The sequence below is a fragment of the Podarcis bocagei genome, assembly GCF_964188305.1.
Source record: "Podarcis bocagei genome assembly, chromosome: 8".
NCBI classification, from domain to species: Eukaryota; Metazoa; Chordata; class Lepidosauria; order Squamata; family Lacertidae; genus Podarcis; species Podarcis bocagei.
Window position 1 is genome coordinate 57,664,034 of NC_138133.1, and position 243,793 is coordinate 57,907,826.

Below are 243,793 nucleotides of genomic sequence, written 5' to 3' on the forward strand. Positions count from 1 at the left end.
AAAAATGCACCTGTGACTACCAGATGCTACACATGCAAAAAGGAAATGCTAATCACCATGAGGTCTTCCTTGAGAGTATTTCAGGGGCATCTGCCTGACCATGATTAGACAGAATGCTCAACTAGATGGACTGGTTTGCTCCAGGAAGGAAGGTCTAATGTTCATCAGTCATTGACTTCCCTAAATAAGACTTATTATGAGATTTTTTTAAATCCTACCTTTCCATCCCAAAGGAAAGTTCTCAAAGCTGTTAATTTCATACATATAAAATTATAATTAAATATTGTGCTTGCCTTTGATAATCATAATTCAAGCCTCAATAATACTTTGAAGTTACACTTTATCTAAATAGAAGAAACAGAGGTTTCTAGACTGTGCAGTTTCACTAGTTGGCAAAACATGTTAGTACCTTAAAGAATCTGAAAAGAAGCCCGGACGTACTGTTTTTCTTAGCCACATGTCACTATGCAGAGTTAGATGTTCCTGAAGTGCTTCAATAAGTTTAATGAGGGTACAAAATTTGAGCTTCTCTGACTGGTTCATCTTCAGAAACTGATTCCAGAACTTTCTGAGGAATTTGCCTGTTGATGCCAGCCTTCCTGTCACCAGCCTGGTGGCTTAATGAAATTGACAAATGTGGTCTGGCTCATGATGCAATTGAATTTAGACATTACCTTATCAGACAGTGGTCTTGGGTGTGTTCCTCGTTTTAATCCAGAGCTCTGTAATATGAGGCTGCTGGAGAGATGGGAAGAAAACTTAAACTTGGGCAAAGTTTAAAGCTCCATTTTAATTCTGTGCTAAGGTGGTAAAAAAGCCCAAATGTTGCCAATTGAGCTTTCATGTTAAAATAAATCTATCTCTTAAACATTTTATCAGATAAAATCTCTTGCATCCACCCACACAAATTTTGTTATTGGTGAAGTCTGAGAGCAGTATCTGAATTATCTGCTGATCCACTCCTGATAGGTATTTTAAACTCTTGTTGTCCAAGGATGTGGACAACATACTTTAAAGATCTGAAACACCCACTCTTGTTCCCTGATTTGTAATCCTCCCTGGGCCATTTAAACTTGATGCACTCTTGAATTGGCTATTGCACAGTGCTCTACACTGAGCCGCCTTTTGGAGACTGTTCGGAAGCCTCAGATACTGCAGCATGCTGAGCTTCTCTTGAGAAATAAGGGTCACAGGGAGCATGTTGTTCCAGTTCTGGCTCAGCCATGTGGGTTTCTTTTAGTTTCCAGGTCCAACTGAAGGTGCTGACAGTAGCTTTTAAAACCTTCAAGGTCTGAGGCCTGTATCTCTCCAGGAGTGCCTCTTTCCAAATGTACCTCCTCATGTTCACTGATTAAAGGGGGAGGCATTGTTATTATACCCATCCACAAGGGATATAAGAATTGTACCAGGCATAGGCAAACTCGGCCCTCCAGATGTTTTGGGGCTACAACTCCCATCATCCCTGACTACTGGTCCTGTTAGCTAGGGATGATGGGAGTTGTAATCCCAAAACATCTAGAGGGCCGAGTTTGCCTATGCCTGAATTGTACGAATACAGAGCAGTACCTATTCCATGGTAGGACATAAGCCAGCTGAGGCAAGTTTGGCAACTTCCTGGGTGACTTCCCTGTAGCTTGTTAACACGAAGCTGGAGAGCCAGTGTGGTGTAGTGGTTAAGAGCGGTAGTCTCGTAATCTGGAGAACCGGGTTCGCGTCTCCGCTCCTCCACATGCAGCTGCTGGGTGACCTTGGGCCAGTCACACTTCTTGAAGTCTCTCAGCCCCACTCACCTCACAGAGTGTTTGTTGTGGGGGAGGAAGGGAAAGGAGAATGTTAGCTGCTTTGAGACTCCTTAAAGGGAGTGAAAGGCGGGATATCAAATCCAAACTCCTCCTCCTCCTCCTCCTCCTCCTCCTCTTCTTCTTCTTCTTCTTCTTCTTCTTCTTCTTCTTCTTTCTTTTTTTTAAGAAGGCTTTTAGCAGAGTTCATTGACCGTGGCACTAGCTTTTGCTGCTGGAGTTTCTGTTGCTTTGCATTTGGTTGTGTGCAATTTTCTCTGTGCTAGTTTAAGTTTAGTTTTAATTAAATTAGCAAATTAGAAACAGAAAATGACAGTAATGCTGAAGGTGTTAGAAAGGAAATGGCTTATTCCAGGTGGTGTTCACAAGTTATCCAATTAGTATACACTCTAGAAGTGGAAGTGGAAATTTGGTTCTAATTAACAAACTCTGAAATTGTAACATGGAAATTGAATAAAAACAGGGAATAATGCAGTTAGATTAACTCCCTGATTTGATTCAGTTTCCGTCTTACGTAGTCATTATAGTTTCTGCTCCTGTTTTATTTATGTTTATGTGCAGATAATTTGGTAATGTTTCTTTCTGACAGTAGTGAAATAGAGAAGCTTCCTCTGCTCACATTGAAAAAGTATAAATGTACTATTATTTATAATGGATGGATTTAATCTCCACCCCTTTTTTTAGCCCAGATGTCCAAGCATTTCTTCAGATGAACAATCCAAAGCACCATTATGATCCATCTGAAGATGAAGATGAAAGGAACAGTCAAAAGGTAATTAAAACTTCTGGGTTCCTTCCTAGAAAGTGTGGATTCTTGTTGTACAGTGTAATGGAAAGTAAAGCACTGCTTGTATCTCTTCATCCATAATTAGAATTGTAAGTCCACATGATATTTCATAAACGGTAATTCCACTATTTGAATCTTGGACTACTTTCTATTCTTCTGCCTATTTTATTGCCATGCATCCGTTCCAGTAAAGATTATGACTATTATATTTATAATATTGGTTTGGATCCTTTGGTCTTCCAACAGCCAAGTTACAAGCACATCTAGGATGTTAAAATAGTAAACATAACAACAACAGATGCTGCTTGCTTATCATCAAAACTGCTCTGAGATTATCCTAGTTCTAAGGAAATACTCAAGGCCAACTCTCTCACTACTTACTTTAAAGCCTTGTATACATATTTTGTTCATCTATTATTCAGTGCTTGGTGTACAAAGTGCTGTCTGATCTTATAGAATCATTAGTCATAGTTAGGGTAGATCTATTGAGATTGATAGGTCTGCTCTTGAGAATGTAGGAATAAATGTTCTTTCTAGCAAATAAAAATAATTAAAACTTTGATGTGACTCTTATTATTCTTTTGTGTCCTCTTTCTTTCAACAGCCAAACTCTACCTCACAGAATATCAACCTGGGGCCATCTGGAAATCCTCAGTAGGTTTTTAGTTAAATATAAACCGAACGTTAGACTGAATTTATTAACCATGAAAAAATTCAAGCAGCTCCATGCATGTATTTGCCCTTTTGAGCAGCTTTAGAAGAAGTTCCTCCTCCCCAAATCAGTACCAATAGAATATTTCTTGTGAGCTTAGTGCAAACTAAAGGGGGAATGACAAAGTTCTGGGAATCTGGTGAAACAAATGTTGAGCAAAAACAAGCAAGCAAAACCAAATGTGGAGGACAGTGATGAATAAAAGCAGGAAATGCTATGTGGATTGGTTGTTGCTCAGAGAGGCTGCAAAGGAGTAGATGCCTGATGGCTAAATGGGAATTGTGGAAGAGAGTACAGATAATATAGAAGGGATGGTCACTTGGAAGAGAAATAATGATGGTTGGAATGTGTGCCATGTCTGTCATTGGACTGCTAAATAAAACCATCTTGACTACTTTAAGTAACCCTCTTTTTCCTCAATCCCTTCCAGTGCTAAACCAACAGATTTTGACTTCCTGAGAGTTATTGGGAAGGGCAGCTTTGGCAAGGTAGGCCTAATTTTAATTGTTTTGTGTATTCTTCTGTCATACTTTTCCACCTGAGCTTCTTTTGTGGAGAAATCCGCTTTTGCTGATGGCATGAGGTGAGGGATTATAGCACACGTATTGCATACAGGGAGTTATATGTTCAATCCTTTACATCTCAAGGGGAAAAAGGAATAGCTGGCAGGTGATGAGAGAAACTTCTGTCTCAGGTCCTGGGCTGCTGCTGCCAGAAAGAGTAGCAATAGTGGTCTACATTTTAGAATGAATTGATTTTAGAATGTATTTCAATTAATTGATTGTGATTTTATGTAAACTGTGTTATTTTTACTGTTGTTAGCCGCTCTCAGCCCGGCTTTGGCTAGGGAGGGTGGGATATAAATAAATATTATTATTATTATTATTATTATTATTATTATTATTATTGTTATTGTTATTATTATTACTACAGGGACAGATAGTCTTGATAAAGGCTGCACCCTCTGTGTATTTGTGAAAAGCTAAGAAGTTGAAATTTAGTGGTGTTCCTTTACTTTTAACACTTTAGTGCAAGAACAGACTTTCACACTATATGCAAATTCTTCTTCAGGTTCTTCTTGCAAAACGAAAACTGGATGGGAAGTTCTATGCCGTTAAAGTGCTGCAGAAAAAGATTATTCTCAACAGGAAAGAGGTGAAAGGAAATAGATATTTTATTTTTCCCTCCCAATTACCAAATTGTTCCTATTTACTTATTGACCTTTCACTTCCTTGCAGCAAAAACATATTATGGCTGAACGTAATGTGCTGTTGAAAAATGTGAAGCATCCATTTTTAGTTGGATTGCAATATTCATTCCAAACTACAGAGAAGCTTTACTTTGTTCTGGATTTTGTTAATGGAGGGGAGGTAGGTATATTTTTGGGTCTTTGTATTGTGGCAATGTGGTGCCCATTGAAATCGACAGAACCGCTAGTTTAGACTCACTTAGAAGCTGCAATAATGAACTGAGTCAACTTAATTCAAGATGGTTATATTGTTGCATCACTTAGATTCTGTAGCAAGTCTGCTGGAAATATGGTGTTGATTCTCAGCATATGGAACAACCAGCTTACGCCATCACAGTAGCAGTTTATGTTAGCCCCACATCTAAACATAAATCTACCTCATTTACCAGCTGTGGCCCAAGTATGCTGGGTCTACAGATGTGACAAAATAAGGAAATGATTAAAGGAAGGATGTGAAGGATGTGAATGATTATGCACATAGAGAATCGGTTTTCACTGTTTTTATAGTTGTTCATAGGGAAATCACCAGTTCTACTAATCTATCATTAAGAATGACACCATCTATTTTGTTTTTAATGCTGCATTCTTTTAACTTGCACTCTGCATATTTGCAGCTCTTCTTTCATCTGCAAAAAGAGCGTTCCTTTCCTGAACACAGAGCCAGGTTTTATGCTGCTGAAATAGCCAGTGCATTGGGTTACCTACACTCCATAAACATTGTATACAGGTAATAATTTATAATAATTACAGGTAATAATTTACAACATTTAGTTGTAGTCTAAATGACCACAAATCTGAATGCCAGCATTTTGTATTATTGTATGTGCATTTGTTTCTCATGCTCACAAATCATGGTTTCCACAGAGGCCTGATTTCTTTTTAAAAGCTTATGTAAGAGAGTGGGTATTATTTGCTAAACGTGCTACTTACAATCCTATTCTGAACTATCTCTTTCTTTTTGTGCGCGTGACCAGGGATTTGAAGCCAGAGAATATCCTTCTAGATTCACTGGTAGGCATTAAATATATTTTCCTGTTGCCCCAGGTTTTATTTTTAATATGATCACTAACAACCTGCATTATTTTACAGTAAAATGTTTGTTTTCAATGCAGGGGCATGTTGTTTTAACAGATTTTGGGCTTTGTAAAGAAGGAATTGCTACTTCAGAAACTACAGCAACATTTTGTGGTACACCAGAGGTATGTAAATTTCTTTGCATGACTTAAGAAAATATTTTGCAGTGCATTTTGCAAAACCTTGCTGTGGTGGGGAGGAAGTGTTTGAATCAGTGGGTCTGTACCAATGTAAGAGACAAGCTACATGCTACTCTGTGCTGGTGCTCTTTTTACTGAAAAGCAAACTCATAGGGCTTTGTCACAAGGGCAAAATAATTTCAGCTGCTATGTTTTCTTAGTGGGGAAAATGTTAGTGCATATATGGGCCTTGTAGTGACAGACTTGGAAACAATATTTTAAGTATACATTGTAAGAAAATGAGCACAGGCTAAACATTGGGGGGGTGTGTGCTATTTTATTATTTATTTAATGCATTGGTACCCCCCTCTTCAGCCAAAAAGGCTTTCAGATCATTTTTTTAAAAAGGAGGGTCTCCTCCCTCAGACTTACAACCTAAAAGATGCAACACAAAGGGAAGAAGGGGGGAAAGTACATTTGGACACCAGTTCTCAAAGTTACAGTTAACTATAATCAGGCCCATGCAGAGATTGGGGACAGCCAGGTACACATACCCTGTGCCTCAGAAGGCTAAGATGGCTGGCTGGTCCAGCCAGGCACTGGCTGCCTTTTTGTTTGTGTTTATAACTTTATTCTAACAAGACTCCCACCCTGGGCCTCAGACAATCTTCACAGACCTGACTACAGTGGTGCCTCTGGTTATGTACTTACTGGTAATTTGTTCTGGAGGTCCATTCTTAACCTGAAACTGTTCTTAACCTGAGGTACCACTTTAGCTAATGGGGCCTCCCGCTGCCGCCACGTCGCTGCTGTGCGATTTCTGTTCTCACCCTGAAGCAAAGTTCTTAACCCGAGGTACTATTTCTGGGTTAACCCGAGGTGCAACTGTATAAGGATTCTTTAACAGTGGACCAAGCTTACAGAATCTTTTCGTTAGAACAGAAGAGCAAAGGCAATGAGTGCACAGAAATGTGTTTCAGTGCTGCTATTAGTGATTTCTAATATTACTAGATTATAATCAAGACATTTTTGCGCTGCCTTTGTCAGAGTAACAATGCTCTCTCATGCAATATTTCATTTGGCAAGAGGAGCTGTATCTCTGAGTTAGTCGTCAAACTTCTTTTCCTCTATAGTACCTGGCCCCAGAGGTGATCAGAAAGCAACCCTATGACAACACAGTAGACTGGTGGTGCCTTGGTGCTGTTTTGTATGAAATGCTATATGGTCTGGTAAGAATTTTCATGTTTTTCACGCATCATATTTAAAGCAGTACTTCCAGATGTCTCTGCAAAGCGGTTGTTGTGGGGAAACAGAGAAGAGTCTTTGTCTTCCTGTCCTATTGTGGGGTTCCGCTGTTGGAAATGGGATGTTGGCTCAGAGGCACCAATGCTCTGATTTCACAGAACTGTTCCTATCATTCACAATATTAAGAACACATCTTACATTCCAGATTCATATTTATGAACAGGTTACTTGGTTTTGTTGGGCTTGACTGCCTAATAAAATTTGATAAATACTTAGCAGATCTTGTTGCATTGTCTAGTGCTGCTTTTGGTTTTATGTTGTTAATTTCCTGACTTTCTACTGGAAACAGATTATGTCACCCAGCACAGATGGAACAGACAACTGAAGTGGCAGTGATGTTATTCATTGCTAAATAGAATGGAATTAGCTAGAAAAGGCTGCCAGTGTCAATGTCCAGGACATAAGCAACATGTTCTCATTTGCTCTTGTATTTCGCCTGGATACCAGAGTAAAATGTATCTATTACAGGCTTGTAATACTTATGCTGAAGAGTATGTTTTTTTCTGCATTTAGGAGAATGCTGGAGAGGGTTACTCTTCCTCTTTTTTCTTTATTATAAAATGCTTTACTGACCTTACAAAAGGCCACAGAATTGCTTGCACTACAAGCAATTTTTGTATATAGTTGCTATTTATATTGTTCTGGAGTATAACAGTTTTCAGCAAAATTCTTAAATCAGCTATTAAGAAGGGCTGATAGTGCTTCACAAGCTACTTTATGAGTATCCAAGAGACAAGTGGTCCAAAGTGGTGGTCAAAAAGGCCCCTTTCTTGCCTTTATATGACATGAACTAGCCACACAGATTAAACAGGTGTTCTTGACTATTCTACCTTGTGATCTCTGAAGTGAACTCTGTCCAATCTAGCATGAGTGAACATTCCAAATTATTCATTTATCGACATTTCTTGAATAAGCCTAGTGATTTTTAGTTTAGCATCCTAATTGTGTGTTTTCCTTGCCCTCTCCAGCCGCCCTTTTACTGCCGTGATGTTGCTGAGATGTATGAAAATATTCTCCACAAACCCCTACATTTAAGGCCAGGCATCAGTCTTACGGCTTGGTCTATTCTGGAAGAACTTTTGGAGAAGGAGAGACAAAACAGACTTGGAGCTAGAGAAGATTTTGTACGTAATGTATCTGAAGAAACCAATCAATCAATCAATCAATCAATCAATAGGCAATGTCAAGCTTAGAGTTATAACATCAATTTAGAATTCTAAATATTGACTTTCCTTTGAAAATTATCAGTTGCCAAGGCAATCCTAAAAGGTGTGGAAATTTATTGATAGGAACCATTTAAATAATCTGAGTCTGGCTACTGCAGTTGCTTTAAGTAAACAAAATGCCTTTTCCAATTAGGACTATTTCTTTAGCTTGGCTGGCTCAGCATAAACTGAAAACATATGTAACACCCAAGTAGTTATGCCCCCCCCCCCGAGTTATTTAGTTTTATTTATTGTATCCTGCTTTTCCTACACAAAAATAAAATCCCTTATCATTGCTCTAAAATATGTGTTACTCAAATGAAGTTGTGAAAGTTTATTCAAATCCTGCCAGTGAATCCAGTCCATTCTGTTGTTTCTGCAAATAAACTGTAAATAGTTCCCAGACTCTTTTGAAGTCCTTTTTGTCCTCTTGTAGTTTGTCTGTTAGCTTAGCCAATTCTGCATAGTTCATTAGCTTTACTTGCCATTATTCCTTTGATGGTATTTCTTCTGTCTTCCAATATTGTGCAATCAAGATTCTTGCTGCTGTTGCAGCATACATAAATTAGTTTTGCTCTTTGTTCTGAGTAAATAGCTTGGACTCCCCTCATATATTTTCTCCAAATTCCATCTCTTCTGGGACTTTTTTCATAAAGTCCCAAGAGATATTATCAAAGGCTTTCTGTGCGTCTATAAACATTAGGGCCACTTGTTTTTCATTTCTAACTTCCAGGTATTCTATTATATTCAAAATATTTCTTATATTATCTTTCATTTGTCTACCTGGTAGAAACCCTGCTTGGTCTCTATGAATATATTCCTCTAAAGCCTTTTTTAATCTGTTTGCTAAGATGTACGCAAACAGTTTGTAATCATTGTTTAATAGAGAAATAGGTCTATAATTTTTAACTGACATCAAATCTGAATCTTGTTTTGGAATTAGTGTTATGTATGCTTCTTTCCATGTCTCTGGAACCTTCCCTATTTTTAGAATTTCATTCATCAGATCTTTTAGAGGGTTCACAAGCTGTTCACTCAGTTTCTTGTAATACTTAGGTGATAGCTCATCCAGTCCAGGCGATTTCCCAACTTTTGCTTGACTTATTGCATTTAAGACTTCTTGCCCTGTTATTTCTTCATTTAATACTGCTAACATCTGTTTTTATTTTTGGTAAATTACTCTTTTTAAGATATTCCTCTATCTTTGGTGTCTTTTCTGTTCCCTTTTTATATAAATCAGCAAAGTACTTGACAAAGGCAAAAGACTGCTTTCTGATCAGTATAAGACAAGTGTATATGTATCATGCAATTGTATCTTGTATTTCAGCTTGAAATTCAGAGGCATCCCTTCTTTGAATCTCTCAGCTGGACTGACCTTGAACAAAAAAAGATCCCACCGCCGTTTAATCCTAATGTGGTAGGTACAATAGTTCATACTTCAGTAAACTGGAATATAAGAACTCATTCAAGAAGTAATTACAGTTAGCTATAAAAAACAGCAGCAATAAAAAAATATGCAAAAAGAACTTTGAAAAAAAAGTTTCAAGCAGAGCTTTAAAGTAATCATAATGATGAGATATACTAACACTAGCAAAGCAATCCTATCAGGGTGTAAAGATCTGTGGTGGAGCTACTGCTATTTCCTAAGCCCTGCCCACTTGTCCTGGCCAGGGCAGAAGGTATGGACAACTATTTTTATTTTTGGTTCCCTCCATTACTTCCACCCATAGAGAGGGAGGTCCACAATATCATATGGACCCTGGAACACTCTCCCTGGTAAGATTGTACCATTGATTATTTTGCTGATAAATTGTTTTGTTGATAAATTAATAGACCTTCCAGTTTGAACTGAAATATGAAATACTAGAGGTAGAAATCATACCTTTTTCTTACAACAATTTGTATGTTTTATTTCCTAGTCTGGTCCAGATGACATCAGAAACTTTGACACAGCATTTACAGAAGAAATGGTACCCTGTTCAGTTTGCATTTCTTCTGACTATAATATTGTAAATGCCAGTGTGCTGGAAGCAGATGATGCATTCATTGGATTTTCTTATGCACCACCTTCTGAAGACTTATTTCACTAAGATTTCTGGATTCTAAGAAATACTTGCAAGTCATCTTTAGATGGACTGGAACGTTTTGATTGTGAACGGATTCAAAAATATGTGCAACTAGTGCCTCATTTGAAATGTTGAACAAACTTTTTCTGCTGTAATATGAGGAACCTGGGCATTTTGGATTACTTCCTTACGACTGTTACACCTGCTGTACAAAAATACTTTTTGAACCAATACCTTTAGTTAGCTGTTCTTAACTTTGACTCTCTGTAAGAAAGGACACTGACTGTTTCCCCCCAAGTTTACATTGATAGCTCCAAATTGTCTGTCTTTCAAAGCAGCACACTTTCTCATTTAAAGGCCTTTGTAAGCTATCTAGTGACTTTGTGCTTGAAATGTTACTATGCAAATATTTTTGTATAGCACTGTTTTTTTAAAGAAGATAAGCATACTCTGCACAATTTGCTTGTTCTTTAAGCCAAGGTGATTTATTGGTATCACTTCTTCTTAACTCCAAGCAAGAATCTGTACAGTATTTCCCATCTTAAGGCCAAACTCTGCCACCTTTAGTTATACTGGGCCCTGAATTGCAACCATTACCACTTTACTCAAGTAATTTGATACATTCCATTAGTAAAACCTAGAAATGTGCTCTCTAGGTTAAATAAAGGTGGAACAAATTAGCCTTAAGTATTTTTTTTTATATATAGCAATGCTTCTCATAATGACTATAACGTTTTTCCTCTTCTTGTAGAAGATAAATGGCTTTTTCCAAAGAAATATATAAGGAAAAAAATGACTGCATTTGTAGAAGGGAAATTTTGTTCTTGTGTTTAGAAAACTAATATATTTCAATTTGATTGTATTAAAATTCACTTTCATGAGATCTATACTTTGATTAGTTCATGCTTGGATTAAAAAAAAGCTAACACAGTCCATTTGTAAAAAGACTGACTGGCCACAATAGACACATTTTTTTACTTGCCCAACTCTCCTAAATCTAGTGTGGAATTTTGTGGCTGGGGAAAACAGAAACCTCAAAGGAATTAATTAAATATGGAATTTACAACTTGAAGAAAATAGTTCACATGTCTTGCTTCCACTGTGGCCATTATTTGGATTTTTATACTTCCATCTAAAGTCTTGAATCATGAAAAGAAAATAGAGAGAGAGAGAGAGAGAGAGAGAGAGCGCAACAAACCCCCCAAAAACAGAACAAAATCTGGGCACTAAGAGATCTTGCAGTATCAAGCCAATGCAAACAGACTGCAACTGAGTGCCCTTGGTCAGATTATAATGGCACAATCAGGTTGCCAGGGCCCATGCCAGCAACTGGGGGCTCAGACTCTGAGCTTTGCTTTAAAAGTAAAGTAAATATCTAACCTTCCCAGAAGGAAAGTTCATATTGAGAGACTAAGCTTAGGAAGATACCTAGCACAAACTAGGAACAAAAGAGGAAAAGATAAAAACCAACAGAATTAAACTACACTTGGCAGAGGCTCCAGACAAACAAACACAACCGGTGTCCAGCTAAAAGACCCACTTTTGTGCTAGATTAGTGCATCTTTTACTGGGATCCCAAAAGGAAATTACAATCCAGCCCCCAGCAACTGAAAGAAATGCTTCTCTCACCTCAATCTAATACCCTCATGGCAACACTCCCATTGGCTATTGCTAGGTAGCAGGCACCCACCAAATTATCTGGGACTTACTTCAGAATAAACACGTTTAGATGTAGGTTTCTTAGTTTAGCCACTCCTTTTTATACAAGTACTTTAATACAGAGGTCTAATTAATCCAGAATAAATATATCCTCGTCTATTTATATATCTTTCATTCACAAACATGTGCCAACAAAGGGGAGGGAAGCAGATATTTCCTTTTTTTCATGCTTTGAAAATGTGTAAATGCTTTGAAAATGTGTAAAGAAAATTCAGTTTTGTTTATTAACGATTGGATACTATCACTATACATATACACGCTTACATACATACACACGCACTCCTACCAACTCCTTAGGTCAGGGGTTCTCAAAGGGTGTGGCAGGAGAGGAGGGCAAGTGTGGCGGGAAGATTCAAGGACAATCAAAGAAATAAAGTAGTCATGTTCTGTGTTATAAATCAAGCACTGCTGTTTTGTTTTCCAATGTGTGTGGCACGAGCAAATTTGTATTCTGAAAGTGTGGCCCAGAGAAAAAAGTTTGAGAACCACTGTCTTACTTAAACGTGTTTCAGCAGCACTTTCATCGGTGGCCTAGTGTGTTATTTAAAACTCAACAGTTCCGCAAAATAAAAATGTGCATTTCAGGCTCAGCACTTCTGAAAGGAAAATCAACCACATTTCAATAACAAAAAAATCAGAGTCACTGACAGGCTTTAGCTTCTAATATATAAACTACTTAAATGAGATTGGCACTGCACTTTAGTGCTTCATTATGTACAGGATTGAAGTGGAATGTTCTGTCCTGCCCCTTTAAGTAATATTAGAAATCAAACCCTATCACCGAGTGCGAGTTCATTATTTTTGAAATATTATTGCTTTAGAAGTGTTAACCTGGGATTTTTATTTCTGCAAAATTGTTTCATTTTTATAAATACCCTAGACCACTGATGAAGACTGCTGAAATGCACTTGGTTGATATTGTTACATTTTTTTCAAAGATTACTTAAACTAACAAGCCTAAATCAAAATAGGTTTCCTCTGAAGTAGGATCCAGAGAGTTCAGTAGGACTTGCTCCCTTGTAAGATTTGCTAGGATTGCAGTTTTGGTGAGATAGTAAGTAATTGGGGGGAAATGTAATCTGAGGTAAATTTTGTGCCTGTGATGCTTTTTATCCTATCAGAGTTGAGAATATCTCTGCTGACAGCAGAGTTGTGGAACAGAAACTTGAAAACATAAGATTTGGCAGTAGGATTGCTGAGCAACAGACAGCGTACACCTGAAGTGGATGTTGACCATTGTTTCTTTCTGAGGAGTGTTCATATGGAGGGAAGTTTGAAGTCTGGCTCCTTCTCTGTGCCTGGATCAGCTCCCCTTCAGAGAGACACAAGGAACAGAAAGAGGGGTGGAGGTTCAGTGGTTTTATTCCTCTGAGTGAAAGGCTAATGAAGGAAGCAATGGCAGTACTAGAAAAAATATGAGGGAGGACAAGAGAGGGCAAAACAAGTCTGAGGGGGAAAGTTCTGTAATAGGCATAAATTGTTAATGAAAATACAGAAAGCTTGTTCATTTGCCCAGGGCCTGCTATTGCCAGCAGTGCTCCTCAGTGGGGGTAGGGAGAAAAGTAGGTTTTTTGGGGTGGGGTGGCTAGACACTTCCCCACTTTTGTCCTCTGGAGTGCCATCTCTATGACAGGGCTCTAGAATCCCACTTAATCAGTTTACCGTCATCTTTCAGTCACACATAACTATGGGTGGGTACAGATAACAGTTTTGCCACAAATCTGCTCATGATTTGCGGTAGGATCTTGACCACTTTTCAGAATTTATTATTATTATTATTATTATTTTATTTCTAGCCCGCCCATCTGGCTGGGTTTCCCCAGCCACTCTGGGCGGCTTCCAACAGAAGGTTAAAAATACATTAAAACATCAGTCATTAAAAACTTCCCTAAACGTTAAATTAAATACATAGAGCCACTTATATCCTCCTGCTTGTAGGCTGAAAATCAGCTTGTGGGGGAGAACCCATAAGGTTAAACAGCTCCTCCTTTTGCTGTTGTGCTAGTCTTCAACTTAAACATACAGCCACTTCCATGGATGCTTTTGGAAAAAAAACAAGACAGGGAAATTGTAAAACTGCATGCAATGGCTTGTGTGAGGCTAAATTCAAGTGTGCTGTTAGATTCTTTTCACACAAACAACTTAGTTGGATTTTTTAAATGCACCATTGCAAGAGAACTGTAACACATTGGTTTTGGCATGTCTGAAGAAGAGACAGAGCTACATTAGTAATGGCAGTAAAGGGTGACAATGTAGTGGGTGGGCCATTGCAACATCAGTGCAGAAATGGAAGGGTTTTGAGGCCAGGATATAAAAGCATCTATAATGGAACTGTGGACCTGAGGGTGCTTTTTAAAAATGGAGCTTTTAAGGAAAAAACCAAAATTGTTGAGCTTTTGGGGGTTTTTTTACGTTAGAATATGTGTTTGCTCTACAATTACTCTTTGTTTTTCATATTGAAATCCCTACCCCATTATATCCATGGTGGAAAATGACACTTAAGAACTTAGATTTAAATCACCATTTAAATTATTTCACCCAATCTGAATGTGAGGCACATATACATAGGTGTGACACTGATATCTTTGGTTCTGTTTCTTGCTGAGCCCCCCTCATTTCAAATTGTTCAGCAACTGCCCAGTTGGTGGCATAGGGTTAGATCCAGAGCTCTCTGGTGGGTAGATTATGCTACTGCTCCAGACAGAACATACAATTGGGACTATTTGAATGGGTATTTTTGACTTTATACCAAGCATAGTTCTTTGAATAGTGTTCCTTGTGCTTTATGACCAAATGGGGATTTGAACCACTACAGTACACTGGCTTTGGGTGGCCAAATTAAATGCAACTCTATTCACACTGAATGTCTTAAAAGTGAATTGTGTGGGACAATTGGGACACTTGTGGGGAGTAAGTGTATTTTATCCCCCATTGCAGTCTTAATCTGGATTCCCATCCCTCCATGACTGTTTTCATTGTTGAGAGGGAAATTCTCACTGGATGGAACAGGAGTTTCCTAACCCCCAGTACAAATAAGTGTAGATATAGTGCTCACTGTTGGGACTGCAGAGAAATCAGAGTACTGGAAAATCTAAAAGCCATGTAGAATATTTCTAACATGTAGTTTTTACAGTTAAGATCATCAGATGCCCAACCCAAATTCCTTATGCATTATCTAATTTCCTCTTAATTACATAGAAGTCCAACTGAAATATGTTAGGATTTAAATTCTTGACAAAACTGATACAGCAAGATGTTTCCTTTTATAAGAGTTTGGATTTGATATCCCACCTTTCACTCCCTTTAAGGAGTCTCAAAGCGGCTAACATTCTCCTTTCCCTTCCTCCCCCACAACAAACACTCTGTGAGGTGAGTGGGGCTGAGAGACTTCAGAGAAGTGTGACTAGCCCAAGGTCACCCAGCAGCTGCATGTGGAGGAGCGGAGACGCGAACCCGGTTCCCCAGATTACGAGACTACCGCTCTTAACCACTACACCACACTGGCTCTCTTATAAGATTTATACTGCAATAATTTATTATAAATTATTTAAGACCAGAACATAGTGAATATATTTTATTTGTCCTTTAAAAAAAGAAAGTAATAAAGATTCCACCCATATTGCTAAGTACACGTCCACAAGACTAATGCTTTGGCTTGTAATCTAAAGCATATTCCAGTACTCGGATCTTTCTCCAGTATCTGAATAAATTAAGCAAGGCTTTGCATTATATCAAGGATCGTCAAACTTTTTGGACCAGTGGGTGCATTTTGAATGTTAAGTGCTATCAGCATCAATCAGAAAATGACTGCCATGGGAGCATAGTGTAGTGTAACATAGCTGTCATGGCGAGCATTACATAGCAAAGAAATTAAAGAGAGTCATTATGATAAAGCTTTTCCTATAATTGTATTTCTCTAATAGAAAATGATTAACCTGTTGTATTTCTGCTTGTCTTGCAGCTGTTAAAAGGCACAAGAACCCTCTTTTCCCCTAATGCCAACCCCAACCAAAGGCTAGGCTGCCATCTTGTACCTACTTACCTGGGAGTAAGCTCCATTAAACACAAGGAGACGTATCTCTGTATGGACATATACATTGTGAGGACAGTATACACTGCACTCATTTTAAAGAAAATACTTGGAAGGGTACCTGCACAATTTGCTTCATAAGTTTCTTTAAAAAGAAAGAAAGAAGAAAGCTCAGAGTTGGGGTGGGGGCCTGCCCAGGGATATCAATCAAGGCCTATGCAGGTGCCATGGCATCAACCTCTGTATTATATAATTCATTTTCTGTAAGTGCTAATGATAACTTGTCACTGCAGAATTCTTACTGCATGTTCCATTCGTCTTGACCTTACTGACATATCAAATTCTTCCCCATAGTGTGATCTAAGGGTTTAGTACTGAAACAAAACCATCTAGAGAAAATGAAGCCAGACCTTCTCAGAATGAAGGAAGTTGCAATGATCTATCTTGACAGGAGTGGTGGCCTTCAGAAATTTGTGAATGCCTGCAAATTATACAATGGTAGTATTTAGCAATTTTTAAAATTATAGTTTCAATCAGTGTATGGGCAATGTTGATGGTTTTTACTTTCTACTCTTACAGATTCAAAGCAAAGTTATGCCATTTTCCAGTTTCCTATATTGATAAATCCATCTGATATTATTGAGTTGGATGCTACCCTTGGAAATTACATTTTGCATAAACCTGTGAAGGCCACTCAAATTTTTCAGTCTGTAAGGAATCTCATATATTTTGGTGAAATTTGTTAATCACTCTTTTAAACTGCAGTTGCCTTATGAAATGAATTGGGTTTTGAATTATAGGTGTGTTTTACAGCAGTTAAAACACTGTCACTAATTCAGCAGCTACAGACTGAAGCTCAGGTAGGTCTGACCTCTGCTTTTCGTATTTCACTTTTTAAAGAAATTAGTTGTATTTATAAAACAATATAGCTTCACTGACCTTTTAGTTTGTTGCAATATATCTTCTGAAATGCGTTCAAGGCATATCTTAATTATAGTAAGCTTCCTTGGAAGTAAGCCCTGTTGACTTCTGAGTTGGCATGCATAGGATTCCACTGTACAGTGGTACCTCGGGTTAAGTACTTATTTCGTTCTTAACCTGAAACTGTTCTTAACCTGAAGCACCACTTTAGCTAATGGGGCCTCCTGCTGCCACCGTGCCACCGGAGCACGATTTCTGTTCTCATCCTGAAGCAAAGTTCTTAACCTGAAGCACTATTCTGGATTAGCGGAGTCTGTAACCTGAAGCGTATGTAACCTGAGGTACCACTGTAGTATCTGTTATTTATAACTGGCATCATCATGGTATTTCTGTGTCTCTTTTTTTCAGATGAGCATAGTGCTGAAACTAACACATTTACCTTCCTTGCCCAGTTATATTTTCAGTCTTTGCAAATTTCCATTTGATTATACTTCTCAGAGATTTTATATGGCAGAGGGAATAGTTGTTGCAATGTCCACTGTAACAAAATATACACAAGGAGCAAGATTTGTTTGTTGTGATGAAAACTGTCCATTTTCTGAAGGTACACCAACCTGGAATCTTGAATTCTGTTATAACTTACTGACTTACACCAGTAAATTCAGCTTTTAAAAAACATACCGTAAGCTTGTACAAGACATTGTATATAAAATCTAATACACTGCATGTTGCTGACATATTTGCGAGAGCGTTATAGACCTGTGATTTCTCATACTGGATACACATGAACATCGTTTCACAAACTGATTTTCCTACTATCAAGCAGATCATTGGCTATAGAAGGGAACTCAGAGGAGAAAGCAGAGAAGATAATTGATCTCTGTGTTCATAACTTTTATGCTTGTTTGTTGTGTTTAGATGCATCTGTGTGCCCTGCACTACACTGGCTATTTCATTTGCTATTGACCATACCACTCAGCAGTAGTGTTCAGTGGATTGTTCTCAATCGTATATTCCAAAAATTAAAAGATTATACTCTAATTCTGTTGTCTATCATGCAAATATTTCTGTTTGCTGGTGGACAACGGGTGGGATTCAGACTTCTCCTTCTCCATGGACAAAACGTTCCATCCTCTCCTCTCCCTGCATACTGTTCTGGGAGTTGTTCTGACCCCCTACAGTGGATTTGGAGATGTGGGGGAGGGGAGGGGAGGGGAGGGGAGAGGGGAGGCTCAGCAGGAGCCATTAAAATTATTTCCACTAGCATGGCAGGTCTTAACTGAATCTGACTATCATACATTATAGTCAACTGAGGACTCTGTATTAAGATGGCAAAGCAGTGTGCCATTCAAACAACTCTAAAAGGGGATGCCAATTTTTTTGGCACTTGCCCCAAATGAATGAATCAATATTCTTTTCAAGTAGGTACATTATCAGAGATCATTTGGTGATAATTAATTAAATTAAATTGGAATCCATTATAAACCAATATATAGCACTTTGTGAATGTTTAGAACTTTAAATATGGTCTTTTATACACTTCCCCTAGGATTTCAGTATATAAGAGTACATACTCCTGGAGCGACAGAATCTGCAACAGTGAGAAACAATTTTGTGTGCACTTTGTGTACTTCACCACTGCGGGAAGATATGAAATACAGAGTACTTGGTGGTAAACATTATATAGTAGTTATTAGCCCTAAATTATACCATTTCAAGAGCTATATTTTTATGGTGAGGTGTACTATTGGGCAACAAGAGAAAGAAAAAGCATGGAGGAGGGAGTTCAAAGTCATCCCTACATTGAGTGAAGCTTATAATGTATGCCCCATGGTTGCATTGGGACTCTGATAGGCTCCCCACATTCAGACTCCGAATGTGTCTGAAATACAGATTTAGCCCAGTCTCTTAGCATTTTATAGTGTGTGAAGAAAATCTAATTAGTAAGCTTATTTTTGAATTCACAAAGTTTCCTGAGGTTTCAGTGATGAATTTCTTTCATCAGACGTTCACATGCTTATAATTTAAAGACAAAATGCTAAAAGGGAAGGGGAAATGGTGGCTACTCCCATATGTCTGTTGGGATTGTCCTTGTAAACTCTGTACAATTCAGGAAAGGACTGCACATTAAGATATACCGTCATATTCTGAGGCCATTTTAAAACATTTTTTTAAAATTTCCGTTGTGTCAACACAAAGGAGATATTAGCTGGTTTAAGCAACTATAATGGGTCAGAGAAGAAAAGTGCCTTTGTACTACCTTGTACTTTTTGTTCGTAAAACTGGGTTGTGTTTTTTTTAAAAGGATTTTGGTAAAGAAATTGCCCCATGAACTGGACAAAATTGCCCCAGTTTTGTTAACATGAAACCAGCACAAGAAAAAAGTACCGTATTGGTCCAAATATAAGCCACACCCGCAAATAAGCCGCACCTTTAAAATTCAAGGCTTAATTGTGGGTGCGGCCCACCTCCCAGCACTACTGCCCTGAACAGGGGATGGGGGGGGGGGACTTCCGGGTTAGCGCCTCCGGTAATGGCTGAATTCCTCTGATCGGGAGGAATTTGCTTCATGGAAATTAGGGTCTGGCCGCCACGGCGAAGGCGGGGACCCACAAAAAATCACAGGCGGGAGAAGCCTGTGAACGTGAGATTCGGCTGGCACCTTTTGCGCCTCCCCTACTTGCGGGGAAACCCGGTTTCAGGGATCCGGAGCAACGTGGGGTGAGTGGCGCGGTGCTTCGAATTGACTGCTTCTTTCACGGAGCGAAGCTGCATTGCTGTTGCCGGAGAGCGCTGACTTTTTCCTGTGGACAATTTGATCTTAAAACAACTACCCGTGAGTAGAATGGAAAATTGGATTTTTAAACGTCTTAATTTGGCACCGAAACGGGGAGGTTTCAAACAGGAAGTCCGCCTTCCCCTTTTGTAAATAGACTGAAGCAAAGAGGCTGCAAGCGAAAGTCTTGGAAAGCCTTTCATAAAGGATTAAACTTCCATCGGATAAAATCATCAAACCCCCCTTGGAAGCAGGAGAAGAGGGGGGCAAATTTTAGATCGCGTAAGCCTGCAGGAGAGAGTAAAGAAAGTCAAATTACCACCGCTCTGAACCTACAAACGGGCTGCTAGTAAGACTGAAGTTTTGGATATGCTCATTGACTGTGAATAGATCGTTTGTTGACAGTAAGATAAAGAAGAGAAATACATTGTTTCCATTGTCTCCTTCTGCGTTTAAAAAGGAGTAAAAGTAATTGAAAATTGAAACTAACTATTGCTTGAACTGTGCTTAAAAAGATTGATACAAATAGAAATTGTTCCCCCCTAGAGGAAGCCTTTGAAATTGTTACATGAGCTGAGCTGGGGGAATTTCCAGCTGCAAGATAAAACTGTGAGAATCTGGGATTGACCTTGGACCGTTAAGAATGTTGACAGAAGAAGCCTTAGTGGTTGCACTATGTAAGATTAATGATTCACTGGAACAGCTCCATAAGAAGACGGATGCGATGACTATAAAAATTGATAACTTGGAACAAAAAGTGACTAATTTGGGACAAAAAGTGAATATTAATACAGAAACTATTCAGGAATCGATACAGGGATCCACTTTGACATGGCAAATTGAGGAGAAGGCGGGGGAGAAAGTTGTTGTTGTGGAACCTAAAGTAGCACAAGTGGAGAGGGAGAGAGCCCCAGCCTTACAGATGCAATTTGATGACTATAAGTTGATGCCTTTTATGACTGAATTTAGAGAAAGTCAGACTTTGAGGATGGGAGCCCCGCTTGGACCGGAGAAGGAAAGTTGGATAGATCCCTTCATGCATGGATTTATTGACCTTTGGGACCTGGACTTGGGTCAGGAGAAGACTGGAGTTGTGGGGACCGCCAGACTTGGAGGAACTTTGAAATATGTCTGGAAATATCTTTTGAATTTTAGTTTTAACTATGGAGATTTGGCTGACTTGTCGAGAAGGAATAAAAACATTGCTAGGTGGGAATTTCCCTGAGATCTACTTTTCAGCATCAAAGGAAGGAAAATAAGAACAAGATCAGGAGAAGACAAAGTAAAGTGTATGTATAAATATGAAGAAGACTTGCAGAAGGGACTTGGAAAAGAGTTAAGAGCCTCGGACAGATCACCAGGTTGATGGACTATATGGAATTGACGGAAATGACTGGCAGAATCCGAGACCAGGGAGAAGAGACGGTGGAAGAATATTGGAAAAAGTTTAAAATCTATATATGGAAATAATGTACAGTGGTGCCTCGCAAGACGAAATTAATTCGTTCCGCGAGTTTTTTCGTCTATCGAATTTTTCGTCTTGCGAAGCACGAAATCCCATAGGAATGCATTGAAATTCAATTAATGCGTTCCTATGGTCAAAAAAAGGCCAAACAAAGCCAAATTTGGTACAACAAGAGTTTATTAAGTGCTCTTTAAAGTCACACATACTGTAAAGAGCATTTCAAAAATTGAAGGAACAATAAATTAAGTTTCTAAACATGACAGAAAAACATTTAAAAATCAACAAAGTGTACAGTACATTTTCAAAGACTCTGGGGGACAACTCGAAGAAGGTTCTTCTTCCACTCTTTGCTTCTTGCTGAAGAACCCCCTCCTCAACTGTTCCCCCAGCCACCCACCACACAGAAATTCAAATCCAGATTTTTTTAAAAAAACAGCAGAGTGGCCCAATGGTCACAGAAAATCATAAAAATGCAGGAAAAAACCACACAAGCTTCCAGATTCTTGCAAACCCCTCCTCAACTGTTCCCCCAGCCACCCACCACACAGAAATTCAAATCCAGAATTTTTTTAAAAAAACAGCAGAATGGCCCAATGGTCACAGAAAATCATAAAAATGGAGAAAAAAACACACAAGCTTCCAGATTCTTGCAAACCCCTCCCCAACATCAAGTCCTTGAATTCCAAACACCCCAACCCAAAATCCAAAACCCCCCCCAAAAGTTTTAAAAGTTTAACTACCACACCGCGTTCTATGAGTTGCTCCTCGAAGTCAAGTCGCAACTGTATTAACAGTGTTAAGAAAAAGGAAACAAACTTGCAAGACGTTTTTGTTTTTCGTCTTGCAAAGCAAGCCTATAGGGAAATTCGTCTTGCGAAGCAGCTCAAAAAACGGAAAACCCTTTCGTCTAGCGAGTTTTCCGTCTTGCGAGGCATTCGTCTTGCGGGGCAACACTGTAAAATTAATGAGTGTTAGAAAAATGTTGGAAGGGAATTATACGGCTTTAGTAGAAATGTTTTAAGGAATTAAGCATAAATAAGTATTATAGTATTAATGGAAAATAAGGTTAAAATATGTTAAGATAATCATATGACAGGAAATAGAGTAAGATGGAAAGGATTTGCTGTAATAATAGAAATGGAATACAAAAAGGGAGGTGAGAGGAGGTCGATGAAACAAGGGAATGAAAGAGAGGATATTGAGATGGTATGATGTGTGTTTTTTGAACTGTTTTTGCTTTCGTTTTGTTTAATGTGTTAATGTTGTGTTGTGTATTGTTTATATATTGTACTGTATTGTTTTTTCTTTTTCTTTTGTTTCTTCTTTTCTCCTTTTTGTAAGGTTTAAAAGTAATAAATATTATTTTTTAAAAAAAATGAACAGGGGATGGGGGGTAACCAGCGCCAGTGCTCAGCACTCCACTCCCCAAGCTGGTGCCCGGTTTCAAGCACACTGCATGCCCACCTCCTGGCACTACCACCTCCCGGCACTACCTCCCCAAGCTGGCGCCGGGGGAGGTTTGGGATTTGCAGGTGTGCTGACCATTGCCCTGCACTGCTTTGGGCGGGGTGTGTGTGTGTAAGGTCATGAATATAAGCCAAACTTTAATGGCCCGATGCTGGTTATATTTGGACCAATACGGTAGCTTGATCCATCCATCCCAAGCCTGAATGCAGGTTTGGTATTTGTCTTGCTCAAGACAAACCATGAGATGTAGAGATGTAGCAAGGTTTGTTGTATGGCTTGCTGCTTGTGTTTTGTCTTGAATAAACAAAACATGAGCCTGGGTTTGGATGACACACTAAGCCAAAACATAACATAGTTCTCAACAGCACACCCAGAGAAGGAGCAAAACAGCTGCAGTCTCCTCTCTGGGAGCCCACATGTGCTAGTGTTTGCGCTAAGTCATAGTTTGGTTTAACATTTTATGTGATTCAGATCACTTTATAACTTCACTTTTTTGACTTTTTTTGTTTTGTCAACATAAGGTATAAAGCTTAGGAAGAGTAGTACAGTACTAAAGAATTCAAGTGGATATAGTTCTGACTGTTGGGATGATTTAGAATTCCTTTTCTTTAATAATACTAATCCCAGTTGGGCAAATGGCTTGAGATGGACTTCTGATTAATTTTTTAAAATGTAATCTTACGTTTTTCTTTTTTAAAGATAAGCAGGTTATTGAAATAGTTGATGCTAAAGCAATTAGTGCTTTTCAAGGATTTTCCAGCAGTAAAACCCCTTTCAGATTTCAATCTTTCACAGTTTTTCTAAGAGGTAAGTTTTGTGTTTAATGTAAATTTTTATTATTAGGCTGACAAGTGTGGCAGAATTCTGTTAGTCTAGCATGCGTTATACAAAATAGCATTTGGATGGAATAAATATTTCACTTTCTGAATAGATATGCCTATCAATCAAATGTGAATGTATATGAAGAGAAGCTCATATATTAGGAAAGGGGAGTATGTGAAAATAAAATGTAGAGACTCTTTTTTAAAAATAAACACAATCTTATCTTGTCCTTGGAATTTGACTTCCTCCTTTTAGTTCATATGATAAAGCTTTTCTGTAAGTAACTAGGTTTTGTAACATCCTTCCTCAATCTAGCTACTTCCCTTATTCTCTTGAGATGTTTGCCATTTCTGGTTTACATAATTCATCTTCACAGATTTTAAAATAGGAACCTATTTCTGTGTTTCAGTTTTTGTTGTTTTTAAATGGTTTGTTTCTGTCCTGTTGAGACATTCTACTGAGATTTTTCTCCTGCACACATCTAATTGAAATAACTTGAACAACATCTGCTTTGTATGAAATGCCCCGAGAGTGTGGTTTTTCTTGCTTTAAAAGTTTGCCTGAAGTCTTTTTTAAAAGCCTTCTGAACACAGTTGACTGCATGTTGAACCACATTTTAACCACAAAGTTAAAAGTGGATGAACCACAAGGCTGAAATAGGTCAATTATGGAAAAAGTAGCAAAGGGACAGTACTGGCAATATATAAAACACTACTCCAAAACACTACAAGTCCCTTTACCACAATCAAAGCTGAATGGGAACAAAGCTGAATGAAATAAACCCAACCCAGTGGTCAAAGCTGTGGACTAAACCACCCTTTAAGTCCCTCTCAGGCAAGAGAAGGGAACTGAAACTTATGTACAGGTGGTACCTAATACCACATAAGCTGGTGATGATACACCCAGGAATTTCACCTAAGTGCTGGAGAGGATCCACTGGCACTGACACACACCTCCACATGTAGTAGGAATGCCCCAAAATTCAACCTTTTGGGATAACAGTCTTACAAGAAATTTGTAAATTAACAAAACAGGTAATAGAAGCAACTCCAAAATTTGTCCTACTAAATTTCTTCCAAGGCAAAAATGCACATTCACATGACAAAAAACTTATAAACCACTTACTCTCAGCAGCTAGGAGTCTCATAACCAGGCACTATGGGAAACTGCCGTACGAGAAAAACTTCTCAACAAACTGAAATGACCATGGGACAAACAAAGGATGCCTTTACCCAAGTGTGCTTCCCTTCATCACATACACAAGCCAACAAGACAATGACTGATCCCCCGCCCCTGACAACATATGAATCAATATGGCTTATGTAACCTAACAATGCCCCCCCAAAACACTACCAATCAACTGCAACCAACCATACCTTGGACCCTCTGACCTGTTATTCTGCCAACAAAAATAAGACACCTATCCAAGTGACACTGACAAAAAAGCTCCACTCATATATGCAAAAATGAAAGTTTAATGTCTCCTTCACCTTCCCCCTCTCCTAAATTTCTTTTTCTCTACTTTCTCTCCTCTCTCAACCCCACATTGTCTACAACAAAAAAGTCTCAAACTGATTGTATTTTATTTGTATGAAGGATGCTACAATTTAAAAACAGAGCCACTGAATGTACTTTGGTTACTTATGGAAAACATGTCAATAAAAACTTTTAAAAAAAAGTAGATGGATTTGGTCACATGAATGCAGCTTTGTGTTCAATCTTATAAATGCAGAAGGAAGATGGTGGGAATGGATCATTCCTAGAGGTAACTCTTATTTCTATCCTCATAAAGGTAATCTAGCCTTTATAGACCAAACTACATAAAGCAGTAAGCTGGGCAGAGCAATCCTATGTGTGACTTTTTGCAAGTTAGGGAAAACTTTCATCTTCAGTAAGCCGTTTGGTTAACAAATGGCTGTTTTATTTAAGCCGGTTTTCAACTGTCCCTGGTTTTTGAATAGTTTTTACTGCTTCCATGTTGTGTTGCTTCCTGCTGCTCCTTTACAGTGCATGTTTACCTGAACTTTAGTTCAATGGCCCTTACTCCCAGGTAAGAGCATTCAGAATTGCAGTCTTAGTACCCGTAACATTTAAAATTGTTTGTGATCTTTTTTCCTGTTAACTACCTAGCTTTTATGAATAAAGGCAGGGTATGTCTTAAGCAGATACATACATCTCTACATGTTTATTTGCTAATTTATAGATGAACTATCTAATAAAATGGAAATAGGAAACAGGTATAAAGTTATAGGAATTCCAGTCTGTATGCCAAGCTGCATACAAATCACACTTTGCCTGGAAGCCAACAGTGTACATCTCTGTAATCGCACAGGTAAGGCAAGGGGATAGTTGAAGTAGGTGTGCATTCAGTTCCTGATTGAACAAGTGGAGATTTTTGTGTTTGTGTGTGTGTGTATGTATATGTATAGCAAACTTTTTGGGACTTTCTGTTTGATTGAAATTTGCTTCTTCCCCTCTCCCTCTCAAATATGAATAAACAAGCTGTGAAAGTTGGTTTGAATAAATACAGATCACACAATTCACACTGTGTTTTAGAGGGCACTCTGTCTGCTATATCAGTTGGACAAGAATTAAGTGAATGGTAATAGTAGTCAGAGAGTGCCCTCTACCTATTAATTTGTGATCCAACAGCATTTAAATGACTTCACATTTGAGACTTAAATTACTTTTAAATGTGTTTATAAAACCTACATTGCCTTTTACTATCAATTATGCACTCTCCTACATTTACATTTACAAATTGCCCTAATAGTACTGGCGCCTTGTGCAGATTTTGTTCATTGGGTTTCTTTGTGGGCTTGCATTTCATCTGTAGTTCTGTGCTTATTCTGTGGTATCTGACTTTAGTCATATGAGTTAGGATTTAGCCACATTTCTGCTTCTCTCCCCTGCCCCCACTCCTGGAGTAAACTACTCTTTAATGCTCAACCAGAGCAAACAACAATTTGGGTTTTCTCTTGATCAATGTTTGCTCCGATTGAGCACTGAAGAGCAGGTTTTCCCTGGGAAAGGAGTAAGGCAAGATGAAAATTGCTCAGATCTGTGCCTAGAAAGCATGGGTCAAGGGGAAAACCACTCGGATCCAGACTTTCTTGACACAGGATAAGCAAAAATGTGGACAAGCCCTTAGATATGTCTAGGTTAAGTCCATTGTTTGCAGTTGGGTGCTCAGAGTATGACTTGGTTGGATACCACCACATTGTAAAATGCCTTGTTGTTTGTAGAAAGGAACCACATAAAACTATATACAGTGGAACCTCGAGTTGCGAATGTGATCAGTGCAGGAGGTACGTTCGCAAGCCGCAGCGTTGTGTCTGCGTACGTGCGTGACGAGATTCGGTGCTTCTGCACATGCGCTGAAACTCAGAAGAAACCTGTTCCGGTACTTCTGGGTTTCGGCGCGTCCGTAACCTGAAACGTCTGTAAACCAAGGTACCACTGTAAATGTTCAAACAATAGTTTGTACTTAATGTCATTTAGACATCATGAGGGCTAACTCACTGTGAACAAAGTCCATACATACTGAAATTGGGTATGGATATATTCTTTTGGATCTCGCCTGAGGATACAAGGTAGGATTTTCAACTGACAGCCTGAGCAAACAAAGCACTGCAGAATTGGGAGACCACATAGACACAGTAGAGAATGGCCCAAGTAATAGGGGCTGTTGAAGGAATAGCCTATTTTCATTTAACAAAATGAAACTGATTTTAAAGTGTTCACACCTGAGAAGCAATCCTATGAGCACTTAGCTGGGAACCACGTGAATCTACATGCATAAGACTGAGCTTAAGGTGGGTGTTTGTAAAACTGTTTTTCTAGTTTTGTAATTACAAATGGAAGATGTGAAACTGAATATATTTGTAAAAATTGTAAGATATGTTGTTCATATAGATTTATTTGGCTTTGGTGTGTTTTTGTATTAGGCCCTTCCCAGATCAGTGAAAAATTTAAGTATCTTCTTTCTTTGACTTCAAAGTCGTGTTGGAGATTTACAGCTCTTCTGGCCAATAGTTTTGCTTCACAAGTACTTCCACCAGGCATTAACAACACTCTCAAACTAGCTATATTGTTAAGTCTAGTACAGACAAGTGACAGAAATGACTTAACAGCCGATTACCTGGATATTTTGGTATTGACGAATGATTCGCTAATATTAGAGAGGTAACTAAGTGCTCTTTTCTTTAATAAGCAGATTCTCTCCCCCTTTTGTAGAATGACTGTGTATACCCTTTTATTTAGCTTTGTGCAAAGAACAATGTTGTTACTGCAGTTGTTCCAATTTCTTATTTTGCTTTTAAAGGAAAATATGTGAGGTAAAACAATGCATATGCTTCTTTATTCCAAGGATAGAATTATTCTACTGAACTGCAATGTCATGTAAACTAAAATTATTTTTTAAAACACTTGATTTCTTTTCCAAATGTATTACACATTCATAACTAAGGTATCTACTTTGCCCATCACCTAGAGTTATGAACTACAGCATTAGTCTTGTTCCACGGGGCATACGGCATATTCCATCTGGTGAAGTTTTTCCTACTGTGTCCAAAGATAAGCATGGGACTGGAACTGCAAGCATTCAGGCTAATAGTGCTTTGCTGGCCAAAGGGGGAGTATGCTTCATTGGAGAATTATCTTCACATAGGAAGGATAAGCTTGAACAGTTGCAGTCAGGTAAACCAACTGAAAGTTTTGTATAATGTAGTACCTAAAATCTGGCATACCTTATTTCAGTTATCCAAATGTCCAAATACACTTTGACTTAAAAGCTCCCTTATGCCAGGTTTCTGTCCATCACAGTATTTTTTCCACAGTAAGAAATCAGAACTGCAACAGCTTTCTACACCTCAGAAGATATCACATTTTGTATGAGTGTGTAAACCCACTATGTTTAGTCACATGGGCTTGCAAATGACAATTCTTGCAGAAGCACTTTACTTGCCTTGATCAAATGCAGCTTGTAGTAGTTTTCATATGAGAAAGAGCAAAACACTGGGATATTGTTTGTCTGCTAGCAGGGCAATGTATTGATAAAGAATAATTCTTTTAATCATTAAAAAATAAAAAATAACTAAGGTGACATTCAACTGTGCCTGTAGCTAGTGGAAAGGACTTCCGCTTGTGCAATGAGAAGGTCCCTTCCACTCCTGGCAGCTTCCACATGTCCACCAAACCTACTGTTGTCATATCTGGAGGTCCCCAGAGCAGATGTGGGGGAGGGCATATGTGGTGGATACAGGGGAAAAGATTGGGTATCACCACTACCTTCCAAGATAGAAATTAGTATATTATTCACCAATTTCTATGTCCTCCAAAATAGGGAGCAGTATATCAACCTGTTATCTGCTACATTTTGATATGCAGCACTTCCAGTGCATTTCTGTAATCTGAATATATAGCATGTGAGCTATCTTCTTTAAGACAATGGCACTATGTTGTTTTCATTCTTCAAAGACCTATTTATAGTGAAATAAATAAAAAAAACAACATCAGATTTTAAGTAGTCTTTATTGTCTGACTTTACAAGTACTTGAAGGAAGAACAACGACTATATTCATCCCTGGAAAGAAATATGGAGAAGAAATTGATCAGCAGGTTACCCTTCCAATTCAAACCAGTTTTTGGTCATTTATTGATGTGGATGCTTCTTGCAAAAAGCATATCCAAGGAGATAATACTCTAATAGGCCAAATGGTAAGTAACATTTCTTTGCTAGAATTGCACAATGACATTAATTAAAAATACCTAATAGCTTTTAGAGTGACACTGATATACAAAATTTGCAGCCACTTTCTAGAAAGTGATTTCCTCCAGTCATGCAATCTATTTTCATCAGTGAATTGAGGTAGCTTCAACAATATTAAAACTAGGACTAGAGTGCATGCATGCGTTAAATAGACCAAGAATGCTAAATGAAATGTTCCAAAATGCGTTTCTCAGAAAAACCACTGAATTTTACATTTTTCTAGATACCCTCAATCCCAAATAATTCACTTGCTGGTTTTGTCTGGAAACTGTATGAAATTCTGTTCTGAAATATAAATATTGCTTTTGTCTAGGATTTAAGCTTTATTTCAGCTAACGTTATAGACGCTTTTTGGCTTCTGATACACTGCAATGAATCAGCATTTTCCAATCCAGTTCTTCCTGTTGTGAATCTCCTTTTAAAAAAGGCCATCAATCCAGAAGATACAGTCTATGCTATCTCCAAACAGTTTGGAACACAAGATTATGAGGAGGTAACTAGACATTATGAATTGAACCAAACAAGAGGGGTGGTTTGATAAGCTGCTGTTCTATCAATCATATTTCAGATTATGTGCATTTGAATAATTAAGATCCCTTTTGTTCCTCTGCTACTTTAACTTCAATTTGTACAAGTAACCAACTTACAAAATATATGTTAAGTGTCTAACTAGACATATTTGCTAAAGGACTCTTCTGCACTTTATCAAATTCAGACAATTTCAATGTCCAATATTCAGAATAGGAATGAGAACTTTTCTTACACTAAATCTACATCTTTAGTAAAGCTGTGAAATCCAACAGTGGCTTCAAAATACAAGTGAAAAGAAGCAAGGAAGGTGTTTGACCCAACACTTACTTGACTGCAGAACGGTGTACCAACCGTGCTAAATCATGAGTATCTTAACTTCCATGGTGATTGGTGTAAACTGTCTTAAGCGCTTAGGAAATAGGTTGAGTTTGTATTTATGCAACCACTCATATAATCCACTTTTTTCCCTATTTTAAAATCACGTTCTTTGTAATGTGAAAATGTCAAGAATAATGAATTGACAAATTATTAATATTTTAATGAAAATTGTGTCTTGGAAAATACTTTTTAAAATGATACACCTGACATTTAAAGATCACTGGTAAATCTAGTGATTTTTCCACAGAATTCATAAACCAATGAAATAATTTATGTCATTTTAGTTCCTTGCTTTCTCCAAAAATTTGCATGTGAAACTCTGTTCAGAAGCGGAAAGGCTGATTCACGGTTACTACTTAGCAAGTCGCAGAATCAGAACACATCCTGTTCATGGATCAAATCTCTCAGCAACTGCACTGAATATCTTGTAGGTTTTCATTTACATGTCAAGTATGTGTTCTTCAAAATTTGTATTTAACCTGTGTAATAATTCTGCATAAGTAACTATGACAAACCCAAATCTGATGGCTATAAGCCAAAATATCCCTTTGTCTTCCATTAGCTGGGAAAGAAAATAGGATCAGTCATTCCACCATCACCATGTTCCTAATAAATTTCCCCTTAGCTCTGTAAGTTTTAGACATGTGATTGTTAAGTTCCTGTTTCTTAAATTGCAATAGCTTATCTGTATAAGTTACATGTGAACAAATGTGTAATTTCAAGCAGCACTAATCCTAGATTTTGTAAAAAAATTATAAAGTTTAAGAGCTCAAATGCCATTTTATATAACTTTCCGTTTTGTTAAATTTCTGAATATGATGTATCAGTTTAAACTTGACTCTCTTAGCCAGCTTTTTCAAGAGAAGTCATAAGCTCCTTCCAAACCTCACAAATAGTAATCTAATAGAGTTGCCCACCTCTCTATTATCATTAATACATAAAGATCTATGTATACATTATACATTAATTAACAATTGGGCTTGCACAGTAGAGGGTATTTGCCTTGTGCACTATAGCTATTTTAACCACTATGGCTCCATCAGCCTAAAACCACACCTCTATTTGTACTAGTAATTGACCTGAATTATATAAAAAATACGCAAGTCCCATTTCTCCCCATACATGTCTGTAGCAGCTACATTTCTCTGTGTGTAAAGATTCATACAACATCTCTGGCAACAGAGACTTTCAGTTATTAAAATTTTGTACAACTGATTTAAAATTATTAAATTTATGTTTGTGCTGTAGGATTTCACTGTCTAAAGCACATGCTAAGCTGAGTTTAAGAACAGAAGTACTTGAAGAAGATGTTTTGATTGCTGTATTACTATTTGAATCATCTCTCACTTTAAAATACGGTATAAACCTTTTAACTGAACCTTTCTTAATGAGGGCTATTAAAATAACCACGTAAAATCCTTAAATGCAGGGTGCTTTTCTGCTTGGGCTGAAAAGCAGAGCTCCAAATACCAAATGTCTGGTTACCTCTCAAGGTTTTGCTTGTCCACCCCATTCTCATTTCCATGGATGAGATTTCTCTTCCCTTCCTTTTGTGTTGACATCACCATCTATTGAAGAGTCTGCACTGAAGGGCACTGTCAGAAACAAGTCACTTGACGTTCCTGCACTTGGTTCCTATAAAGAGCCCCTCTTTCTCACACAAAATATATTGCGTCCATCTTGACCAAGATGCCACTGTAATGAGTGAATTCAGAGAAGTGTCCAGTGCATCATCTAGTCTGGTTTTGTGCGATAAATTTCAATTACTGCTATTCAGACTCACAACTCCAGGTACTCCTGTAGGATACTGATCATGTGGACCCATTTCAATTGGATATGCACCCAGGATATGAGACTAACAGCTTTGGTTGATAAGTTGAACTGGGATTTGAATTGTGTGTGTCTTCATGCACTCATATTAGCTCCCTTGGAAACAGCATCCTTAAAAAGAGCATTTAAAAAATGACAGGCCACCTTTAAAACCAGAAATATATTTATTAGTACAGTGACAGAGAAAGATTGAATGAGCCCAATTCTAAGAACCAACTATATTTTTGCATATAAAAAATTTTAACATCTGAAAGTACTTATAGATGGAGAAACATTCTGCCCATACTTACTGTGTTCAGAAACCTGTTACCTACATGGATGCCTATCACTGGATATTTCTGTGAAATTTCGATTGATGTAAATCACATTTTCAATTATACTTTAACATTTTCTAGTTAAAATAAATTATATAAGTTTATTCCTCTACTTTTATTTTCACAGGTGCTTCTGTGTTTTGTGTGGCCCCAAATGCCGTGTTTCCATTTGAACTCAATAGTGAAAACTCTCTGAATCAAAGGGATATTTACTTGATGCAGTGCCATCAACAGTTGAAACAATTTGTTGCTACATATGGACCTGCAACAGATGTTCTTATTAGCGAAGATTAGTTTATCTGCAAAATGAGGTCTATTTTTAAAAATAAACTTGAATGTGTAAATAGTTGTAAGATCAATTCATGTAGTTCTTAATGTTTGTCATACATACATTTTGAGAGTCAGCAAAACTGATTTCCCTGTTGTCACATTAGAACATTGGAAATATGAAGGATGCAATGCTTGGTCACAGAATTCTACTATTTCAGACATTGCTTTTCCTTTCTAGTCTTGCATTTCTCAGGGCGGGGAGGAACAGAGGAAGAAAACATTTTCCATTTTGTGAAAAGAGATGTATGACATTGGTTCCTGTTATAGCCTCCCAAGTTTCATGAAAAAATAAGAGCAGCTTTTACTATGAATGTCTTAAATGGAGTGTAATTCAACTCACTATTGCTATATAGACTATGTGGGAAAATAGTCTCTTAAATATATTATTATTATTATTAATAATTTTTCTATTTATTACCCTCTCTTTAGTGTAAGGTCCCAGGGCATTAAAAACAACATTAAGAACATATTAAAACAATGAAAGGGTTTTCAATATCCTGAATAACAATGTTACCGTTACTTTCTTTGGGTATGTCCCATGGATGTACGTTAATGTAAGGGCTTGTTCACACTTCCACTTGTCGAATTGCTTTCCACTGGAAAACCCACTCTATAGCACTGAATCGGAGCAAACATCAATCAGGTTTTCTGGGTGGTGGGGCAAATGGAAAACCTCTTGGGCCCATGCTTTGTAGTCAAGGAACAAGCAGCAGCATGGATGAGCCCTAACACTTTGTTCTCAATGGGGGGGGGGAGATGGTTGCATATAAGGCATACATTAGAACATCAAATATAAAATATTTGTGGTATAAGGATTGAATGAAAATCAGTTCTCTAAATTTCAAAAGATACTGAATTTCAAGCATTACTGTCAACTGCATCTAGCAGGAAAAGAATGCTGAATTTGATGGGCCTTTGGCCTGATCCAGCGGAGCTGCTCTTATGCCATCAGTATTCAGACAGAATGGCTCCCTTTCATAATGTAATCTTCTTAGCTTTAATCTCAAAAATTTCTTATTACAATAAAATAAAATTTCTTTTTCATACAACAGTTGCAAAACAGTCAAGTTTGGTTTCTTATACGTGGATTACAGGTTTAGTGAATAACTACCTCAAACTTGCAAGTAGCACTTTCATGGTTGAAAACGATTTGACAATCTGGTCTCATTTCTGAATACATCCGAATTCAGGAAGGCACACAATCAAAACATCCACTGCAATAAAAACAATTAACATAACTTTATAATGTTCTAAGTAATTATGTTACTTGGGCCATTTAAAGCTTTACTGGCATCTCAGAATTAGGAAATACACATCAGTATAAATTCAGATGGGTAAACGGCAAAAGGAAATCATCACTGTGCCAGCAATGCAATTTTTAATATCTATACTGTACAATGGAAAACACGATTTCCTAAATTAAACTATTTCCATAGCTTTGTAATTGCTTGCAGAATGAACCCTCCAGTTTTTTTTTCCAAAAGCAGGGAACAAGAAAAGTCATATACATAACAATCTGAGGTTGTATGAAGTGTCATCAACCTCCCAACAAGGTTTACTGAAAAGGAATATTGTACAAGTAAATTTAAACTCAAACTATGTGTCTATTAAAAACTAGTTTTACTAAAGCACTTAGTTAAAATTTTAAAGAGTAACACTTACCATTATCCATACTTTAGGGGTCAACAGGGCATCTTGACAGACCTAAACTAACAGAATAATAAGACATTTATAGATAACCAGCTGAAAATACTATTTTAAAAATGTCAACTATGTAACTAATTGTTTGGCTTGTACAAAAGTTGTCTTTTATCTGAAATATATACAAACGAGATCTGTTCCAGAGGCCCGGCCATATCCCGAAAATTCCGTAACTGGAGGACTGCTTCTGGGTTTGCTGCAGCCGTAACCCAAAGATTCCGGAACCTGGAGGTTATGCAACACAAGGTACGACTGTATTTTCAACATACCACGAAGTACAAGTCATCATGCTAGTCATCCCCTGCAAAAGAATAATTTTATCATTGAAAAATAATTTTCACAGATCCTTGAATATGTGAAGCGGGGGGGGGGGGGTTCTTGCCCATTGAAATGGTACTTTATACCAAATGCATAATCATGGTTGGGTGTCACAATCAGCACAGATACAAGGAGCTTATGGACTGTTTAGAACCTTGTATTTGACCCTGTATTTGTTGCTATTGAGGTTAACAGGGATAACTTTTTAAGTGTACCGTGGTACCTCAGGCTAAGTACTTAATTCGTTCCGGAGGTCCGTACTTAACCTGAAACTGTTCTTAAGCACCATTTTAGCTAATGGGGCCTCCTGCTGCCGGAGCCCGATTTCTGTTCTCATCCTGAAGCAAAGTTCTTAACCTGAAGCACGATTTCTGGGTTAGTGGAGTCTGTAACCTGAAGCGTATGTAATCTGAGGTACCGCTGTACCTTGAATCAACTGCTGCCTGATAACAGAACAGATGACTAAACTTACTCCACAAATTTATCACTCACACTTGAGATCTTGAATTTGCATGAGATGCTACAGCCTAAGGCAGCAGTATGAAGTGGAGAGCAAGTCTTTTTGTAGTTAAAACTGCTGTAAGGTGACCCCAAGATCCAGACTTCAGCCTCTTAGGACTCCTAAGCTGGCAATATTACAGTGGTACTCAGTTCTTAACCCGAGGTACCATTGTTTTCATAATATGGATCAACTTACCTTTAATGATTTGCGTAGTTTTGGTTTTCCCTGCAGAATATTTTTGTGCAATGGCAGAGTCCGGGAACATGTCAGCTACACACTTTTTGAAGTCGTCGCAGAAGGTGAAAGAAATGTTGTGTTTGGCACACAGCATGGCCATTTTAACCTCTGCATTTCTGACCTGATCAGCCTCTGTGGTATTGCTAGTCACAAATGTGGACATCGTCGGGGCATGTTTCTGTGCCTCTAGCCCGCGCTTGTGCTTGGCCGATTTTTTATGCTGAGTGACATCGGTCCTTCCCCCATGGGAGACACTAAAATTGCAACTGCAAATTGTGCAGAATGCATGACCATGCCCCACTCTGCTCTTCTTCAAGAAGCTAAATTCCTTTTCCCATTTCTCACGATACTTGCACAGCCTCTTTGCTTTTTTCAAAGGAATGTCTTCTTCTTCTCCACCTCCATCCATCTTTCTTTGTTTGAAAAAGAAGAAAAGAAACACATCAGAGTAGCCACACATGCAATTTGCGAAGAGATTGCTCTCCTGTAGCAATCCTACCTCCTCCACATTCATACGTGGGATTTGAGTGGAGTAACACATGACTGGAAAGGTTTGCAGTTCCAGAAACATAGGTGTGCACTGCCTCAAAATAAATTTAAGAAGTGAACAAAAGAAGACTCACTAGGAGGGCATTGCTGAAAAAATGTCAACTTTGTAACCAGAGGTTCAACTAAATAGAATCTAAATCATATGCACCACAAAGCCTATGCAGCCTCAACTTAAGATGGCTCCCTGGCCTGGCTTTGCAGCACAACACGTGCAACAAAATGGCGTCCAGCATTCAAAAAACCCCTCAGCTTGCATTAACTAGTCACACACACACACACACACACGAGAGGCGGTGACAGCCTCCCCCCTCGCCATGAGATCGCCGCCCACCATTTTAGTCAACCAGCTCCTTTCCTTTCCCCCACAGCAGTCAATCGAAGGAGCCTCCAAAACAAATCCAAAAGCCCCCCCCCATGAGATCGCCGCCCGCCACTGTACTCAACCAGCTGCTCCTTCTCTTTTCCCCATGTGCCCCTGCTCCAGACAGACCTTATGCCTGGCAAGGGTGAGTGTGCTGTCGATGTATCCATCCGATTCTGAGCACGGGTAAGTTCTGAGCCCCTCCGAGCCAAAGGCTGAAAGGCGGAAAGCCCAGCCAGCAGCCAAACGAAGCCTCAAGCCATGGTTCCCACAGCACAGCGACCTGGCAAAGGGATACAGCAGCAAGAAAACCACACCGCTGAAGCAAAGGCGAGTCCCCAGGCAACGCGGCCAATTTTATCGGCACAAGGCATGCAAGCTCCATCCCCTAGTCGTTCTCAGACTCCTTATTGGTGAGCAACACATCCGAGCAACGCAGCTGAGGAGCCTCCCTGGCCGGCAGGGAGGGAGGGAGAGGAGCTGCTTCCTTTGAAATCCGGGAAATTTACGGGATATCTATTAATCCGGGATAGCAGCGGGGAAACGGCACTAGAATAAGGGAATTTCCCGCAAAAAAGAGAAGGTTGACAGCTATGCTCCTTTCATCCATGGAATGCTTTTGATCCAGTACAGGGATCGCACTGGCAGGCAGGAGCAACTTTTGCACATTTCCCCACTCCTTTCCACAAACTTCCCTCCCTCCCAGACTGTTTTGGAGGGTCCCCCAATCTTCCAAAGTAGATTTTTAGAAGGGGTAATAGGGGGATTAGCAAAGGTTGTCTGTCTCCACCACATCCTATTAATGGAAACTCCACTAGGTGGATACTCCCAAAGGCAGAAGCAAAATCTGGATCCAAGCCAATATGTCTGTTATCCTCAACAGCTGTTGCCTTCAAAGCATATTGCTACTTCCCATACAAAGCATTTTGCCAAAGTCTACTCAACCTTTCAGACATGATGTGATGTGGCTACTGCCATTCATGAACACAAACTGCAAGGCAATCCATCTATCCATTTCCTCTCCTTAATTAAAGAGCAGAGGAAAGCAGATGGTACTAATATAGGAATCTACCTGTACCAAATGTTGGTTTCCGGTAATCATTTCTTAAGCTTAAAATTGAGTTGCTCTTGGAAAGGGTAGCTATGCCTTAGTTTATCCAATCAGCAGATGCTAAAGTAAGTTGGTTTAAATTGTTAATATATTTTCTCTGTTTTGTGTGCTTTCATTACAAAGAAAGCTCATATATGCAGTATTCTTAAGGGTTCATGTTGTTATACCTTGTTGGTTGAAACAACAATGGAATCCCAGACAAATGATTCTGAAGCCACTGAGCGTAAACATAACAGTAGATTTCATTGTCAGAATATGATGAGAGGAACTGCGAAGGCCATTAGATCTCAGTTCCAAAAATCATTATGGGGTGGTGTTTCCTTGCAAAATTAAAAGATTTTATAGAGACACCATGTTTCCAAAGAGTTTTTTTTTTTAGGTTTATGTTATCTGGCAAGTATAAAATATGAACTAAAATTTCAGGATTAAAGTGAACTTTGCTTTGGGACTCCAGCTATGTGAACAAGCACAACATATTCCCTACAGGCTCAGTTCAATCTGAAAACTGAGTATATGGTATTTCCTAGTACCATCAAGCCAAAAATAAGATTGCTACACAGTGACGAGGTCATGGGTCAGGGCCATAAGACAACTCTCTAACCAATTTCCCCACTGACAAAGAGGCAATTTATCATTATAGCTAGGACATTCAGCTGATGCTACTGATTTATGAAGACATCAGTTCTAGTAATGATCTTCAGCTGTCTAATTCATCATCATTCAAACAACTTGGCAGCCTGGAAATAACTCAAAATAATCAATACTAGAAGTACATTTTCCCCATTGTGTTTTCAACAGACGACAACAGACCAATTAATTAAAATATAGGTCAATTCCAGAAAAATTATACAAAGGAAAAGAGGGCCTCACAATGCCATAGTTAATGTACCTCCACTTTCAAATATATATAGATATCAGCTGCATGCACACACACTACTTGTGCATTTGTGTATAATGCAGAGCTTTCCAAACTTTTCACGTTGGTGGCACAATTTCTAGACATGCATCATAGCACGACACAGTAATTCAGTTTTACTAGCAAACCAGAGGTTAAACTAACCCCTTCTAAGAGATTCGGATACATGCATAAATTGTAATAATGAAATGTATGGGGACACAACATCTCATGACTGTGCAAGTCACCTTCTCATACATCATTAACAGATTTCAATAATTTTAGCTAATTCTTCTTCAATTAGTGAAAAGTTTCTCCTTGCAGTTTAAAGAAATGGAATTCTGATCAAATCAGTCGTGGATTTCAACACTTGGGGAAGTAATGATGAACTTTCTCTCTGAGCAATGTTAAATGGTCAGCAATTAGTGAGCTGATATCACATTTTAGCTCGCACTTAGAAGTTTTGGGAAACATTTCAAAATTTCCTTTTTTCCCTTTCCTTTTCCATTTGTTCTCTCATAGAACAAATTTTATCTACCACTGTTAATATATTTTCTCCTTTTTCTTGCATACTGGTATTCATTTTATTCAAATGTTCAAATATGTCAGCAAGATATGCCAATTTTGCACACCAAAGTTTGTTTTGAATGAGATCACAGAATTCCTTTTGCTGATTTTCCTCAAAAAGTTTAAGCATCATTTCCCTCAATTCATATACAAGACAAAGCACTTGACCTCTTGACAGCCAACAAATGTCTGTGTGTAGTAGAAGCTTTTGAAAACTTGCCCCCATTTCTTCACAAATATGAGCAAATAATCTTGATTCAAGAGGTCTACTTTTAATGTAAATGACCATTTGAACCACTTTGTCCATAACTTTTCTTAATTCATTTCCAGTAGTGTGTGACTAGTGCTTCGTGATGTAAAAAGCAACAAGTAATTATATTTTTATTCTTTCTTTGCTAAAGCTATAAAACCCTTTGTTGAACCAACCATTGAGAGTGGGCCATCTGTGCATATTCCTACACAATTTAACCACTGCAAATTACTTTCCTTCATGAAGCAATCTAAAGTTTTAAATATATCTTCACCTCTAGTTCTTACTGGAAGTTCTAGACAGCAGAAGAATTGCTCAATAATTCTGTCAGTATGAATGAAACATGTAAAAATAAATAATTGTGCTACTGACATCTGTTGCAATGTAAAGATTGTATCATCGTTTTGAAAAATATCCTTCATTTGCAGCTTAATGTTATCAGATATGTCTTGAACATATCTTCCAATTGTGTTATCTGCCAAAGGGATTTTATTAACTTCTTTTTCAAATTCTGGCCCAAACATTGTTCGAACAATAGCACAGCAAGATTCCTTTATGGTGGTTTCTGCAATAGTGTGTGGATCCTTGTTTTTGGTAATTATTTGAGCTACCAAGTAACTTGCCTTTTAAGCTTTCTCTAACATCTGCATTCTCCTTATGAGTGATGCAGACGGCTTCTTTATAGGTTTTGAAATCTCAATAAAGTATTCCACTGCTTTTTCTGACAAATGACTGTGTTTTGAGGTAAAATGACTTCAACTTGTTTGGTACCATACTTTCATTTGTAAGTATATCCCTACAAACGACACTGGGGAAAAGGATTGTTTTCATTACCAGAAAATGAATCCCCGTTTCATATACTGTAATCTTTACTGTATAAATGAGGCTTGGAATTTTTTTCCCTTTACACTTCTTATATACTAAAGCACTGTTCAACAGTTGATTCTTGTATAGTTTCCTGTACAGCTGCTATATTATGTTCATTGTAAACGCCATCTTCACCAACTTTTCTTAATTAGAAACCTATCCATTTTAGGGGGTAATTCAACTGCAATTTAAGTAATTAAACATGAAAATAGCAGCATCAGCACTTAAACTCCCTCAGAGCAGGTGTGGTGGTCTCTGCAACAAGTGCAAGGCCAAAGTGGTGGGACCCAGCAGCCAGTGAGGGTGGGTGGCAACTAGTCTTGGCTACTGCAGGGAGAAGACTTCTTCCATCCTGGGCCAGGGCCTCATGCTGGCCTGGTGCTGCACTGGCCCAGAGGCAGGAGGGCTGCAAGAGAAGAGGGGAGGGCTAGCACCCAGCCCAGCCAGGCAGGCAGGCAGGCAGCACATGGTGGGGCGGGGCAAGCGAATGAGACGCCAATGGTTCCTTGGAAAGCATGGATCATCAGATCCGAGCACCTGACAAGCAGCCTCGACCAGGGAGGAGAGGAAAGCGTGCGGGCAGGCAGGGTGGGGAGGCTCCTGTGCAGCATGGCAGCAGCTATTCAGCGGGCTGCCCGCTCCCTTTCCAGCCCCAGGGGGAGCTGTGAAACACCTACATATTGTGTCACAACAACACATATTTGGGAAAGCTCTGGCATGACGTGTATTAACAATCCTCTATTTTTCAAGTTACTACACGAGGAATATAGATAACATGACAATAGCACGTTATGACAAAAACTGCTTTTAGATAAATGCAGTAGAGTCCACCTGCTAATGGAATAGACAACTTTACCTTCATCTCCTTTCATTGGTTAGGTCGGAGGGGGGAATAGAAGAGTGGGCTGGAGGCTCTAAAGAAGAGAGTGCGTAACAAGGCTCCCCAAAACAACCACACATTCTATAGTTCTGCCAGACAGCTATAAATTGCATTCAAGAAGTGCCAAGCCCCGACCAGTTATCAGGCGCGGGAGCCGCGCGGGATCCTCTTTGTGAGGGAGCGCAACGTGGCCCCGCCTATGAAAAAAGGCATCCAGACCCACAACGGTTCCCCCACCCGCCGCCGCCTCGGCCTCCAGCTGAAGGCGGGAAGCTCCCCGCGCGCTCTACCCGCCACGAGTCCTGGCCTAGCTGAGTTCAAGGTACGTGGCGAGGAAGAGGGAGGAAACGCAGCCAGGCTGGTCGGCGCGAACACACACTTTCGCCCAGGCAGCCGCCGCCGCCAACGGTAGCCCAAACCGCCGCCTCCCCTCCACTCTCGCCCTCAAACGGCTTACCTGTTCTGCAGACCACGCGAAACCCCGCAGACCTCCATAAGAAAGGAGCGCGAGGGTGGCCGGAACCGGAATTATAAGTCTATGGAGCACGTGACCAGCCCTTCCCCCCGCCCCACCCAGCCACGCGCCTTTTGCGCTCGCTCTTTTCCGGGCGAGGTGGCCGACAAGTTAGTTTCGTTGCTGGACTACACTTCCCATCATCCCCCTGACAGTTGGGCCGGGCTTGCTGAGGCTGACGGGAGTTGGAGTCCAACATTTCATCGCCTTGGCTAACCCAAAAGGCAACAGGGCAAATGCTTTTTTTTTTTTGCCAGAGACGTGCGAAAAAGGTTTTTTTTCGGGGGCGGGGAGGCGGGAGAATCCATGCTGGTTGCGCGCCAGAGATTTTGGGTTTTGAATCTCGCACCCTCTCGCGGTGGAAGAAGAGATCAGCTATAGCTTTTCTCTGATTTCCAAAGTGGTGGCAGTAAAGACAAGAATAATAAAAAAAAGTCTTGTGGCACCTTTAAGACTAACGTCATGCCCTCCAACATTTCTCTGATGAAAATAGGGACACCCTATTCTATAATAATCTTCTGCCCACCTAGCAGATCGAAAGCACGTCAAAGTGCAAGTAGATAAATAGGTACTGCTCCCAGAAGCGGCTTAGTCATGCTGGCCACATGACCCGGAAGTTGTATGGTGGCTCCCTCGGCCAATAAAGCGAGATGAGCACTGCAACCCCAGAGTCGGTCACGACTGGACCTAATGGTCGGGGTCCCTTTACCTTTATTCCATAATAATAATTTTACTGTTATACCCTAACCATCTGACTGGGTTGCCCCAGTCACTCTAGGCGGCTTCCAACATATAAAAATAGAATAAAACATTAAAAAAACTTAACTTGCCTTCAAATGGCTTGGGGCTGGATAACGCCATACCCTCCAACATTTTTCCAATGCAAATAGGGACATCCTAAGGAAAAGCGGGACAATCAGAAACCGGGACGAGATTATCTGGGAAAATCCAGGACTGTCCCTGGAAAACAGGGACACTCGGAGGGTCTGACACATTTATAACGGCATAACCTTTAATGGACTACCCTGTCTTAATAAACGTGTTAAGACTTTAAGGGGCTACAAGACTGGTACCACACTTCCACATCATGGAAAAGTGTGTGCTCTAACATGGGGTGCACCAAAGGTGGACAAGTGCCCCCCATAAGGAGCTCTCCCAGGTCTCCCCCACCTCACTTGCCTTCCCCTGTTGCTGGACTCTTGCCATTAATATATTAATGTTATTTTTCCTTCCTTTAGTACGTAAGTATCTGAAGAAGTGTGCATGCACACGAAAGCTCATACCAATAACAAACTTAGTTGGTCTCTAAGGTGCTACTGGAAGGATTTTTTTAAAATTTTGTTTCAATATGTAAGACACTCAACTTACCACCCCAAAAATACTTTGCCATGGACATAGCCGTGAGGGGGCAGGGAGGGGCAACTGCCCCTCTAAATCAATAAAAATACATAGCTGAGGTTCTGCCCCCCCCCAACAAAAGGCCTCCCCCTCCCTAAAAACCCTGGCTACGCCCATGTACTTTGCACATTCTGTGCTCCCCCATAATTTTATCTGGTGCTGCTCCCACTCCATGGGGTGGCTTATTGTTTATATAGCAGCCTCATTTGAGATGCTGCTGTACAAGATTAAATAAAACAGATCCCTGCCAACGGAGCAGACAAAGGAAACACACCCAAAATATAAATAAATAAAAACATACACATATATAATCAAAACATTTAAAATATTATATACAATGCGCTTTTGGGTTCATGTTTATAAGCTGTAATTACAATAGTATACCCTCTAGTTAAAACATTTTCTGTGTTAATATATTCTATGTCAATCTCCATTTGCTCCCTTAGAGACCACATGGAACAGAGCAGTCTTTGTGCAAAGTAAAGGCTTGGGGCAGGTGGGAGGGGGACTCAAATGAAGAGAAAAATGAGATTGGGGGAATCACATGAAGAAAAAAAATGAGATTAAAGTCACGACTTGTTCCAAATTATGGATTGGTTAGCTATAAATGTATACATTTTTGTATGCCCACATGCAAAAAAATCATGAGGTGTGTATTCCAGATCATGAGACGCACATGCATTTTGATGGAAGATGTTTCTGTGAGAACTGAGGAACGGGCCAGAATTACCCAGCACCAATGCACAGGAGATGCGCTTGTGACATTATGCCTAGAAGGCCCACAGAAACAGCTCTCGTGAGGCTTTGAGGCTGGGATTAAATGGCAGGGACAGGCTCCTTTTTCGATTTTAGTATGGGGGTGGAGGGAAAGCTATGCTGGAAGTGAGGAGTCACACCAGGGTTCAAGCATTTTAGGCCTTAGTCCTATGCACACATACCAACTAGAATAAGTAAAACTGAAACCAGGTATTCTGAGTAAAAATGCACAGGTCTTGCTGAATGGTCTTTCTTGAAATAACTGAATGATGTCAATAACAAAGGAAGTGTTCAGTTTTATAAAGTACTAGTGCTTAGAAAAGGTACTGTTAAATATGGGGAGGAATTATTCCTCTACAGAGACTGTGTGTCTGCAAGTCACATTTTTCACAGTTAAAGCATGGGAATGGTAGCTGGAATGGTTCCAGAATAAGCCATAGCGATGGCTGAGTCAAAGGCTAATCAGTTGTCATTATTATTATTTTAAAGAAAATCCTAATATTATAATAAAAAAATTCCTTCCAGTAGCACCTTAAAGACCAACTAAGTTAGTTCTAAGTTAGTTGGTCTTTAAGGTGCTACTGGAAGGAATTTTTTTATTTTGACTATGGCAGACCAACACGGCTACCTATCTACTACTAATATTATAAGACATGATAACATTCTTAACTCCTGTACCGCAAAGGAATTTCCCAAATATTCCTCTTAAATGCATTTTATTTTATTTTTGGCTTCTTGTGGAACAGTTTCATTTCTTTGATTCTGACAAATCATAGCAGTTTTTAAAGTATTTAATATAAATATTAAAATTCTGTAAAATCATGTATAACATATACAATAAGAGAAGATAACTAGGTGAACCTCTACTGCACTTATCTTCTAACCACTTTGCTTACATGCTGCAAATATTTTAGCTGAACTAGCTGAGCATGCAAGCTCTGTTTTCTGGAATGAACAGATCAAGCTATAAAACATGTACACATGTTGCAGTATAGAAGTACGGTAAGCTTTCCCCTCAAACATTAATGCAGTTCAGACCGTAAAGCAGAGATAAACACAAATAATAAATTATATTACAAACCCATAATATTGCTAGATTCCATACACAAAGCTGCTTACATTGTGGTTTTGTTTTTGTTTATTGTAATGTTCTCACTTGACTATTAACACACATTCATTTTATCAGTGAAAAGAGGCAAATAAATTCATCTGAGAAAAGGCTCTTGAACAGTAGATGCTTCCAAAGGTCATTTGGACCTCTGCGGAAAAGCAACAAAGAGTCTTGTGGCACTTTAAATAGATATATTATAGCATACGTTTTTGTGGAAAAGAGCCCACTTCATCAACCACATTTGGTATTATCCTAATATGGCAGGTATTATACAGTGAAAATAATTGTAAAGAGTGAGGTCAAATTGTAATGAAACAAAAAAATACTAAATTTTCAATATGCAGTATAGAAACTCCATAGTGTAAAAAGTTTGCATTTTATGGTTAATTAATATTTGCAGCTTATTGAAATTATATTTTATTGCAGAAGCATCTTAATTCTACACACTTAAGATGCAACACAGAAATTCATATCCAAAGTTCATATAAACACAGATCTGCTTTTTAAGCTCCTTCTTTACAAGATCAGCCAGACTACACTGTAAACTCTATAGATGTTTTATATAAACACACACACACACACACACACACACACACACACACACACACACAGGCTCATGCTGATCTATCAGTGGCCATTAGCCACAACTGCAAAATAGATCCTCCATGCTCAAGAACCCTATGAATACCAGATGTGGCCACAAACAATGGCGGAGGGCTGTTGCTTTGATGTCATGCTTGTGCACTTTGTGAGACAATCTGTGCAGTCATTTTTGGAAACAGGACATTGGAATAGATGGATCGCTGATCCAGCAAAGCTCTGTTTAAGTTCTTAAAAGCTTGGATGCATGTGAACAGCCAGAAGAATGCACACCTGCGTTTCTTGAGGGATATGTTCAGAATGAATCCCTTCATTGATAGTCCATAATTCTTATGTTAATCACGAACCTTGTTGCTTTAATGCTTGCAAGTTGTCTATTGGGTCAGCTCACACGTTACATTCAGCCATTTCCTTCACAAATGGGATGGATTGCTTGTTGACTCAAATAATGTTACATTCGCCAGGAGTTCATGAATCTCAGTTGATATCATGTGTACAACGCGTGTACATTTTTCTATTTCAGAAATCGTGGCAGTTGTTTGCGGCAGGAGGACCATAATGCACTGCTCACCCAAATAGACTGCTTCTGGACATAAAGAAAGCAACCTAAAGGAATGTGTGACTACCTTCAAATTCAGCTTGTCCACCTACTTCAAATGGTGTCAGATACAATTGGGAGGAGGGTCATAGTTGCTGGAAGAAGTGTTTTAATTTAAATATATCCAGCATAATAAATACACAGCATTCAATATAAAAACATAGCATTACATTTGTGAATTTTTTGAAGTTTCTCCTTGATTTGTGTTTTCTGTTTGCGCTGAGTGACCCAAAAACTGCCCTGTAGCTCCAATGTATAGCCTTGATCGCATTGGCCATTTCTAGAAGACAATGTATACAAAAGTACACAATAGATTAGTACTGCTTAGGTGTCATGCTTTCTGAAACAAAAGAGATGAATGAAACTACAGCCGTACCTTGGAAGTTGAACAGAATCCGTTCTGGAAATCCATTTGACTTCCAAAATGTTCAAAAACCAAAGTGTGGCTTCTGATGGGCTGCAGGAAGCCCATCGGAAGCCACAGAAGCCCCATCGCACGTTCAGCTTCCAAAAGAACATTTGAAAACTGGAACATTCATTTCCGGGTTTCGATCATTCGGGAGCCAATTTGTTCAGGAGCCAAGGCGTTTGAGATCCAAGGTACGACTGTATACTGAAGACACACACACACGAGTGCCTTGATAGTAGTAATCCACTGTGTTCAATAGTGAATAAACTGAATGCCTCTTTCATCCCTCAGGGGATAAAAGGGGGTAGACCTGTGGGTTACAGTTATCAGGGATATAAACTAGAGAGAGGGCAGGGCATGAGGCTTGCTGACCATTTGAGAGCAAGGCTCTGGCTATGGAAGAAGGAAGGACCTGTTAGGGTGCCAATGCTGTGAGACCCTCCACCTAGGTTCAGGTTGTACATATGTGTAAATAAACCATATATCATAAAGACACCACAATCTCCGTTGTGCCTCATTAGTCAAAAAGGAAACACAGTTAAGGTGCACCTGCATTTCCTGGAGTTTCACACGGCTCATGGAGATTGGGGTGGCATGTTAGAATATGTATTTTTTAATGAGCAAGGGCCAATTTAATACCACTAGTGAATAGAATGAGTACAGGAAACAAATAAGTGAAGAGCTGCTTACAGTAATAGTTTGCCTGTTTTTTTCTGATTAGCAGCCCTTTAAATTAGCAGTTTCCTGAACTAAGCCAAGAGGGAACTAGTTCAGGAAATTACTAATTAAAGAGCCAGTAGCCAGGAGGAGCAAGCACTGCTTTAACGCAAAGTAAATGAGAGGCATTTTCTTGATTCCACTGAACTAAAAAGATGACTTCTTTCAGTTCTATCTGACAAAGAGTTCTACTTCTCCTTTACATCTGCAGGTGTTGCCATACGTCTGGATTTTCCCATATCCAGAATACTGCTGTTGGCAGCAGTGTCCGGGTGGAAACCAAACAAATGTCCTGGGAAATTCGGGCGTATGGCAGCCCATGCTTTTGCCATTTTCCCATACAAATAGCTCAAAAATGGCTTTTTTGCAATTTTGCCCCAAAAGCCAACTTTGGGTAAAAAAAGCTCAACATTTCTGTCTGTTTGAAATATGGAAACCCTATTTCATTCCCTCTGAAGGAGCAGCCACGCAGCTTAGGATGTCTGTATCCATTTCTATTGCTTGAGGCTCAGGTGGCCTTGGTGGTGGTGAGTGCCTTGTAGCAGCTTGGCTGGTGGCCCAGCTACATCACTCTCTGGACAGGGATATCCTAACTTCTATCATCTATGCTTTGATAACCTCTAGGTTAGATTACTGCAGTGTCTTATGCATAGGGCTGCCTCTGAAGTCAGTCTGGAAACTTCAGTTGGTGCAGAATTCAGCAGCCAGGTTGCTCACCGGGGCAAGGCAGTTTGAGCATAAAATGCCAATCCTGGCCTGACTGCGCTGGCTGCCAATTAGTTTCTGAGCCCAATTCAAAGTGCTGATTTTTACTTAAAAGTCTTAAATGGTGCAGGACTGCAATACCTCAAAGACCGCCTCTTCCCATATGAATCGACCTGGACCCTGCAGTCGTCACCTGAGGCCCTTCTTTGTGTGCCCCTCAAAAAAGCATCCAGAGGGTGGCAACATGAGAACAGGCCTTTTCTGTGGTAGCTCCCCATTTGTGGCAGGCTCTCCCCCAAGGAGGCTTGCCTGGCACCATCATTAGACATCTGGTGCCAAGCAAAAACTTTCCTTTATAACCAGGCCGTTGGCCTTTTAGAAGTGGGCAGGATGTTTTTAATGCATTTCAATTTTCTCTTGGTTTTAATGGACGCATGTGGGACTTTTTGTCTGTCTGTTTGGTTGGTTGTAAGCTGATTTGGGTTGCCCTGGACAAGATAAAGCAGCTGACAAATTTAATAACAAATAACAAAAGCTTTCATGCTCTTCCTTGATTCGGCCTAGTAAAAGAAAACCCCTTTGTTTTGCATTGCTTACCTTAACTGGGTGCAGATAGCCATCCCCTCTCAGCGTGCCCAAGCCCTCTCCGGGCAACTCTTCTTCATCCTGCAAGCTGCGGGTAAGGTGAGCAATGTAGGTAGTGGCCAGGAGCAGCACGTCCAACTTGGAGAGCTTGGTGTCAGGTGGCACAGAGGGCAGGGTTCTCTGCAGCTCCAGAAAAGCATGGCGCAGAGTCTGCACTCGGCTGCGCTCTCGGGCGGCGTTTGCAGCTGCTGGCCTCCCCAAGGCTATTGCAGTTCGTTGACCAGCTGAAGAATCTGTGCCAGACACACTGGCTGGCAGAGAGCTGGAGTTAGAGCAGGGCGCAGTGAGCTCCTTGCAGTTCTCTGATACATTTCTATAGTCCATTGGTGGAGATGAACCTGCAGCCAACAACAACACTTACTTTCCAAGTACTTCAGAGGACGATCATAGTTACGTATTTTTAATGTTGTTATCATTACATTCTGACCTGATGATTTTTTTTAGTATTACGGCAACACTTTGGACGTACAATTTGTTTTTCGCTTTTATCACTGTGTTTTCAGGGAACACAGCTCATAACAGACAGTTCATTAAATCGGTATAGAACTGATTTTGTAATTCTTGAGTACAATCTGCATGGTTGGCCACTAGTTTTAGGCAGTGGTGTAGCGTGGGTTGGCAGCACCCGGGGGCATGTGGAGGAAGCGTGGGTGGGAGGGAAACGGATGGCGTATGCTGACCCTCCAGTGTCCCTATTTTCCAGGGACATACCTGATTTAGAGAAGCCATCCCAATTTCTGATTTGATTCCAAAATGTCCCACTTTTCCTTAGGATGTCCCTATTTTCATTGTAGAAATGTTGTAGGGTATAGAGTTATTCAATCCCCGAGCCATCTAAAGGCATAGGTATAGGGATTTTTTAAATGTTTCATGTTCTATTATGTTTTTATATATGTTGGAAGCTGCCCAGAGTGCTGGGGCAACCCAGTAAGATACATGGGGTATAAATAGTAAAATAGTAAAAAAAAATAGTAAAAACAGTTATGGAATTGGCTGTCTCTATTTTCACCCGAGAAATGTTGAAGGGTATGAGTATGCATGCACATTCAACTGCCTAATGGCATTCACATCACCTGTGGCCAAGAACTGTGGTCATGTACAGAGTTCAGGCAGTTCTAAAAGACTTTCAGAAAACAGTGGCTGACCTGAGAGCAATAAAATTGGAGGCAATCAGAAGCAGGTAACTTTAAAAGTATACGTTTAGGCGGAACACCAGTCAAACTTACAAGTTTAGAATTTACTCACATGCTTAGAATTGCATTCTCTAAACAGTGTTCTCACTCAATGAATTAATTTCCGCTTTTGCACCAACATACTGTGACCTTAAACATTAAGGGTGCCCAATAAAGTTATCTACAGAAATGGCAGATATTTTGTTGACTGAGCTGAACAGCACATAGTACTCTTCGCCAAGTCAAATTGTGTAATGACAAAGGCTGGACAAGTTATTTTGGCACCCAACTCCCAAGGAAGAAAGTAATTAAAATACAATAAAAATATTAAATAACTCAGAATTTTCTGCCCTTTCATAAAATCTGAGACAGTTTCCTCACTCTGCCTAATGGTGGGGCCAGCATCACACAGCTTATATTATATTTGCTCAACAGATGGATTTCTTCTTAAATAAAAACCACCCCTAAAACTATGTCCAGAGCCCAATTCTGCATTCTGTAAATAATATCTTATTATATTAAGTGTGAAAAATCAAATTACACAGAATCTGACTCTACTACGTGGGTAATAAATGGGCTGTCCTTTTAGAATAAAAAAAAAATACACTTCTTCCAGAGGTTAAATATTCATTCTTTCTTTTTTAATATTCCAGTAGAAATTAAACTTTAGTTCAATCTCCTCTTTCCTTTTAAAATATAAACATTTGGCAGAAAGATCCACACCCTATTTCCTCTGGGCTGGTGGATGCTGGGGGTGGATTGTTCCCTAAGTATTTTGTTTTGTATTGTTTCACAAAAGATTCTGGTAATTAAATAACGAATGGCAATAAATTCTATTCGGCAAGGTTTTGATTGGAATGACTTCTATAACTTTGAAGAGAAATTGTTTTTCTTCAGCGTAACTGAAATATCACCACTTTGGAAATTATTGGTAACAATAAAGTTACTTATTTAATTGCATAAATGAGTGTTCAGATGATGTTATGTAACATGAAATACTGCTTGAAAATTCTGATTGAGAAGGATTGCAATTCAGGACCCTTAAAATAAAGTGCTTTTACTGAATATATGTTACAGTAAACAAACTGAAAAGAGATGGTTTCTTGTAATTTCCAATTTACACTAATCTACAAATTAAAAAAGGTAAAGGTACTCCTGACCATTAGGTCCAGTCGCAGACGACTCTGGGGTTGTGCGCTCATCTCGCTCTATAGGCCAAGGGAGCCGGCGTTTGTCCGCAGACAGCTTCTGGGGAGCTTTTAATGTGTTTTTGTCAGGATAAAAGAGCAAATGATCGTAACGTTGGTTTGCATCTGTGAATGAGATCCTCTGGATTTCCCCCCTTCTGTAAACAGCACCTTGCCATTTGGGTGCATACTGTACCACTTGGGTACTCAAAATTAGGTGTGTGGTTCTTTCAGTCATGGCCATTGTGTACAGTCATAGAAATACCTGGAATATCTATGTATATGTGTTTGCATATACCGTATTTTTCGCCCTATAGGACGCACCGGCCCATAGGATGCACCTAGTTTTCAGGGGGGGAAATCAAGGGGAAAAATATGATTCCCCCCCCCCCCGCAGCTCTGGGAGCAGTGGACAGGCTGCATGCACCTGTGCGCTACTCCAAGACCTTCTCCCTGCTTTTGCGGGAGGTGGCGGAATTCCCCCACCTCCCGCAAAAGCCCACAGGAGCCCCATGTGACTCCTGCGGGCTTTTCGACCAGGAGGGAAAAGGGACTGAAACGGCCAGTCAGTCCCTTCTCCCTCCTCGGGGAAAAGCCCCCAAGAGCAGCGCGCTCTTTAAAGGGTGCGCGGCTCCTGCGGGCTTTTCTAGGAGGTGGGGGAATCCCCCCCCCTCGTAGAAAAGCCAGCAGAAGCCGCGGAGCCCCTTTAAAGAACGCGCGGCTTTTGCGGGAGGTGGGGGAATTCCCCCATCTCCCGCAAAAGCCCAAAGGAGGGTTGGAGAGTAGCGGGAAGGCGTCGCACGCCTTCCTGCTGCCCCCCATCCTCTGGGGCTGGCGATGGGGGAAGCGCTGCTTTCCACACCGCCAGCCTCAAACCCGGGTTGGAGAGTAGCGGCAAGGCGTCACGTGCCTTCCCGCTGCCCCCCATCCTCTGGGGCTGGCGATGGGGGAAGCGCTGCTTTCCCCCACCGCCAGCCTCAAAGAGCAGACTCTCCTGGCTTCAGCAGAAGCAACGCGAAGCCTCCGGAGCGCAGGCTTCGGAGGCTTCGCGTTGCTATCGCTGAAGCCAAGGAGTCTGCATTCGCCCCATAAGACACACACACATTTCCCCTTCATTTTTGGAGGGGGAAAGTGCATCTTATAGGGCGAAAAATACGGTACATTGGCCAACATCCAAAGACTTCTAGACACATACCTAAAATGCTTTAGTGCAAATGCTGAAGCTTTTGCCCATTTTCATTTCCTTCCACAAAGCTTTGCATTGCAAGAGAAGCTCCTCTGGAAGGTCTTCTGACCTGCAGGAGTTGCTTCTTGAAGTATATATGCAAAAGGCTGAGATACAAAGGGGAGGATGAACAGTTTTGTGCTTCCGATTAGCTCTTTTGAGTATATATACAGTTGTCTGCATGTACACACAATCAGCAAGCATAAATTATTACAGAAATCAGAGGGACTACAGATCAGCTGTATACTTCAGTCCCACAGATTTCATTGGCAACGAGTTTGAGGAGATTGTGCTCCTTGTACATGTATATATTATGTATTTATTGAATCTAGTATATTTCTAGGAGTCTTATAAATTAGATCTATCTATCTAGTTGGGTTAGTAGCAAAGCCAGGGACCAGTTTGCAAAAGGAAACCCAGTTCTTAACAGGGCTGAATCAAACTGTTCTGCTATCCCAGGCAAAAATTTATTTTGATGCTCAGTCTTGCACTTCATTGTATATAGTGTGTGATTGGGGTGGAAGGGTGTTTCTGCAGGGGTTTAACAGCAACTCATCAATGGGACATAGGGAAGGTGCTTCAAGTGGAAAAATGAATGGAGGGGGAACGAGCCTAACACACATTCTATGCCTATAGTGAGAACAGGATCGGGACCACTGGAAGAACCGTATTCCCATCTCAAAGGTTTCCCCTAGTTTCAGAATCTTTCCCTGTTCCATTCAAGTATTTTGCAAAAACTTAGGGTGATGAATGCGTCTGATTCTTATTCTTGTACTGTTGCAATTGTTAAGTTTTTTAAAAAACTGAATACTGTCATTGCAGCAGACTGTCGTCAAAAACAACAAAACTACTGATATTATTATTATTAATTATTATTATTATTATTAAACATTTAGAGCCTAATGTTTTCAAGGAGCTGAACAAGGTATCAAAAAACAACACAGCCCCTGCCATTAGGCTTACAATCTAAGGGACAGAATGTAAAGGAAATAGGAAACATACACTGCAGGGAATGTCTAAAATGTAGTAGTGTGTAATTTTAATGTTGTGTCTGCCAAAATGCTTTCCATGCAGAAGATCCCAGGTTTACTCCCTGACATCTCCAGGTAGGGCTGGGAATGTCTGTGGTCTGAAACCATGAAATGCTATTGCCTGTCAGGGTAGAAAATGCTGAGCTAGGTAGACCAATGGTCTGACTTGGTTTAAGGCAGTTTCCTGTGTTCCTGTTCACACAGAAAAATTTACAGGCACAGGCTAATTTGCAGTTTCTGTGGTGACAGTTTTCCTCTTACAGTAGACAGAGAAAAATCGCTTCTAAAAGAGGCACAGAAACTCCCATAAACATTATTTATACACATGTAGGGAAATAACTGATCAAAATCTATATGGGATATTTAGTGCATCATGTGTCACCTGCAGTTTATAACCTATATGCATTTATTTTCCTTAGTGCAAATCTGCATCAGTATCTTTTTAACAAGACCCTAAAGATAGACTTGCAAGTAGTCAAGGGTGAAAACCAGTCAAGATGGTCCCCAAACTTCCAGTGGTGGCATTCCAAAATTAAGTGTATTCCTATAACCGATTTGGAAGGAATCAGTGCATTTTAATTGCCTGTCATTTGTTTTAGTATGCCCCCAATATTTTCCCTTTCAGGTTTTAGCTCCTTTGCTTTTGATTTGTTTTGTCAATAGTTGTTTTTTAAATTAATTTGCCTGAATGCTCAGTAAATATTCGGTGCCCATTGAACTGCTATAGAATGTGTACATTTCCTTTCCTGGTCGAGGATTCCAACAAGTAAATTATATTAGTTAGCATCCAACAAATACACTGTAAGCGAACAGCTGAGGATTCCCTTAAACTCTTTTACACTTGAGGGATTTGAAAAATGTTTGATGATACAGAAGGATTCTAGGTAGTGCCTTATTGGGCTTTTAGGATCTCTTCAGACACCACTTTGGCTGTAACATCAGTTAACTGGGAGAAATGAACAGAGATGTTTAGGGAGTAATGAACAGCATTACTGCCACCTTCCCATTCTTAACATTTATTTGAACAAAGAGTAGGGGAAAATCAGTAGGACTTATTAGCAAATAAATTCATCAATCAAAATTTTTATTATTTGGAAGTCTTATTTGAATGAGGCTTAAAGCCAAGAAAGCACTAAATTTAGCATTGCCGCCCAAGTATTTTTATTACAAATTAAACCTAAAAGGATAAAGCTAGTATGCAGCATTGTTTACTTAGGAGCATGCCCCGTTGAACTAAATTCCTGCTACTTATGAGCAAATGTTTATAGGACTGCAAGGGAAGAAAAAGTAGTGCAGAATTTCCCATTCAACGTTCTAGGTACAACAATTTCCCCAAGCATCAGTGTGATTTTCACTACTTTATTGAGCAGCCGCATAACACATTTTGACTTTCCGGCACTGAAAAAACAGCAGCTGACTGATTTCGCATCCGAAAAGCCAGGAGCTTCTAAGAGATCGAGATATTCCCTATTCCGAAAGCCCACAAATTCGCACCTTTCTTCAGTTGAGCCTAGAATAACTCCCGACACGAATCAATAGCGGCAAGACTTCGCGCACAATCCTGCAAGGAAACAAATATCACTTTCAATCCCTCCTGAGTATAATGGCAAGATGATTAGGGAGAGCTAGCCAATCCAATTTAAAATTACCTGCTTCTTGTTGAGCCTACGGAGTTCGCCAAAGCTGAGCGAGCCCGCTTCTCTCCATTTGCAGGCTAACTTTTATTCCCAGGGAAGTTATTGAGGCAACTTCCAAGAGAACATGTTCAAAGGGCAGACAGACCACCAAGATGCATCTCTAAAGCAGCACTTTTTGAGGAAACCGTTTCGGGCTTGATTTCCCAGTGACTGGGTTCTAACAATAAATGAGACTGCACGCAAATACAGAACCAGAGGAAATATAACAAAACAGCACAATTGTCCGTTACTGAGATAGAGAGAGCAGAAAGTTACATAGGAAAGCACTTACTTGGTCTTCTGGGGTGAGCACCCGGGGCAGAGAGGCGCCTGGCCGGCCAGTAGTTAGGTAGTCCAGGCTGGGGGGGAGAAGCGCGTCTCTCTTATAGACTTCCGAGGGGCTCCTCCGCCTCCTCCTCCTGCTGCTCCTCCTCTCGCATCGCCCCCTGTCCTTCCTGGCGAGCTCGACCTCTTTCCCCTGCAGGGGGCCGAGGCGCCTTCCGACCGAGAGCGGGGCTGCTGCCTAGCGGCAAAGCAGCGGCCTCACCTTCATCCTCCTCCACCCGGTCTCTCCTCCCGCTGAGCAGACGCAGCTCTCATCTGAGCCACAGGAGTTTCTTAGGCCACATGCTGGCATCCACCTTCAAGGTTTGGTCTGACGCCAGCTCCTGATGAGGAGAAGAGGGCGCATGGGCATGGGCAGAGTGCAGTGCTTATCTAGTGAGTAGAACCAGGCATGGGTCTCTGGCAGGGTTTCAGCCAGGCAGGTTTGAGGCGAGGGCACCTCTGATTTTTGTCAGTTACGCCTGGCGTTTTGTTTAGGGGCCCAACCAGGGCCGGATTTAGGTTTGATGAGGCCCTAAGCTTCTGAAGGTAATGGGGCCGTTATATGCCCAGCTGTCCTTTGTCAACAACAAATTGTGGCTGCTTTTTGTGTGGAATATATGGTAATTTATAGACCTAATAGGTATCAAAAGCCATTTGCACATGCAGAATGTAGGCACCCTATATATAGAAATGAGCAAACCAGTGATATTTTAGGGAGCAGGCTAGCAGGCGGGGCCCATTACTTACTTCATAGGAGCCTACACAACACAAAACACTGTTGCTGTATGTAGGTTTTAGTTTATTTGTTTTTTATCTTATATTTTGGAAATGTACATCCAGATTTTTTCCCTTTAATTTTTTTGGGGGGCCCCAAGAGAGTGGGGCCCTAAGCTATAGCTTGTTTAGCTTATATGTAAATCCGACACTGGGCCCAACCTCGTTATTTGAAGAAGGGGGTGGTGAATCAAGCAGGAAAAAATCTGGAGGTCTGCTAATTATTCTCCCTCCATGCCCTATGGGGGAAGGCATTAGCATGGGTGTAGCGGGGGGGGGGGGCAGGGAGGGACAGCTGCCCCCAAAATTAATAAAAATACATAGCTAACTGAGGTTCTGCCCCCACCAACAAAAGGCCTGCCACCCTAACGAAAGGCCTGACTACGTCCATTAGGCCTCTGCTTGCATCTCCCCCCACAGATGAAAGTATTAGTTCCTCAAGCTCTGGATGGCTATTTGGTTTTAAAACATGCACAACATGCCCACTGTCAGTGTTCTGCAAAGTTAGAAGTTTAGCGTACAAACTGTTAATGCTGTCAGGCAAAAGAACATGAGACAATCTGCCCTGGATGAGAGGAGTGGCTCATCTAGTTCAGCTTCCTGTTCTCAAACTGGCCAGCCAGAGGAAACACCACAAGCAGAACATGAGCACAAACACAGCACTCTCACAACTCAGCAACTGGTATTCAGAGGAAGATTGCATTTGACAGTGGAGAAAGTGCATAGCCATTGTGGCTAATAATAATAATAATAATAATTTATTATTTGTACCCCGCCCATCTGGCTGGGTTTCCCCAGCCACTCTGGGCGGCTTCCACAGAAACCAAAAAACACTAAAATATCATACATTAAAAGCTTCCCTGAATAGGGCCGCCTTAAGATGTTTTCTGAATGTCAGGTAGTTGTCCATCACCTTGACATCCGATGGGAGGGCATTCCACAGGGCGGGCGCCACCACCGAAAAGGCCCTCTGCCTGGTTCCCTGCAGCCTCGCTTCTCGCAATGAGGGAACCGCCAGAAGGCCCTCGGCGCTGGACCTCAGTGTCCGGGCAGAACGATGGGGGTGGAGACGCTCCTTCAGGTATACTGGGCCGAAGCCGTTTAGGGCTTTAAAGGTCAACACCAACACTTTGAATTGTGCTCGGAAACGTACTGGGAGCCAATGTAGGTCTTTCAAGACCGGTGTTATGTGGTCTCGGCGGCCGCCCCCAGTCACCAGTCTAGCTGCCGCATTCTGGATTAGTTGTAGTTTCCGAGTCACCTTCAAAGGTAGCCCCACGTAGAGCGCATTGCAGTAGTCCAAGCGGGAGATAACTAGAGCATGCACCACTCTGGCCAGACAGTCAGCGGGCAGGTAGGGTCTCAGCCTGCGTACCAGGTGGAGTTGGTAGACAGCTGCCTTGGATACAGAATTGACCTGCGCCTCCATGGACAGCTGTGAGTCCAAAATGACTCCCAGGCTACGCACCTGGTCCTTCAGGGGCACAGTTACCCCATTCAGGACCAGGGAGTTCTCCACACCAGCCCGCCCCCTGTCCCCCAAAAACAGTACTTCTGTCTTGTCAGGATTCAACTTCAATCCATTAGCCGCCATCCATCCTCCAACCGCCTCCAGGCACTCACACAGGACCTTCACCGCCTTCACTGGTTCTGATTTGAAAGAAAGGTAGAGCTGGGTATCATCTGCATATTGATGGACACCCAGTCCAAACCCCCTGATGATCTAGTAGCAATTGATAGCCTTATCCTTCGTGAATTTGTCTAACTCTCTTTTAAAGCAATGCATGAGGTGATCTCAGGGTGCCTGCCCTGTAGTAATCCGCAGGATTAGCGCTCAACTCATTTTCTTGCATGTGAGACACCTAGAACTTAATTGATTATGATCACAGCCTTTATGGGCCAAAACCTAGCGGTCCAGTCCTATATGCAGTGGCACACAATGGTGCTTCCTAATTTATCCTACGCACTCGCAATAACCAAAGTAGAAAGCAAAAGACAAAGCCAGGCAGTGCTATAGGATCTCACTGTGTGGATGAGACAGTTGTAGCAGGAATAAAATTCAGATTGATTAGGCGTTGGGGTGGAAATTAATACCCCGTTTTATTACAAAATCTATGTACCACTCAGTTTCAGCACCTCTCAGGTGGGCACCAAGAGAACAAGGGAGGCATTCATGTTGAGTTCTGGCACCTCTTTTTTCCTAGAAAAATAGCACTGCTCAGGACCATTGATTTCAGTGGGTCTACTCTGAGTAAATATTAGTTGGCTATCTAAATAGAACCTTAGTTGGTAACCTGATCACTGCATTTGGGACCAGTTAAGGTTTCTTAATCTTCTTTAAGGGAAGTCGCAGGTAGGGCACATTATACTGTCTAGTCTGGAGATTACCATAGTGCACATTGTGGTGGCCAAATCATCTCTGAAAGAAGCTGTAGTTGGCAAATCAGAACAGAAAACACATTTTGAGAACTGGGATACTGAACTAGAGTACGCTTCCAACAGAATTGCTGAATATATGTTGAATCATCAGAGCAAAACTGCTAAACTGAGCATCAATAGAAGTCAGTTATTAAAATCTGAATTAAGGGCTTAAGGCTCATCAATTTCAATGGGAGAGCCGATTTTACACTTAAATCTCTCCTGTTGAAATCAGTGGGGTTTTGAAGTCCTTGAGTTTCACTGGTTTGTGTTCTTTATGTGGAAACAAGATATAAATATAAATAGAGCTCAGGATGGCTGCCCGACTAATTAAACACACTTTTCTGCATGAAATTAGCTGGCGATTAAATTCTTTGGAGATTTTTATTTACCCTGCTCTCACCTTTCCCTCTAACTCCTAGCTTTAAATTAGGACTGGGGACAAGCTGCTTTGATATGAAATCCAAAGGATTGTGTCAGAATAAAACCCAAAGCTGGCCCTGAGCCAAGTTTCCAAGCCATGGACCACAAGATGCGAACGGACGCTCTCAACAAACCATTAGCCGGTACCTTATCTCACTCTCCTCAAGGAAATAGTTGCAAGCTCTGTGAATTAATCATCTTTCCATTAGAAGCCTGGGAGGCGTTTGCACGATTGAAAGCAATGCCTATATTCTCTAGGTACAAACGCTGAAATTGTTCTTTATGAAAATTGTTTGGGTTAGGATAAAGTAACCGTTTTGCTCGAGGGGAGTAATTTAAACGTTGGGCTCGGAGGTTAAACAATCTTTTCATAAGTTCCTTTTTTCTTTTCTTTTACTCCCATTATTCTTTTTCAGAATTTGCCAGTATTGACCTTTGCCAAAGAGTAGAAAGTCACGGCTCTTCATATTTTCCAATAACCTTTCCCACAATTAATAAACAATGATATTTTAAGCATAGATAAATAAGATAGCAACTCTTTTAAGTTGCCATTTGAGAAAGGCATCACATTAAAATAGCCAGCATTAAGGTAATTTTAATTTTATAGTTTTATCATTTGTAGTTAGCTGCAGTGGTGCAGTTTGGTCATTTTTAGGCTCCAAAACTTAATGGTCTTTCAGGGGCCTCCTCTTCCTTCAAAATCTGGGAAGATTGGGGCCCTTGAATTCTGACCCAAAATCTTACCTTCATGGTACAGCTAAATAGCTGTCCCATGTGCATGTTTGTGTGTAGATAGTAATTCGCTATATGATATCCACCAAACATCACTAGTGCTTTAAACAGCTTTTCACGTTGGGTTGTATTCAGTGTAGTGCTAAGGATTTCTCCTTGCACAATGGAATGTCCTCGCCTTTCCTCCCCAAACATGCCCCCTAAATCTGTTCTGGGCATGCCTGAAACCCTCCAGGGCAGATTTGGGGATGGTGTGGGGTACGGGTATGAGGTGGTGGGGTAAAATCCCCTTGCAGGGGGAGAAGGGGCAAAACTGGATCTTTTCAATTAAAACCATTTCTACCAAAACACCAATCCCAGGACCCATTTGAGAAATTTTTTTGCAGGTAGGAAAACAAAAATAGGAGAATCTGTTGGGTTTTCCATGCATTCAGCTATAGCCCTTATTAGGGAGACTGTTGTATAACAGATTTTCCATATGTTTGGGGCAAGTGTGTGTGGAGCGCAATACCACAGAATATGAAGACTGTGGGCCATGCTCTAGTAATGACAGTACTAATTCTATGTGCTTTTGGCATCCCCACAAAAGCAGAAGCACACTGTGGGGCAAATCACATTTAAAATTTTAAATCTATTTGTAATACAGCATATGGGCTTGCTTTACAATGAAAGAAGGGAGGAAAAGTCTGCCCAAGTCCCTAGTCATGCCTGGAGTAGATTTCTGAAACCCTCTTGATATCCAATAATATTATAAAAGTACACAGACTTACTTCATTAGTGGGATGGACACTGAGATGGCCAATATTAGTTTTTACAACTATAGCAATTTGAATATATACACATATTTAGAGATGGTCCCATTATTGTTCCAGATTTTGATATCTGGTTGCTTCCACCTGGCCTAACTCCATATGATAAATCCAGATTTCAGAACAAGAGATAGAATTCTGTGTATGCACCATTACCTCACTCTAAGCATATAATTTTAAACATTTATTTTATTGACACCCTCCCCCATCCACACACACACAATTTAGTAATTGCACAATGGTGACAATGTCTCAATCAAAACTAACAGGAAATTTAAAAACAACCACCTGCACTGCTGAAGCCCAAAATATTCTGTGTGGGAAGAAAGGACAACTCATTGCTTTGTTCTCTCCAATAATTTTAACTGTGATACTCCACCGTTTAATCCTTGCATCATTTTGGAAATACCCCCAACTCCAAGTTAGTTGTTCTCCCTTGGAGAAAAATAATAATCTAAAAATCCTCACCAAATTCTTCTCTGAAAATTGTGCTGGAAAAATGGGAATGCAAAAATCTGGGACAGCAGTGTTTGACTGGATTTGAAATCTATCCCTAAACACATTCAGACTGTAATCCTATATCTCATTGAAGTAAGCTGAACAGAATTCAATGGGACTTTGTTGGTAGTGTTCTATGTATGTGAATATATATACTAAAACACACACAACCATATATTTATGGGACTCTGAACAATAAAAAGTGATATTTGGAGGCTGGAAATTACAGTTCAGCAACATTAATGAGAAGAGACATTCAAAATAAATAGGCAGGGTGTAGAATTTTCCCAAACAAACACTGGGAATGAAATTTTGATTGTGTGATAACATAGACACAATAAATCAAATCTTTGACCCAGCAAGACAGAAAAATAAAGCCTGATTTATTTGTTGCCCTTTATGTAGCCAAGAAAATTAAAATATTTGGTATTAATTGTAATTAGGAAGTGGAGTCTAGGGAAAAGTTATGGTAATTTAAAGGACAGATGATATAAGATGCAGGATACTGCAAAACAGAAAAGCAGCAAGAATTTATGCTGCTTGTTTCTAGAGTAGTCCCACTGATTTCCATGGGATTACTCAGATGAAGTATTTGGGTCTGCAGCTAAAATTCTTTCAGGATGAACAATGCTTCCTTTGGGAATTTTGGCTTTTATTCATTTATAATCCCAGTTAAACTGAAGTACAATAATTTAAGCCAACTGGCACCCTCTCCTAAACACATTTACTTGGCATTAAGTTCCTCTGAAATCACTGGAACATGTTTCCAAATAAGTGTGTTGAGGACTGTGATGTAAATCAGCTTAAATTCCAAGCAGATTAATTTAAATGAGGGCCAAATTAGACAATATAGGAGAGATGCATAAACAGTCCCCTGATTCCCCCCCCCCTTTCATTTTAAATGCAGCCATGAAGGGCTAAGGATGCTTAAATATTTCCTTGCAGGCCATTTCTCTAATCAAGTCATGCCCCCAGCTGTTTCCACAACCATAGGGTCCTGTTCTTTTGCCCTTTGGATGAAAAAACCAGGGAGGCATTTCCCCCCAGAATAACAGCCTAGAGGGCAAGAATTAAGTCTGTTTTCCTCCAGCCAAGGTCTCCAGCATCTTACCCAGTTTGGCCATCAACTGTGAATCAACCTATGATGACACAAAGAGATCACTTATTTTGCAAATTAAAGCAAATCAAATGATGTTCAAAATTATGGGTACAGGATACTGATTAAAAAGAGAGAGCTCAAGGGACCACAGCTAGCAGGAGAGCAGGTACTGTGTACACAAGATGCTACTAATTTGGTTCTTGTGTGTTGCATGAAATGACAGCAGACTTTGGAATTGTCAGAACGGTCACTCTAATGGTGTAGGTCCATGGACTTCTGGAGATGTGTATCGGTAGCCCCATTCTTAGCTGCAGGATGATGTCCAGAGAGTAGAGCTGGGAGAGTGCTCTTCAACCCAGTTTATCCAATGGAGTGCTCTCCCCAATGCTATATGAAGCCATTGAGGGTAGTCACTAGGAGTTTTGGAGCACGGTGCCATATGTAGGCAGATGATACCCAACTCAATTTCTCCATTATGCCCAATCTGTTCTAGATGGGGTTCACTCCCTCTGAAGGAGCGGGTTTGCAAGCTAGAGGCACTTGTTGATTCATCTTTGTCATGAGAGGCCCAAGTGACCTGTGTGGCTTTTACTAGCATTGCCGGGTACACCAGCTGCAACCATCTCTGGACCAAGACAGTCTGACTACAGAAGTCCATGCATGGCTAACCTCAAGAATCACTGTAGCAAACTTTGTTGGTTTGGTTGTGTTATCTGGACCAGAAGTTGCAAGTAGTGCAGAATGCAGAGGCCAGACTGCTTACAGGAACAGGTTACTAGCAATATACTGCTCCTTTGCTGAGAAAACTGCACTGGTTGCCAATTTGCTACCATGTCGGGTTTAAGGTTCTTTTGTTAAGCTGAAGCCCTAAACTACGTGGGGCCAATACTAATTTCTTATGCTCTACCTCAGTAGAGCATCTTCTGATGCTCTTCTGATGGGGCAGTTTTGTTGGTAGAGACCCATGGTTTGGTCAGCCTTTGCCAGGGACTGAGCATTTAATGTGACAGGCCCTGCCTGTAGCAGCCCATTACGAGTCATCTTTGTCTTCTTTTAGACACCTTTTGAAAACTATTTTTCAGGCAGGCCTTTGAATTGTGAATTTTTTACCTACTAGTATGTATTGATGTTATTATATTATTGGTTTTATGTTGTACACAGGCTTCTATGAAAGTGTGGTATTTTAAAAAACATTTACCAACATACAAAAAGGGCCAGCAAATAGTGCCTATGTGTGGGGACTTCAAACAAATGTTGCAGTGTTGATTCCTTTTGATAGTCAGGATAGCTCCACGTCCTTTGTCAAAATACTCCATCTATCTTTCTGCCATTTTCCATCCTCAGCAGTCACCGGTCCAACCCAACTGAGCATATGGAGTCCTCATTGGCCTGTTTTGATAGGGTCTTTTTTCTACCGTAAGTTTTTATTCTGCTTTAAGCTTTTTCTGCAAACCTTGGGATTTCCCCATGCACCTTTTCTCATTAAGACACCTGTGTACTTTACTTTAAACTTTTTATTTATGAAGTTACATATATTGGATCTGTTATACAAAATATTGCTTTTGTATTATGAAAAATTACTGTGTCAGCAATGAAAAACTTAAAACATGCCTTAGTGTTTTCTGATTAAAATATAAAACTTTCTCCACAACATTCAGTTTTTCTTCATAGTTGGTTTGATGCACTCATTTGTTCTCTTGATAACACAAAAAGATGTTGCTTTTCCAGTATCTTCTTAAAGAGGCATTTGTCTTAGGAGGTGAGGTTCAGACAGGTTTTTCTGTACATTTTGAGGATTCTTCAGGGATGAATGGCTACATGAACAAAACATTGTAAAGCAATTATTTTAAAGATGAAAATAATTCTGGATACAATAACAGTTTAATGCCATTTGCCTCCATAGATGTGTTTATATTCTATGCTTAAGCTTCTGTTAAATTCTGCATAAGTGTTCAGTATGTAACTAGACTAGACCATGTTCCACAGACATTTATTTCTGGCAGTACATTCAGGCTGCAATCCTATACCCACATTCTTCTAAACACAGTATGTATAGAAGTGCACTATAAATGGCTATATTTATTTATAAAAATATTTTAGCTACTACCTATTACAATCTGCCTTGAGCTGGTGTGCACAGGTATAAAACACAAATCACAATGAATCTGTTCAAGCAGCAAGATCATAGTGAAATGAATATGATTGTAGCTGGTAACCCTAAGGGAATCAGTATCTGACTCCTCCACATTAAATGTGAGAAAAAGCCTGAGTGCAGTTGTGTTTTTAACAAGCACCAAAATATCATCAGTGTTGGTGCTTGTCAGAGGGGAGGTGGTTCCATAAAAAGAGGGCTGCTGCAGAGAAGGCTCTTTCCTTAGTTTTTGCTCACCAAGACTGGTATAACTAAGAGGGCCTCCTCGGCCGAATAAAATGCTTGAACGGAGCAGTAAGGAGAAAGATGCTCCTGTAGGTTTTCTAGCCCCAAGTCATCTAGGCCTTATAGGCTAAAACCAAAACCTACAACCTGGCCTGGTAGCTTATTGGCAGCCAATGCAGCTCCCTTAGAAGTAGTGCAATACACACATATCTATAAAACGCCCCCATGTATAAGATGCCCCTATTTTTTGGGACTCAGATTTAAGAAAATGGGGGGAGATGGCCCCATGTATAAGACGCCCCCTAATTTTTGACATTTTTTTAAACGGAAAAAAACCCTAGTCTTATACATGGAAAAATATGGTAATTGGACACTCCACAGTGTAACATAATAGCAGCAGTCTCCAGCTTACAGACCAAGCTTAAGGAAAGCTCTACACAGAGAGCATTATTACAGTAGTCTATTCTTGATGTTACCAATACATGGTCACAATGGCCAGGTTATTTGCGTCCAGGAATAGGTACAGCAATGTCGATATATGGTACTCCTAGTCCTAGCCATTGTAGCCACTTGGGATTCCAGAGACAGAAATGAATCAAGCTACAATCCCAAAGTGTGTGCTTCCTTCTTTAGAAGGGAGAGCAACACCATCCAGAACAGTCACATCACCCAACTGCTGGACCCTGGAACCACCCACCTCCATCCTGTCAGGATTCAATTTCAAATTACTTGCTCTCATTATTACATCCAGACACAGGTTCAGAACCTGTACAGCCACATCTGATTCAACTGTAACAAAGAAATAGAGCTGGATAGCATCAGCATATTGCTGACACCACATTCTAAATATCCTGAGGTTCGCTCCTAACGGCTTTTTGTAGATGTTAAATAAACAGTATAGTCCCCAGTACAGTATATATGTTCAATGGTACAATCCTATGTATGTTTACTCAGAAATAAATACAATTTTGTTCAATGGAGATCAATGCACTGTAAGTATGCACAGGATTGCAGCCTAAATGTTAAATCTAAAAAATCCCTACACAATGCAAACTGTAATACCACTAGAGCATACAATGACTGCTGTATTATCATTGGTTTCTATGAGATAAGTAAAAAATATTCATTTGAGGGTACAGCATAATCTTGTGGCATGTCTACTCAGAAAACAAAACCTCAAGTTCAATGGCACTTACTCCCAGACTGTGGGTATGGAAATGTATTCTTAATAACTGCTTGATATACTCGTGTTAGGACTAGAAAGATATGTGCAATGCAAATGAAAATGCAGAACACTTCTTATCTGAATTTCAGTTACCCAGTGCCTGATACTTGTATTTCTTTTGTGTTCTTTGCACAGATGTATACTCTGTATTTTACATAAATAATTTCCCCATTTATCTTAATTCTGGCAATCCAAATGTTTTCCAGATCATTCCGATAAAGGAGTCTGTTCTCTGTCTAACTGCAGAGCCCAGCTAGGGCGGTCTGCTGTGGAGACAGGTTTCCACTGGGAGATTTCTCCTGACAGGAACTCAGAATGCTACTGCCAGGCAAGGGAAGGCACATTCAGAATTCAGCCATGCTCATGTGGTCTTCTGCAGTGTGCATATATTGCTGAACAGGAAATCAGTGCAGTCAGCTTTGATAGTTTCTGGGGGAAAGTGAGGACTAGGCTGAGTCCAGCATCCGGTTTCCTCTCACTGCAAGAGACGATTGGCACTTTCAGTAGCGAAGGACAAAGGGAGAATCCTTGAGTTCAATGATAGTTCGACAGTTTACTGGTACACTCAGATATCTTTGGATCACATCCTATATATGATGCATAAAACCCAAGCAGCTTTAAGGCCAAGGATCTCCTGACTTTAAAAAATACATGTGCAAGAATCCTACATTAGGTTCAGGAAGTGGTTCTGGGAAGTTTTAACCTCATACTCCATTCCTTTTTTAAAATCACCCCCATTGCTACTAACTGTGTTGCGAAAAAAAATACAGACATGCATTAGAATCAGCTGCATATAAAGTCTGCACAGTCAGCACTGATTCGGTTTGCCATGTAGATCAGCAAGGTATCAGCGTAGGATATCAGAGTTATTGGATTGTGGTGATTTTGTACCACTTAGGAGTGGATTGGCAGAAGGATCAATTGAGCTCTCCTCCCTTCCAGGCTTTCACAGTAAACAGTATTAGAGAAGTGGTAGCAGACTGTATGTGTGCTGTTTCTTCACTCCAATCACCCTATAAGGGGCTTTTGCCCCCAGTAACTTCCAAATATGAACTGGAAATCCACACTGCCCAGCGTGCACACAACATACTACCAAAATGACATTCCAATTTAAAAAGAACTATCACAAATAATGTTACACATATATAGTTTGGCCCTATCAGTTACAAAATGTGATCAGCCTAAATCAGAATTTTGCTAAAAAATATGAAATGAAAAAAGGAAGAATTTCAAAAACAAAAATTGTTCAAATATCAACAAAATAGTCCCTGTGTGCTACAGTTGTACACAGGAAGCTGAACCTCCCTCTCTTTTAGTATGTATTCTCTTGTCAATATAAATTTTAGTGGATTAACCTCTGTGAACCCATCTCTCTAAACAGTGCACTTCCAGCCCCTCATTTATGCAGAACTTTCAGTTATGCAGAAGTTTCATATACTGATGGACTCCAAAGGTATGCTAAAAGAAATATACCTGATTTTCTCAGCAACTCTGTCTTCTTCATGGACGGTTCGATGGGATTCTTTACTATAAGGAGGTCTATGCATCTCAGACAAAATTGCAAAATTTGGTTTTTCTTTGGTCATTGGGAAATAGTAAATAGGAAAATGTGGGTGTTCTTTGTCATTGTTATCTGCAGGGTACACAAACACATGCATGCATTAATTAATTCCAAAAACTTTTTTCCTGAAATATTAACCAAAACAATGAAGACATGGTTACACCTGCAAAATATATAATAACTAGATAAAGTGGAAATACAATTTAACAGAACCATGGATAATATATGGAAGTATAGCATTTTTCAAAAATAAACTATAAACATTACTGATGTGCATGTTTAATGTCAAAGTGTCTGAGAACATTATCCAAGCAGAATTTTCAGCTAAAAATTGGAAGTAGCAGAAAAATGATAAAGAGAAGCCTTTGCTCTGTTACTCATTTTACAAACTAAGACTCTGGAAAATGACATAAATAGGTAAATAATGATGATGATGATTTTTTAAAAACTACTTTTACATAGTGATTCTCTACAGGCAGCAATACTATAACTGCTCAACTGTACACAATAAAAGTACATAAACTTTTAAAATACTGGGTAAATGTAGTTCAAAATTGTTCCTATAAAATATTTTGAAGATTTGCTACAGAAGATAAATAACTCATTCATCAATCATTTTACTGCATTATGAAAAAGAGTGAGTATACTTTATTTCTTTAGAAGATTTATCTACTGTACTTCGTACAAGCCAAAGGGCAACAAAATCAGAAAATTTAAAAACAAAGCATAAAATAACACAACCCCCAAATACATAACATAGCAACACAACAATTTACTAATACTATCAGCAGCAAACTAAGCTATTTTTCCAGTCAGGTCTCTCATCTTCCAAATGCTTTCTAAAAAAAAAGTGAATCTGAACTAGTCATACCTCGGGTTAAATTTGCTTCAAGTTGAGCGCGTTCAAGTTGCGCTCCGCAGAAACCCGGAAGTAACGGAGAGTGTTACTTCCTGGTTTCGCCACTTGCTCATGCGCAGACGCTCAAAATGACGTCACGCGCATGCGCAGATGCGGTGAAAAGCGGATCCCATTCGTATCTAGAGGTACCACTGTAATGGCCCAACTGGGAAGGGAATTCCACACAAGGTGCCACCAATGAAGAGGCCCTTCCGCAGGTCCTCACACTATGTATTTCATCCCATTTAGAGGTTACAAAGAAGACAGCATGGGCATGTCAGTATAGCAAAAGGCATTCTTGCATAAATTTGTGTTCCAGGCTACTTAGGGCTTTACATGTCAAAGTAAGCAACATCATCTGGACCCAGAAAACAATTGGCAACTGATTTTAAAATAGGAGTAATATGCTCACAGTGTGCTACCCCTACCAGCATTCTGCACTAGTTAAAATTTTTGGAACACCTTCAAGGACAGTCCTAGATAGAGTGCATTAAAATCCAATTTGGAGGTTACAATAACAGCCATGGCTGGAATGTCCCTATCCAGAAATAGCTGTAGTTGGCATACCAGCCAAAACGGGCATAAGCTCTCCTAGTCGTAAATGACAAAGATTGTTCCAAAAGCACCCCCAAACCATGCACCTTGTTGTTCAAGTGCAACCCCATCAAGTACATGTTCTGCCAACTCCTGGGCAAGAGAACTACCCACCCACAGTATCTGTGGCTTGCCTGGATTCATCTTCAATTTACTGATCCACATCCAGCCCAACACTGCCTTCAGACAGACACTGGTTCAGGGCCTGCATTGCCTCTTCTGGTACTGATGGAACAGAGAGACAGAGTTGGGTGTCATCAACATACTGATGACAAGTTGCTCCAAATCCCCTGATGGCTATTCTCAGTGGCTTTATATAGATATTAAATAGCATCTGCAACAAGATTTAAGCCTACAGAACTCAATAGGACAACCCCTACAGGTCAAGCAGAAGTCATCCAATACTGTTCTCTGGAACTGTCCTTGGAGATAGGAATGAAACCACTGCAGTGCAGTGCTTCCAACTCAGGGGGTGCAGTATACCATTGCCAATAGTACCAAAAGTCACTGAGTAAGCAAAGAGAATCAATAAGGCCACACTCTCCCAGTTAATCTCTTGACAAATGTCACTGATCAGGGCAACCAAAGCAGTTTCAGTCACTAAACCTGGCATGAAGTTAGAAAGAAATGGGTCTAGTTGCTTTCATCAGAGCATGCTTGAAGCTCCCTGTCAGCTTGCTCTTGCCAGCCAGGAGGAGTAAGAGTCAAGAAGGCACATGGTTGGCTACATACATTAGAGCAGCTTGTCCATGTCCTTGTGTTGCAGTATTTGAAACTGATTCGTAACAGCGGACCAGTCAGTCCTCTGGACGGCTCTATAGGATAACCAAACTTAGCATCCAATTTAGAATGGATCTGAGTAACTTTACTCTTGAAGTGCCTGGCAAATTTGTCATAGCAGGCCAATAATGGGACAACCTCCTTCATCTGGGAAAAGCCTTTACCACAAAGGAAAGCTCTGCTGGATGGCTACTTTAAGATGTAATATTGGCAGAGAAGTAAGCCCATAACCACTGCCACACAGTAGACACAAAGATGTGCTTGTAACCGTGTTTGGTCAGATTCATCTAGCCATCACTCTTCTTGCTCCTTGAATTTAGGTTCCTCAGTATTCCAGGGAGCCATTTGGGTTTTACCCTGTTGAAGAGAGCTTCTAGGAGCAATCCTTTTGAGAACTGCTTCAGAAGAAGTATTGACCATGCCAGTTGAAAAATCCCCCCACAGCACTCACCAAAAGACTAAACACTCCTAGCAGTAACCTTAAAAGCATTATAACCTTTTCCTTCTAAACAGCCTATTTTCTTAATTTTGTAAATGATCATGAAGATAAAGTTTGTGTACCAAAATGTAAATATGGTGCATGTTCATTCATCATGCTTTCTGTCCTGTTTTTCTTCCTGGCATCTCTGGATGCTTTCCAATTCATCAGGAATTGCCTTTCCATTTCTTTTATTTCTTTTCCATCGAGGGACTCTGAAGAGGTAATATTTGTAAACATGTATCAAGAAAATGCTGATTAACTCTGGCTTACCCAATCCTTTCCTAGATGTGGCTCTGGTATTCTTAGGAAGTCAATCATGGATAAACTTTTGCCTCAGTATGAATTGTTCTTTCACCATCAATGATTATGCCAGACCTGAAACACCAGTTTGTTTCCCTAATCTCCACCTGCTATGGTATAGGTGCTAGATTCCTAGCACAAGAGAAAATCTCATCTCCATGCTTCAGTGAGCCCTGCTGTGGGGTAGCACAACAACCACCGGTGCTCTACCAGTTCTTTGGCAGAATCTAGGAAAGCTTTCATGGGGGAAGAGGGTGGCTGTGCCAGCATCCTGGGTGGCATCCTAAGGGCTTCTGTAGTAGTTCTATCAGCTCAATCTGATTCTGGCAGGTGACTGTGTGCTTTCCTCCATGTGAGCTTGAAGGCTTCATTCTTCATAAGAAATACAGCAGATATTTCTCAGTTGGATATTTCAGACAGGGCCTCTTTGTCTGTGGCACCCAAGATTTGGAACAGTCATGGGAGGTCTGCCTGGAATCATTACTGTTTACTTTTAGAAGAGTTTTATTTCAACAATAATTCTGAGTAAATGTACATAGGATTGGGTGGTGGCTTGTTATAGGCCTCTCCCTGGACCCCTGTGGAGAGTAAGAATTGCCTCAGGTGTCTAGGCAGGTTATTTCTACTAAAAATGTATTTTGAAGGTTGCTAACAACTAATAAATATATGGGACTGGCAAACTAGTAATTTTTTTGTGACCTAGTAACATCTGTTGGCCTATATAGAAGTCTAAGGCTACAATCCTATACCCACTTAGCTTACATATTCACAGGAAATTTGTTGTATGGTATGCAACACAATCCTAGACATGTCTACTCAGAAGTAAGCCCCAATGAGTACATCATGGGACTTTTTCCCAGGTAAGTGTGTTAATGCATGGATTAATTTCTGGTAAAAGAAAAGTGCTCTCTGAAAGTACATTATTTTACCAAGGGATTTTGATTGCTGTATAACTCTGTCCTTATATTTTGGTTTCTGGCAAACAGGATTTCCATTCAGCTCTAATTTGCGCAGGTTGGTCCATACACCCAGCACAAACTCCAAGTCCTGCAAATACCAAAGAAAAGAAAATCAATACTTTTGCTAACTTAGCTCAGTGCTGTAACTAAGTGGATTCATAATTCTATTTATTCAATTAAATGTAAACTTCCTAAAGTAATGTTATTTACACAGCTACCTTTATAAAGTAATCACATGATGGCATGCAGTATGTTAAATTAAGAAACACAATGCTTTACACATAAAGCCAAAAAGCAACCTTCTAATAATTATTCCTTAAACATGATTTCAACCCTTTGATCTTCACTTTCTACTGTAAAGGTAAAATGTAAAATATAGGCCAAAATCCAGAACACCAGAAACACATAAGAACATAAGAAGAGCCTGCTGCATTAGACCAGTGGCTCATCCAGCATTCTGTTCTCACAGTGGCCCACCAGAGGCCTGTGGGAAACCAACAGGATTTGGGCAAAAAAAGAGAACTCTTCCCCTCCTCTAGTTTCCAGCAACTTGTATTGAGAAGCATTGCTGCCTCCAACAGTGGAAGCTGAGCATAGTCATCATGGCTAGTAGTCATCAATAGCTTGTTTCTTCATGAATCTGTCTAATCTTTTCAAGCTACCATTTGCACAGGTCTTCATACATATATATAAGATGTTGCACAATACATGTGCTCAATTATAGGGGCTTACATGCAAAAAAATCTGTATATATGGCTTGATTTTCCTCATGCAAGTTGCATCAGGGCCTACATGAAGAAAATAGACTCCCCATATGTGGAGGTATATCTCTGGATGCCGGCCATAATGTAGATGACTGAATATATATGAAACCTTGGTAGATTGCACTGGAATATTACTACTGGTTGTTGTTGTTTTGATGGCACTCTACAATATACAAAAACCCTTCACGTGCCAATGAATTCAGAGTTGTTTGTTCATGGAGAGGAAGCCACAGGTAGATAATTCTTTCATGATTATTGTAATTATTTAGAATAAAATTAATAAATTTCCTCCACATCTGTTATTTTCTTGGCCTGAGCTAGGAGAAGGAAAGTTTTGTGTTTTTACATAACCTTTATCTAGTTTGGGTTTCTTTCTTTTTTTATTAAGGGCAATCTGACCTAGTTTTTCTTTTATATTACTACAATATATAAACTGGTTAACATGGCTTGTATGACTTATAAGATTTGGCAGATATGGGACTTCTTGTGGAAATGCACTGCTCAAGTACCTTCTTATTGCATTTCTGGATACTGTTGTCAGCAACCAGAAATAATAGCACTTGGCAACTGAATTGAAAGTAATTTGCTTTTTCCACCAGTGGAGAAATATTTTCACTTTCATCTGTGTAAATATTCTCTTTTTCTTGATGCTCTTATTGAAAATTTTGTAACATGCCACTACCTTTACAGTGACTTAGATCCTGAGAAGTGCCAGCGGAAGTTGATGACCGTTTAGAGTGTTCTATTTGTTTTCAACTTTTTTTAGAGTTTTGCTCACTATACTGTTTTGCCATGGCTAATTTTAACTCACATTTTTTGTAGGCCACCCTGATATCTCTACAAAGGGAGAGTTATAAATATGTCAACAAGGCAGCTTTCCTTACCACCAGCTCCCCCTCCATCGGCAGTTTCACAAGCTTCTTCTGAGAGTCAGGGACTCTCCTGAATGAGGTAGGCTGTGGGGAGAACCACTGAAATTCAAGCAGAGCACATTCTCTGTGTAGAGATCCTGCTTAAAGAAGATTGCCTCCATCTCATTTTCAGCAACTCCCTTTTCACACATCCCAGGCCACAGTGCTACCCTTATTCTGGAGAGTATTTCACCCTCAGGAGAGGCTACTTAGAGGACTGTCAGTGAGGAGTGGAGAACGAAATTTACCTTCTGCCAACCCTCTTCCGCTGGCTTTTTTCAGAACTCAAGTTATTATCTATCATTACTGTATTTGCATTCCTGTATGTCGTTTACAATGATTATCACGAAACACTTGTGGCTCAATACACAGGGATGCACACAAACAGTTCTATGACAAAAGGTGTGTTGTGCCCGCCCTGCTCCCAGATAGATGAGTGGCAAACGCTAAGTTTTTGAAAGGGTTTACCCTGCACAGAACCAGATTTGGATCAGGGAGGGGAACTGCATTGGCAGGTCCTGTCTACACGTATGGTTCTCTATCCAGTTTCAGACATACATGCAGAAGCTTCATGTCATGTCCTAGCTAGATTAAATTGTTGGAAATGTTACTTTTCCATGTACAACAGAACCTCTTAAGCTATTCAGCAATATTTTCTAGTGTCTACCAGTTATCCACACAAACCAGATGCAAGGAGCAGGAGAGCAAGGGTTTCTTTTTACTCTCCAGTATTTCATATTTGGGAAAATCCATAATCCTTGGACTGTTAAATTTCAAGTTTGCCAGAGGAGTCATGCAGAAGATGGAAAGCAACATGGAGATTTTCTTTTAAGCTTTTCCACAATGAGCTATTTATAGAAACATTCTGCTTCTGTAACATTAACCTCAAGGAACTGTTTTCTTTCATAGTTATATACATAATATTCTGCTCTGATTACTAAATTAAAAGGCACATATTATTTCTCACATATAAAAATATATCAGGATGTATTTTCATATCAGATACAGTGTTTCGCATATCTAATGTTTTGCGTATCTGGACAATTTGGCATTTTATTTCCCAAACTGAAACAAAGTCCAAGTACATGCAATTACATTGGCTCACATTAATCTCTTATCAACCTAAACTCTGCCTTTGTTGTCTCCATAAATGTCAAAATTTACATTGTAAGATCCATTGAAATCATCTTCCTATACTTGAAAAACTAGAATGCACTTGAAAAATTAGATCAACTAAAGCTGGTTTTGAAAATGTAAAATAGTATATATTTCTTGGAACCTTGCTAAGTAAATAGCTAAACTTTGATGAATGTACCCACAGAATTTTCCAGATTTTTGTTGACTACTACTCACTTGATAAATGATCCAGAACCTGCTCACGCCATTGTATGTTTATCTAAGAAGGTACTAATCCCATGTTGAAATATGATTACCCTTTGGATACGCTCTAGTTGTTCATTGCCTTCCTGTCTCTAATAAAGTGCTTTCACTTTACAGCCTTTCAATAAGCTATACTAAAGGGACTAGACACTTTTTTGGGCAGTCTGTTTGATAAATGATCATGTCATGCTATCACTTAGAGGTCTGCTACAAAATACTAAAGAGCAAATTATATTCTAGGCAAACTGTGGGAGGTGAAAGCCTCAGATGACATCCGTAGTACTAGCAGCAGCCTTCTTCCCAATTAATGATGGCCATTTAAGAACCTGTATTTGACCAGTGTACTCCAATTTTTATCGGCTGTGTCTAGCTCAACTGCCCTAACTACATCTGTAGACAGCAATTTGTCATCATTCTGACGGTCTGCCATTATCTCTTTCAGAAAATCTATATTTTCTCTCTTGTTCCTGACTGAATTGTGAAGTGAAGGAATTCATCTTTTTGATATCTTGTTGTCATAATCAATAATGGCAAAAGGTTGAATAAATTAAAGATTTACAACCATATTCCCAGAACACTGAACCAGCGTAAGGCTTTCCGAAATAAATAGGAATGGTACTACTTTAGTTATTTAAAAGTGAGAGTCTTATAATCTGAACCTATAGACCATAATCCATGGTTATGTGCATAAAGGGGGTACTCTTGTGCGACATGGAGACAGGAGATCCATTTTTTGGCATACATGCCATTTGGTTGCATAGAACAAAATGTGAAACCTTGGAATGTGTATATGTGATTAGGATCGCAGAGCTGACAGTGCTAATTGTCTGTTTGGTGGTTCATAGGACAGAGCATCACATCTGTACCCTAGGATGTAGCTTTACCTAGTAACCACAGGGATTAGTATTTTAATTTTTAAAAAGCGTAATCAGAGCCTTCTAGGTTAAGCCAAATGCATCCTACATCTTGTTTCTTATGGTCTTAAAGAGTTGCCTATAGGAAGCCCAAAGTTGTGCATGAGAGCAGTAGGCCTCTCCTACTGCTTCCCAGCAAGTGATACGCAGAGACATGCTTCCTCTGATCCTGGATGTAATATATAGTCACCATGACTAATAAGCATTGATTACCTTGCTCTTCATGATCTGTTTAATCCTCTTAGATAAATGTTTTAGTCTATTCCGTTATGGTTTTAACTTTCTGTATGTTTTAAATTATGGTTGCAGTTTTTTTAGTGACAAAGTTACTGTTTTATCTTTTTTTGTAAACCACTTTGAGGTTTGCTTCCTACAATCAAGCAGTATATAAATTATATGAAATAAATAAACAGATAGAAATGAGTGTGATAAACAGTGTTGTAAAAGCCATAAAGTGAAATGGGACTTCATCATTGTAGGCCACAGAAAAAGAAAAACATATCCATGCATATTAACTTTAAATTATCCCATAAAAACAAATAATTCAAACCACTGAAAGATTATTAAATATTAACTGCCTTAATTTCCCATATATGCTTATCAATCTTATTTCCTCTTTATTACCTTCACATGGTGAATTTGGTTGTCAACAGCTATAAGGTGGGAGATATTTTCCAGAATTGCTAAATCACTCACTTCATCAATATTATTATTGCTGATATTCAAAACTGTTAAAGACTTCTGCAATGAAATTAACATTTAAAAAGAAAAGTCAAAAGTTAACTGCTGAAATCATATGTGGTTACTAGAGAATAAACCTGATTAAACTTAGTGAGACTAACTTCTCACTAGAGTAAAACATGCATAGCACTGCACCACACAACTGTATGTTTTATCAGCACCTCATAACGAACACTTTGGGCTCATCTACACTTTTGCTTGACCCATATTTTGATTGTATTGTGTACTGGTTAATTCCCCTGGGACTGAGAGCCTTTCTCATTGTTCTGCAGCTGTGCCTTGTGAAAACCTGATCTTACCCACTAAGTCAGATCTTATCAGATGTGCCGAAAATTTGAAGTGAGATAACTTGATTTTCACTGGATGATCAGAAAAGCTCTTGGACCTGGAGGAATTAATCAGTACACAATACAATCTAAATAGTCTGAAACTGGGTACTTTTAATGCTCTTTCATAATACAAATGGCAGTAAATTGACCATGAAAAAACTACGATGAGGAAGAAAATACATACAAAATACAAATATAGAGCTGTACTTTTTTGTAGCTTCAGTTTTGAAGTTGTCAAATGACAAATGAGTAGTGAGAAGGAATACAAGAGGATCAGGTTTTGCTGCATCTAATGGGTATATATAATACATATAATGCTTATAATTAACCTGTGCTTGCTCAGTTTTAAATGGAAATTTTAAAAAAGGATTCTATAGCCAACAATCAACACATTTCTTGCAACCTTGGTTTGTTTCATACGATTACAAAAAATTATAATAGGGTTTTGCTTCTAAATTAAACATACCTAACTGAGCAAATGCTCATTGTCAACCAAATGTTCTTGGCAATGGGAATGACAAACATATTCTATCAAATGATGAGAAATGAATGCAACATAAATGATTACAGAACTTATTGCAAAACAAAAAGAATTACCATAGAACTCACTACTATTGGACACCCTTTGTTTTACACATATTTTTTATGTGCAAATAGTAGTAGTAGTAATAATAAAAATTAACCCTTTTGCATTCATATCCTGTGGGAATGTAGCTCTTTGGCAAACAGATATTAGACTTAAAAATAATTCTTGTAATTTTTTCGCAATCAATATCTTTCACCAGATGTCACTGAAACTCTATATTCTTACCGCTAGTGAATGAAGACTTCTTGGGTCAAACAAAACCTTTTCTCCCAGGGGAAGCTGCTGGCTTTCAACATGTAATTCTCTTAGTTCTTCTAAAGTCTCTAAGCCTTCTACTACAGTGATGTAATTGCCGCCCAGATACCTTAACAGTATATAAGAGGTTTTCAGTTCTCCCAATTTGTTTTAACTAATGCACACATTTCCAAAAGTAAAAAAAGTGTATTTTATGACAAATAAAGTGTATTAAACTAAAATCCCAATTTCCATAGGGCTCCATGGAACCATCACAGAGTTTTCTACAAGCAAATCTATTTTGTAAAAGGTGAAAGATTTATAAAATCTGAAGAGAAATCAGAGTATGCAAATGTATTGAGAATTACCTGGAAACAACCCAAACAAAATGAAAATGTTTTAAAGCAATGTATAGAGGCAGGGTGGAACGTTGTCCTATATAATTCATTACTTTATTGTAGAAATATTAATAATAAAATGTAAAGAAATATTCCAGATATTATCAATTGCTAATCTGAAGCGTAATCCAGGCAAAGGAAAAAACTGTAAAAATCAAACTGATTTCAGTGGGACAGAGTCAAACATATGCTTAACTCATCCAGTAAAATCACTAGCCAAACTTTGGGTTAATGTGTTCTCGGATTAATGAAATATGTGAACAAAATTATCATATTTGAAATAAAATATTGACTATATTCAGCAAGTATATACAGTAGCTATATTTCTTATATCAATTTACACATCAGTTAATAAATCCAATAATAATTTTAAACTTACAATTTTTCAAGTTTTATTAATGATGCTAGATTTTCAATTCGTGTAATACAATTGTTCTGCAGGTATAGGTGTCTTAGGTTTGTAGCAAAATCCAAATTATGTATTTGTCTAATTTGGTTATCATACAAATAAAGGACATTAAGGTTTTTACACAAAGACAGGTCATCCTAAGAGAAAGAATGAAGAAAGTGTGTTACTGTGTAGTTCACTCATAAGTAAAATGCTTCAGCTCCCAGATACAGCCTTTTCCTACTGCATGGGCTTCTTTATACTTCAACATTTTGATCTTACTATCTACGGTATCCTTGGTAGATATAGTTGTAAATATAGAATGAATGGATACTATCTTAATTTATGATGGCTAGGAACTAAAGAATAGCACGCTGTTCTAAATATCTAAGGGGCCACTGAAGTTGTCCTCCCCCCTATGTTACATAGCAAGTTACCGTACTTTTGAAATGGTAGAAACTTTCAGAAGCACTTTATTATTGGGCATGGGGGTCTGCTGTTCAAAGGAGAAAATGGAAAGTTCTAACTGCCCGTAGCCAAACCCTTAGGAATGCCTGAACTAGTTCTTCGGATCTCAGCTCATATTTTCCAACTGACAATTACACTAGAATTGTATATCATTCCAGAATATAGGGATGCTATGATCTCCCCAAATTTCAAGCAAATTTCTGAAAGCAATACATTTACTTCCACTATACTCAAATATATTTAAAACAAACTATATTTCTGATTTAAAACTTTCAGTACAAATGAAAGGTGCTTTAAATTAACTGTTACTGTCTTTTAGTCAGTAATTTCAAGCTGATTATTGTAATGGTATAAAATTTAATTTAAAAAATTCCCTCCTGACTCTTTTGCTAACTGAAAGAGTCTTGTTTTTATTGAAGTTATGTAAGCACCTCTGGCAGACTTTTTGGCTGAAGAGCAGGATAAAAATGCTTTGAATTGCTATTAACAACAGAAAGCAAATAACAAATAAAAAAGAAGTTGTATTTTCAAATAATCAGTGTATTCTTACAATTATATCTATATTTTTATTTGATAACTTGAGATGAGTCGTTTTCCTCAAGTAATGGGCCAAGGACTCATCTCTGCGATTCTTCTGATTGAGGCTTTTACCAATTAGCTCCAATGTTAGTCGAACCATAATCTTGCAGTAAAGTCAGTTTTTTACTCCCAAGAATTCAATATCCATGTATTCCTTTTTGTCACACAGGGCCTTCAAATAAAACAAAAAGTTGTAAAGTATATTTCAGAGTCATAAAATTATTGTATACTCTTTTTCCAACATTATTTTCTAGTTACTATGAAATAATTTAATTACAATGAGATTTTCTTCTCATTTTCAGAGACATTCTTAGTCATATTCCTAATAAAGAAAAGATTAATGGTAACAGATGTCTTCCCAAATTTTCTACAGACTATTATACTAACATCCTAGCTCTTTATATAGAAGCAGGACGTAGTAGGCTAATGGTGTTTTACGGTAATTTTTAAAATCTGTATAAAATTCCATATGAATAAAACCATTACAATGGTACCTCTGCATGCGAATGGGATCCGTTCCGGAGCCCCGTTCGCATCCTGAGCTGAACACACCCCATGCCTGCCGTGATTCGCCGCTTCTGCGCATGATGTCATTTTGAGCGTCTGTGCATGCGCGAGCGGCAAAACCCAGAAGTAACCCGTTCCATGACTTCCAGGTCGCTGCGGAACGCAACCTGAAAATGCTCAACCTGAAGCTACTTTAACCCGAGGTACGACTGTAGTTTTGAAGGGGGGAAACATAGTAGTGATCAAGTACTACAGTATTTCAGAATAAGCTTTGTTTCTGTTTGAGATAAGGACTTCTGCTCAGATGGCACCTGTCATCTAGGATTCTTATAAGTACGTGTGTGTGTGTGTGTGTGTATTTCATAGGGGCAACATTTTATTCAAAGCTTTTCAGTCAAGCTACACCTGACTTTATAATCCTAATTTGGAATTAAAGTCCTATTAACTATCTTGAAATTGAGTTCCTTTTAAAGGGACTCACTTCTGGCTGATCACAATTAAACTGGTGGTCACAGAGTGACAATACTGCAAATATATATATTTATTACAAAAACTATGGGTACTTTAATAAAAAGTCCTGGGGCTTCCTCTTCTTCCTGATCCCCCACCTCACAAAGTACTAGAAAATGCTGATCCCAGAACCTTAGAGCTCCCAACACTACTGTATATGTGAGAAGATACACAGAATTGAGTCAGGTAAGCTCATTTCAGTACAGTGGTACCTTGCTTTACGAACTTAATCTGTTCTGGAAGTCCGTTCTTAAACCAAAGCATTCTTAAACCAAGGCGTGCTTTCCCTTAGTGGGGGGTTCAATTTACACTCAACAGGAAGCGGAATGTGTTCTGCTTCCAAGGCAAAGTTCACAAGCCAAAACACCTACTTCCAGGTTTGCAGCGTTCTTAATTCAAGTTGCTCATAAACTAAGCTGTTCTTAAACCAAGGTACCACTGTACTGGCAAATCTGATGAATGCAAAGATTCATATCACTATGATATTTTTAAAATCTGAAAACCTTTCATCAAATTGGAATGCTTTTTACCCAGAAATGCCTCTAGAATATGGAATTCTAGGACCTTTTAAAAACAAGTATAGTGCTATATTGTGTTCATCTTGATCCAGGGACAATCCTCATATAACAGTTGTGAGAAAGATGTCCTATTGATATGGGCAAGAAATAAATTTACTGCTGTTCACTACTTCTAAATTAAAATGATCTGTAGAAATACCAGTGCTTGACAAGTAGAAAAAGCCCAGGAAATGGTACAGCACTGCTGGTAGCAAAATGGAACTTCAACCACTTTTTATGTTTAAGGGTCAAATGAATTTGAACTCTTTTTGAAATTTCAAAATTGTGTAATGGGCACGATGATTAAGCAAGGGCATAACCAGGGGGGTGAGCTGCCCCCTCAAATCAAGTAAATATATAAAAATACTTACCTGTGACACAACTGGGCAGTTAGTTAACTCAGTTCTCTGCCCCCCTAACATAAAGCCTGCCCCGCCTAAAATAAATTCTGGCTTCGCCCATGGTTCTCTGGTTTGCCTTTTGTATAGGGGTTATTCAGCGGATGAAAGATGGTCCTTACAGTAGCAATGCTTCTAGCTGAAGGGGTGGGGAGAATCACATTTTCCCAGCTGCAAATATTGCAGCCTGACCATTAATTTTGGGTAAGAGGCAATACCCAGAAACACCCTTTTCTGGAAAGATGTCTTGAATCCCACAGAACAAGCGAATGCCTCCTCCTTTTTTGCAGGGGTCGGATTAGATGCTTTTGGGGGTCCCGACTCCCTTACAATTCTGCGATGTGTCAGGCAGGGACACTTCAATTTACTGTTATGCGTAGTGGGTAGCGCTGGAATCATCTTGGCGTGTTAAAAATGCTGAAATTAGCCAGGATTTTTGTTGGGGGGGGGGAGAGGCTTCTGTTAGGGGGGCAGAACCTCAGATTCGTATTCTTTTGCGGGCAGCTGACCCCCTCCCAGCTACACCCATTCATACAGTAAGAAGAGTGGGGGAGATGGCAAACGAAGCACTAGCATATCTGCCTGCATCCCTAATCGCTTTTCTCTCAGCTTATCAGATCGAGCCCAGACTGGGGGAAATAAGTGTCGGAAGGGAAAGATTGCCAAGAGGTGGGGGCAGTTTCTACGGGGCTACACACAAACCACACTTGATACGGGCTCCTCGGAAGGACTGTCGTCTCCCTTCGGACGAAGTGTGGCAAGGGCTAACGCGCCTACACTAGCAAATTATATGATGTCTCAAGAAGGCGGCTGGGCCGTCGTAGCCCCGCTATTCACCGACACCGACGCACACGGGTCTCCTTCCCCACTCACACGAACTCCACGCCCTTCTGCCCAGCGCTTCCCCACAACCTCTTTCCCCGCCAAACGCCAGCGACAGGTAAGGGGACGGGTCGCAGCAGGGCGCCTGTGAACACAGGCAAAGAGGCTTCGCCGCCACGGACGGAGACGCCAAGCGCGTTGCTATGGAGGCAGAAAAGGTCGCCTGTCCAAACACTTTCGCGGGCAACGGGAGGCACAAGAGCGCACCTACGACCCGCGCAGCGAAGCGCGCTCCCGAGTCGCGGTCGAAGCGGGGAAAGGAGCCGGGAGGAGGAAGAAGGTAAGGGTTTGCGCACGCGCAATTTCACGTCTGCTCGGCGCGGTCGCCGCCTAGCAATTGCCTGTTGTTGGGTCTTCTTCCGGCGGGTTGAATGCCGCTGACATTCGAAACGGCGCGCGCAGCTGAGTTCGCGCGGCTACCTCACAAAGGGACTTGATTCCATTTTTTATGTGTGAGACGTATCGTTTAACGGCCGAATCCTCCCCCCCCCCCACTCCCCGCTTTGTTAAAGATATAGGGAATATATAATAAAGTGTGCTACAGAACACACATTTTTAATGCAATTCTAAATTGTTCGGACGACGACGTCGTCAATAGGGAAAAATAATAATATACCGTACTTCCAAGAGGTAGACTTTCTTTTTTACTGTTTTGGGGTTCATTTTGAATCTGCCCCGTCCCAAACCTCGGGGTTTGGAGCTGCTTTTCCGCGCAGTACTATTACTGAAGAATGATAATAAACCCGCCGTTCTTCTCGTGGACCTTCTAGATTATTTTCCTCAGCTAATGTTTGTCGAGATGATTGGTTTAGCCAGCCAAAGCTGAACACTCCCTTTTGGGAGAGCTGTGAAGTGCATTCCTGTGCATGTTTGTCTGGAAGTGCCATTCATTTCAATGAGTCTGAGGTGGGCTTCTTTCTCCTTAGCATCTCGTTGGCCGCTGAGGACACCTGTTATGAACTTTGCAGGTAAACTTTTGCTTCAGCTGCTCCACTTAAGATTGCAGGCAGGAACTCTTAATTTGAAGGAAGATTAAGCCTTCCCCATGCTGTATCTGCGCATTGTTTTTTTAACTGGACACCTCCAACTGCATTGTGAAATGGCACACTCCATACAAGGCTATACCACCACCTAAGTAAAAAATGGAATTATTCAGTTGCTGTTACTTCTTTTTTAACCCATCCATTTTGCTGATTAGAGGAAAATGGTATAATGTTAATGTATTGCAAAGCTAGGACAGTATATAAAATTCTCAGGCCACCTTAGCAACTTTAGTATTAAGGTGGACAAGAAAAAAGGCTTTTCTAGAGTAAAATGCCTTTGTGTAATCAGGATTCATCATGCGCAGAGGAGTGACATTATTTTTTATGCACCCCCCCCTCCTTTAATGCTATACGTGACATCATAAACGGTAGTGACAATACACCAGGAACACAATAGCCAGTTCCAGTGTAATGGAAGGGATTACTTGGGATGGGATGACAGGTTGCACTAGGGGTTTCCCGTTTTTTAAACATTTGGGGAAAACATGCAGTTATTCCCAGTGGTGAAGGAGTCTACAAGGGAGTTGTTTTTTAAAGTCCATAAGCTAGTATGGCACTGCTGCAGCTGGAAATGGATAGCTAAGGGCTAAGATGGTTGGGGACCCTCCAGCCCACGGAACAAATCTATGCAGGACATATAATTCAGGACATATAATTCTAAAAACAGTTGTTACATGAAGAAATCCTATTTAAGTTAATGAACCATAAATATGCTTAATTGTCACTGGCCTCGGTTCTGTGCTGTTATAAGAGCACATGTTGCCTAATGAGTTTTTGAGTTATCCAAGATGAGCTTCAACATTTCCATTTCTTCCTAGCATTTGGCAGGATCTATAAAACTTTTAAATCTTTCAAATTTGGAAAGTTCATTTGCCTACTTATCAAATGACAGAAAATATTACAATATAAACTTATTCCTGTATTTCAATTTGCAATCAAAACTGACTGTGCCCTAAAGGTTGTTGTTCTGGGAAATATATCCCCTTAAAAGGGGGCTTTTATATTATTAAACTTACCTTGCCCTCAGACCTTTGACTTGTTTGTAGCTGTAGTTTTTGCAGGTGTCTAAAGCCGTCTCTGTTACTAATTCAGTTAAAAATATATTATTTGAGATTTAAGAGAAAATATTTGTTCATCAAGATTTGAAATAAGATTCTAATCTACTGGCATAGAACGTTGAAATATTGTCTGTGTATTTTCAGGGTGTCAGAATACAAGAAGTCTTTGTCTTTGAGGAACTCTGTAAAGTAAATTTTATGTATATGGTTAGTTAGTTCACTGTCAAGGTACAACTATATCAGACAGACCCAATGTCAGCACTTGGCATTCTGGGGCAGCTGCTGAAGTCCACGACTTTTTAGGGGCCTGCAGTATGTATGTAGGTATGGAGAGGGGGAGGAGAGGAAGAGAGACTGTTTATCTGAGCAGCCCTGGATGGTTCTACCTGAGCTGCTATATTCATCTCCCACAATGCCCCTGACATAGCATCATCTGGGGACATTATGGGAAATTAAAATAGTGGCTATTCTCAGTCACCCAGTTCTGCTTGGAATGCTCTAGCTTGCTGCCGCCAGGTAAGTTTCAGAGGACACACCCAGAGGTCACCTTACCAGCGCGTTCTCTTGAGCCACTTCTGACAGCAGATGCCTTTGACAATGCTACTTCTAGCTCTTGTGAGGCACCTGGTCATGCAAAGACTGTTGTATTGTGAGGACAGAGAGATAAAGCCAAGGCAGAATTGCTTTGCTACCTCTGTGCGTGGATTTTTATGCTCACAGAGCTGCAGAGATCAGTTCAAAACTTCATCACACACAAATGGCCTTGGAAGATGGGTTTGATGCCCTTCTTTCCAGGCATAGGATCTCCCTCCCACCATTTCTGGCTGAAAGTTTGCCCAAGGTCATCCAGGAAGTTCAGTGCTTAGGATGGATTGGAACCTATCCAACACTAGCCACTAATGGTGCCCTGACTGCCTGCTACTCCAATCAGTTTTGCATGGTTGCTGAGTTGAGTGGCTGCTGAATTGCAAAATCTAGACTAGCACTGTAGGAGGCTGTACTACAACCAGGCTTTCCCAGCAATGTATGTGAAAAGGACCCAAAGCTACCGATACTTCTCTATAATTTGGCCCAACTCAGTGCAGACAACGCAGGCAATAAATATTAAGATCAGATCAGCTTCAAATCAGCCCCACTATCCACACAACCTTACTTTGTGATAATAATTGCTTTTGCTTATAAAATTCATGCCACTATAATCTGGTTTGCTGCCAAAAAGGCACAATCTAATAACAATTAAACACTTTAAAGTTCTATTGGGTGTGTTAAATATTGTTCTATTGGGGAGGATGCGGCCCATTTGGATCCCTTCCAGTTGGGATTCAGGCCTCACCACAGGACTGAAACTGCCTTGGTCATACTGGTCGATGATCTCCGGCGGGCTAGGGACAAAGGTGAGAGCTGTTTTCTAGTTCTACTGGATCTCTCAGTGACTTTTGATACCATCAACCACAATATCCTTCTGGACTGTCTTTAGGGGTTGGGAGCTGGGGGCACTGTTATACAGTGGTTCCGCTCCTTTCTCCTGGACCGTGTCCAGAAAGTGGTGGTGGGGGATGAGTGTTCAGACCCCTGGGCTCTCACTTGTGGGGTGCCTCAGGGTTCCGTCCTCTCCCCCATGCTTTCTAACATCTACATGAAGCTGTTGGGAGAGATCATCAGGGGGTTTGTGTTGAGTGTTCATCAATATGCAGATGATACCCAGCTCTACCTGTCTTTTAAACCAGAACCAGTTAAGGTAGTGAAATGGGCACATACACCAAAAGAGATAAATATCACAATTCAGTGTAAACACACATTACTTTTAATAAATAAAGTGTTTAGCTCTTAATATCTATTGAAAATCAACATTTGTTAGGATAATTCATAGTGGACACAGTGCGTTTTCAAGAAGGCACCACATTGTAAACATTCCCCTCCCATTCCTGTTCTTATTGAACACAGCAAAACACTAGCATCCAGCAAACACCTTTCTTTCACAACAAGCAGTAAAACTGCATTAGTTTAAATGTATTTGTTTAAATCCAAATTCAAGTGATACATCAAATGAATGACTGTTACTTTCAACAACTGGGGAAAATGCAGATGGTTATAATCACAAAAGATTGCATGCAACACATATATTAATTTCCTTTTTAATAGTAGTGCCATTGCTGTTATACATAAGTGCTAAGGTAACTGAGTCTAAAATAAACAGAGAAATTTACACAGGAAATGATAGATGAATTACATAGGAGTTGAATGTAGACTTCAGTAAAAATGAAGGTTTCTAAAACAATTTAATTTCCTCTCAAAGGGTTCATGCACTTTCTCTCCATTATGATCCAAAACTGTATTCTCATACATTATTTTACATAGTGCGTGTCCCAAATTAGCTCATCTTTATTCATATGAAACTGCCTCAATTACTTAGGCTTCCCTGCTAATACCTATACTGTATATGATGTGCATACTACTGGACATTGGCTATGACATGTTACTATTTGAAGTACAGGAGCTCTCATGTCAAACCCCATAATCACACCCTAAAGCGGTCCATATCCATGACTCCTAAAAAATACAGTAAGCTGTACTAATATTTCCAAAAAAGCAGCAATACATAGCACAACACCCATTTTATTGGTATATCATGGATGTTGGACTATGATGCTGGTCTAAGACTGTGAAGATTTGTGTTTATATCCATGATCAGTCATGAGGTTTGCAGAGTGAGCTTGGGTCAGTTACTGAGTCTAGCCTATCTAACAAAAATGTGCTAGACCCACCATCCAAGCTTACACCACTGACAAATACTTTGTTAGCAGCATATGTCATCACTCCTCTTATGAAAAGGTACTGGAGATGTCTTGCTGATGTTCCTACTCCACTGCATTACTGAATGTAAGGTTATCAGTGGCTGCGCGCGCACACCCACCCACAAACCCACACACAAAAATGGGAAGAGCACAGAAGGTGCAAAGTGCATTTTTATGGGTGCAGGTCTTTGAAGGGTATTGCACAAGAGCCTTTCCATTCAGATGTTTTGGATTACAACTCTCACCAACCTTAACCAGTATTTAAAAACACACAGAGACATTTTCCTAGACCCCTGACAATTTTATAATAAAATTAACAATTCATTTGTCTCCATTATGAATGATGAAAGAATAGGGGCCAAAACTGAACCACTTTCTTTGTTAATATGACTGAAAAATGTGAATGTAGTTAATCAAAATGTGCCCTGAAGGATTTTTTTGCCTTCCATTTTATTAGGTCATTTCAAAGTTCAGCATAATAGTGCTTAACTCCAAAATAAATATGAATGCTACTTAGCTTACAAGAGGCTCCCCAATTCTGGTTGTCCCTATGCCTTGGCAAAAAAAAAATAGATCTACAGTCAAGCCATTAATCATTGATATGATCAAATACAGTTCAGCAATTTCTTTCTTCCAAGTACTTAAAACAAGTTGTTATCAAGCTCATTTTGATACATTTGTATCAAATATTTTTTTTATTATTTGATTTATATTCTAACCCTTAACAAGTGCCCAGGGCAGCTTACAAAAGAATTAAAATTACAAAAAAAACATACTAAAGCAAAAATATTAAAACAACATTCAAACATCACAGTATAAAAGAGCAATATAGAAGAAGCAGAGTTATCAAACACCAAACAGCTTAAAAGCAACAATTAAAAACCCTGGGAAAATAAAATGGTCTTTGGCTGGTGCTGAAATGCCGTCCAGTTTGGCACTAGAAGAGCCTTCTGAATAAAACATTGGATAAAGAGTGGAATTTTAGTAGATCTGAATGCAAGAAGAGATAAGATTTTGTGACTTCCAAGTACAATAGCAACACATTCTGCATCCTGTCTGTCTTAAACACAGTATTTGCTGTGATCCGTGTAGCTATGAACATGAGAAAAAACCCAAAGTGCTATATTTTTTAGTTCTGTGTCAGTATCTACACATCTAATGTTATCAAGCAATTTTAAGATACTCATAGCACAATTCTATGCATGTTTACTCAAAAGTAAGTTCCACTGTATTCAGTAGGATTTGTTTGCACAAAAAAGTTGTGCAAAACTGCAGCCTGGAGAAAATCAAAGAAAGACTAATTTTTAATCCATTTTATCCATGTATGTAACACTTCATTTGCAGACACCTTTACAATCTTTTTACTTCTGAGATATCATTCCAATACCATTCCAATATTATGTATGTCATATTTTGTTTTCAATAAACCAATACTATAAAATAGTACAATTGAAAAACAGTGTAGAACAGGTAGGGCTATTCATCCTGTCTCCATTTTAATATGGTCCTAAAAAGAGAGAAGAGGAAAAAATGGCTGTGCCAGCACACCAGTAAGCGTGCATGTCTCTTTTCCACAATCTGCCTCAGATGTATAACCTCCCACTAGGAGACCCAGATCTACATCTACTGTAAAAGAACATCGCCACCGGCATAATTATAAAAGCGTAAGTCAGACAGAGCAATGAGATAGAAGTATTCCAGGTAAATCCCTGCTTCCCTTCACTCAGTCAGCTGTGCTAAAACATTTAGAACTACAGAAAATCTACAGAGTCCATCATGCAAGTTTAGTACAAATCATATAAACAACCTGAACTTGGAAGATGAGTCTAGAGGTTGATTGGGGGGGGGGGGGTTGGTCATTTTATAAAGCAACGTATATACTTATGGAGGAACTGGATAGTTCAAAAGTATTGATGAGTAAATATGTGGAGCAATTCTAAGTCTTCAACATACAATGCGTGTGTCTACAAATGCATCCACATTCAGACTTAAAATGTATACAAAATATGAGAACAATACTGCAGTTGTAGCACTGTTTTATGTAACTAGTTACTCAAGAAAGCTATTGCTCCTGCTCACCAAAGTTGCCATTGCAGTTTAACTAACTTTAAAATAATCCAGAAATATAGAAGAATGCTGAAAGGTAAACAGTATGTTTTCACTTAAGTTTATACAACGAATTTAGACACAGTGCAGACTTCAGGAGCATAAATGAATTCCTGTGCATGCATGATTCTTACATCTGCATCATATCATTCACACAGTTTTCCTGTAATCTTTTATCTCTGCAACATACCATATTCAAACTGCGAAACACTGAGAATAATTCCAAGCTTTGTGGCCTTGTCATGCTTATTTTCAAAAGGTGTTCACTGTATACCATTGTACTCTTGTATTGTGCAATATTGTTCAAAATAAAAACTGGCTAGACATTGTGTTGATTTTAAAAACAAGGAACCTCCAAGCTGGAAGAGTTTTTGTATATTAACTCCAACATATCTTAAAGTGATAGCTTCAAATCAGTGAGAATGCATTGCAGAACAATACTGTTCAATGAAAGTGGCTTCCTTTTTCAGCAGTGCACCAATCACTTACATTTTGATTCAAGCATTATCAGTTACCTACCGGTAAGTTCCTTGAAATCTTAAGACTAGACCACATTTTAAATTTGTAGTACCTGAACTTAAATCAGGAAATAAACTAGTCTTGTGGGACAGTTTATACACTTACAGGGTATTTATACTTGAACAGAATGGAGTTGATAGAAGTGGGTGCCCAGACCTCTATCTGTACCCTATGAAAGGGTGTTAGGCTCAGCTTATACGGTGTGCAGCTTACTTACATCCATTGGCTTGACTAAAATAAGATGCTAATTTGTTTTAGAGCAACAGGTAAAGAGCGACAACTAAGAGGAATTATGGACACTTAAATAGTTGGTTTCTGAAATTATTGAAAAGTATGTCCCAATTATGAGATTTTTCTATTCCCAATGTAAAAATAAAGGGGGGGGGCTACATCCAGTTGAGGCATCTTGCTTGCACAAGAGGGTCTTCTTACTCATCCTCTTTCCCCTTGCTTCTGTTCTAAAACAGATAGCGATACCAGAGGAAGTCTCACCATGACTGCTGGTAAAATGTTGTTTCTCAAACCATGCCTTAACAGCATTATTTAAAAATTTTATACCTCACCTTTCTCCCCAAAGGAGCCCACAGTAGCAAACAAGTAACAAAACAGTAAAAACTTCTTTAAAACTATTCCAGTACAGATGCAGTAATCCACGCAACAAAGTTGGTGACTAGAAGTGCAAAGCGATCTTGGAAAACACAAGCCTATGGAGTCTACATAAAACAGTTACACAGGCTTTCAAGACAAAACCACAACTACCATGTTCACAAATGTGTTTGTCTGTGTCTGTATTCTAGAGGTTTGAGCTTCAAGAAGGAACTCTGCTCTAAGACATGTACAGAGCAGATAATGTACCAGAGACAGATTGTAGTGTTTTTTGCACTGAGAAGTAGAGAGGCTGCTTGGTCTAAGCTTGGGACAATTTACGGTTTCTGGCTCAAGAGTTCTACATGGGAATGAGAAAGAATGATAAATTTCAGAGATAAAATTAAACAAAGCAAATGAAAAAAGCAGCTGGCCATTTTAAAGAGATCTTTATTGCAGATTGACAAAGAGATAAATTCTAAACTTCCAAAATCCAGAAACAGTCACAATTATTGTTCTTTTGAAGCAACAACCAAAACTTTATGGTAAAGAACAGATTACAATAAATTTTAGAGCACTGTTCTTAAAATTGAGCAAAGAGGTGGTAGAGATGATTTAAAGTACAACAAATTAACTGAAGATTTCCATTCTGGCTTCAGCTCCAAACTGAACAAGTCCAACTAGGTATGTTTGTCTCCATTCTGAAGATACGTATCGGTCGGTGATATACTTCAAGCAATGTTAATTTGATTAAAAAGTTTGTCCTTAATAACCTGAGACATCAATCCATGTATTGCTTCTATGGTGGTCTTGCAGCTGGGGAAAAACAAAGGCATAAATTTAAAGTTGGCTAAATGCAATTCTGTCACTATATTGCAAGTTATTCAGATGTCTAAGAAGCTCACGGTGCCCATAACCCCATGAATCTCTACAACCATCCAGTTATGAAAAGGCAGACATAGCGTCTGATAGTTGACTGAACTGTTGTTTGTTTTAAAAGGTAAATTCAAACATGCTTTATATGGAAACATACAATTTCAGACATTATGTGTCTGACACCTCAAATCTAAAACAAAAAGAAATGTCAGCTATTGTACTATGTCAATAGTAGTTTAAAGATCTGAGACAGATACATAGAGAAGTGGTATATTGTTTCAATATACACTAAAGTTGCATGTTGCATGCACTAAAGAACGTAAGAGAAGCCTGCTGGGTCAGGGCAATGGTCCATCTGGTAAAGCATCCTTGTCTCACAGTGGCCAACCAGATGCCGGTGAGAAGCCCGAAAGCAGGACATGAGTGCACCAAAGCCTCACTTATGATTCCCAGCAACTGATATGCAGAGGCTTACTTCCTATGATCGTGGAGGGAGAACATAGCCATCATAGCTAGTAGCCGTTATAGCCTTATTCTTCATGAATTTGTCTAATCCTTTTTAAAGCCTCTCTTGTTAGGTAGGGGCCATTGTTACTTGTAGGAGTGAATTCCACAATTTAACTGTGTTTTGTGAAGCACTTTCTTTTGTCTGAATCTTTCAACATTCAGTTTTGTTAGATGTCCAAAAGTTCTAATGCTAAAACATCTCTATCCACTTTCTCTACACCATGCCTCACTTTACACATCTCTATCATGTCTCCACTTTTCTCTAAACTGAAAAGCCCCAAATGTTGCAACCTTTCTTCATAGGAAAGATCCTCAATCCCTCTGATCATTTTGGTTGTCTTTTTTTGAACCTTTCCCAACTCTACCATAACCTTTTTGAGGTGACATAGTATTCCAAGTGTAGTTGCAGCACAGATCCACTTATCGATCCATTGTGTCAATCTCTCCTCATACTTACTTAAGCTTATATTCTAAAGATGACATAAAAAGAAAAATGGTGGAACAAATGGAATGGTGGAACATCTAGGAGCTCCAAAGACTTAAAAAGAAAACTCAATAATCCATGAAACTGGCAAGTGATATGTCACAACAGCCCACAGGAAGTGAGTAAAGTGATTTTAATCATAATAATTTATGTTCTGAAATCATATAGTTAAGGAGAAGACCTTACCTGTCCCTTGTTGCTTTGGCTAGTTTGTCCTCTGATTTTCTGTCATGGGACTCTAAACCCAACATGAAACTTCCTCGACCCAGTTGGGCTTCTGATTGTTCTAATTTCTCTGATAGATCAAATACTTGCCCAGTAGTGTAGTCTGCATTCTGCATTTGGAAGATAAGATTTTACGTTTCTTTAACTGCCATTAATGCTTCTAATTGGAACAGTATATGTTGAGCGAGTAACCACCTTTAAAACATTTACAACCACTAGACTTTGTTTTGTGCGTAAGGCAATAATGTAATTAAAATTCATTTAAAGCACTTTAGTTCTTTTAAAGTTTACTCTGTCTTTTAGCAGTAGCCAGTTAGAAATTAAATTTAGAATATTTAGTTGCTAGACAAGATAAACAGCACTCTCTGAAAAGATGCAAAAAGCTGGAGGGAAGAAAGTTGGCCTCTTTCCAGCTTCTTTCCTTGCAATGAATTCAACATAAAGTTTGCAACAGATTTGTGCTGACTGATCTGTAATTGGATACAAGATCACTTGCACAGAACATGTACGCTGCACAGGCTTCTCTTGGGTTCCACTTCCATATACCTCTCTGTTCCTGTTTCGTTTTATCTTCCAGCCTACAGAAAGAACTTCCAAAGTGCTTATTTTTGGAACACCATACTGATCAGGGTTAAAAGTCACGAAGATACTTACAGTAAGCAAACTAGATGAACTTAGTGTGTTCACCCAGTATTTGTTCCACAAAAGCTCAAGCAACTTGCGATCCAAAGAGGATTTGAAATAGGAGACTTCTAAAGCATAATACCTGTTTTGCAAGAAAAGTATATGAACAACTTTCAACATGAACTGCACAATGAAATGTTACATTTTAAAAACTCTCAAATATAGACAAATCCCAAGAACATAAATGTGACCAAGAAATAATGTCATCTTTCCTTTTAAAAGAAGTGGGGAGACTTGTGGTCTTCCAGATGCTGCTGGACTCCAACTCCCATCAGCCCTAGCCAGGATGACAAGAGTTGAAGAGCCATAGGTTCTCTACCTCTATTCTAAAACAGTCCAGTACACCCAGTATGATAGTATTTAAGGGATCATTTCATGTCTGCAATATCAATCGTGCCTTGGTTCCACAAAGTGCCACACAGTAGTCTTATGCTCAAAACATATACCAGAATGATTGTATTGTGGATACTGAACTATCACCATAACCCTTCGCCTGAGCTTTGAATAGGGCAAAACAAACACCTACACAGAAGTGGAGAGGGGATAAACAACAGCCATAGAAAAATCCAAAAACAAAACAGTGGACAGCTGCATATTAGATATAGTTCTCAATGTGCTGCAAGGAAACTTTTATCAAGTTTAATGCTTCTTGAGGAAAAACTGCCCAGAACAACTTTTCTACTAAAACTCATTTAAGCAACACATTGTTGATAAAATTTCCACACAATGCATTGGGAATGCTGCTCTACAGAGTACCCCTCACTTCTGGACCAACTTTTTCGGGAGCACTGGAGTTTATAGGGAGAAGAAATAGGAGAAAATTGCCTCCTCCCCCTTCTTCCAGTGGAGTATTCCATGAGAAAAACTCCTTTCAGAGAGGAAGTCTGGAACCTCTTGTCTGTTAGTGAGCAACTGTCCTCTTTTTGTTTCAAAAGGAAAACAAACCTCCCACCCCCCCCCCTCAATATATGACTATCCAAGAAGCCTTGGGTATTTCACAAATCTTTTCAAACATTTGTTTTCAAGCTGGAAAACATTTTGAAATCTATCTATGAGGAAATAATTCCTTACTGTTTACAGTGCACACCAAAGTCTTCTATTTTATTAAGTGGGATAGTCTGATATTCCGAAGGGCCCTCATCAGGAGGTTTGTAGCCCTGAAGGAGAAAGAAACAAATTATGATACTGAAGTTGTAAGGCAACATCTTTTCATATAAACAGATCCAGATTTTTCCATTAGCATGCTGATGATACTCAGGCTTCATTTATCCATAACATCTGAATCAGGAGAGGCCAGGCTGGCCATGGGATGGTGTCTGGATGCACTGGTGGGATGGATGTGGGAAAATAAGTTGAGCTTGAATCCTGGCAAGACCCAGAGGCACTGTGGACGAGTGGTAGTTGTTGTGTCTGATAAATTGGTCAACTGCCTGTCCTGGACAGGGTTGCATTCCTCCTAAAGGAACAGGTATATATATATATATAGGGTGCTTCTGGATCCAGCTCTGTAAATGGAGGCCCAGGTACTGTCAGTGGCTAAAGCGCCTTTTACCCAGCTGTGAAAACTATGGACCAGGAGAGCTTGACTACAGTAGTTCAAGCATTGGTGACTTCAAAACTGAATTACTGCAGTGCACTCTACATGGGGCTTCCCCTGCACTTGATTTGAAAGCTGGAATTAGTGCAGAATGCTGCAGCATGGCTGCTGACAGAATATAATACCTCTGCTCAGAGATCTGCAATGACTGTCCATTTGCTACAGGGCCAAGTTCAAAGTGTTCCTTTTAGTATACAAAGCTCTTAACAGCTTGGGACCAGTTTTCCCTTACCCTAGATATGCCCAGTACACAGCTCTCATATGTGGAACTGGCATGATCACAGGTGCCACATAATACTCATTTTGCCTTTGTAAGAAATCACTATTTTAGTGTGGCAGCACCTACACTTTGGAACTTCCTACCTGTTGACATCAGGCAGGCACCTTCACTGTATTCTTTTGGCAACTGCTGAAAACATTTTTGTTTAGGCAAGCCTACACAGACCTGCAGAAGTTACATGTGTTTTATATATTTTTAGCTACTATTGATTTTAACAGTCTTTTAAATATTTTTAGATGCTTGATAATTTTAATTATCAATAAAAAGCATTTGTAATGCATTTGGAATGTTATTTTTTCTTACAATCAAACTGTATATAAATTTTGCTAAATAAACAAAATAAATCCATAGGGTGGATCCTTACATCATATACATTTGGTTATATAATTATTGTTACCTTAGGATATGTTCTAAAAGCTCCAAGATTTACTTTTCCTGCAGATATTGTCCTTGTTGGATCAATCTGTAAAATGCATTTGAGAATTACTGTACAAAATGCACTCTAAGAAGCAATTGAACACAATTTTCTTAACTCTAGATCAGGCACTTTCAACTCCCAAGAGACTGTGAGCTACTCCCAGTATAAAAAAACTGGCGGTGATCTACCCATTGTCATTGGAGGGAGGAGGAGCTTTTGTTAGGGGGGGCTTCTTTTTTTGGGGGGGGGAGGCCAAAGTTGTTGAGCTTTTTTTTAGGGAGGAAGAGTTGGACATCGCTGCTATAGATCAAGGCCATTATTCCGATCACTTTAGCCTTTATAGTAGAATGATGATTAGTACCTATCCAAAAAATATAAATATAATATGACTTTTGTAGAAACTCAAAGATTCTATCTTGGTGGCTTAAACTTAGTGGTTGCATGAATGAATGGAAGCTTGCACAACTAATCTTGCCTCCTCTCCTGCTTCCAATAAAGTCTCTCCTGAAAACCTCCTGAACATTGTGGGACGTTTCATATGGGGCTGCAAAATGATGAGAGAACTACCTAAAATCAATAGAAGAAACTGTTCCATTGGTGCAAGATTCTTCAACCCAATTTCGAATGATTCCCTCTTTCTCTACTGTAGCACCATTTGACACAGCTGCCCACAATGGAGAGGTTTGAGCAAATACTGGCTTCTACCCCAATATGTTAAAAGTTTTACTTTTCTACTGGACATTCCACAATGTAAGTTCAAAGTCTAGAAATACCGCAAGATTTTGTTGCTGTTGTAAACTGCGTTTCTGTGCACTGCTCTGGTTCGCCAGAAGCGGCTTAGTCATGCTGGCCACATGACCTGGAAGCTGTACGCCAGCTCCCTCGGCCAATAAAGCGAGATGAGCACTGCAACCCCAGAGTCGGTCACGACTGAACCAAATGGTCAGGGGTCCCTTTACCTTTTGGCCCTAAGGCCCCTTAAGGGGTGAATAGAATATTTAGGCAAAGGGAAAATGCAATAAAAGAACAATGAATGCATAATTACCAAATACCCACCAATTGTACTAGATATGCATTTGTGAACTGCATTCATCCTCTCTCCACATAGCTCTCCAGCATTCATCCCCTTACTTAGAAGCTAAGCTCACTCACATAACTCCTGCCCCCTCTCCAATCTCACACCTAGGAGCAAGTCCACCAACAATCAAGCCTCCAAATAAATAGGCTTCTGAAGCAGCTAAAGTTGTAGCACTAATTGGCTACAACCTTCTGGCTTCTCTGCAAGCTGATGTTCTTCAGGTGTAGTAGTAGTAAAAACAGGCTGGGGAGGCTAAATTTGGTACCCACCTCCCAGCCAACAATAGACCTGTCTCCTGATTTATGCTTCTTAAAACTCTCTTAAGCAATTATTTAGACATACAGTTCTCCTGATTAAAGACTATCTTGAAAACAGTCTTAGTTGTAATAACAAGTGTAATAACAAGAGCTATTCTTGGTTCTGCTTCACATTGTGTAAGTAACAAAATTCTCTCTGGTGAACAGGGGAACTCTGGAAAGGGGAGTAATGGACCCTAACACTCCAATGTCCATACAGACAGCAGAGGAGTTAGGGAATTCGGGAAGCCTTATCCTTCTTCATTTTAGGTCCTGCACACAAGACCCTTAAAATGTAAATGTAATTTGTTTTAATAGAAGAATCTGCTCCCATGAGCATGTCTTCAACTAATCAATGAGAAGTTCTTACCCTGTGATAGGCAATTCAGTATATGCATAGTTTTCCAATGTTACAAAGTGATCCTGCAAATTCTGACTTGAATTAGTTGTGATCAATGAAAAGGGCAGCCGAGTTTATGGCTCAATAGAACAAGATATAAAAGAAATTACATCCAATATATAAGAAACAGAGTTTTTTTAATAGGAGTTACCTGGTTACAAAAAACCCAGCAATAGAACTTAAATTTACTGTCTAACTCTATTTCGTATTTAGTTTGCTTGAATTCCAATATATACTTACAACCACAGCCACAAATGGTTCTTGAAATTGCTGGTTAAGCATCTGAGTACTGACATCAATTCCTGAAAGCCAGCAGCCATAGCCAGGGTGGCTGTGATACCAGCCAATTGCATTTTCTAATCGACCAACCTAACCAAAGTTTTTAAAAAAGGGAAAGAGGAAGAAAGCAGGTTAAACTGAATTTAATCATTGTGAATACTGCCCTCTTTTGGACAGTTGGCAAACCACAGATATTTCAAAATTAAGCCATGAATGAACATAAAAAGCCCTACAGGATCAGACACAAAGCCCATCTACTCCAAAATTGCTTTCTGAAAAACATGGCCAGGCAGGAAGCTCAGAAGCTACCGTATTATTATTTTTGTAAATAATGAGCTTGTTGTTCACTTAACAAAAGCAGAAATTAAATTGAAGAAATTATTTTCTTTAAAATTTCTAAGACAATTAAGATGTACATAAAATGGAGAAAATGAAGCAGTAAGAATATGCATAAAAAAGAGCTTCGTTCCGATGTCCGGCGGCGGGAGGAGGTCCGAGGACAGTGGGGAAGACGCGCTGCGCTTCCCCGCTGTCCCGGAGATTTCCCTATGGGCTGTCGTCTTGCGAAGCAAGCCCATAGGGAAATTCGTTTTGCGAAGCGCCTCCAAAACGGAAAACCCTTTCGTCTAGCGGGTTTTCCGTCTTGCGAGGCGTTCATCTTGCGGGGTACCACTGTAAATTACAAACTGAGGTGTCTCCAATCCCAGATGTGATTATAAACAGTTTTAACACAATGCTAATTTGCTAAAAGGAAATCAGTCTTCCCTTTTTACCTGCTTTGCATTTTCTATATACGCAGCCATATATTCATATGCAGCAGCCTGAGCGTTAACTCGTGTTTCAGTGCCTTCGACTGGTAAAGCAAAGCTGTCCATGATAATCATAGTTTCGCCATCCACTTTTCCAAGCATTAAGCCCATCACTTCCAAATTGCCTCCTGACCTAGCATGCATGACCATCTTCAGGAGGGCCAGAGCAGAGATCTTGCAGTACTTGAAATAGTGGTGACTGCAATGGAAAAACAAAAGAGCTTAGCAGAAAAGGAAAAGAAGAAACACATAGTACAATAAATGATTTAAGGCAAGAAAGCTCACCCTGAAACTCAGAATCAATAAAATGATACGGGACAAGATTTTGTTTATAAAAAATATTTTTTAAATCAACCAGATATGAAATACCAAGGTGGTGTACAGCAGTATGCAGAAGCAATAAAAACAATGCCACCATATAAAATACAAAATAATCACAAAAATGACTGGCCAACCTTTGGAAAATTTAAATCACTGAATGTAAAGCACTATCTTAATAAAAACATATTTGAGACATCTGAAAGTTAGCAGTGAGAATGCCTGCTGAATCTTCGCATGGGACCAGGGACACTAAATACTTCTAGCTGAATTAAGTTGGGCATCTATAACAAAGAGGACAACTAAGAGTACTTCTCAGAGTGATGTAAGGCCTCAGGCGGTCCTTAAGGTATCTTGGACCCAATTTCTTCAGGGTTTATATAGTAATACTGTACAAGAAATTTGAACCTGGCTTGGCAGCATGTGGGCAGCCAAATATTTTAGCAGAGGTGTCAAATTCTGTTGGCCATTTGCCTTCCTCAGCAGTCTAGCTGCAACACTGCACTAGCTGGAGTTTCAGTACCAGGCCCAAGGCCAGCCCTACACATAGAGCACATTGCAGTAATCCAGTCTTGAGGTTATCAATACAAGGACTATAGTGGTCAGGAATAGATGGCATACCAGGTGAAGCTGGAGAATTGCAATCGCTAAATACAGAGGTTACAGATATACTCAACAGTATAGTACATACCCATATGCACCTACTTAAACCATAGGATCTTCTACGGTCCTTCTTCAGGAGGTGCATATGGTAGCTACTGACAAAAGGTGTTTTCATTTATGGTAGCCTGGCTATAAAATGCTCTCCCCAAAGAGGCTCACCACATGCCTAATCTGATGTCATTTCAGTAAAATCTTTTCGTTGTTCCAGACCTTTAAATCTGTTCCTGCTACAAAAAAACATTATCACTAGAGCTATGGATTTTTAATGATATATATTTTATAGATTTATTATGCATATTTTAATCGCCTTTATATTTGTTGTAAGGCACCCAGAGAACATGGTTATAGGGTGGCAAATAAATATTTCAAACTAATAAAATAGATCCAGATTTCAAAAGAACAAAATGTTTCTCTCTTAATGTAACAAGCAACCTATGTTGTACAGCAGCAAATTGTGTGGATGTGAGAAACCCAGGTACAGAATCCTGCTTCAATTAAGAACGAATGACTGACCCCTCACACATTTGGGAATAGCTAGAAAATTGTGAGAAGGGGGAGTTCCAGAAGTGTGTGTTACTTATTTTCTCCCAGAAGAGGCCTTTGACTTCTCAGCATACAACATTTTAAGACGTTTCATTTGCTAGTAACATTTGTTCTTGGGAGGTTGCTTGTTTTTCCATTTCATACCCCCCCCCTTGCCTTCACTCAGTGTCAAAATGAAGGAGTCATGGCGTGTCTGGGGCATTCACCCATCATTTCTACTTTCCTTGGATTTATCTTTGACTCCCCGCCTTCCCTCGTTCACCCCATCTTTACAAACGACTGTCAAGACCTGTTACTTTTTCTTCTCTTAAGATCTCCAAGAGGCAATCTTTCTTACCTGCACCTGTCCAGAGTTTTGCATTTTGATATTTCCTCTTACTCACCTCTACCTCTTCTTGTCAAGTCCTACATGAGAGGTAATATCTAGGGCAGGTGCATCATCACAGCCCCTCGCCCTTCCTCTCCCGGGACCAAACAGCACCGGGGTCCGGGCCGAGTCCTTCGAACTGAGCCACAAAGAGTAGCCTGGGAGGAGATCCTCCCCCGCTTTGCCCACCCGCTCACTTACTCCTTGGTCCACGGCTTCGCCGCCAGGATCTCCTGCTGCTGCTTGCGGTCGTACTTATAGATCTCATCGATGCTCTGCGCCTCCTGCATGTTGTTGGCCATCTCCCACGTCTTCTGGGCCATCCCGCTCCCGGAAGGGCCGGCCGCTGCCATCTCACCGGGTTCCTCAGGCCGAGCCGAGCCGGGCCCTGCTAGCCGATGATAGACCCTCCGGGCAGTCGAGCCTCCCGGCCTGCTTGCCGCAACAGAGCGAAGCAAGCGCGGCGGAAGTGGGTGTAGGCGCTGGGCAAGCGGGCTGGGCGGGGATAGAGTGTCCCCCGCGAATGGTTCCGCCCGCTCCGCGACGCCTCGAGCTGGCTCGCCCGCCCCCTAGCGAGAAACGGTGGAATTAGCCTCCCGCGCGGAGAACGGCCATCCCAGTCTTTTCGCAGTGACGGGGTTGCCCATCGAGGAGAGGCGTCGTGGCACGAGCCCTCCTGCGAGTCAGTCATTAACCCGCTCTGCCCCGAAAGAATTATTCCCACCCCACGTCTGAATTCCAGGAAAGACGCGTAAAAATTATATCCACGTCTTCCCTGCCATCGCAAAGCCCGCCTTTTATTTGTGAGGGCAAACTACTCCACATTTTAAAGTGAGTTTCTGGTATCTAAAAAACATGACATCCCAATGGCGCATTATGGGGTATGCCTTCCCGCTTATTCATAGCTTTCACCTCTGAAATTTAAAACCAGAGGCTGGGCTGCCACCTGCCAGGGGAGCAGGAGTCCCCTCTCCTGCATTGTGGGTTCTGCATTGAGCATTACGTGACACCCGAGATCCTTTTCAACTCTTAAAATTCTATGAAACGTTCCCTGTTAATCTATTCTATTGAGCTTTGTTTTGAAAGAACATATAAGAACGCATCGAAGGAAGCCGGAATAATATTTGTAAACAATCCCCTTTTTGCTCCACCATAATCAATGCATTTTCATCTGTTGAGGCACTCCTCATATTCTGCATCAACGTGTTGTTCTTGACTCTGTGTACACACCATACTTTTAAGACTGTGCACGCACTATACTGTACCTTTATCCCTCGCTTACAATTCCCAGCAACCCTTAACAAACTACAGTGCCCAGAATTCTCTGAGGGAATAATATAGGGCATAGGGGCGTGTTCTTTAACTCTCATTTGCTTAGAAACAGAGCTTCTAGATTTCCCCTAATATAGTCAAGTGCAGAGAGTGAGTGTTCTTATATATCTCTATATTGAGGAGAGATCTGGCCATTCAAGAAAGTGACAGAACATCACGCCTATATTCCAGGGTGCGGAATACAAACACGCGCAAAGTACCCACAGAGTGGCCAGGCCAGACTCAACTAGGTCCGCCTAAAAAGAAGCAGGATGTTATTGCCCTCCGTTTCCAACAACATTGCCTAGCTAGCCTTTGATTGTGCCGTTTGCACTCGCCCCGCGACGAAGTGATAGCAAAAAAAAAAAGCATGTTTCTCCGAGCATGCACAGAGCGCCTGCCCTTCGCTGCTGTGCAACCACGCGCAACTCTCAAAACACCTGATGTTAAAAGGATTTAAAGGAGGCACTTTAAAGGAGTGCTAAAGGAGTAGCACTTAGCACCTTTCCTTTCCAGGAGACAAAACCCCCTTAAGGCGCTGTTCTACTGAGCTACAGGTTTTAGGCCGGGTTTCCTCTTGGCGACAAGCACCAGAGGGAGCTGTTCGTGCGCGGCAGCCCCGTCCCCTCTCCGGCCGTTAGGCTGGCTCCTCCCCGAGAAGGCGGAGGGCTGGAGCGACTTCGGCGGAGCGGCGAGGCGACGGGAGGCGCTGCCGTAGCAGCTGTTTTACAACCCGCCGGCGGCTGGGCCTCTCCGGAGCGAGAGGTGCGTTTCGGGCGGGTTCCGAGCGGCTGCAGCTCCAAAGACCTCGGACGAGAGAGAGAGGCGCGCACCCGTCCGGTAACTTGGGTCGCTCTCTGGAGAGGGTTGGGAAGTGCGCGCAAAGAAGAGCGCATCCCACTTCCCCGGGGGTGGAATATTCGCCCTAAGTAGACGAGGGTGAGGAAGGGGCGTCTTGGCGCGCGCGGGGTGCTGAGGGAAGTCCCCGCACGCATCCTTTAAGAGTTTGGGGGGAGTTTGGGGCTCTCCTCGAGGGGCTTCGCTCGGGTAGGGGGGAGTTTTGGTGTGCGCAAAATCCTCTTTTTTGGGGGTGGGTGGGGGGAATGTTGCACCTTGAAGTCTTATTCCTCCGACTGGGAGTTGTGCCTTTCTGTAGAGGAGCGCAGACTGCGCGGGTCCAGGAGTGCGGAGAGGCCCCGGGTTTTGTTGTAATCTGGTTGCCTAACAACGCCGTATAGCTTCTTAAAGAGACCGACGCCCTGGGCAGGCGTGGAAGCTACAGTTGCTCTTCTCTTCCGAGCCCACCCTTTCTTTCCCCAACCTCCCCTATCCTATGACTCCCTTTGTTGATGCCTGGAGATAGGGAAGGTTTCTGCTCTCGGGTATCTGTGGCGCCTTAACCATTTCGCATGGATGTGAAGAAGGGCTTCAAAGACGAAAATATGTAAAGTTACCAGCCCATGAATGAACAGCATCTGTTCAAGGGACTCTTCTTATGGACGGTCAAGACAGTTTTGTCATAAGCGTCTAGCTTTATGAATACCTCCCAAAATACATACAATGTGATTGTAAGTATGTTTACTCAAAAGCAAATGCGGCCCAGTGCAATGGTACTTACTAATAAGTGTACAAGGGATTGTAACTTTAGTATTAAGGAATGGCTAGTGGTAGTGTGAAACGTTTCAAAAGCATTAAAGCCAACAAATAATATATCTGAAGGCCAGTGATCATTTCCACCATTTAGTGAATAGAAGTCTGTTTCATTTACAAACTGGTTTGCTAGTGAATCTGTTAGTCAGACTATTGCATATAGATTTCTTCAATGAGTGGTTTTGAGGCAATCTCGGTTCATTGTTATGGGCTGCAATAAATGGCTGTGAAAGGTGGCTTCTTGGCCTTCGTAACAAATAGAGGTTTTTACCAAGTAAAATTTGAGGTTGGGATGCATTTCCAATATATTCAGCACCAGTCTAGAAACAGGTGGGTCACTTGTTGAGTGTGCAGTGCAGGCTTTATAAATTTTGCTGCAGAGGGCAAAAGACTGCACTGCTGCTGCCTCAGTTGAATTCAGTAGGGCTTACTTATGAACTGCCATGATTAAAATTGAGGTTCTCTTACTAACACTTATTTACCTGGAAGTAAGCCCCATTGAATGCTTGCTTCTGAGTAGACATGACTCAGGGCAAAATGATATTTGCTGCCACCTGGGGCATATCCTCTAGCTCCAGCACTGCAGGTGTGTTAAATAATACTGGCATAGTTGGATCATTATCTTCTGAAGCCACAGCTCCCTCTTTTTGTGATACCACTGCCAAAGCAATGGTCTAGTAAATGAGGCTTTCCCTGTGGTGACATTGGTGGAACTAACTGTAGAAATCTCTTAAAGGATATCTGATTCCCACTCTCATTGACCATGCAGGCTGCTCTTTCAGTGACCTGACTGGACTGGTGAAAAAGCAGGTTGACCTTTTGTCACTAGCATGGTTTATTTAGTGCATTTTTACTCTGCTGTTCAGCCAAAAAGGCTTCCAGAGTAGTTTACATATTATCAAAAAATAAGTTTTGTAATCTAAAATACATGACACAAAAATGAAAAAAGGATGGGGAGGAAAGAGGTGGGTAAAGCACTCAGACACCAAAGTTAAATAGCAGTTTTTATAGTGACCAGCTGGAATGAAAACAGTTCCAGGATTGAGGAGCCTGACAGAACTGACCTTTCAGTAGAATGCTGATGGATTGGCCCTGCTTGACAACTGCTGCAACCTATTGGAGTGGTTTCTCTTTGGCGATCACCACTGCCTTGTTGTCGAGTCTGGTTTACATTAGGCAGGTGGTTGCTGAAGTTCAAGGGTAGATACTCAACTGGCACTGATGCTGAACAACTGAGCAGCAGGGGTTCTGTTCAAAGAACTCAACAGTGTTTGTGGTGATGAAAAGCTCTGCTGTTGCCATTTTTGTAACAGTACCATCTGACAAGGCATTGCTGGTAAATCCAGGCCATCTCTGTTTGAAGGGGTCAAGTTCTCTCTGTAGTTCACTATTACTTGCTTGCCATATACCATACTTTGACAACAATGCTGCAGTTTCATTTTGAAGTGCTGCACAAGAGGTTCCAATACGTATAACCATCATACTGCTGCAGGAAGGCAGGAGAGGAGTTCTGACCTTTCGTTGTAGAATCTTTTCCCACTGGGGGCTCATGAGGAAACTCTTACGCTATGCTTTAGCCAAACTTCTTCCTTTGCAGGGATTACAATTATTCTGTGAACCGTCCTGAGACCCCCAGGTATAGAGCGGTATATAATTAAATAAATAATAATAACTTGGTGTGAATACTAGGACCAAACTATAAGATTGGCTTTATGTATTGTCTGATGCTAATTGGCATTGAGATCTCAAACGGCTGCTTGGCTTGTGAGGGGAGAGTAGTTGAAAATTTTGTCTCTCACTGATAAATTTGTAAACATATGCTTACTTATTTACAGCATTTTTATACTGCACATTAATAAGTTACCTGCATGGTAGACCTTTTTTTAGCATATAATATCTAGACATATGAACTTAACAAGCTAAAATAACTTTTCTGCAGCACTTTGACCTGAACTTATGAATGTTTGATCATGAGCTGATGGACAGGTCTCCAGAGGCTGGTTCACAGCACAGCAGAAAATAGCAGGCAAAATAGGTCAGCTGATGTCAGGTGATTGACAAGTGAGTGGCTCCATGCACCTTTCAAACTTGTCCTGTGTAGGGAGATAACAATCTGTCCTACCAGTCCTGTTCTAAGGTCGTGTATTTTATCAGCATGCAAACTAATGTGATTAAGGATTTAGAGGACTCCAAAAGGGAGCTTATTTTTAGCATTGATTGTTCTGTATCAGGAGGATTGTAATTGAATAATCCTAGAATGCAATTATTATTATTTGAACTTTCTGCATATTGACTTCATGTGAGAGAGTACGGTAAGTGGTAAAAACATAGTTATTACCTGTGGTACATATTCTGTGCGCACTTTTTCATGTAGCAAAGCTATCACATGAGTAATCAAGTTAATATGTACGTGTGGGTTGCTGTTTAATTAGTATTGTATATTTATGACAACACTCACTTCCATCAATTTAAGAATATCCATTTTTTCAGCTGTGTTCTAAACCAATATGCTCATGATTCTGTGCAATCTCATGGAAGAGTGGGCCATTTTTACTGTTCAAAGCTACATATTAAGGCACTACCTTTATTAGGCCAACCATAATGTCACAAAAGTGTGTAAACTTTCAAGTTCCCCAGAATTCTTCCACTGGCTAGATTATGAAAAAAAGGAGAGGGGGAAAGGCTGTTATTCAAGCCATCTTTGTCTGCACCTGATAGAGTCTTAAATGTGGGAGGAGGTAGCAAACATTCAAATGAGACCGTTTCAGGTGTTTTGCTTGTGTCAGGTTTCAACCCAGGCCTTCTGGGAAGGAGAAAACACATAATGATTGAGTCTCCATTTCTGCAAATGCACAACCACCCCTTGCTGCTTAGTTTTGCTGCCATCCTACCTGCCACGCTCCTCTGGTAGGTAGAGAATAATAATAAAAATGCAGTCATTATATAAAAATTGGTAGAGATAAAATATAGCTGCTGTGCTAGGTGAAAAAGTCAACAAAACGCAAATTGGGTAGCTTTACCCAGTGGCTGGAGGGAATTCTTCCTTTAATAATAAAATGCCATCTTCAGGTGCTATAAAATCCTTTCCCTCTAGTTTAGGATCCTGGCTAAATTTGGGTTTTTTTCCATGTTACAAACAAACAAACAAACAAACAAACAAACAAACAAACAGGCCAAGGTTAACTGTTGTGCCATAAGGGAAAACTCCACAATATATATTAAGGCAATGCCTTTATTGAGCCAACCAATACAGTGGTACCTCGCAAGACGAAAAACGCGCAAGACGAAAGAGTTTTCCGTTTTTTGAGTCGTTCCGCAAGACGAATTTCCCTATGGGCTTGCTTCGCAAGACGAAACGTCTTGCGAGTTCGTTTCCTTTTTCTTAAAGCCCCATAGCCGCTAAGCCGTTAATAGCCGCTAAGCCGCTAATAGCCGTGCTTCGCAAGACGAAAAAACCGCAAGACGAAGAGACTCGCGGAACGGATTAATTTCGTCTTGCGAGGCGAGGCACCACTGTATGTTATAAAGGTTATAATGTTATAATGTTATAAATCATGGTACAGATGGGAACGTGTAACTGCCAATTTTCACATGTAATTTGAACATAGTGAATTAGAATCTCAATAATGATGCACGATGCTAGATGTGTATTGTTAAAAATAATTGCTCTAGTGTGTGTGATGGCAAGCAGAAGGAAGGGTTAGAAGCTAGTTGGTACCTCCATCAATGAGGGAAATAATGGTAAAGGATATCCCTGCACTTATACTGCCTCTGAATTATAGTTTTGGAGTGCCTGGAAAAATGATTGTGCTGGGCTGCTGTTAAGATCTTATGCTTGACACACTTCAGTGTGGTTTTGTTTTAAGCAATCTTGTTTGGGCAGGCCTCTTGTCAGCTTGTCCTGTTGATTATTCAGAAACCACATGTGTGGTTTGCTTGTGTTGTAAGACTGCAGTAAGATCTTGAAAAGAATAGATAATAAAAAAGAGGTTGTATTTTTTCCCCTGTCTCATTTGCACGTTTCTGATGATCTCTGAGTAATTCAAAGTTCTTAATAAAGTAGCTCTTAGAAAAATGAATTTCTGTTGTTGAAGGTTGCATCTGATGGATCAATAACCCTATATCATTTCCAAAATTGAAAAAATGATGCCTGAGGACCTGGACCAGTTCCTTGAAGAACAGAAAGCAAAGTTGGCACAAGACAAAGCAAAGCTTGACAATGATCCACCTTACATGGAAATGCAGGTAGGAAATTGATACTTTATTTTTAAAAAATGGATGACTATTATGACTGTGCTCCTGTATGTAAAACAATTCTGGAAGATAGTGTTTTCACCAGTGTCAATCCCTCTTTAGAAAATGCTAGGGAAATTCTGAAGTCCCTCTGTTGCATTGCCATGCAACCTACAAAGTAAAACAAGGTTGTCAAACCTCTGGCTCTCCAGATGTTATTGGACTCTGACTCCCATCAACCTCAGCTAGCATGGCCAACTGTCATGCATGGTGCGTTATAGTCTAGGGCCACAGGTGCCACATCCCTGAACAGTGGTACCTTGCTTCTCAAACACCTTGGTACTCAAACAACTTGGAACCCCAAAAATGCAAACCCAGAAGTAAGTGTTCCAGTTTGCAAAAATTTTTCAGAAGCCGAACGTGCTCCCTTTTGAGTGTTACGCTTCCGATTTGAGTGCCACATTTCCATTTTCAGTGTTACGCTGAGGTCTGTCTGTTTTTGATATTTATTTTGTGTTTTTGTGGCTTTTTTGTTTTGTTTTTGTGACTGTGTGGAACCCAGTTCAGCTATTGATTGATTGATTGATTGTGTGACTACAGTACAATGTTTATTGCTTTCATTTTATGGATCAATGGTCTTGTTAGATAGTAAAAATCATGCTAAAGTGCTGTTTTAGGGGTTGTTTTTAAAAGTCTGGAACGGATTCATCGATTTTGCATTATTTTCTATGGGAAAGCATGCCTTGGTTTTGGAACGGACTTCCAGAACGGATTAGAGAACTAAGGGACTACTGTAATGTTATTATAGTGACAGCATGTTAATTCTGTCTGCCTTACACTTTTTTCCCTTTTCAGAACAAAAGTGCAGAGAAGCTTTCTGAGACCAGCAAAATGCTAATAGCCATGGCTAAAGAAAACATTCCACCAAATAGTCAACAGACTAGTATACACGGTATTCACAATTTTATTTTATTTTTAAAAAAACGCTTATTGTATTACATTAAGAGAGAATATTACTGTATTTACTGTCACTTTATTTCCTAATGTAGTCCCACACCAAACTACTCAAAGTCAAATATATATAAGTGGTGGTCCTTTCCACCAATGTGAAGCAGGGAAAGAGAACTATGCACATAGTACTATATACTCATAATAAGAAACTGCAACAGAGCTAATAATATCTTTTCTTGTCACAGAGGGATTCCTGTGCAACTGGGTTGTGTTTTTGGAGAGATAGTTTCTGAGGCAATATGGCTTTACTGATAGTGTGCTATGAAGCACAGTTGCATTTAGTTGTAATGGCAGGTCTTTGGGTGTCCCTTGCATAGTAACACTAAAGTATTACGGCCTGCCTTCTTACTTTGGTTGCCATTCTTTTCATAAACTGCAATAGCTGAGATTCCTTACTCAATGGATAAAATACAGTCTGAATATACCCTTAAAAGGTAAAGGGACCCCTGACCATTAGGTCCAGTCGTGACCGACTCTGGGGTTGCGGCACTCATCTTGCTTTATTGGCTGAGGGAGCCGGCGTACATGTGGCCAGCATGACTAAGCAGCTTTTGGCAAACCAGAGCAGCGCACGGAAATGCTATTTACCTTCCCGCCAGAGTGGTACCTATTTATCTGTGGTTTAACCCACAGCGCCACCCACATCCCTGAATATACCCTTGGCGTTCAGTAAATACTTAGAGGTACATACGAAGTGGAGCATATACAGCTTTTAATATCTTTGAAATGGAGTTGTTTTTATAGTCTTATTTCGCAGCATTAGAAAGATTGCACTTTTCATTGGCATTGCCTCTTTCATGTGCATTACATTGCTTTCTTTAAAATATATAAATATTCTAGCTACCTATATTGCATTTTCCAGCCTCTGCATTTTCAGGTGTCTCTTTTTCTCAGTAGCTTACTGTCTGCTTGTTTTTCCTCTGCAATTTCCATCCGCAGATGCACCAATTCCTTTTTCATTTTGGGCTTAGGGACAGATACCTCCTACAGAGGGTTCTTGCAGCAAGTTTATCGTTGCTTAGCAACACCTTTCGTCTCTCTCAGCGTGTAGCTCTATGCTGCTTAAATTTAATTTATTCTCATACATGCTGTCATGCTGCTATTTTTTTGTGGCTTCCATCTGTGATCAAGGCCCCCCCCCCAATCTTGGTAATGACATTTGAGCTTGCTATATAAATGTCCATGGAAATGGGTACTGAACTAATTAGAAACTGAAATCGCAGACCCTTTGTTTAGGTGAGGAAGGTAATGTTAAAGTAGACCTTTAGTTAAGTTCTGCGTTCATTCTTTCAGAAAGCAGAGTAAGAGCCGTGTTGCTTCATATCAAAGCAATTGGGTTTTCCAATTCAGATAGTAGAAGTACCAGCACACTAGCTGAGGAAAACATGTCCTGTCTGCAAGTTATAACAGCAGTAGTACCTTAGATCGATACTGAGGCTGGCATTATGCATTCTCTTTCACTTGGGAAGCCCTGTCACTCAAAAGGCAGACTGAAGCTCTTTAAACAAATGGTTAGGGGCTACTCAAGGGCACGCAGTACCGGCATCTCTTTTTATTGTTGCTAAAAAGCGTGGCAGTTACTGTACCGGCACTTCATGGTGTATACTAGGACCTATTTTTCTACAAAAAAAGCACTGTAAACGGTACTTAGTAATTAACTTTAGGTCCCCTTAATCATATAGATAATATTTTGTTTAAAGTTTGCAGATAAAGCCCTACAGCTGATTAGGACTGTGAGAATCCCCTTCTAAGTCTTTGGGCCTTGAAGCTGTCTCCACTGTCTATCCAAGACAAGGCTACAAGATGGTCTGATCAATGACACCCAATAGCTAGATACGTAACTCGAATATGTGTGTCATGTAGCAAACAGGTAACATGAGACACTGACACTTGGTGGCTAAAGATGTGGATTCGGCAGCTTTCTGTTCAAATATTGATTCTGGCACGGACTTGCTTTGTGCGGCTTTTGGCAAGTCACTCTTTGGGTGCCAGTTCTTCATCTGACCAAATGAATAAGACACTGACCTACTTTGCAGGAATGTTTGGGCAAAACACAATATATTGTGTATGTTTGGAAGTTAAAAGTTAAAGATAAAGGATACTTTTGCTACTAAGAAATTGAGAGACATGAACCCAGAGATATACATCTAGGATAAAAGTATCTCCACGCTTGCTGAAAAGTGGCTACTATAAATACATGGAATTATGTATTTAGACCATAGCAGACAATGTCCTTTCAGATGGAGAAATTAAGCTAAGGAACCTGCTTCTGGGTCTGCTCTGCCTTAATGGAGGCAGCCCCCACAACAGCGGGAGATCGTTGGCGAAGGAAAAAACCCAAGGATGATTGAGGGTAATCATCCTTGCAAATTCCACCCAGGGACGGGGAATGGGCTTCACTCGCAGTCCATCTTGGTACCTGACTCTTGCTCTGGCATGGAATACAGGGGTCAGGAAGGCGCTGAGTGTAAAAGTACTTCACCTGCCGAAAACCACCACCGCCATTAAGAAGCAGAGGTTCTCCTGTTAACTAGAGCTTAATTGGAGTAAAGTACAGGTGTGTGCTAAAAGAGATGAGATGACAAACTGCAGAACAAACCAACTGCAAGGACTTTAAGGTGCAAAAGGTGGTGTAATTGAAAAATAATAAAAAAATATTAATCTAATGAACCAATGAGTTATCCACTGGTTCTAACTAACACTACAATCTGATATCCATCCTGCCTTCCCTCACTTGAAATAAGAGCCATTAATATCAGCCAAAGAAAGTAGAAAGAGAGATTTGCCAGAAAATGAAATCTTACATTAAATATTGACAATATTGACTGGTGGTAGGAGGGTTTGCTTAACCCATTTTCCTGCTGACACTCCCCACCCTCCTAAGCTGCTTTTCCTTCCTGCAGGAGAAAATAATCTCTGCTGTAAAAAGGCTCCTTGGTTAAAGTAGAATGGTTATATCTTTGTTCCTCCAGCACTGTCATTTGTTATGATGAAATTCTTCTGCCACATAGCTGCATATGCTATAAAAGCCAGAAAAGTTATCTTGCTCACTTCTTCCTGTCTGTAAAAATCTCCCAATGACTCAGCCGTTTGGAATTAAATTTAGTGCAAGCTGGTCCTATTTTTTCCACTTTTGAAAGACTAATAGATTTTATGGGTAAGCTTAGAAGTCTGAGAAATAGCGCTTAATCTAGTGGTACACTTTTACTGTAAATGTTCAAGTTTAGACTTATGTTGACAGTAATCTGACAGTAGGTTAAATGACATCACTATAAATGACCTTAAAATAACAATTATGTGTTGCTCACTCTCAGAGGCCACTGAGGAAACACCATGACAGCACCAAAAAATGTATGTCTTCTGTATTTATTTTTCCATCTGTAAGCTGTTGTATGTTAGGATATAAGATACATTCTGGCTACAGCTGATGGAAGTTTTAGTCCTAAAGTTCTGGAGGGCACCAGCTTGGGGTGGCTGGATCAGACTAATGGTTGTCTAGCTCTGTGTTGTATTTTCTGTCAGTGGCCAGCTGGGTGCCTGTGAGAATCTCATAAGCTGAACATGATGGTGATGTTCTTCTTCTGTTTGTTCTAGCAGTTGGTATCTAATGATAAACCACCTCTGTCATTGGGAGTTCCATTTAGCGGATGTTAACACTTTTATGCCACACTTCAGCAAACTATATTAGAGGGGGAAAAGCAACTAGCATATTCTTAATGCAGGGCTTTAGCTGACAACGTAAACTAGGTACTACATGTGATGCTACTTACTAGTCAAGATTGTTCCCAGCTGCAGTTAGTTAAACATTTATTCTACAGTCTTGCCGTTGTACATATCTCTCTGCCTTTCTGTCAGCTGCAGTGATCTGTTATAGGGTTAGCTTTGGTTGAAATAGTCCTGTGATGTCACAAACAACAAACTCATGCAGAGGATGCAGCCATTTTTGTTACCACAGTATAATGTGCATTATGAGGTGCAAAAGTTAAATTGTTGCCCTGAAGTGCATTGTCATGTGCCCTCAGTTGCATAGTTTCCATGAACCAGAATAGAGATGGGGAACTTTTTGGCCTTCCATATATTGCTGTCTCCAGCCACCATGGCTAACAGTCAAGGATCATGGGGACTGTAGTCCAACAACATATGGACTACGTATCTCAATCCCTGAACTCGAACTTTGTTTGATGACAAAACATGTTTAAAATTATATATAAGTCTAAAGGTTTCAGCCTTTGAAAATACTCTGCATATACCAGTGTTGAAACATGAACTAATTTTGAGACAACTACATAGTTCACTCCTTTGGAATTATCTCAGTGATTAGCTCAGCTAATTTTTTCTTTAAAGTAATACTGCTCTTTGGTTCCTTGGAGTGTTACTGTAAGGTGTTGGTTTTTTTATGGATACAGTTAGATCAGCATACATTGATCTAATGAATTGTTTCATTGTGTTTGTAGATCATTTTCTTTTGAAATAGCATATCAACCCACACTTTCCTTCCAGATAAATACCGTATTTTTCGCCCCATAGGACACACCGGCTCATAGGACGCACCTAGTTTTTTGGGGGGGAAATAAAGAAAAAATTTATTTCCCCCCCAGGTGCGGGGCTGGGGCGGGGGAAGCCCGAGCTTCCCCCGACCCCAGCCCCCAGAACAGGCTGCTATCTGCAAGCCGTGGGAGAGCTGCGAGAAGTCGTGCAGCTCTCCCACGGCTAGCGGAGGACTGTGCGAAACCCGAAGCTTGGGGCGTGCTGAGCTCAGCGTGCCCCAAGCTTCTGGGTGTCAGCAAGCTCTCTGCTAGCCGTGGGAGAGCTGTGCAACTACGCACGGTTCTCCCACGGCTAGCGGAGCGCTGAGCGAAGCCCGAAGCTTGGGGCGTGCTGAGCTCAGCGCGCCCCAAGCTTCTGGGTGCCGGCAAACTCTCCGCTAGCTGTGGGAGAGCTGCGTCTCCCACGGCTAGCGGATAGCTTCCTGAAGCCTGGAGAGCGAGAGGGGTCGGTGCGCACCGACCCCCCTCGCTCTCCAGGCTTCAGCGAAAGCCTGCATTCGCCCCATAGGACACACAGACATTTCCCCTTCATTTTTCGAGGGGAAAAAGTTTGTCCTATAGGGCGGAAAATACGGTATACTGTTTCACTGCTTCTTAAAAAAAAAAAGGCAATTGAAATTTACATAGTTTAATCCGAGGTAGCTTTAATCACTTCTCTTTCACTGCTTTTTGTGGCCAGCTTCCATTGCTTCACAGCTCCAAGATTTCTTTAGTGGCTTTGAAAGGGGAAAACGTAAGAACTTAAGAAGAGCCTACTGGATCAGGCCAATGGTCTGTCTATTCCAGCAATCCAGTTCTCATAGTTGCCAAGCAGATGTCTATGGGAAATTCTCAAGCAGGACCCTCGCACAAGAGCACTCTCCCCTCCCTCCTGCGGTTTCCAGCAACTGGTATTCAGGAGCAGACTGCCTCTGACCATGGAGGCAGAGCACAGACATTGTGGCCAGTAGCCATTGACAACCTTATTCTCCATGAATGAGAATTAGGCTAAGGTTACCAGATTTTTTTCAATGAATCCTGGGACACTTTTCAACTTCAATGGATTTTGTATGGGGACAGAATTGTAAATCCGGGGACTGTCCCCGGGAAAGGGGGACGTCTGGTAACCTTAAATTAGGCATTCATTATAACCATGTGAAAAGTTGCTTTTGGCATTTTTTAAAGGACAAATAATGCTTTAGGTTTACATGTTCTGATTGATATGCTTTGGGAGTTCTGCCAGATGCATATGCACTGTGAAATAGAATCACATATGTGGCTTAAGAAATAAGTCTGATAGTATCCAACTAAGTTTCACTCAGAGTAAACCCATTGAAATTAATGAGCATGACCAAGTTGGGTTCATTAATGTTAATGTGTTTACTCTGAGTATAATTTATTTGAATACTGCCCTTTTAAGTGTATCTCAAAAATAATATGGCAAATATACACAAGGTTGCTATTTTCATCATCCAGCTAGAGTGGCCAACCTTTAGTCACATTTTTTTTAGAAGTGCCTGTCAAGAGATAATCTTCTCAGGTTTTTCACCTGGGATAAGAACGCATCCCCTTCTTTACCTTTCTGAAGCTGCCTGCAGATAAGATTAGGAAGGGGATACATGTACTGTACTGTGGGTTCAGCTATGGAATAGGGGACAGCAAATGTCAGAACTCTTAAAAGCGTCATATGTCAGAACTCTTAAAGGCACTGTTTGGGGAGGAGCAGAGTGTACAATTGCCTTTTATGTTAGGCAAAATTATTTTGTATCATTGAACCATATATACTGTACTTTGTATTGATTAATGGGCAGGCCTTGTAGTTGGTGGTAAAGGTAAAGGTAAAGGACCCCTGAGAGTTAAGTCCAGTCGCAGACGACTCTGGGGTTGCGGCGCTCATCTCGCTTTACAGGCTGAGGGAGCTGGCGTTTTTCCGCAGACAGTTTTTCCGGGTCATGTGGCCAGCATGACTAAGCCACTTCTGGTGAAACCAGAGCAGCACACGGAAACGCCGTTTACCTTCCCGCTGGAGCAGTACCTATTTATCTACTTGCACTTTTTGGCGTGCTTTCGAACTGCTAGGTTGGCAGGAGCTGGGACCGAGGAACGGGAGCTCACCCCGTTGCGGGGATTTGAACCGCCGATTGGCAAGCCCAAGAGGCTCAGTGGTTTTAGACCACAGTGCCACCTGCATCCATAATTGGTGGTAATTCTTTTCACCTAACAAGGCCAGGCTAAATTGGAGTTTTCTTGAGAGCACAGTGCTCTGAACTTGGATTACAAGTTCCTGATCACCAGTGAAAAGTCCTTTTGTTACATAGAAATCAAATTTGTTATCTTTGAATGCTGTCCTTGGTGTCCAGTCTGCAACACATGCACATCCACATTGTTTGCGTAGCTCATGCCTATGTTCTGAAATGCTTACTTGCAGATTATGGCTTAAGCTTGCCTCTCGGGGAAGAATATGAAAATAAAAAGCACAAATTGAAGGAGGAGCTGCGACAAGACTACAGGCATTACCTTTCTCAGGTAAAGGACTTTATATTTGATTAAATTTCCGGTGCTGGCTGGCAAAGTGAAAAGTACATTTAAGCTGGCATTTGCTAAGAACCGGAGATATACTAATTTCTAGAATTTATTACTGCGGCTTATGTTGCACGTTATTTAGTCCCAACATTGTGCTAGGTGCTGTACAGAACATAAATGACAAGAAGCTCTTGGAATAGATTAGTGGAAGAGGGTTTTCAGGAGATTTGGTGAAGGAAAAGTAGGTGGTCTGATGAACAGGGCAAAGCTGTGTCTTGGACAAAGGGAATGACGTAGTGTTGGCAGAAGTGGAGGGGGTTAAAAAACGGAAGACTTCACTGATGGGGACCACACAGTCACTGGGTGGGGGCTTGGGGGGTGGGGAGAACCACAGCCAGTGCTGCAGCATAAGTAATCGTAGGAATAGTTGTTATAAAAGGAAATGCAGAACACCTAGCATCATCGAAACAAAGAACATGCTGAGAAATACTACATAAATTGTGTGTAGACTGGTTGGAGGACTGAAACCTGCGGAAAGTGGAAGATGAAGAAGGGTTGCTGAAAAGCAACGAGTTGTGTGGGGCCAGGAGAGGACAATGCCTTGAAAGCAAAGGCAGTTGGGAGGACAGGTTGTTGATGCCAAAAGTGCTAGGTCAAGGAGAACGAAGCAGTTAGATTCTTAGCATAAAGCTTTGAAAAGAACAATTTCAGTGCACTGAAACATAGAGGGGATCAGAGAGCCAAATGTCAAAAAGTGCAGGCAAAAAGGATAGATTATATATCTGAGGTTACTAAATGAAGGCTGATGGGAAAACTCAGTGATTGTTTTCTCCAATTTTATACAGATTATATATATTATATACTCTCAGTAGAGATTTAAAGGTCAGCAGAGTAGATAAATGTATTTCAGAAGCATTTTAATGTACATGTTCAGAATCTGCTGCTCAAGAATCAAAAACTATTTTTCTGAAATATTTTTAAATGCACACATGCCACTCTGAAGGGTGAGTGAGACTGCAATGAAATGGATTTTGATAGGATGTTCTTTATGAATAGTCTGTTTTCCTGACTTTTAGGGTATTTCACAGACAAAAAAGAAGGTAGGGTGCGTGCATCATGCTACTTTTCAAATTAATATAACATAGTGCTTGGTTGTAAATTGCTAATGAAAAGTTTTGGGGGTGAAAATCAGTCTTTGTGCTTTGCTGTGCTCTGTGAGCTGCCTCATCACAAGATAATTATGCATAATTTCCATTAATGTCATCTTTCCACATTGTCTTTTCCTTTGATTTCACTGCTCAATTGATAGTCCTCTTCATTAGCTTTAATTTAATGAATGTTTGCTACAGAACATGCTAATATTGAGGAATCTCTGTACCGTGGAACCATCAGTTTGAGCTAATTTAAATGATTAATCTTGGAATGCTCTTAAAAAGAGAGCCTTATTACTCAATTATACCTTATTGGAATTCTGTCTTGGATTTACCCGCCTACGCCAAAAAAATTCCAATAATATGGAAACATATAATAGTTATTGGCATGTAGACCAGGAACAGGCAAAAAAGAAACTGCAATCCTCTGTACACTTTCAGGAGAGTAAATCCCATTTTATACCCTGGGACTTATTTCTGATAAAACTTGCTTAAGATTGTGCTACATGTTACTCAACTTGATGGTGTCTCTTGTTATTAACTTCTCTTTTTAATGGTGTACACAAATACAGCATTTTCTGTTTGGAGCTTCAAATGATGCATTTTTTAAAAAATGCAGTAGCATGTTTTATATTTCTATTCACCAGATTCCTTGTGTGTGCAATAAAATAACCATGATTTAGGCTTTTACTATCTAATTTAGATTAAAATGAGTGGTGGAATAATAAAATACTGGGTCACAATAAGTACAAATCGTAGGACAGTACTACTCAAGTAAATTTTGGTAGTTTCATGATGATGCATTGGCCCATAGTTAGGTTACTGTGCTCAGAATAAGCAAAAAAACACCCTGTATTTTGCTGAAAGAATTGGGTTGTATAAATTGGCTCTGTCATAGAAATTATTTGAGATTAATTTAAAAGATTGTATCTGTATCTAATAGTGTTGCTCAGTATGCCTTCCATCAGTGGAACAAGGAGGGAAGTAATTTTGGGCAATTTCCCAAGATTTGATTTCAGGGCCTGGGCATGGATGGAATAACAGAGGAGAGGTGAATTGGGGGGAGAGGTGGGGAGGTTTTCCTTTTGCTGATGGAAATCTTACTGTAAACTGAATACTGTAAGTGGCACCATTGGATACAATGCATAATACATAGTAAGGCTGAACTACTTTGAAATATATATTTACTAAATTATTTGGCGTTGTCTATATCAGATCAATGCATATGGTCATTGGTTTTCTTTTGTGCAGAAAAAATACCTTACATCTGGTGAAGTTGACCCATTTACTCAGGGACTATCACTTCCTATTGGTGACAGGAGGTCTGCTAAGGTAGGTGCACAAAAACTCAGTAAATATTGCATGGTGTTTGCAGCTTAATATATAGAATTTCCACACCTGTGAAAACTGAAGCTTTTGTATGATGTACCTTAGCAGGCCACCTGCAGAAGGTTCTCAGCGGCGTTTGATACCATCGACCATAACATCCTTCTGGACCGTCTTGAGGGGCTGGGAGCTGGGGGCACTGTCATACAGTGGTTCCGCTCCTTCCTCCTGGGCCGTGTTCAGAAAGTGGTGGTGGGGGATGAGTGTTCAGACCCCTGGGCTCTCACTTGTGAGGTGCCTCAGGGTTCTGTCCTCTCCCCCATGCTTTTCAACATTTACATGCAGCCACTGGGAGAAATCATCAGGAGGTTTGGGCTGGGTGTTCATCAGTATGTGGATGATACCCAGCTCTACCTCTCTTTTAAATCAGAACCAGTGAAGGCGGTGAAGGTCCTGTGTGAGTGTCTGGAGGCGGTTGGAGGATGGATGGCGGCTAACAGATTGAGGTTGAATCCTGACAAGACAGAAGTACTGTTTTTGGGGGACAGGAGGCAGGCGAGTGTGGAGGATTCCCTGGTCCTGAATGGGGTAACTGTGCCCCTGAAGGACCAGGTGCGCAGCCTGGGAGTCATTTTGGACTCACAGCTATCCATGGAGGCACAGGTCAAATCTGTATCCAGGGCAGCTGTTTACCAGCTCCATCTGGTACGTAGGCTGAGACCCTATCTGCCTGCAGACTGTCTCGCCAGAGTGGTGCATGCTCTGGTTATCTACCGCTTGGACTACTGCAATGCGCTCTACGTGGGGCTACCTTTGAAGGTGACCTGGAAACTACAACTAATCCAGAATGCGGCAGCTAGACTGGTGACTGGGAGCGGCCGCCAAGACCATATAACACCGGTCTTGAAAGACCTACATTGGCTCCCAGTACGTTTCCGAGCACAATTCAAAGTGTTGGTGCTGACCTTTAAAGCCCTAAACGGCCTCGGTCCAGTATATCTGAAGGAGCGTCTCCACCCCCATCGTTCTGCCCGGACACTGAGGTCCAGCTCCGAGGGCCTTCTGGCGGTTCCCTCACTGCGAGAGGCCAAGTTACAGGGAACCAGGCAGAGGGCCTTCTTGGTAGTGGCGCCTGCCCTGTTGAACGCCCTCCCATCAGATGTCAAAGCGATAAACAACTACCTGACATTCAGAAGACATCTGAAGGCAGCCCTGTTCAGGGAAGTTTTTAATATGTGACATTTTAGTGTGTTTTTCATCTTTGTTGGAAGCCACCCAGAGTGGCTGGGGAAACCCAGCCAGATGGGCGGGGTACAAATAATAAATAAATAAATAAATAAATAAATAAATAAATAAATAAATAATAATAATAATAATAATAATAATAATAATAATAATAATTTAGTTTGATGCCGCTGGAGAAAGCACAGCCCTTTACTTTCAGTGCAGTCCCTAACCTGAAAACTGCTGGCTGACTGGAATTAGGAAAGCAGTGGAAGTGCCTCACTGTCAGAGGGGCAAGTTAACAATGGAGGCCCCCACTATACCTGAGGACAGCTTTGTGGATGTAGAGCAGGCTTCATCAAACTCTGCCCTCCAGATGTTTTGAGACTATAATTCCCATCATCCCTGACCACTGATCCTGCTAGCTAGGGATCATGGGAGTTGTAGGCCAGACACATCTGGAGGGCCGAGTTTGAGGAAGCCTGGTGTAGCGCTTCTGCAGCTGATTGGTTGCGGTAGCCAGAGTTAGGCTCAGAAGCAGAGCATTCACGAGGAAGGGATAAGATGGAGGCCATTTGTGCAGAGATGCTGCAGGATAGGGCCCTGTCTGTATTTTGGCCTGGAGCCGGCATAACAAATTCTGCTTCACGTTGGAACCAAGGGATGGCTATGCAGGAGGAGGAGTGGCTTAAAAAAAAAAGTAGGAACAATTTTTTAAAAAAGAACAAAAATGGGTGGGGAGAAGTAAATGCTTTCTTACCACCACCCTGCGCTTCAGTTGTGGGATGGATGTGTCGCTAGACTAGCTGCCATGCTTTGCCCCCTCCACTGTCCCTACCCACCCTCCTGGTGTGTGGATCTCTTATTGGTTCTGTACAACCGTTCAGATCAGTTAGAATGCTGCCTTGATTTCAGTCCAGAAATGAAATCTTTTTTGAGCCTCTGTTGGATTGGAACTTTTTTTAGAGGTGGAACTTGCGACAAAATGTTGCATTGCAGAGTGCTCTTGTTCAGGACACTCCGTTCCATTTCCTCACCCCCCAAACCCTTGTTTTCTGTCTTTCCCCCTGAACACCATTCTGTAGCTCCTGAATACACTCAGTTCTTATTGAGCTATTTTGGGCGTTCTCTCCCTGTTCCTGTTGACACCTCCCTCTTACTCCTAAGATTGTGTTGTTTTGGCGGTTATAGCACCAGCACTCTGAAAATTGAGATAAATAGTAGTACATGTGTTGTGCAAAATATTTACCTTCATTAGTATTGTTTCTGTGGATTGTTTTATGCCATATCTCATCTACAAACTCCTCTTGGATACTTGGCCTTTTGACATTTAACAGATGGTGAGAATGCCAGAGATTGGGTACTCCTCATAAATAGAAGCTCTAGTTTATTCTCCTGCTCTAAGGAAGAAAACTCCACGTACTGTTTCATATTAACTGGTTAATTTTCACCTTGCAGATTTAGTTATATGCATGTCACCCAAACAAATTGTCTGTACAGTGGTACCTCGGGTTACATACACTTCAGGTTACATACGCTTCAGGTTATAGACTCCGCTAACCCAGAAATAGTGCTTCAGGTTAAGAACTTTGCTTCAGGATGAGAACAGAAATTGTGCTCCAGCAGCGCGGCAGCAGCAGGAGGCCCCATTAGCTAAACTGGTGCTTCAGGTTAAGAATGGACCTCTGGAACGAATTAAGTACGTAACCAGAGGTACCACTGTATTTCGGAGCTCTCTGTACTATTATTTCTGTAGCATCATGAATACAAATTATGAGAGGATAGGTCCCTTCTCCAATGGACTACCAATCTAGTTAAAAGGAAATGATCAAGCTGTAACTTTTTTAGGGAAAGCATTCCTCAGTCTGGTTCTTATTGATTTTATTTCTTTACGGCTAAACAAAGTAAAGACTATTTAATTTATTACTCTCCAGTATTAATGCCAAATCACATTCCTTAGTTCTAGTTGGAGGATCACTTGTGATTCAGATGTTTTTGAAAGCTTTTAAAAAAAAACAAAAAAAACCCCTACTGTTTATTTTCCAATCATAAGATATAAAATCAACAGTAAGCTTATTTACAATAAAATGTGAGATACAAAATCAAATATTGTTGTACAGTGTGCATTAGCATACCATTGACTGTGTTTCAGTATTTTTGTTGATCTCTTGGTACTTTTAAAAAGAAAATGAAGTTATGGCTTTGCTTAAATTGAAGTCTCATAAGTTTACATGCTAGAAGATATCAAAGTTTAGCATATTTGAAACACGAACTAATACAAAAACAAAAGAGGAACGTTAATGAAAAGCCAAAGTTCTTTTGCAACACCTTCTTTCCAAGCCAGAGTTTCATATGTACTACTCTACTAATAAAACGTTGTAAACAGTATAAGAAGCATCATTTTATTATCATCCTGTCTCTGTGGTGTTTAAAACCTTTTGTAGATCCAATACGCTTTCCAATATCTGTTCTAGGACAGGTTAAGACTTGAAAGAAACAAAGAATACAATCAGTATCTCAGGGAAAGAGAAGACTGGAATGAAAGGTTAAGAAGAGTAGGGAAGAAGCACGCAGAGGTAAACCACAGACAGAGATTCTTGACTCTTTCACTGTTCACAAACCCATTATTTAGACTTTAAATTTAGAATTATTCTGGGCATGGCACGGTATGGGCAGGCTAATATTTATAGCTTGTTGAAATATAAAATGAATCCTGTTTTTATTCTTAAGATTTTATTTGGAAGATGCTGCATGTGTCACATCCCTTAACATTACCCTTGTTATCTTCTTTCCCCTTTTTAGCTCTATGAAAATGGGGGGGGGGGATGGATAAAAATACCCAGTTGCAGTGAAGATGTGGCCCCTCATTCCATCCTGCTTTCTTTGCATTTATGTATTTATTTTAGTCAGTTAAAATCCAACATTGATTCTGATATTCACTACAGTACGCACTGCAATATTGCCATTTAATAAGTGGTAGTAACATTATGCAGCCTAATTTAAAGCCTGCTTTTCTGGGTTGGCGTTGAAACGGCTTATTAAAATTGCAATGATTAACGGCTTCCTTTGTGTTTAGCTTTAAAAATGTTTGTCTTTGTGTTAACAGCATGACACAGACACAAACAAAAAAGGCATTGCTGTCACCAGATCCCAGCCAGCATTACATACCCCAGCATTACAGCCACCAATAAGAGATGAAGAATTCTTCAAGAAAGATGCTTGCACTTCTACAGATACCTTTGAAGAGCTGTCAGACAAGAGACAATCAGTAGATCAACACTACAAACCAAAGAATGACGTTGGACATGGGGACACCCTGTTGCACAAACAACTTGATGAAGTATTGAACATTTCCAACAGAAAGCACCAAAGACTGGATAGCAAACCTGAGACCTTTTCTAGAAGGCATCACAGGTTTGATGAAGGTCATGATCCTGAAATAGACAATGAAATGGACCCTAGATTTCGATATGAAAGCGACTATGACAAAAAGCCACTGAGGTTCTTTCATGCTCAAAGGTAACTTTAACTTCCTGGCACTTTGGGCCAAACTAGACATGAAACCTTTCTGTCACTCTGGTTTTTATAAGAACTAATAGCCAATATGAGGGTGTCCTATTTTTGTTGGGATTATACTGGAGAGAAAAAGAATGGTGTGGCCCTTCTGAAAATCTCCCCGTAACCCGTTACCAGACTTGAAAGAACAGTTCCTGTTTGTGCTCATTCATAGCAACTCCTCAAGTCTGCTATTAATATCCTTAAGGACACCTGACTGCTGATGATGCATTTAGCATCACCTCTCCTTTATTGTGCAAAACAGGTGCACACTGTTTGGCAAATTACAGAAATAGATCCGTCTCCCTTTTCTGTCTCTATCCATATGTTAATTGAGTGAAACAAACCACCTCCAGCCCAGAAGAAGGATGTTTGTAAACTTCATTTTTTTAGCTAAGGCTGGCACTGGAATATGGTGTGGTAATACCATTACTTCAGTTCAGTTCAACTACTGCATGTGATTGTGCATTTAGAGTAGAGCATTATGTTCTACCATACTAAGTCTGAATTTCTATCCTGGGTGCAGCTGTGCAGCCGTTTTGAAAGGGAGGGGAGAACATAAATATGCAATGGACATCAATCCTGGAATCCACACACCTCTGTGACTTCATCTCACTCTGATTCTTGGCCATTTTCCTATAAGCTCTGACAACTGTACTATCTCTGAGGGTTACGTAGTCAGAGTGACATAAATCTCAGTTATAAAAAATGTGTTGTTTTTTTAAAACGGTTCACAATTACTTTCTGAGAAGGCAGGATTTTTGTTATCTGGATGTCCAGAGCTTTAGAGTGTTTTAGCATAGATGAGGGCCCCAAATTCCTACCACCCTGCAGCAAACACCTGTGATAAACCTCTGTTTCTGGCAATTAGCAACACCTCAACTTCATTAGTTTTCCATCTTTTCTAAAATGGTATATTCAGTTCCATTGGGTTAAAAAGAGTTATTTCTTCTCTTTGATCAGAAGCAAAATTGCCTAAAGATATCAGCTTGAAAAGGTAAAAATACATAGGAGTTATGCAGAGGCTTTCATATAAGAGATTTCACCTAAATCCATGATTCAGCTTAGCAGTTACAAGCACATGACTTTAATGTGCATTCCTTTTTGATATAGTAATCCCTCTGTGAACATCCGCCTTGTCTAGCGTCCATTCCGGTGAACCTCTGCAGCAAACCCGGAAGTACCAGAATGAGTTACTTCTGGGTTTGCTGCTCGCACATGCGCAGAAACACTAAATCGTGCTTCGCACATGTGCAGAAGTGCAAACCGCTCTGCGCGTGTGCGCAGACTCGGCCCTTTGCCCTGCATTCTTTTCAGCTAGCGTTCGGGGCTGTGGAACAGATCCCAGCCGCAAAACAAGGTACGACTGTATTTTCTCCTTATGGTTGGGTAATGGGCCCTGGGAATCACATTAGATACCTTTGCAGTTGCTTATTTTGACCCATCTGCAATCCTTAGGGATGCAAATTTAAGGTTTGGATTCTTTCGATAACCAGTGAGTTGCTAGGGGCAACTTACTTTGCCCTGAACTAGAGTTTCTTGACAGGAGGATTGCGTACTAAATGTAGTTTGTTTTGATTGGCCTATTATCTACTTCTTTCTCATGTCAGAATCCAAGGCACTAATGAGCAAGCACAAACTGCTGCTGGCAGTGTCCCATATGCAACAGGACTAATCATTGGTATGTATAATCTACCTAGCGGGGGAAATTGTGTTGTGATAACTGCCATAATATGTTATACCTTTTGTTGGGATTTTAGGTGTTTGTTGTTGTTGTTTAGTCGTGTCCGACTCTTTGTGACCCCATGGACCAGAGCACATCAGGCACTTCTGTCTTCCACAGCCTCCCGCAATTTGGTCAAACTCATGCTGGTAGCTTCGAGAACACTGTCCAACCATCTCATCCTCTGTCGTCCCCTTCTCCTTGTGCCCTCCGTCTTTCCCAACATCAGGGTCTTTTCCATGGAGTCTTCTCTTCTCATGAGGTGGCCAAAGTATTGGAGCCTCAGCTTCACGATCTGTCCTTCCAGTGAGCACTCAGGGCTGATTTCCTTCAGAATGGATAGATTTGATCTTTTTGCAGTCCATGGGACTCTCAAGAGTCTCCTCCAGCACCACAATTCAAAAGCATCAATTCTTCGGCGATCAGCTTTCTTTATGGTCCAGCTTTCACTTCCATACATCACTACTGGGAAAACCATAGCTTTTACTATACGGACCTTTGTTGGCAAGGTGATGTCTCTAATTTTTAAGATGCTGTCTAGGTTTGTCATTGCTTTTCTCCCAAGAAGCAGGCGTCTTTTAATTTCGTGACCGCTGTAGCTTATAAAGGTTAGAGATTGTAAAAACCCCAGAGTACAACGTTAGAAGAAATGTTTCACCCTCCTGTTCCTGTCCTGAAAACATTTTAATACAAAGCTGCAGAAAAATGGCCGTGTTCTAGCACTTTAATAAATTGCTGTTTCTGAAATAGAGCACCAACAAAATAATTAAATAACAAATAATAAATAATTATTAATAGCATAATAATAAAAATAATTATTATTTATTATTTATAACCCACCTATCTGGCTGGGTTTCCCCAGCCACTTTGGGTGGTTCCCAACAGAATATTAAAAACACGATAAAACATCAAACATTAAAAATTTCCCTAAACAGGGCTGCCTTCAGATGTCTTCTAAAAGTCAGATAGTTGTTTATTTCCTTGACATCTGATGGGAGGGCATTCCACAGGATGGGTGCCACTACCGAGAAGGCCTTCTGCCTGGAATTACAGTTCAAGGGCTAAGCCATGTGGAAGATTTGCAACTGGATCTCTTATGTTTTGTTTCCTCTCAAGCTTAAGTGCCTCCCGGTGAAGGCATGACTACATTCTTTTGTAGTTGCTTCACTCTGACAAGTGTTCAGCTGCTTCTCCAACTTTGACACTAATGTGAAAATGGTTTGAGCTGCCACATCTACTGAGAAATAAATACTATTGAATTCAATGTGATTAGTATTTTAGCCCTAGTTGCAAACTATAGAGTGCAAAATATTCTTCGGCACAATGATGTTCACTAGGATTTGTGCTTATTCATCTTTAGTCTGGATTGTGCCCAAGACAGGAAGAGATCTATAGTTCATTTTTGTTGTCAAAGTAGGAGAACAGGGGGAAGAGGTTTGGAAAATGCATTTCCTTGGAAGTAGTGATTTTAGGAGTAGTGGAATTGCTGCAGGTGATAGTGTTCTGCTGTGTTTGTGGCACAATTTTAGCAGAATCTATGTACCGTATTTTTCGGACTATTTGACGCACCGGTCCATAGGACGCACCTAGATTGGGGGGGGGAAATAAAGGCAAAAAAAATTTATCCCCCCCCCAGGCGCGGGGCTGGGGCGGGGAAGCCCGAGCTTCCCCCTCCCCCAGAACGGGACCCAGAGCCATGCTTTGGCATCGCTCTGGGAACTTGCGGGGCTGGGGGAGGAGGAAGCCTTCCGCCAACCTCCAAACCATGTTGGGAGACAGCGGGATGGCGCGCTGCGCCTCTCCCGCTGTCCCCCGAGCTTGTGGGGCTGGCGGTGGGGCTCTCCTGAAGCCGGGAGGTTGTGGGGATGGTGGGGGGGGAGAAGCAGGCTTGCTTCTCCCTCCCCCAGCCTCCCGATCAGGTCGGGGAAAAGCGGGATAGCGGAGCGCCGCCATCCCGCTTTCCCCCGACCTGATCTGGAGGTTGTGGGGATGGTGGGGGGGGGGAGAAGCAGGCTTGCTTCTCCCTCCCCCAGCCTCCCGATCAGGTCGGGGAAAAGCGGGATAGCGGAGCGCCGCCATCCCGCTTTCCCCCGACCTGATCTGGAGGTTGTGGGGATGTGGGGGGGGAGAAGCAGGCTTGCTTCTCCCTCCCCCAGCCTCCCGATCAGGTCGGGGAAAAGCGGGATAGCGGAGCGCCGCCATCCCGCTTTTCCACGACCTGATCTGGAGGTTGTGGGGCTGGTGGGGGGGAGAAGCAGGCTTGCTTCTCCCTCCCCCAGCCTCCCGATCAGGTCGGGGAAAAGCGGGATAGCGGAGCGCCGCCATCCCGCTTTTCCACGACCTGATCTGGAGGTTGTGGGGCTGGTGGGGGGGAGAAGCAGGCTTGCTTCTCCCTCCCCCAGCCTCCCGATCAGGTCGGGGAAAAGCGGGATAGCGGAGCGCCGCCATCCCGCTTTCCCCCGACCTGATCTGGAGGTTGTGGGGCTGGTGGGGGGGAGAAGCAGGCTTGCTTCTCCCTCCCCCAGCCTCCCGATCAGGTCGGGGAAAAGCGGGATAGCGGAGCGCCGCCATCCCGCTTTCCCCCGACCTGATCTGGAGGTTGTGGGGCTGGTGGGGGGGAGAAGCAGGCTTGCTTCTCCCTCCCCCAGCCTCCCGATCAGGTCGGGGAAAAGCGGGATAGCGGAGCGCCGCCATCCCGCTTTCCCCCGACCTGATCTGGAGGTTGTGGGGCTGGTGGGGGGGAGAAGCAGGCTTGCTTCTCCCTCCCCCAGCCTCCCGATCAGGTCGGGGAAAAGCGGGATAGCGGAGCGCCGCCATCCCGCTTTCCCCCGACCTGATCTGGAGGTTGTGGGGCTGGTGGGGGGGAGAAGCAGGCTTGCTTCTCCCTCCCCCAGCCTCCCGATCAGGTCGGGGAAAAGCGGGATAGCGGAGCGCCGCCATCCCGCTTTCCCCCGACCTGATCTGGAGGTTGTGGGGCTGGTGGGGGGGAGAAGCAGGCTTGCTTCTCCCCCCGCCAGCCTCCAGATCAGGTCGGGGAAAAGCGGGATAGCGGAGCGCCGCCATCCCGCTTTTCCCCGACCTGATCTGGAGGTTGTGGGGATGTGGGGGGGGGGAGAAGCAGGCTTGCTTCTCCCCCCCGCCAGCCTCCAGATCAGGTCGGGGAAAAGCGGGATAGCGGAGCGCCGCCATCCCGCTTTTCCACGACCTGATCTGGAGGTTGTGGGGCTGGTGGGGGGGAGAAGCAGGCTTGCTTCTCCCTCCCCCAGCCTCCCGATCAGGTCGGGGAAAAGCGGGATAGCGGAGCGCCGCCATCCCGCTTTTCCACGACCTGATCTGGAGGTTGTGGGGCTGGTGGGGGGGAGAAGCAGGCTTGCTTCTCCCCCCGCCAGCCTCCCGATCAGGTCGGGGAAAAGCGGGATAGCGGAGCGCCGCCATCCCGCTTTTCCACGACCTGATCTGGAGGTTGTGGGGATGGTGGGGGGGAGAAGCAGGCTTGCTTCTCCCCCCGCCAGCCTCCAGATCAGGTCGGGGAATAGCGGGGTGGCGGCTCTGCGCCTCCCCGCTGTCCCCAGCTTTTGGGTGCAGGCTGCTGCCCGCAAGCCTTGCGAGCCCGCGGGACATCCCGCCGGGCTTGCAAGACTTGGGATAGCTTCCTGAAGCCTGGAGAGCGAGAGGGGTCGGTGCGCACGGACCCCTCTCGCTCTCCAGGCTTCAGCAAAAGCCTGCATTCGCACCATAGGACGCACACACATTTCCCCTTCATTTTTGGAGGGGAAAAAGTGCGTCCTATAGTGCGAAAAATACGGTATCTTTGATACTAGAAGAGCAACTTTTACATATTTTAGCTTCTATTTTCATTTTTAGGTGGTCAAGACAGAGAGCTTATCCAGAGAAGAAAAGAGCAATACAGGCGAGAACTGATGGAACAAATTGCAGAGCAACAAAGAAATAAGAGACGGTAACCAGAAGCTACTGGATTAACAATAATTCAAATTGATGAGTGATAAGTATTGAAAACTTTGTGAGAAATATGAAGGGAAAATCTTTTTATTACTAATAGTTTGGGATAATGTATTGATATTTAAATCTTAAAAGTTTCATTTTTCCTCCCAAATTGCTTTCTTATCTCTTGAACGCATGTCCTATTGCATCTTCAGAATGGTAATTAATGCAAGGATAAGGAAACAGGGATGATTTTTGTCTGGTCATTTCGGCTTATGGAAACCTAACTCTGTATAGAAGCTTAAGGTACCTCTTAGTTGTACAGTGGTACCTCAGGTTAAGAATCTAATTCGTTCTGGAGGTCCGTTCTTAACCTGAAACTGTTCTTAACCTGAGGTACCACTTTAGCTAATGGGGCCTCCCGCTGCCGCCGCGCGATTTCTGTTCTCATCCTGAAGGAAAGTTCTTAACCCGAGGTACTATTTCTGGGTTAGCGGAGTCTGTAACCTGAAGCGTCTGCAACCCAAGGTACTACTGTAATGGGAGGCAGAACAGAATCCTCAACCTTGGTTCCTCCCCCTTCATTTCAGTATGTGTACCTTGAAGATTGTTTCACATATACGTAATGGAAAGTAGGAATGAATCCACATGGGAAATATAATGAGGGAGATGGTTGACTAATCACTAGACCAATGTAATCTGAAACAAGTTCCTATTGGTTCTTCAAAAACTTATATGTTCGACTATTAGGAAAAGATTATTAAATTAAAGCATAAATTAGTTATTTTAACTGTTCTGTTGTGAGAGATCCAGAGATATGAGGTGCATTGGATGAGGGTGGTTCAGCTTGAACCAGGGAGGCATGGGTTCAAATCCCAGCTTGGGCATGAAACTCACTAAGTGGCCTTGGTTAAAACTCTGCTTCTTAAGTCAGCCTAACTCTCAGGATTGTTCTGATGATAAAGTGAAAGGATCCATTGTATGCCACCCATTGTTCCTTTGAGAAAGTGTGAGATACAAATGTTATGCACAATATTTCTGTCCTTATCTTTTGTGTGTGTTTGTGTGTATTTCTTTGATAGTGAAAAAGAGCTTGAGCTCCCAGTTGCTGCATCTGGAGTTGTAGACCCTGAGAAGAAGGTGAGAAATTTTAATGTTCAGGCCTTCTCAGCTTTAGCTAATCGTTTTAAGATGAATCTGTGTCAATGTGGTGCAGTGGTTAGAGTGTTGAACTGTAACCTGAAAGCATAGGGTTCAACTTCACACATGGCCATGAAGCTCACTGGGTGACCTTGGGCAAGTCACAGTCTATCAGCCTAACCTACCGCACAGGGTTGTTGTGAAAATAAAATTGAGAAGGGGAAAACCAGGAACATGGGAATGGGCATCCAGTTCCCCGCACCTGTTGTACAACATTGCAAACATGATTTGAGGACTCTTTAGGACTCTTTGCTTCCTAGACTTTGATATAAAAATGAAAAGCCTTTGTTTTGGGGCAAGTAACTGACTGGAACAAAAGCCAGATGGCAGTGCCTCTTTGTAAGCAAGGAGAGTTAACTTTATAGGCACTCAACACTGGATGCATTTGTGCCATGATAAATCATGACTTAACATGATGTGCGTATGCCACAGTAAGCCTTGGGCTTGCGCATTTCCCCCTCCCCTGACAAGCAGCTGGAAAGGTAACTTTGGAGTCTTTACTATTGGTTTCCCTTAAACATGGCATGTTATTTTATCCAAAGCAGGGAAGCGTTTTTTGCCATGAACTATGATCAGTTTCAAAACAAGCTGACTACAAACCATGAGTTAGAAAGTTGCCTTGTAAAAGCTAACTTTAGTTTGGATCAGCCCTGATCCCTATTTTTGACAAAATTATAAGCCACTTTGTTTAAGGAAAACAACCAAAAAAAGCTTTCCAAGTTCCTCTCCTGGCCATGAAGGAGGTGGAGAGGGGGGAATGTGCAAGCGCAAGACATAGACTATGGCTTATTGTGACACTTGAATATTGTTAGTGTAAGTTGACACAGTCTCTTGACTGAAGATACTCATCTTATGTATATCTGTCAAAGGACTTGGTGAAAATAATCCTGCTGTCCACAGAGCCTCTTCTCACAGGTTTCTGAAGTTGTTCCACTTGTGTAGGATTTTCAGTATATTATGGTTTTCCTAGGCTGATAATCCAAGAATTATCGAACCACATAAAGGCCTGCCAAATAGTTCCTGCTTAAGCTAAGAAGCTGTTTCTGAACAGGCTAGTATCTGAAGCTGATGGGAAGCAGAGGTTTTCATGCTCAACTAGTGACTGCTGCGTGCAGCACTTTTTGGACAATGCTGTGTTACATCACTCCCAGATGTCCTCAATCCCATTGTGAAGTGGAGGCTAGTTTTCCCCCCGTAAAAAAAAACCCAAGCGACCCCACCTCAGCAAAGCTAGCCGCAAACCTTTCAGGTGTGTTCGATGGGGCAAAATTGGATTGTGGGCCAAGTGCTAATGAAGAGTTAAATAAGGGTCAAAGGGTCTTTCTAAGGGATGGGGCAGTGTCTGGACAGGTCCTGTACTGTCAGTCATATTTTCTATGTGAACAAGGGACAGAGGACCCAACAATTTTTGCACATAGGACACACAACGATTGCTTTGGGGAATTTGTTGTGGTAGGGCACTCAGTGGAACATGTAACCTCAGAAGAGGCTATGAAAGAAGGTCTAGTAAATGTAAATACCTTGTTAAAAGAATAACTGGGACAGGGTATAAGCATCAGCATTGTATTAGGTGACCTAAAGTTGGCAGTACTTTCCATCTATTTAAATTATTCTGCTGCTTTTAAAAGTTTTCTAGGGCTAAGCCCTAGAAAAGAGATTATGGGGGGAAAATATAAATACGGTTCAATGTGCCTCTGACTTCTGAGAATTATGGGAGTATCAGTATGGGAGTACAGTGGTACCTCGGGTTAAATACTTAATTCATTCTGGAGGTCCGTTCTTAACCTGAAACTGTTCTTAACCTGAAGCACCACTTTAGCTAATGGGGCCTCCTGCTGCTGCCGTGCCGCTGGAGCACGATTTCTGTTCTCATCCTGAAGCAAAGTTCTTAACCCGAGGTAATATTTCTGGGTTAGCGGAGTGTGTAACCTGAAGCGTATGTAACCTGAAGCGTATGTAACCTGAGGTACCACTGTATATGTAGAGCTTTAGCTAAGAGGAACAAGTGCAGGCATATGATACAAGAGGTCCCTGGTTAGAAACAGAGTAATTGTTATATACTTGGGTATCTGGCAGGGATACAGGGGTTTTTTGTTTGCTTAGGCCTTTATTTCTGCCCCTTAAAGACAGTGCCCTTTCCCAGTCTCCAGATTCATCTAGGTCCAAAAAGCAGTCTGAAAAACTTGCCAAAAGAGGGAAACAACTGCTAGGATTCCCCCTTGGATTCTGACCAAATAATGCTACAAGGCATTCCACTAGACAACTCACCTTGTATCAGGCAGAAACATTGGCAATTAAAAATCTATTAGAAATTGGTTGTAGCCCACACTTGTGTTGTACTAACAATATTGTATATACTGTCTTGCAGCTAAGTGAAGAAAAGGTAAACATTTTAACATATTGCTATTTTTGTCAACAACTGTTCTACCTAGATGGGTGTATAGTGCCCACTTCAGGCATGTGGGGTTCCAGAGCTATCAGCATTTTTCTGGCCATAAACATGGTGATACAGAAATTCAATAGGAAATCAATCTTCACAAATCTCTCTGAGACCTTTCATGTTACATTAGTTTTCAGAGTAAGGTTTTAAATGTCCTCAGTGACAAGTTACACAGTAACTGTTGGGGAAACCATGGAGTAGTTAGTGGCATAGTTTTGAAACCTACATGCTTTTGAATTAAGTGCATGGTACCACCTCTTTTTCTTTTGTATCCTCTTCCAACCGTCAATAAACATTTTTATTTAGCAGAGTTATAGAGTGTACTATATTGTGGTGTTTTTAAAATGAAAAAAAAAAAAGCGTTAATAAGATCTTGTCTAATATAATGGATATCTATAAAAAAATAATTTGGTGGTGTTTCTTAATAGCTAATGTTTTTTAGAAATGTTTATTGGGCATGTTTCAATATTTTTCTCCTTTAGATTAAATGCTATAGTACGTTGCTTCTTCTTTGAAATAGCTGTTTCCAAATTTTCTAAGATTAACACAAGTGTTGATTATCATTTATCTTTTTTACTAGCATGTTCAACTAAACGTTTAGCATGACAGTTACTTTGCGAAAAATAATTTTATACTAAAATTTCAGTGGGTTCTTAAATGTGACATTTAAAGCACTGCATTGCTTTTGGAAAACGTTATTTTCTGAAATGGTTCATAGTACTTAACTAGTTTGAGCACTCTAATAATCTAAATAATAAATCAATTTTTTTCCATAGCCTAACCGACTGAAAGAACTGGGATTAACACCACGAATATCTGAGGAGAGAATACCACCAGAAAGACCAAGACCAGCATTTCAAACTCCTACACCTGGACCTACCTCCATATCTGCACCTCCTATCTCACCTGTGAATGAAGAGTTCCACAGAGGGTTGTCCACTACTCTTGGAGAAATGTTGGCTCCCAGGTGACTTTCTGTAGTGTTTTCTTTGCCGTGGTCTGATGCTTGGGTACATGTGAGGTATCTAAGTCTGTGGCAAGGGTGGCTAACCCTCAAGCCAGGAACGTGATCTGCATCACCCCAAAGTGGTCTCCCCCCCCCCCCAAGTTCCATTCAATTTTGGTGGCAGCTGCAAAAAGGGAAAAACATTAAGTAGACAAAGTGCTGGGCAGCAGCCCAGTGTTCTGATGGAAATGCAAATCACCACCTCAATCAAGCATCAAGTTTCTGAAAAGAGCAAAAGGTGCATTAAAAATACATGGTATTTTATGTCACTACCATTCCACAGGCATGGAATAGAGAGGGGTTTTTTATCAGAGGTATCATCCAGTAGAAGCTCACATAGTCATTTTCCATGCACTACTTCATATTGCAGTAGGCATGCTATGGGTGTGTGTGTGTCATTTTTCAAGCAGCTAAATATTTGGCTACAACTGGAAACACTGAGTGAAAGATATTTTAAATCTTCTGAAACAACTGCTATAAATGCATAGTGCTATACAAGTATCATATACAAAGACACTGTGGTGTGGTTATTGGGTCCTAGAAGCACATAAATCAGACATAAGTACGTTTTGCCTTGTGATAAGCCTAGGTATTCTGAAGCAGTGCACTTTACCAACCATCAAAAGTGGGCAGTGATTAGAACAAAGTTGGCATGTTAGTATCAGTGAGAAGCGTTAACTGATTCCTGCATTGCAGGGGTTCGGACTGCATACACCTTGGGAGACTTCCAGCTTAAGATTCTATGATCAAGTGACAGAATTCCTGCATGGAAAAAATGGCCAGATATTTTTGTTCACACTTTTTCTTCTCTCATGGTAAGGCATGCTTCAATAAGCCACCTTTAAAATACGCTGTCATTTTTGTTTGGATTTAGGATTGCACCGTTACCACCTCCCCCTCCACCACCACCAATTCTGATTGATAACTACAGAACTCCATATGACGATGCATACTACTACTATGGTGCCAGGAACCCTTTGGACCCCAGCCTTGCATATTGTAAGTTGATTAACCAAGTGGTGTAGAACTATAGTATATACTCTCTGGAGGTTATTGCCTCAGATGGCACTCACTAGCTCAGTTTCCTATTAGTAAGGATGATAGCCAGTCATATTAATCCATTAAATTCAGTTTTTAAAATAATAATCATGTTTATGTTTTAGCTGTTTACACTATCTTTATCTTTTATGATATGATGCTATAGAAATATTTCTATAAATAAATGCATCTTTACATTACTGGCTGCACAGTTTCTTGACATGCCAGCATTTTATGTTCTTCAGATAATAAAATAACATATTAAAATAACTGTCCAGACTGTAAAACACTAGATTTAATAACTGTAAAACACTAGATTTAAGTTTTGGGTGTCTTGATTGTTTTAGATGGCCCAGGTGTAACAGGGATGCAGCCTTCTTCTGCACCTCCACCTGTAGATACTGTTCACAGACCTCCTCCTATGACTGCGTAAGTATCGATAAGATTAGTTTAGCATTGTTTGGCTCTTTATTTGGGAATGTGAGTTTTAAAAAAGATGTTTTTATTGAAAGATTTTCCATAAGTAACAAAAGTACATTCAGTATCTCTGTTTTTAAATTGTAGCATCCTTCATACAAATCAAGTAAAATCAGTTTGAGACATTTTTTGTTGTAGACAATGTGGGGTTGAGGGGTAGGAAGGGAAGAAAGTAGAGAAAGAGACATTTAGGAGAGGGGGAAGGTGAAGGAGACATTAAACTTTCATTTTTACATATATGAGTGGAGCTTTTTTGTCAGTGTCACTTGGAATAGGTGTCTTATTTTTGTTGGCAGAGCAAGAGGTCAAAGGGCCCAAGGTAGGGTTGGTGGCAGTTGATTGGTAGCAGTGTGTTTTGTTTGTGGGAAGTGGGTGTTGTTAGCCATATTGAATTTTATGTTGTCAGGAAAGATCGGTCATTGTCTTCTTGGCTTGTATATGCGATAAGGGGGGGGGGGCAAACAAGGGTACAAGCATTCTCTTTGGTTTGCCCCATGATAGTTTCAGTTTGCTGGTTAGTTTTTTTAACAGGGCGGTTTCCCATACAGTTTGATACTAGTTGTCCCTGGACACTCCCAATAGGCCCCTCCAGTGTCTGGTTAGAGGCACTGCTAGCTGCTGAGAGTAAGTGGCTTATAAGTTCTTTGCCATGTTAATGTGCGTTATTGTCTTGGAAGATATTTTGTAGGGCCTATTCTGGAGTTGCTCCTCTTACCTGTTTTGCTATTTGATTTTGAAATGGAATTGTGGAAAATTTGCCAGCTTTCTGAATGTAACTGCAAAACTGAAACCGCTTTTTAGATCATAAATTAACAGTGTAGTGAAAACGAATAAAGTAGCACCTGAGAAAGACAGATTTCAGTTAGTAACAGGTTTTCTTTAAAAACACATTGCATTTTTACTCTTTTTACTCTGAATGCAGAAGTAAAATTGGAGCAAGAATTGCAAATGACAGGCCAAAAGGTCTGGGTATGTTTCCTGAAGAAAAACCAAAGACTTCAAAAGAGGCTACTTTAGCTTATCAGCAAGAATTACAACAACAGGTGAGAAGCTTAAATTTGTTTGGAAATTTGTTTGTAAGTGCTTAGACTTACATTGAATTCAATATTAATTTTTATCGTGTTAATGAGACATGTAACGCCAAATGCTGATACTTTTTTGTAGATAAGGGAAAGAGAAGAACGTCGCAGGCAAGAGAAGGAAGAAAAGGAACGGTATGAGGCCAAATTAGAAGCTGAAATGAGAACGTACAATCCTTGGGGCAAAGGAGGTGGTGGTGCTCCTCTCAGAGATAAAAAAGGAAACCTCATAAGTATGTTTGAAATCAGGGGATTTTCTTTTTACTTTATCTATCTTTATGTCTATATTTGTATTTGTTGAGAAACAAATGACACTTGGCAGGAGAGTAAAATGGATGTACTACAGCGAATTTACAGCATGGAAGAAATCAGCTCTGTTTATTTAGACAGTCAAGCAGTAGTTTTGCTTCTTTTAGTGGGAGCTGCTCTTACAAGGATGATATTTTTGGCAAAATGTAGCAAGATGTGGCATTAGGAATAAAAGGAAGATGTATAATGGAGGAGAAAATACTGTAATACACTGAAGACAGGCTTATGAATACGGAGTCTTCCTCCCACACAAAGCTTTTTAGAGTCATTCTTAAACATGTTTACCAGTCTCATAATTGGGTCTGCTTCTTGTTTTATATTGATAAAGGATAAACATCTAATTATGGCTAGATTTTTTTTAATCTTCTTTAAAATACTGTGGCTCTCCTGCTAGTAGTTTGGAATTTTTATTGTGTTTATTAAATACATTTTAATCAGAATGGTAGTTGTTATTTGCCAGCTGTAGCATAAATAATTTGCAAGTGAAGAGATGATAAATCTGGAGACAACTCTGTTAGGCAAACAGCAGAAAATCTCAATGCATCAATACATTAGAGTTCTGAGACCTTCCACTTATGGCTTAAACGTAGTGCTAACATCTTCAATAATAATAATAATAATAATAATAATAATAATAATAATAATAATAATAATAAATGGATCATGACAGATTGTTTTGGATTTTTAGTGAGCTTTTACATAAAGCACACACTACACAGCACATGCAGCTCTTATCTTGGATTGTGGCCTTTGTATTTCCTCTTAACTGTAGCTCTGGAAAAACATTTCTTGGCTTGGAACTGTGTCATAAACATGCCTCACATTGGAATAAAATATTATACATGGCTGTTTCCCCCTTTTCTTCAGCTGACTTGAATATGATGCACAAGCAAAATGAAGATGCATATCATAATCCAGAGGCACGAGTATATGAAGATAAAAGGGCTATAGTATCTGTTGACCTAAGTTTGGCCTCCCCAAGACTTGAGAATACAGATGAATCTTCAAATAAAATAGCAGGTTTAAATAATACCATATTTTCAGTTGCGAATGTGTGTTGTGTCCCTGATGAATGACTGTACATTCTTCCTATGCTGTACTTTCCACTGAAGACAATCCTGTATGTTTCCTTGAATCCCCTTGAACGTGGTTTAGTTAGCAGTACTAGAAACTCTTTGTATGGTTGCACTGATAAATATTTTTGTATTCCTGTTCCCCATTGTGAAAGCACTCTGTGCATGCCCAAGGGGTTCCTTGCGCATTTACACGGTGTCCGCCATCAAATGAGGAAAGAGAACAGGAAGCTCCTCAGTGTGCATTATAATCACTGGCTCATGCGTAAATTATTTCCTATTAGTGTTGTCTCCTTCTTTCCTTCTCCTTTTGCATCTGAATACTAGTGTTCAAGTTCCAATATTCTGCCAGGAAGAAAAGAAGCAGCAGTCTTCAAAAAAAAAAAAAAAAAAAAAAAGGTTTCATTCTTGACTTGGTTTTTAGTTAGTGACATTAAAAAGGAGCTCTTTTAAAGAGGTAAAAAATGCTCAAGAAAATACTATTTGGGAATAAGATAGTTAGAGCTTGATTATGTCCACCTATATATTGAGTACCTGCAACCCAACCATAATATATGGTACATTGTAGCCGTGATCCAGAAAACTAGTGCTAAGTAGTCTGGTGTGCAGATATCTCCAATGCAATGCATGCAGTTTGATCGCCCATGGGTATTTTATATTTTTACTTACTAGTTGGTCACAATGAAAACTATTTTAAAACATGGGATTATACATCAGTGTTCACAAGCATGGAACATGGCAAGGTATATAGTATGTTTAAATGCATTTTTTGGGGTAGAGAGAGGAAACATAACCCACAGCCTAATTATTATATTTTCTTGTTTCGTCAACCACATGGAAGTGCTTGGAGGCAGATGCCAGGATTTTCAGTTTTGTAATAGAATTACTTTCTAAATTTACAAATGTATTTTTAAAGTAGAATTAAGGGGGAATTCAGAAATCAAATACTGAGATTACTCTTGCATGTGGGGCTATCAGATGCAATTTCCCCTTGCAAATAGTTATTTTTTTAAATATTAATAAACTGAAATATAAGGCAAACCTTTTTTATAGCTTAAAACACCATGGACATAGTGCACAAATTCAGAGATTTCCCACAAGCTCAAAGGAGCCAGTTTCTGCCATCTCATTGCCTACACCTGTACAGAGATGTGTGCACAGACTGAGCAGAAGGCTCAGAAGGGGAATGGAAGATCTGCACATATGTCACATGTCTCCATGCCCTTTGCTTCATGCACATAGCCTGGTGCAAGTTATTTATGCTTTGACAGAGAGTGTTTTAAGTATTCATTGACCTCCCATTCCCCCAGTGGCCTGTTCCACAGCCTGCATGTCCACATGCGTAGGCAAGGAGAATAGGGGAAAGAATTTCTTTCAAGGATCTGGAAACTGCTGTACAGTGGTACCTCGGGTTACAAACGCTTCAGGTTACAAACTCCGCTAACCCAGAAGTAGTTGTTCCGGGTTGCAAACTTTGCCCCAGGATGAGAACGGAAATTGCGCACCAGAGGCAAACGTATTAGAGAAAGCGCGCCTCAGGTTTAGAATGGTTTCGCATTAAGAATGGACCTCTGGAACGAATTAAGTTTGTAACCAGAGGTACCATTGTACATGATTTTAATTTGCTCCCGGTGGACCAGATGCTGTTTCCTTTTTCTTTCATTTTTAAGCTCAGATAATTCAGGCGTTTTAGGTTTTGCTGTTCTCACGCTACAGCACTTGCTGACTGGTTTTGTTGGGAGTTTCACATGTTGCGAAGGCAAGTTTCATTGGGTTAATGCCGCCAGCGTTATAGTATTCTTTAAAGCAAGATATCAAACATAAGTTTGAAATCTTCTGCGAGATAACAGGTTTAACAATGCAAACTATTTCTTTTTTAAAAATAGGTTTCACATATACACAAACATCCCCATTTGCTCGTGGTAACATTTTTGGTGAAACACCAACACCAGAGCAGCTTAGGCGGCAAGAATCGTACAAGAACTTTCTTCGTTTCCAGGTGAGTGTGTATATCAATATCAATATTAAGTGAAATAAAATATTTTTCTAATTTAGCAAACCTGTATTAATGAAAATAAATTTTAAAGATTTTGAAAAGCAGGGCTGCCCATGGCTATATATATATATATATATATATATATATATATATATATATATTCATTCATATAGTATTCTGTATGTTTATAATGAATCCATTATCCAAGTGCTGATTCTTTTATATAGCTAAATGAGCATCATTTGCACATACAAAGCCAGTATTGTCAGGCTTGGGGAAAACCCCAAATCTGCAAAACAAACCCAATTTTTAGAAGGAAATTTGAGTGTGGAGGCAGGAGTGGAGCAGGGGCTGAGCATGAGCATGCTTTGTGCCCACCAAACTGAATGCCAAGAGGGGTAGAGAGGAAGTCCTCTTGCCCCTGGTATGTGTGGAAACGGAATAATATAGAAAAGGGCTTGGCTGGCAGGAACCTTGCATGGGAGAACTTCATACTGCAAAATTTAGTGTTGCAGTAGGAAGCAACACAAGCAAAACAAGACTCAACTGAGTCTTTTTTTCACTAGAACAGTCTAACCTTTATAACCAAGGAAAACAGCTTGGAGTGGATGTTTTTACAGAAGGCTAAGCCTAAACCTTTTAAAACTAAGCTGACTCTAACTAGCTAGATCTGTGTTGTGTGGAACTGTGTGTGTGTATATATATATAGTGAAATTTCCTTTTTATTCCCTCTCCAAAACTATAAATTTTAGTCTAGTTTACTATGTCCCCTCAAGCTTTTCTTCTAGGATAGTGCTGAACACCAGGTTTCTACAGACTTCCTACCCCTAGAATTTAGCTCCTGAGATAAGTTCTTACAGGATTTGGCTCCTAGCACATAGTCATTTTACTGTGCCCTTATTAGTCAGATAAGTTTTAAATAAGTGGATGTTACTTTCCCTCTCCTTGCATGTCTTCTTAACTTGCCTTGATGCTTTGTCGACTGGGGCCAAGACACTTTTTCAGCTGGGGCTCCCTGTGGCTTGAGAAGGTGGGGTTGGCATCCTGTATAGAAAGGAGGAGGTGCATAAGTCTGTCTGGTAGATGGTATCAAGGCAATCTCTGGTTATTAAATAAGACTCAAAGCAAAATATTGTAATGGATTAAAGACTTTATCTGTGCGTGGGTAGAGATGGGTAGACTTCCACTTACAGCCATGATGCAGATCTTAAAATAGATTTTATAATCTCTGTAAAGGCTTGAATATTCTTAGCTGCTCTTTCTGGCCGATAAATATTTGGTCTTTTCCTTCGTAGATTGAGGAGAAAAGAAAACGAGAAGAGGAAGAGCGTGAAAAACGAAGACTTGAAGAAGAAAGGGAAGAAAAAAGGCTAGCTGAGCAGAGGGCTAAAATACAGAGAGAATATGATGAGGAACTAGAGAGGAAACGAAGGAGAGAAGAAGAGGTGTGGTATCTGACTTCTATAGATGTGATAGGTTTCCTCCCTTAAAGAGAATCAGGTGCCCCTGGAATAGAGTAAATTCTTGTGAAATCTCATAAAAAAAGACTCAGTGTAATAATCATAATACTAAAAGATGTCAAGAAGGGAATTGCTGAAAGTAATCGTCCTTCATTGTACACCAGATACTCACTTCTTCCTTCAGGACTTACTAGTTAATTAGTGACTGAGAGGATTATGTTTATTTGTTCATTATTATTCACCCCACAAATTACACTTCTATCCCACAAAGGGATTAAAGCAAGACTTACTGATTTCAGTGGGGCACATTTCTAAGAAGGACATTCTGAGTGTTAGGCTCTTTTTAATTGTGCATGTTCTCTGTCTGTGTACACCACCTGTACATTCACTGCAGTGTTAGGGCAGCTTTTGCAGATGTACCTCCAGTGCAGTCATGTGATTGCTACTGATTTTTAAGTGAAAAATAACTTTATAGTGTCTGTATTTTTCAAATTGCAGTCAAAGTTTGCTAAACATACTAGGGTTTGTTTTTTTGGTTTTTGTGTTGCTTTTTGCAACTTCACATTTTTTTTAATCTTCGTAGCAAAGATTAAAAAATGAAGAACTGTATCGATTAGCTGAAGAAAGAAGAAAAGAGGGAGAGAGAAAAAGGGCGGAAGAGGAAGAAAGGCTGGATAAACAGCTCCAGCAGAATAGTGAAAATGAAAGACAGGTAATGGTTGGAGAAGAAAAAGTGATCATATTTCATAAATTCTTTCCTTGTTGGCTTGGATTTGAGGAAGGTAATTTTTTCCTCCTCCTTCCCCAGGTCTACAGTTCTCATAAAAATGGGTTCTAGGTGTGTGTGTGGAACCTCCAGAATGGCTTTCTGAGGGGTGGAGGAGCTGTAGACTGAGGGGGAGAGGAAGAGTGAACTTCTGTATGAGCAAAAGTGCCTCCTAGTTGGGGAATCACAACAGCTTAATCAGTCCATAATACTATACACTCAACACGATACACCAAGAATATAAGATCATCACAGGCACAGCTTAACATCCAGAGTACAGGTCTTCTGATCTATTGCACTACTTTTGCTGTGGGACATTGAGGAGGTACTCGTCTGCGACTACTATTTGCATATGACCCCTGCCTCTACATATGGCCATGTGAAGAAGCCTTTCTTGCAACCGTTCCCACTTACAGGACTTCGCACTTCCAGTAGATAACTAACTGTAGAACGATTTGCTTGTTTCAACTGTGCTATGACACAATTACTATATACATTATTGGCAGAGTTGTGCCACTAGTTGACTATATGTCTATAAGTATCTCCAGGCTTTGATATGCACGTTGCACTTTAATTTGCTGAACTAAGTAAAATTGCCCTTTATATTTGCAAGTTGGTTTGGTATTTTGGTTTTGTTGTATTACAATTGTTATAACACCTGATACTTTTTTTGTATATATTATCCTCAAGTAGCATGACAGGGCATGGTACTTGGCTTTGACTGATAAACTTATGTAGCGACATAGGATGGTGGGGATGAAAAGATATTTTGATACTGATTGGTACTGATACTGATATTTCCCCCCTTTATCAACTCACACTTGGAGAAACCTAGTCTTCATGTAAGTCCTACATCTTTTTAGTTTGGTTATTAACTTGAACATCAACTGCTATTTTCTGCCTTCCACATGCTATGACTGTACATTGATGATTGATACCCATTACTGTTTGTTTTGTGTTGTATTGAGGCATCTCCTCAACTACCACGGTTACAGTATTTTCATTTATGCAGAGAACCTCTTCTTTCATATTACTAGCATTTTATCTTTTAAAATTTTCACGAATTTTGAAAACAGTTGAAAGAACCGTAAATATTCCATATGTATATAATGAAGTATACTTTTATAGTTTGAATTCAAAAGAATTAGACACCAAAGGCTCATGAGTTCAAAGCAACAATTTGAACTTTGAGTTCTTCTAATGCTTCTGTTATTTGGTGGTGGAACTGTGAGGAGTAGGGGGGGTAGGGTCATGAGCACCCTCAACAGACACAGCTTTCCAGAGGGTTCTATAGTCCACCTGACTAAGGTATTGAGCATCCATATCTGGCTAGGCCTGTTTCTTAAAATGACAGTTAAGGAGTCCTTAATTTCATTTCACCAGCTCCTTCCATCTAATCCACACCAAGCTTAATGAGATAAATTTCTAGGCTGTCATAACCTAGATTATTTTTATCCAAGATATATCATATCAAGATTAATATTTTAATTTGCTGAATTTCAGCTTTTCAGATTAGCTCTTTAATGGTAACATTCAGAAATATTGTACAAGCATTCAGTTAGTTTTGCATGGGAATGGATGGGACTGGATGTGTAGGACATGCTTAGAGTCCTCTGTGTTCAGTACAATGGGAAGATGGGGTTTACAGACTGCGTGGTTGGAGTTTATATGTGAGGACCTGGATATGCTCTGACCAACATATGGAAGGTGCGGTGGGTGGGGCCTCCCATAGCAATTATGACCCCTTTTCTTCCAAGGGTACAAAACTGAACTCTAAAAGGGCCTTTATTTATTACATAATGTGAAATAGCTTCATCCTATAAAGAGAAAGATAAGATAAATCTATATATGCTAAGCAGATATTACATGTGCAGAGAAAAACCTGTGTATATCTTTTGCAATACCGTCAGTATCCGATTTCCTTTCTGTTCCTCGCAGTCGCCCCCCACCCCCACTGTAAGATTTAAACATGGTCCAACAGGGGACAAGCTCTTTGATTATGCCGCCTACTTCTTTGCTGAACCTCTTTCCTCCAATGGTGCATCACTGTACATATCCCATAGACTTTGTGTATTCAATATTAATAAAAAAAAACTTCTGCGTAGTTGGAATGTTCATAAACCTTCCCAAAAATATCTGTGCAGCTGAGTCAATTGAGGTTCCTAATCAACTGAAGTTAGAGTCCTTATCGTTAGCAGCAACAGAGAATTTAAACATTGGAGTATACATTTAACAAATGACTTTATCTTTAACTCTATCTATCTATCTATCTATCTATCTGATTTTAGGGTAAATGGGCAAGCTTGCTTTTCCCTGCGTTTCCTGTGCATTTCGTTCTTTAATTTCCCAGTACCCCTCTCTTTGTAGCCATAGATTCCTAAAAGATTAGCCAAGTGGGCTTTGCTTTTGGAAATAGATTCTGACAAAGCTTATTATGTCAGATGAAAGACTTTCCTTGGTATATAAATACTTTTGAGTTGCTGTTTAAGCAGGAAATTTTAATCTTCTCACCCCTCTCCATTTTTTTCAGATTTCTAGACAACCGTCTCCTCTCATTCCATCTCCTCAGAACAAAGCTGTTGTAAAAGAAGAAAGGGCTCTTTTAGTGGAGAGCCGTATGTCTTATTATACACATGTATGTTTGCCTTTTATTCAAATATAATCCGTGAATGTATTTCTGGCACTTTGCATCATGACCTCCCCCAGGGGATGTTTTGATGGAGGAAAAATACCACCATTATCAGTTGACATCTAATATCTTGGCAACCTTCTGATAATTTTGTCATTTTGTGCTTTCCTTTCTCTTTGAATAGTCTACTCCCCAGCTACCGGGGCTGCTTTGGGTGCAAGAGGCCAGGGAAAAGATGCAGTTGGTTGATGTGGCTACACCATGGCCTGGGCAGTACCCATTCCAAGAAGCCAATAGGGGCTCTGCATTGGTTCCTGGGGGTGGGACTCAGGGTGCAACCTGGAGGGAAGACCTTCCCCCCTCAATCTGTTGCCTGAGCTACAAATAAGAGCCCAGGCTGCATCTCCAGCCATTGCCATCTTCCCCACCCTCCCTCCCTCCCTTGGTGTATGTTCTCTTTCTCTGGACATTTGTTGGCCCCTGGTTGACAGGGCTGGAGAGAAATGTTATTCGTAGTTATAGCTGGCCTACTCCTGCAAGGTTTTTGCCTTTCGTGAGGGAAAGCATTGGACAGGATACATAGCTTACATGGGACTCTCATAAGGGGGTAGGGGCAGTTGCCAGTTGCCTCATACCCAGGTTGCTGGCTGGACCCACAGGAGCAGAGCATGGCATGGTTGGCCTTGAGAACTTGGCTCCAGCAGATAGACTAGGTGATAAATTGGCCAGTATATGGAGGGGTGCCTGATAAATGGATCCATGCCCTGTGCCATACCAGCCCCTGATATGCACTGTAACAAAAAAAAAGTTGCAGCCTTGCTTAACCCATAGTGCTTTTTCCATATTCAGTCACTGCTCTCCTGCATCACACCTAGGTGCTCATGGTGCACAGAGACTGCTTTTGATCCTCTTGTTCTCAAAAGCAGTTTCCCATGTGGTATGTCAATGTCTGTTATGAGAAAACCGAACCTCTTCCTTGAGCTTGTGAATGTTTGTTTCTTAGACTGAATGAAAATGAGCCATACGAAGTTACTGTTTTCATTTTATTGATGCAGTCATTTTTAGTACAATTTATATGTTAATGTTTTACTAGGATGTTCCCAGAGTCCCATCTCCTCCAGTTCCAGCTAGAAGAAACCAGCTACGTGCCTATGGTAAGAAATCTGTATGCCATGAATGAATACGTCATTTCTTTGGCTGTGATTTTTGGCCAAGAAAAATGCTTCCTTGGGTATTCTGTATCATTTTTGTTTTGTTACTATACTGAATTACAGAAGAAAAGAAGAATGTAATAAGTGAGCTGTCAGAGATGAGGAAGCAGCTTCGCAGTGAGGAGCGGCGACTCCAGGAAGAGTTGTTGAAAGTCCACAGTGATGACGATGACATGCCAGCGAAAGGGTGAGTGTTTTTCAGGCTATACTTTGGCGTTTGGTAAAGTGTGCAATTTCTCTTGGGCAGGTAATACATAATTGAGCAAATATTAAAGATGCTCCCCCGGAATTAAAAATTGCCAGTGGAAGGAGTGAAAAGGGGCTTTGGCTGTGCTGACCTTTGTTGCTTTACACACCTCTGTAAGTTATACCCAGGTGGTCTGATCCTGGCACCTTCTGCAGCTGTTGAAGTGCAAAGAGAAAATTGCAGAATAATCCATGAGTGGAGTCTCCCTATAGCCTCTTTCCTGGTGCAAGAGTTAGGATGGAGCTCATGTTAGAAGCAGTGGGCTCTGGGATGGACTCATAAGACTTTCTCATTCACACTAAAGCCACAGTGCCAATGCTTCATTGCAATGAATTTTCCTTGCATCAGGTCTTAGATCCACAAATCTGTTGATAAGGCACAAGAGAGCCTAAGACTGAGGAATTTGTTCTCACCTTAAAGCTACTCGTGACTCTAGTCGTCCTTAGTTAATGGCCCTTTGGCACATGGTTTATTCTGAGTTCCTTTCTTCACCTATTGTATCCAGAAAGGTCATATAAGTTTTTGTTGTTTCATCTCTCAAAGTTTGACCCAGCTTAGATACACATTTAGCATACTTTTGGCATAATGGGCAGAAACTTTGCAGGCAAACTGTCTCTGTCCAAAGTACTAGTATAGATTACGTTGCCTGTCCCTTCCCTTGGTTTTATCTGACTCTAGTATGCTTTCTCAACTGGGCTTCTGCATTTCTTTCTTGGTTGGCTTCTAAACTCCAGTCTGAATCAGATGTCTCAACAATTCTCTAATTTTTATTTCCATTTTGTTTATAAATGAACCTACATCATTCTGAGGTTCGTTTTCTAAGCATGGTTTTGGTTATTTTTAGCAGGAGGAAAGATAAATACAACATGGATGTATTTGAGATGGCTAGGCTTCGTATGCAAGCTCCAGTCAGACGACCGTCATCAAAAGATGTCGCTGATCCTATCAACGTGCAGAATATCCGGGAGTTTAATGAACTTAAATACAAAGGTTAGTCTGTTGTCTTTCTTACGACGGGACACTTCCTCAGTTTTAAAGGGAGGGATTCTAATGAAAGGAAACTGCTTAATTTGCTTGTGGTACACAAGTGGGACCTGCAACAAATTTTCTGTTCAGGATTCTAGCTAATCACAGCACTCTTCAAGGATACTATTCCTCCTCCCTTGGTTTTCTGCCCCATTCCACACCCCTTCCACCAACTGTCAGTCAATATTCCATGCCCACTGAGCATGCTCAAGCAATTAGACCTTTGCTGGTTCAGTGTACATCTAAATCATGAATTCAGCCAGAATACGTCCAGTATTGACTATCTTTTAAGAACATGTTGAATTATGATTTAGCCTTACCTAACAGACAGCAAAAAAACCAAAACCACAATCAGTATATGCAAATCCTCTCCCACAAATAATAATTGTGTAAAAAGGACTGTGTGTGTATTATCCATAGTACTTTTTCCAGGTTAAATAAGAAAACACTTTCTCATCATTTCAAATAAACTAGAGCACATTCTGATCACTATTTTTATATATGTTTGGTAATATTTTATGAGAAAGGATATCATGAGACTTATAAATGTCATTCTTAGATTGGTGTGGGAAACATTCACTTAAAGGGTTGTATTGCCTAATTTCCCCATGGCACTTACACGTGACTTGGAAGATTTGGTTATTCTCTTTCTCCTCTGACTCTTCCTTCAATTTAACCCCAAAGCAGATGTCCTCTTCCTCTCCTCTGAGCTCTGGCTAACTGTTCTGTTTCTATCTTCCTCCTCAGCCACCTTGGTTCATTCTTTTGGGATCACTTAGTTTTTCTCTCCCAAAAAGTTCAGTCCCGTCCCCCCCGCCGTTTGCCTTTCCTGATCTGCCAGACTTCTCTTTGCCAGTTTGCTGTGCCGTGGCTATCAGTGGCAATCCTTAAAGCATAGCAATTCAATACGTAAGAATCCTGCAAAAAAGGATCTGCTGTAAACAAAACCTTCCCCCATTCCTCACCCTGCTGTATGCTTAGATAGGTTCAGCATTGAGCTCTTCCACCCACTACTCTCTGTCATTGCTAGAAGCGGGTGGGGAATATACTGGGATGGCACGAACAGACCATCCACTTTGCCTGGCTCTGAGCAAGTCCACTCAGTGGAGACCAATCCTTTGGAAGTCCTTTCTACCACTGGACAGAAAAAAGGCACACAGCTGTTTCTGAAACTGCAAGCAATATCCAAATTGGCCACCAGACGGCACCAGACAATAACATGTATGAAGCAGAAAAAGAGAGGGGAAATGATTCTGATAGTAATAATTCATTTTTCTCCTTTGGCAACACAGAGAATTGACTTATCCAATCTGTTTCTTTCTTCCTACCCCTCCTTTTTACAAAGGAGATCATGCAAAGCCTTAAGGGAGACCACCCCCATCGTTCTGCCTGGACACTGAGGTCCAGCGCCGAGGGCCTTCTTACGGTTCCCTCACTGCGAGAAGCAAAGTGACAGGGAACCAGGCAGAGGAACCTTCTCAATATTGGTGCCTGCCCTGTGGAATGTCCTCCCATAAGCTTTTAATGTTTAATAAACAATTATATTTTAATATTTTGTTGGAAGCTGCCCAGAGTGGTGGGGTATAAATAATAAATTATTATTATTATTATTATTATAAACAACTATCTGACTTTTAGGGACACGGGTGGCGCTGTGGGTTAAAGCACAGAGCCTAGGGCTTGCCGATCAGAAGGTCGGCGGTTCGAATCCCCGCGATGGGGTGAGCTCTCATTGCTCGGTCCCTGCTCCTGCCAACCTAGCAGTTTGAAAGCACGAAGTGCAAGTAGATAAATAGGTACCACTCCGGCGGGAAGGTAAACGGCATTTCCGTGCGCTGCTCTGGTCCACCAGAAGCGGCTTAGTCATGCTGGCCACATGACCCGGAAGCTGTACGCCGGCTCCCTCGGCCAATAAAGCGAGATGAGCGCCGCGACCCCAGAGTCGGTGACGACTGGACCTAATGGTCAGGGGTCCCTTTACCTTTATTTGACTTTTAGAAGACACCTGTTTAGGGAAGCTTTTAATATTTGATGAATTATTGTATTTTAAAATTTTGCTAGAACCCGCCCAGAGTGGCTGGGGAAACCCAGCCAGATGGGCGGGGTATGTATGTATGTATGTATGTATGTATGCATGTATAAATAAGTAAGTAAGTAAATAAATAAATATAACAACAACTATTATTTATTTATTTAATATTCCCAAGAAACTAAAATCTAAGGCCGTTCTAAATGCAGCAGCGCTCTAGATATCCCCCCACCTTGCTTCTCACCATCATAAGAGAGTGCATAAAGACTCCAAACCTGCCAGTATTCCATTCCAGAGCAGAAGTATGCAGGACCACTCCTGATATTTCAGAAGGTGTGTTGGACCCCAGCACCCTTTCAGTCAACAAGTACCTTTGCCTATAAGAGAGGCATTGGAAGGGCACTAAAGAAATCTACATCCAAAGGATAGAGACATAGACATTTCAGTAGCCTCCAACATCCCTAAGGGAACAAGGCTTCTAGTTGCACTGTAGCCTGGTGGATAGCTCTAGCCTGCATAGCTCTAGCCCAGAGGTTTTCAACCTTTTTGAGTCCATGACTCCCTTGGCAGCCTCTCACCCTTTTTCAACCACCCTCAGCCTCCTCTCCCCTCTCCCTGGGAGTCCTCTGGGCTGTCACTACTGCTCTCTGAGCTGCCCCCCAGCCCCAAAAGAGGTACCTCCTCACACTGTCCCATAGGGGCCTAGGAAACATCCCCTGACCAGCCCCGGAGGCACCATTCTTCTGCGGAGCTTGTAGCCAGTGCTGCTGCAACAAACAGCTGTGCAAGCCTTTGGGAGGCAGAGATGCAAGAGGGCATCAGATAAGAGGGAGGGAAGGAAAGAGGGACAGAGGCCAGTGTTGCCCGCAGCACCTCTGACCATCATTCAAGGGCCCCAGGGTTCCAATAGCACACTGGTTGAAAACCACGGCTCTAGCCTATTACTACCCCACTATGAATAACCTGGTTGTTTCACTGAGCAAAAGCAGCCTTGTCCACAGAAGTCAGCATTGTGGCTGCATTGTTTTCAGCCTCTACATTCACAAGAAATTAAAAGTTGGACCTCATGCTTCCTCAGAAGGTGGTTTCAAGTGATGTTTTTGTCAGAACATCCTTCCTCCTGGATTAAACATCAACTTCATTTCTGGTTGTTGGCCCACCCTTAGATTCATATAGCTTTTTCACATCTGGCAAAGTGGGTTTCCCTGAGAAAAGAACATAGGTTCCACCAGAGAGGAGAGAACATAATCAGGGATTCAAGTCTGGATTGGAGAGCCTGGACTCCCCACACTCAGCAGCCCCAGCCAGGGTGGGCAGTGGCCAGGGATGATGGCCACAGGCTCCCCATTGCTGTTCTAAGTAGATCTCTCCCAATACCACCCTGGAAGGCCCATTCATGGTATGCGAATTGTGTTCTTTTTTTTATGTAACAGAGTCAGACACACGGGTAGAAACACGATATATGTATCCTGATCCTCCCACGACTAATGACGCCCTGGACATTCAGCAGCAAGCATTGCTAAGAGAGCAGAACAAGAAACTTAAAAAACTGAGGAAAAATGCAGAAGGTAAGCTAGGGCAGATTTGATCAAAACTGAGGGTGTCTTTTTATGGACTGTCTTCCTAAAATGGATGTGGTGACCTTTAGTAGGAGATTTACTCTGCATTTGGTGCTAGATTGTGTTTTCTGCATAAAATACAAAGGTAATCCCAAGCCAAATCAGGTCCCTACTATGGCTGTTTTTTACAAGGGGGACACACACCCATAAATGACTTGCCTAGTTTGACCCAGAGAACTCACCCACTCATTAGGCTTCCTCAGGCAGATGCAGAGAGCAGTGAGGTGTTGGAGGACACAGCTGTGTGTGCCACACTCTCTGCCCTGTGTCATCTAAGTGAGTCTACTGCCCTCTCTTATGCTGCCCTGTTGCCAGTAAGATTTCACTACATCTGTACGTGGAACGGAGGGAGCATCATCTTGCTTCAGACTGCAAAATGTCTTGAGCAAGCCTGAACGCCATAATGCACAGGTGCTGCTGCTACAAAGTACAAGTCCTCAAGCAATCAACTTAAAGAAGTTAAACCATGTAGTTCAGGAGGTCAACTAAATCTAGGCCGGTCCTGTTGTATTGACCCAAGTTTTGTATGTGTATCATTACTACCTAACTCATTGGTCTATACTAATACAGTGGTACCTCGGGTTACATACGCTTCAGGTTACATACACTTCACGTTACACACTCCGCTAACCCAGAAATAGTGCTTCAGGTTAATAATTTTGCTTCAGGATAAGAACAGAAATCGTGCTCTGGCAGCACGGCAGCAGCAGGAAGCCCCATTAGCTAAAGTGGTGCTTCAGGTTAAGAACAGTTTCAGATTAAGAACGGACCTCCGGAGCGAATTAAGTACTTAACCTGAGGTACCACTGTACCTGGCAATGTTTTTATGTGAGCTGGGGCCTCAGGAATGAAAAATAAAGTTAGTTTTATTGCAGTACTGGTGTGTGTGTGTGTGTGTGTGTGTGTGTACCCTTGAATCTATCCAATTACCGCCCAGTTTCAAATCTTCCATATCTGGGTAAGGTAATTGAGAGAGCGGTTGCTGAACAGCTTGGTAGGTTTCTGGAGGAAACATCGGCTTTAGATCCATTTCAGTCTGGTTTCTGTCCTGGTTTTGGGACCAAGACAGCTCTGGTTGCCCTAACAGACGATCTCTGTAGACAGCTGGATCGAGGCGGGTCAGGACTGGTGATCCTTTTAGATTTGTCAGCAGCCTTTGACATGGTTGATCATGATCTTCTGGACCACCGCCTCGCAGACGTGGGGATACAGGGCATAGCCCGTAACTGGCTGTGCTCTTTTATCTCTGGTCGGGGACAGAGGGTGGCACTAGGGAGGGAAATGTCGCCGCGCCACTCCTTGGTGTGTGGAGTGCCGCAGGGCGCAGTTCTCTCCCCAATACTTTTTAACATCTTTATGCGCCCCCTTGCCCAGATTATCCGGAGCTTTGGGCTGGGCTGTCACCAATATGCTGATGACACTCAGCTCTATCTGCTGATGGATGGCCACACCGACTCGGCCCCGAACGCACTGACGAGATTATTGCTTGTAAGCCGCTCTGAGCCCGGCCTTGGCTGGGGAGGGCGGGGTATAAATAATAATAATAATAATAATAATAATAATTATTATTATTATTATTATTATTATTATTATTATTATTATTATTATTTGTTGTTGTTGTAAGTTGGTAAATACATATTTAATACAGTGAAGAATCCAGTGTTTGTTCCTTCTGCAATTTTCTGCCCCCCTTTTATCTGATTTTTGTAATTATGGTAATTACCGTAGCCATTTTTCTGCAAAACAGCTATTGTTATTGTTGGTGTGATAGTAAATGTATGGCTTTAATAAAGATAACAGCTATTGTAGTCCCTGAATTTTAAGTGCTGCATTATGCTTTTGTGCCATTAACACTCTTTGTTCTTAATCTTGTTTTCATCCTTGCTTTCCTTTGCTTTAATAGCCGCCCTAGATTTTGATGAGCCTGTGCCTGGCTTTAAACTGAGAGACAGAGGAATGGTAAGCAGAAATGGAACTGGTTTCTTTGTTTTTATTCCAAAGTAGCGAACAGTGCCAAATATACATAGACTAATTCCTGTGTCTGGAACAGGTCCCTTCTTTCAAATCCCACCTCCAAGTGATGCTCATTTGCAAAGTACATAACCCCATCTTTTTCTGCGCTAGCTGCTCCCAAATAACTCTTCATCACCTCATCTCCAGCAGTTCTACAAGTGCTAATAACATCCAGGATTGAGTATTGTATTGTATGCAGGTGCCACTTACAGAAGTACCTGGAAACTTCACTTCATGAAAACTGCAATGGCTAAGTTGAAATTTGCTCATAAAAGCCTTTGAGAACATATTCGCCAGTGATGAAACACCTCCATTAGATGCCTATTGTTAGTCACTTCTATGTGATATGGAAAGCCGAAATTTTATTGTTGTCCAGCCTGTTGGATGAGGCCAGCTGGCCTATCTGGTCCAGCACCCTGCTCTCACCGTGGACCGCCAGATGCCTATGGGAAACCAGCAAGGAGCAGGAGTGCAACAATATTCTCTCCCCTTGTGTTCCCCAGTGACTGGTGTTCAGAGGCATACTACCACTGACAGCCTTATTCACCGTGAATTTGTCTAACTCCCTTCTAAAACCATCCAAGTTTATGGTTATCACTGCATTCTGTGGCAGTGAATTCCACAGTGTTAACTATACATTGTAACATGTTTCTGAGATATGTTGACTATATGATAAGAAAGGCAGGTCATAAATGGGGAGAAAGTGTAATAAATGTCTTAGTATGGCATTTGTTTAGCAATCATTTGCACTGGGAAATAAGAGTTGCTATTCAGTACATGAGTCATCATTTCAGCCTGGAGAAAAGCAAAACTGTGGGCTGGGATTTTGGCAAGGTGTGAGGTTGATAGTGTCTGAAATGGATGATGGAGAGAGGCATGTGCAGCGAAAGTCAGAAAGTAGACAGCGTACAAGCGTGAATCTTCCCTGCCATACCATTCAGCATTCCTTACGCTGAGTGAGTGGGCATTTCCAGCTTTGTGCAGATGTGGGAGGGGGGAATAAATAAATAAATAAATGGAGAGGCGAGGAAACCTACTTTCCCTTTATCCCTCCCCCCCTCAGCACAAAGCTGTGATCGCAGGCTTACCTGACTTTGGGAAGGCAGCAGGCAGGCTCTGTGACATTGCCAGAGCCATTGTGCCACCTTCCCAAAGCTGGGTAAGCACCTCTCCACCTTGCAGGGGGACTGGTTCTGGGGGTTCCTGGCTTACTTTATGTATTTCTGCATCTATGTGTGGACCCCCAGAACCAAACCTTCGAGTCAGCTGCAAGTTACTGTTACTTCCAGAATCAGCCTACCTTTCATGAATACAAACACATATTCATAAAAGGGAAAGGTGTGCTTTTTAAGTTTACATAAATACATTAATATGATGTTTGTGTAGCAGTTGTCTATATTAGGAAACAAGAGTAGGTATTCAGTACATGAATGCCAATGTTATTCAAGTGCCCAGCCCACTCTTGAAATGTAGTCATTCATTCTGAAAGGCTGTTGCTACCTTGAGCACTTACACTGCACTGTTCTAATTTTGGAAAAGTTGGAGAATCTTCTTGTGTTACAAAGAGATTTAATAACTTCCAGTCTGGCGACATTCACCACTCTTGTTCATTTTGCTAGATGTGTTTTTACAGTTTTTTAAAAACCTGAAGCACGTTTCCTGTTGCTTTTCTTTGGTAGGTCAGAGACGATGTGTCAAACTCACTTTTAGAGTCTGATAGTGCTTTTATTGGTGAGTATATCTTTTCAGAGGCACTTGTTTCTTGTATAATTCTTGTGCTTGATCAGACTGCTGCCAAGAGCTGCTCATTCTTTGGATGCAGAAAAAGTACAGTTCAGGATTGGCATCCGTAATAAGTGCTCATCCGATCCCAAACTAGTATACATGGTTCGAAGGGCGTTCATCTTCCTAAATTTCTGAAAAGCTGAAGGTGGTTAGAAGGTAGAGAAGGTGGTAGAGAGACCTGCTCATATATGTATATTTAAGTTACCTGGTGTGCAATGACCTGTTTTCTATAGTTGAAAAAGGGGTGGCTGTATTCAACTGAACAATAGAACGATTTTGCTTGCACAGCAGGCTAACTGGTCCTTTTCCAAATCTGCTCCCAAAGGTTAGAGGAATTCCAGAACAGGTTTAGGGGGCACATGAGAGGAGGAGAGGGGAGTGAAACGACTTCCGAAAGCACACGCAGTTACTTAGCCCTATGTTGACTACAATCCCAAGTCCATTTGGAAGTTAGTCTGCTGAGAGAGAGAGGATAATATTGGAGAGTAGGATGTGGTCCAGGATGCCTGAACAGAATCTCCCCATAAATGATTTATTGAGGGTCTCCATGTGAGAGCCAGCATGGTGTAGTGGTTAGGAGCAGTGGACTCGTAATCTGGTGAACCGGGTTCAGTTCCCCGCTCCTCCACATGCAGCTGTGGGTGACCTTGGGCCAGTCACACTTCTTTGAAGTCTCTCAGCCTCACTCACCTCACAGAGTGTTTGTTGTGGGGGAGGAAGGGAAAGGAGAATGTTAGCCGCTTTGAGACTCCTTCGGGGAGTGATAAAGTGTGATATCAAATCCAAACTTATATACATATATATTTCCACGTGTAGCTTTCTGCTAGCCAAGTGTAGATTTGAACCATTTTCCCCTTCTCCTCCTTTTAGTCGTCTGTGCCATGCTGGTTCAAAGCACATCTCCTAATGCAAGATGAGACTCTCCAGATAATTTAAATCAATGTCTCCCACTTTTTTCCCAACCACGGCCTCCTTCTGACCTTGTTTCCTTCCTATAGCCCCACATACACTTACCTGGGAGTAAGCCAAGACCCACTGAATTCATTGTGGCTTTCTTCTGAGGAGACACTTAGTTATTTACTGGATGCAAGTCAGCAACACCAGACTACCCCACTCGGCTAGGTGCTGGGGTGGATTCCACCCCGCGCCTTGTAGAGCCAGGCTGCCAATGCCAACGGGCACTATGTCCCTTGGCAATGTCCGAAGACCCTGATCCGCTAGGCGCTGGGATGGATTGCACCCTGCACTGGCAGTAACAACAAGCATCTCTGGCTTTCCCAGCCCTACCAACTGCCATCCCACTACCGAACTTACATGACCTGGGGATTGTGGATCACAGGCTCTGCTGGTCAAAATGGAAGGCTCAACAATCGCAGTCACCCTCCGGAAACAAACCAGGATTGCTCCACTAAAATGCCTGTGGCAAAAAGGAGCATTGGGCCTGGTGGGCTATCCCATTACCTGCTTGTGATTGGCCAAGCGGATAGCCAGTTAATTAGGATTTTTTTTCTCTTCACTTCTCACTTCCCTCTGTGGCCCCCTAGCCTCGTGCTGTGGCTCCCCATTCACACCATTTTCACCTGCGGCCCCCTTGGAATATCCTGGACCCCCAGGGGACCATATGGGCTCTGATTGGGAAACACTGATTTAAATAACACAAGTGATGTGTACATATGAAAAGAGACATAGGTAGGATTTGTTTTGGGCACTAATTAAATCCTGTTGACAAAACTTGCTATCTTCCCAAAACGTAGCTGCTTTGCAAAAAAAGAAAGAAAAAAAGAAAACAGAAAAAAAGAAAATATAAAACAAAGGAACCCCGATGTTTTATTTCTGCTTCTGTATTATGTAGGATATATGGAACAAAATTAATCTGAGCATAACGGTATACATGTTTTATTTAGAGGGTTTATTTAGCTATTCTAGAATAGTTACACACATGCTCACATACTTAGTCTGTTTGGAAATCTAAGGCAGCTTCACTGTTGCCAGTAATGGGCAGCTAGATACTTCTTGGAAATGCACAAACAGGGCATGAGTTCCACTTCAGAGATAAACTTTCCCTGTATATTTCATTTAGACGTGTGTAGATGAGTCTTTTGTAGCTGTGCTTTAAGATATGTACCTGTCTTTAGCATGTTGAGTGTATTAAGTTTTTTCCCCATGAACTTTGCTTAAAAATCCAAGTGCTAATATTTTTAATTCTCCTTCTCCTAGGTACTGATGGTGAGACCTTTCCTATTTTAGAAGACCATGACTTCAATGTGAATTCACCTCCACCACTGCCAGTATCTGCAAGGGAAAGAAGGCGAGAAAAGAAAATGGTAGTAGAATTCATCCAACTAGCTGCATTTATTGAAATCAGTGGTGCTCAGTTGTTGGGACTAACTTGTCCCCTTTGCGGGCTTTCCAATGGGACACAAGCACAATGAATGCTTTGCATTCTCAGAGCCTTTATGTAGAAACAATGGGTCTGTCAGGTTCACTGGTTTCCAATCAGCTCTTCCATCAGCTTGACCAGAAGCTGAGTGGGATAGGATGGAAATGGGCAGGTGAGATGCTGGGGCTGGAGGAGATGCTGGGGCTGGCTTGACAAAATAAAATGGAGGTTGTGAGCATGTCAAAGGCCCGTACCAGGTAGTGCGTGTGGGAAGAAACAAGGAGAGAGAAGAGGTAGGACTGAGAAAGTAGAAAACTAGAGATGGATATGAGGGAGAAGAGACAAAGGAGGCTAGAAAGCAGGAAGGGGGAAGGAAATAAGGAGGAATTTACCCCAGAAGAGGAGAAGACAGAGGCAAGGAGGCATATTAGGGAAGTGTCTGCTCAGCCTTAGTGCCAAGCCAAGAAAGGGAAGAAGAGTGGCATTATGTGGGTGAAGTTGTGTGTATATTTTATGTAGAAATCCTTCTAAATTTTCCTCAGCCAATACATATCATATGCAGCATCTCATGGTTCTTTACATCTTTAGGATGCTGGCGCCCTTGGGCCGACTCCACCACTGCAGACTGACAACGACTCTCTGCACTCAAACTCTAGTCTTAATATAGATCAGCTGAAAGCCAGAAATGAAGAGCGATTGCGAAGGCTGAATGAGCTGCAAAAGAAGGCCATTCATATAGGTATGGTCATTTTGTTGAATTGCAGTAGCCAGGACACTGACATAGCAGTCAGGAATTTGACGCACATTTACAGAACACACATTCCGTTCTGCATAGGGGGAATCTAATTTGCAGGGTGGCATTTAATGAAGCTTTCTTCAGAGTAGACATGTTAAAATTGGCCCTTAAGTCATGTTCATTAATTTCAATGAGTCTTTTCTGAGTAAGAGTTGAATACCACCCAGCAAATAGAAGAGCAAAAATTGCCACAGTAATAGCACTACTGCTTTGAAGGGCTCCAAGTATTAATTGCTGGCATCCTGTTGCTGAGGTTTTCCTGCGCAGCAAAAGGAAGCTCTGCAACATTGCCGTATCCAAGTATTTGGAAGCTGTTGAAGTGCCCTACGTAGAACTAGTCTCACCTTCAGAGAAATATGTGACCAGGTTTTAGGCTCTGTGCCTTTGAAACAATGCTGTTGACAAGAAGAAAGTTTAGGGAAGAGCAGTAAAGGGCCCAAACTGGCATTTCACTTCACTTTTATACAGGCAGAACACCAGAAGAAATCTGAAAGAGAAGCATGGAGAGTGGGGGATAAAACCAATTTGGACCACTGAAAGCTCCTTCCACATTCTCTCTCTGGTCTTTAAACTTTTAACTGATCTTACCATCACCAGTTAAAAAATTATCCTAAAATTGGGGTGGCTGGGGAAAGTTTTAAAAGGCCCTTACTCAGCTTCTGTTTGTTCTTCCCCACTTCTGCTGCAGAGCTTTTAAACTGATGCAAGAACTGGGGGTGAGCAATGATGGGACTCCACGTTCTCTCTTTTCTGCGCTCAGCAGCACAGGTGTTGAAGAGAGCAGGAGCAAACAAAAGGGGAGGCCAGGAGGTGCCAAGAGCCCCAGTGAGGCTCCCTTAGGTACAAACTCTGTGTGGCCTTCATCAGCTTTACTTTGGAGTGGTGACTGGCTATGCACACAGGTCCTCCCACTACATTGTGGCTTGTGTGCCGTAGGTCGGATTCCACAAAATGAGAATTGTGATGTTGGAGGATCCCCTGTGAGCTAGCTAGTCTAGCCCTCTGCTAGATGCTGGCAGTCAGAGAGCATTCGGCATGGATGGCTACCCATCTTCTGCTTGAAAGCACCTAGTGAAGGAGAGCCACCCCCACCCCACCCCCTAATTGGTTCCATTGTCAAACTGCTCTTACTGTTAAGACGTTTCTCCTAATCTTCAATTGCACATGTCCCCTCCTCTAATTTAACCTCATTAGTTCTAGTCCTTCCTTCAAGGGCAGCAGAGAACAAGCCTTTGCCCTCTTCCATGTGGCAACCCTTTGGGTACTTGAAGAGCTTCCCTTTGGTCTTCTCAGGGCTAACATACCCAGTTCCTTCAACTCTTACTCATAGGACTTCTTTACTGCTCTCTTCCAAACCTAGTTTAGTTTGTCAAAATCCCCCTTAAAGTGTGGTACTTGGATGAGGTCTAGCACATAGAAAACTGCATCACACTGCTGACTCATGTTCAGCTTGTGATTGACTACAATCCTGAGATCTTTGCCACATTTATTGATGCCTTTTTCAACATGCATGCTGCCCAGCAACAGAAGTTTTCTGAGTGGTGTACATTGAAAAATTAAAACTGCAAGATTAAAAAGTACGACGTAAGCATGAAAATTCTAACAGAATAAAAACAGCAGCAGTGTAAAACCAAATGTACTGCTGCCAAGCTAGGCATCCTCTAGGAGAGCGAGTGTGGTGTAGTGGTTAAGAGTGGTAGTCTCGTAATCTGGGGAACCGGGTTCGAATCCCTGCTCCTCCGCATGCAGCTGCTGGGTGACCTTGGGCCAGTCACACTTCTCTGAAGTCTCTCAGCCCCACTCACCTCACAGAGTGTTTGTTGTGGGGGAGGAAGGGAAAGGAGAATGTTAGCCACTTTGAGACTCCTTAAAGTGAGTGAAAGGCAGGATATCAAATCCAAACTCCTCTTCTTCTTCTTCTCTATCAAAACTTGTGCAGTTGTTCTTTCATTGTTGTCAAAATTCAGAACCTTGCATTCGTCACTGGAGATTTTTAGCTAGTTTCAACTCACTTTTTCTATTTTATCAATGTCATTTTGAATGTTTGTTTTATCAATGTCATTTTGAATTTTATTATCTTCCGAGATGCTAACTTTACTTTCCAGTTTTGTGTCACGTGCAAATTTGACAGGGATTCATTTCTTTCACCCCTTCATCGTTATTAAGAATAATCAATTAAGAAATACTGTAGGCGTCATTCCTAAACATCGTAGAAACTAACAAAAGTGTTTAAAAATCTTTCCCCCTTGTATCATGTATTCTTTCTTGATAGGTTAGCATGTTGCATCAACAAAATCGGGACTCATTTTTGACATTTTCTTTATAGAAAGGAAGTGGTGGTCAGGGTGAGTAACTAGCCATAGTTGGTGTCTTGCTTCAGTAGTTAGATAGATAGATATTTGAATATGCTTTCTGGTATGGGTGTGCATCGGCCACAAGATTTGATTTGGATCTGTACCTGTCACTTCTGGAAGCAGCCAAGTCTACATTAAGGTGCTCCGTGGTCTGTCAGATTCAACTCTTGTTTTTTGCCAGGAGCAGATTTGTTGAAAACAGCTGTTTCCTGTCATTCACTATTTTGGGGGGAAAGGCCCCCCCTTTCGACAAAAATGGATTAAATTTACAGACATAACAGCCCCCCTCCCCCAAATGAGTTAAGATACATTTGCTTGTAATTTGGCAGGCTTAACAGATGGGGGCCTGAACACCTTGGTCGTTTGTTTTTTTTAGAAAAAGGAAACACCTCTAACTTTATTTTGGAGGATAATTAAATGACATTTGCAGCCTCGGCCACCCCTAGTGAGGGAATAAATCCTTCCAAATTTGAAAATGTCTTACTGAAGTGGTTTTCCTGCAAGCATGTTAGAGTTTGGGGTGTATAAAAACGGAATTATCATCATCTTGCTTAGTGTGCTGTGAGCAATTGGTCTGAAACTTGCAGACAGGAGAGAGATGCCCCTCGGGTATGAGTGAAATTGGAGACAAGTAGGTCCAGAGGCATCTGTGCTACAGAACATTTTAAATGTTTATTGGTGGGGGAGTAAAAGGGATTCACTTTTTCACAGATTCATGGAAGCCTGTTTGCTGAATGTTGCTCCCCCTCCAAATCATTCATCACTCTGTACCATCTTTCAGTGTCATTTACAACTAGCTTCTGCCCACACAGCACAGCTGGTGTGCAGCCAGAAATCTATTTCTGCTTGTGGAACACTAGTCCCCTGAGAATGCATAATTCCTATTCCTCAATCCAATTAGCTTTGGGGAATTCTTTTGATAACTGTTACCAAACATGCATCTCTTGAACATGCATCTCATTGTACTAGGCACTGGAAGTGGAGAATATTTGAAACCAGGGTGGCTGTATTTATTTTTTTAACCCACCTTACTGCATTTTTGTTCTGAACACCCAGTACTGAAGAAGAATCTTGTAAAGTCTGGAAACTTGCTAGGTCAGAGAATGATGCTATCATTGTAAAAGTGTGCTTTTTCTGTACCAGTAGCTAAAGTTGATTTATTTTCCTCAAGCTGATGATGTTCCACTGGGAAATGCCGATGACAGAAGACCCAGCTCTGTGGACACAGTGGCAACCGAACCGTGGCTGAGACCTGGGACATCAGAAACCCTTAGAAGATTTATGGCTGAGCAGTCAAGTCAAGCTAAGCTTTCTTCTGAGATGAACTTACCATTCAATTGGCAGGGGCTGTCCACAGCCCATGGCTGAATAAAATCTGTAGTGAAGCCAGTTGTGCCTTTCAAAAGAATGTTTCTCCACTACTGCACTTTCAGTTCTTTAATTTACATGCTGTGTGCAGAGAAGCACAGCTGTAACAAATCTTGTGAACAAGATTTTGACAACCTGCTGCAATTTTCTGAAGTTAAATGGTCAGTATGTTACTGATATGATTTAAACTTGGAAGGGGAACTTGCATACTAGGTCGTCTTGAAACTGGCATGCTAGAGCCAAACATGCATCTATTCAGCTAGATGGCACAGAGGCAAGGCTTTCCAGTTTACCCGCTTGGTATTTTTTGTTTGAAAAATTACCTCAGACCTCAAGTCTTACAAGAGTGTGAAACGTGTTCTGCATTTAACAGACCTGAGTGCTGTGGCTTGGATTTCTCATGCTTTCATAGGTATTCAATGATCTGAATTGATTAATAAGTGTTCCTTTTGCTGATTTAGGGATTATCCTCACTTACCTTTCCTCTGCACTTTACAGGCATGGCCCACACTTTGAAGCTCTGTGTCTGAGCGCTCAGTTTTTTTGCTCCAGAGCTTTCCCCATAGAAACCCACACTTTTTACCACTGTGAAAGCTCGACGGTGGAAAAGGAGTGCTCAGACACAGAGCTGTGCCTGGAAAGTATGAGGGGCAAAAGTTAAGCATGGTTAAACCCTTACTCTGTTTTCCAGACTTTCTATCTAATCATTTGTTCTAATATTCTAAATAACCCTGTCATCTTGTGTTCTTCTGTATTTTAAATGTCAGTAGTGAATACTATTAAATATATTTATGGTCATGAATGTAAGATTAAAAAATAAATTATATTTTACTAGGAAAAACGTTTAAAACCATTCTTGTGGAGATGAATTCTAAAAGAACCAGAGTGTGAGACCCTCCTCTGCTCACACTTCCCATTCACTCTTGCCCAGTGACATGGTCTGAAAAACACGAGTTCTTTTGTTTCTAGCTCTTGAACTGAAAACACAGGACCAGATGTGTGAGGAATAGTGGAGATAGGAGCTCCTGTTCAGCCATGCTATACTCTTGGGGTAAGTACATATGCTATTAGTACCCCCCTTTTCTACATCCCTTAAAGTCCCCCCCATCTCATAAGACTAGGCCCCAGGGTCATCCAGTGCAGCTAAGTGGATGAGAAATTCAGGACAGACAGAATGAAGTACTTAAATTTGGAAACGTGGTGATGGTCATGATTTTAAAAGGGCGATTAGCTTTATCCTCCATGGATGACTGTCAGTGGCTACTAGTCCTATTGGTTTACATGCCTCTCTTCTTTTTGTAGAAGCAATACCCTGGCCATTTGACAAACGCCATTAGCTATACAATTAAATACCCACAGCTATTGTGCTTGCAACGTTTCCAAAGGCAGTTAGACCAATCTGCTAAGGATTTTAAAGTTGAAACACTGAAGCAATTAGTTTTTACATTGCATTTGTTTTGATTGCACCAGTGAAAGAATTCAAAAACTTTATTGACCTATAACCTGATTAGAATATGCCAGATGAGAACCAATATTGTACAGAAAGTTGTACAGAATTTACATAGAAAACTTTACAGAGCTGTACCATATACATTTTTTCCATCTGAAAATTTTTTCTACATCCACTGTAAGACAGAATGCTTGACAATCTTTTCTTTAACCATCAGAGCACAATTCACAGTATGAATACATTTCCAATAAATTTAAAACCATCCTCAAACCATGCCAGATTTGTTACTTGAATATATTCAACATTAAATTCTGTACATAGTGAAATCTACATCAAACAACCAAAAAAAAAAAAAAAAGGGGGGGGGGGAAAAGTGACAGCGGACAAAACCTAGACTTGTTTGCAGTGATTCAAGTTCCAGTCCTGAAGGATCATTGCGATGGCTTATTATATTTAAAAGCCCTATCACAGGTATATTACAAACAGTTAAAGTCAGTTGTAACATTTTCAATCTGTTTTCTTGACAAAAGGCAGCAAGGCTAGCTTTTGGGATACAGATGGAAAAAATCAGAACTCAACCCCTTACTAGTGCATTTGGTAAACAAACGTACAGGTCTCTAAGAAATAAAAGAATGCAGGAATAACTATATAGTGTTTAGGACTTTATATTACAGACCTGCATCTCTGTACATTTTTTTTCCACAGAAGGATGATTACCTTTATCTCAGATAGCCTGAGTGTGCAAAAAAAAAAAATCTCCAGAATAAGAATTCCACATAGTTGCTAGATCTCTTATATGAGCAATATTTCATATCTTTTACTACAAACTTTTCTTTTTCAAAATGCAGCCCTCCTGAGTTGTACTTCTGTCAAAGTTCAAACTTCTTAAATGTGTTAGTTCTTTGGGTACATCTTAAATTCACACCCATCAAAAACATCTTTTGATATATATCTCTGTCTAGGAAAGTTAAGAGGCTATCACAGTCCAGGCTGACAACAAGACTGTGGTAAAACTGGCTCTATGGTCAACACAAGCCAGTGGAGGGAGAGGGGGAGAGAGAACCCACTGGAGAATTAGAGTGTTGCAAGCCTAAATTACAGTTTTAATCTGTATTGTGAACCCGTAGATGCACACTTCCATATCAAGAGAGCCCCTTTTTATGGACATTCAGTGCAAGTGATCTTGGTCCTTTGTTTCCTTAGCCACACTTCTACTGCTTGGCTGTTCCCATTCCATGGTCTGGTGGCTGAGATATTTGAAAAACTACCCCTATCCGCAGAAAAAACCTTCGCAAAACAGCTCGCAGCTCAGGAATCAGATCAAACTGCATTATTTCACACAAGAGAGGATAGTAGAATGAGGCATGAGCTCTGAACTGTTGAATGGGGGGAAAGGGAATCCTGTTAGTTTTGGGGAAATGAGTTGACAACCCAACTACATAGAGACGTTACATCAATAATTATAGCAAGAATTAGTGAAATACAAAGAATCTGCAGTGGCTTTCCAAAGTAAAGGAGGCGGCAACAGCAGAACTGAAATGAGGTGTTTCTAGCTACTTTTGATTTAAGTGGCTTATCCTAGCTCAAGGGAAAAAAAACACATGAAAAAATCCAAAACAATTCTATAAATCTTTCACAGAGGAACATTTTGGTGTTCCTTTCCTCAAGATTTTTTTTTTTAAAAAACAACAACTTTCTTTACAATGATTCTCAAAATGCAATGAAAGGTGAAGAGACGAAACCATCCTAAGACAAATACACAATAATTCTAGAGTACTGGGAGAAGTTAACACCCTTCAAATTAAAAAAAATGTACACCATCCTATGCACATAAGTACACATGATCCCCACCATAACCTTGCCTTTTCTTTTTTTGTTGGAGCAGATAGAGCCAGATCATTGACAAAACAGCAACAGATGCTATGTGCTTTTCTATGGCTGATAATTGCTTTACTATTTTTCACTGGAGTTGTTGACAAAAACTGGGATTCCAGTTTTTGGAGTGCAACTGGAGTGCAACATTCATTAATCAGATTTGGTTCAGAGTCTGCTCCAAAAACAGCCAGGAAAAGGGCAGAGTGTGGCTCAACCATGACGTATCTCCATTAATCATGATTCATTTCCCTCTCTCCCACAACATTAGTTGGATTTTTTTCAGTGGAGTGGCCCTGATTAGAATGTCCCAAAGGCCTCAGAATACCTATAGGTCTTGGACTCTACGTTTTATATATGGTGCACACAGCATTTATCACGGAGTCTCTTGAATCTGGGGTTCCTGAATAATCTGTGGTGCCTAGATGTTTTCCATTAGTATCTTGAATGAACTATGCATATGTGGTGGTATCTCTGTAAGCTAAGGGATTCGGGACAGTAGATGGGTCCCTCTCTGCTATACCCATGGCCTCCAGCAAAATGATCATCCATGAGGCAGCAGGAAGGAACCCATTTATGTTGGAAAGGCAGCATCAAGGGCACGCTAAAGCCCAGAGTCCAAGCCTGCCACAAACTACTTGATGCAGGGACCCAACATACGCTAAATCCAGGATAAATTGATTAATCAGTAATCAGGCTGGGGAGAGTCCCCCTTCCATTTTCAAACTCTGCAGTCTTCAAAAGTGTCCCACTGAGGCCTGGTATCAATATTCAGCATGCCTTACCTATCTGAGATTATTACTTACCCGATCATCACTTATTTTTAGGACCTTTGTTAAGAATAAAAGTAACAGGCTAGTCCAAGCTTCCCGATGACTTTCTGATGTTAAAGTAAGGAAGTAACTGAGAGCTTCACTGCAGACACTGCAAAGCACAACAGACAATTCCAGGTGTGAGAACAATTAGCTACAGTAGGAGTTTTGTCTACAGTTGTCAGAAAAGTAAGAAAACCTTTAAGCGCTTCGCCAAAATATAAAATAAAACATTATCAACAAAAACAGTTGAACATGTATTTATAAATATTCAAAAGAGAATTAAAATCAATAATAGTAAATAAAACATGTAACTTCTACATGTCTGTGTTGGCTTGCTGAAACAGGCTTCTATGGAATAGCTATAAATAAATGATTCACTGATCACATAAACTGGGTGTAATCCTATCTCAAAATGGGCAGTGACACTGATCAAAGAAAAGGAAAAATGTGCAGATAAGGCTGATAGTGGGAGATATCAATGTTTACAGAACTGCCAAACAAACCAGCTGAATGAGAACAGGAAATTCATCCTCACAGATAAACTGTATAGTTTATACAAGAATGGCATCATGTTGAAATGACAGAATCATAAATGCAAGGTGCACTTGTAGGCACATGTGCTTGTAATGCAGATCTTACTATTATAGAGTGATTACGCAGAACACATGCAGAGTCTTGTGACACCTTAAAGACTAATAAGCTGATGATGGTATAAGCTTTCATAGAACACAGCCCACTTTATCAGATGCATGAAATGGTTGTTGTTTCTGCTGCACCAAGTAACGTGACTACACCTCCGCTAATTATGCAGAATGACTTATATGTTTTGACGCAACTACAACAGTCATGATCTCCCTATGGAAAGGAACTGAATGGACAGGACCCGGGGGTGGGGGATCATGTAAGCCAGGATTATTTTTGCACACTACACATTTTCATTTCAAGTAAATATTCAACACATTTGCATACTACAGAATTGAACGGTACCCTTTCATGTTTTGAAAGTCTGTGAATGGGTCCTTACTTTAGTAGTCTCCGCTGCACTTCCTCCCATGCGTCTTTGCGACTTTCATCCATATACATACGGAACAGAATGCGTAACCCACAGGCAAGGCTACTTGTCTCTTGTTTCAACAGATTGGGCTTAGATTTTCCTTTGAAACCTGTCAAAACATTACCACTATTTAGATTTCACTACCTTTATCGGAAAGCCTACTTTGGAGTAACGGGTGGGATCCAACTTAGTTCCAAGGTAATGTGCTTGTGAAACAGAGTGTTCTCTCTCTCTCCCCTTTGCCCCTTTAGTCTGTTCTAGAGGAGCAGATTTAGGGAGAGTCATGGGATGATGTGCACAGGGGGAGGAGAGGGGGAGAACATTCCATTGACAAGTGGAAATTGTTGCTCTGGTGGGACATGTTAGTAGAATACTGCCCAATGTGTGTAGATGGGCAGGGAAAAGAATGGGGATGCACAAGCTAGTTCACATAATGCTTATGGCATCCATCTACTTTGATCAGGAAGCTTCGAATATGCAAACAGATTTATATTTAAACATGCTTCTCTTTGTCACTCTTTATTGCACATATCAGAATAAATATAGGTAAAGGACCCCTGGACAGTTAAGTCCAGTCAAAGGCGACTATGGGGTTGTGGCACTCATCTCGCTTTCAGGCTGAGAGAGCTGACATTTGTTCACAGACAGCTTTCTGGGTCATGTGACCAGCATGACTAAACCACTTCTGGTGCAACAGGACACCGTGACAGAAGCCAGAGCGCACGGAAACACCATTTACCTTCCCACTGCAGCGCTACCTATTTATCTACTTGCACTGGTGTGCTTTCAGACTGCTAGGTTGGCAGGAGCTGGGACAGAGCAATGGGAGTTCACCCCGTTGCAAGGATTTGAACCACTGACCTTCCGATCAGCAAGCCGAAGAGGCTCAGTGGTTTAGACCACAGCGCCACCCGTATCCCTATAAAGTAATATAATATTCTTTTGAAAGTCCTTAAAACTCCTAAGTTTTACCTGCTTTCCACAGTGCAGTTCTTTGCTCATTGTTTGAATTGAAAGCTTTAGCAAATTTGTGAGATTCCAGCAAACAGTCCAGCAACTTGAAAAGCTGCTGGGATGTTAAAAAGCGATACATTCCTTGATCTTGTGTATCCACGTGAACATTAAAGTCTACTGCATCTCTCTAAAGAAAAGAAAAATTGAATTGGCATTCATATTGCTAAATATTTTTAGTATGATCATGAAACTTCTCAATGCCTGCAGCAACTAAATGGTGAAAACTATTCATGATTGCATTACTCTAGTTTCTTTTCCTCAAAAGCAGATTGATCTGAACTCTGCTTTTACTTGATGTCTACTCACACATTGTTAAATCTCTATAGTATGCCACTTGGGAGCTGCTTTTTTAAGCTGTAATCCCCTGAGGCTGGGGATGTATATGAATGGGTGGGAAAGACTGTGTGTGAGCTTCCTACAAATCTACATCATTGGCTCCCAGGGCACAGAGGAGAGTCAAACGGCAAATGAGGACATTCCCATTAGACTTGTGGCATATTATACCTAGAAAAAGAGGTTTCTTTGTGTACTGTTAGTCTGAATTAGAGGCACTTCAAAAGTTACACCAGAAGCAGGAGAAATAAAGCATAAAGGTCACTGGCAGTTCTTTCCCAGGTTCTATATAAACTTGCCTACGCTCTCGATAAGAGAATTTTCTTCCATGGAAATTCAGGAATTTTCCAGCAGAAAGCAGATGTTACAAAACAGACCACTGAACCAAAAAATGGAGAATAAATGCACATCTCCAAAGGCTGGAACTGGCAAACTGTACTTACCTGTGCTGCAGCAAGATTCTCTGCATCTTCCTTTTTGCTGGTTGCTGGGAAGAAGACGATGTTGTCGATTGTTTGAATGAGTTCCAGTTGAACGACACATTTGATCAACAGAGCACCAAACAGTTTCTGGTCAGGAAATTCTTTAAAACAAAGCACAAAACAATAAGATCAATTTAAGCAAATTTTTAAGTACTCCCAAGATACTTACACTGCACAGCAGTACAGTTGCCAAGACATATTATTGTATGATTTAGTGGTTCTCAATAGTGGTACCCAACTCTGGAACACACTTCCCTTTCAGGTGTGTTCAGCTCTAACACTAATGGAGTTTCAACAACAGGTAAAAAAACCCAACTAAGCATTTGGCTAAAATGGCACCCCTTGCACGGCAGATGCTGTTATGTTATGTTGATAATATGTTGTCTAATTTTATATTAAGTTGTATTTCAACTGCTTATTGTTTTGTTGTATTTTAATGTTATTCCTCGCTCTGGGATCACGTGAACAATGAAGAGGTGGTTATAAATAATTTAAATAATAAAATAAAGTATCCTGTGCTACCTCTTCTTTATCAGTGCAAACAAAGGTTGCTAAAAAGCTAAGCTTAAATTTTCAGGCTATAGATGACATTTTGAAAAGCATCTGTATCTTCTTAATATATCAAGTCCAAGGTAAAGAAGTACAATCATTTTAAAATGCAAAACTGTTTTATAGGCAACCTGAATGAAATATATTCTGCAGCAGTCCTGGACGCATCAGCACTCTCATTTTATACAAGCACAGCCCAGAGCCAACAAATCATAAAGGAAACTTCTGTGCAGGTTTTGGGCATACCTTCCTCTTTTTAAAAGCAGCACTTGAAAAGTCATTCCCAAAGCTTCAAGGAATTTTGGAAGTAGTCTAGAGCCCAATATATGGAGCAGCAGGGAAAGGGGGTGGGGAATAGGGAGGTCCCACTGGATAAACAGAAGTGCTTTTATCAAGCAGCGGTTCTCAACCTGTGGGTCCCCAGATGTTGTTAGACTACAGCTCCCATCATCCCTGAGCTCTGGCCTTGCTAGCTAGGGATGATGCGAGTTGCAGTTCAACAACATCTGGGGACCCACAGGTTGAGAAAGGCTGAACTAGGGCCTTTGCAGCCCAGCCTTTGGGAAACAACTCCTTAAACGAAACCACTCACTTGCAGGAGGCTTGTTTTTGCTGGCCTCCTCACTTGCTGGTAGCCCTACAATGGGCTGAAACTGTCTTCTATCTGAGGATCTTGGTTGCACAGAGTCATGGATATCTACAGATTTCTGAGATAGTGTATCCTGAAAATGGAAAGAAACAGCAAAAAGCACCCTCAGCAAAATGAAGTTCAGTGTTGAGGAAAACCTACTTGGGAGCATATTTTTGTGAACCTACATTTTAGTCACCACTTGACAGTCATTATGTCTCCTAGAAGGACATGGGTACAGTTCATTCATATTCTAAGCTTTGCTATAAACACAGCTGTCAGAACTTTTAAAAATGAATATTATTTCAACTGCTCTAGGGATAAATAAACTGAACTCTTCTTTCATCTTAGAATATTTAAGGACCACACAATAACAAGACTTGGTGTCACATGAACAAACCTCAGGTTCAGTCTTCCGTTCTCTTTGCCTCCTCCTGCATTTCCTTTTATCCAAACTGGGCAAGCCATGGATTCAGAAGCAAAGGCAAATGTTTGTTACGAAGGCGAGAGAGTGCAAAGGAGGAAGGGGAGTGCTGAGCTCCAGGCTAGTTCATGTAATACCAAAAAAATGGTTTGACACTGTGTCCGAATCCAGTCAACATTTATGAGAAAATTAGTGTAACAGACCAATTCTATGGGTATTTATTCAGAAGTTAGCTGTCATCTACAGTTCACAAATGCAAATACATGGAACCTGCAGACTTCAACTTACAACAAAAAAATGGTCAAAGAAAACCTCTCTTGTTCTACAAAAGGTACATTTTACTCATATGTATGAAAGCGTTTCCCCTGCCGTTTTCACATGGAAAACATACCAATTGTTTCTCTCTTCCAGGAGACGGAGGAACAATATCTCCCCCTGATGGCCGCCAAGTTAAAAGCCTTGAAAAAATAAAACATAAGTTCGGTCACAGAAGTACCGGTAACATCTTAAATTTTGAAGACAAGAACAGTGATAAACCTATTTTGCATAGCATTATGAGCAGGAAAGGAGATAAAAGTTACACATAAAATGTCCCAAGGCTACTTATACAAATAAATATAGAATGAAATTCTATTCATAGGAAATCTATTTGAGCTCAGCCTGAGATAGCTCTTTCCCCATAGGTGGGCGTTCAGTCAAGACAAGACTGTTCACAAATTAAAGAAGGCAAACAGGCACTGATGTGATAGCCTCCTAGACACAAGGTGAAATCTGTGATGACTATTGTTTGGCATTTCCAAGTAAGGCTGGGAAGGAACGCTGCCTGGAACCCTGGAAAGCTACTGCCAGTCAGCGTTGACAATATTGAACTAGATGCAGGGACGACCAACTCCCAACAGACTGTGATCTACTCACAGTATAAAAAAACTGGCAGTGATCTAACCATTGTCACTGGATGGTCCAAAGTTGTTGAGCTTTTTTTAGGAAGCCACACTGGTCCCCCCCCCTTTTGTGGAGGGGGGGGGGGAAAGATCTGCCAGGATCTAACAGAAACACCCTGCGATCTACCATGGCTGAACTAGAGGAACCAATGGTCTGGCTTTGAATAAGGCAGCTTCCCATGTTACTCATCCAGATTTGGCCTGTGCATATGCAGGTCCCCATTTGTGCAGATTCACAAATAAGAGGAGCTATACAGAAACAAAAAGGGCTGTATTTCAGTGGCAGAGCACATGCATTGAATGCAGAAGATCCCATGTTCAATCCCTGGTAGGGGTGGGAGAGACGCCCTGTCTGAAAGCCCGGAGGGTCACTGCTAGTCAGTGTCAGCAAAACTGAGCTAGACGTACTAGTACAGAGCATCATTTGCGGCACAGTAATTCAGTTTTACTAGCAAACCAGAGGTTAAACCAACCCTTTTCCAGCCCCTGGAGAAGCGTGGGGAGTGTTCATGTGAAACACAGTTTGGAAAACTCTGTACTAGTGCCTTTACTTGGTATGACACATCTCCTATGTTTCTATGCCATAAAAGCCAAGCATAGACAATAAGACAAGTATATAAAAGTATGCATTGTTCTCATGCCAATTAAATGAAAGGGGGAAATCTCTTACGCATGGGGAATCGTAGTTTTGAAGATATCCAGCATACAGTTGCAAGTCTTATCCCAGATTTCAAGGGTAAACTTCTCACCATTTAAAATGACAACATTTTCTAGGCAGTTTGTACCAGACCGTGCTAGTTGTTCATTGTCTGAAACACAAAACAAAGGCATTGGTTTGTTCATGCTATACAGAGTAAATTGTTTCATTGTGTACAATAGCTTGCCTGCACCTACCTTGCTGAACACACCAGTACAGCTGGGCAAAAATATCATCCAAAAGGACATCACTAAGTACTTCCAAATACTGGGTGAATACATCACATATTGCATAAAGTGCATGGTTGCAAGTTGTTGTCATCCACTCAGCTTTCTAGGAAAAAGGAAGAGGGAACTTAGCAATGAAGGAATTAGTTAGAATGAAGTTGAAAAACAAAGTAGGGACAAATCCCTCAAGTGAGATTGGATCAAGGCTTTTTTTCAGCTGCAACACGGTGGAACTCAGTTCCGGCACCTCTCAGGTGGGTGCCATTGTCATTCTAAGAGAAGGAGGGAGGCATTCATGGTGAGTTCTGGGCACCTCTTTTTCTAGAAAAATGGCACTGGATTGGATATTTGTTAAAAACAGCCGTAGTAAGATAAAATCCAGTTTTAAGGAAAAGGCCTTTCTAACTCCAGTATCTCATTAATAAAGTGATTTTCACAACCACAAGAAGATTAAAAAGCAGACGTTTTGTCTAAATAAGGAAAACAACTATTTACAACAATCCAGTCCTGGGCTTAATAAAGTGAGATGGGATCTCTTTACCCCTCTGATTCAGAATGGCATTATGGAAAGAGATTTAACTGAGGTGTTGTACTGCTATTCGCCATGCAGATATAAACTCCCATGTGCTTAAACATGAAAGTTTGCCATCAAGGGACGCCAGATACAGATCTGTAGATGGGGATGAAGCACAGAGGCAGGGGAACACAATGGCAATTCTACAATATAGCCAGCTGGGCAACATCTTATCTGAAGAAAGGTTTGAGCAAAAGAGCTTATGACAGCAATAGAAAAATAAATAGAACTCTAGTCGTAAGACATAAACTATACCTACTTCAGTTTGTTGTTCTGGCAATTTCATGTTGTCAAATATCCGGAAGACAATCCGAAACAAATCCTGCCACCAGTGTTTTTCATAAGTATGGCCATACGTTTTCATTATTTCAAACATAACCGTTAAGCCTCTGGAATAAAAAGTAAATGGCAAATATGGGAAACCTGAGCAAAACGGAACATCTCAGCTCCTAGAATGACTTTTAAAATCTATTTTTAAACTTGAAGGAGGATCTTGAAACTAGTAAGAACAGGCACAGTGTACCCAATAGGGCAAGGTCTGAAGGCATATGATGCAGTAACCTTATAGTGCCTGCACAGAGAATCCTACATATATGCCATCTTAAGTTTCCATCATGAAAGAAAGGAAGGACAAAAATATAAAAGGCATTTATGTAAAGCGAGGACACAAACTCCTACCTACGCAGTTATCTTCTAAAGTTCACAGGCAATTATGAATCGTTACAAAAATGCAGTTTACAATAGGATTCAGTTCTGCCAAACGTCAGTGATATTTTTTTAAAAAAGCTGAGGAGAAGATTCAGATTTGATTCCCATCCCCCTTTGCAAAGCAAAGAACTTCCAAAAGTTTCTATTTTAACTAAGATTTCACACGAGAACAGAAGCCTCTGCAATGAAATGTGGTAAGACTATGCAGCATTGTTCTTCGCTGCATTAGAAATTCAATTCTAAACACCATTTCCCTTATTTTTCCAAGCTGATGGGTAGGTGAAGAACTCCGAAGGTGGGTGAAGCAATAATATACACACACTGAACAGAATGTATTTTACTGGACACAGAGGAACGTTAATCTCCAAAACAACAACAACCCAGTTTTAATGCTGTATTCACACATTTAAGAACATAAGAGGAGATAATCTGTCTATAGAACCACTTGCCTTCCACAATTCAATACCAGATACTGCAAAGGACCACAGTCTTTTATTTTGCTTTCTAACTTTTATGTGCAGATCGGAGATTGAAATCCATGCTTTCAGATTCTGATCTTAAAGGTTCTGTTGCAGTGAAGAAAGATGTTTGGGGGCTATGTGCTGTTTCAATACTTTTTTTTTTTAAAGAGCCTCCTATATAAATAACTTCATTTTCTCTGTGCAAATAAGTTTACAATTTTAATGTGCTGTTGAATGGTTATTAAGTAAATTTAGAGATTTACATTTAGAAATCTACTCCCTTACAGAGAGAACCTATATCTGCTACACTAAATATCTGTCTCTATTTAGTCGGACATGACTAAACAACTAAACAACAACAAACTATTTACATATTTACAATGGATTTTCACCAATTTGCTAAGCGAAAATAAGTCCCCATAGCAAACAAAGGGATATAATTGCATAACAGTTATGAGGACCTGTATCCTCAGCTTTTCAGTTCCTTCCAAGATGCTGTCTCCTGCTAATAGTCAGATTGCTTATATGGCAATAATAATGTTATTTCCCACCCATTTCTTGCTTGAAGACTTGCAAGTGAAACAAAATGTTTTAAAAGTTTGAATTACAAATATGGCTTGTTACCTGGTTCTTACATCTAATTTGCATCTATTGATGATACAGGAAAGCTCAAAGAGAATTGGAAACCATCCTCTCACCCAGACTCTGTCTTCTGGAGCTACATTCATATCGTCACTGGTATATTCTTTGAAAGCCTTTGGGAGCAAACACAAGTTTATTACAGCAGAAACACAGTATTAAATGCAATTTCTATGTTCTATACCCAGAAAATCATCGTGCCAGTTGATGCTAATTATAATTTGTTTCCTAGGTAAAGCTACTTTAACTATCACATATCAGGCCCTGATTCAGAGAGGTTTCTATAAACAGCAGCAGTTGTGTGGGCAGTATACAACCATATGTCAGGAGTGCTCTGATGGTGTTTCCTGCTTGGCAGGGGGTTGGACTCGATGGCCCTTGTGGTCTCTTCCAACTCTATGATTCTAAGTTTTACTTAGAGGACACCTCTAGAAATTAATGGACCTGCCTTTATAATGCTCAGTAATTTCAATGGGCCTACTTTGAGTAAGACTTAGTTGAAGACCACCTCGGATCCAACTATTGCTTTCATCAGAATTTCCAAAAGGATGTTAACAAATGCAATAATTTATTACACCCACAGCTTGACATCCAATGGAGTTGCTCAGCTGACATGTAAGGTGTTTACAGAGGAACGAAGCAATTTCCAATTGATCCCCCCTTTCCCGCAATCTGCTCTGAATTTGGGGAGGGGAGTTGCCAAAAATGGTTTCCTTCTCCACCCTGCTGACAGATGGATAAAAAAACAAAAATGCTTTTAATAAATAATTTATTAAATATTTATTTAATAAATAATTTATAAAAATTATTTATAAAAACTTTCTTTGGATTTATAATACAAAGAAGAAGACACAGTATTTGCTTAGCCAGCCAGATGGGCAGGGTATAAATAATAAGGGTCTGGTGACTTCTGTTTCAGTGTATCTGAAGAACTGTGCATGCACACAAAAGCTCATACCAATAACTAACTTAGTTGGTCTCTAAGGTGCTACTGGAAGGAATAAAATTATGGTTATTGTTGTTGTTGTTATTCATTTTGCTTCCTAAATTCACATTGGTGAACAGCACCTAAAATTAATTTTAAAGCAATTCCTAAATCATTTTTAAATAATCTGGAATACATACTGTAAATTCATTAAATACTATTTTGAGATTATAAAATATATATCACACATATCTTGGAATTAATATCTTTAGAGAGAGATTTTTTTCTGACCAGATCCCCCAGATGCCATGGTCTCGGGGGGGGGGGGGGGATGCGCTGGGCTTGGTTGAAACTGGATCACATTCAGAAACAAACGTCATCCCATGAAATTCTCTCCTCTATTTTACACCAGAACATTTATGGTCAAGACTTAGCAGATGAAGCTGTACATAAATACTACTACCACCTATAAATTATACCTGTGGCCTTTCTGATACATATTTTGCACAATGACGAATAAGGCGAATTGCTTCCATACTTGTATCTGGAAAAGCTGCATTGCATGCAAATTCGGACAAGCATTTAACTGCATCCTGGAAAGAATCTATAGTTGCTGGGAAGTGTTTCTCAAACACAATTGCTGGAAGGAAAGAAAGTACAGATGAATAGTTAGAATATCTGCCAATTAAACCACAGCATACAACTTCTAAGATTTTTAAGATACAGATGTTATCTTGATAAAATCAGTGGGGGTGAACCAGATAATGTTGGACTTCAACTCCTAAAACCCCCAGCCAGCTGGGGATGGTGGGAGTTGTAGGCCAATGGCATCTACCGATGGGCTACAAGTTCCCTTACCTTCTAAAGCAGAATGATTTTTATTAAGTATTATTATTTAAGTTTTACCACACAATTAAATTCTGAAGCTAAAAAGCAACACAATAAGAACAGAATATATTATACCTCCTGGCAAAAGGCTGTAAATTATACATGGGTACTCACTGACAATGTGACCTGTAGTTTGAAAGGCAAGTTCAACTATACTTTCATCCTGATCAGATGCCGCCAGATGAAAAACTGAGAAAATATTCTTCCATCCTGAGCGGATGTTTGCTGCTTGGGAGTTTACCATCTGGGCTATGCAGCGAACAACCATGTCACGAATGGTTGGAGATCTACAACAGAGACAAAATTTACAAACAATTTACTCTAAGCTTTAGTTTTGTACACTAGAGAATGAGAGAATGATTTCAGGTAGCTCACCCATCACACATCATTTCTTACCTGTTTCTTTTCATGATATGTTCAAATGGTCTTAAGAAGTCCTTCTGGAATCGGAAATTAGCAAGTTCCCCTTTTTCTAAGAACTTCATTGATAACTGCCTTAAGGAATCGACTGCGAAAATAGCTACATCTTCATTGGGATTACAGCCAACCTAGCAAAGCCAAGTTAGAAACTCATGATATGCAATGTAAAAAGTAAAAAAAAAAATACATAATTATTTAAATCTGTAAATAACTGTATGGCAAAACCAGCAGGAAATTATACAAAAACATTATAAATGCACTGTTTCCTCTAAGTAGAACTATTTATTAGCATAATTATTTTCTAAAACTTTTCTCGAAGTCTAACTTTCAGTAAGTCGTAATTAACTGGTGGTATCTTCAGCACTCAAAATGCTGATGGGGCATTTTTATTATACAGATTAAAAGGTTCACTTGGCTTTGTGGAAGAGCTAGTAAATATTAGGCATACCTTATTGAAATGATCTCCAATAACTTCCCAGATTCTAGACCACTGAAGCCTTATTCTCCCCATGTTATAGTAAGAAATCTCCACTATCTTCTGCAGGCTAAACATCCGAGGATGAGTGGCAGACAGCAGTTCATCCATAGACACAGCACAAAGCCATCGAACAAAATCCACTGTTAAATCCACAGAGAATCCACTTAATATGTATTTTTTAACAAATGTTAATACACTAGTATGGTAAGCAGTATCCAAAACTTACCAATAGCATTTCCATCTAGCCTTGTAGATCCTGTAAATATTCTGTCGAAGACACAATTTAACAGAACTGTGTAAGAATTTTGCATGGCAGATTTCCTCAATATATATGAAGATTAAAGGTCAACAAACCCTACCACTGAATATTTGACATATAAATATATATGTGTGCGTTTATATTTATACACAGGGGACGGCCATTTTAGGCATGTCCAAATGATGTTGCCGATGTGTGGGTCTTTTGGACCTGGGAAAGGGAAGAATGGGTGTGTGGGGCATGCTTATACACACTCCCCCAGTGCCTGCAGGGGCTGGGAATGGAACCCCTGCACAAAATGGTGACTGCTTGTACATATACTAGGAGCTGTGTCCCTGCTGGCATTACTTGCCAACAGCTCCATTTACCAGAGACACACCTCGCCAAGCTCCCCTTAGACCAAGTGGGGGGGGGGACCTTGTTGGCTCCCACCTCAGCTTTGACAGGTGATTAACAGGTGCCTCATGCTGATCCTCTCAAAGTTTTGCAGTCATCCCCTTGCTTCCCCTCCCATGCCAGAGGTACAAAGAAAGACAAAGTGGATCGCAAAGCCATCTGAAGTCCTCCCATGCGTCTTTTCTGCCCCTGCAACCTTGCCAACCCTCTCCATTTTGCCCTCACTAACTCAGTTTTATCATTTAGTTCTTTGGATCAACAAACATTAGTAGAGCATTACTAGAGGTAGTATCATTTAAAAAAACAATGCTAACAATATGACTACAGTGGACACTTGGGCTGTGAACGTGATCTGTACGGGATGCACGTCCGCAACCAGCGCGCCTCTGCGCAAGTGCGGGTTGCGATTTGGCGCTTCTGCGCATGCACAAAGCACGATTTAGCGCTTCTGCGCATGCGAGACCGCCGAAAACAGGAAGTAGCCCGTTCCAGTACTTCTGGGTTTCGGCGGTCCATAACCCGAAAAAACGCAACCTGAAGCGTCTGTAACCCAAGGTATGACTGTATTTCCAAAGCAGCCAAAATATTTATGCTACTATACAAACATCACAATATCAAGCAAAAGGCAAACACAATACAATACCTGTCTACAGCAACAACAACACTTTGTGAGCTAGTTTCTCCAATGGATTCTTGAATACTTGCAATCTGCTTCCAGTCCATATTTCCTCCAACTAGCATCAATTTTTAAAAGAAGGGATGGATTGTTGAAAAGAGGAAGGAAAAAAAGTAACTTTGCAAACATCAAAATAATTATATTTGCCAGCAATACTGAAGATAATGGTAGAAATGGATGAAATCTGTGTGCTAGAGTTAGGACACACACCGCTTCCCACTGCAATGTCGTCTGGCTATTGTTAGGAGCTGTTGTCTGTCAATGTTATGAACGAAGGCCCAATGACACATACAGCTCTTTTACACAAAGATTGGTGACTTTATGTTAGTAGAAATAACTTTCACTTGTGCAAGAAAGGTTGGTTGTCTAATTTTTGCTCTCCCCGCCCAAATATACACTGGACTCCTTATATTTCTAAAAAGGCTACGCCTGATAATCACAGGGCCCTCTGGAACAGCATGGAATATGATGGAAGAACTATGTACTAGTGCAAAGTCCCACTGAAAATAATACACCTATGTTAGTCCCCTTCAGTTATTTCAATGGGTTTACTCCAAGTATGGCTAATTTTGGATACCATCCATTCTTATTCTTAATTAAAATTGTATATTTCGCTTCATCAGATCAGAGTGGTTCACAACATAAAAATACAAAATGGGAACACAAAATACATAATAAAATGAAAACAAACCAATAACTCCCCATCCACAAACACATTTAAAAGCCCACAGAATGTTAATCAGCGAAGGCCTGGATATAGAGAAATAAATAATTAAGGAATAGTAAAATAAAGGAATATGAGAAGAATCAGTACAAACGAAAATATGAGACTCAAGGTTTTGTTATATACTGTTTCGTCTTGGATGTGAAATCTTCTGTTGTAAAGATTGTACATAAAATGAATAAAGAAGTATCTTTTAAAAAAAGAGAAACGTTTTCACCTGGCACTTAAGGAAATGTCATGAAGGCACCAGGCAATAGTATATAATATCTGTATAGTTCTCTTCTTTCTACAGGAAAATAATTTGTCACCAACAAATCTAAACCAGCAACAAGGCAGACATAATGTACTTAAAGCAATTTTGCCAGCTAGTAGTTAGTATTTACAATACTTGCCTATTCCTAGACTTGCAAATTCATCAGGTGCCTGATCCTTTGTTCCTGTAAAAGAACCTTCTCGTCCTCTCACAGTCCCAGAGATGTAACGTGGCTTTACTCCAGTACCTATTAACTGTGCCAATTCAAGCTGACTGATGCATTTCAAAATCTTGAATTTAAAAAAGAATACAGAAAAATAAAATAATCAATCTGCTGAAAGACAGATCATTTTTAACATCAAATGTTAGTAAACCCTTGCAATTTTCATCCATACACATAAGCAAAATTCCAGAAACCTTTTAGGTATCTCACACTGACACAAACACTCTTAGAAATATTAATATACAATTAAATTTGACAATATGGTTTTAGTATATGAAAAAGTTATCTATGCATCATGCAAATATATACACAGAGAATGTATATTCTACACATTCAGTTATTATATAGCAAATAAAAATATAATCTACCTCATGCCAAGAAGTTCCCAAGTAATTTCCGTCAGTATGAGCCACTGTAATGAGTGTTTTTATAGTATCAATGTTCTTCTGTTTCATTTCAGTAATACCAGAATTCACCGTAAGTAAAGTAAATCTTGCTAGTGCTTGGACATAAGCATCCCTTTCAAGCTATAGGAAGAAAAATGAGTGTTTTAATTCATCAAGATTTACCTAGTTCATCTACTGCTAGATATCACAGCAGTTACTACACCATAGTATTGTATTAATAGAGATGCAAGATGTCAATACTGAAGCCAATGTAATGGAGGGAGGGGAAACACAGGAGACTCTGGCTGCTTCCTTACGGTAAAGGTAAAGGGACCCCTGACCATTAGGTCCGGTCGTGGCCGACTCTGGGGTTGCGGCGCTCATTTCGCTTTATTGGCCAAGGGAGCCAGCATACAGCTTCTGGGTCATGTGGCCGGCATGACTAAGCCGCTTCTGGCAAACCAGAGCAGCGCAAAGAAACGCCATTTATCTTTCCGCCGGAGCGGTACCTATTTATTTACTTGACTTTGACATGCTTTTGAACTGCTAGGTTGGCAGGAGCAGGGACCGAGCAACGGGAGCTCACCCCATCGCGGGGATTCGAACCGCCTCCTTTCTGATTGGCAAGCCCTAGGCTCTGTGGTTTAACCCACAGCGCCACACGCGTCCCTTTCCTTATGGTAAAAAGGTAAAGGCACCCCTGCCCGTACGGGCCAGTCTTGCCAGACTCTAGGGTTGTGCGCTCATCTCACTCTATAGGCCAGCGGAAGTGTCCGCAGACACTTCCGGGTCACGTGGCCAGCGTGACAAGCTGCATCTGGCAAGCCAGCGCAGCACATGGAACGCCGTTTACCTTCCCGCTGGTAAGCGGTCCCTATTTATCTACATGCACCCGAAGGTGCTTTCGAACTGCTAGGTTGGCAGGCGCTGGGACCGAACGACGGGAGCGCACCCCGCCGCGGGGATTCGAACCGCCGACCTTTCAATCGGCAAGTCCTAGGCGCTGAGGCTTTAACCCACAGTGCCACCCGCGTCCCTTCCTTACGGTACTCAAACACAAATACTACAAAAGTTGTGAACCAGATTTTATATAAGAAGTAGGCTTTTTTCTCTTTATGTGTCGGTGCATCATTCCTAGAGGAGTGTGCAAACTGAATTATGAGAGTCACCTACTTTCCTCAAGTTCTTCAAAGATCATATGAAAACAGCTACCATTTTGGACAGCTATAATCTGATGCCAGCCATTTGTCATAACATTTTTAGTTAATTTTTTTACTGATTCAGTGCTGCTGGATTTATCTTATTATTGCATTTTAATGGGTTTTATTGAGACGTTTTCTTAACAGGCAGTATATCTATATCTATCCATATAATAAAAATAAACAATTGTTCCATACATGAACAAAATTAAAACCCAAAAGGTTATGATCTCAATGAGATAATCAGGAATCCTAACACTTGCCTACTATGGTATGAACTCACTCAACACAACAAAATACAGAAGAAATAGATCTGAGATCTACACTCAGCAGTTTTCCAGATACATCAACATAATGCAGGTAATGCTGAAGCTTAATCAGTAGTGATTGCTCCCCCAAAGTGAACAGGTTTGGAATTCCTAGTAGTTGGTGTACTAAAAGATACAGCAACATATTTTACTAAGGAAGCTTTTCCTATACCAAAATAATAAAAGAACTGGAATTACTCATGATGAAACTCAGGGAAACCACTACTTTCTGCCTATACAGTGGTACCTCAGGTTAAGAACTTAATTCGTTCCGGAGGTCCGTTCTTAACCCGAAACTGTTCTTAACCTGAAGTACCACTTTAGCTAATGGGGCCTCCTGCTGCTGCTGCGCCGCCGCTGCACGATTTCTGTTCTCATCCTGAAGCAAAGTTCTTAACCTGAGGTAATATTTCTGGGTTGCTGGAGTCTGTAACCTGAAGCGTATGTAACCTGAAGTGTATGTAACCTGAAGTGTATGTAACCCGAGGTACCACTGTATTGTGTATGAGAATGTCTTTTCTCTCTTAGTAAACTATTAATTAGAAACAGTACAAGGTGCTGGCAAGGTGCCCGAAGATAACCTTATATCCACTTTGCAATCTCATGTATATATTAATCTCACTGACATTTGAAATCTATAATTATTTCCATTTTTTAAAGTGAATTTACTTGTTTAACGATTATATACTACTTAATTGTCAAAACAGCTCAAAGCAGTTTACAAAAAGAATAAAACAATATAATTGTAAGTACAAACTGTTATTAAAACATTCCACAAAAAAATCACCAATAAGCTAAAACCAGAGTAAGATATAACATTATAATGTTGGAAAATCACACCATGTATTTTATGGCACAATGCTACTATATAATCACAAATATTTACAATACTTAGAACCTTGGTATTGGTGAACCTTAGAATTCAGTATTACCTGGATGTTAAAAATGCATGCTATTCTAATTGCACATCGTATGCCTTCTAGGCAAAGAGAGGCAACTTCTGTGTCATCACAGTCTTGCAAACCTACACTGAATGCAGCCAAGAATGGTGTCCATGCCAACTAGAATAAAAAAAACCAAATAAATTGTTCAAACAGCAGCACACACTTTAATTACTATGTAGTCCAGATAAATGTGAACAGCATTATAAAGCTATAATGCAGACAAACTTGATTCACCTGTTGACTTTTCATTTATTTAGTTTTAAATCTATAATAAATAAAGCTTAGGGATGCTGGTGTTTTCCATACGGGTTTATTTACCTGGTCACACTGTTACTGTGTGTCTGGTATGGCATAATGATGGGCATGGCCAGGGTACACTGCATTTATGGCTGCCACATTGCTAGAGTCACCAAATTGCCCTGCCCCTACTTCCATGTTTACACTCCAAAGCAGGGGTATTCTCATTGTTATCCATGGGCTCTCTCTGCATGGCTTCACAGTGCGTCTATTCTGGACAGGGAGTTTGGGAACTGTCTGCTGTGTATGTCAACAGTTGGCCTTGGTTGCCACGGTGACACCAAGCGTGCCAGCTCTCTGTATTTTGTGTTGCCACTCTGTAAATTCCTCCCCCCTTGGGCTTCCGAACAGGCCCAGGATCTGCTGTGACTTTACGCTGCCCTCGTTTGTGCTGCCCTGCTCTCTACCAGCTCCTTGCGCATAAGATTTCTTGTTAAGCTATTTATTATGCATTTAGCTAGCTAGTAATTGACACTGGTGATAGTGAAATTTGTGTTCTTAGAAAGCAAAGAACTCCCTTCAATAGTGTTTTAAAATGTAAAATATTCACCTATTTAGAGGAAGCATGCAGTCATAGTACAAAAGAGGAATATTTATAAGACTTACCTTGAACATTGGTCTTACATGTTCCAAGTGTGTTGCGCTTGTGAAAGGAGCTTGAACATGGCTCACTGCCTCCATCAGAGCTTTAGCTGTTTTAGCCATCTGCTCCATTTCTAAATTATAAAGAAGTCGCCTCTGCTTTTCACTAGGTACATCTGGAAGCATTTTAAAAACATTTTATTCTATACAAAATCTAAACCAAGACAAAACAAATATACAAAGAAAAACATACTTATAATGCCAGCAATATATGCACAACTTGTAACAATCATGTTGATACGTTTTTAATCAAAGAAATAAATGTTTTGTGCCTATGGACGTGCTCTGCCAACATTCAATAAATAAATAGTTTCCATCCTATAAAAAATTGTTTTATGTTTGTCTTCCTTCCTACATTCTAACTTGGTTAGTTTTTAAATAACCATGCAGTCATATATTCTACCCGCACTGTAGGAATTGCTGTCCTTCGCTGATAGGCATACAAAATCTAACCATTAATACAATGCACATATACATAATTATTTACTGGAAACCCACTGGCAAATCTCTTGCATAACAAAAACAAGAGTGGATCAATTTCCAAATCTCTGTGTTATTAGCTCTCTTTTATTCCTTATCTTTGCTCAGTACACTCTTGGCTTCAGACATCTACCATATATGAAACCAATTTCCACTTTCTTATTAACAGATCCAACACTTTTTGCTAAACCTACCATATACAATTGTAAAACCTTTGCCCATTTTACCATATAAGGTTTGACTTGTTTCTCACAAGACAAAGACACAATGGAATGTTTTAAGCTTTTAAACAAGATGTTTTCAGTTTTCAAATTGGGAAAGGGGCGATATGCTCAAGGCATAGAGGAAAACTACGGCACAATTAAAGAGGCATCACTTGATGTCACCCCAGTGAAATAATCTAAAGAAGGTGTAAGGAGCCCATGGCTCTCCAGATGTTGCTGGACTGCACATCATAAGCCCCAACAAGCATGGCCAATGGCCAGGGATGATGGAAGCATTGGTCCAGGTTCCCCACTCATTATCGTAAGTGATTTATCATCCACGATTTAGCCACACACATAGATTTTCTTAAGAATACAAATAAAACTGTTAAAGGACTGGTTTTGAAGGAGGGGGATAATTTGCTACACCCTAACAAAACTCTGCCTACTCCCTTGAAAATATTGACTCCAATATATAATATGTTGATATTCAGAGCTGAAATGTGAACAGTTAATGTTTGCAACAAGAACTATTACAGATTTCATGAGTGTTATCAATTGCAGGAGAGGAAGAAAGGCCAACCGTTTGAAACATGCCTGTACAACTAGAAATTTAGACAAGAACAGGTTCAGTTCCAACAAAATCATGGTTGTAATAAAAAACACACAATACATATGCTGGTTTCAACAGAAAGCTACATTTATATGAAATATGAAAATGCATTTATTTTAACTTCCCTCCTATACTGCAATTTAGTGCAATTTTGCTGTTGCCATTTATTTGCACACACGGTCTTATATCTCTATATAAAGACAGAGAATGCAGAAGAGTAACGAGATGTGTACATGTACTTGCTCACTGATTATTATTTTTTTGAAAGATACATTATAACAAGATAGTTTTATTAGGTTGGTTGTCAGTATCAACAAGGAAGTGAGAAGCAACAATTATTCTGTGAAGCTTGGTATGCTGTGGGGGCTTACTTTGTTTACTTGTTTTTGTTGGTATCGTCAACTCTTTTGTTTCCTTCATTGAGATCTTTTTCCCTGCTATTTCATTATATATGGCAGATAGATATTCTTCAGGGAGATCCTTGCTATCATTGATACCTCTGTTCATCTTAATGTATTGTTCTTTTGTCATTTTATTCTTTACCTAGAAATTAGGGGGGGGGGGAGCAGTTTAGTATTAGCCACGAAAGCAACATCAGTAGGAATTACACCAGGATGTATGAATACATAGTCACAGAATCTACCAAGAGAGGAAACTTCAAGAAAAAATACTCAGGGAAGGATCCCATCTAGTCCACACACTCAGGTATCTCTCTCTCTCCTCCATCACCCACCAGTCTATGCTACTGTTGATTAAGAAGAAGAGGAAGAGTTTGGATTTGATATCCCGCTTTATCAGTACCCGAAGGAGTCTCAAAGTGGTTAACATTCTCCTTTCCCTTCTTCCCCCACAACAAACACCCTGTGAGGTGAGTGGGGCTGAGAGACTTCAGAGAAGTGTGACTGGCCCAAGGTCACCCAGCAGCTGCATGTGGAGGAGCGGGGAAGCGAACCCAGTTCACCAGATTACGAGTCCACCGCTCTTAACCACTGCACCACACTGGCTCTTAAACTTCATCAACTTCATACAGACATAGAAGTGGGCTATAAAAATCAGAATGATAATGGCAGCTTCCATATCTCTCCAAGGGCAGTTCTGAAGAAAAAGGCTTGGTTCATATTCAACACACTGTGCACTCGAACGGCCTGCCTACTAGCATTCACCAAGCTTTTGTCTGTGGGTGCCTTTGAATAATATATCTGTTCTATTAATAGTGCTGGTAACATCTAAGCAAAAGTATGTTTCATTATGTTGGTTTCCTTATCTAAAGTACTGTAACACATTCATATACAGAAATGCCCCTACTGTGGCAGAAAACAGTCGACTTTATAAAATTATTTGTACCTTGCCTTTTGGCCCTCAAAAGGCTTACAACATAGTAACGCAATACAAAAAATGGACAGAACATTTAAAAAGACGCATGCACAAACCCCACAATCTACCCAGACAAATCTAGTCAGCAGGCAAGAATTTAAAACAGGCCAGAAGCCTGAAGAAATAAGTAAGTTTTTACCACCTGCCTAAAAATCATCAACATGGGAGCCATCTGGAACTCTTGGGAAGGTGTTCCAGGGTCAAGGGGTTGCAATCAAGACTTAAGATGCAGGAGGAAAATAAGATTTATTTAAATCAGAAGTAAAGTCAGCTTAAAATGGTGCTGGTTTAATAAACCTGAGTGAGTCACTTTGTAGATTCAAGTTATAATTAATAGGTTCTAAGTAATGTACCTGCGGGCTATGGAGATCTGTTGTCAACATGATAATTGAATAAGCCAAGACATAAGCAGTGTCAGCACTAGCAAAGAGGGTTTGCCTGAAACAAAAAATATATATAATCAATTTTCCCCTTTATCCAGCTATAGATTAGACAAAGGCAAGAGAAAGCCACTTACCCTTGGTTGCACTCCAAGTATCTAGCAGCAAATTTCTCCATCAATCTATCTATTTTCTGAGCTTCTCCCGGAAGACGAAAGCCTTCCAAAAACATGCGCAGAGCAGAAACAAAATCCTTTGCTGAAAAGTCATGCTGGTCCACATATGCATACATAACTTCCTTATTAAATTTATCATTGTCTCCTAGGAACTCCCCAACTTGAGTCTAAAATGAAAATAATTAATTCCAGGTCAGGTCAACATGTATACAACCAAATGGAAAGTGATCCAGCCATACTGCATTTTTCATTTTTTTAAATATTGAAAAAATAAACACCCAAAATACATTGCTCTGTTGGTTGCTGATTATTGCAATCCACACTACAGCACAGGAAAGTTTATTAGCTCCAATGAAGTGCTTGATAGGGGAAGAAACCCACCTTCCTTCCATTTAAAAAAAGGCAAGAAACTAGCTGACTGCCAATGTAAGCAAGAGAGCAACCTCACATTAGGATGGTATCCTCCAGGTCCCAGGCCACAGAGAGGTTAGGCTGGCCTCAACTAGAGCCAGGGCTTTCTCGGCTGCGGCTCCAATCTGGTGGAACGCTCTGTCACAAGAGACTAGGGCCCTGCGGGACCTGACATCTTTCCGCAGGGCCTGCAAGACAGAGCTGTTCCACCAGGCCTTTGGTCAGGGCGCAGCCTGACTCCCTCCTCTGGCAATCTGCACAGAATTTTGCTTAACGGTTGCCATCAATTTGATTTTAATTAATTTTTATAATGAAATGTTTTTTAGAATGTTGGATTATTTGATGTTAGCCGCCCTGAGCCCGGCTTCGGCTGGGGAGGGCGGGATATAAATAATTTTTTTAAAATTATTATTATTATTATTATTAATTTACTGTACTCCCCCAACCCCCAGTTCTATGAACTGTTGCCCACAGCATTTGAGACAATTAGTTTCTGGCCCATAACAGATTCTGCATCATTTAAGCTCTGAAATTTGAAGTTCTAATCAACCAAGATCATACATGCCCAGAAGATCATCTTCACATTCATCTTGACCTATAAGATGCTCTAGATTTCAGAAGCGTGTTCACATTTAAATTAAAAATAAAAATGGGTACTGTATTTGTCCTTTTAAGGATGATCCTATGCTGCTGCACCAAGGAAACCTGGGATAATTTTACTTTGCTGAAGCCAGTAAAGGCAGTCTTTCCCCCACTGCCACCAGCTATTTAGAAAGGGGAGAGCAGTTATTTTAGATAACACACTACAGATGAGAAACCCTTCCATTTATTTGTGATGAAACTCTTAAGATGCTTGAAATGGGATTATTTATCCATCTATTACAAATTCATAATCAGGTCTAAGCTATGTGCAAGCTACACATATTCCAGACAGCCAGTAGGACTATTCTTAGAATGTAGTCTCTTGCTCACAGTGGGGAAAGTGGTACAAGGGCTGCTGCTGCTTCAATTTGTTTTGCCACAAGTCTTGCTGGACATGTGAGGCCCTTGGGTGTGCTTAAATGAACTCTCTGGGGTGTAGCTATAAACACTTCTTTACCATTACACAGTTATGATAGGAATAAGTTGGAGTCTAGCTCAAACTACTGCAATTGTATTTACAAAGCAAATCGCATATGAAATACATTGGACATTAATAACATTTTTCTTACAGAGTCTAATCTTTCTTCTTGATGCAAGAACTGGGCAATATCTTCAGGAGTAGTACCAAGCATACCTTGCTCTTGCAGGTACTGAATTCCTCTCTTTGGTTTCTTATTAAACCTGTATGTTAAATCACATGTTCATTAATCACTGAAAATGCACATACAATGCAAAAACATCTGCATGCTGAGGGGGATTCACAACTTGGCACCACAATCATCCCAAGACCCATTTAAAAATCAAAACCCAGAGAAGCTTCTTCTGCATCTGAGCCATAATTTGAAGAGTAAGAAACCCATCCCTAAGCAATAGTAAATTAGTAGGAGAAGTTCCAATTTACCATACTGTTAACATATTTGAATGCATTTTTGTGGGGTGGGAAGCTGACAAGAGAGGGGAAAGGATATAAAAATCATAATATATTTCAACACCAGGCTGTCATATTTCCACCTCGCAGTTCCTCATAACTACTTCTTAATATACATAAGAATAAGATCACAGTAAATTCTAAATTCCTTCTAAATGCCTATGCAATACTAATATTCTACTTCTCCTTGACTTTATATCTATTATCACTGTTGTTTCCACCTGATCTTTGTCCACATTTCTGGCTTTTGAGTTTTGTTTTTTAAACAACTGCATTCACATCCTACTCCATTTCTAGCAGTAGCTCAGGAAAGCAAGGAATGAAAAAAACTACCAAAGCTTTCAGCATAGATGTAATTGGGTAACACCTTAGTAACTGTGAGGTAAAAGGCCAAAAGAAAACCAGAGTCAAGCTGAAGCTCAAATCCCAAGTGCACATCCTAGAAAATAAGTCTTACTGAATGCAGTTAAGACTTAAATCTGATTAATTGGCCTGTAAGTCTGTAGTCCTCAAAGTTTGTAAGTACAGTTCCAGTGAAGTTTGCACTTTGAAAAATAGATGCTACAATATTCTTTCTACAAAGGAAGTAAAAGGTAGTAGATGAAAGAAAATGGTATCAGGAGACTCCCCTGCATTCTGACAATTTACATTATGGGTTAAACAAATAAACTTACAAATCTATTCCTTGTTCTATTATTTCCTTCTGTTGCTTTAGAACCTCAAACTGCTCTGGATTGTCAGTACCAGACATCTGCGTGCTATAGCTACCAATTCCTGATGAAGCTGTGGAGTCTAAGGAATTTAAGCTGCCATATCGGTTAATTGTCTCAGGGTGTTTTGTTTCAGTGCTGTCTTGTTCTGTGGGTTTTTCTTGTCCTGCACAAGAATAGCAAAGGAAAATGATCTTTACAAATTAGTTGATGTTTGTACCATTTTTAGAAGTTGCTGATTTGTTAACTGTCCATCATCACATTCAAAGCCTAGTTATTAATAATATTTAGTAAGATATACGTCACTAGTTCTATGTGACAGAGAGTCATAACATTAACATTTTTTTTTTTGAAAATGAACCTAAGCAAGAATATCAGATCTGAAAGTTGGAAGAAAATTAATTTTATAGAAGAATAATAACAAAAAGTTGAAAGATTTAAAATAATACAGCGGTACCTTGGTTCTCAAATGCCTTGGTACTCAAACGCCTTGGTTCTTAACGTCTAAAACCTGGAAGTAAGTGTTCCGGTTTTTGAATGTTTTTTGGAAGCCAAATGTCTGGTGCGGTTGTCGGCTATTGTTTCCGGGGCGCCGGCACCAATCAAAAGCTGCGCCTTGGTTTTCAAACATTTCAGAAGTCAAACGGACTCCAGAACGGATTAAGTTTGGTGCTTTGGTTTTTTGGTTTTTGCTATTTATTTTGTGTTTTTGTTTTTGAGGCTTTTTTGGTTAATTTGTTTTTGTGACTGTGTGGAACCCAGTTCAACTACTGACTGACTGATTGTGTGACTGCAGAAATGGATAAAAGCCCCCCATCCAAACAATGACTAACATCAGTGCAGGTAAGGATTTTTTTTTTTTTATCATCTACAATACTGTCTTATTTGTTTTATGTACAGTACATTGATTATTGCTTTCATTTTATGGATCAATGGTCTCATTAGATAGTAAAATTCATGTTAAATTGCTGTTTAAAATTCTGGATTAATCCGTTTTGCATTACTTTCTGTGGGAAAGCACACCTTGGTTCTGGAACGCTTTGGTTTTGGAATGGACTTCCAGAACGGATTAAGTTTGAGAACCAAGGTACCACTGTACCCTGACAGATGTATTTATTATAACGAATGATACAACCCTTTACAAGATCAAAGGATGCTGCAATTCTAGACATTGTGAATCTTTGCAGCACATTATATGATGACATAAAAACAGCTTACATATCTGTAAAGGATGTAGGAAACCGTCTGGCAAGTGGCTGTGGGAAAACTACTGCAAATGGAAGAACTTTTCCCAACTTAACAAAATGTGAGGAGAGGTAATTGTGTGCTTCTGTCATCACAGGGTATTGCATGATCTCTTGCCCAAGGTCTCAAAATATGCGCTTGGGTAAGAATGCGGTTGTTTGAAGTCTCTTGTGTAACAGTTTGTAGAACAGTGCCAACACCAGTATTTCCTCTACGGGTGTCTCTCTGCATCCAACACTCTATTATTTGCAGACTTCACACATGCGTGAAAAGCCCAATCATACCTGTAGCTGCAGTAATTTACATATCTGAGCAGGGCAAGTTGTCATACTTAGCAAACAGGAAAATCAACTTCAGTGCATTTCAGGTCAACACATCACTAAAGAATAAGAATGTCAAAACAGCTTACCTAGGGTTGTTTGAGAGTTGGGATTTACATACTGATCCTTACTCCATTCCACCATGCACTTCAATATGGAGACTAAGCATTCAAGTCCCTTCTTTCTCAGGCTTAGCTCCTGCAATAATTTGTATATAATTGCAAAAAGATTTAGGTAATATTCAATGTTAATTTAAATTTTTTTTACTACTAGAAACATACTGAGATACGCCATAGTTTTTACCTGAATGTTGGTCATTCCAAGTTCTTGGCTGCCTCTTCCTTGAGCAATCTTGGAAAGGTCATTAACTAGTCTTTCAAATATGTTTGCAGCATTCAAATCACAATCATAGTTTACATAGATGTCCACTACACTCTGGGCATCTGTAACAGGAACAAAATTATACATTGAAAAGCTTTGCTAGGTAAACATATAGGCATAGCAACAAAACCCCTCAAAACTAGCAAGACATGTGACCCTAAACCTTTGAAAAGCAAATAGGTATGCCCAATGGAGTAATACCTGCGCATATCCTTGTCAGTGTTTGTATAACCATCCATTTATGATCAAAGGAGCTAGTAGAGGTTTCTAAGATATACAAAAAAATCTCTTTGAAGAAAACCTAGGAAAAATGGTATGGACAGAAAGAAGTTACATTTATTTCCCAAACCCTGTACTTCATTCATTAACTGTTATAATCCAACATCTGGCCCATGCAAAGCTTAACATATATAGAATTCATATCTTAATCTTGCTATATAGATTTAGCACCGATGCTAATAAAAATATGTTATTCCCTTCATCGGGACAATAGGTAGCCATGTGTTGTACAGGAACATTTTAATTCAAGGGAAATGATTCATAGAGAGTTCTTGTAGGTCACAAAGTCTGATTTTAACAGTAATTGCATTCACTCCAATTACTATTCTATCAGCTCCGTTAAATTGCATTTGGATGTCCTGCTAGGCAAAGTTGAAAAAAGCAAAACAGAAACAAAAAACAGACAGCCCTGGTTTAAGAAATCCAGGATCTGTGCACTGAAGGCAGCGTGCAGAGGTAGGTAGCGTGGAAATGGTGCATGGATTCAATGCTCATTCTTGGATTCATAAACCATGAAAGAGAACATCTCAACTGGTTCTTAAAGTGCCTTTTTCCATTTGGAAAAGGAACATCATTGAATACAATGCTTTTGTCATCTGACAACAGCTTTCAGGCTAATTAATATCCAACCTAGGGCATAAGCGGCAATAGCTACATACTTAAGAATCTTCTGCCTCCAAAACATTAGTCAGTTGTGTGAATCCTGTTGATACAGCTATATAAAAAATGTGTTCATCACTTTCCCATGGCTGGAAGCCAAAGAGCTACTTATGACTAGCCCATATTGTTGTTTTTGAACTTTTTGGGGGACCAGTTCAACCCAATGTCATGTCAAACAACCCACAACTCTTAGAGCCCTTTTTGAGAGTCACAGAACTAACTTCACAATTCTTTAGATTCTTTTGTCTAAGCAGCTAAGTATTTTGCCTCTATATGGGTTAGAATATGACATGTCAGGTTATTGTTTTTAATAAATCTCATCAGCATGGCTGAGTAGAAGTTTTGAGAAAAGTTTCTTAAGAGTGGTACCCGCTTTCCACCAAAGAGACACATCTAAATGGAAATTTCCTATATTTTATATATGCACACAGTGCCTACAGGAAATGGGAAGACCAACACACAAGGCTAGTATTAAAACAGCCTGCAACTTTATCACAAACAATTGTAACAAGTATCCATCCCTGTTGCCACACAGCAAATAGGAGATGAACAGCAGAAGGCAGAGCACACACAAGATTAAATCCTCATCACCAACTCTCATCTTCACCACTGGAAAACGATAACTTCCTGCCTTTTTCCAAAGGTGGAGGCAGAATGTAATAAACTGTACAGCACCTGTCATTTCAATATGCAAATCACTTACCGTATTTTTCGGACTATTGGACGCACCGGTCCATAGGACGCACCTAGATTGGGGGGGGGGGGGAAATAAAGGCAAAAAAAATTTATCCCCCCCCCAGGCGCGGGGCTGGGGCGGGGAAGCCCGAGCTTCCCCCTCCCCCAGAACGGGACCCAGAGCCATGCTTTGGCATCGCTCTGGGAACTTGCGGGGCTGGGGGAGGAGGAAGCCTTCCGCCAACCTCCAAACCATGTCGGGAGACAGCGGGATGGCGCGCTGCGCCTCTCCCGCTGTCCCCCGAGCTTGTGGGGCTGGCGGTGGGGCTCTCCTGAAGCCGGGAGGTCGTGGGGATGGTGGGGGGGGAGAAGCAGGCTTGCTTCTCCCTCCCCCAGCCTCCCGATCAGGTCGGGGAAAAGCGGGATAGCGGAGCGCCGCCATCCCGCTTTCCCCCGACCTGATCTGGAGGTTGTGGGGATGGTGGGGGGGGGAGAAGCAGGCTTGCTTCTCCCTCCCCCAGCCTCCCGATCAGGTCGGGGAAAAGCGGGATAGCGGAGCGCCGCCATCCCGCTTTCCCCGACCTGATCTGGAGGTTGTGGGGATGTGGGGGGGGAGAAGCAGGCTTGCTTCTCCCTCCCCCAGCCTCCCGATCAGGTCGGGGAAAAGCGGGATAGCGGAGCGCCGCCATCCCGCTTTTCCACGACCTGATCTGGAGGTTGTGGGGCTGGTGGGGGGGAGAAGCAGGCTTGCTTCTCCCTCCCCCAGCCTCCCGATCAGGTCGGGGAAAAGCGGGATAGCGGAGCGCCGCCATCCCGCTTTCCCCCGACCTGATCTGGAGGTTGTGGGGCTGGTGGGGGGGAGAAGCAGGCTTGCTTCTCCCTCCCCCAGCCTCCCGATCAGGTCGGGGAAAAGCGGGATAGCGGAGCGCCGCCATCCCGCTTTCCCCCGACCTGATCTGGAGGTTGTGGGGCTGGTGGGGGGGAGAAGCAGGCTTGCTTCTCCCTCCCCCAGCCTCCCGATCAGGTCGGGGAAAAGCGGGATAGCGGAGCGCCGCCATCCCGCTTTCCCCCGACCTGATCTGGAGGTTGTGGGGCTGGTGGGGGGGAGAAGCAGGCTTGCTTCTCCCTCCCCCAGCCTCCCGATCAGGTCGGGGAAAAGCGGGATAGCGGAGCGCCGCCATCCCGCTTTTCCACGACCTGATCTGGAGGTTGTGGGGCTGGTGGGGGGGAGAAGCAGGCTTGCTTCTCCCCCCGCCAGCCTCCCGATCAGGTCGGGGAAAAGCGGGATAGCGGAGCGCCGCCATCCCGCTTTTCCACGACCTGATCTGGAGGTTGTGGGGATGGTGGGGGGGAGAAGCAGGCTTGCTTCTCCCCCCGCCAGCCTCCAGATCAGGTCGGGGAATAGCGGGGTGGCGGCTCTGCGCCTCCCCGCTGTCCCCAGCTTTTGGGTGCAGGCTGCTGCCCGCAAGCCTTGCGAGCCCGCGGGACATCCCGCCGGGCTTGCAAGACTTGGGATAGCTTCCTGAAGCCTGGAGAGCGAGAGGGGTCGGTGCGCACGGACCCCTCTCGCTCTCCAGGCTTCAGCAAAAGCCTGCATTCGCACCATAGGACGCACACACATTTCCCCTTCATTTTTGGAGGGGAAAAAGTGCGTCCTATAGTGCGAAAAATACGGTATATTTACATTTACACAGTTATATATTTTAATTTAGTATGTTTTCTATTAGTATTTCAGGAACCATGAAGAAACTCATTCATTTTAGGTATGAGCTTCATAAATTGGCAAGAAGTATTTGTATGATGAAAAAATAATTTGGTGCTTACAATGACCTTTTCGAGTCAAATGATGTATTGAGTTTTACCCTATATTTCTCAGGTACTTTTGGTGCTAATTAGAGGTGAGAGCTAAGACAATGCTTTTATGCTGGTTTGACTGAAGCATCAGTTTCAATTAAAGCTGTTCAGTATTTTAATGGATGTATTATTCTATTGCTTTGTTTTATTATGTTATCTTCTTTTTTATTGTAAGCAGCTTTAGCTACGATTTTAAAAGAAAAATGGAGTATAAATCAACCCCCATGCCCACATGTGTTCTATTTCAAATTTGCATAGAGGCCTTCACACACACACACACACACACACACACACACACACACACACACACTATACAGGCCCTGCTTCCAGTATCTGGGCTGCAAAGATCATGCTGATAAGGGATTAACTATGTCAAGGGTCCATAGGTGAAGCCACACAAACTTGAAGTCCAACACATTAATGACAGGTGGAGATGGAGTGGGGGATGGATGATCCTGATTCCCTACTTTGCTATCTGAACATCTGCATGAGGGTACAATTCTATTCTCTCCCCTCACCCCACTGCCCCAACTAGATGTTTACTGAAGATTTATAAGAAAAACATTACACAACATGAAAAAACAACGGAAATACAAACTAAAACAGCAACATTTTGGTACAGATAATGTGTAAAACCAAGGAGAGCAGTGGCAGGTGACAATAATACAGTAGCAAATGAAATGCTCAACTAACAGTTAATTAGTTGGTAAACTCAGGCCAGCAATAAAAAATGCTTAGGGATGACATCTACAATTCTTTTCTTTGAATGCTGCAGTAAATTGTGCTCTTGATAAGTAGCAGTTTTGGTTCAATTTATATGAGTTTATTTAAAACAAGGTGATCATTAAACCTAACGAAGTCAAGTTAGTTTGAGGCTAAAACGAAATTGTTATTTTATGAACCTTATATATTTTAACTGAACAGTATGCGATGCCTAGAGGGATACTGAATTACTTCAAGTAAGGTGCTTAAATTGCTGGATGTTAACTTACCTCAATTTGCATTTTCAGGTGAGTCTTAAAATTTGAAAGTAGAGTGAGGAATATAGAAAGCGAAAGTTCAAACACTTCTGGAACAGACGAAACTCCGTTTTTCGACAGTGCAACACAAAGATACTGCTTAATAGCATTGATAAACATTTCATTTGTCCTGAAAACAGGTCCTGCATTTTGCAGAATAGACAGCAGCAACTGCAATGAAAGGATCTTTGACCTCAATTCATGAGACCTAGAAGGAATAATTGCAGTTATTTGAACAATTCGTGGGAGATATTTCTCTTTATAAAAACGACTAAGAATGTCTCTAAGCCATTTTTAGAAAATCCTGGGCAATTATATAAAATATAAACCAACCACTTAATGTATTAGACAACTACCATTACACAATGATTTACTGAAAGTGAGTGTTTACAGTAGAGCACACTGTGTATTTCATACACCCCAGGCACAATACACCAATCAGGAACAGTAGTTTAATCACTTTCATTGCTATGAACAGCACCTTGACCTTTATGGAGCAGTTACAATGTTCTAAATGCTAGCCTGTCAATTCTCAAAAAACTCATGTCAGCTTTCCTAAATATTTCCCCCCTCTTTGTGCACTGAGAGGGGGAGAAGGGGAGAGCTCTTTTTATTTCTAAATCATAGGCACAAGATAAGGATACATTTTGTTCCCTTTGATGGCATGGGGGATTTACATATCAGTTGTGTCCAGTACTTTTTTTGTGGGGTGGGGGGAACCCAATACTACAGTTGCACTCACCTGAAATGTGGTTTCCCATTCCTAGTTCCAGGTCAGCAGGATTGGTTGGTGGCTCCTCCCCCTGATCAAAGGCAGGAAGCAACTTTTCAGGAGCCAGGGCTCCCATCATGCAGTTCAAGGACTCACCAAGCTCAAGAAAGCAGGAGTCATAAAGAAGGGAAAACCTACCTCCTCCTAACAAAAACCACAACCAACTTGAACGGTATAAGGAAATGATAGAAAGGAAAAAAGACTCCTGCAGCCCACTACCTAAGGTGGGGCCTGCTGACCTATCACTGGTAATGGAAAACTACATTTCAGGTGAGTGAAGCTGTACTTTTCTCCATTTCCAGTTACAGGTTAGCAGGATGGGATGTGCAATAGCTACAGCTGCAGGAGCTAGGGAGGAGCACCTGATGCAGGACCCTCTGACCGAACACTGCCTCAGGTGAGGTGTATGTCTCCAAGCAGTATTGTCTGGTAAAATGCTAAGGCATGGCCCAGGTGGCTGTGCGGCAAATCTCCTGAAGGAGTGTGAGAGGGAAAGGTGGCCAAAGTGGCTGCAGACCTAGTGGAGTGGGCTGTGATATGATGAGGAACATAGATCTTTTGGGCTTTGTATGCTAGCACTATACATGCCTTGATGCATCTGTAAAGAGTGGTTGTTGACACCTTATTCCCCAGGGAGTGGGGGATGGATGGAGACAAATATGCTCTTGGATTGTCTGTGTAGCTTCAGTTCTGGCTATATTGACCTTAGGGCTCTACAAACATCTAGTGAGTGCCAGGCCCTTTCCTTGGCGTATACCACGGGTGGGCAAAAGGTTGGTAAAACGATCTCCTGTGGAAGGTGGAAACAAGAGGAGACTTTAGGCAGAAAGTAGGGATCAGGCCTGAGAACTACTCTGTTCTTGTGGAAAAATACAGAGATGTTTAGTGATAGAGAACATGTTTAATTTGGAGACTCTGTGGGCAGAGGCAATAGCAATGAGGAAAACCAATTTGAGAGACAGGATTTGGAGAGAAACTCATCTGAGAAGTTCAAAGGGGGGCATTGTAGGGCAAAACGGACCCTGTGTAGATTCCATAAAGGGAATCTGTCAATAGTGGGGGGACAAATTAGTGGAGCACCTCTGAGGAAGCATTTTAGTAAGGAGTAAGAGGAGAGGGGAGGAGAGCGTAACTTTGAAAGAACTGAGGCGATCACTGCTGCCTGATGTTTCAGAGTATTAACTTTCAGACCTTTTTGTAGGCCTTCCAGAATGGTGGAAATGTCAAGCTTGGTGGAGTATGACAGGAGGAAAGCCTTCCAGGTGGCTTGGTAGATGCATATTACAGCAGGTCTTCTGGAATAAAGAAAAATGTCTATCATTGCTGACAAGAACTTTCTTTTTGTAAAACGTTCCCATTCAAATTCCACAGTCAGCTGACTGTGTAGTAAAAATGGGGGGGGGGGGGCAAGATGTAGAGATGCAGGATTTTGTGAAACCAAGGTCAGGGTGGCCAAAATGGTGCAACAAGAATTACTCTGATCTTTTCTTCCTTGGTCTTGCATGGGACTTGTGGCAAAACAGGTGTTGGGGGAAATGCATAGTCCCTGAAGCCAGGGCAAGATGAGCATCCCAGGCTTCTTCTTTCAGAGTGTGAAACCTGGTGAAGTAGCAAGGGAGCTGATTATTTCTTTCTGAGGTGAAGAGGTAGACTTGGCACTGGCTGAAAATATACTGGATGAGCTGGAATATTTGTAAATTCAGCTGCCACTCCACCTGATCCAACTTCTGAGCTTCCTGCTGAGCCAATCCACCTGGATGTGTCGGAGGCCTGAGATGTGCTCTGAAGTGAGAAACTGAATGTTGACTTCCGCCCAATTCATTAGCAGTTTCCTTCTGGAGATCCCAGAGTTGAGTTGAGCCTTGCTTGTTGATATTCCATTTGGCTACTGTGTTGTCTGTTCAGATAAGGAAGGGGAAGATGGCTTGGGAAGTGCTGGAGAGTCAGCCCTGAGTTCCAGCCAGTTGATGTTCATTGTCACTTCTGCTGGTGACCACTGACCTTGGATCTAAACATCCTGGCAATGGACTTCCCATCCTGCAAGTCCCCAGAAACTAGGATAGAAATGGGTGGAACCACACTGGGCTATTTTATTATAATTTATTTATTTATAGCATTTGTACCCCACTCCTCAGCCAATAAAGCTCCCAGAGCACTTACATGGGTAAGGAATGAAAAACTCTAACTAAGCTATCTATACTATCAAAGTATTAAGGTAGGTAAAAGAAGGCAAAGAATGAAGAAACCAGGAGCTAATGGTAACTGGCTGACCTTGATGAAGGCAGGAGCAGAAGTGCATGATGGGAGCCCTACCTCTCAAAAGGCTGCTGCTTGCCTTCAATCATCAACACATCTTGCTGACCTGGAACTGAGACTGGTAAAATAAAGGTGTACTGCACAAAACATTGCAATTTAGCATACAATCTGGAAAAAAGTTGCTTGCAAGCATTCCTAACAGGCCAGAGAAAAGCTGAAAATCAAATTGGATATATACTGGAATATTTCTATACATTGCTGGTCTAAAATAAAATTTGAAAAAGACTTGTACAGTGTCCTTTTAGCTCACTTAAGTACTAACATGCCAATATGGAAGTGTTATGTTGCATGTGATATCCTGCAGCGTAAATACTTTAAACTTCCGTTAAATTGCCAAAATCAATTTAAGGACTTCATATATACTTTAAGTTTGTACCAAATATATGCCAATACATTTTCCCATACCATGGAAGTCAGCCCATTTGGGCTGCCTATAAATTATATAAACATATAATTCAGGGTGTTGGATCGAAAGGAGAAGGACTGGCTCCTGTGGGGCTATTCCACGACAGGAAGGACATGCTAGGATTCAACCTACCTCTTTGGGTCTAATCCAAAACAATGATTTCTTAAACCACCATTTCCGTTTTATATGTTAGCACTAGTGATTAATGTATCATCTGAAAAACTGCTTGTCATCTAAATAATTGTCATCTTCTATTATTCTCAAACAAGGGTTTACCCAGTAGTATCTATTCTGAGGTACAAGGAACATAATCATGAAGACAAGATTGGTAGCCCAAATGAAGATACTTTTAGTTACTCTCAATTCAAGTCCCTCATAAAACCCAATTGACTGCAGAGAGGACTTCATGTGCATGGAACAGAACTTCCAAACCCCAAAGTTTCCAAATATAATTTATCCAGAAGCTTCATTTATTTCCATTGATTCAGTTGCACCGTATTCGAGATGTGCTTTCTATGATTCAATGATAGTGATACTGTTAAATATCTTGTGTTAGATACTGCATCACATCATAAGTGCATCAGGAGGAGAAAGTGCAGCTACGGATGCATATACATCATCTAAGTATTTCATAGAAGAATCTCAACTTACTTTGGATCAGGTGGACCATCAGACAGAGGCTTCATAGAGAGTTTACACAGTGACCTGAATACTAGGAAGGCATCCTTTTGCAAGATGTGGGAAAATTTAGCACCAGGGGTAGGTCCTGAAGAATTTCCAGATTCCTAAAGAAATTAACATGTTTTTAATAAGCCATTTAGCATTAAGCAGGAGTGTATGGAGTAAAAACCAAGCTTGGGGATAGAAGCATATGATAAAATATTTGCTAGCAAATAACGCAGCAGTTATTACTGTACTTTTCAAAGTCAGCTGTCATGCTCAAAAATCACAAGCCTAACATTTTTGAAGTGAATTGGTTCAAAAAGTCAATTTACACCACATTCTTCAATGATAGTGATCAGATATATACCATTTTGGCGCCTGGAAAATTATAGTCAGCAAATCAGAAATCTGCCTTTGTGTTATGTACTCCTAGAAACTCAAAGAGCTCAGAAGTGACTTTGAGAGTGAATTTAAACAAAAATTGATTAGCTACCAATTGATACAACTGAAATTACTATAAAAATGAAAGCTATCATATTCATGCTCTTGTAAATCCAAGAGTCAAAGGTTATTCCTGCATTTTATTTGACTGCAATATCACACATAATCTTGGCCTAGGACATAGTAATAATCTTTGCCATAAAGTATCTGTATTACAGAATTTTGCAAGCACTCTTTACACAGCATTTACCATTTCAATGTTCTGTAAAAGGCCCCCTATTTAAATTGTAATCTGATATAATTATATTCAAAAGGTGTACTGGGTTTCAGACTAAGCAAACATGCCTATACCTGAGTGTCATTGGAAGAGACGGATAACCTGTCATCAGGTAAAGATGGTGTATAAACAACAGAAATAGGTGTCCCTGGAATTCCATTTGCCTGGATGTTTTCATTGTCACTTCCATCTTCTGAAGTCCCCATTGGTCCATCAATCATAACCTTTTCAGCAGTTCTTTGTCCTACATCTACAGGATAAAAGAACCATGTAATATAAAACATGATATTTAAAAGGAATTGATAATATGGTGTATTAACATTATTGGCAGAATAAAATGTCAAGTCTTTAATGCACATTGTCAAATACAAGACCAGAAGATTTTCAGCCTGACAACAGATAGCCTTGGTTCCATACTACTATATAAAATCAGTGTCGGAAAGACATTACATTTTCAACATTAAAACACCTGGCTGAGAAAGTATCATGTTCACCAGGACAAAGAACTATCAAGAGTTTAATGTTAGCACCTAAGAATTAAAACAAATGTTCAGCTTTGCTGACAGTAACTACAGGAAACTAGCTTAATGAGCTACCTAGAGCTAATGTGGGTTTTATAATATTAGTCTATTGAATTATGACCGTAACACATACATTATTTGTTATGAGCACTAAACAGGGCCAGAACCCCAAAATTTATAGCAATTTCTCAGCTCTGATCAAACATTTTAATAAAGTGTCACAACTAATAAACATCTCATTAAGTTTTTCTGGAGAGAAAGAAAACCTGCTGTGAAGAGCTCACACAGAAGAAGTGAAAAAATATAGAAATAAGTTGTCAAATCCTGATAACTCAAACTAGGTCAACTCATTAGCTCAAGTATCACTTGAAATTTCCCTTTAACAGAAACACAACTGCCCCAAAACATTTTTCTGCTTGCCTTACTAATATGAGCACCAGTGCAGCTAAAAACAGGTGATGCTGTAGAAACAACTGAGATATGACTAAATTAATGTGTAATTTAACTCTTCAATTTCCACTGATTATATTTCTTTAATAAGCCAAAGTCCTATAACAGAGAGGTTTAAGGAACCAACAATGACTGGAAGATATAATTAGCCACAAGACAAAATCTCTCAGGCTCAATTCAAACGTAATGATCTCGATGTAAGAAACCATGGTTTTATGAAACCAGATTTCATATCCTGATTTGTAAAGAGAGATTAAACCATAGTTTTCCAGTTTGTATGTAATAGGAAACTGTTATTTAAACAACCTTGCAAAGTATTCTACTACAGTGTCCTGGTTCATACATAAAGTTAAGTCAAACCATAGTTTAACATGAATGAGCAAATGTGTGGGCTCCTGGAGAGGAGATCAGGGTCACTTTATTCCTCCATGGTCATTTTGCTGCTGAACTGTGCTAAGTCATGGTTTGGCTTAAAGTGTTGTCTGTACCAAGGCTTACAGTGCAGCCCTACCAAACCACAAGCTATAAATTATAGGACAAATATTGGTTACATTTCATGGTTTGTCTGGAGAAAGCAAATCCATGAGACTGGGAATGGACAATACATGATTTAGCACAGCACAAAGGCAGAACAAGCGAGGAGAAGCAAAGCAGCTGCAATCTCTTATCGATTCGTCATTTGCGCTGGTTTGCTGTATTGTAACATGTGAAACCAACTAGAGTATGAGAAACAGGAGAGCATGCACAGGTACACCACTTGTTCTCATTCTGATAAATCATAATAAGACTGATACTGTTTACATATGAACTAGACCTCAGTAATGCACAACCTTTTAAGTGAAGGTCAAGTCTACATTATCATTTTACTTAAAGCCCAACTTCTTGCCCTACACACAAAGGAATTTTACCACTACTTCCTTCTACTAAGTTCCTGCAAGTCCCTTCTCAATTCAGCAATACACTTTAAAGGTAAGTATAGTACCTCCTACTACTATGTTCACCATTTCTTGGACTATACTTTGTACAATATCCTGTGCAGTTTCTTCATATTGATTGCTTTCTCCATCATATGGCCCTGTATCATTTTTAGACAGAGCTACAAAATAAAAACAGAAAATATATTACTCAAAATATATCAGGATTCCATTTGAGTCAGTTTTATTACTTTATAAAGAAATAGCTCTTAAACAGAAGTGAGTTATTCGTTGCATTTATTTAATCTGAGCTAATAGCAATTAACTGGAAAACAAGTAGAATGTCAACTGTGACTACAGCATAGCTTTGTAAAGAATCAATAAACCTTATAACACCACCTGATAGCAATCTACATGTTACTTTAGCTAAATGAAAAAGTAGTAATTATTTCTCAAGACTTCATACCCTCTTTCACCCCACTATGACAAGAAAAAGACACCCATTATTACTTTCTGCTGCTGTTGCTTGGTCAGCTTCAGTCTGCTCATTTTCTGCACTGAAAATATCAGATCCATTTTCTGCTTCTGTATCTTCTTGAAGGCTTTTGTCCACATCATTTGCATGATGGTCCAAGTCCCCTTCATGGTCCTGGGAGAGCTGATCAATAGTCTGCTCTGAAATATGTCTCAATTGAGGTGATTCAGGCTCATGATGGCTTAAGGGTGACTGCTGTAGATGGTGCTGCTGCCGATGTCTCTCTTTCTCCATTTGCTTGGCTTCTTGAAGCTATGAAATAAATAAATAAAGTATTAAAGAAAAACTCTTCTATCAGAACAACCATGCCTGCTCCTATACACACCAGATAGTATGAAACGTTAATATCCATAAATTAAAAGATGCACAATTCAGGGCTTCTTTCAATTTTTCTGGTCTTCAGTTGTATTCTATACATGAAATTCGTACAAGCTAAATTGTGTGTCTTTCACTGGACTATTATTTCAAATTAAACAACGTGGACACAGCTGGCAAATCAATCCAAGTGTTGCACAGGAATACTAGAATTTAAATATGCATTTGAAATCAATATCAATTTGAAATGCAAACATACTTACTGCTTGGTTTTCCATACGTGCAAATATAACATTCAGCATTTGTGTGAGAGTAGCCTTGGCTGTGGTTTGATTTATGAGATTTTTGCTTGCAAGATAGATATTGTAACATGTTCTTACAGCTTGCAGCACTGTCCCTTCGTGAATCTCTATGTGCTGAGAAGTTACTGCTGTGAGTAGAGCCTAAAAAAATAAAAATAAAGTTATCAATTGAAAATACTGAGGCTCTCACCTCATTTAAACATGCTTAATGTGTACCCTGCTTTTTGAGTGTGCAGTTTTAAGATACAGTAGCAAATCCAGACTGCTGCCATACCATCATCATATATATGAAGACCAGGACACACATGCTAAGTGCATTTAAAGAAGATGGATCTTATGCCAATGGCTCCTATAACCATTTAAATAGGACCTTTGTACACAAGGAAGCACGCACATATCATTTTCTCCTTACTGCTGCAATTAAGCAATGGTGTGATTGTGCATTTAATGATCTTATTCATTAAACATTTATCTCTGTCTTTCCATTGAATAAGGACAATGTACCTAGTTAATGGAAGAACTGAGTGCCTGAAATGTTAAATTGCATGTTTCAGGCAAACTGGAAAAATCCATGCCCAGAACAAGGAAGGAAAATTCAGTTTGTAAATCAAGGTACCGAACCTCCAACTCAGCATTGCATAACTACTCAATGTGCATTTCAGACATAAATTGTTCAAGAACAATTCTTATTTACTAACCCACTTTTAGCACTCATTTCAAAGAGGCTACTATGTGGAATGAAAGGTTCCAGTCAACAAGCCTTCTTCCTGATGACACCTGGCTCCTGAGCACAGATTAGTTCCACAGTAAATCCCAAATACCCACTATCAACTTTATAAAGGTCTTTACAGTCTATGTGTGATGTTCCTCACTCTAAACATATAAGTGATATAAATTTTAATTACAGCAACTACATGATGAGAGGGGAGGGAAAAGGATTCATGGAATTAATTCTCTCATATTCCAGCCAAATGACTGCTTAGTTGTAGCTGTCAATTCCAATCACCTTTCTGCGGGTCCAAACCTATTAGATAGGGCCCTGAAAAAGCAATTCTATTTCTGTTAACTGTAAAATGTTTTTGTGAAACTGATAAGCAACACTGAATGAATATTCTTGTCCAATTAAGGTACTAACTGATTAAACAAACTATTACATATTTTCAGCTTCAGCTCTTGTTCAACATGCTTGAATTGCAGGTCACTGTCTTGGGCATAGAACTCATTTTAACAGCAAACTCTAATGAGAGCTAATGATCAGTTGACATCAGATTACCTTTATAATTTGTAGCTGAACCCCCTCGTCTGTCTGAGGACCTTGAAAGCAGCCACATATTGTTTCAATAATTCTATCAATCAATTTTTTCCCAGGCGCTGTACTATCTGGAGCACTGCCAGTTAAATGTCCATAAGCTATAAGTTTCTGGGGAGTAAAGCAAAAGTACAACTGAACAAGCCAGCTTAACGCATTATTATATTTTGTACCATGCAGGTTAATTCTCATTGACAGTAACATTGCAGAGTATTAGATTTCTTAAAATCCTGGGATACACTTGAGATGAGAGGGAAAACAGATCCAAGCGGGAACTAGCAAGACAGTGGTGGACTCCATCACTAGTGCAGTTTACAGTGACTGTCTTTAACTGTGGCATTTCAACTAGGGCAAGTAATGGTTACCACTGCATATAGTTTGTCTCCAAATGACAACCAGAAACTCTAGTTTGAAGTTGGTTCATTATTTCAGTTTTATTAAAACATAGTAGAAAAACTACTGTTGGCCCAAACAAAGAAGTAGGGAAGCACATTGGTGTGTAAAGGAAGGAGGAAACACAAGACGTCTATAGCACATTCCCCACGACTAAACAATAGATTAACCATGACATCTGAACCAGGCTAGTGAGCAGTCCAACTGTTTCCTAATAAAGATTCTTAGCAAGGCAATAACAATTTCTCTATGCTGAAATTTTATGAAACAACTTAAACCTCACTAGTTGTACTGTGTTAGCAATTAAAAATATAATCTAAGGAAACAACTATATTTCCTTCCTTTATAAAAGGAAACCACAGATTTAAGAAAAAAAGTTAATGGCATATAATTCAATACAGACCTGCAAACAATCCAATGACGTACTAACAATTCTTGGACACTTGGATTGGCATGCCAATTCAAAAGGTAAGAAGTACTTGTCTGCCTCAATAAAGCTTGTTTTTGATTTCACAGGTGGAAGAGTGCTTGAACCAGCCTTTGCTTCTCCATGAGGAGGACTGAATAGAAAGATCCAATTAGAATGGCAGTTGAGTTAACAGCAAAACAATTTAATATGAACATAGACACATCTACAGTTGACCACCACATATTTGATGTATGTTCAGTTTTTCTCTTTTAACAGTAAAAATTTCATCTTACCAATTAAAACTGAACCGAAATAAAGACAGAAATTAGCAACAGTCTGCTATGAAGTCAAGACAAATGTAACAATTTGCAATGAACACAGCAACAAGTTATGGATTTTAGCAGGCTTTCAAAGAAAATATGTATTAGTTGGAGTCAGCTAACAGATTGGCTGGTTGTGCATGCTGGCTTGGATGTGAAATAGATTTTGTGCATGTTTGTTTAGATATGGAACAGGTTTTGTCCTCCATATGAATAACAGGCACCTCAATATGGATAAAGGGTTACATATAAACAGTTTCTGTTTCAGTTTCTGTTAATTGGTTCTCGTGGGAAACTTGCAGATTCTAGCTTCACCAATTAACTCAAGCTGGTGTCAATTTACTCTTGGCAGAAAGCCCAGGTCTGCTTGACCTAGAAACTACTCACTCTGATTGGTTAACGAGCAGCACTCAACTCTGTTATCTAGGGATTGCTAGCACAGTTTGGTGTGAGGTGTGTTAGGAGTTAGAAGTGCTGTGTATGGTTATGAGAGAGAGAGAGAAAGAAAGAAAGGAGGGTTTATTTTGCTTTTATTTGTATGCAGAAACTCTGCTGGTTTTATTTTTCCTTTTAATAAATCCTGTAAATAGTTATTCTGAGTCTAGCTGACTAGTCATTACTGCCGCAACTAGCTTCTTCGCTGTGCAGGAAAACTCTGCTACGTTTGGGCTAAAGCCAATAGGGCTATGCCTGACACTCCAAAGTTCCATGAGGTTATGGGCATTGTGCTGCCAGCCTGAGTTGCGGTGGTGTCAGCATCAACGGCGTTGGTTCCAGTAGTTCCAGAAGTTGTTGTTCTCTGGCTGGTTCCTGACCGTGGTGAGCTGGTGACGCAGCGGACAGAAGGACAACAGCTGCAGCGTGTGAGTGCTGGGTGCTGTGGTTCCTGTTTTCTCTCTCGGTGGTCGTGAGTAGCTGGTTCCGGGTTCCAGGGACATCGCTCTCAAGATGGCCTCACAACCAGTTCAGATGGCTTTTGAGCGTCTGAATGACTCCAATTACTTGCTGTGGTCGGAACGCATGCAGGCAGTGCTGCAGAGGGATCGTCTCTGGCAAGTGGTGAGTAAGTTTCCTACGAAGCCTGATGATGAAGACCTCGATAAAGACCAAAGAGCAAGGGCCACAATTGTCTTGGGGCTGGAAGATTCCCAGTTGCCGTATGTGAGGGGAATCAAGACAGCTAGAGGTGTGTGGCAAGCACTTAAAGAACTCCATGTGCGTGAGACAGCGGTTTCCAAGCTGTTCATTCGCAAGGCATTGTACAAGGCAATGTTACAGCCTGGGGTTACAATGCAGGAACACCTACACAGTTTACAGTTAAAGTTTACTGCGCTACAGGAAAGAGACTGTGCATTAGACCAGCAGGAGAAGGTGGCTATTATTTTGAGTTCTCTCCCGGAAAGCTGGGATAATTTAGTTTTGTCTCTAGAAGGCATGCAGGAGCGTGATTTATCAGTCAGTTACGTTACTGGGCGTTTGACTGAAGAATGGCAGAAGAGGCAAGAAAGGTTGTTGGCTGCAGAGACTTCTACTGGTGGGCGGTTTGGAAGGAGTTCTCATGCCGTGCCAGAGGTGAAGCAAGAGCAGCGTACTGGTGAGGAGTCAGCGTTTGCTGTTAGGCGTTGTTTCCGATGTGGGTCTTCAGCGCATCTAAAACGACAATGTCCAGAGTTGGTCAAGTCTCAGTTGCCGGTGCAGGAGCAGAGACGAGATCAGCAGCAGCAGCAGCAGCAGCAGCGTAAAAAGAAATTCTTCAAACGAAAACAGTCGGCTCAGCTGGTGACCGGCGAGGTCAAGATTGCTGATGAGAAACAAGCGGTCTGGGTGGTCGATTCGGGAGCGTCTCGCCACATCGTGAATTCAGATGAATTGTTTGTTTCCAAGAACTCAGCACAGCGCAGCCAGGTGGCTCTAGCAGACGGAAGTACTTCCGAAGTGATTTCGGGGGGTGCAGTTTATGTTCCTTGTCTTCGTGAATGCCTGCAAAATGTACTTTGTGTGCCGTCATTAAGGAGCAATCTGATGTCTGTAGATTGTTTGCTAAAAGCTGGGTTTAAAGTGTATTTTGAAGGAGACAGTTGCATTATTAAGAAGGCTGGTGAGATTTTAGGCACTGCTAAGTCAGAGGGAGGCTTGTTTTGGCTTAAAGCAGGATCTCAAGTTGCAGCAGTAGTCAGTAAATCTCAGCCTGCAGTGAATAACAAAGCTATACATGACAACTGTGTGCACTTATTGCATAGGAAAATGGGGCATGCTTGCTGGAAAAGTGTACTAAAAATGTCTGAATTGGCTGATGGGGGTAATTTAAAGAGTTGTAACAAGTACCTTGATTGTAATGTTTGTAAAAAGGTTAAAACCCACAGAGTCTCTTACCCCAGAAGCGACAGAGTTAGTGAGGCACCGCTACAGCTGGTTCACATGGACGTAATTGGTCCATTTGCTGTAAGCAGGGGTGGATCGCGTTTTTCACTAACAATTGTGGATGACGCCACACGTTATTCTTGGGTTTTTCCCATGAAGAATAAGGGTGACGTGTTCACTAAGTTTAAAGGCTGGGTGGCATCTGTGGAAAGATTTCTGTCTGTTAAACTCAAAAGGATTCAGACGGACAGAGGTGGCGAATTTATGTCAAATGCCTTTAAAGATTGGTTACAAAAGCGTGGCATTGGGCATAGAAAAACGAACGTTTTTTCCCCTGAGGAGAATGGCGTTGCAGAGCGAAAAAACAGATCCTTACAAGATATGATGTTTGCCATGCTTGATGATGCTGATTTGCCCATGTCTTATTGGGGGGAGAGCATGCTCACCGCGTGTTATCTCCAAAATAGGCTCTTTCATCAAACAATAGGTACAACCCCGTACTTCAAATTGTTTCAGAAAAAACCTAAAATTGACCATTTGCATGTGTTTGGATCAAAAGCCTGGGTATTAATTCCGAAGCAAATGAGAAAGAAGGGAGATCCTAAGACCAAACAATTAGTGTTTGTGGGTTACCAGGAGCTGGGGAAAGGTTTTCGCTTTGCTGAAGGGACAAATGGCATTGTGATCTCCAGGAATGCCAGTTTTTGTGAACATAGTGGCTGGGAGAGACTACATGCCAATACTGAGGTTTGGTTTGAGCCTTCCCAGGAGCTTCATGACTCTGAAAGTAGACACAGAGAATCAGAGTCTGAGGGGGAGGAAAGTTCAGACAAGAGCTCTCAAGAAAGTGGAAGACCAGTTGCTAAGCAACAAAAGAGAGGTCGTAGTTCTGAGGAGGAAAGTGGGTCAGAAGAAAAAATTTTCTCCCAGAAGATCTAAAAGACAAAATAAAGGAGTGCCTCCAGTGCGTTTTTCTCCTGATACTGCAAATGTGTTTAGTGTAAGTGCAGAACCCAAGAGTTTTCAGGAGGTGTTAAAGTTACCAAAAGAGGAGGCAGAGCGCTGGAAACAGGCAATGGAGGAAGAGATGTCCTCTCTGAATGAGCACAAGGTTTTTACACCAGTAGCAGCGCCTGAGGGAGCAAAGATTGTAGGCTGCAGGTGGGTGTACAAACTTAAACCTCTGGTGACAGGAGAGTACAAATACAAAGCTCGTTTAGTTGCTCAAGGATACTCTCAGAGGCCTGGAAAAGATTATGACGAGACTTTTTCCCCTACTGCTAAGGGGGACAGTGTAAGGCTGATTCTAACGCTTGGAGCAAAGAGAAAACTCCTGTTAAACCATTTTGACATTCAGACTGCATATTTACATGCATCAATATCAGAAGACCTGTATCTAGCCGAACCGCCTGGTTATGAGACAGGTTCCAATAGAGTGTTAAAATTAAACAAAGCTCTATATGGTCTCAAACAGGCTGCAAGATCTTGGAACAAATGTTTCCATGAAGCCTTAGTGTCATTTGGTTTCAAGCAGAGTACAGCTGACAATTGTGTTTATGTACGTGGTACAGGCAGTGATCAAGAATTTTGTCTGATTTATGTAGATGATGTATTGTATGCCTGCAAAACAGATAAACAAACTAAAAGGTTTGCCAAGCAATTGTCCAGTAAGTTCAAAGTGAAGGACTTAGGCCCGGTTAGGACATATCTAGGGTTGGAAGTGTGCTGGGCCCAAGATGGCAGCTGCCTAATTAGTCAGCAGAACAAAGTTAAACAACTACTGACTACATACAGGATGCAGGATTGCAAAGGGGCAGCGGTGCCTATGGATCCAGGTTTCATAAAAACACTTCACGTAGATGAGAGTCCTGAATTTGAACATCCTGATGTATATCATTCTGTAATTGGAAGTTTATTGTATATAGCACAGTGGTCCAGACCTGATATTAGCTATGCAGTAGGCATATTAAGTAGATTGGTCTCAAAACCCACACTAAATGCCTGGAAAGGGGTAAAACAAGTTCTGAGATATCTCAAACAGACAATTGGCTATATGTTACAATTAAATTCTTCAGAGGATGAAATGTTGAGTTGCTACTGTGATAGTGACTGGGGAAATTTGCCGGATAGAAAGTCTGTCACAGGACTAGTCATAATGGTCGGTGGAGCTTTAATCAGCTGGCGGTCACGCAAGCAAGACGTTGTAAGTGTGTCTTCAACGGAATCAGAGTATGCCGCATTGAGTGAATTGTGCAACGAGGTGATTTATTTCAAGCATTTGTTGGCAGATTTAAATGTAAATTGTGGAGAACCAGTACAAGTTTACATTGATAATCAAGCTTGTATAACTTTAAGTAAAACAGAGGGTTTCAAATCGCGTTCCAAACATATCTCTGTAAAATACCAAAATGTACGTTGCTGTGTACAAGACAATGTAATCACCTGTACTTATGTGTCAAGTGAAGAAAATGTAGCAGATGTGTTAACTAAACCATTGGCAAAGATAAAGAACAAGCGAATGTGCAAGGGTTTAGGTTTGCTGGAAAAATGATCTCCTACATAGGTGTATTTGGAGTTAATTGTTCAGCAGAATCTGTGAGGGGGTGTTCAGTTTCTGTTTCAGTTTCTGTTAATTGGTTCTCGTGGGAAACTTGCAGATTCTAGCTTCACCAATTAACTCAAGCTGGTGTCAATTTACTCTTGGCAGAAAGCCCAGGTCTGCTTGACCTAGAAACTACTCACTCTGATTGGTTAACGAGCAGCACTCAACTCTGTTATCTAGGGATTGCTAGCACAGTTTGGTGTGAGGTGTGTTAGGAGTTAGAAGTGCTGTGTATGGTTATGAGAGAGAGAGAGAAAGAAAGAAAGGAGGGTTTATTTTGCTTTTATTTGTATGCAGAAACTCTGCTGGTTTTATTTTTCCTTTTAATAAATCCTGTAAATAGTTATTCTGAGTCTAGCTGACTAGTCATTACTGCCGCAACTAGCTTCTTCGCTGTGCAGGAAAACTCTGCTACGTTTGGGCTAAAGCCAATAGGGCTATGCCTGACACTCCAAAGTTCCATGATGTTTCTTAAGAGCTAGGATTTAAAAAGATGTGTACCATCATTTACTTGTGCAGGAACATGTAACGGCATCCAGTTGGTTTTTTCCAATTCATTTGATCATGATCCGAGACAATGATGATTGCCCTCCAGTAAATTAGGACTAACCGCTTTTCAGTATTTAAGTAATGATTTCATGACAGGTAAGGTTGGATTTTGCATACAAAATCCAACTATCTTTTATTGATGGAAGGCTTTTGCATCCCTCCTAAGAACAAACATATATATTGCAAGACTATTTCAGTACCTAACTTAGGATATCCATCCACTTAATTGTGCAATGAGACTTCCCCTCTCTCCTATAAACCCCATGATTCTCTAAATGCACTGTGGGGGTTTCCCAACCCTCTGGAGCACATGGGGGGGGAGGAGGGAAGAAAGGAAGGAGAAGTTCACATGACGCTGGATGTAAACTTTCATGCTTTTTCTACAATTTTTGGGTGAAATTTATCAATTCCGTATTAAGGTGGCACCCCACTCCCTCATTAACAACTTCAATTTATGGATTTGAAGCACTTTTTTCAATATTAGTAGGAGTGTAGTTCCTTTCTATGGTAACCAATAATCCGACTTGTGACATGGTATTTACAAATACCATGGCATTAGTGGTATTGTAAATACTGCTATAGCATGTGTCTTCACTCTGTTCCTGTACATACTGTTCTTTAACAAGCTTGGAAAGAGAGGCTATATATTAACACTGCTGTCATTTTACAGTAAGGAATATCTATATGGGTTGGAACGTATCCAGTTTAGTTTTCTAACTACATATTTCACTGTTATACCTGTTAGATCATCATTATATACTGCCTCTGGACCACTGCTAGGAGGCATTTTGGTTCAGTTTATACATCCTGTGTGTTTATATCGAATGTTACTTTGCGATTTAAAAATTGTTTCCTTAATTGCTATGCTTGTTAACATTTGGGTAAGGATTTCATTTTGTACCTTCATGCTTTAGAACCTTGTGACATGAGTATCTTTTTAGTTCTTTGCCGTTTCCCTTTATATGTGCTCCTTTACCATGTTTCATTTGCAGGGGATTGGGAAGACTGTTTTATAGACTTGCAATTAAAGTTTTAATCCAATCTCCATCTGAAAAGTAACAATTTTGTTTAGGGCTTGCTTGCTTTTTAAAATTTGAAAGAGCTACAATGTTCCCTTCATACTGGGTGCCTATAGGGAGGTCCTGTGTCAGAAGGACAAATGTGATGAGATCAAGTTTTCCATCTCAAAACTGTTCTGAAGCCATGAAATGTCTAACAAAGCATGAAAAACCTGTTTCTCACAAAGGATGCTAATACTCTTAATTATTCTTAACAACATGCTGACATACTTTACACGTTTTCCAAGTGTAAACTGAAGTCAGAGTGATTAGCAAGAAAGTGCTCTGAAAATTAATTTGTACGCTACAAGTAAAAGTTTTTAATTTCTTCAAGTTACAGCAAGTATGCAGTGCGTTCACACTCTAGGCATGGTAACTTAGTGACAAAACATATACAGTGGTACCTCGGTTTAAGAACAGTCCAGTTTAAGAACGATTTGGTTTACAATCTCCGCTAAACCAGAAATAGTGTCCTGGTTTGAGAATTTTATCTCTGTCTAAGAACGGGATCCGAATGGTGGAAAGGCACCGACGGCGGGAGGCCTCATTAGGGAAAGCGCACCTCGGTTTAAGAACAGTTTCGGTTTAAGAACGGACTTCCGGAACGGATTAAGTTCGTAAACCGAGGTCCCACTATAGTTCATAAAACTCCACCCCCCCAAAAAAAGGTACAATGACAACTGACTTCATCTCTGTACAAATGATGCTAAATGTATTTTCAGAGCAATTAATCATGATTAATAAAGAAAAAAGTACCTTTGTTTTCCAGTTTCTGCTTTTATTTCCTCTGGAGAAAAAAAGGAAATAAAAACCTGTTTTACAAACATTACAGCAACACTAACATAAATAAACTAACATTAAATTACATTAAACTAAAATTTATAAACATTTATAAATATCGTTCTACATTTCCAGTGCTGCTCAACTGCCAAAGAACACATTAGGATTACATTACTATATACACACATGCATATACCACAGTATGATTCAGCCCACTTCAATCACAATTTAAAATTAAATTATGAATATGTCTCAAGATAAACTGAAAAAGAATGTCTTCCTGCTTACAAGCAAGCATCAAATGTAGACTGAACCCTGAAAACCCATAAACATTCATGGACAAGATGTAAAACAATTTGTATTATGTGCTTTTGAAAGAAAAAAATCCTTAAGAAATCTTGTTCAGAAGGTGAATAAGTAGGCAAGACTTCTCTCCCAACCCTCCAGGCACAACTGTTTTCCAGTCTGAAATTATGTAATTTATACTGCATTACACAACAACATTACTGAAGAGGACAAATAGCGACACACATGTGTATAAACACACCCCATACAGATCTCACCATTGCCATAAGCAGACATTATACTGGGAAGTTTGAAGTAATTTTAATCTATTCACAACAGGCTAGCTAGAAAATATATTCACAATAGAACATTTATTCATAACAGGCATGAACATCGGTTTATTGCCAATTTCTTTGGAATTATAACTGAATTTTATGTAGACTTCCTAGATTATAATAGAAAACTCCCCCAACCGTGCCACCAAAATAGCTGTTCAAATTGCCAAATATTTCTATTTTTCTTCTAATTTTTTATAAATATATACTTTTATAAATATATATACTTCAGGCCTGGGGAAAACTGCAGCTCTTCAGACCTCTTTTCTATCTTGCCCTTGGGATTTTCCCCAGGCCACTCCTCTCACCAGGCCTATTTCATACCACTGAGTGTTTTCGCCTGGCTGGTATGTGTCCTTGAACCTCGGGTAACGCCTGATGGTTGTCTGGATGAAGGATGGATAGTGGTGAGTGTGTGCGGAAATTAGCCTGCTGTACATTGGTAAAATTCACTTTCGGTCCTTCGCTCATTTTATTTCTGGCCCTGCCCATCAATGGCAAGCAGTCCCCGGAAGACTGCCCAGGTGAGAACGCAACCCCTCTATTTGAGAAACCTTCCTCACTCTTGTTTTATGCCAAATAAGTTATGCTTTATCTCAGGCATGTCCAAAGTCCGTTGCGGGGGCCTAATCTGGCCTGCTGGTTGGTTTAATCCTGCCCCTGTAGCAGTTTATTTCCTGCAAAGGTCATCAACTTTGGTTGGCTCTTTGGTCAGCCCTCACAGCCCTTCACTTAATCAAATCTGGCCCTCCTTGAAAAAAGTTTGGACACCACTGCTTTATCTGCTCAAATGCAAAATTTGCAAATAATCCTTCCTGTGGGTTGGATCCAGACATGCCCTTTTATAAGTCAGCTCCACGAAGGTACCCTTGCCAGAGTGAGACTTACTCCTGCGGGCGACCTCACAAATTTGATACCAATAAACAAGGGAGTGCGCCAAGGATGTATATTGGCTCCCTGCCTATTCAATCTATTCATCAGCGACATGCGAGCACCCCTAGTCAACGCATCTCCAAGTACACACGCGCCTAGACTAGCGGATTACCGCTGTCCACTGCTTTTATATACGGATGACGCGGTAATTCTATCTTATACACGTGTTGGACTAACCAGAGCTCTGAAGATCTTTGCCACGTATTGTCAACTCAACCAATTAACCATCAACCATGTTAAATCTAAGATTCTGATCTTCGCCAGAAGTCGGAGATTATACGAATGGAAGCTTGGTGGAGCAAAAATAGAGCAAGTCCTAAAATTTCAATACCTAGGAGTTATTTTTCAATACAATTTGGGGTGGAAAGCACAAATTCAACACCTACTTAACAAGGCCAAAACTCTGTCATATGCGCTCCTCCGATTTTTCTTTTCGGATGGAGCTTTGCATGTTCCCTCGGCCCTAAAGGTGTTCAAGGCAAAAGTGGTTACCGTGCTTGCTTATGCTGCCCCGCTCTGGGCCGTGATGACAGACCTTGCTCCTCTTGAGACTCTGCAAAACCAATTCCTACGTCGGCTCCTAATGCTCCCCCTGTGCATAAGCAACGCAGCCATGCGACTAGAATTGAAGATCGCATCCTTAGAAACTTGCCTGTGGAAGCAAGTCTTCAATTATTGGTTATCATTGTGGCATAGATTACCAGACCATTACCTTGTCCAATGCTTATGGCGAGATGAATTCTCCAGCCTTTGGACTAGTAGAATTCATGCCAAACTCCTGAGTTATGGAATCTCTCCCTTAGATTCCCTAAAATTAGATCAAATCACTGCTCAAAGACTGATCCGCCAAAGACTGGATGACATCGATTTACAGCGAAATTATACGCTGGGGGGAGGTGTTTGTTCGCCCCAGAACATTGGTATCACTTTAACTTACTGCGTCCCATCATACCTCTCCTCTCTTTCGACTGTTGCCCATAGGCTGGCCTTCACCAAAGCGAGGTTTAACGTTTTTCCCTCCAATGTCCTGAGACATAGATTCTCAAAGGGCCAAGCCTCCGCCATGTGCGAATGTGATAAGGAGACGCCGGAGACGCTTCAGCATATTATGTTCACTTGCCCCTTATTCAATGTGCCACGGGCAAATTTGTTGGGATCAATCATACAGAAACTAGAGGGTACCCCACCAAAATTCCACCTTGCCCAAATCTTGCAGGATAAGGATACCCATACGACCCTGAAAGTGGCTAGGTTTCTGGTCGCTGTCCTTACCCAAAAGCGTTGCCAAGGAGCACCACAAGCTATTTAAGGCGTAGTATGCCATTCCATCTTATACTATTTTATTGTTATAGTAGTGTTTTAGCGGCTGTTTTTTCCCACGTGCACAAGCTGTTATCTATGTCTTGTTTTTATCTGTATGGGCCTACGGCCGTAATAAAATTATTATTATAAAATTATTATTATCATGCCCTTTCTGTTTATGAAAAGTGCTCTGATCCAGCTAAGGTTCCCACTCAAGGAAGGGGCTGAGAATTTTTAGCTGATTTTTTCTTCCCTCTGTAGAACCCCAGTTCACCATGCCTTCTGTTCCAGAAGGCCCAATAACCATCTAAAAAACCTTTCAGAGGGCATGGGGGTAGGAGGGTTCAGCAAATATTACCACTTTCTCCTGCAGGACATTCCACGAGCAGAATTCTGCTCGTGGGAAATCTCTGGATTAAACCTCCTAACAAATCAACCCTTTTGTTTTTAAAGAACCCTAGAGATTCAGTCCTCTTTGTACTTTATACACAGACAGCCCAAAATTCTAGTTGTAGTATGGTTTATATAAACCATTTTAAAATGCAATTCTCAAAGCACAAAGATCCTCTACTCTAAAAATATTCCAAGTTTCAGAATTTACTTTCAGAATTCCCTCCATTTCCAAAGATGGAACATCAGCTATGTCATTTTTACTGTTAATTTCATGCTCAGGAGCATTATATGATTAACTGCCAAGGGAATGCAGACGGAGAACACAATAAGACAAAGGCCCAGATTTGTTCTTCAATTAAATGTCAAATTTCTTAGATCTTTAATAAGCTTCCATCACAAAAACCAATCATACTTTATGGCCTGGTTCACCTGATGGAAATGATGACAGTGATGTAAATGAATTTGACACAGAATAAATCCTTTCAAAACTACAGTCAAACGTAGTTTAAAAAGTCAGCCGTATCAGAGCTTGTTAACTGGAACTCCTGTACAGATTGCAGGGACTCTAGCCTAGCAAGCTACTTAGGACTATGAGCACCCCAGCATTAGAACTTTCTCTGAGAATGAACGGAAGAGAATAGTACTGTAGTCTATAGCAGTGGCCCCTGCAATCGGCAGGTGCCATTTAGCCTCCGGATTAGCCACCTTGGTATAGATACTAGAAGCCTGATATTCTGCCCTTGTCTAGCCAAGAGAACAGTATTTTGTGTGCCTGTGCCATTTCAAGCCATAGCTCAACTCATAGGAGAATGGAGTATTCATCCACAGCCCACTTTTACAACCAGTAACAGTCATTTTGAAAAGAAATTATGAGCTCTTCATACATGCTGATCAATAGCTTGCCACGTCTACGTTTTATCATCATTTCTGCCAGGAAGTTGAACAGATCAGTTATTTTCATCAGTTCTCAAGAAGGTCTGCCAGCTGGTGGGCAGCTGTGGGCAAGGGTGCCACAGTGTATTTCCCACTTGTGTCTCTCCTCTCTTACATTTTATTATTCACATGGGGTGGTAATATTCAGCTATGCCTTACTCAGAATAGACACACTGATATAAATAGACTTTGTGTTGCATGGTATCAAATAATTTGACAGGAAATTAAATCCAGCATACTTAAGAAATTTTAAGCATTATCCACATTGAATACACTGACCAAGGTAAAATAATCAACTAATGTCAGGAAAAATGTTTATCTGTTTATGCAAAAACAGAGGCACACAAGCTAGGCCAGACTTCATACCAGATGACAACCAGCTATGCTTTTTCTGTCTGAAGAAGTATTCAAGATCTCCCATTTGCAACTAATAATCAACTAGCAACAAGTCTTCAAATGGATTTAGGTCACACTTCAAAGTAGCACTCCATTCTTTTTGTAAGAAAGCAACTCCCCCCCCCCCCCATTGTTCAAGAACCAAAATACAGTCCTTTGAGATCAAACTGACCATTTCTTCTGCTAGTCAAAATATTTCATTTGCCAAAACTTCCTTAACTATAATAGTCCAACATCACAGTCAAATGTGTTTATCTTTACCATGTTTTTTGCATTGTGAAATTCTTTGTGAACTAGTGGCTCTTCAGTGTCTTCTAGAAAGGGATTGCTCAACTCTTCTAATGGAGCCAACACTGTCTTCACATCAATGTGGAAATGGCTGCATGAGTACACTCCAAAATACCTGATTTTAATCCAAACTTATTCAGAATTCTAGAGATCCCAGCCCCAGTCTTAACAGTGGCATTCATCTGCTTGTGAGGAAGACTGAACAGAATCAATGAGAATGAATGGCAGTGTGTTTGAAAAAACAAAGAAGTCCTTGCAGAACTACTGCAGACTTCTGGATTCTCTGTGCTCAGACACATCATGGCATAAACTTGGCAGTGACACATCAACCAGAAAGCATAACCATGTGATAATCAACCATGTGATAATTCCAGCATTGCAGGGGGTTGGGCTAGACGACCCTTGTAGTCCCATCCAACTCTATATGTTTCAACTCTATGGTTGGAAAATACCTTGAAAATTTGACAAGAACACATAATATTACCTCATAATACCAGACAAATTCAAAGATGACAAGGCCATCAATGCCTACTAGTCATGATGACTGTGTTTTATCTGAGGCAGTATGTCTCTGAATACTAGTTGCTTGGCGTCACAAATGGAGACAGCACTGTTGCACTCAGATCCTGCTTGTGGACTTCCAAAAGGCATCTAGCTGCCCACTGGCAAGACCAGGATGCTGGACTAAATGGAACTTTGGCTTCACAGTGGAACCTCAGGTTACGTACAGTACTGTCCTCCTTACAAACGCTTCAGGTAACAAGCTCCGCTAACCTGGAAATAGGTGCTCCTGGTTGAGAACTTTGCCCCGGGATGCGAGCGGAAGTTGTGCTCCGGTGGCGCGGCGGCAGCGGGAGGCCCCGTTAGTGAAAGCATGCCTCAGGTTAAGAACAGTTTCATGTTAAGAACGGACCTCCAGAACGAATTAAGTTTGCAACCGGAAGTACCACTGTATCCAGCAAGGCTTTTCTTATGCTCTTATGTTCCTCATCACGAATAAACAAACTTTGACTGAGCTTGCTAGTCAACCCAAATTTTGTTGCCAGTATCTCCCTCCAAGGAGGAGGATCTTGGCCCTGATGTACATCTCTGAAACACAGCATGAGGTTAGAAGAAAGTATCTTGTTCCTCACTCCACTTTTAAACTCAGAGCTGAGAAATGGAGGCACAAAACAATCCTTCAAACAACACAGCACAGGATGGGGACAGAGGTTTGCTCTGCCTTGGCATCTGGTAAGTGCTCCAAAGTGCATGTCAAGCACAAAGGCAAACCCATATTTCAGCGAAGAAAGAGGGGGGAAATGCATACAATGCATACAATACTAGTTTGAAGACACACGGCTTAGGTCATTAAATCCAACTCTTCATTTAGCTTTAGTTTGTTCTATATTCCAGATTTTTTTTTGGGGGGGGGTCAGATCGTACAGATTACTTCAGTATACCAACTTGCTGGCAGCTACATACAACTAAATTGCTTATTCCTGTTTAATTTCAGGAAAACAGAAGCATTTAATTGCAAAAATAATCTGTTGCTGAAAATTAAATGTGAAGTAGAATAAAAAAGATGCAGGCTAAACTCACTTTGACTAACTCCAGTAATCTGACATAGCATTATGCACTTCACCTTCAGTATAAGAAACTGAGATATGAAAGCTAGGAGCTAAATGGCACTTTAAACCTAGATTATGGGCACAACAACAGAATGTCTAGGTGCGCTTTCCTTCCACTCTGCAGTTTAAATCTGAAATCTTAGGTGCAGCACTGCACCCAGAGCTCAGAAACTGCTTGCACTAATGAAATACCCTGTTGCAAAATGCATATAGAACAATGGGAGTTTCGAACACTTTTCACCTTTTCATGTGAAGCCTTTTAAAAATGACATTGGTTCACTTAAGGTTCTGGAAATCCTTTTATGCCTCATGTGACTTCCTGTGGCTTTATAATGATAACTGTCTATTTTAAAGTACTCTTCCTACTGTAGTTTAAGAATATATCTAGATATAAAACAGAATGCCCAGAATGATTCAGAGTTTTGACGGAAACCTATGAGCTCACACGTGTTAGGAACTTGGTGTTTAACAATAATATCTGTTATAATAGATCAGATTAAAGGTAATGGTAAGGTAAAGGACCCCTGGACGGTTAAGTCCAAAGGTGACTATGAGGCTCATCTCACTTTTCAGGCCAAGGGAGCTGGCGTTTGTCCACAGACAGCTTTCCGGGTCATGAGGCCAACATGACTAAACCACTTCTGGCACAACGGAACACCATGATGGAAACCAGAGTGCATGGAGACGCCGTTTACCTTTCCACTGCAGCGGTACCCATTTATCTATTTGCACTGGCGTGCTTTCAAAATGCTAGGTTGGCAGAAGCTGGGACAGAGCTCACCCCATTGCGGGGATTCAAACCACCAACCTTCCGATCAGCAAGCCCAAGAGGCTCAGTAGTTTGGACCACAGCGCCACCCGCTCACCACAATAGATCAGATTACACCTGTCCTAAAGGATCTACACCGGCTGTCTTGTTGCTACTGAGCTCAATTTAAGGTGTTGACGTGATCTATAAAGTCCTACATGGTCTAGAAACCAAGTATCTTCAGGACCACAACCACAATTTCCAGCCAGCCTGTGCCTTAAATTCTTCAGGAGAGACCACTTCATAATTCTGTTGATATCCAGAGTTAGAGGGACAGTGGCAAAGAGCCATGTTTCTTATGGCACCACAAATGTGGAATTCCTTTCTCACAGAGCTTCAGTTGCACTCAACATAATTTCCTTTTAGATGTTAGCTCCAGATGTGTTTGTTTTCTCAGGTACATGAAGTGGGTTGAGAACTGAAATGCCACTGCATTTTCTAATTTTGATTCTTTTCTACTTCACTTTTGGAATATATTTGTTTTATATTGTTGGTTATATGGTTATATGGGTTTTTGTATAGATTTGTAAAATTAAAATTAAAAGACGCCTGCTTCTTGGGAGAAAGGCGATGGCAAACCTAGACAGCATCTTAAAAAGCAGAGACATCACCTTGCCAACAAAGGTCCGTATAGTTAAAGCCATGGTTTTCCCAGTAGTGATGTATGGAAGTGAGAGTGGGACCATAAAGAAGGCTGATCGCCGAAGAATTGATGCTTTTGAATTATGGTGCTGGAAGAGACTCTTGAGAGTCCCATGGACTGCAAGAAGATCAAACCTATCCATTCTGAAGGAAATCAGCCCTGAGTGCTCACTGGAAGGACAGATTGTGAAGCTGAGGCTCCAATACTTTGGCCACATCATGAGAAGAGAAGACTCCCTGGAAAAGACCCCGATGTTGGGAAAGATTGAGGGCACAAGGAGAAGGGGACGACAGAGGACGAGATAGTTGGACAGTGTTCTTGAAGCTACAAACATGAGTCTGACCAAACTGCGGGAGGCAGTGGAACACAGGAGTGCCTGGCGTGCTCTGGTCCATGGGGTCACGAAGAGTCGGACACAACTAAACAAAATAGATTTGTATATGTAATATATTGTTATGTACCATCCTGGGAAACTTTGCACTGACAGACAGAATTTAAATTAAATTAAATTAAATTATTATTATTACAACAAAAAGATATGTGGTTTGGTTGGTGTAATTTTTATTTAGGCTTGATGGACTTGTTTGCAACTAATAATAGCTTTTAAACTCCTATTCAGAATTATTTAACAAAGCATTTCTTCCTTTGTGCAACATCAACCAATTCATGCAGAGTACTGCCCAATTATATATTGGCGGCTGAATTTTATGGCTCTGGAAGTGATATTTATGGTCCTAACAGGAAATTCATAAAATTCATATCAGTGGCATTGATACTCTTGCACTGCAGGAGACTGGAATAGATGACCCTCAAGGTCTCTTCCAATTCTACAATGTCATCCTCACACATTGATTATCAGACCTCCCGACAACATTTGTGGAACCAAAAGAGACTACAGAAGCAGCAAGAAGGCCAAAGTTAAGCAGCCTTCCAGCAAAACACACAGAATATTTAATTAACAGGGAAAAACTACATAAAATTACAGCACACAGAGCATTTTACCCTCTGTGTGCCATATATTCAAGACTATGCAAGGAGCTTTCTGAGCCTGATTCACTTAACCAGACAAACTCTTTCCCCATCATGTTTTATGCATTCTCAAAGAGGTGGTCTAGCTTTCAAATAGCTTGAATTTATGGATTGCATTCAATGGCTATGGTACAACAACTGCTTATGCTGCAAGCAAGTAAGCACCAAAGATACAACAGGCATGTCATGACTTGTCATGAACATTCTTTGTAGTTCAATACTGCATTCTCATGGGTTCTCAAGGTTTCTAGGATGCAGCTCAACACTGGGATCTTAAATGTAAGAGTATGAGGATTATCCCAAATAAGTGTTTTCCATAGCATGTGTGTTCTATATATGGGAAGGGAGAAACCATGCAGCAAAACACAATTTTTCCATAATTATTCTCCAGGAAGTAATATTACAGTGTGAGAAGGAGTATTACAGTGTGATAAAGAACAAGTTTTACAACAAAGGCCATAGGATAAAAATGCTCAAACCTGCTGTGCAGGAAAGACAACTAGAGAAATAACCTGGTGTAAACAGACACTGAGCTAACCACAAAGAATGTCATTTGTTGTGCAAAAAATAGGGCCAGAAAGTTAGACTAAAGTGCATTTCTTTATTGTTATTTTAGAATTGGGACCAAGCAAACATTTCCCCAAAGTTAAGAAAACTGACCTGGACACAAAGCACCATGCAGAACATAAGGATTTTTCAGCCCCTTGCACTCCATGAAAAACCATTTCTGTGGGTTAGGAGAATGGTGACTAAAAGGCATAGTAGGCTGTGGGGTTAGAGAATCAGTGGAAACTCTTCCCCTCATACATGGAGCACTTTGGATCTAAGCCTGTGGCATTTACTTTGCAATTCAAAAAACTATGAAAGAAGAGAAATGTCATGTCTAACCTTTATCTACGATAAACAGCATCTCTTCAATTCCTAACGTTAGTATCAAAGACAACCTTGCAAGGTTTCCAGGAGTGGTCATCCTTCTCCTGCCCTACTCCCCTAATTACATTTTCTTCTGCCACCCATAATACAGAGCTTTTCTCTACCTCCTGACCCCAAGAAGAGAAAGGAACCCCTACAGTATTATGTTTCCCAAGCTGAGCCCTGGACTATGGCGGCTTCCAGTAGCCACAGATTGTTGAGTATCAGTTAGAAAAGCAGACTTGAAAATGAGATGGTGGCTGAATGAAAGGAGGTTGTGGCTGGTTGGCTAGAACCCTGAACAAGAGTACTCCAGTTAGGAAAGAATATCCTGAAACATTTTGTTGAAGTACCCCCCAGGTCTTTACTGATGATAGCAAAGAGTATTCTGTAGATCCATGAAAACTTCCAGAAAACTCACTGTTTTCGCTACTATCTAGTCAAAGTAACCTATTATTCTATCCACATTTCTTTTCCCATCCAGGCAGCTCCTACTACAACACCTATGCAGCAGCACAAGTCAACCTTAGGTCCAGTTCTCACTAAGGTAGTAAATCTGTTTGAACTGTACCACTGCACATTATAGTGCAGCCTAAATACAGAAAACTAGCACCTCAATGAGACTAGGCTTTGCATGCTAAATTTCATTTCTGAAGAACAAGCATGAGGAAAAGGATAAAAAGAGCCAAAAGAAAGCTAGTATGTGAAAACACAGCAACCTTTTCCAGCAGGGGGCAAGTCCAATGTCCCTCAGACCTTGTGGGGGGGCGGACTATATTTTGAAAAAAATATATGAACAAATTCCTATGCCCCACAAATAACCCAGATATGCATTTTTAATAAAAGCACACATTCTACTCATGTAAAAACACCAGGCAGGCCCCACAAATAACCCAGAGATGCATTTTAAATAAAAAGTCACATTCTACTCATGTAAAAACATGCTGATTCCCAGACCATCCGCAAGCCAGATTTAGAAGGTGATTGGGCCGAATCCGGTCCCCGGGCCTTAGTTTGCCTACCCATGTACCATGGGGCCATGCTTCGTGTACCTATCTCCTCCCAAATCCAACACTTTGCTAATTCAGAAGGAAAAAGGAAACTACCTTTCTCCCCTTACTTATGGAATGGCTTGGAACTTTCAACTCCAACCTGCTCTGTGGACCACAGCAGTTGTGACATGGGAGATATATCTCAACAGGACTCTCTTGATCAAAGCAGCTGCTACTGCCAACATTTGGCAAGATGGGTCTTGGAAGCAAGCCCTCCCAGCCCACCAACTACCGTATTTTTCGCTCTATAAGATGCACTTTTTCCCTCCTAAAAAGTAAGGGGAAATGTGTGTGTGTCTTATGGAGCGAATGCAGACTGCACAGCTATCCCAGAAGCCAGAACAGCGAGAGGGATCGCTGCGCAGCGTTCCCTCTTGCTGTTCTAGCTTCTGGCTTAGCCGCACACAGCCTCTTCAGGGCAGCGGGGAGCCTTCAGGGCAGGGGGATGAAGGCTCCCTCTGCCCTGAAGAGGCTGCGCGCGGCTATCCCAGAAGCCAGAACAGCAAGAGGGAGTGCTGCACAGCGATCCCTCTCGCTGTTCTGGCTTCTGGGATTCAGAATTTTCCCCCCTTGTTTTCCTCCTCCAAAAACTAGGTGCGTCTTATGATTTGGTGCGTCTTGTAGAGCGAAAAATACGGTAACTGAATGCCTTATTCAGTTGCAGAAACATTCCTGTAAATGTGTCAAAAGAAGAAATTCACCCAACAATGCTTTGATCCCAGTAAATTCATTGTGAGAATTCCAAATTGAGGAAGTCAGGTAAAATGTGTATCAGCAAATCTTTGATCCAATGCCTCTATCCTGCCCGCCCCATGCAATCCACAGTGATAATAAAAAGGAATTGGTGAAAAGGGTTTTCTCTCTGTGTATTTGAAATGATATGTCAGAACTCTTGTGGAAAGGTTAATGAAATGCCAGCAGCAGGCATTGGAGAAAATGGCAAAAGGCAGGTCCCTCGTGGGAAGTTCTCATGGGCACTAGTATGAGTACAAAACATGCACTGTTCCTATTCCCAATGGAGCCCAATAAATAGTACAAAGAATCAATAGGCCTTAAAAGATTAGTGCAAAACTCAGATGCTTCCTCAGCTACTCAGAATACACAAAATAACCTTCCAGTGTAAGATATTACTCAAGGTTTTAACTATATCTTCCTAAGATTTCAGCCCCACCACCCACCCCACAACTAAAACCAGCCTGGATAGGCTGATGGAGCAGAAGGGTAGGTAGGAAGGAGGTGCCTATCGTATTTGAAGCTTGGATCTCACAGACATGGGGCTTGATATTCATGGACAAACCACCTTACTATGTGAACACTGTACAGGAAGTAAGAGTTTGGCTTTGTTTTATTCAATATGCACAGTATGAACACAGCTTTCACTCACCAAGAGCACATGCAACAAGTGTGGGATGACACTTTCAATATATTACTTTATTGATGCTTGTGAAAACCTAGAGCTAGACTGAAGCTATGTCTTACTTAGAGACAAATCCAATAAGGATGGATGGGAGGGAAGTTTACTTCTTGTAGTTATTATGTAATTCTGTTTAAGTTTGATAAATCAATAAAATACACCTTTTAAAAAGATAGTTTCCCCTCACAACAACACATGGCAGAGGAATTCTCAGTTCAATATTGTCAGAATATTAAGGATAGATAATTCAACAAAGCCTTCTACCAACACTACACATGTTTACTCAGAAGAAAGTCCTTAGGACTGTAGCCTTCTGATCAGACATACAATGGATCCATCAGTATCCCTGCCCATATATATGTCATTTTGCATTTCTTAGTAATGCCATTCAAGTATTTATAAACTTTTAATGTTGATATCCCCCTCTCCTCTAACATTAATAGAGATTTAATCAATAATGGTACAGAAAAAAGTAGCATGGAAGTTTGCACTGAAGTCTTCAAATCAGAGTCTTCACACAAGTGCAAAAGGCTAATGTGTAGCTTTTAGTCCCAACTTCTAAATGAAGATTTACCAATAGGTAAAGGAAGCCTTGAAGATTGATTGTGGGAAGTGGTGTAGGAGACAATGCAAAATGAGGTAGTTTCAGGTTAAGCAGCCAGACCAACTGCTGGGTCCCAAAGTCCAAATTCGATTAGTCAGAACTGGCACTCAGAATTGTGCAGACCAGCCATAATAAACCTGCAAGCCATAGAAGCATGTTTCTACATGGCAATATTCTTTTAAGTAATTTTGCATTGTTATAAACAATATTTAACTACCTTGATTGCTGTGCTCGAAAGGCAATATATTTTTAAATAAAACAAAATTTCAAGAATCAATAAATCATATAGACTATGAAGTTTCAAGTCCCATAGGTAAAAACTTTTAAAAAGTTACTAGGCTTGATTGAACTAAGCATTTTTGTTTAAACAGAGAAAATTACATAAGCACATAACTCTGCCTCATATTAAAATCAACTGAACTTCAGCATGAGGTTTTTTGTGACCATTGTTTCAAAGCTTCAGCTCTCATTTTGCGAAAGGGATGAGGTATGGTATCTCATAATCATCATATGGAAAAAGAGCAATTCCTTCTACATTAGTGAGATACTAGAAAGTAAAAGGAACCTGTTACAGTAACAAAGAGAAGATAGCTGTCAATATATCTGCAAGTCCAATTTCAAAATAAATGAAAATCTACAAATATCAAAATCAACCTATACAACATAATTCTATACAATTTAACTCAAGTAAATGAATTCAATGGGACATACTCTTAGGTAATTGTGCAAAGAATCACAGCTTTAGTAACTAGTTTTCTCTGAGGCCAAGTGAAATCATGAATGTTATATTCATAAAAAATTACTAGTTCAGTCATCTTCCTAATGGAAATTTATCTTTTATTACATCAGCTATCACAAAAACTCATTTCTATTCCATCTTTGAACACTGAGCACTGCCGCAAATAGCGTTCTGTCTCTGCAAAGGATTCAAATTATGAGCCAAAACACACTGAGTTAGAAACTGAGATATGAAAGCTAAGAGCTAAATGGCACCTTAAACCTTGGTTATGGGCACAACAACAAAATGTCTAGGCACATCTTTTTAATAACAAGAATACAAAGTTGAAAATGAATGAACTGCAGCTAAAATACTATGTTCATTTTTCAGATAGTCTAATCCTTCCCGTGCCCACCTCCCTAATATTCTTAACAGGGTCTCTACTCCAGTCTTCAGAGAGTAGCTGGGAGTGGGGAGGCAGGAAAAGGTTCTCATTTCCTTCCACCTTGCAGTTTTAGTCTGAAATCTTAGGTGCAGTACTGCACCCAGAGATCAGAAATTACTGGTGCTAATGAAATTCCCTGTTGCAAAATGCACCTAGAACAATGGGAATTTTGAACACTGCCAAGTACATTATGTAAATTACAAATTTTGAAGAGATTTTTGAATGTGTGTCACAAATTTCAAATACTGGTGCTCAGCTGTGGAGAAAAGCTTCTTCTGCCCCTTGGTACTTATTATTTTGCTTTGTTATTATTAATGGAAAAAAACTAGATAGAAAAGCTCATCTAGTTCAGCCTCCTGTTCTCCCAGTGGCCATCCAGCTACCTATGGGAAGCCTGCAAACAGAACCCAAGCCCTACATCACTCTCCCCTCTTGCACTCACCAGCAAATGATATTCAGAAGCACATCAGCTCTGATACCAGAAATAGAAAAAAGCCTTCATGACTAGTAGCCACTGATACCATTAATTTGTATAAATCCCTTTTAAAATCATCCAACTTGGTGCCGATTCTTGGTGCCATATTGAGATGATGAATTCCATAGTTAACCATGGGCTGTGTGGTGTAGTTCTTCCTTTTGTTTGTCCTGAATCCTCTAGTTTCACTAGATGGCCTTGGTTTTCTCTCTATCCAACTTTCTCTACGCACTGCATTATGTCCCCCTTTGCTTGCCTTTTTCCAATTGAACTAAAAAGCCACAAATGCTGTAACTTTTCCCCAAAGGGGAGACCACTTGGGATATGTTATCCAGTACATAAGAGATCAGGATAGGTGACAAGCTGAAGCTGCCAAGCAGGAGACTTCAAATGCAGCTGACAGTTCCCCTTCTCCAGAGTAGAAACCTATTTTGTGATTGAAACAACCACCTCCATGAATTCTATGCAGGGCTTTGTATGGGAGTGAGGTACATTTTGGTATTGTTAAGGGTCTAAAGTACTAAATTTGCTTTATTTAGATGGGCCCTATGCTTGGGGGGGGGGGATGCCACTATAAAGCAGATAGCAGAAGTCAAAATTGTTATTTTTATGTTCACTATATTAGTGGACTCCAGCCTATCCCCTTCATTCCAAGAACTGGTGTTCACCCAAAATATATGTCTGGCTTTAAAGTGGAACAACGGCAAAAGAGACTAATGAATGCAATTGACCCTGGAACACTACAGACTTTCAATCAGCTGACATTTTGAAATCAAGAGGAAGTCTGCTAATGCTCAACTTGATTTAATGATGTTGATAAAACAAAACCTGTGTGAAATTCTATGTACAGGGAACCAGATTAACAAAGGAGAAGTCTCCCTAAGCTTTACCACCTAGGTAGTATCTCATGGCCCTATTTGCCAGAACAGATCAAACTGCTTGAAAGCTCACAGCTTCAAATTACAATATAGCAAGAGCATCTTTGAAGTAGGTTGATAGAAATTATTAGCCCATATTTTTTCCTAGTGTGACTGCAAAAGGCAGCCTTGCAAAATAAGTGACTCTGAGGCTTCTTTATATATCCTGCCTTCAGATACCCATCCAGCGCCGATGTAGTGCTGTGTTTGCATTGTAGCAGTCATCAATTTCAGTGTACTCTTTCTCCTGTCATTCTCACATCCATTTTAAGGTCCAAAGTGCAGGATGGTATACAGCTGTCATAGCACTGTGCTGCACTTCTCAAGCTGAATATTAGCAACAATGCTATTGAAGTGGCCAACTTCTGCTCATCCTCTTTTTGCTTCATTGCCAGGGACCGGGAAGGGGGTAGAGGAGTGACCATGTAGAGATCTGTGGGTGCCAGGCCGGTGACAGACATCTCTGTCTGGTTGCCCCCTCCAGCTTCCTTAAGCCGGTAAGCTTATTCACTGCATTTATATCCCACCCTATTCTTCAAGGAGTGCATGTTCATCCCCTCATTCTCAGTTAATCCCTACAAGGACCCTGTGAGGTAGTTTAAGAGGCTGTGACTGGCCCAAGGTTCCCCAGTGAGCTTCATGACTGAGTGGGGATTTGAACCCTAATATCCCAAGTCCTAGCACAACGCTCTAACCACTACACCACACTGGCTTCCTAGAGTACTTCTGCTCTGGGGCAGCTATACAAATTAGTAGGTAAATAAATAAGGGGAAAGCAAAATGTGTTTTATATACAAAATAGTTTCGCTAACTGTTTTTGCAAATGCAATTTGTATTAGAACTCTGAATTTCTGCCAAGGTCTTTGGCTATAAGCAGTAAAAGTTTGACCTCGCCCATCGGGAGTAACAGATCAATATAGAATCATAGAACTGTAGAGTGGGAAGGGACCCTTAGGGCCATCTAGTCCAACCTCCTGCAATGCAGGATTCTCAAGCATCTATGATCTGCTTAAAAACCACCAAGGAAGGAGAGTCCACCACCTTCCAAGGGAATCTGTTTCACTGTCGAGCAGCTCTTACCATCAGAAAGTTTTTTCCTGAAGTTTAGTTGGAATCTCCTTTCTTGTAACTTGAAACCATTGGTTTGAGTCCTACCCTCCAGAACAGGAGAAAACAAGCTTGCCCCATCTTTCATGTGACAGCCCTTTAGATATTTGAAAATGGCTATCATATCATATCTCAGTCTCCTCTTATCCAGGCTAAACATACCCAACTCCCTCAACCATTACTCATAAGGCTTGTTTTCCAGACCACTGATCATCTTGGTTGCTCATGGAGTCATGCCATGCTCCTTCTAAAGCAGTTTGTCCACCTTTGGTCCCCACCCTGCCCTCAGCACTCATCTGTGGCTCCTAGAAGCTGTCAGCATGTGGCAGTGGCCATACTCTGGGAACGGCTTCAACTGACCAGCTAAACCTGGTGAGGGTAGTCAATAGGTCTCAAACCCTCAATGTGTTAGGGACTTCCCCTGCATGTGAAGAGAGGCTCCAGCAGATTGAGCAGGTAAGACCAATATTGGGTCCAATGGTCAAGAAGAAAGCTTCTGCACAGGTGGTAGAGGGAGGTGAGGGGCAGATGGGGCTTATCAACCTGAGAAGGTAGCCCATCGAGAAGAAGGAAAACTCTGATCCTAAATCTCCACTGCCTTGAGTAATATCTTTGGGAGAAGAAAAGGCTAATGAGTAAACGCTACATAAATATGGAGTGGAGTCCATAAAACGGCCTTGTACGCCTCCTGGCAACTCTTGCAGGCAAGATCGGGCCACACATATTGCTCTGCTTTCCTCTGAACCACATCACTGAGGTCAAGGGGGGGGGGTCTTGGCGTCTGAGAAGTCCAGGACCCTCATACTAACTGCCCAGGCCTGTGCCTCTGGGAGGTCACTTCGATTTTGCTAACACAGCAGTTTGACTTCACCCTTGGAGGCCCACTCTATTGTCTCTTGAGATAGACAGATGGCAGCAATATGTACTGCAAAGCAAGTGCAACATCAAAATGTTTTCACATCTACTATTATTCCTTCCTCAATTTCTATTCCATGGGCAAAAATCACTGAATCACATTATTTTCATAGACCACCAAGTATATAAACAGCCTAAACACACTTTGTAGTATTAGCACCACACCTCCAATATATTAGGGTTCTTCGGGAGTTCTTAGGTTTGATTTCAGAAGTTGTAAATAAGTATTAATATGGGTGATCACTCCTCCACCTTAGTGGATACACATGCAGCTTTCTGTAAAGTAAGGTAGGGTAAGGTAACAGAACAAAAAAAGGGGGGGAATTGAGAAAGTAAAAAGATAAGAACAAAAATAGGGCAAAGTCAAAGGTGACTGTTGTAGCAGCAGGAAATATATGCTGTTAAAAACTGTGATATTAACTAAGAAAAGGAAGTGTGAAAGTCAAGATGACTCATCGTAACAAATGAAAATACTTTGCCTTCATAAGCTCAATAAGAGGAATTTTACAACAGCAAGATCTACACTATTTATGCTTCAGCAGTCTAAGAACTCCTTCACTTTATATACACTACTAAAAAGCAAGCCCTCTTACATTACACAGAGAAATGCAAAGCATGGGAAGGTATATTTGAAATGAGATGAGAGAACTATTAATACAATCCAAGACTGTAGAGAGGAAGATACACATTGGGAGAAATGGGACTGGGGAAAGATATACAAGTGAACCAACCAGGATTTAGGAATCAAGAGCAGGTCTTGTAATCTTCTACATCCTTTAATTCTCTCTACCCATTTTTCTCATTATACAACAGACATCATGACAAACCCAAGTTAAAATGCAACCAAGTATGCTACAAGCACTTCAAGTATCATGATTAAATATAGGCTTTCAGAAAGTGTTTAGTGGCACACCAGGTTTCATTTTAATCCACATTAGCAACCATCACACATTAACACCAAATTCACAACATGTGGAAGCATTTCAAAGGATGCTGCAATAATGGAGCAAAAAAAAAAAATGAACAAGATGAGAACTGAGCTCTTTGTAAAGCCCACACACAAAACCAATTATCTTATTATTCTAAGCCAAATAAAAAAAGTTAATACTGGGCTATGAAATTACCAAAATTAGAGAGCTTCTCTCTTGGAAGGAAACAAGATGGTTAAATAAAGGCTAATATTTAAAGTATAATATAACAGGGAATGAAATATCTATATTAACATGCTTTGCTCATTTAATACAGCAAACTTGTGTAAGATGTTGGGTAGACAGCAATATTAATGGCTCTACTGCCCCAACACTGGTTTGTTTAAGTTGTGCTATTTGCACAGCTCTTTGGCATTCAATGAATGAGTTTCAAAAAAAAACAAAAGGAACATTGAGAGGGGAAATGGAGTAAATACAGGCCACATGTAATTAGAATAAGGCAGATCAAATCCAAGGTCTGAAAACTATTTCTCCAGCATAAGAAAAAATAAAACTATAACTCTATTTGTGTCTATTCAAAAATAAGTCCAAATGAGTTCAATGAAACTTATTCTCAAATACTACATTTCTAAACAGACTTACAAGGGGATAAGCCCGCTGAGCAAAGTGGGACTTAATTCTGAATAGAAATGCATAGGACTGCATTGCATATTATCATAAAAGCAGAGGTTTGCTTAGTTGGAGACACAAATGCCTCTTTCATGAGACAGGGAGAAAATGACAACTTTTCATAAGGTTCAATCTCCATATAAAAATTAACTGAAATTTATACTTGATAGAAACAGATTCAAAACCAAGACTATTTTTTTTCTACCTATGTAGTCTCTCTTCTGCACTATTTTTTATTTTTAAATACTGAGCACTATGTTTTTAAATATTCAGAACTCTGTTTAATTAGCATTATATACATCCTGGACAAATGTGTGTTAATAAACTATAATATACAAAAAAGATATCCAAGAATTATCTTATCATTTTTATAGGCCAGACACATGTGTATTTTAACTGCTATTACTATCCAGATATGCTCTCAGATGCTGTTTGCATGTGCACACATGCAGTAATATTGATGAATGGCTAGTAATAAATATTTGCCCCATAATCAGTTGATATTGTTCTTTCCATAAGTAATACAGTGGTACGTCGGGTTACATACGTTTCAGGTTACAGACGCCTCAGGTTACAGACTCCACTAACCCAGAAACAGTACCTTGGGTTAAGAACTTTGCTTCAGGATGAGAACAAAAATCGTGCTCCGGCGGCGTGGCGGACCCATTAGCTAAAGTGATGCTTCAGGTTAAAAACAGTTTCAGGTTAAGAACAGACCTCTGGAACGAAGTAAGTACTTAACCCGAGGTACCACTGTATTTTGTTTGAGAATATTCTAAGACAGCCATAAAGTAAGCATTATTTACTCATAAGTTCCACTGAGTTCAGTAAGACCTACTTCTTGGTAAGTGTTATATTCTGGCATGAGTTAAAATTGCACACCAACCCTAGCCCTATTTTCTCATATGCAGTTCCCACAGGCACAAGTAATGGCACTTATTTCTTAGTATATTTGGGATATCAATATTGTTACATATTGTTAAATTACATTGGGGGATCAATACAAATGGCCTATTTCAAATGTAAGCATTTGAGTAAGACTTTTTGTTTTATAAACAAATAGAAATATGGAGCACTATGGCTGGGAATACTTCCTGGAGAAGCACCTCTAAATGAATTATAGTTGTGCACAAATAATTGTGTTCTTGTACAAGTTGTACTGAAGTGAGTGATGAGTTATGATCCTGGAACAGCCATGTTCTTTTGCAATTCAATTTCAGTTGAGTTATTTCACAACAGTTGCTCCTGCTATTCCTAACCAGTCATTCTAACCCTGTGAATAAGGCATTTCTACTTCATTGTTATTATTGCCTATAAACAGCTTTTCAGGCAACATGACTGCCAAAGCAGTTGGCCACCACGTGGCTGTTTATTATTATTATGGGATATTATATTTATTTATACCCCATATTATTCCCTGACAGGGACTAAAGTTCGTTAAAAGCAGTCAGTTCCCAAAAGCCTGCCAGAGCTAGTCTCTAGAGAGGGAGTTCCAAAGTCTGGGAGCAGCCACTGAGAAGGCCTTCTTCTGCATCCCTGTGAAATATGCTTGTGAAGGTGGCAGCAGTGAGGGAAGGACATCCTTCAAAGATTTCAGAACCCAGGAAGGTCCATATAAGAGGATACAGTCTTTCAGATAGCTTAGCTTTAGACCTAAGCCATTCAGTCATAAGCAGCACTTTGAATTGTGCCTGGAAACAGACCAGTAGCCAGTGAAGCTGTTCTAACAAGGAGTTGTATGCTCCCTATAACCAGTCCCAGTCAACAATCTGGCTGCAGCTCCAGTTGAAGTTTATGAGTACCTTTCAAAGCCAGCCCCACGTTAAGAATGTTCCAGTAATTCAAACAGGATTGGTTTGGTTTTTGAGCATGTGTATATTTGTGGGCTCTAGTTGAAATCTTCTACATAATAAATAATGAACATTCTGAATAAATAAAAACCATACTACACAGTTAAAATTCACAGCAAACAATAAACAGGAGCTAGTAAATAATAAAATGGACAAAGCCAAAGTCAAGCTCAGATGAATCAGGAGTTATGGTATTAGTTCTATGTCATTACAGTGCCTATAGTGAATAGGTAACAAACGAAACCAGTTTTAAATTAGTTCAGTTCAAGTCTGTCTTGGATGTTTCGTGAAATATCAGATCACAAAAAGGGCATCTTGTATAGATTTATAAATTATTCTCCATTTGTGATGTTTATGTTCTGTGTAAATTACCAAGTCACACTAACCTGCAATTTGAGTTAATCACTCCATTGCTGTTTATACTTCCAGCCATTATTCCAATTTTCCTAGGCCTTGCTCATGTCGATCTGACAGGTCTTTGTTTAAACAGCAACAGATCGTGCATGAGATCTACCTATTTACTTATTTATTACCAGTATTTGTATGCTGGCTTTCAGGGCCTCTCAAGGTAGCCTGCATTCAAAGTTAAAACTTGACATATAAATAATATCAAAGCTAGAGGGGGGAAAGCTTTGCAACAGAGAGCTGCCCAATATGTCAGTCCGCATAATGTGTCTATGTACAAATGCTCTACAAGAATTGAGGCCTGAGAGGCATTGATTGGTCAAACAATGATTATAACTACTATACAATAGAACTCTGGCCTTGACTGGTCTTGCATACAAATAAATACTGTATTGTTGGCCTCCTTATTTTTTCATAGAATCATAGAGTTGGAATAGACCACAAGCGCCATCGAGTCCAACCCCCTGCCAAGCAGGAAACACCATCAGAGCACTCCTGACATATGGTTGTCAAGCCTCTGCTTAAAGACCTCCAAAGTAGGAGACTCCACCACACTCCTTGGCAGCAAATTCCACTGTCGAACAGCTCTTACTGTCAGGAAGTTCTTCCTAATGTTTAGGTGGAATCTTCTTTCTTGTAGTTTGGATCCATTGCTCCGTGTCCGCTTCTCTGGAGCAGCAGAAAACAACCTTTCTCCCTCCTCTATATGACATCCTTTTATATATTTGAACATGGCTATCATATCACCCCTTAACCTCCTCTTCTCTAGGCTAAACATGCCCAGCTCCCTTAGCTCCCTTCACTATTAATGCAAATCAAGTAAGTGGTAAAGGAAAATCTGTAAGGTAAATTAAAGAGCCCTTTATTCACCTTCCCCCTCAGGCCTTGCATTAGAACTAAGTTTAATTTTTAAGAATCTACTGCAACTATACTGTTCTGTGATGTACAGAGGCAGTAATACAATTCAGTATAGAAAAGAGAACACAGAAACTGTTAAAAAAATCACAAAATTGGTTAATGGCAAACCCACAAGTGTGAAAATAATTGCCCTAATCCAGCTCTAGTTGCACACAAAATGTGGGTGGTGCTGCATATATGATTGCACATCCCAATGAAACAAAGTAGTTGAGCTGGACATCCAAATTGATATGTAGATGTAGATGCAGCTCTGGTTTGGGAATAGATTCTGACTCAGAGAAGGGATGCTTACATGCACAGATCTCTGGATCAGGTTATAAAAGACAAGCAGTAAACTAAGATGATTGCCATTTTCTTTAAATACAGACATTTGTGAAGTGAATATTATACAAACAAAAGTTAATGTAAAAAAACCACACCACATTGTAATATATATCTCCACAATTTCAAAGATGAGGGGAAATGACTTTCCAATTGTTATAGATCTAACAAGTATTTTACTTCCCTGCTTTTAAACTCAGTCCCTGGATGCATGGGTCAACTCAGTCCATAGATGCATTTATTTATTTTTGCCTTCCCTCATATAATAACTGTGTATCAGGTTTTCTATGTTTTTAGCAGCTCTCATTTTTATATGTAAGCTGCTTTGAGTCCTGACAGGGAAAAAGGTGGAGTATAAATAAATATATAAAAACAACAACAATGTCCTAATAAAACGATTCAATTGTCTCTGAAAACTTCAGTGGAAGGTTTAAGCCCCAATCTAATAACCTGGACAAGTAGCTCACCTTGTCATTCCAATATTTCCTTTTATTCAGAATGAAATAACCACATGATACATGAAAGAAACTCCTCCACCCAGCGGCCTTATTTTTCCTGGGCTGATGTATTATAAAAGACTCCTTGTACCACTGCATCCCTCCCTGCTGTCATTCTCCCTCGCTACACAACAGCCTCTCAATTCAAAGAGCAGGCATCAATTTTAAATGTTGGCAGGGTGTCACTGTCCCTGTTTTCCACCATCCGCCTCTCTTCGGCTTCCGTCCTCGCCTCCTCCTCCTCCTCCCGCCCGTCACCTGCTCCCTCCTTCCCCTCCCCGGCGGCCTTGTTCTTCCAGGTCAGCTCTCTACACACCTTCTCTGCCTATTCATGCAGGGTGTGTAGGTGCGCCAAGGAGGCAGCGAAAGAGAAAAGCCGTGTGTCAAGGCAACCGCCTGCATTTCCTTGTCAACAAAGCCAAAGCTTCCCAATAACGCACGCGCCTTCAGCTCCCCCCCCCAAAAAAAAAACCACACCGCACGGGGGACAACTTCCCTCCCCGAGACTAACGTAGCGCACAAACACACGGCCTTTCATCTTCTCCCACCGCCACGTCCAAACCTCACCACAAAGGCCCGCCTCATGCATCAGCACTGACCTCCTCTCCCCGAAACCTGCTCCGAACAGCCGCCTTTTGTCGCCCCGCTCGGCGCACCCAGCCAGCCAGCCAGCCACTCCTCTCCCCTTCCCCGGCCAGCCTCGTCCCCACAATGACAGCTGCCCTAATCCAGCGCAAGGCCCCGGCCTGCCTTCCCTTCCCCTCTGCAGGTGCCTCTGGCTCCCTACCCTCTGTGCCTCCTCCTCCTCCTCTCTCCCCGCAGCTCCCCAGATTTACCTAGGGCCACCTCGCAGGCTTTGCGCAGCTGGGAATGGTGCGCCTTCTTCACCTCCTTGTCGGCCAGGATCTTCTCCAAGGCCCGGGTCAGGAACATGTTTTTTGTCTTCTTCCCCTCATACATGGGGACGCAGGGAGAGAGGGGAGAAGAGGGAGCTGGTTCGGTGCCTCAAGCCGCAGCTGCCCGGGCGGCACCCCTGGCGAAGGAGCCCCAAGCGCAGCTTCTTCCCACCTCCGGGCTGGGCTCGGGCAAGAGCGGCGACTGCGGACCTCGCTCGGGGTGGGGGGAAAGGAGAACCGGCCCTCCGGAGAACGCGCAGCCCTCAGAGCCGGCTGGCCTCCGCCTCCATTAGCAGCAGCAGCGACGGCGGCGGCAGAGGCGGCAGTAGGAGCAATAGCAGCAGCGGCGGCAGCAGCAGCAACCTCCTCCTGCGCTCGCCATGTTGGAAGGAAACGACGTCAAGGCCGCCGCGGCCCGAGTGGCTGCAGAGGAGGAAGCGGCAGCGGCTGCTGCTGCTGCTGTTTCTCCAAGACCGGGAGGAGGCGCAGCCGCAGGGAGCGAACAACACCAGCAGCAGCGCTGGCGAGGCTGAGCCGGGACAGGCGGCCGGCCCCGCGCTACAGGTGTGAGCAGGGGAGGGGCCTCGCCGTCGCCGCCTCCTGCCTCGGAGAGCAATGAGGGAAAGAGGCTGAGCGGCGCCGAGGCTGCAGACCAGAGCGCGCTCAGCCTCCCTACGCGGCGGGGGCTTCTCTCTCCTTTGCCCCTGTCACTTCGGATTTCCCCTCAGACGCTTCCCGGTGGTGGCAGAGACTCCTTCCGGCTAGCCAAAGGAAGCTCGCCCCGCTCTGCTTGTTACCTCGGACTGGAGCCCCGCCTTCTCCTCCATGCCTCCCTTCGGGCAGATATGTCTCACTGCTCGCTCTGTGGTGATGGGGCAAATCGCAAGGGGTTTGCCGGCCACTGTGCTTTTTTTTTTTTTGTGGTCGTTTGAAGATTGCATAGAAATGACACTGACTGTGAGCTCTTAACGTTTTGGAGGCAAACCAAGAAGTGGAACCTTAAAAACTGTGATACAAACTTTTGTGGACTAGAGTTCTCTTTGTCAAATATAACATTATATACAAGAACATTTATCATATATTACACACACACTTTATGCAACTAATGGTGGGTTCTATTCCATAAATAATTATGCCACAATATGTTGGGTTTGAAGATGCCACAATATACCTTATATATGTTTACTGGACTCACACAGCCATGTCACCTCATTTATTACTGGAAACTAAAGCCCATTATTTCAAAGTAAGTATGGCTGGGATTGCAGTCAGGGTGAATGAACAAATGGAAGTTTCTTCATGTTGTCCAGTTAAGCCACACCTAAGAAAAAAGCTGAGAGATAGCCAGCAATCAATTTACATAGCCCTAGCAACTGACTGAACTTCCTTAGGAAAGCCTGTTTGTATGCTGTGAATCATGGCTTTACACCAAGCATGGATAACCACCAGACCTATCATCTAACCCTACAATTTGTGTAGTGGAATGGCATTAAGAAAGTGGTAAAACCATTTTTAAAACATACCTGGATGTGACATGTTCCAGACTTGTTTTCTAGCATTTTCATTTAGCTGTGAAAGACATCAGCAAGCAGTGTGCTAGCGTACATGCTTTCAATACCAAAAGTCAAGGTTCAATAACTGGCAGGTCTTCCTGTCCCCCTTTTTGAGGGCAAAAATTGAAGAGTGAATTAATACAATTAGAATTAGAGGCAATACAAGTTAAACCAAATTATGTTGTACCTGTTTTCCTACCCTACTTTTCTAGTTTTTGTATACTTTGCCGAAATCCTCAGATAGAACTACACTCTGTGGATCTGCTTCTAGGTCTCACATTTAAAAGGGAGAGAGGGAGAGGGAGAGAAGCACCTACTCTTTTTACATTTTTGTCATAATATATTAGGGAGTCTATCCAGCCAAAGTAAAGTGCTTTAAAATTTCACTCTGAAATTTCTCTCTTTACTGGGCCCACACAGTTGCTAAAGTAGCTGCAGGTACATAGAGAAAGCTGTTCCTCAAATAACCTGACGCATTGTCCCTGGAAGTCTAGTTTAAATTAATCCACACACAATCACCTCTAGCAAAGATACCCATGCTCCACTCTACAGGTATTTAATGATCCTTTTGGTCTATTTGTCTTAATTCTAGACTATTCAAGTTGTGCTCAAAAGATAAAATTAATATACTGTGTATGCAGTCTGAGAATTGCAATTTACATTTTTGGATAGGTAGCGATGCCAAAAAAAACTTCAGTCATGCATTAATTTTGTTTTTATTAAGTAGATTGACACGGCTTTTTAGTATATTTAATAAATTACATAGTATAAATACAATATAATTTAAGGCCTGAGTCACGGAAAATGTTTGTCAAAGTAAAAATAAGGAGTACCAATAACTGCCAGCTTTTTTCTATTTGACTGAAACACTTAAAATTATGAATTCTCTGAAATACTGAGATGCCATCTACAACTCGTGTACCTGTGTGTATGGCTGGCTTTTTAATTCCTTAAAGCCTGGGTTGTGAAAATATCTGTCACCATTTTATAAGTCTAAAATGTCAGGGACCAATAGCAATTCTCATAAATGTTTGGCCTAAGAAAAATGAAGTGGTTAGAAGGCTCCTGGCCACTAGATGAACGTGGAGAAATTATAGGCTATAAGTGACAGGCAATCACAAATAAAAGACCTTTATGGGGCAGGGGGAGTAATTTTTGGCTTGATAGCATAATACCTTATTTCTGCAAAATGCACTGTTGCTTTCCCCTGCGGTTGTCTTTGCCCTATCAGTTTCCCTGTTAACAATTCATGGCCAGGATCCAAAACAATTTGTGATGTGACTCAGGGGGTCTGCTATACTTTAAAATAAAAGTTTTGTAAAAAATAATAATCCCACTAGGTCTAAAGAAATCATTGGATCAATGCCTATGGATGTCTGGCCTTGGCTATGGACTGGATGAAGCTAAAGCTGAAGCTTAATACTGTTAAGACTGAAGTGTTCTTCATGGGCGGTTCCCTAGACTGAATGGGTGGCTTATTCTGGAATGGATTGCACTCCCTCTGAAGTAGCAGGCATGGGATACTTCTGGATCCATTACTGTTGCTTGAAGCTCAAGTGACTTCAGTAGTGTGACGTGCCTTCCATCAGCTTCAGTTGTGTCGCTATCTGGACAGGGATAGCCTAACTTCTGTAGCCTATGCCCTAGTAACTTCTAGGTTAGCCTACTGAAATGTGTTATATATATATGGCTGCCTTTTTAAATTGTTTGGAAACTGCAGCTGGCACAGATTTTAGCGGTCAGGTTACTCCATGGGTCAAGATGGTCTGAGCACATGACACCAATCCCCGCTTGACAGTATGGGTTGGAAAGGTGCAGTATGTCTGCTCACTTCTGCCTTCAGTCAGTCACCTCACTCACTCTTCCTCACCAATATGTTTATCCAGGGGCAGCAGCAATTACTAAAGGAGCCATATTAGCATCAATGGGAGTATGGGAGTGAGTGAATAGTGGAGGCAAGTAGCAGCAATGCTGCAGCTTTAATGGCAGAACATTGGTCCATGGAGTGGAGGGACTCCAATGGCAGCAGCATCAACAATGGTCCCTTTTTAGCCAATCTCCCTCTCATTTAAAGCAATTTAGGCAGGGCTTGTTTAGGTGTCACTGTGGTTATTTGGAAGGAAACTACTATTGATTTTTTAAAAAAATACTCTGCAATTACCAACTGGTTTTGACAATGAGCTATTATATGTGGTGTGTGCACTTCTACATATTCAGTGTTGGCAAGCTTTTTGTTTGGCTCTGGTACATCTGCTGGACCATCTAGTCCTGTATCCTGTTACCACAGTGGCCAACCAGATCCCTGTGGGAAGCCTGCAGTGGAGGCAGAAAATTGTGGATTTCACATTAAAACATCGAGACAATATATCTTTACAATATATTTGCAACAGCCCTAGAATGAGTTAATATGGATACATAAGCAGGAATTCTTGGCAATAGACTGGGGAGGGGGTTGCAGGGCCCCGATCCAGGCATGGCATATCAGGCCCAGGATTTGTCACCACTGTTGTGGCAACATGGGAGGGAAATCACCAAGAGGTATTCATACAATCATAGAATCGTAGAGTTGGAAGGAACCCCAAGGGTCATCTAGTCCAATCCCCTGCAAGGCTGAAATCTCAACTAAAGCATCCAAGACAGATGGCCTTGCAACTTCTACTTAAAAACCTCCAAGGAAGTAGAGTCCACAACCTGAAGGAGACGGTTCCATGCCAAAAAGCTCTTACTGTCAGAAAGATTTTCCATATTTTTTTGTAACTTGAAGCCATTGGTTCGGGTCCAATCCGCTAGAACAGGAGAAAACAAGCTTGTTCCATCTTCCCTGTGACAACCCATTAGATATTTGAAGATGGATGTCTTGTCTCCTCTCAGTCTGTTTTCCAGGAGAAACATACCCAGCTCCTTCCATTGTTCCTCATAAGGCTTGATTATCTTGGTTGCCCTCCTCTGCACACATTCCAGCTTGTCAATATCTTTAAATTGTGGTGTTGAGAATTGGACAGTATTCAAGTGTGGTTTGACCAATGCAGAATAGAGTGGTACTATTACTTCACTTGATCTGGACACAATATTTGAGTTGATGCTGCCTAAAATAACATTAGCATTTTTTGCTGCTGCATCACACTGTTGACTCATGGTAAGCGTCTGGTCCACTAAGACCCTTAGGTCCTTTTCACATGTACTGCTAGTAAGCCAGATATCCCCAGTGCTATTTTTTATAGAAAAAGAGGTGCCGGAATTTACCATGAATGCCTCCCTCATTCTCTTAGAATGGCAATGGCTCCCACATGAGAGGTGCCAGAATTGAGTTCTGGTGAGTTCCCGATGAAATAAAGCCATCTAGTTCTTCCTGCCTAAATGCAGATGTTTACATTCGTCCCTACTGAAATTCATTGTTAGTTTGGGCCCTGTTCTCCAATCTGTTAAGGTAATTTTGAATCTTCTGCAGCATTAGCTACCCCAGTTTGGTGTAAACTGCAGAGTTGATAAGCATCCCCACAATTCCTTTGTCATTTATAAAGACGTTGAACATGCTGGCTCAGAATGATGGGAGTTGTACTCCAACAAAAATATGAAGACCCATAGTTGGAGAAACTTGATTTATAGGATTCTCTAAATAGAATTCACCATACTTTTCTTCCTCATACTTTTAAAATTATTCCTCATACTTTTAAAATCCTACCTCTTTATAAACAGAGGACTGTATCCAACAAAGTTTTACTAGAATAGACTTATTTAAATTAATGAACCTAAGTTAGTTGTTTCCTTTAATTTCAATGGGCCTATGCTGAGTAGGAACAACATTGGATACAACCCAAAATGCCTGTGCCCACACTCCACAGTAAGATTAAATGGTGTGTGTTGAGTTTAATGATCCAGTTATTAGATTGCAAAATAATTTTGGATATGGAGTGGGGAATACTGGATTTTTTACTTACCGGCACAAAGCACATCTGAAGATTTCTGAAACTGACGTGATGTTGCCAGGATAAAATATATGGATGTCTTGTACAGCGGAAACTGATTAGGATGAAAATTGGAAGGTGAAAGAAAGGGGGAAACGCAAGTCATATTCACGCTTAGCAACCCATTTTTCTATGTGCAAATTCTGTTTGCGAGACTCCTATGCATTTCTTTGAGGTATTTTCAACTTGATTTTAATAATTATTTTGCTATTTTAATGAACTAAAGTACAAAGAATTATGAAATGCTGAATGAGAATTTAGCACAGGAAATATTTTTTACCCTTTTACTTTTTGGATTATAGTACTATGAATAACAAGGATGGTTTCAGCTGTTCATCCCCGAAGGCATTTTAATATCTTGGTAGAAAGGCTCAGATGGAGAGGTCATAAAGTCATGTGAATTAAGGTGGGAAGCAATGAGACTGGAGCAATTACCGCTTTTAACTGCAAAGAAGGGATATTTGGATCTGCATGATTCTTTCCTCCAGCAAGACCAGCTACTTATTTCCTGTCAAAAAATGCAATAACTGGTATCTCAACCTTCCCATTATTAACAGGTTGCATGGAAGGAATGAAATGTTTTAAATATGAATAACACAGGAGGTGAAATTGCATGGAAACTACAATAATTCTTGTCTAAAAAGAGATAATGCAGGATCACAGCAATAACTCATCCAAGCACCTGATCTATCTAATACTAACCATTTAAAAATAATTTTTGGAAGAGCTGTTTGTTTTCCTGACAATAGTGTGAAAGCTATGCAAATACTATGATCACACATTTTGCCTGGTGTTGCATCGCAGTCCTTCAGAAATACATAAGAGATTTGCAAGCATACCTGGATGAGGATAACTCAATCACAGTTATTTATGGGCAAGGAACTTCCCGTGTTTTTGCAATGAGGTGTATGTAAGACTGCCTTTAAAGACAGCCCCAAAAACTACAGTAGGCCCAAAGAGAGCTGCAAGATCATCAACTGTGACTGGGTATTTATGTCATATTATGTCAATACTTTATCAGCTGCACTAACTCCCAGATTGTTTCTGGGAGCAGTTTACAATACTGCTTTTAATCTTTAAAACCATTAACTCGTCCTTCCCCAGATGTCCTTAGACTATAAATCCCATAACCTCCGGTCAAAAGCTCATAGGAGGCCTGCCAGCAGGACCTAAGTGCAAGAGCAACTCCCCTCCTGTAGTTTCCAGTAACTGGTATTAAGAAGCATACTGCCTTCGACCAGGGAGCATAGCCATTATGGCTAGTAGCCATTGATAGATTTATCCTTCATGGATATGCCTAATACTCTTTTAAAGCATAGGAAAAAAACTTCACATTTGGGAAGTTAAAATTTGGTTTACTTACAAAGTTTTCAAAGGTCTGATTCATGTGCTTTTCCATACAGCAGTCAGAAAAGTTGCACAGGCAGTTAAACTTACAAAAGTGGTAACAGTAGCTGTTGAGAGCCATGTGGCACAGCTGGAGCAACCAGCTCAAGCCTCTTCACCCATTGATCTTCCGATAGGGGGACAATAGGCTTGATTACCTATTTCCTCCCAAATATTAGATAGAAGCAGAGAGCTAAATATCTAGTGAAGGATTATAAATTAAGATTTAACCAAAAGTTAGCAAAGTCTCGATGAGTTAAAGAGTAAGGTTTCAACTCTGTATCTATTTACCTGATAGTAGCCTCCCCCACCCTGAACATAATGAGACTGATACTATTTTTTGAGTTAGGAATTGTCCACTTTGCTTGCTACTGAGACCCATTTTTCTTCTCCTGATCCCAGTCTGCAGGACCTTTCAATACTGAATCTCTTTGAAAAAATAAAATACTTTTCTTCATATGTGTCCTTCCAGACAGAGTCACACATAGTCTACTGTTTGATATCTGCCTGTGTTATTGGAATATTCTCCAGAGATTGTGACCTTCTTGAAAACAGATGCTGCCTTGCTTCACTGGCTGCGCAATCCGCTGGTTTTATGAGTTGTTTTCTCATACAGAATCACTACAAACCATTCTAGTAACACCATAGTATTGTCATCCGTTTTAGGGCTTCTGTCAGCGTCAGAAATGCATCTGTGATGTCTGGAAATATAACGCATGTCCCAAAGTGACATTTTGCTTTTCCCAGCAAAGAACAAGGCCTCATCACACACATGAAGCCTAGCCAACTCTTTGGCTGCATTTTGCATGGTATTTCATGTACTGCAATGTACCTGTGCATTTGCCCACACCTCAGGCCATTGGAACGTGTTGCAGGCTGGGCACAATGATGGCGACAGTGTGGACAATTTTGTGCTGCAACCCTTCCTCCCCACCCTTCCCCCTGTGCCGAAATTACAGGGTTTGTTGCAGAAAAAGAGGCTGATTACATTGAGGGTTAAACTTGGCAATGAAAAGGAAGAGCCCAGAGTGAAGACAGCATGCTAGCCATGATGGAGGCAAATTACTCCTGAGGGTAGCCTCGCAGCTGCATATTATAGTGGA

General features: G+C 40.7%; 7 protein-coding genes and 2 long non-coding RNA genes across 54 annotated transcripts in view; 4 read left to right on the forward strand and 5 right to left on the reverse strand.

Moving 5' to 3' along the window:
* Nucleotides 1-11,203, forward strand: part of LOC308592858 (serine/threonine-protein kinase Sgk3) — a 57,333-nt gene extending 46,130 nt beyond the window's left edge. For 6 of the 7 annotated variants that reach the window (XM_081204829.1, XM_081204830.1, XM_081204831.1 and 3 more), the window contains 12 exons: nt 2,484-2,571; nt 3,191-3,240; nt 3,729-3,786; nt 4,370-4,453; nt 4,537-4,668; nt 5,162-5,274; nt 5,522-5,558; nt 5,660-5,746; nt 6,874-6,969; nt 8,014-8,169; nt 9,578-9,667; nt 10,170-11,203. In XM_081204829.1, the coding sequence (XP_081060955.1) occupies nt 2,484-2,571; nt 3,191-3,240; nt 3,729-3,786; nt 4,370-4,453; nt 4,537-4,668; nt 5,162-5,274; nt 5,522-5,558; nt 5,660-5,746; nt 6,874-6,969; nt 8,014-8,169; nt 9,578-9,667; nt 10,170-10,340 (1,162 nt within the window). In that variant the 3' untranslated portion in view covers nt 10,341-11,203. The remainder of the gene's footprint in view (nt 1-2,483; nt 2,572-3,190; nt 3,241-3,728; nt 3,787-4,369; nt 4,454-4,536; nt 4,669-5,161; nt 5,275-5,521; nt 5,559-5,659; nt 5,747-6,873; nt 6,970-8,013; nt 8,170-9,577; nt 9,668-10,169) is intronic. The other variant, XM_081204833.1, reaches the window with a different exon arrangement.
* Nucleotides 11,204-12,206: 1,003 nt separating this feature from the next.
* Nucleotides 12,207-32,698, forward strand: MCMDC2 (minichromosome maintenance domain containing 2). Of its 11 annotated transcripts, none has more exons than XM_081204608.1 (15): nt 13,113-14,766; nt 15,997-16,563; nt 16,645-16,775; nt 16,866-16,925; nt 17,395-17,590; nt 18,536-18,658; nt 23,394-23,501; nt 25,720-25,848; nt 27,464-27,701; nt 28,009-28,214; nt 29,068-29,234; nt 29,600-29,779; nt 30,480-30,622; nt 31,444-31,553; nt 32,467-32,698. In XM_081204608.1, exons 2-15 carry the CDS (start codon nt 16,464-16,466, stop codon nt 32,631-32,633), a joined length of 2,058 nt encoding a protein of 685 aa, XP_081060734.1. In that variant the 5' UTR covers nt 13,113-14,766; nt 15,997-16,463; the 3' UTR covers nt 32,634-32,698. The 11 variants fall into 11 exon arrangements, with proteins under 11 accessions (XP_081060741.1, XP_081060734.1, XP_081060743.1 ...); XM_081204617.1 differs by having other exon boundaries at nt 29,714-29,779; XM_081204611.1 differs by having other exon boundaries at nt 13,113-13,726.
* Nucleotides 32,647-41,670, reverse strand: LOC308593098. Of its 2 annotated transcripts, none has more exons than XR_014010695.1 (4): nt 41,365-41,478; nt 35,386-35,840; nt 34,332-34,671; nt 32,647-33,883 (listed from the first exon to the last, which is right to left on the reverse strand). It is a non-coding gene; the product is annotated as an uncharacterized lncRNA (long non-coding RNA). The 2 variants fall into 2 exon arrangements; XR_014010696.1 differs by having other exon boundaries at nt 33,551-33,883; nt 35,386-40,433; nt 41,365-41,670.
* A 4,364-nt stretch (nt 41,671-46,034) lies between these two features.
* TCF24 (transcription factor 24) lies at nt 46,035-55,075 on the reverse strand. 7 transcript variants are annotated; one of them, XM_081205274.1, is made up of 6 exons: nt 54,944-55,061; nt 54,470-54,536; nt 50,693-50,788; nt 49,434-49,505; nt 48,313-48,698; nt 46,035-46,164 (listed from the first exon to the last, which is right to left on the reverse strand). In XM_081205274.1, the coding sequence occupies exons 5-6, from the start codon at nt 48,682-48,684 to the stop codon at nt 46,051-46,053; spliced, it is 486 nt and encodes a 161-aa protein (XP_081061400.1). In that variant the 5' UTR covers nt 48,685-48,698; nt 49,434-49,505; nt 50,693-50,788; nt 54,470-54,536; nt 54,944-55,061; the 3' UTR covers nt 46,035-46,050. The 7 variants fall into 7 exon arrangements, with proteins under 7 accessions (XP_081061400.1, XP_081061399.1, XP_081061403.1 ...); XM_081205273.1 differs by having other exon boundaries at nt 49,434-49,682; XM_081205277.1 differs by lacking the exon at nt 54,944-55,061 and adding an exon at nt 54,625-54,933 and having other exon boundaries at nt 49,434-49,682.
* Nucleotides 55,076-55,281: 206 nt separating this feature from the next.
* On the forward strand, nt 55,282-77,464 carry LOC308593109. 5 transcript variants are annotated; one of them, XR_014010725.1, is made up of 6 exons: nt 55,282-55,371; nt 63,076-63,147; nt 66,715-66,786; nt 70,934-71,048; nt 72,493-73,985; nt 77,023-77,464. It is a non-coding gene; the product is annotated as an uncharacterized lncRNA (long non-coding RNA). The 5 variants fall into 5 exon arrangements; XR_014010726.1 differs by having other exon boundaries at nt 72,493-72,621; XR_014010727.1 differs by lacking the exon at nt 77,023-77,464 and having other exon boundaries at nt 72,493-75,490.
* Nucleotides 63,231-78,703, reverse strand: PPP1R42 (protein phosphatase 1 regulatory subunit 42). 2 transcript variants are annotated; one of them, XM_081204981.1, is made up of 8 exons: nt 78,570-78,703; nt 77,543-77,709; nt 76,757-76,895; nt 75,500-75,616; nt 70,877-70,994; nt 69,728-69,859; nt 66,807-66,966; nt 63,231-63,545 (listed from the first exon to the last, which is right to left on the reverse strand). In XM_081204981.1, the coding sequence occupies exons 1-8, from the start codon at nt 78,696-78,698 to the stop codon at nt 63,467-63,469; spliced, it is 1,041 nt and encodes a 346-aa protein (XP_081061107.1). In that variant the 5' UTR covers nt 78,699-78,703; the 3' UTR covers nt 63,231-63,466. The 2 variants fall into 2 exon arrangements, with proteins under 2 accessions (XP_081061107.1, XP_081061108.1); XM_081204982.1 differs by lacking the exon at nt 63,231-63,545 and adding an exon at nt 68,501-68,611 and having other exon boundaries at nt 66,832-66,966.
* A 2,974-nt stretch (nt 78,704-81,677) lies between these two features.
* CSPP1 (centrosome and spindle pole associated protein 1) lies at nt 81,678-159,879 on the forward strand. 17 transcript variants are annotated; one of them, XR_014010623.1, is made up of 31 exons: nt 100,167-101,533; nt 106,438-106,588; nt 107,432-107,528; nt 114,542-114,639; nt 115,713-115,736; nt 117,039-117,119; nt 120,812-120,913; nt 121,444-121,856; nt 123,503-123,573; nt 127,480-127,573; nt 128,640-128,712; nt 131,974-132,164; nt 133,078-133,202; nt 133,589-133,670; nt 134,641-134,761; nt 134,883-135,030; nt 135,974-136,126; nt 138,066-138,178; nt 139,471-139,620; nt 140,219-140,368; nt 142,932-143,036; nt 144,124-144,184; nt 144,305-144,428; nt 145,333-145,478; nt 148,977-149,111; nt 151,066-151,121; nt 152,855-152,906; nt 155,178-155,284; nt 155,929-156,079; nt 158,409-158,481; nt 159,662-159,879. XR_014010623.1 is itself a non-coding variant. In XM_081204382.1 (30 exons), exons 2-30 carry the CDS (start codon nt 106,487-106,489, stop codon nt 159,856-159,858), a joined length of 3,522 nt encoding a protein of 1,173 aa, XP_081060508.1. In that variant the 5' UTR covers nt 81,678-81,732; nt 106,438-106,486; the 3' UTR covers nt 159,859-159,879. The 17 variants fall into 17 exon arrangements, 16 of the variants coding, with proteins under 16 accessions (XP_081060508.1, XP_081060509.1, XP_081060500.1 ...); XM_081204382.1 differs by lacking the exons at nt 100,167-101,533; nt 158,409-158,481 and adding an exon at nt 81,678-81,732; XM_081204383.1 differs by lacking the exon at nt 158,409-158,481 and having other exon boundaries at nt 100,167-101,632.
* Nucleotides 89,991-99,872, reverse strand: COPS5 (COP9 signalosome subunit 5). Its single transcript, XM_081204987.1, has 8 exons — nt 99,584-99,872; nt 97,456-97,690; nt 96,644-96,772; nt 94,609-94,674; nt 93,406-93,491; nt 92,305-92,416; nt 91,612-91,760; nt 89,991-90,374 (listed from the first exon to the last, which is right to left on the reverse strand). The coding sequence occupies exons 1-8, from the start codon at nt 99,733-99,735 to the stop codon at nt 90,290-90,292; spliced, it is 1,014 nt and encodes a 337-aa protein (XP_081061113.1). The 5' UTR covers nt 99,736-99,872; the 3' UTR covers nt 89,991-90,289.
* A 1,452-nt stretch (nt 159,880-161,331) lies between the features above and the next one.
* Nucleotides 161,332-236,615, reverse strand: ARFGEF1 (ARF guanine nucleotide exchange factor 1). Of its 2 annotated transcripts, none has more exons than XM_081204300.1 (39): nt 235,727-236,615; nt 211,764-211,794; nt 204,112-204,268; nt 203,280-203,426; nt 201,968-202,147; nt 201,365-201,641; nt 200,923-201,036; nt 199,044-199,219; nt 198,240-198,373; nt 194,068-194,302; nt 189,809-189,908; nt 189,530-189,669; nt 189,316-189,424; nt 187,626-187,827; nt 186,593-186,704; nt 184,932-185,137; nt 184,768-184,852; nt 183,412-183,583; nt 181,709-181,860; nt 180,794-180,922; nt 178,337-178,495; nt 177,885-178,035; nt 176,736-176,826; nt 175,664-175,704; nt 175,408-175,577; nt 174,936-175,087; nt 174,654-174,826; nt 174,131-174,291; nt 172,712-172,842; nt 171,178-171,307; nt 170,315-170,450; nt 170,091-170,229; nt 168,871-168,937; nt 168,020-168,149; nt 166,840-166,979; nt 166,022-166,190; nt 165,020-165,158; nt 163,987-164,104; nt 161,332-162,684 (listed from the first exon to the last, which is right to left on the reverse strand). In XM_081204300.1, the coding sequence occupies exons 1-39, from the start codon at nt 235,848-235,850 to the stop codon at nt 162,520-162,522; spliced, it is 5,544 nt and encodes a 1,847-aa protein (XP_081060426.1). In that variant the 5' UTR covers nt 235,851-236,615; the 3' UTR covers nt 161,332-162,519. The 2 variants fall into 2 exon arrangements, with proteins under 2 accessions (XP_081060426.1, XP_081060425.1); XM_081204299.1 differs by having other exon boundaries at nt 189,806-189,908.
* Between the last annotated feature and the right edge of the window lie 7,178 nt (nt 236,616-243,793).

Coding starts and splice junctions, on each gene's coding strand:
- MCMDC2 (XM_081204608.1), top strand. CDS start 16,464: ATGAAGCCAGACCTTCTCAGAATGAAGGAAGTTGCAATGATCTATCTT. Junction 16,564..16,644: donor TGCCTGCAAATTATACAATG/GTAGTATTTAGC, acceptor CTACTCTTACAG/ATTCAAAGCAAAGTTATGCC. Junction 25,849..27,463: donor ACATCTCTGTAATCGCACAG/GTAAGGCAAGGG, acceptor TTTTTGTATTAG/GCCCTTCCCAGATCAGTGAA.
- ARFGEF1 (XM_081204299.1), bottom strand. CDS start 235,850: ATGTATGAGGGGAAGAAGACAAAAAACATGTTCCTGACCCGGGCCTTG. Junction 203,427..204,111: donor CGTCATTGGATTGTTTGCAG/GTCTGTATTGAA, acceptor TTTACTCCCCAG/AAACTTATAGCTTATGGACA. Junction 186,705..187,625: donor ATAGAACAAGGAATAGATTT/GTAAGTTTATTT, acceptor TTTAACATACAG/GTTTAATAAGAAACCAAAGA.
- TCF24 (XM_081205272.1), bottom strand. CDS start 48,684: ATGGACTATAGAAATGTATCAGAGAACTGCAAGGAGCTCACTGCGCCC. Junction 46,165..48,312: donor GCTATCTGCACCCAGTTAAG/GTAAGCAATGCA, acceptor ATTGTCTTCTAG/AAATGGCCAATGCGATCAAG.
- COPS5 (XM_081204987.1), bottom strand. CDS start 99,735: ATGGCAGCGGCCGGCCCTTCCGGGAGCGGGATGGCCCAGAAGACGTGG. Junction 97,691..99,583: donor GCGAAGCCGTGGACCAAGGA/GTAAGTGAGCGG, acceptor TTTCCATTGCAG/TCACCACTATTTCAAGTACT. Junction 96,773..97,455: donor ATATAGAAAATGCAAAGCAG/GTAAAAAGGGAA, acceptor AACTTTGGTTAG/GTTGGTCGATTAGAAAATGC.
- CSPP1 (XM_081204382.1), top strand. CDS start 106,487: ATGATGCCTGAGGACCTGGACCAGTTCCTTGAAGAACAGAAAGCAAAG. Junction 121,857..123,502: donor AGGTTCTTTCATGCTCAAAG/GTAACTTTAACT, acceptor TTCTCATGTCAG/AATCCAAGGCACTAATGAGC. Junction 128,713..131,973: donor AGAAGGTGAGAAATTTTAAT/GTTCAGGCCTTC, acceptor TTTTTTCCATAG/CCTAACCGACTGAAAGAACT.
- PPP1R42 (XM_081204981.1), bottom strand. CDS start 78,698: ATGGTTCGACTAACATTGGAGCTAATTGGTAAAAGCCTCAATCAGAAG. Junction 76,896..77,542: donor TTAATAAAACTTGAAAAATT/GTAAGTTTAAAA, acceptor TATACTGTTAAG/GTATCTGGGCGGCAATTACA. Junction 70,995..75,499: donor ACCAAATTCACCATGTGAAG/GTAATAAAGAGG, acceptor TGGTATTTGCAG/GACTTGGAGTTTGTGCTGGG.